This window comes from Hyperolius riggenbachi, chromosome 11 (genome assembly GCF_040937935.1).
Source record: "Hyperolius riggenbachi isolate aHypRig1 chromosome 11, aHypRig1.pri, whole genome shotgun sequence".
In the NCBI taxonomy this organism is placed as follows: Eukaryota; Metazoa; Chordata; class Amphibia; order Anura; family Hyperoliidae; genus Hyperolius; species Hyperolius riggenbachi.
Window position 1 is genome coordinate 77162266 of NC_090656.1, and position 252751 is coordinate 77415016.

The 252751-nt window shown below is 45.2% G+C and overlaps 1 protein-coding gene across 2 annotated transcripts; it reads left to right on the forward strand.

Annotated features, from left to right (window-relative positions):
• The first annotated feature begins 53613 nt into the window (after positions 1–53613).
• HIPK3 (homeodomain interacting protein kinase 3) lies at positions 53614–239126 on the forward strand. 2 transcript variants are annotated; one of them, XM_068260243.1, is made up of 16 exons: positions 53614–53984; positions 95530–96628; positions 167534–167657; positions 179472–179591; positions 188018–188104; positions 200339–200523; positions 207534–207693; positions 209466–209589; positions 210000–210121; positions 210204–210331; positions 214884–215057; positions 215148–215441; positions 217006–217146; positions 218073–218308; positions 220968–221098; positions 227328–239126. In XM_068260243.1, exons 1-16 carry the CDS (start codon positions 53909–53911, stop codon positions 227778–227780), a joined length of 3654 nt encoding a protein of 1217 aa, XP_068116344.1. In that variant the 5' UTR covers positions 53614–53908; the 3' UTR covers positions 227781–239126. The 2 variants fall into 2 exon arrangements, with proteins under 2 accessions (XP_068116344.1, XP_068116345.1); XM_068260244.1 differs by having other exon boundaries at positions 214884–215045.
• The last annotated feature ends 13625 nt before the right edge of the window (positions 239127–252751 follow it).

The window sequence follows — 252751 nt, forward strand, 5'->3', positions numbered from 1 at the left end:
ATCGTAATTAGTTAGTTGTACTTACTGTTACTACTTACTCTTACTGTAATAGGAGTCTAGGACACTCAGTCACTGTGTTCATAGGCTACTAGCTCCTGCGTGCGTGCACTCACTGTCTGAGTGTACACACACCCACACTCCATTTCCTTCTGATCGCTGATTGATTATTGTAATTAGTTAGTTCTACTTACTGTTACTACTTACTCTTACTGTACTAGGAGTCTAGGACACTCAGTCACTGTGTTCATAGGCTACTAGCTCCTGCGTGCGTGCACTCACTGTCTGAGTGTACACACACCCACACTCCATTTCCTTCTGATCGCTGATTGATTATTGTAATTAGTTAGTTCTACTTACTGTTACTACTTACTCTTACTGTACTAGGAGTCTAGGACACTCAGTCACTGTGTTCATAGGCTACTAGCTCCTGCGTGCGTGCACTCACTGTCTGAGTGTACACACACCCACACTCCATTTCCTTCTGATCGCTGATTGATTATTGTAATTAGTTAGTTCTACTTACTGTTACTACTTACTCTTACTGTACTAGGAGTCTAGGACACTCAGTCACTGTGTTCATAGGCTACTAGCTCCTGCGTGCGTGCACTCACTGTCTGAGTGTACACACACCCACACTCCATTTCCTTCTGATCGCTGATTGATTATCGTAATTAGTTAGTTGTACTTACTGTTACTACTTACTCTTACTGTACTAGGAGTCTAGGACACTCAGTCACTGTCCATAGGCTACTAGCTCCTGCGTGCGTGCACTCACTGTCTGAGTGTACACACACCAGCCACACTCTATTTCCTTCTGATCGCTGATTGATTATTGTAATTAGTTAGTTCTACTTACTGTTACTACTTACTCTTACTGTACTAGGAGTCTAGGACACTCAGTCACTGTGTTCATAGGCTACTAGCTCCTGCGTGCGTGCACTCACTGTCTGAGTGTACACACACCCACACTCCATTTCCTTCTGATCGCTGATTGATTATTGTAATTAGTTAGTTCTACTTACTGTTACTACTTACTCTTACTGTAATAGGAGTCTAGGACACTCAGTCACTGTGTTCATAGGCTACTAGCTCCTGCGTGCGTGCACTCACTGTCTGAGTGTACACACACCCACACTCCATTTCCTTCTGATCGCTGATTGATTATCGTAATTAGTTAGTTGTACTTACTGTTACTACTTACTCTTACTGTACTAGGAGTCTAGGACACTCAGTCACTGTCCATAGGCTACTAGCTCCTGCGTGCGTGCACTCACTGTCTGAGTGTACACACACCAGCCACACTCTATTTCCTTCTGATCGCTGATTGATTATTGTAATTAGTTAGTTCTACTTACTGTTACTACTTACTCTTACTGTACTAGGAGTCTAGGACACTCAGTCACTGTGTTCATAGGCTACTAGCTCCTGCGTGCGTGCACTCACTGTCTGAGTGTACACACACTAAATTTACTTGTGATTACTACTGATTATTGTAACTGCTAGTTGTACTTCCTGACTGTTACTACTTACTTACTGTACTAGGGGACACTCACTCAGTCACCTCACCAACCAACCCACTCCATTAAAGTACCCCACTTTTCACCCGCCCTTTTAAAAAACTTTTGTCTATATGCCCAAAACATTGAAGATGTCTGGAAGTGGCAGCCAGCGCGGTTTGGGCAAGGGCAAGGGCAGCAAGGGAATCAGGAGGAGAGGGAGCAGCATTGTGGCAAGCCGCGGCCGCGGGCGCGCCACCATGCACAGTTCTGCAGCAGCAGCAGCGTCAGTGGCTAACATTCCTCCCATAGCCACTGGCCGTGGACGCCTTGGGCGCCGCCCAGCAGGAGCATCTGCAACTCACGCTGCAGAGACACAGCAGCAGCAGCGTGTAGCACCTGCTCCCATTTTCCTCCAGCCGGGTCGGAAACGTCCCATTGAGGAAAAGGATGCAGACACTGTGGTGCAACTCATGACGGAGGATGAGCAGCCCGCCATCGGCTCTGCATCCGAGGCCTCCACCCTCACCACCACCACCACCACCACCACCACCCCTGTTCGCAGCAGCCGCCCAGCAGGGCCTGGGGAGGAGGCCAGTTCACCATCAGTCGCCGACCTGTCACTCAGCAGTCTTTTTACCCCAGGCACCATCAGGGTATTGTCTGCTGTTGTTGGCGATTTTGAGGAGGAGATGCTGATGGGCACTTTGGGGGATGAGGGATTGGACAGCAAGACTGTGGCGACAGTCAAGCAGCCCATCCATGCATCAGGAGAGGAGTTTGGGGGGTCCTCATCCCAGCAGGACATGTTTCAGGAGGGGGAGGATGATGATGACCCGGTGACAGACAGAGACTGGGTGCCACCACCTCCAGGGGATGTCGTCCTCAGCAGCTCTGAGGAGGAGGAGGAGGATGCTCTTGTGGGCCTTGCAAGGAGGCGCATCATTGCAAGCATTGGCAGCAGCAGTAGGCAGGTCCCACAGCCTGCTGGTGTCTCAGGCTCAGCAGCAGCAGCAGCAGCATCTGCCAGTACCACCACCAGCCGCACCCAAGCCCCCCAAGCCCCCCCCCCAACCACCACAGGGAGACAGGCAGCAGCGCTTCCATGCCGTAGGGGGATGTTTAAGTCACCAATCTGGCGATATTTCACCATGCCCACTGTGTACAGCAAGTACGCCACTTGAAACCACTGTCAGCGGAAGTTGAGCAGAGGTGCAGACCCCTTAAAGTTCTGCACCAGCTCGCTCATCAACCACCTTGCGGCTAAACATTTCCACCAGCATGAGGAGTTCCAGAGGCTGAAGGCATCTGGTGCTGGCAGTGGCACCACACCCATCACTGCACAGCCTTCAGCAGCAGCAGCAGCAACAGCAGCCACCCGCCCTCCTGCTCCTCCAGCAGCACCAGCAGGAGTGCGGAAACGCACTGCTCCTCCCCCCTCTGCAACTCCTGCCGCCGACACTGAGGCCTGTTCTGGCAGCCAGTCCTCAGTGGCCTCCTCCGCTGTGTCTGCTGATTCCCGTGCCAGCAAAAGGCCACGCCAGAGCCTTTTGAGCGAGTCCTTCCAGGGGGTGGTTAGGGCTCTGCCTCCCAGCAGCCGTCGCGTGCGGCAGCTGAACGGCTTGATGGCACGGGCCATGTGCTCCCAACTCCTGCCGTACACGCTCGTGCAGGAGGGGAGCGACATTCGTGCGCTGCTTGCTTGCGCAGCCCCAGACTGGCAGCTCCCCAGCAGACACTTCTTTGCCCGCAAGGCCATTCCTGCACTGCACCGCTTTGTGATGGCCAATGTGGAGCGAGGGCTGGAGCACGCGGTTGGTGAAAGGGTCCACGTCACCATGGACTCCTGGAGCAGCCGCTTCGGGACAGGCCGCTACCTGTCCTTCACTGTCCACTGGGTCAGCTTGGTGGAAGGGGGTGAGGATGGGAGAGCAGCAGCGGGCACAGCAGCAGCAGCAACACAGTGGGTGGTGCCACCCCGCAGGGTCAGGGGAACTGCAGCAGGTTCCTCCGATCCTCTGCCATCCTCCGGCACACCTGGCCAAACCCCCCGCCTCAGCAGCAGCGTGAAGGCCCGCCACTGCCAAGCACTGCTGCACTTGGTCAGCCTTGGGAAGACCAAGCTGACGGCAACCCATGTGTTGGCCAAACTCCAGGAGCAGGAGAGGATTTGGCTGACCCCCAGAGGCCTCAGAGTCGGAGAGGTGGTGGCCGACAATGGGGCCAATCTGGTTGCCGCAATAGACAGGGGAAACCTGACCCACATCCCCTGTCTTGCCCACGTGCTGAACCTGGTGGTGCAGAAGTTCCTGCGCACCTACCAGGGGATGGGCGAACTGCTGGAAACGGCAAGGAATGTTGTGCGTCACTTCCGGCGCTCGGCTGCAGCCTGTGCGAGCCTGGAAGACGTGCAAAAGGAGCTGGATCTGCCACGCCATCGGCTGATCCTTGACGTTCCGACTCGCTGGAACTCCACCCTGGCGATGTTGGAGCGTCTGGTTGAACAGAAGCGCGCTGTCAAACAGTACCTTGCCCTGGCCACTGTTTCCGCCGCTCAGAGAAGGGACAAGACCAGCAACATCCCGTCCATCGTCCCCGATGATGACTGGAGGCACATGCAGCAGGTGTGCTTTGTGCTGGCTCCCTTCCTGCAGGCCACAAACATGGTGAGCAGGGACCATGCTATGGTCTGCGAGTGGGTGCCCCTGGTTTCTCTGCTGAACAGGGCCCTCGATGCTTTGCTGGAACAGGGAGCGGCAGCCTTGGACCAGCAGGAGCGGCAACCAGCTGCGCAGTCCACCTCTGAGGGGGAGGAGGAGGAGGACTTGGTGGAGGTCCCTGACCTGGCTGCTGATGAGGGGGATCAGCACAGCGCAGCTGAGTTGGTGCGGGGGTGGAGAGAGGATGAGGCGGCAGAGGAGGAGGATGAGGACAGCACTGACGTCGATGTGCCAGCAGACGTGGCCCGCCTCTTCCCAATGGCAGCGCACATGCTTACGTGCCTGCGCAGGGACCCCAGGGTGATCCAGATGAAGCAGAGGGAGGACATCTGGATCAGCATGATGTTGGACCCACGCCTCAAGGGGAAGTTGAGCCAGTTCCTGCCGCCTGCAGGAGGAGACCCAGCGCAACAAATAAGGAGCTTGCAGCAGGCCCTTGTTGAGCGCTTGGAGGAAGCCTTCCCCCAACCTTCCACCCCCACTGTCCAGCAGCCAGCACAGAGGCAGCAGCAGGTGCCTGCATCCAGCAGCAGCAAGCGCCCCACAGACCTGCTGTCTCTCAGCCACGAGCTCTACAGGACTGTAGAGGCTCCGGCAGCAGTGACTAGAGAGGAGATGCATGCAGCAGCATCCTCCTCCGGTCACAGCCAGCGCCTGACCCGCATGGTGGCTGACTACATGGGGTCGTACAGCGGGCTTGACAGCGATGCCCCTGTTGATCCCATGGAGTATTGGGTCAAGCGCATGGAGATCTGGAGCGAGCTGGCGCAGTACGCCCTGGAAGTGCTGTCCTGCCCCCCTTCCAGCGTGCTGTCCGAGCGCTGCTTCAGTGCAGCTGGTGGCGTGGTCACCGAGAAACGCTCACGTCTGTCTCACAAGTCTGTGGACAGACTGACGTTTCTCAAGATGAACCAGGCGTGGGTGGAAGGCGAGTTCCTGGCCCCTGTTGTCGGCGAGAGGGGGACATGAACTGGCTGCCGGAACCATCGTTAATGTGCCTTACCACCCTTTACCACCTCCTGGCTCCTGCTCACTAAGCCAGCCTGGTTAACTTTGACTATTACGTCGCCTGCAGCCACACATTTTACACCTACAGTGGGCTGCTGTGTACTGCCCTTCTGCTGTCTGTCTGTGTTTCCCACTGCCAGGGTACACAGAATTACCTTCTTCTGCTGCCACTCTGCCACCAGCTATTACGTCAAACAATAGCTATATTGGTTGTAAAACCAAAAACCAAAAAACCATAAAAAAAAAAAAAGGTTTAATTTTTCTGAGGTGCCCGGGTTGAAAACTGTGTTGTCCCAGTTGTGTATTGGACACAATGTGGGCTGCACGACCGCTGTCTGGGACCTCCTGTTGTGTTTATTTACAGCCCTGGTATCACCGCTAGGTACCAGGGCTATTATGTCACGCTGCCTACCTGCTGCCACACTCACACTGCTCCTCCATACCTCCTCCTGCTGCTGCTGCTGCTGTCTGTCTGTGTTTCCCACTGCCAGGGTACACAGAATTACCTTCTTCTGCTGCCACTCTGCCACCAGCTATTACGACAAACAATAGCTATATTGGTTGCAAAACCAAAACCAAACAAACCATTAAAAAAAAAAAAAGGTTTAATTTTTCTGAGGTGCCCGGGTTGAAAACTGTGTTGTCCCAGTTGTGTATTGGACACAATGTGGGCTGCACGACCGCTGTCTGGGACCTCCTGTTGTGTTTATTTACAGCCCTGGTATCACCGCTAGGTACCAGGGCTATTATGTCACGCTGCCTACCTGCTGCCACACTCACACTGCTCCTCCATACCTCCTCCTGCTGCTGCTGCTGCTGCTGTCTGTCTGTGTTTCCCACTGCCAGGGTACACAGATGATTTACCTTCTGCTGCCACTCTGCCACCAGCTATTACGTCAAACAATAGCTGCTCGCCTACTCCTCCATTCCTCCTCCTGCTGCTGCTGTCTGTCTGTGTTTCCCACTGCCAGGGTACACAGAATTACCTTCTTCTGCTGCCACTCTGCCACCAGCTATTACGTCAAACAATAGCTATATTGGTTGCAAAACCAAAACCAAACAAACCATTAAAAAAAAAAAAAGGTTTAATTTTTCTGAGGTGCCCGGGTTGAAAACTGTGTTGTCCCAGTTGTGTATTGGACACAATGTGGGCTGCACGACCGCTGTCTGGGACCTCCTGTTGTGTTTATTTACAGCCCTGGTATCACCGCTAGGTACCAGGGCTATTATGTCACGCTGCCTACCTGCTGCCACACTCACACTACTCCTCCATACCTCCTCCTGCTGCTGCTGCTGCTGCTGTCTGTCTGTCTGTCTGTGTTTCCCACTGCCAGGGTACACTACACAGATGATTTACCTTCTGCTGCCACTCTGCCACCAGCTATTACGTCAAACAATAGCTGCTCACATTACTCCTCCATTCCTCCTGCTGCTGTTGCTGTCTGTCTGTGTTTCCCACTGCCAGGGTACACAGAATTACCTTCTGCTGCCACTCTGCCACCAGCTATTACGTCAAACAATAGCTATATTGGTTGCAAAACCAAAACCAAACAAACCATTAAAAAAAAAAAAAAGGTTTAATTTTTCTGAGGTGCCCGGGTTGAAAACTGTGTTGTCCCAGTTGTGTATTGGACACAATGTGGGCTGCACGACCGCTGTCTGGGACCTCCTGTTGTGTTTATTTACAGCCCTGGTATCACCGCTAGGTACCAGGGCTATTATGTCACGCCGAGCTGCCTGCCTCATTGACTGCCTGCTGCCACACACTCATCCTCCTCCTCCTGCTGCTGAATTTACCTCCTGCTGTCTTTGTGTTTCCACTGCCAGGGAGCACATACAATGGCGCTTCCAACATGCGTGCGCCCACCAGCTATTTGTTACGCTCAAAAATAGCTGCATTTCTTTAAAAAAAAAATTGAAAAGAGAAATACGTGAAGAAGAAGAAGACGATATTGAAAAAGAAGGAGAAGGAGAAGATGAAGATGAAGAAGAAGATGAAGAAGAAGATGAAGAAGATGATGAAGAAGAAGATGAAAAAGAAGAAGAAGATGAAGAAGATGAAGAAGATGAAGAAGAAGAAGATGAAGAAGAAGAAGATGAAGAAGAAGAAGAAGAAGATGAAGAAGATGATGAAGAAGATGAAGAAGAAGAAGAAGAAGATGAAGAAGAAGAAGAAGAAGATGAAGAAGAAGAAGAAGAAGATGAAGAAGAAGAAGAAGAAGATGAAGAAGAAGAAGAAGATGAAGAAGAAGAAGATGAAGAAGATGAAGATGAAGAAGAAGAAGAAGATGAAGAAGATGAAGATGAAGAAGAAGATGATGAAGAAGAAGAAGAAGATTATGAAGAAGAAGAAGAAGATGATGAAGAAGAAGAAGAAGAAGAAGATGATGAAGAAGAAGAAGAAGAAGAAGACAATATAGAAGAAGAAGAAGAAGATATAGAAGAAGAAGATCTAGAAGAAGAAGAAGAAAGATAAAGAAGAAGAAGAACAAGTATATACAGTAACACTACTGAACAAAATTAAGGACACAACTTCTCTTTCCACATTTTTTTTTAAAGGAACATCCCCACATAATCACTTGCTGTTGTTACTTGGAAAAAAAGATGTTTCTTGCATCATTCACCCTCAAAACAAGTGTTGGAAGCTATTTAAGGCCAATTCGAATAGTCAGCTCGAATAGTGAGCTCGAATACCGACTCGAATAGTGAGCTCGAAGTCCGAGGTCGAATCGAATAGTAAAAATTATTCGACTCGAATATTCGACTGACCTCGAATAATTTACTATTCGAATTCGACCTAACTCGAATTTTGAAAAGGGGTATTTGAGCATCACTAGTTAATATATGCAGCAGGATGAAGCAGCTGAATTTTGTCTGTGCCACCCCTGTCAGTTTACTGTCACCACTGCCATCACCCAGCCACATAACTCTGCCACATCCTCCAACCACACGTAGAAATAAAAAATAAGGACAAGTTATGCACCACCCAAAGTGCTGGCCTGGCTTAAGGCAAAGAACATTTAGGGCCTAATGCAGAACATTTTTATGTCCAGCTCCTTTTGTTTATAATTTTTTAACGATCTCCCCAGCTTCAGTTTACATAATTCACTAACAGTAAAAAGGCAAGTGCAAGGTTTCACTTTATTTTTTCATCTATATGAGCATAAAGGTATTCATATGTGAAATCTGTAAATAAATGAAATCAGAAGAGAAGGAAAGGATCCGCTTGACCAATCCATAAAAGTCCAACCTTTATTGAAAAACGTGCACAATGGACATAGCTCAAAGTTTAGCTCACGCATATCGGAGCTTCGCAATTGCTCCTTAGTCATAGCTAAATTAAATCAGTTCAAATGTGACCAGAGATTCGCTGTAAAACTGCTTTGTGTCTCACATGCAGGTCTGGATGGAAAGGCTACACAGGCCGGAGCCTACAGCAGCTGCAGCCGAAAAATCTAACTGAACATGGAAAAGATGTCGGTGCATATGGAAGAGTTGTCTGCTGTAGGAAACCCACGCATGGAAGAGAGAAGCTGTTTACCAAGGGAGCTGTACATCAAGGGAAAAAAAAGAAAAATTATTTATATAGATAGATAGATATATCTCAACGGTCAGCTTGCAATGATGGGGGGTACCTTAAGTGAAACTTATACTATCAGCTGATCAAACTAATCACATGCTTCTCTGCAAGTTCTCCTAGACATGGCCATTCCTATTTGTCAGTCTGTAAGTCTGTATTTGTAAAGTTCACTTGCTCATCCCTACGAGCCAGAATTGCCCTTAAAGTGTACCTGAGAGATGGGATATAAAAAATGTATACATACCTGGGGCTTCTTCCAGCCTGCTCCGTCCTGATCGCTCCCTCGCCGCTGTCCTCCGCTGCCTGCAGCCTTCGCAACTGGCCCCAGCAAGTCATCCAGTCAGGGCCAGTCACCGCAGGTGGTCTATGCGCGCTCCCCTGTCCCCTCCATGGCCAGGAGCGTTCTGCACCTGCGCAGCACTACTGCCAGCCATGGGAGCGACTGCGCCTGTGTAGTATGCACCGGACCAGAGGACTTTCGGGGGCAATTTGTGGAGGCTGCAGCAGTCCCGGATTTATATCACAGGAGCCTATTATTTATTATTATTATTGATTTATAAAGTGCCAACATATTCCGTGGCGCTGTACAAAGTAAGAAACAAACATGGGGTACATAATACAGACAATGGTGTACACTAATATACAAGATACATAATTAGTGACAAAATACAAAAAATGATACAGAATACAAAATACAGAATTGGTAATGACAGTGATAAAAGTAACATGATGAATAAAATGTATAATGATTTCCAAGACACAAAAGGGGGAGAGAGCCCTGCCCTTGCATGCTTACAATCTAAAGGGAAAGGGGGGAAACAAGAGGAGGGGTAGTATATAATAAAATATATAGAGGCAGTGTGTTGAAGGATACCTAGTAGGAGTGCAATTTGGTCTTAGGAAAAAGGGAAGTGGCTTAAGGTAGCGCATATGCTTGTCGGAACAAATGAGTTTTTAGAGAGCATTTAAAAGTAACAAAGGTTGGCGATGGCGAGTGACGGATGTGTTGTGGGAGGGCATTCCAGAGAAGGGGTGAAGCGCGTGCAAAATCTTGTAAGCGTGAATGTGAGGAGGTGATTCTAGAGGAGAACAGAAGATCGTGTGTAGATCTGAGATTGCGATTGGGTCTGTATCTGGAAATTAGTGAGGATATGTACCGGGGAGAGAGATTGTGGGGAGCTTTGTAGGTTAGGGTTAGGAGTTTGAACTGGATCCTCTGGTTAATTGGCAGCCAGTGAAGAGCTTGACAGCTTGACTTGCCTATAGGCACAGATGTCCTGGCACCCTAGACGTCACCCTCCATGAACCTACAAACCCCGCCGAACAGCACAGCAAGTGTGCTGGCTGGCCCAGCTGTCACTTCTGCCTTACTTCCCTTGCCTGATAAAGGTAGCTACAGGTGTCACTTAGTATTAGGTAGCCAGAGGTACCCTCAGAATAATAGCAAGTGGTGCCCTTGACTGAAGGGAGATTTCATCAGTGGAATGCTGAAAACTGGGTGTGTAACCTCTCGTTTACCCTCTGCCCAGAACTCCTGCATTGGGATGGAGGTAGGGAGGCACTATGGGAGAGGAGTGAACCGCCTTTTTATCATCAGGCGCCTGTAGGCGCGTGCCTACAGTGCCTTATGGTAAATCCAGCCCTGGGCTGCACGCAGCAGAGTATGGCCGGCAAGGGAGCCATCATGCTGGAGGAAGCCCCAGTTATGTATACATTTTTCATAACCCCCTGTCTCAGGTTTACTTTCAGCATTAGGTAGCCAGTGTCCCACCAGTAGAATTAGCCAGTCATTCCGCTAGTTTTTCTGCATTTAAAAAAACGTTATTAAAATCGATTTTTAAAAAACTACAAGGTCATTTTTTTTTTGCTATTAACCTCTAAAGTCAGCACAAAATTATGGAAAAATTACGCAAAATTACAAATGGATAACACAAAATCAGTTGACTGTCCAAATCGTAATAACGTATGGCCATAACTGCGAACATTTACGTGAAATTTCACGTAATCATAATTAGCTTATTACAATCATCACTACTATTTAGCGCTAAAGTCAGCACTAAATTACATGAAAATTATGCAAAATTGCAGAATTACAGTTCCTGATTACGTTTACAAACGAAATTAATTACATTTTTTACCTGAAATTACACATTACGATTTTGCATTGTAATTGCGAATGATGATGCAAAATTACGATTATACGAAATTTGTGCTCATCACTAATAAGAAGATGGCGTAGGCAGTTTGTGACAAACATGCCAAAGTCTCTGCCTTTTCTCTGCCACTCTAGACTGTCATCAGAATCCATGCACAAAATGGAGTCAGGACCAGCAGGTAGCTTATATAGATAATGTAAACTTGATCAATAGACTATCTATAAATGAATATCATAGTAAAATAAGTAACCAGTACTAAATATATGAGATCCTTATCCTGCTGTAATAAGCAGGGCTGGATTTCTGGAAAGGCCTCAAAGGCCCGGGCCTTAGGTGGCTGCTGCCCAACAGAGCGTCTGGACATGAAAGAGGGACCGCAACTAGCAACATATAAAGGAGGAGGCTAAAAATGGTGAGCAACACATGAAAAAGGGAAACTGATGGTCAAAGGAGCTGTTCATATAAGAAAGGGATGCTGTATATGGATGAAAGAGGGGCTGGACATGGAATGGGAGGGGTGTTGCTGCACAGAAAAGGGAAGCCACAACATACATGGCCTAGAGGCACAAAAAGTATAAACCCGACCTTGGCAATAAGTGGAGGAAAGCCATGGAAGGAAGTCTATGGTGAACCCTATTGTGGCTCTGGCTGCTTCCTCAGAGGCCACTGATGAAGATGAGGAGAGATCATAGCAAAGATCAGAGTAATTACGCATAAGTCAATGTAATTCATCTTGTTTAACCACTTTACCCCCGCCCGTACGGATTTCTCCGTCCCTTTTTCCATCCTTTAACCCCCAGGGACGGAGAAATCCGTACTTTCCGCGTTCCCGACGCTGTCCGCGCTCCTGCTCGTAAACACGCCACCCACCGCTAGTAAACACGCCGCCGCCCGCTCGCCCGGAAATCAATGAACGGGAAAATCCATTCCCGTTCGTTGATCTAAGCCCCACAATGATCCGCTGCTCTCCGATGGGCAGCGCGATCATTGTGAGAAAGAACAAACACTCACAGCCTCCTACTACTTCCTGCGTTACACAAAAAATTAACTCATTACCTCCCACACTCCCCTTTTTTTTTTGTAATTAAAAAAAAATTCAAAAATTTACAATTAAAAAAAATACATAAATAGTTACCTTAGGGACTGAACTTTTTAAATATTTATGTCAAGAGGGTATAACACTGTTACTTTATAAACTATGGGCTTGTAATTAGGGATAGACGCAAAACTAAAAAAAATGCACCTTTATTTCCAAATAAAATATTGGCGCCAAACATTGTGATAGGGACATAATTTAAATGGTTTTATAACCGGGACAAAAGGGCAAATAAATTTCATGGGTTTTAATTACAGTAGCATGCATTGTTTAAAAACTATAATGGCCGAAAACTGAAAATTAATTATTTTTTTCCCCACATTTGTCCTATTTTCCCAATAAAACACATTTACAATAAAATAATTCTTGGCATAATGTCCCACCTAAAGAAAGTCTAATTGGTGGCGGAAAAAACAAGATATAGTTCATTTCATTGCGATAAGTAATGATAAAGTTATAGACGAATGAATGGAAGGAGCACTGAAAGGTGAAAATTGCTCTGGTGCTCAGGGGGTAAAACCCCTCAGTGGTGAAGTGGTTAAAGAGGAACTGTCGGGAAAATCTTAAAATTTAAAACACATACAAATAAGAAGTACATTTCTCCCAGAGTAAAATGAGCCGTAAATCACTTTTCTCCTATGTTGCTGTCACTTTCAGTAGGTACCGGTAGTAGAAATCTGACATTACCGACAGGTTTTGGGCTAGTCCATCTCTTCATGGGGGATTCTCAGCATGGCCTTTATTCTTTATAAAGTCATTCCCTGAAAATGATTAATACAAAAATGCTAGCCAGCCTCCCTGCTCACTGCACACTATTTTGGCAGTTGGACTAACTGCTTTTAAAAATAGAAAAAACCCTGAGAACCCCCTATGAAAAGATGGGCTAGTCCAAAATCTGTCAGTAATGTCAGATTTCTACTACTTACTGTAGGTGACAGCAACGTAGGAGAAAAGTGATTTGCGACTCATTTTACTCTGGGAGAAAGGTACTTCTTGTTTGTATGTGTTTTAAATTTTAAGATTTTAGCGACAGTTCCTATTTAAATACTTAAAGGACCACTATCGTGAAAAAGTATGCAGTTAATATCTGGCAGAACCAACAGGTTTTGGGCCAGTCCATCTCCTCATTGGGGATTCTCAGGCTTTTCTTTGATTTCAACAGCACTTCCTAAACAGTAGTTTAATCGCCAAAATAGTACGATACCAGCCGGCCTCCCTACTCACTTGCACACTATTTTGTGAGTTAGACTTTGCAACTGCTGTTCTGGAAATGCTGTGGAAAACAAAGAAAACCCTTAGAATCCCCCATGAGGAGATGGACTGGCCCCAAACCTGTCTGTTCTGTCGGATTTCAACTGCCTAGTGCTACTTTTTTCGCATTAGTGGTGGCATAGGGATGATATATTAAGGATATTTTTTCTCTAAGGAAAATTGGAGGAACATTTTAAGTCTGTCTTCATATTTTACTATATTTCTGTTACCATATCGCCAGCAGTCTGACAGTCTTTATCCATGATCAGCACCTGCTCGTGACCCTCACTTGTGGACCCCCTGGGAAAGATGAACAGGCAGGATCACCCTCCAACAGTTAGGATTTATGGACTTCCATCATGCAGTCTGTTTTCTGAGATTAGCAAATCTGTAAATCAGTCATCTTGTCAATTCCTGAGCACTCTGCGTATCTGTTGACTGTGTTCTGCTGCCAACAGGCACTGTGCCTTGAACTCCGTAAACTATATTTAGAATATGTGCAGTGCTAGCCCAGGATTAGCAGACATTCTTCACATAGGAAGTATGCAAGCCTATATCTGAGTATATATCTTTACCTGCAGGATGAGCCAAGGCTGTAGAGATGCATAGAATGTGGCAGTGGATTGGGTGTGCCAGTGCCAACACATATATAAGTAGTTAAATAATTGCTCTACTTACATAACACATGTATTGTACTGTCCACATTTTGATTTTAGTGATTTTTCTACTGTAAAAAAAGAGAAAATCCTTCCTAGCATTTCCCATTTTAACTGTGGCCATTTTGAAGCCAATCCTGATGTCATTTCCCCCCTTACTCTACTCTGCCTGATTGTGTATGCATAGCCCCCTCCCCCTCCACTATACAGTGGGATGCGAAAGTTTGGGCAACCTTGTTAATCGTCATGATTTTCCTGTATAAATCGTTGGTTGTTACGATGGGGGTCAATTGTAAGTTTCCCTCCTCTTTTCATTTTCTCTGAAGAGTAGCAACATGGGGGTCTCAAAACAACTCTCAAATGTAAAATATGGGGGTGGTTCCATCATGCTGTGGGGCTGTGTGGCCAGTGCAGGGACTGGGAATCTTGTCAAGGGATGGGGATGCATGGATTCCACTCAGTATTAGCAGATTCTGGAGACCAATGTCCAGGAATCAGTGACAAAGCTGAAGCTGCGCCGGGGCTGGATCTTTTAACAAGACAACGACCCTAAACACTGCTCAAAATCCACTAAGGCATTCATGCAGAGGAACAAGTACAACGTCCTGGTAAGGCCATCTCAGTCCCCAGACCTGAATATAATTGAAAATCTGTGGTGTGAGTTAAAGAGAACTGTCCATGCTCATAAGCCATCAAACCTGAATGAACTAGAGATGTTTTGTAAAGAGGAATGGCCCAAAATACCTTCAACCAGAATCCAGACTCTCATTGGAACCTACAGGAAGCGTTTAGAGGCTGTAATTTCTGCAAAAGGAGGGCCTAGTAAATATTGATTTCATTTCTTTTTTGTGGTGCCCAAATGTATGCACCTGCCTAATTTTGTTTAAACAATCATTGCTCACTTTCTGTAAATCCGATAAACTTCATTTCACTTCTCAAATATTACTGTGTGTGTCTCCTATATGATATATTTAACTGACATTTTTATCGTAACAACCAACGATTAACGATTTATACAGGAAAATCATGACGATTAAGAAGGTTGCCCAAACTTTCGCATCCCACTGTAGAAAGTGCATTGTCTTAGCATGAGACATATTGGCCAATCAGGGAGGAACAGAGGTGTGGGAGGGGAAAACAGGAGGAAAACAGACTTCAGCCAATCACGCTGCATTAGTTAAGTCTGAGGGAAAGTAGAGAAGCAAAAAAGGACAACTCGGCATGCCCTGCAACTTCTTTTGCGTCAAAAAGTCAGGTAAAAAAGTAATAGTGATTTTAACTTTTGGATTGCCCGTTTAGAATACTTACTTGTTTACCAAATAAAAATAAAGAATTGATTTTTGATTTTATGCCCGACAGTTACACTTTAAAGCAGAATTCCAGTTAACCCTTCTGCATCATATGAACAGCCTACAGCGACATTAGGTAAACTGGCATTATCATCGTTATAAAGAATAAAGGGGTCGCTAGTATTTTGCTTGTAAAACTGCAGATCTTCCATGAGTCAGTTTTGCTGTTACAAGCATTGACAACAATGCGCACAGAATCGAAAGTGTCTACTGGTTTTCACCAGAGTGTCCTATAAGGGTCAATGGACTTAGTATTTAGTGGCCAGCAGGACTCTTAGGACTACCCCATTTCTAGAAAGGGCCAGTTGGAATTCTAAAACTACTGTACATATTTTGCTTATTAATTTTTAGTGGTATGCTCCAGGCGATTAGTGCTATTGGTCCTGGGAGGCGCCGCCGCCATGCTCCTGGATTAAGCCCCTGCCCCAAACATTGCCCTGCTCTGAACAGAGCCCTGTCCCCAAACTAAACCATGCCTCCCACAGGTGTTCGATTACCTGCTTCAGCTGTGTCTGTGCAGCAGCAGGAAGTTTGCTGTCCTGAAAAGCAACAGCCTCGCTGGTCCCTGGAGAGCAGACATCACAGGGTCTGAATAGTGTACAGGCTGAAGGCTGCCTCTAATTTGTCCCTATGTGCCACCCCTCCCCCTACTGTGCATCTTTCTGTTCACCTGTGCCTCCTATTCCCTTGTGCCTCCTTCTGTCCTCCTTTGTGCCTCCTTCTGTCCTACTTTGTGCCTCTATCTGTCTCCTTGTGCTCCTTCAGTCTCCCTATGCCACCTCTGTCCCCCATGCGTCCCTTTGTGCCTCCGTTTGTCTTCCTGTGCCTCCTTCTGCCCTCTTGTGCTACCTCTGCCCCACAGCACATCCCTCTGTCTCCCTGTGCCTCCTTCTGTCCCCCTTTGTTTCTCCTTCTGCTCCCTTTGTGTCTCCTTCTGTTCCTCTTTGTGCCCTTTCATCCTTTTGTCCCCCTGTTTCTCCTTGTGCCTTCTTCAGTCCCCCTGTGCCTCCTGTCCCCATTTGTGACTCTTTCGGGGCCTTTTGCTTTCTCGTCCCATTGTTCCTCCTTCTATCCCCTTGTGCTACTTCTTCCCTCCTGTGCATCTCTCTGTCACACTGTGCATCCTTCTGTCCCCCTTTGTGCCTTCTTCTGGTCCCTCTGTGCCTCCCTCTGTCCCCCTGTGCCTCCTTCTGTCCCCTTTTGCCGCTATCTGTGCCATTCCTCTCCTGTACTCCTCCAATTTAGTGTGTGAATACAGAGCATAGCGCAGCAGAAGCTGTGCTTTCACCTTCCCTGCTGGGAAGTGCTGTGCTTGTGCAACCATCCTGTCTGTCTCCAGCTCTGTCTGTCTCTAGAGCTGACGCCTCACTCTCCTCATGTAACGTGTAATCACGCTACATACATGTAGGAGATGCTGGGCACTATACTTCTGCTGCTGTAACAATGTGTGGTGTTTGGTGCACACTCAGAGTATTCAGATTGTTGGTGATCCGCAGTATCACCAATAATGCTGATATATCCGATTATGTGGCGATCTACTGAATCACCAATAATGCGGATATTTATTTGTAACTCTGGATACCGGGTATAACGACAGTGGAAAACCCACCACACTGATATCTTTAAGAGGACTGGCTACCTCTAAAAGAGAAATACAGTGTGAGCGATTCTGCGACTAGATGACGTAACGCTAGAATCGCGTTCCCCAGCAGCAATGATATACTGGGGAACCACTGAGACCTCCGCAAGGAGGGATTCAGCAGAATAAACCCTTAAGTGGGAGAACCACTAAAGGGGGCAAAGTCAGACGGAAACGGTTCGGTAACAAACTGGCTGCGAGGTACCGAATCGTGAAACAGAGAGCAGAGTCAGAAATCTAGCCAAGGTCAGTAACGGAAATCAGATAGGCGGAAGTACAAAGTCAGAAAGCCGAACTCGTAGTGAAATAGACAAGCAGAGGTTCGGCAACGGGAGATCAGAAAATGGCACAGATAACAATAGTGCTTGCGAATATATTGGCAAAACCAATATATGTCGCAGATCAGGAAAATAACAAATCTGACTGTTGTGGGCTAGTTACGGCAAACCGCACTTGGCCCACGATGGTACTGACTGTCAGATCACTATCTGGCTGACTATTAGATCAACTGACTGGCTGACTATAACAGAGATCAGGTTTCATACAAATATACAATAATCAGGAAAACAACAAAGACTGACTGATGAGAGACAGGAGCCTTGCTCCAGCTAGGACTGTCTCTCTCGGATCTAGCTAAGGTCTGAGGGCTATCACAAAGTAACGCTTACTGCAGACAACTTGCAACTGACAGAATGCCTGCTTTTATACTGTGCTGGGCTTAAACAGCCCGCCCAGCGAATCAGCCAATCACAACACAGCTCAAGGACCTTGCAGCACAGCTCAAGGACCTTACTGAGGTCAGCTGACCAGCTGGTCAGCTGACTCTCCTTCTAAGAGTATAAAAGGCTTTATTGCACACGCGCGCAGCTCCTACGGGGTCCAGACTGGATTGAGGATAGCGTTGGTGTGTGACAGGCCCTGAGGCCTGTGAGGGAAGAACCGGACCACAGCCTCGACGTAAAGTACGCCGAGAGGCCTGTGACCAAACGGTGGATCGCACCGCCGATGTGGACGTTTCTCCGCGTTCCGCATGCGACCATGTGGTGGATGGTGCCGCTGATGCGGACGCGGACAAACCTCCGCGTTCCGCTTGCTGAATGCGATCAGGCCGCCGTCTTATGACAGCTGCACTGCGGTGGCTGGATAGTGTAATAGTTAAGGGCTCTGCCTCTGACACAGGGGACCTGGGTTTGAATCTCGGCTCTGTCTGTTCAGTAAGCCAGCACCTATTCAGTAGGAGACCTTGGGCAAGTCTCCCTAACACTTCTACTGCCTATAGAGCGCGGCCTAGTGGCTGCAGCTTTGAGTCCGCCAGGAGAAAAGCGTGATATAAATGTTATTTGTTTGTTTGCACTACAGTATACTCTGCATTTACACACTAAACTGGGGTAGTGCAGGAAGGGGGTGTGCACCGAAATGCGACAGGATTGGAGGGATGTTTGTACCTCAAGGACTACCTGTGCCTCCTTATTTATATGGCACATGCTTTTTACTCTCGTGTGTGTGTGTGTGTGTGTGTGTGTGGTGTGCGTGCGGGGGTGGGGGAGAAATACAGTGAAAATCTCAAACTCACAAACCCATCAGAGATAATGTAGCTTATCACTAATCTACTCTACTTACCAATTCCAAGCAAAACTAAAGTTTGAGCTTTAAGAAGAAGGTAGGAATGCATAGGAAGAAATGTGTAGTGGAACCTATATGTATATTGCAGAAGCATTCCATATTTATAGGCGCTTCTACTACAAGTGAGTGGGAGTTTCCCTTAAAATATGTTCTTTGTAATATGTGCCTATGTCAAACAACGTGTTTACTTTCCCTCTATTCCTTGATGTCTATTGTTAGTGGTCTATATTTAGACTTCATATACTTATGCCATCACAACAGCAGTAAGAATAATGCAGGTAAGCAGTTACTATATGTAGAAACACTGAAGTGTGGAGTTGGCATGGGATGCAGAGAGTGTGGGTTGAATTTGTAACACACAACCATACATAGAAAGAAGAAAAACATTATGCCACTTCAGACCTATAGGGGTAACCATGACAACCAGGCAAGAACGTCCCGTGGAACAATGCAGCCTCCACCTGTCTTATTGCATGATATTTAACATGCCGACCTTTCATTCTAGATGTAATTCAGAGTTTGTCATTTAGCTTGCTCGCGGCCATTGTTGCTCTGTCATGGTAAGGTATACTGGCACACCTATTTGTATTTTAACAAATCATGCTAAGTTAAAGGGAGCAATAATATTATGATCACCGACTCAGTGTGACTGCTTTATAGGTCCATAGTACCATTCACACCTGTCCTTGTCTCCAAGTTAACTCACACTCTGACGTCCCATTCACACATACAAGGGGCAGTAAGGTCAGGTACCAATTATTAAAGCGTACCCAAACTAAACATGATCATGCCCTGCACAATAATCAAATAATCATTTAATTTTAATATAAAATCCTGAATTTTTTTAAGTATGAACATTCATTTAACTACTTCGAAGCTGAAGCTCCATACCAATCAGCTGAGCCTCTAGCAGGATTGTGTTGCATGCTGGGACAACTGTTACATGGGCTCACAGATGCACAAATGCAAAGAAGATACAAAAATTGCAAACATTAGCGTTTTGCATGAATTTGATGCAGTAGCCCACTTGTCAAAAATTGTCAACAGTGAGTGAGGTTTAGCTATAGTAGTGGCAGTAGTGACTTTAGTAGATGAATAATGTCAGGGCAGTTTCTAGCTACAATGGGGCCCCAGGGCAAAAGTAACTTAGAGGGCCCCCCTAGCAAGTTCCCCCTCCTCTTGCAGCCTTTGAGCTGACTCCCAGGACACATCCCACCACACTCCCAGCCACACAAAATCATTTGCAGTCCATGTGTCCCTAAAAGCATTGTTGGGGACCCCATTATTCCCCTCCTTCTATCCCTTACAAAATCTAGAATGTACACAGATTGGGGTCTTACCTAATCCAGGCAGGACACGGGAGGCAGCACCATGCTCTATGCTCTGGAGTTCTCCCAAACGGCACCTCTCTTCCTCATTCCCTGCAGGCATGTATGGGGTCACCAAAGCTGGAGGGGAGGGAACACACACGTTGGGGGCCTCTACAGGCTCTGGGGCAATTTCCCCCTTTCCCTCTATGGAAGTGCTGGCCCTGGATAGTGTTCTGGTTAAGGGCGCGGCCTCTGACATGGGGGACCTGGGTTTGAATCTCGGCTCTTCCTGTTCATTAAGCCAGCACCTATTCAGTGAGGAGAAGGCAAGAGTTTCTGACACTGCTATTGCCTGCTGAGTGCGCCCTAGTGGTTGCAGCTCTGGCGCTTTGAGTCCGCCAGAAGAAAAGCCCAATATATACTGTATATATATATATATATATATATATATATATATATATATATATATATATATATATATAATTGAATACTTACCCCAGAATCTGGATAGCCAAGAGGTTTCCCCCAATCCAGCGCTGGGACCCTTTGAATATATTCGACAAGAGCTGGTGGAGTATATTCTCCTGGCCACACAACCTGAAATAAATCCATGTACAAGTGTAGCCACACTGTGCTTTGTGTACAAGCGGCTCCATGTTCCTGCACATATAACCGGTGGCACCGGTTATACTTGCCCCTACGAAATGCGGCTACAACAGGCATGGGCAAACTTGGCCCTCCAGCTGTTAAGGAACTACAAGTCCCACAATGCATCACAGGAGTCTGACAGCCACAGTCAGGACTCATAAAGGCAAATGCATTGTGGGACTTGTAGTTCCTGAACAGCTGGAGGGCCAAGTTTGCCCATGCCTGGGCTACAATCATACACAGACTGGAGCAAATCTGCGAAGATGACTCCTTTAAGAGTTTGTGACCACAACCTGAGAAGAGGAGCAGCGCTAGCTCACCATCCTTTCTCATTATCAGAGGCGTCATTTCAAATCATTGGGCAAATTACTCTGGGCCTCAGGCTCTGGGCCCATTTGAATACTGATGCCTTCGCTCCTTCCTACAGTGTATCCTTCAAAATTAACTGGACAGAGTCATTCCCTCCCACCCATATATCATTTGTGTCACTAAACCTTTGTACAGGCATTGGACTTAGGTAATACATGTATAGCATGCAGCCAAATTTTGCTGTAGGGAGAAGGATGGATGACCAAAGGAACATTTGTTACTACTGCTGTAGCTTCATAGCGCTGACGTCTTCCGCAGCACTTTATTGTCATGTCACCAACTGATCTTCAGAGAAGTTCATAATCCATAACATGATCATAGTCTTATGCCCCTATTGTAGACTAAGGACAGTTTACTGGAGGAACCAATAGGTGTGAGTACATAGTTACATACTGTAGTTGCAACCTGCAAACTCTCCTGCACCCTCACATATCCCATTTGACCCAGGGGAAGGCAAAAAAAAAAAACTTACTGTGTTAAAATACTACACATTACTCTTACTGTAAAGAATCCCTCCCTAAATAGATGGCGAAACCTTTCTTCCTCCATACGCAGATCATGTAACCTTGTACTTTGTACAAGCCCAGGGGTAAAAAGCTCATCTGCCAAGCTTTTGTATTGCCATATAGTCTAGAGCAGCGTGGTAATTTGGGTGCAGGGAGCCAGGTAATCTCTGAGAATATAACAAACATATTCCCCTACTGATTACCTATATTGCCCTTGGCCGCATAATGCGGGGTCCGGCTACCAGCACCCGAATTATGGTGATTTTATGGTAGTTCTGCATGCGCCACTATAGCTGTATTTAACATTGCGGCCAATGGCAAAGCCCAAAATAGGTGCAGTGTGGCACTGAGCGGGTGCCAAAATGACCTGACTTGGTGAATTTATCTGCATGCTATTGGGATTTGGGAGGTAATCTACGCAAATAAAAGGAGGACATATAAACTCCTTGGAGACATCTGCCTGGATGTTTTCACACCATCTGTTGTTAAAACACTGATACACCGCTTCCCTCAGGCATCCTTTTATGTTTGAAGAAACCTGTTAGCCTTAACAGCTGTAATGTAAGTCTGTTTCTTCCATTATTTAAAATACTGTAAGTGAGCTGGCCAGCAGTCTGGAGTGAGTGTTTAAAGTCATTGGGAATTGTACCCCCCAAAAATAAAATAAATCAATAAACCAACTCTTGCAGGAATTTATAAATGTGATGTTTTTGTTGCTGTTATGTCCAAGAGTCAGTACCTAATACACAGGACTATATATTTTCAGGGCCAGATTTAGGCCTAGGCCATGGCCTAGGGCACCACAGAAGGAAGGGCACCAAAGCATTAGGCTAAGGGTACATCTGAAAATGGCGCAGGGAGAAAAATGGCGCACCGTTCTGCCGATAAATGTATCATAAAACGATATTTACCGTTTTAATGTAAATACAATAAAACGGTAAATTTCGTTTTATGCTACATTAATGATTGCAGAGCGGTGCGCCATGATAAACATGCGGGCTAGCATAGGCAGCGGGGGCTGGGGGAGAGAGGCAGCGGGAGACTAGAGGAGAGAGGCAGCGGGAGACTAGAGGGTATAGGCAGCAGATGTATGCAGAAGCATACGTTACCTTATCCTGGGCCAGCGATCGCTCCTTCCCTCTGCTCCTTCCATTCGTTTGCTGTAGTCCCGCAGCCGGCCAATCAGCATGCGGAGACTGAAGCCACATGGTGATTGGCCGGCTGCAGGACTACAGTAAACGAATGGAAGAAGTGAAGGAGCGGAGGGAAGGAGCGATCGGCGGCCCGGGACAAGGTAACGTATGCTTCTGCACACATCCTCCCCGCTGCCTATGCCCTCCAGTGTCCCGCTGACTCTCTCCTCCCCCGACCCCCGCTGCATTTTTGAACAATTATAACGCTATTTAGCGTTATAAGTGTAAGAAAAACTACCTGCGCCATTTTTTAACACTTATAACGCTAAATAGCGTTATATAATGTAAGTCTATGGGGCGCCCTTTGTATTCCCCTGGCGCTGTGCGCCATTATTAACTGTCACGTAGGCTAAACTGGTGCAGCATTTGCAAGCTTGCAAATGCTGCAATGCAGGGAGATCAGGCGAGCGCCTGACCTCAGTACTCTGCTGCTAGCTGATTGTGCATTAGCCCCCTTGCTCTCTGTGCACGTTTGCATTGTGGCCGGCAGCTATGGACTTGGGCAGCATTGGAGATGGAAAGGAAGAGGATGCTTCTGCACTGGAGACGAGCGGAGAAATGAGTGACACAGATGACTGCTGCGGTGTGAAGGCAAGCTGGTTACCTATACTGGAAGGGGGGGGGGGGGGGAGGGATTAAGGAAGTCATCTGTCTACCTATACTGGAGGGAAAGGGGGAGGAGTCACCAGGCTACAAATACTAGAGGGAAGGGGAGGGGTCAACTGGCTACCTATACTGGAGGGAAAAGGGGGAGGAGTCATCTGGCTACCTATACTAGAGGGAAGGGGAGGGGGTCATCTTGCTACATACTGAAGAGGGGTGGCTGGAGACAGTGGTCTAGGGCGGTAAAGAGTATAAATCCGGCCCTGTATATTTTTTGAAGTAGTAAGATTGGGCAAGAGGTGGGCGGGGGGGAGAAATTTGAGGGGAAAAATTGAATGGAATGACTAATATTGAACAATTTTTTGTCGAAGGCATAAGTAATTGATGTTTACATGACTACATCTGATGGCTTTGTTTAATAATTTGGATATTCAATTGTAGAGTTGTCTATGGATGTTATGCCTTTTTTTCGTTCTGAATAAAAATTTGTTTAAAATAAATAAATAAATAAAGCAGATACTTACCTAAGAAGAGGGAAGGCTCTTAGTCCTATAGAGCCTTTCCTCTCCTCTCCCGGTCCCCTCGTTGCTCCTTTGTTTGAATCCCCTTACCGCGAGGGACTTCGGAATTCTTTTGGGAGCCTAGTCCTCCCAAAGACAGGCGGCTCCATACTGTGCATGTGTGAGTGTGCGTGGGAGAGGGCATTCGTGCGTGTGCAGTATGGAGCCGTCTGTCTTTGGGAGCACCCAGGCTCTTGTAGATATCTGAAGCCTCCTTCGGTGGCAGAAAGAGGAATATTTGACTAAATTGGTTGAATGCTGCTAAGAGGGAGCCAGCGCTGGAACGGGGACTGAGAGAGGAGAGGGAAGGCTCATTAGGACCCAGAGCCTTCCCTCTCTTTAGGTAAGTATCTGACTTATTTTTTATATCGATTCCCATTCACTTTAAACCTTTGCAGCTTTTACAGGGCAAAACAGTTGTAAGAGGTTTGAATTGAATTACAAATGTTATTCTTTCCTATTCAATGCCTGATCCATTGTCAGTTGATGCAGTTTCCCATAATGAAAGCAATGACTTAACAATAGTCTGTCTAGCTAGAGTGCAGTGGCGTTTCTACCACAGGGCTCAGGGGGCGTGGCGCACCGGGTGCCAGACAGCCAGGGGGGTGTCGCCACGACCCCCCATAGATGCCGGACTCAGGAGGGGAAGAGCAGCGCTAGGAGGATGGGTGACAGCAGGGATAGCGGTGGGGAGGGGGGACATATCCCCCCCCCTTCCTCACCTGGGTCCCCTCCTTCTGCCTCTCTTCTCCCCCCTCAAAATGCGGGCAGCGGGCCGGGGGCAGTGGTCAGCGAGCAGGCGAGCACGGAGAATACTCACTTTACTTCCGCGTATCCGCCTGGAACGCTCCGGCGGATACGCCTCCAATCATTGGAAGCGCAGTAGAGGCACGTGACAGCGACGCATGTTCCAGGCTGATACGCGGAAGTAACGTGAGTATTCTCCGCGCCTGCCTGCTCGCCCTGTTTGCTGCCCGCTGCCCACATTTTGGGGGGGGGGGGGGGGGAAGAGGCAGAAGCAGAGGGAGGGGACCCAGGTGAGGGAGGGGGGAGATATGTCCCCCCCTCCCCACCGCTATCCCTGCTGTCACCCCTCCTTCTAGCTACACGGGGGGGGGGGGGGGGGTACTATACTACCTAAACTGGGGGCCACTATACTGGGGGCAGCTAAACTGGGGGCCACTATACTGGGGGCAGCTGAACTGGGGGCCACTATACTACCTAAACTGGGGGCAGCTAAACGGGGGGCCACTATACTACCTAAACTGGGGCCACTATACTGGGGGCAGCTAAACGGGGGGCCACTATACTAGCTACACTGGGCCTGGGGGTCACTATACTAGCTATACTAGGGGCCACTATACTGGGGGCAGCTAAACGGGGGGCCACTATACTAGCTACACTGGGCCTGGGGGTCACTATACTAGCTATACTAGGGGCCACTATATTACCTATACTGGGGGGGGGGCACCATACCAGCTACAATGGAGGCTACACTGGGGGCAACTATACTATCTAAACTGTGGGCCACTATACTACCTATACTGGAGGGCAGCTGTACGGGGGCCACTATACTAGCTACACTGGGGGCAGCAACACTACCTACATTGGGGGCAGCTACCTATACTGGGGGCAACTGCTAGCTACCTATACTGGGGGCAGTGGCGGCACCGGGGGGGGGGGGGGGGTGCTTTGGGTGCTGAAGCACCCCCTAAAATTCTCCAAGCACCCCCCAGCGTGAACTGACCTTCGGCATCTAATAGATGCCGTGTCAGTTCACCGCAGTGGCAGAGCAGGGCTATAGTAAAATGTCTGAAGCCCTGCTTTGGAGACTTTGGGAGTTTCAGTTGCTGGCTGCAGAGGATCGTGGGAGCTGCGCACCGGACAGAGGCCGGAACAGGAGCTCTGCTGCAGGTGAGTAAATGTGTTTTTTTTTTTTTTTAATTTATATTAGCAGCCAGGTGTAGCGTTTATGTTCTGGCCAGGTCTGCTACACGATTGAAGTGTTTTCTGGACTGGTCTGCCACACGTTTGCATGTATTTTCTGGTCAAATCTGCTACATGATTGCATGTATTTTCTGGTCAAATCTGCCGACATGATTGCATGTATTTTCTGGGCAAATCTGCCGACATAATTGCATGTATTTTCTGGGCAAATCTGCCGACATGATTCCATGTATTTTCTGGGCAAATCTGCTGACATGATTGCATGTATTTTCTAGGCAAATCTGCCGACATGATTGCATATATTTTCTGGGCAAATCTGCCGACATGATTCCATGTATTTTCTGGGCAAATCTGCCGACATGATTGAACTTATTCTCTGGGCAAATCTGCCGACATGATTGAACGTATTCTCTGGGCAAATCTGCACACATTACGTTTATTTTCTTGAGAAAACCTGCACAAGTATGTGAATTTTCTGGGGAAAGGGTCACCAAAACTTGGGCCCACTGTCTTTGCGTTGCACTTTTAAAGGGAACCCGAGGTGAGAATAATATTGAGGCTGCCATATTTATCTCCTTTTAAGCAATATCAGTTGCCTGGCTGCAGTGGCGTAGCTAAGGAGCTGTGGGCCCCGATGCGAGTTTTACAATGGGGCCCCCCAGGCACTCTATACATAACAATTGATACGGCGCACCAAAACCTGCCAATGGCAACTACAGTGTCAGAGGTGCAAGAAGGGGATGGGGAACAGCTTGTTAATGTTTACCACTACTCAATGTATATATAGAAGTGATTATTATGAGCACAGGACCAATAGAGAACTAATACTGTAGTTGAGGGAGGGCCCTTCGGGGCCCCTCTGGCCCAAGGGCCCCGATGCGGTCGCTACCGCTGCACCCCCTATTGCTACGCCCCTGCCTGGCTGCCGTGCTGGTCCTCTGCCTCTAATTCTTTCAACCATAGACCCTGAACAAGCATGCTTGTTTCTGGTGTGATTCAGTTCGCTACTGCAGCCAAATAGATCAGCAGGGCAACTAGTATTGTTTAAAAGGAAATAAATATGGCAGCCTCCATATCACTCTCACCCGGGTTCACGGTAAATTACAATTAGCTCCGCCCTCATCCGGTCATGGCCACGCCCATTTTTGCCTATAGCGCCACCCATTTTTTGCCCCTTTACTTTTTGGGGGTGGGGGTCGTATAATACCCAGCACCGGGTGTCAAATGCCCTAGGTACGCCACTGCTAGAGTGTATCCTGTAATGTCACATTCCTGTGACTAGAGTTATTGATAACTTTTTATAGCCACTGCTATAGTGTTGCTGACCACTTACAATACACTGTGGCTTCTCCTGCCCTTGATACACCAGGTCTCCAGTATTGCTTCCAATGGCAGCATCCAGTCCAGGAGAACAGTTTGCCATATGAAAGCTTTGTTCTATGTTTCCTGCTGCCAAGACCATGTGACACAAGGGAGGGCATGTCATGATTCTGTCCATAAAAAGAACACAGTGCACCCCAATGTTCCATAGTTATGCAGAGATGATGAGCTCTCTCTGCTCTGTGCCAAGGGCATGGATTCCCGACCTACTTCTTGCCATACTGTAGCTATGAATGAATAATGAATTGTTGTTTTTTATTCAAATGGCCTTTGCAATGCACAGCAAAGCCTGTTCCCATTGAATCAATTCATGTTTCCTTTACAGTCTGATCTGCTTGTGGATATTAGTTTAGAAAGCTGACTTGCTCAATAGTGGTCAAATCCAATCCGATTCCACTATATTGATGCCAGGCCTGTGAAAAATAAGTAAGTTTATTACATAAATTTGCTAACTCAACCCCAGCTTACCCCTAGTCAAAAATGCAAGTGATTGAGTTTGCAATTCTGAAGAGAACTGACGCCTTCTGCACATGCTATACTGCATCTGTTGGGTGCGCAGGTGTCCATCAAGTCTGCTTAGATCACTTAAAGGACAACTGAAAAGTGAAGAATATTTAGGCTGCCATATTTATTTCCTTTTAAACAATACCAGTTGCTTAGCAGCCTTGCTAATCTATTTGGCTGCAGCAGTGTCTGAATCACACCAGAAACAAGCATGCAGCTAATCTTGTCAGATCTGACAATTATGTCAGAAACACCTGATCTGCTGCATGCTTGTTCAGGGTCTATGGCTAAAAGTATTAGAGGCAGAGGATCAACAGGACTGCCAGGCAACTGGTAATATTTGAAAGGAAATAAATATGGCAGCCTCCATGTCCCTCTCGCTTCAGTTGTCCTTTAATAATCCATGCTGGATCTTTGAAGTAAACCTGAAGGGAAAAAAGTGCCCCTGGGGGGGTATTACCTCGGGAGGGGAAAGCCTCTGGACCCTAAAAAGGCTTCCCCCGTCCTTCTCAGCAGAAGCAAACAAGCGCTGGGACCCCAAAGTACCCTTGTCGCCACAGCACGCATGTGCACGCTTGTAAGTAGTATCCGCACTCTCCTACAGGTGACATCCAAATGATTTTATTGAGTGACGGCAAGTCAAAGTAAAAAGACTGCCATGTTTCGGATGGCATTGTCCTTACTCACAGCGCACGCATGTGCACTAGTGGCTTTCTGCTCAGGCTTCAGCAGAAACAGCCAAGCCTAATCGGGTCCGCTGTATTGCACAGGTGCGAACCATCTGTGCCTGCACAGCAGAGCGGACCCGATCAGGCTTGGGTTTTTCTGCTGCAGCCCAAGTCGCAAGCCACTAGTGTGGCATCATTAGGATCATGAGGCTTCCTCCTCCTGAGGTAAATATCAGGTTTTTTTAATTATAATATTACAGATTCTCTTTAAAGTGTACCACAGCTGAAATAAAAAAAGTATTTATACATTCCTGGGGCTTTCTCCAGCCCCGTCCGCTCTGATCGCTCCTACGCCGCTGTCCTCCGCTGTCTGCAGCTTTGGGAACCGGGTCCTGTCACTGCCGTCATTTGGCTCCAGTTTACGCACAAGAAGTGCGCTGTTTGCGTATCTCTCTAGCAGCCGCTGGAGACATAAGAAGAGGGTGCACTTCTCTGCGTACCCCCCCCCCCCCCCCCCCCCAGGTAGGTATAAATCTTTTTCTATATTTCAGCTCCGAGTCCGTTTAAGCAACAATGAATGGCCGAGTCCGTTGTTGCCCTTCTTACCTCTCCTTCCAGAAAAGCTGCTTTAACACCCCCCCCCCCCCCCGCAGTTTGTGCACAAAGCAACCTGCACCAAAAGCCCCTTGCCCCAGGACACCATGTACGCCCATAGGGGGCATAGTGTCCACCTGCACAGCAGTGATGGGAGTTAATTGGCACAGCCACAGATATGCACATAACGTTCCATGTCAGATTCTCTCATGTTATATGTATAGTATGGTATGGTATGGTATGGCACAGGTATGGTGAATGAGTATACAGTTCCACCAGATGGCATATATATAGCCTCACCACTTCTTCGCACTGTCTGTTTGTTCACTTGGTACCTACACAGTACAAGGATGTCAGCCTGTGTTTCAGCGCTTATTTGCAGTGTCTCACATCACCGCAGCGCCTACTGCACAGCACATACCAGTCCAAGTTTCCATGTCTCTCAGCACGCTATGCCTGCACACATTTAGGAAGCTTTGCAGCTTCCGCATTGAACATTGGCGGCTAATAGGCATCTCATGTGGCTCACAGGCTCCGCCCCCTAGGACTCTTTCCCTCTGCATGTGTTTTGCAATGTGATTGGGATGGGATCGCAAAATGCTAGGTACACTTTGTACGGGTGAATCTGCTTGGGGGTGTTTCAATTAGTATGCTGCATTTACGACGCAATTTTCCCTGGTGTAAAGTGTGAAGAATGATTGTAAAATATTGGTATTAAATACTGATATTTTACTATAGCTAAACCTAACCCTACTCTCACACAAAACCATTCCCCCTGACGCCTTACCCTAACCACCTTCCCCCCTCGCACAGACACCCTTTCTGATGCCTAACCCTAACCGCCCCCCCCCAACACTCTACTTGATGCCTAAACCTAACTTTCTCCTCTGTATCCCCTCTTTTCAAAAAATTAAAAAATGTAGGTCCGCTGTAGGAACTCATTGAAAAAGAGGCATTGAGAGGTAATTTGGGCGTCCATGGCACCCGATAAACATCGCAGTGAGTGCCCAAATTTCCCCTTAATAACGCTATTTCAATGGGTGCCCATGGTGGCGCCTAAACTTTCCCCAAGACCCCGTAAACCATGTGCAGCCCCTGCCTTCTTATGCCATGTGCAGCTGTCCCTTTGTCTGTGAGCAACATGAACACCAACGTCAGTCAGTCACCGAAGTAAATTCTCCTACTGGACCTGTAGTAATAGGAAGCATTCAGAGCAACTGCATGTTATAAGACCAAAAAGTAAAGTAAAAGTCATAAAAGTTATATAATGCATGTAACTTCTCTGATGTTTGCCTATAAGCTGCTTTGCTAATTATTGTTTACAGAATTTGTCCTTCATCTGGGTTGTTGGTATGACAGAAATAAAACACTGTCCACAATTTGTGTTTCGAGGAAAAGTCAGTAACTGCTGGATAATCAGTAGAGTCTAGTATGATATTAGAGTGATTATTTGGTTCAGTCTGCAGATCTTGCAGGTCAAAGCTTGCCAGTGATGTGTTTACATTGCACAAGAGGTCACAATTGCTACCTGATTCCTGCCCATATCCAGGACAATCCAGCCAAACCAGCCCACGTATCTGCCTGTCCTTGGACGATGTGACCTTTCAGCACTGAGACGTCACAACTTCTCATACACATTTCCTTATCTACACTGTTTGGTCACTTATATGCCTGATATTTACAAAATGGGTGGCTGAGTTAGATGAATCACCCTTTGGGACGGTGTGTTATTGGCAGTCATCTTCTGAAAATTGCTGTGGCTGGCAGAGTCTATTGAAGCAAGCTTGTGCTACACCTGAAGAATTGGTATCAGTGGATACCATTGCTGTATTCTGCACTGTCAACTGAACCATAGAGATAAAGTCGAAGCAGCTATTTTGCCACTTTCTGGGATCACTGCTGTATCAAAAGCATGACAGTCCCAATCAGTGGGACATTCTATCAGGGGCGATGCTTGCCCCAAAGATCAGTGGCACAGGCACACTATTCTGGGGTGCCCCAGATGCCCCCCAGGCAGAGTCAGAGCTGTGGAGCCTCTATGGGAGCATAATGGGAGCTGTGATGAATTAATGGGAGGTATGCTGGGTGCTGTGGTGCCTTTATGGGGGCATGCAGGGTGCTGTGATGCCTTTATGGGTGCATGCTGGGAGTTGTGGTGCCTTAGTGGGACGCTCGTGGTTGCATGGGAGGGGGTCTACTAGGTCAGGGAATGCTATGGGTGTGGGACGGGCAGTGGGCCAGCTCACCCAGCAGAAAGCCAGAGCAGCCGGCACAGAATCCAGGTACCTCTGTCTAGTTATGTTTAAGTGGCAATGCCTATTTATGTGATATGTTGCACTTATTTATTTTTAGTGGTAATGGAGAGGGGGCTTCATCCAACATTTTTCTGGGCAGGCCTACTTAGTGTGATGAATAGCGGAAAAGCCTCCGCATGTTATGACAGTAGGGCGGCTGATTCCGCGTCTGATGCGGCGGTTTGTCTGCGTCAGCATGCGTCTGGGTTGTCTGGAACTGGTGGTGCACATGGGAAGAAGGGCGTGGGGGCCGCTGCATGTTCTGACGGTAAGGCGGCGGATTCCGCGTCCAGTGCGGCGGTTTTCCCGCAGCAACATGCGTCTGGGTTGTCTGGACCTAGTAGTGTCCACACATGGAGAGTTACGCGCGCGCGCGTGCTGCAAGACAAGCCCTTTATACCAATAGGAAGAAGATCAGCTGATCAGGGCGGTCAGCTGATTCCTGCTCAGCCAGTGATTGGTTGATGGGAGCTGGGCGGCGCTGTGGGGCGCTTTACTATATATATCTCCTGCTGTTCAGTTGCTGGTTGTCTGGCGTTGCAAATGCCTATGTGTTAGCACTCAGACCTTAGTCAGATCTTTTAGTGTGGTGGAACCAGGAGGACCTGGGAATCCACACTTGGGGCTTGATTCACAAAGCGGTGCAAACACTTTGCACGCCTGTGAAAACCCCTTTATCACGCCTAAACTCAGTTTAGGCATGATAAGAAGAAACTCGCGCGAATTTTCCGTGCGCAAATTTGTGCGCGCAACCGCGCACGCGCGCGCGCAGCAGCCCCCGCTTCGCGCGAAGCTCCCATTAAGCTCTATGGGACTTTGCGCGCGCACGTACGCGCGTACGCGCGGAAACTTCGCGCGAGTTAGAGCACAAAGCGGTGATAACTTTGCTAGTGCAAAGGTTATCACGCCTAAAGTCTTTTAGGCGTGATAACTGAGTTATCACCGCTTTGTGAATTGAGCCCTTAGCCAGTTACTGTATATCATCTGTGTTATTCTCTAGTATAGTTCCAGGGTGTTGAGATCACGGCCCTCACACCCCAGACTAGGGATACTGTATATCATCTGTGTGTATCTCTAGCATAGCTCCAGGGTGTTGAGATCACGGACCTCACACCTCAGACTAGGCCTTGTTCTGATATCTGTTATGACCTGTAGCTTTCCTGACTATTCTTCTGATCTCTGATTTGGTACCTTGCATTTCTGATACACTGTTACCGACCCGGCCTGTCTGACCTTCTAGCTGTTACCCCCCCTCAGGGTGTCCAGCCTTCCCGCAGGGGTCCCCTGCTCTTCAGAGGGGACACTGCTCCTTATCAGTCAGGGACTCCTTCTCCAGATGTCCTTGACTGCAGTAGAGTCTTCTCTACTTATTGGACCACCTGCTACCCCGGTGGTCCAAAGATTACTGTTGCACCAAAACACTTACACGCTCAGGTGTCTAGAGGTTAGACATATTTGATTATTGGCGATTCTGCAGATCCTCAATAATCAGGTATATCTGTATTCTTGGGGATACTGCAGATCGCCAAGAATCAGATTCTCTCTCTGGTTGCTGACACCTATCGTTACAGAACGCCAGACCAAAACAATATGGACGCACTTAGCACTTGTCTGGACACACTCACCACCTCGGTGGAAAATCTCATCAGAGTGATGGACGGTCAGCAGGCCCAGATCTCTGCCTTATCTGGGTCACTACAAGTCCTACAGACGACTGTTAATTAAGTGCGATCCCCTCCAGTCACAGACTTGAGAATGTCTGTACCTGAAAAGTTTTCTGGCCATAGATCTGACTTTCAGAATTTTAAGAATCGTGTGATGTCATATTTTGAATTGAGGCCTAATCTGTCAGGGACAGAGGCACAGAGAATTACCTTTACCAAGACTTTACTCTCAGGGGATGCTCAAACCTGGGCGTATAATTTACCAACAGGGCATGAAGCACTTAGGTCAGTTGAAGAATTCTTCAAGTCCATGGCCATAATTTATGATGACCCAGACATTGCGTCTACCTCTGAGCGGAAGCTAAAAACCTTGCGTCAAGGCAAGGATCCTGTGGAGGTCTATGCGGCTGAGTTCAGAAAGTGGTCAGTGTCGGCTAGGTGGGGGGCTTTTGCACTACTAGATTGTTTTTTATCGGGGTTATCAGACGCAGTTTCTGGACTGATGTTGGGATACCCTGAACCTAAAACACTTGAGGAAGCAATCTCTCTGGCAGTACGTGTGGATCGTCGGTTACGATACCAAAAGCAAACCCGTGGTAAAGACAGGGTTAGATATGTCTCTTATGCCACTTCTCCACCTGCCTCACCGCCACCTGAGCCAATGCAAATTGGTCACTCCAAATTAACTCGTTCAGAGAGGAATCGTAGGAAAACTGAGCAGCTTTGTCTATACTGTGCAGAGGAGGTTCATATAGTGCGGAATTGTCCCAAGAGGTCTGGAAACGCTGCCGCCTAAGTGTAGTCAGAGGTAATACCCTGGGCGCGCGGTCTTTACCTCTACATAATGATCGTCTGTTACTCCCTTGTTCGGTCACATGGGAGGGTCAGACTGCTTCTACGGAAGCCTTTATTGATTCTGGTTCAGCAGCTAATTTTATCGATTACGAGTTTGCAAAGAGATTGGGTATACCCATGCTTCCCTTGAATCAACCAATCTTGGTCACTGCGGTAGATGACTCTCCTCTGCAGAGTAAACGCCCCTTGTCCCGGACTCTTAATGTGCATCTCAAGGTGGGGGTCTTACATGGGGAGAGTCTGCAATTTCTGGTCTTGCATATGGCAACCTCTACCGTCATTCTTGGCATGCCCTGGTGTCACGGACGGTTGCGGGGCCGCAGGCGCGTCCTGTAACCGCCCGTGAACAAAAAGCGATCGCACTCGATTCCCTGCATCGATTGCGCTTCAAATCGATACAATTTGGGTTGAGTGTGTAGTGGGAGCTGGAGTCCTTTTCTTAGCAGTGAGAGCACCATCCTAAAGGCTGGATGGCTCTTTTGATATGCTAATGAGCCTGGGCCCAGAGAGTCCCTGGCTTCAAGCTGTGCGGATGGCCCATCCATCAGGTATAAGGTGACACCTAGCTGATCTCATGTAGATGTTAATTAACCAAAGGATGCCTAGGTACAGCCAGGCAGGCTACGAATCCACGGGAGGTCTTGACACTTTGCTCCCTAGTAAAGATCAAAGGAAAGTCAGCTGTTAGCAGCTAGAACACACCCTGAATAAACCTGAAGTCTCATGGCATAATCCATAACTTCCCAGATCTGTAATATTTCTGGGGTTCCTGAGATGGCAGCTTCACCAAACGTGGGGGAAGTGTAGCATGAGCCCCGGTGCTGGTTCTGAGGAAGTTTCAGAACATTCTGAGGTAAGGACTGCCAGTTAGGCAGTTTGAAAATGCCCTGATGACACCACAGGGGTCCCACCCCTCATGTCTGGTATCAGGGCGCTGGGTAAATCGAGACAGACCTGAAAATGTTAATAAATCTGCCCTGACCTGTACGGTTCTGTGAGATAGAGCCCATATATGGGTAGATATGATTTCTAGCCCCCAGGATAAGGGGAGGGCTCATCTCATCTTCTAAGGGGGTGTATGGCTCCCCGCCCTCACTCCCTCCTACTGAAGCAGGGGCATAAGAATGGCTGAGGACCCAAACTCAGTGTCCTCCAGACTGAAACATCTTGCACTCATCAGATGCCAGCTTGAGGATATGCTGGCATCCACCTGGTCTGAACTCTGAACTCAAATTGAAACCCAGAACTCTGTTTTCCCACAAAAAGGACATCTTTCCAGGAACTAAGTATTTTTCTCCCTTCTTTTATTTTTTATACTGGCTATTACTGTCTTAATAATTGTGATTTTAATATTGTCTGTATATATTAATTATTTATATTGCGTGAATAAACGACTTTCTTCAAGTCATTCACTATCCGCTACCCTGCTTATCAGCACACGCAGAACTGATCCCGGGTCTCTGAAGATACGCTACTGTTTGTTTGTTGTTGGCTAGACAGAATACCGTGTGTTTAACCGTTTTATTCGCAGGACTAGTCAGTCAGTTAGTGGGCTCCACGGTCCCATGGTAACCGCGGTGGTGGCAGTTTACTCTGAACCAGTAGGTGACGTTGTAATTACCCGTGTCTCACAGGCTCCCTTCTGAGTTGTCTGCGGCTAATTCTTAACGGTTCCTGCGCATTGACTGCGACCAGAGTTCGCACGATCTGTGCGCTGGCACCGTTTAGAAGGCTAAGTGCGGTCAGCCACTAGGGCTCCTGTGACAGCGTCCTGTAACCGTCCGTGACACCTGGTTACAAATCCACTCACCTCAGATAGACTGGGTTACGGGTCAGCTAACGAGCTGGTCGTCCCACTGTGATCATCATTGTTTAGCGAAAGTAACCCTGGGTAATACCAACGTTCAGGTTGAAGGTGTACCAAGACAATACGCAGAATTTGCTGATGTCTTTTGCCCAAAGTCAGCAGACAAACTTCCCCCTCATCGTGCCTTTAATTGTCCTATCGATCTGAGATCTGGTTGTATGCCGCCCAGAGGTCATCTTTATAACCTATCTGGGCCGGAGAAACTAGCTATGCAGGAATACATCAGGGAAAACTTGGCGAAAGGGTTCATACGTCCCTCTCGGTCACCAGCAGGGGCAGGGGTTTTTTTTGTGAAGAAAAAAGACGGCGGTCTCCGCCCCTGTATTGATTACAGAGGACTGAATAAGATCACTGTGAAAAATCGCTACCCTTTACCATTGATTGACGATTTATTCACACAGGTGACCAACACCAAGATTTTTTCTAAGCTAGATCTCAGGGGTGCATACAATCTGGTTCGCATCAGAGATGGTGACGAATGGAAGACGGCCTTTAACACACCCGATGGGCATTACGAATACCTGGTGATGCCCTTCGGGTTGTGCAATGCGCCAGCCGTCTTCCAGGAGTTAATTAATGAGGTGTTCAGGGAAGTGTTGGTGAAGTTTGTTTTGGTTTACTTGGACGATATACTAATCTTTTCGTCCAACCTCTCTGAACATCGCAAGCATGTCAGATGGGTATTAGAGAGGTTACGACAGAATCAGCTGTATGCCAAACTAGAGAAATGCCTCTTCGAGGTAGAGTCGGTAGCCTTTCTAGGTTACATCATCTCCACTTCTGGTCTCTCGATGGACCCAGGGAAGGTTTCTGCTGTCCTGGACTGGCCTCAGCCCGTGGGGCTGAAGGCACTCCAGAGGTTCCTGGGGTTTGCCAATTACTACAGAAGATTTATTAAGGGGTACTCTACCATCATCTCTCCCCTCACCAGTCTCACCAAGAAAGGGGCTGATACTCATCATTGGTCACCTGAGGCTCATACGGCCTTCTCGACTTTAAAGAAGCTGTTCTGTTCTGCCCCAATACTGAGACATGTTGACGTCGCCTTTCCCTTCATTGTGGAGGTTGATGCCTCAGAGGTGGGGGTAGGAGCGGTATTGTCACAGAGGTCAGGATTCCAGGGCAAGCTGCATCCATGCGCTTACTTTTCTCGCAGATTTTCACCTGCCGAGAAAAATTATGACATCGGCAACCGGGAGCTCCTAGCCATCAAATTAGCTTTTGAGGAATGGCGACACTGGCTGGAGGGTGCAGAACATGTTATCACGGTTTACACAGACCACAAGAATTTGGAGTATATCGAGGGGGCTAAGAGACTTAGCCCTTGCCAGGCCCGGTGGTCGCTGTTTTTTGCTAGATTTAGATTTATAATCACGTATACTCCCGGAAGTAAGAATATCAAGGCCGATGCGCTCTCTAGGTGTTTTGAGCCCGAGTCAGTGCAGCCTGCTGCTCCTGATACTATCCTGCCTCCAAAGGTAGTCCTGGCAGCCACCGAGACTTGGAGAGATTGGTCAACCACTTTGAGTCCCTATCAACAGGATGTTCCAGAGGGGAAGCCAGAGGGGGTCTTGTTTGTGCCACTGCCCTTTCAGTTACAAATTCTGCAGTTTTTTCACTCTCACAAGAATGCCGGTCATCCTGGAGCCACCAGAACTCAGGATCTACTGGCTAGATGTGCCTGGTGGCCTAGTTTAGCGTCTGATTGTAAGGAATTTGTAAGGGAGTGCACGATCTGTGCGAGGAGTAAGCCCTCTCGTCAGGCCTTCTGCAGATCCTCAATAATCAGGTATATCTGTATTCTTGGGGATACTGCAGATCGCCAAGAATCAGATTCTCTCTCTGGTTGCTGACACCTATCGTTACACCTAGACCGCTGTTAAGTTCATTTAAATTTAGCATCACTCATGACCACACCCACATTCTGGTGCATGGCCACACCCATTTTTTGTCTGAAGTGCCAAAAAGTGCCCCGGATCTTTTAGGATCCTAGCAACACCCCTGCTTTCTATTCCAAAAGACATGTATCACTAGTATTGGGGTCAATAAGGTCAGAGATGGTTATGGTGATCTACTGAAGCCTGAAAGTCCACACGATAAACAATTTATTTCAGGCAGTTTAAAGGACCACTCCAGCGAAAAAAGTAAGCAGTTAAAATCTGGCAGAACTGACAGGTTTTGAACTAGTCCATCTCTTCATGGGGTATTATCAGGATTTTCAATGTTTTCAAAGGCATATCCTGAATGGCAATTTAACTGCCAAAATAGTAAAATACCAGCAAGCTTCCCTTGTCACTTGATAAGTATATGCCTTGGCGTTTGAACCGTGTACACTCTCCTCTGTAGAGCATGCAGTTACCCAGTGCTCACAAAGCAGAGTGATGAGGTCACCACCAAAGCATAAAGACCACAATCAGGCTCTTTCTTCATTGCACAGGGAGGTACACTTTAATAAAACACATAACACAAATTAAAACAACTCACATTGAGGGTCCATACACAATGGACCCTGTTTGCATGCAGTTGCATGTATGGTATTGCACTAGCCTCGGGGTAAAGTGCACGTTAAATTCACTGCCACTACTGGCGTTACAGGAAGAAATGCCCGTTCTCTTCCGACCAAGGTATCGGCCTTCCGCCGTCATCAGGGAATGATGATGGCGGAAGGCCAAAACCTTAGTCGGAAGAGGAGAAGAGGAAGAGAAGAACAGAAGAAAGGAAGAAAAGGGTCAAATGCAGTGACCCTCTGATAGGCTGGAACCCCCCTCCCCCGTGTATGTGGCTCTTGCCCTCATTGGGAGTACTGGTAGATCATAACTACTTTTCTTCACTCCTGCTCTGGTATAATGACAAGTTGTGCTGCCTTACAACATCGAGTGCCAGCTTTTTGACAGGTAAAATTAACATCTTTTTTACTCGTATCTAATACTAATAATTAACATATTTTCACCCCTGTCTAAAGGTGCCCATTAAAGGTAAAATTTTTCACCAAGGGCCTGATTCACAAAGCGGTGCAAAGACTTTGCACGCCTGTGAAAAGCCCTTTATCACGCCTAAACTTAGTTTAGGCGTGATCTGAAGGAATTTGCGCAAACTCCCGCGCGCAAAGTTTTGCGCGCGCAGCGCACCGTGCTTCGTGCGAAGTGCCCATTAAACCCTATGGGACTTTGCGCGCGCAAAACTTTGCGCGCGGGAGCTTCGCGCGAATTATAGCACAAAGCAGTGATAACTTCGCTAGTGCAAAGGTTATCACGCCTAAAGTCTTTTAGGCGTGATAACTGAGTTATCACCGCTTTGTGAATCAGGCCCCAAATGTGAACTTTCGATACGATTTTTAAGATTGAATTGTATAGAAAATTTGCCGAGAACTTGGAGCTCTAGTGGTGAGTATGAACCTGGCAGGGAGACGAGTGGGCCAGAGCAGGAGCGAGGACAGGTAGCTATGATCTGATGTATGCTACTACCTCGCTGTGGATGATGGGCCCACTAATATTGGCGACCCCCAGGGCCGGGCCGAGGCATAGGCTGGAGAGGCTCCAGCCTCAGGGCGCAGTGTAGGAGGGGGAGCACAATTCATTCAGCTGTCATTCCTAAATGTGTTTGAAACAGAAAGAAATAAGAAAAGGGGATACATAGCAGTGACTGCAAGCCAGATAACTAGAGATTAAGGTGTTGGGGAGGTTGGGGGCCCTGGGGGACCTATTAGTCTAATAGCAATCAGTGTGTGACGGCTGGGGTGGCAGGGATGGAGGGGCGCACTTTGGTGTCTCAGCCTTGGGTGCTGGAGGACCTTGTCCCGCCTCTGGCGACCCCCCATCCAGAGCAAGCACCCCCCCCCCCCACCAGAAACACACACTTTTAAATAGAATAAAACAAAAAACAAAGTATTTACATTGGTAGAGGAAACCTTCTGGTTCAGAGGCTTCCCTGATCCTCCTGGACCCCTCCGCTGCCGGCCTGGATCCTCTCCTTCTTTGAGGCCGTGCTCCCCTACATGCACGGGGGCAGCCGTACTGCACAGAAGCTTATAGGGTTCACACCTGCTTAGGAGCAAGATACCGCTCATGCACAGAGGAAAAAACGCATAGCCGCGCTTCTACATGTAGGGGAGCATGACTGCAAGCACCATGTTAAACAATATTGTTTAATATCTTCAGAAGGTCACAGCATAAGCATACCTCCCAACTTTTTGAGATGAGAAGGAGGGACACTTAAGCCATGCCCCTGTCACACCCCTAATCACACCACCACCACACCCCTAGCCACGCGTACTGTAAAGATTTCATAAGAAAAATATGTTGTTTTATCATTCAGACCACACTGGTCCTTTCTATCCTGGTTCATTTCCTTCATATTAACATTTGAAAATAAGAAATATATCAATTTATAGGATGGGAATAAAGTTAAACACATTTTTCAGTGGAAAAATACATATATTTACATAGATCTGTACCTCAGTCCAGAAAGAGGGTCAAATGAGGAAGAAAGAGGAACAGCATTGCCAAAGAGGGACTGTCCCTCCAAAAGAGGGACAGTTGGGAGCTATGCATAGGAATGGAGGGGTGTAAGATCAGGGAAGTCTCTCCTATCCAGAGGCTTCAGTTACTGATGTAAGTATCTAGGGTTTAGTTCAGCTATGCTTTAAGCCTCTGCCTCTGCCAGTCCTGGTCCCCATATTTAAGCCTATGTCAGTCCTGGCCCCCATACAGTTTTGGCTGTGTGAGGTAGGTTTGGGCACTGATGCTTGACTACAACACAGTCAATGTCAGGCACAGTGTATTTGAACTGTGGAGAGTTGGCTGTGAAAATGACATTTCCTAGTGTGAAGATGATGGGAAGTTATGCATTCATCCAGGAAATTCAGTGTTAGGGAGTAAGGTAGGGGGAGGTTAATTTTAGTTGTTAGGGCTAGATTTGGATTAGGTACAGGGGCGTAACAATAGACCCTGCAAGGGATGCCTCTGCAGGGAGGCCCAGAAGCCACAGGGGGCCCGCGGGGGGAAAAGTTTGAGAGACTGACAGCTAAGGGCATGGAGCGAAAAAACGTATTCTGCTCTCGCACCATTGTTATATTGACTGCATGTGTCCACAATACAGATAAGGACTCACACACACACTTTGGAATTTGTACACTGTCCCTGCTCCCTAGGGTTCGTAAAAAACATCTGTCTCTCACTGCTGCAAACTTCTGATGACTTCATGTACAACTTTACTAAGGAGTCACATTTTGAAAAAAAAGTTGTAGACTTTCCCTTTTCAGTAAAGGATTCCTAGATTCTTATCACACACACAGGCTAATGACCTTATGGCCAGTGGCGGACATACGGCCGTGCAGGCCGTGCCGCCGCACGAGGGCCCCTGAAGTTCAGTTTTCTTCAGGGGCCCATTAAGTATTTTTTTTTTATATTTTTTTTTTTATTATTTTATTCCCCGGGGGGGCCCCCCGACTCCTATCATCCCTCCCTCCCTCACCTCGGGGGGCCCCCCTCTCCAGTTGGAGACATATTGGAGACTAGCGGCTGGGCCTCTAGCGGATGCCTGGAGAGCCCTGAAGACTTCCTGCATTTGCCGCTCGCTCTCCCGCCGCGCATATCGGGAGGGGGCCCCCCGAGGTGAGGAAGGGAGTGAGTGAGGGAGGATAGGAGTCAGGCCCCCCACCCGGATAGCTACCCACCCGGCTACCTAACCACCTACCCACCCGGCTACCTACCTACCCACCCACCAGGCTTCCTACCTACCCACCCGACTACCTAACCACCCACCAGGCTTCCTACCTACCTACCCACCCGGCTACCTACCCACCCACCAGGCTTCCTACCTAACCACCCACCCAACTACCTAACCACCCACCCGGCTACCTACCCACCCGGCTACCTACCCACCCACCAGGCTTCCTACCTAACCACCCACCCAACTACCTAACCACCCACCCGGCTACCTACCCACCTACCCACCCGGCTACCTACCCACCCGGCTACCTACCTACCTACCCACCCGGCTACCTACCTAACCACCCACCCGGCTACCTACCTAGCCACCCACCCGGCTACCTACCGGGCTAGTTACCAACCCACCCACCAGGCTACCTACCCACCCACCCGGCTACCCACCCACCCACCAGGCTACCTACCTACCTACCCACCCGGCTACCTACCTAACCACCCACCCGGCTACCTACCTAACCACCCACCCGGCTACCTACCTAACCACCCACCCGGCTACCTACCGGGCTAGTTACCAACCCACCCACCAGGCTACCTACCCACCCACTAGGCTACCTACCTACCCACCCACCAGGCTACCTACCTACCCACCAGGCTTCCTACCTACCCACCAGGCTTCCTACCTACCCACCCGGCTACCTACCCACCCACCAGGCTTCCTACCTACCCACCCGGCTACCTACCTACCCACCCACCCGGCTACCCACCCACCAGGCTTCCTACCTACCTACCCACCCGGCTACCTACCTAACCACCCACCCGGCTACCTACCTAACCACCCACCCGGCTACCTACCGGGCTAGTTACCAACCCACCCACCAGGCTACCTACCCACCCACCCGGCTACCCACGCACCCACCAGGCTACCTACCTACCTACCCACCCGGCTACCTACCTAACCACCCACCCGGCTACCTACCTAACCACCCACCCGGCTACCTACCGGGCTAGTTACCTACCCACCCACCAGGCTACCTACCTACCCACCCACCAGGCTACCTACCTACCCACCCACCGGGCTACCTACCTACCTACTGGGCTAGTTGCCCACCCACCCACCAGGCTACCTACCCACCCACCCGGCTACCTACCCACCAGGCTACCTACCCACCCACCCACCAGGCTACCAACCCACTCACCCACCAGGCTACCTACCCACCAGGCTACCTACCCACCCACCCACCAGGCTACCAACCCACTCACCCACCCACCAGGCTACCTATCCACCCAACCACCCATGGGAGCTGCGCGCCGGATGGAGGCTGGGACAGGAGGTCTGCTGCTGCAGGTGAGTAAATGTTTTTGTTTTATTTATATTAGCAGGTGTATGTTCTGGGCAGGTCTGCCACATGATTGCATGTATTTTCTTCGCAAATCTGCCGACATGATTGCATGTATTTTCTGGGCATATCTGCCGACATGATTGCACGTATTTTCTGGGCATATCTGCCAACTTGTTTGCACGTATTTTCTGGGCATATCTGCCGACTTGATTGCATGTATTTTCTGGGCATATCTGCCGACTTGTTTGCACGTATTTTCTGGGCATATCTGCCGACTTGATTGCACGTATTTTCTGGGCATATCTGCCGACTTGATTGCACGTATTTTCTGGGCATATCTGCCGACATGATTGCACGTATTTTCTGCGCATATCTGCCGACATGATTGCACGTATTTTCTGGGCATATATGTGTATTTTCTTGAGAAAACCTGCACAATTATGTGAATTTTCTGGGGAAAGGGTCACCAAAACTTGGGCCCACTGTATTTGCGTTGCACTTTTCAAGGGAACCTGAGGTGAGAATAATATTGAGGCTGCCATATTTCTCTCCTTTTAAGCAATACCAGTTGCCTGGCTGCCGTGCTGGTCCTCTGCCTCTTATTCTTTCAACCATAGACCCTGAACAAGCATGCAGCAGGTCAGGGGTTTCTGACAATATTGTCAGAACTGAGAAGATTAGCTGCATGCTTGTTGCTGGTGTAATTCAGTTTATTACTACAGCCAAATAGATCAGCAGGGCCGCCAGGCAACTAGTATTGTTTAAAAGGAAATAAACCCTCACCCCGGGTTCGCTTTAAGTTACAGTTAGCTCCGCCCTCATCCGGTCATTGCCACGCCCATTTTTTTTGCCGCGGCTCTATCCCTACGCGCGCCGCAGGTCATAGGGGGCCCACAATTACAATTTTGCACAGGGGCCCACTGCTGGCTGTGTCCGCCACTGCTTATGGCGTCTGGTTACTTTTAAAACACAGTGGAGTGGAGATTGATGTTTGACTGTTGCTGCCTCATTAAGAGCTTGTGTCTCACATGGAGTCTAAGATCCTGTAATAACAGTATCAATCAGTGACATTCTGAATGTTTTGCCAAAGTTACAGTGAATACTATATCTTATGTTCAGCATGTCATTGTTGTTCCTCCATATAACATGTGCTCTCATGTAGTAAAATAATACTGCTGTGTGTGTATGTATGTACTGGGAGCAGAGCTGCAACGAGGGACTTGTCAGCTGCAAGGGGCTGGAGGAAGCCCGGGTAAGTAGATCTGGGGGTAGCATAGATTGCGTGACGTTTCCTTTAAGCCTAGGGCCCGTTTCCACTTGTGCGAATCTGCATGCGTTTTCTGCATACAGATTTGCATAACCAATACAAGTGAATGGGCCTGTTTCCACTTGTCAGAAATCCTGTGTGGTTTTGTGTGCAGAAAAAATCTGCACGGCAGAGCCATCAGAATTTGATTCGATTAGGAAATTCGCATGTGTTTTCGTATGCGAATTTTACCGCAAATTCGCAGGCATTGGGACATAGTTAAATTCGCATACTTACTAACATATGCGAAAACACCCGCGAATTTGCGGTAAAATTCGCATCCGCGTGCAAATTCGTTTTGCGTTTTCCGTGACTAATTCCTACCGCACAAGTGGAAAGGGGCCCTAAGTGTTTTTATCTGCATGGGGAAAACACATTGCTCCTCAATTTTCCTGTGCAGAATGCAAGTGGGGTGAGGGGACACCATCCAAAGTTTTGCAGGGGGGCCCAGCGATGTCTAGTTATGCCCCTGATTAGGTATCAGACTGGGGTTAATATTTGGGGGAGGTTAGGTTTAGATATCAGGAAGGGGTTAACATTAGGGGTTCAGGTTAGTGAAAAGCATCAGGAAGGGGTTAATATTGGCAGGGAAGTTGGGAACAAGCATCAGCAATGGTTTAACATCAGGGAGGGGAAAGATCGGTTCTTCCCTGAGGCAGCCTTTTGGGTCCACCTCTACCAAGAGCCTAGTGATTGTAGGCCCCAGAACCTTTTAGACATACCTCCAATCGGTCAGAGTACCTCCTCTGTAGAATCTATACAGAACTCTGCCCCAAACCATTGCCTGAGGTATGTAACTACGCAATCTCTGCGGGCGACTGAAATTGTGTGTGTGTGTGTGTGTGTACGCAGGGCAGTTTCTAGGCTAAATTGCACACAGGATGAGGGTGTAAATTTGTGCAATTTGTGCGATTGAGCACCTTTCCCCTCCCACCCCCGTAGACTTGCGAACCCTTGCTCTTTAGGGACAGTCACACAGCCACAGGTCACAAGTAGATCTTCCTACTTACTAGTGACCAGCCGCTCATCCAGGAGGAAGCAGGGACCAGGAAAACACACAGGCGAAGTGAGCCCGGAAAGCCCACTCCTCCATGGGCGCCGCACACTGACTGCCTGCATTACCGCTACAGGACATCAGGTGTCATCATGCGGTGGTGACGTGATGATGACTTGACATCTGGCGCAGGCAGCCCAGGAGACGTCAAGATAGGTGATCGCGCTGGTAATTTTCTTCTTCCATTTGGCTGCACTGTGCGTCACCAGCTTCCTAGCGGTTATGTCCTTCTGCCTGCGCCCCTCTTCTTCTACTTGCCGGTTTGCACTCGGTTTGCGGTCGCCCTGCCCAAGAAACGGCCCTGTGTGTACGCAGCTTGACTGTTGGTAAATCCAGTCCTAGCCAACCCTACCTTCACATAAACCCTCACAAATGCAACCTAAAAGCTCTTTAAAAATAACATACTCACCTATGCTTTGGGTTGCCCAGAGATTAAACTGGTGTCTAATTCTCCGCAGTTCACACTGCTCGAATGTGGAATGTAATCACAACACTGATCATATTGCTGGAGGGCAGAGCAGGCACATCTCAGTGTGGGGAAATGTCGGCACAGAGACACAGCTGCTCCAGGGACCCTTGTGGAAGTCTGCAGGCTCAGGTTGTGCTCAGAGATGTTACAGGACTGAAGGACCAGTTCATCCACATGGCTGCACTGTCAGTTTGGCCACTTACACAAATGTGGACTGCCCTGTTTGATATGCCAGGACTGGCACTGCTAGCAAGTTCTCTGTATGTAATGTTTTCTAGTATGTTATGATAAAATGTATGATGTCATTTATAACACTATAAATGTCAGTCTTTGACTTCTAGGCCATCTATTGTGACATTTATTAAGATGTATATCTCTATGAGACAATTCAGTCAGAATGTCAGATATGAGGTATATGACTTGAGTACAGAAGAGGGATTGAATTCTCATACTGCACACCAAGCGATCAAGCTTATTTAAAGAGAACCAGTCAGAAATGTTTATTTGTCATAGCTGAATCTCTTCTCTGATTTCAGAGAAGTCTATTTCTCTGATTTCTGAGTCTATTTCAGTGACTGACTTTACTGAAAGCCCATAGTCGTACTTTAATTTTAAAGGGTAAAAAAATGTAATTTAGAGACCAGGGCCCTCATGCACTATATGCCAGTAAAGTTGCAGTGCGCAGGCAGCGCAAGGCAATTTTACCCATACTAACGCAGCGAGAACTCTGCCTGTTTGTACCATGCGTGTTGCCAATAGAAACGCCAATGCGAACATTAACCTAGTAACAGGATTGCCTCTAATGGGTTAATGGGGTATGCCCTCACTGCATAATATTGATAAAATTGCATTGCATTGATAAAATTGCCTCCAACTCTTCCAGGATAGCATATCAATATGTACCATTGTGAGGTTTGCTGTATCTCCCAACACAGTCTCTATGGTGGCCATACATGGTACAATTTTTTCATCCAATCTTACCATTTCTATGTAATATAAGGGAAGTGCCTAAATTATCCTTTCAGTATATTCACTTAATTTACCCTTATACTACATAGAAATGGTAAGATTGGATGAAAAAATTGTACCATGTATGGCCACCATTAGGCATGGAACAGATTCCAGGAGACAGGAAATTACTCTAGAAGAGCTGGACAGGGCCGTAGAAGGTCTGTAAAGGATATCCGAGGTGACATGTGACATAATGAGATAGACATGTGTATGTACAGTGCCAAGCACACAAATAAATAGGCTGTGTTCCTTTTCTTCTTTCTCTGCCTGAAAGAGTTAAATATCAGGTATGTAAGTGGCTGACTTAGTCCTGACTCAGACAGGAAGTGACTACAGTGTGACCCTCACTGATAAGAAATTCCAACTATAAAACGCTTTCCTAGCAGAAAATGGCTTCTGAGAGCAGGAAAGAGATAAAAAGGATCAATAGTTCATAGATTTTTTTTAGCTCTGTCATACTTCAATGAATGTGTCATTGAGCGAGAACAAAACAGTTAAAGCTTAAAAAGTAGATTTAAATATAAAACTGGAATATCTTAATAAGTCATTTTTAGGAGAAGGAAGATGAATACAATTGTTTATTTCATTAGTTTATTTTCACCTCGGGTGTCCTTTAACCCATCATCATGACTGGTATCTGCTCCTTTGGGTAAGAAGGAACAGGATAGTAGATATTGGGATGAAATACTTGGACCTACTGTCAGACCCTACACAGGTGCAGTGGGTCCTGGCTTCCTCCAGGTGCATGACAATACCTGGCCTCATGTGTTAAAGAGTTTACAGGTAGAGATGGCCCGAACCTCCGATTTTAGGTTCGCGAACCGGGTTCATGAACCTCTGCAAACGTTTGCCGCAATAGACTTCAATGGGAAGGCGAACTTTGAAGATTAGAAACATTTATGCTGGCCACAAAAGTGATGGAAAAGATGTTTCAAGGGGTGTAAAATCTGAGTTTTTGCATGGATGAGTGGGATAGATGCCAAAAGTCATGGGGAAAAATCTGAATTTGACACAAAGCAGCGTTTTAACCATTTAAGGACCAGGGTATTTTTGGCTGATCTGTGCTGCGTGGGCTCTCTAGCCCGCAGCAAAGATCAGGTTGTAGGCAGGGCGATCAGACTTCCCCCCTTTTTTCCCCACTAGGGGGATGTCCTGCTGGGGGGGTCTGATCGCCGCCGCTCCGTGTGGCCGAGCAGGGGGGCTCCTCAAAGCCCCCCTCCGCAGCGCTATTCCTCCCTCCTTCTCCTTTCCTCCCTCCCCTTCGCTCCATGGGCGGCACAGGACGGCGATCCGTCCTGTACCGCCTCTTATAGGCTTCAGCCTATCAGACAGCAGCGATCCCCAGCCAATCAGAGGCCGGGGATCGCCGATCTCCTTTACGGCGCTGCCGCGATAGCAGCACCGTAGGATGTAAACACGGGATTTCTTCCCCGCATGTTTATATTTCGCCTGCGAGCCGCGATTGGAGGCTCGCCGGCTGTTCACGCAGACACCCTCCGCGAACTGACATGGAACACGAGCGGCCATTTCCATGGAAACACCACTGTGACCTGCCGCCGCCTGTCGGCGTTAGGCGGTCGTTAAGTGGTTAAGGGCAGGCCTAAAGTGCTTTAAAACATCATGCATGTGTATACATCAAGCAGGGAGAGTAATTAGTGTACTGCTTCACACTGACAGACCAATCTCACTGTGTAACGCACCGCAAAAAGCTGTTTGTGTAGTGACGGCCGTGCTGGACTGGTGATAGCGGTTTTCAAGCCCATATGGTTGCCAGGCTGAGGTAGCTCAATGACAGAACAACACTGATTGTCCAGCTGATCAAATTGGTCTGTCCACAATGAAGCAACGACCTTATTATCTTTGGTGTGCCACCCCCCAAGACACTTATATAGCCGGCGGTCATTGCTTCATTGTGATGCGCAACCCCCTTTACCGCGGCAAGGTAACGATAACGAAGGGGAATTGACACATGTACATGCCCTTTGTTTTGTTGTTGCAGCCGCAGTGCAGGCAGAAAAATTAGGCAGGCATGTACACAAACCAGACAAATTATTATAGCAGCCGCTGCTAGCAGTGGCCGCTGAGCTGTGGCCTTAAAAATTCAGGAATCAGCCTGGAGTCCTGGTGGACCCTGTTGGTGGTAGCGAAGAAGGCAGTCAAGCAGCCTGCAGGCAGAGATGCTGTGTGGGGACCGACTTAGTCTTGGGGCAGGCAGTCACATGGCGTGCAGGCAGAGATGCTGTGTGTGGGGACTGACTTAGTCTTCAGGCAGGCCTGAACGTGCTTTTCAGACCAGGCATCCGTGGTCAGATGGACCCTTGACCCAACGCTGTGTGCCAGAGATGTCACCACTTGCCTTTCAACATCACGGTACAGTTTGGGTATCGCGGTGTGTGGCTTTGCTTTTGTGTGCTGCTTTTCCTCAGGTGGTCATCCCATTGCAGTTTGTGCTTTGTAATCATGTGCCTTCGTAAGGTAGTTGTCCCTATGCGGGTCTTGGCTTTCCACAGCTCAATTTTCAGTGGCAGAGAGTGCAGATGGCATTGCTCTGATCTGAGGCAGACACACAAAAAAAATTCCACACCGCTGAGCCCTGGGGTTATGGCACTTTGGTGGTGGCGGCCAACTGAGTGTTAAGTGGGGTGCCAGAATCAGAGCAGGAGGAGGAAGATATGTCACGCTTCCGTGCGGAAGCTGAGAAAGATGAGGTGTTCTGTGTTAAATAGTCAACTACGTCCTGACAATATTGGGGGTTGATGGCACGTGCCTTCTTCTGAACACTGTACTTTGGTCGAGGGCCGCACGAAATCACAACAGAGCGACCTCGAACAGACCTGCCAGGTGGCCTGCCTCTGGCTCTGCCTTTTGTTTTGCCCATATTGGGGGGCATGAAGTGAAAGGTATGTACTGACTTGACTAATACAATGTACGGTTACACAGGTGCAGTGAACAGGTATGCAGTGACTGCTGGTACAACAATGCGTGGTTACACAGGTGCAGTGAACAGGTTGCAGTGACTGGTATTACAAATGTGCAGCTGCCTGTCACACACACACACACACACACACAGGTACCCTGAACAGGTGCAATGAATGGTGGTATTAACAATGCGTGCACTCACGTAGGTATAGGTAGGTAGGTGCACTGAACAGTGAACAGGTGCAGTGATTGGGATTACAAATGTGCAGCTGCCTGTCACACACACACACGGACTGCAATGACAGGTGCAATGACTGGTGGTATTAACAATGCATGCGCTCACGTAGGTATAGGTAGGTAGGTGCACTGAACGGTGAACAGGTGCAGTGATTGGGATTACAAATGTGCAGCTGCCTTTCACACACACAGGTAGTCACTGAATGTGCTGGGCCTGGCAGTGGCACGGGTACGCGCAGAGATGTGGAAGAGGCAATCTGGCGGCTAATCGAGCCGCCGGATCGCCTCGTGTAGACGAGGCTTACTACTTTGAGCCATGGATCCTGAACAAGCATGCGGCAGATCAGGTGTTTCTGACATTATTGTCAGATCTGACAAGATTAGCTGCATGCTTGTTTCTGGTGTGACTCATACATGATTGCAGCCAAACAGATCAGCAGGACAGCCAGGCAACTGGTATTGTTTAAAGGTAATAAATATGGCAGCCTCCATATACGTCTCACTTCAGTTGTCCTTTAAAAACTGCATGCTTACCTCAGAAGTGGAAAGCCTCTGGATGGTCCAGAGGTTTCCTAGGTCCTCTTCTTCATTGCTGCCCAGGAGGACCCACATTTCCGTACTGGCCATGTGTGAGTAAGGCCTGTGCATACCCAGGACCATGAAATGTTTGTGTATGTGGGCTGTAAAAGGATCGGGAAAGTCTCAGGACAATCCAGAGGCTTCCACTACTGAGGTATCCATTTTTAAGCCAATGTTTGCTTCAGGTACATACCTCCTAATCTTCCCGATTTCTCTCTGAGGAGGCAAGCGGATGATTGTGAAACAGCTGTCAGGCCTTTGCTTATGTGTTTGTACCTGTCTGCTATGGGGATGAAATGAAGCAGTGGAAGTTTTTGCAACTCATCTGGTGCCCGGATCTCCTTCTCTACCTTTTTACATGCTTGATTGCAATCCGCAGGCACAGTGAGCAGTTCACTAACCCCCAAGGGGTCTGCCGGTGAAGCATCTAGTGCCGAACACCCCTTTTTATATTTGCCATCCCAATTTTCCCAGGACTGTCCAGGGTTGAAAGATATGGTCCTGTGCCCCCCCTTTTGTCCCGACGTATGCCCCCTGTCCTGTGCTTCCCCAGCCCAGTATATGCAGCAAAATATAGGCACAGCAGTAGCAGTGCTTCTTTCACCTCCTCCAGGCTCCAACGATGTGTGTCCTCCTCTCACCACTCACTCTATTGCCTGGCATCTCATGCTATGTCACACAACATGAGGAGATTGAGATGCTGGGCAATAGAGTCAGAGGTGAATAGTGAGAGGAGGATGCACATAGTTAGGGGAGCGAAGCACTGCTACAGCTACGAATATACTAGCACTACGAGCACTAAACACCCCCTATGTTGGGTAGGGAGGGGGGGGGGGCACTAAATACAACCAGGGAAGCTTTATGGGAGGATAGGGGAAGGGGGGTGGGTTAGGAGTCCACTAAAGAGTACCAGGAAAGCTATATTGGGGGGGGGGGGGCACTAAACACCACCAGGAAAGCTATATTGGAGAGGGAGGGGGGCCACTAAACACAAGTGAAACTACATCGGGGAGAGAGGGGGCCACTAAACAGCACTAGGTAGGCTATACTGGAGAGGGAGGGGAGAATAGTAGACACCAAGGAACTGCATAGGGGCGGAGGGCAGTAGACACCAGGGGACAGTACAGGGGTGAGGGGTGAACTAGACACACCAGGTAACTTTTCAAGAAATTGGCAAGCACACAGATCTGGCATCAGGCAATCTCCATCTGTGTCGGATACTTGGGATCTCACTGTACACAGGTATTACAGGATCTTCTCAAAAAATTAGCATATTGTGATAAAGTTCATTATTTTCTGTAATGTACTGATAAACATTAGACTTTCATATATTTTAGATTCAAATACACACAACTGAAGTAGTTCAAGCCTTTTATTGTTTTAATATTGATGATTTTGGCATACAGCTCATGAAAACCCAAATTTCCTATCTCAAAAAATTAGCATATTTCATTCGACCAATAAAAGAAAAGTGTTTTTAAAACAAAAAAAGTCAACCTTCAAATAATTATGTTCAGTTATGCATTCAATACTTGGTCGGGAATCCTTTTGCAGAAATGACTGCTTCAATGCGACATGGCATGGAGGCAATCAGCCTGTGGCACTGCTCAGGTGTTATGGAGGCCCAGGATGCTTCGATAGTGGCCTTTAGCTCATCCAGAGTGTTGGGTCTTGTGTCTCTCAACTTTCTCTTCACAATATCCCACAGATTCTCTATGGGGTTCAGGTCAGGAGAGTTGGCAGGCCAATTGAGCACAGCAATACCATGGTCAGTAAACCATTTACCAGTGGTTTTGGCACTGTGAGCAGGTGCCAGGTCATGCTGAAAAATGAAATCTTCATCTCCATAAAGCTTTTCAGCAGATGGAAGCATGAAGTGCTCCAAAATCTCCTGATAGCCAGCTGCATTGACCCTGCCCTTGATAAAACACAGTGGACCAACACCAGCAGCTGACATGGCACCCCAGACCATCACTGACTGTGGGTACTTGACACTGGACTTCAGGCATTTTGGCATTTCCCTCTCCCCAGTCTTCCTCCAGACTCTGGCACCTTGATTTCCGAATGACATGTAAAAGTTGCTTTCATCCGAAAAAAGTACTTTGGACCACTGAGCAACAGTCCAGTGCTGCTTCTCTGTAGCCCAGGTCAGGCGCTTCTGCTGCTGTTTCTGGTTCAAAAGTGGGTTCATGCTTCCATCTGCTGAAAAGCTTTATGGAGATGAAGATATTATTTTTCAGCACGACCTGGCACCTGCTCACAGTGCCAAAACCACTGGTAAATGGTTTACTGACCATGGTTTTACTGTGCTTAATTGGCCTGCCAACTCTCCTGACCTGAACCCCATAGAGAATTCCACTTGCTCCAGAATAGGAATTCCACTTGCTGGCCATGCAGCAGTAATCAGGTGTTGCTGCTCACAGTAAAGACTTGCTAAAGGCTTCTATTGGGAGCGATAACACATGGTTTCTGCTGCTTGGTCAACAGGTGGGTTTCCTCAGCTTTTCCTCCCCCCAGTCTGACACTGGAGTCAGCTATACAACTGACATAATATTCTGTTGCAATGTGGGCGGAGGCACAGCGCAGACGGGTCTAGCGGTAGTGGCTCAAAAGGTATCAGCCATCGCTCGCCAAAGTTAATCTGCTGGCGGACAGGGATGGGCTCACAACTAATCACGAGTCTGTAAGGACTCAAATTTGTAATTAAAAGGAGCCTTAATTGCTGCAGCTGTATGGTATAGGGTTATTTACCCACAATTCCGCTGTCCTGACTGCACTCCAAATAGCTTACACGCATCCTATTGGCCGCGTTGCAAACCTCACTACACGCACTTCCTCCCCTTCAAGCCGGAAGGAGGAAGTGCGCCATGGTGAGGTTTGCAACATGTCCAATAGGACGCGTGCAAGCTATTTGGAGAGCAGTCAGGCTTGCGGCATTATTTGTAAATAACCCCTTAAATAACCCCTTATCATCCAGCAGCACAGCTGTGGTAATTAAATTAAGGCTCATTTTAATTACAAATTTGAGTCCTTACGGACTTGTGATTAGTCGTGAGCCCATCCCTGCTGGTGGATCACTTTCAGGTCAGCGGTTGGGAGGGACCTACATATTACACACATATTATTGGCTGAGGCAGTTGTTATTGGAGAATTTGTGTGTGTGTGTGTATATATGTATATATATATATATATATATATATATATATATATATATATATATATATATATATATATATATATATATATATTTATTTTACATACATTAATGTACCTGAAGGGAAATAAAGAAGAAAAGTGCATTCACATTGCGGAGCATCCACCCTCCCCAGCCGGTGGCTCACGTATCTCCCAGACAACGCATCTGTTTTGCCCTGTGCGCAATTGTAACACAGCACCGCGGTCCTCCAGGCAGAGGGTTAACGCCAATGACGTCACCGATGTAAACAAGCGCTCATGGGTTGCCAGGGTAACGTTTCTTGCTGCGGACGCCAGGTGGCGTCGCTTGGCAGGACGTGCTCTGGGATCGGCTGGCGCTGCCTGGTTTCCCTCAGGCTGCCCGAGCGACATGTTAGGAGGAGGAGAGGAGCGGGCGGCGGCGGTGTGTGCACGGCGGGACCGAGCAAGCCGAGGAGCCCGCGCTGAGAGGACGAGCATGGCTCACCCTGCGTCGTACTAAGAAGCCAGAAGCTGCAGGACAGGCCCCCGAGCCGCCCGGGGCGCACAGAGGAGGCGGGAGGACAGCACGGAGCTCAGGGCCGGGACAAGATGGCAGCGGCCGGCGCGAGCTGAGCATGCAGAGGGGCCCCGCGCGCTGCCTGACATGTCCGGCACAGCCCTGCACGCTGCACCTCCTGCTGCTCTATGAAGGTGAGCCGCCCACCACACGGGAGACCGGGGGCTGCTTACAGCGGAGATATATATAGAGAGGGGAGCGCAGACTCCTATGCCTGATACACACCATGCAATTTACGTCAGGTCGAATTGATCAGGTCCCATAAGGTTTCTGATAGATTTTCTGATTTATTTTGATATCCAGAGGGAATACAGAGAGGAGATCGGATCTGCTACTGGCTGGACAGTGAGAGGGTACAGAGAGGAGATCAGATCTGCTACTGGCTGGACAGTGAGGGAATACAGAGAGGAGATCAGATCTGCTACTGGCTGGACAGAGAGGGAATACAGAGAGGAGATCAGATCTGCTACTGGCTGGACAGAGAGGGAATACAGAGAGGAGATCAGGATCTGCTCTGGGCCAGAGAGGGGTATAAAGACAGTAGATAGGAGGTTGCTACAAGCTGGAGATAGAGGGACACATATATTAGGGATCGGAGGTTGCTGTTGGATAGACATCACTATACAGAGATCTAATCTGGTCTGCCTCTGTCTGGATAGGGGTAACACAGAGAGAGGAGTTATAAAGTACTACAGTAAAGAAACTATGGTTGACTGGACAGGTAATACAGAAAAGAGATTGTGGGTTGACACTATACGGGATTACAGAGAGGAGATCAAGTACTGCTACTGTCTGGCTAGGGGGAATACAGCGAAGATATCAGGGGCTACGGTACTGCCTGGATAGGCGTGATACAGAGAGATCATGGGCCACGGTACTGTCTGGCTAGTAGGAATACAGAGAGGAAATTGGGGGCTTTGGCACTGTCTGGATAGGAGATATACAGAGAGGAGATATGGAGCTGTGGTACTGTCTGGATAAGGAGGTATACAGAGAGGAGATATGGGGCTGTGGTACTGTCTGGATAAGGAGATATACAGAGAGGAGATATGGGGCTTTGGTACTGTCTGAATAAGGAGGTATACAGAGAGGAAATATGGGGCTGTGGTACTGTCTGGATAGGAGGTATACAGAGAGGAGATATGGGGCTTTGGTACTGTCTGGATAGGAGGTATACAGAGAGGAGATATGGGGCTTTGGTACTGTCTGGATAGGAGGTATACAGAGAGGAGATATGGGGCTGTGGTACTGTCTGCATAAGGAGGTATACAGAGAGGAGATATGGGGCTTTGGTAAAGTCTGGATAGGAGGAATACAGAGAGGAAATTGGGGGCTTTGGCACTGTCTGGATAGGAGATATACAGAGAGGAGATATGGAGCTGTGGTACTGTCTGGATAAGGAGGTATACAGAGAGGAGATATGGGGCTGTGGTACTGTCTGGATAAGGAGATATACAGAGAGGAGATATGGGGCTTTGGTACTGTCTGAATAAGGAGGTATACAGAGAGGAAATATGGGGCTGTGGTACTGTCTGGATAGGAGGTATACAGAGAGGAGATATGGGGCTTTGGTACTGTCTGGATAGGAGGTATACAGAGAGGAGATATGGGGCTGTGGTACTGTCTGCAGAAGGAGGTATACAGAGAGGAGATATGGGGCTTTGGTAAAGTCTGGATAGGAGGTATACAGAGAGGAGATATGGGGCTGTGGTACTGTCTGGATAAGGAGGTATACAGAGAGGAGATATCGGGCTGTGGTACTGTCTGGATAAGGAGGTATACAGAGAGGAGATATGGGGCTTTGGTACTGTCTGGATAGGGGGTATACAGAGATGAGATATGGGGCTTTGGTACTGTCTGGATAGCAGGTATACAGAGAGGAGATATGGGGCTGTGGTACTGTCTGGATAAGGAGGTATACAGAGAGGAGATATGGGGTTGTGGTACTGTTTGGATAAGGAGGTATACAGAGAGGAGATATGGGGCTTTGGTACTGCCTGGATTGGGAGATACAGAGAGGAGATTAGGGGCCATGGTACTGTCTGGATAGGGGGAATATAGAGAGGAGATCGGGATCAGTTTTACTGTATGGACGGGGGAATACAGAGAGATCTGGGTCCATGGCACGGTTTAGATAGGAAAAATACAGAGAGGAGATAAAGGGCCTTGGTACTGTCTGGCTAGGGGGAATACAGAGAGGAGATCATGGACCATGGTTCTGTTTGGATAGGGGGGAATACAGAGAGCAGATCGTGGTCCGTTGTACTGTATAGACGGGAATACAGAGAGGAGATCGGGGGCCTTGGTACTGTTTGGATCAGGGGCCTTGGAACTGTCTGGTAGGGAGAATACAGAAAAGAGATCATGGATGTGGTACTGTCTGGAGGGGATAGAACAGAGAGAGAAGACAGGTTATTACAGGTAATACAAAGAGATCAAGGACAATTACTGACTAGACGGGCAAAGCAGAGAGACAATTCGAGGCTGCTACAGGCTGGACAGTGAGAATACAAAAAGGAAGGGGGCTGGTATGGGGTGGACAAGGACAATACAGAGACATCAAGGGGTTGCTACTTGCTGGACAATAGATTTACAGAGAGGGGAACAAGGGTTGTAGAGAGGATTAGGGCTCTTATGGCTGGAAAAGGGGGATTGCAGAGAATACATTGGGGGCTGCTACTGGCTGGACAGGGGTAAATACAGAGAGTCTGCAACATAAGCTGTACATGGTGATTACAGAAAGAAGATTGGGGTGCTCCTACTTGCTAGAGAGTCAGAATACAAAGAGTAGTTTGGGGGCTGCAGAGAGGGAATACAGAGATTTAATAGTTGCCAGGGACTGGAGAGGGTAAATATGGAGGAAATTATAGGCTGCTACTGAAGAGAGAAGATACAAAAAGTTGATAGGGGGTTTGCCACAGACTGGTTAAAGAGATTAAATACAGATAGAAGCTGATGGTGGCTGGACATGGAAAATACAGAGAAGAGTGTGGGGATGGTACTGACTGGACAGGGGAAATACACAGAGGAGGTCAGGCCTGCAACTGACTGGATAGGGGAAATACACAGAGGTGGTCTGGCCTGCAACTGACTGGATAGGGGAAATACACAGAGGTGGTCTGGCCTGCAACTGACTGGACAGACGGAATACACAGAGGAGATCAAGTTTGGATTTATGGTCAATAGATTCATTTATTTTGAATCAATTCTAAGAATTGATAGGTCAGTTGATCTTTCTATAATCAACCAGTGTATGGCTATCATTACAGACACAAAATCGTGGCTTCTATGCGTTTTATCTTGGGCAGGAGAAATACTGAGATATTGAGGGCTTGTGAATGCTGGCTTGGGGAACCACAGATTGGAATGCCAGGGTGCCTCCACATACTGGATATAGCATAGAGTGAGACTGGTGACTGCTACTGGTTTTACTAGGGATATATAGACAGGAGGTCAAGGGTTTGTACAGTGATTGTAGAGGGAAGACTGGGGCCTTTACGTTTATTTACAGACAGGGAATTTCAGAGCTCTACATGGTTGGTAGTAGTAGTCTGAGAGGAGACCATGGGCTTCCATAGGCCAGACCGGATGCATGCAGAAGGATATTGGAAGCTTGAATGAGCAACGGCAGTATAAATAGGAGATCTGGGCTCTATTTCCCAGGGGAAAGGAAGCACAGATTGAAAGATCTGGAATGCATTCTGCACTGAGAGAATTCATTGAAGAGATTGGGGTGTGTAGCCTGAACGTAAAGAAATCACATGATGTGGGTGGTGACAGGAGTTCTGGGAAGTCTTATGTAAGGTAGGACGTTGGAGAAAATGCTAGTAGTTAATGTAGAAGTGGAATGTGTTGGAGAACATAAGAGAGGTGGATAATAGCCCTGGAACCAATGTGAGTTGACATGAGGTAAAAGTGGTTGCAGTTACCTGAGATTGCAGAAATGAAGTGTGTTTACCTGAGACACAACCACTTTTTCTATAGGGGAGGGTTTAAGGAAAACGGGGCCGTTTGGAAGTTTGAAACTAATAGGGAAGTGCTTAAACGTAAGAAAGGTGACATGGGAGAGATACGACTTGTGTTCGGATGATGTAGCAGAACTTCATGGTGTAGGTTCACATAAGAGGTAGGCAACATGAGATGGGGAACAAAAACAGATCTGCATAGGCAGGGTCCAGGTGACATGAGATAGGGAACAAAAACATACCTGCATAGGAAGGGTCCATCATCCTATTGTTGGTATGTGGCTGCTAAATATTCCTTGTACATTTTTATAGAATTTTGTTTTCTCATTTTATGCCAGACTAATGATAAGCAAGGTAGCTGCAGTGATTTTGGATTCCCAGAAACAAGGTAGATCTGTCCTAAGAAATTAGTTACAGGTATGCTATGCATCACTAGCTGTCGGACACACCAAAAGCTAATCTCAATAAATTCTCTGGATTTGTGGGTTGGTAAAGTAACAGCTTTGTTGTGGAGATGCAGAGACATTGGCCTACTTTAACAATAAATGTGGAGTAAAGTTTTTTTTACGAAAAATTACTGACAGAGGTAGTTACTGTCCCGTCCCCCCCCCCCCCCCCAATTTTTTTCCCAAGTGCAAACAAAGGTCGGTAACAAAGCAGTAATAGCTTAAAAAGTTGTTAAACAGTAGTTAGGGCCCATTTCCACTTGTGTGGTATCGCCGCTGATTCCCCGCTGACAAAATTGCATGCGGGTGCGATTCCGCATGCGCATTTTACCGCGATTTCGCATAGGTTAGTATTGATGCGATTTTAACCATGTCACTGCCTGTGTGATTTAACATTACTTTCTATGCGAAATCGCTGTAAAATACGCATGCCAAATTCGCATAGCGGTGTGCAGTATGCGAATTCTGCAGGGTCTACCATGCAGACCCCGCATGGGGAAACAGGCCCATCCACTTGTGTTGTCTATGCGTTTCCTGCATGCAGATTCGGAAACGGGCCCTAAGTAGTGCGGAAAATATTTTTTTCAGTGGAAAACTTCTAAAGCAGACACAGCTCAAAAGGCTTTAGACTACATGTAATGGGATGTGAAGTGAAAAATACTAGCACCAGATACTTACAGGGGGATACAAAATTGGTAATAAAGGATGAAACCATACCCTTTTTTTTTAATTTTTTTTGACATGGTCATACTTCAGTCGTAATTTTCTGGCACTTTGTTACAACATGTGGTAACTCATTGTGAATAGAGACCATTGTGATGCAGAGTTGGGCCTCTGAATTTTTCCGGGGTTTTCCTGCTCTTCCAGGCTCACGGGGGGCAAACGTTATAACCTGCCTGAACATTGGGTGTGCAGAAGTGCTTTGCAGCTATGGACAAGCTTGCAGAACTTCCTCTTTGAAATAGTAGTTCCTTTATAATCCTGCAACTTATTTTAGTTTAAGTGTCATCAACAACCTCATTGTTGTATATGGCACAAGGTTTTGCAGAGAGTTTGACATCATTTTTAGTACTTTTTCATGTGTTTGCCATGTGCTGAATATAGCACTGGTGAGAAAAGCTTACGGTTTTAGGGCCTCTAAATGGAGATCTTCTATGTGATGATGCTGTTTAGAATTGGTTGTCCATAGATTTGTGTTTTATGTTTGATCCAGGGCTGACAGACCTAATTAATGTATCACTACCCTACATCTAGTTATTGGTGGGAATGGATTAATTCATCAGAGGTTTTCTTGAAATCTGACTCTCCACTGTTGTTGAAAAGAAAAACAAATTCTTCATTTCATCAGTAGGGGTGGCCCTGCCCAGGAGAACTCATGAAGAAAAGCATGTGATCAGTTTGATCAGCTGATAGATTTGTAAGGTCCTGATTTGCTGTGATGACTTCCTGGTTTAACACATGATCATGACCAGCAAATCAGTCTAATGCCAGGAATACACAATGCGTTTTTGCCGTCGTTTTCGCTTTCGATAGATTCTACTCTCGATTTACTGCTCGATTCCCCTCTCGATTCCTTATCTTTTATTATCAATTACATTCACTTGAATGAGGAGAATCGAAACGAAAGTAGAATCGACCAGATCCGACAGGTTGGAATTTATCTATCGAACCCATCTATCTAAAGTAAAAACTTAACGTGTATTCCCAGCATTAGGCCCCGTTCACACTTGCGTTTTGGCAAATAAACGGACCGGATCTTGATCGGATCCTGACCTGATCCTGATCAAAACCGTACGGTTCCGATCTGGATCCGGTCCGTTTGTATCAGGCATGCATCAGGCTGCCATCCGGATCCGTGGGCAAAAATAGCGAAATTTAAAAAAAAAAATGTTGGGGTCAGCAGAAGGTGCACCTGGTGCACGTGTAGAATCAGGTTCCTCCGCTGTAGGCCTCACCTCCACCTCCGACATTCTGCCAAACTGCTCCAGCACGTCTGTCACTGCTGCTCCACTCCAGACATGCTTGGCCCATGTGTCCCCATCCGAAATGGCCGCTTGCATACGCATAGGAAGTGGGGTAGAACGTCAGGTTTTTGTAGGCAGTGTGTTCTGTGCCTTCTGTTCCCCATTGGTTTCTGTGTTCCTGATGGTGCTGTCAGGCTCAGGTCCGGGTGCGTGGGCCGGAGATCCGGACCCAAAAAATAGCACATGTTGGAAAAGAGTCCGGAGTCCGGATCCGATCCGGCTCCGTACTGTACGGAACGGACACGTGTGAACGTCCGCATAGACTTTACATTGCTATGCGGAACGTACGTTCCGTTTGTACAGTATGCGGTCCGGATCAGATCCGGAAAATCCGGATAGCGAACGCTAATGTGAACCGGGCCTTACAAATCTATCAGCTGACTAAACTGATCACATGCTTCTCTGCAAAGGCTCATACAGATCTGCAACTATTCTGCCCAACTATTGTCCCAACTTGGTTTGTTGGGGCGGATGTATGCGTGGCAAACGACTAGACAAGTGACTGATAACAGGCGATTTGCATGATTCAACTCACGCGACTGTTGGGCTGATATTGAGTAGTTGGCCATGTGTGTACAAGTCATTTGAGCGACTTGTACTTATTTTTAACGCGCACATATCATGCAATCTGTCGCTCTGCTTGTGTGTGTGCTGTATGTAAATAAGTTGGTCGTTTTTAGTTTTGGCCGTGTTTGAAAGACAGGTTGTGTCAATGGGTTGTCATGTGTTTGGACATGTCCTCGGGTTGGTCTTGCACTTTGTTGGACATGCGTACGAGCCTTAAAGGGAAGGTCCGGAATCATTAAAAATAAAAAATCTGCTTACCTGGGGCTTCCTCCAGTCCCTGGCAGCCGTCCTTTACCCTCGCCGCAACTCAGTACTGCTGCCAGGGGCTGGAGGAAGCCCAAGGTAAGTAGGTTTTTGTTTTTTAAACACCTCGGACATTCCCTTTAAGCATTGCCATGTATAAAAAGAACCTGACCTGAATGAAATATGGAAGGAGTCTTGACCTGCTTTTGGCTTTGCGGTTTGTGTTAATTAGCCACCTTTAATACTTTTTAAATGACTAACCCAGAATGAATATGTAGATTAGGTGTTGTTATTGGCTTTATACTTGTTACCAAAGCTAAATGATCATCATTACATCATCATCATTACAACTAGGCAGTTGGCATTTTATTTAAATGAATTTAAAGCTAGCAGCTGCCCAATGCGCCTCACCCTAGACATGCATGCTTGCCTTGTTTTATGCACAGCCATCCCACTGGGTTCCCTACAGATAGTGCTAGATCCAGTCGGTATGTCATAGCTGCGTGCCACTCATTGGATCAGACCAGATGAATGGTGAGTAGCAAGTTCTTCTGTTCTGTACAACTAAATTACCCATTCTGAAAAATGGGAAGTTGTAGGCACTTTGCACTCTAAACAGAATGCTGTTGCCTTGGTTGAGAAATTATGCCGTTTTTTTTTTTCTTTTAGTCAGTTTTGAGCTGTAACAGTTAACTATTTCTTTACAACTTAATAAAAAAAAAATATCAACTGTCAATTTGCCTTTTTAACACAAAAAAATTGCCAGCCGTAGTATTTATAGAGATGCGTTGGCCACAGTGTAGCTTTACCTCTGAATAGCTCCACTGCCACCTTTTATGTGGTGTTCGCTCTGCAAATCACCCAGGCCTGCTGTGCCCACAGAAGACTTTCCACTCATTCCTCACAGTCAGTCCTGGCATTTGAATGGAAGTGGGATTTTTTTTTCCTGCATTTACATTGGCCAACTTCTTAATGACAAAAAGCCCAATCCAGCTGCAGACTATGTTTACAGCTTTTGAAAACTCTTTGTGCATGTTTTTGTGTATGTTTTTATTTTCCCTGAAAGTTTGTTTGCCGCTTTTTGTGATGTTTTATCTATCCGGTTGATTGTATGGGAGACTCTGTGTCTGTGCGCGACCAATAAAAGCATGGTAGGTGTGTAGCTTGTTTTGTGATGATGGAGCTTTTTTTTGTGTGTTCATCAGAGCAGTTGTGTCAACATGTTGTGGCCTGGTGCATTCACAGAGGGTGGAGGCAGGGAAGGCGTGAATTAGGTGTCAGCACAGGACTGCTGAGCCCAACACATTCCACAAACTTCCAGAGGCTCTGATCGGCTGCACTCTGTACAGAGCCAGCGAGAGAGGAAAGCACGTTACCAGTCTGCTCCTATAGACCTATACTCATCAGTTTCACCAATCCAGCTGCCCTCCCCCCATCACATCCCATTTCTCTTCATATGTGAGATCCCCATTGTCAGTCCTCCCTCTTCCCCTTATAACTAAACAACAACAAGCAAAAAAAACAAAAAAACATCGAGCACCTTTAATGTTTTTGGCCCATGCTCCGTAAATCTGTGGAATACTTCACATGTAGCCGTTTTGCACGCACAGGCTGGCGTTTGGCTTTGTGTATCATGCTTCACAGGATCTGAAGAGTGGATCTAACAGACGTCAAAGGTTTTTGAGCTTGTGCGTTGTTTTTTTTTGTTCTCTATTTGTTTTTCAGGCTTAGGAGGTTATGGGAAAGTTAACATGGTAGTGGTAAATTATAAGAAGTCTCTTGTCTTCTCTGTTCCCTTTTATAGTGCTGCAGGGGTCTGTCTCCAGCTGGCTATTTTACTTGTTATTTCGGGACTTGTACAAACTGGATTTGCCAGGCTGCAGCATGAAGTGCTCAGGAAAGCCTATAGATTCAAAAGTGTGGTTGTTAGTGGCAACACCATTCAGTGCTTCAACTGTTTTTATTCCCTGTAATGCATTGGTTACCTTTTGGAGTTTATTCCACATAATGTTGTTGCCAGAGGCTGGTTACAGTTTTGATTAGTCACAGATGAGGAGGAAGTAGACCGGCTAAACTCTCTAAATACACACAGGGAGCACTCCTCTCTGTTTTCTGTCCTGTGCAAGAGTTCAGGTCCACTTTAATCAATAAGCAAAGTGTGTTAGTTGCTTGAATGCTCGTTCCATGTCTGTCTGTAGGTAGTAATCTAGAATGCATTAAAATGATTTTCCAAACTATATCTGTAAGTTATTTAGTTTAAAACGCTTGTAATCCACTTTGAAAGATAAACGAGAACAGCCTTTTCTGCCCCTGCAAAGTCTCTGTGATCATAGCCTGAATTTAAAGTCTGTGTTTAGTTGCAGAAAAGATCCCACATAACTGGCTTATAATGAAATGTAATGTGATTTGAATGAGATCCTGCAATTATTCTGTGTTGCTGTGCATCAGTTCTGTGCTGCGGTGTCTGACCCTAACTACCCATAATATAGTCGGCTTTTTATCCTCCCCTAATCCACCTAGCAATGGCTAGACAGGCGGGCTGACACAGCAGGTTTGGGAGCACCTTATATCACACAGTAGGAGATGAGGGGGTATCCTGCAGTCTGCTAGACACTTCTGTTGTAGTTGTGTACATCAGTGTAGAAATTCCAGCCTCAAGTAACAGGTCTAGATTATGGGGTAAAAGATATTGTTGACCTTGCCAAATAGAATAATATGCACTCTTTGCCATATAGGGGATGGGGGTGGAAGAGACATAAGAGTAGGGGGAGGCAGTTCTGCAGATAATCTTGGATGCTATACACTTTAAGGCATTTTTGACAGCTCCTGCTGTTTACCAAAGATGAAGAAGTTCATCCGTACAGAATCCAGCCAATCTTTTGTTCCCTAATATTACCTTATTCATTTGAAATCTGTTAATCAAGCAATCCGTTCCTTTAGTTACCTCTTTAAATAAAGGCCTCGTAGACACATACAGCACAGAATACCTGATAAATCTTCCAGCAGTGGCTGAATAGTGGCTCTGCCTCTGACACAGGAGACCAGGGTTCCAATCTCTGCTCTTCTTGTTTATTAAGCCAGCGCCTATTCAGTAAGGAGACCTTGGACACGACTCCCTAACACTGCCACTGCCTGCTGAGCGCACCCTAGTGGCTGTAGCTCTAGCACTTTGAGTCTGCTTGGAGAAAAGCACAATATAAATGTTCTGTGTCTTTATGCTACATAATAGCCGGACCTTTGGCGCCCCATCACTTACCCCCACCAACATCCAGAGCTTGAGCTCTCCCAATATCAGGGGTTTGGCTATTTGATAGTCAAATCCCTGGTCCCACTAAAACACTTTCACAGCTATGTGGAGTTTGGCTCCCATGTAGCGGAACTCCGTGCACCACCACCACCACCACCATCTGGCGTTCAGCTGCATAATACCAGAAATCCATGCGCCGCTGGCTCATTCGTTCCTTATTATACTTATGTTATTGCCACCTTGCCGCATGAGTATTTGGTTCCACAGGACACGAGCCTTTTACTCCATTTTAACACCTGGCCTTATCCATTGAGTGTCGGCAAACTTTCACATTCCTACCTATCTGTGTTTTATATGCACATAAAAATAAAGTAGTCAAGCTGAAGTAATGTTTGCCATTAATATTTGCAATATGTGGCACCGAACTGGATGTATTCAGTTTCTTTCTTTTTTAAACAAAAGTGGAATTTCCCCTTACAGGAAGGCCTGTGCAACGCATTTGGCTCCTGACCCAGACGCTCTTTAGAACATATGTTCCGTTTCCAGTGTCAGGAAGAGACAATCCATCCGGGCAGCCGCTTCAGAGAATGAGGCTCCATTTGTATCTGGTGACAGGTGATGGGTTGAAGGCTGTAATTCCAGCCCAGCCTTGCATAGTCTCAACAGCCTCCCTGGAATGTGAAGCTAACAAAAGACACTATGGTGAAAGAAGGATGGGAGTGGTTTAAGCTTTGCGTTATTGGCTTAATTGCGGTTACAATGTGCATTGTTTGGATTGGTGTCAGATGGAGTACATGCACGGACAAAGCGGGAATGCCGTGCTTAGGTCACAGAGTTTGTTGAAAATCTTGAAGGAAGACGCTCTTTTCTTGTTGCCAAAAGCAGATAAGAAACTTCAAATGACTCGGCAATATTATGACACAGTTTTCTGGGTGTGAGCTTTTGGTGTTATTCACAACACTTGTGAGGTATAGTGTATCGTGTAGTGCAATTTACATTTTCTTTCTCGTGTTTTATTCCCTTTAAAGAGAACCTGAGGTGGGTTTGTCAAATGATATTAGGACACAGAGGCATGTTCTGTATACAATGACCTGCCTCTGTGTCCTTCCAGTGTGCCTCCAGCCTTGTCCAGGGCTGTGGAGTCGGTACAAAAATCATCCAACTCCCGACTCCTCAGTTTATGAAAGCTCCAACTCCAGGTAACCAAAATTACTCCGACTCCTTGACTCTGACTCCTCAGTCTAATACTTACCAGGGCTGTGGATTTGGTACAAAAATTGCTCCGACTCCCACTCCGACTCCACAGCCCTGCTTTTGTCACTATAATCTGCCATTTTGAACTCCAGATTAGTGTTGGGCGAACAGTGTTCGCCACTGTTCGGGTTCTGCAGAACATCACCCTGTTCGGGTGATGTTCGAGTTCGGCCGAACACCTGACGGTGCTCGGCCAAACCGTTCGGCCATATGGCCGAACTAAGAGCGCATGGCCGAACGTTCCCCGAACGTTCGGCTAGCGCTGTGATTGGCCGAACGGGTCACGTGGTTCGGACCCGAACGCGCTCTGATTGGCCGAACTGTCACGTGGTTCGGGTAAATAAATACCCGAACCACGTCATATCTCCGCCATTTGTCTGTGGGTTTAGCTTTGGGTAGGCAGGCAGGGTAGTTCGCGCTCCAGCCACGCTAGCCAGGGTCCCCCCTGTCATTGTGTAACTGCTGGGAACAGTAGTACACCGCTTGCTCAGCCACACTATATAGCATTCTGTTTACTGCCACTCTGTGTACCTCGCTCAGCCACACTATATAGCATTCTGTTTACTGCCACTCTGTGTCTGCTGGGAATAGTAGTACACCGCTTGCTCAGCCACACTATATAGCATTCTGTTTACTGCCACTCTGTGTACCTCGCTCAGCCACACTATATAGCATTCTGTTTACTGCCACTCTGTGTCTGCTGGGAATAGTGGTACACCGCTCGCTCAGCCACACTATATAGCATTCTGTTCACTGTTCTGTGTCTGCTTGGAATAGTGGTACACCGCTCGCTCAGCCACACTATATAGCATTCTGTTTACTGTTCTGTGTCTGCTGGGAATAGTGGTACACCGCTCGCTCAGCCACACTATATAGCATTCTGTTTACTGTTCTGTGTCTGCTGGGAATAGTGGTACACCGCTCGCTCAGCCACACTATATAGCATTCTGTTCACTGTTCTGTGTCTGCTGGGAATAGTGGTACACCGCTCGCTCAGCCACACTATATAGCATTCTGTTCACTGTTCTGTGTCTGCTGGGAATAGTGGTACACCGCTCGCTCATCCACACTATATAGCATTCTGTTCACTGTTCTGTGTCTGCTGGGAATAGTGGTACACCGCTCGCTCAGCCACACTATATAGCATTCTGTTCACTGTTCTGTGTCTGCTGGGAATAGTGGTACACCGCTCGCTCAGCCACACTATATAGCATTCTGTTCACTGTTCTGTGTCTGCTGGGAATAGTGGTACACCGCTCGCTCAGCCACACTATATAGCATTCTGTTTACTGTTCTGTGTCTGCTGGGAATAGTGGTACACCGCTCGCTCAGCCACACTATATAGCATTCTGTTTACTGTTCTGTGTCTGCTGGGAATAGTGGTACACCGCTCGCTCAGCCACACTATATAGCATTCTGTTTACTGTTCTGTGTCTGCTGGGAACAGTAGTACACCGCTCGCTCAGCCAGAGTATATAGCATTGTGTTTACTGCCACTCTGTGTACACCGCTCAGCCAGACTATATACCATTGTTTACTGACACTCTGTGTACACCGCTCAGCCAGACTATATACCATTGTTTACTGACACTCTGTGTACACCGCTCAGCCAGACTATATACCATTGTTTACTGCCACTCTGATTCTGCTGGGAACAGTAGTACACCGCTCGCTCAGCCAGACTATATACCATTGTTTACTGACACTATATAGCAGACTATATAGCATTGTGTGTACACCGCTCAGCCAGACTATATACCATTGTTTACTGACACTCTGTGTACACCGCTCAGCCAGACTATATACCATTGTTTACTGCCACTCTGATTCTGCTGGGAACAGTAGTACACCGCTCGCTCAGCCAGACTATATACCATTGTTTACTGACACTCTGTGTACACCGCTCAGCCAGACTATATACCATTGTTTACTGCCACTCTGATTCTGCTGGGAACAGTAGTACACCGCTCGCTCAGCCAGACTATATAGCATTGTGTTTACTGCCACTCTGTGTACACCGCTCAGCCACACTATATAGCATTGCGTACTCTGCCAGTCAGTGTGTATATTGCTGGGATCAGTAATACTCCACTCACCGTCAACCACTATATGAGCTCAACATGAGTTCCCCAGAGACCTCCGCTGTGAGCAGCACTCCCAACAACAGCAACAGCCAACGCCCCACGCAAGCTATAACATCCACCCCAGCAGCCAGTGGTCAGCAGCAGCCCTCCCCGGAGGAGAACGTTGTGTCCATCAGTCCGTCGCCAGAGCGATTAATGAGGGCTGCCATTGAGGAGATGATGGGGCCTGATGTGGAGGAGGAGGTCTGGCTCAGGCCAGCATCCCAAGTTAATGTTGAGGACGATGAGGGGTCTGTGTCTGGGGATGTTGGGGTGGCAGAGGTGGTGGGTGGGTCAGACTCAGGAGAAGAGTTGTATGATGAGGATGATGATCGGGACCATCTGTATGTGCCTCAGAGTCCGACCCCGGAAAACATGTTGTATCGTGTGTTTAGGTACTAAAATCTGCGTTCCCTCCCAGTAGTGTTGGGCGAACAGTGTTTGCCACTGTTCGGGTTCTGCAGAACATCACCCTGTTCGGGGTGACTATATAGCAGACTATATAGCATTGTGTTTAATGCCACTCTGTGTACACGGCTCAGCCACACTATATAGCATTGTGTTTACTTCCACTCTGTGTCTGCTGGGAACAGTAGTACACCGCTCACCCGCCACTGTATAGCATTGTGCTCTGTGTCACTGCTGACAATAGTGGTACACCGCTCACCCACCACTGTATAGCATTTCTGTACTGCCACTGTACTGCTGCCAGTCAGCGTGTACTTTAAGGATAAGTGAAATGAGGAAGAAATCCGGTGAAAGAGGGAGGGGCAAGGGAAGAGGTGTTTCCCCTGACGGTTCACGTACAGGCCACAGGGGAGCACCCAAGAAAACCCACTCAATACTGCCCATGTTGTCCAGGACAACAACCCTCACAGATCCAAAAGAACAGGACCAGATAATTACTTGGATGACCTCTCAAGCGTCCAGCAGTGGGTTAAGCAGCACCAGCACATCACGCACGAGGTCCGAGTCCTCAGCCAGTTAAAGTCTGGGCTTTCTTTGAAGACTGCACTGAGGATGTTACCATGGCGATTTGCAAGGTGTGCAAGACCCGCCTGAGCAGGGGGAAAAGTATTAAAAACCTCTCCACCACCAGCATGAGCCGCCACATTCTATCCAAACATCCCACTCTGTGGGCAAACGCGGCAGGACAGGGTACCACCAGCAACACTGCCTCCCTTGGGTTCACCAGACTCACCACCAGACCCGCCTCAGCAGCAGCAGTAGCCCAGCCATTGCGTGGTTCACAACATTCACAAACATCAGACGATGCTGACACTGTCACTTTCCGGACTAGTGCTCTTGAGGTCTCCCAGTGTTCATCAAACACAACAACCAACAGCCCTTCGGTGTGCAGCGCTACGGTTGAGTTGTCTGTCTCTGAGATGTTTGAGCACAAGAGGAAATTGCCAGCAAATGACCCCCGGGCCGTGGCAGTAACAGCCAGCCAGCATAGCCAAGCTTCTGGCCTGCGAAATGCTGCCATATCGAGTGGTGGAGACAAACAGCTTCAAGGGCATGATGTCAGTGGCCATCCCACGTTACGTGGTTCCCAGCCGCTACCACTTTGCGCGCTCTGCAGTGCCTGAGTTGCATGAGCACGTGGTCAGCTAAATAACCCGAAGCTTGAAGAATGCCGTTGCCTGCAAGGTTCACCTCACCACTGACACCTGGACGAGTGCGTTCGGCCAGGGTCGATACATCTCCCTTACCGCGCACTGGGTGAACCTTGTGGAGCCTGGCAGCGATTCCTCACCTGCTACGGCGCGGGTGTTGCCCACGCCGCAAACAGCTGGATAACAACAGCAGCACCTACCTCTCTGACTCCTTCTCCTCCAACGCATCTCAAAGCTGTACCTCATCCGGAAATGCTAACCCAGCACCAGCAGCAGTAGGATCGTGGAAGCAGTGCAGCACAGCTGTTGGCATGCGTCAGCAAGCGTTGCTGAAGCTGATCTGCCTTGGGGATAAGCAGCACACAGGGGAGGAAATTTGGAGGGGAATAAAGGAACAGACGGATTTGTGGCTGGCACCGCTGGACCTGAAACCGGGCATGAAGCTAGACACCTGGCACGAACTGGCAATGTACGCAATAGAGGTGCTGGCTTGCCCGGCAGCCAGCGTTATGTCGGAACGCTGTTTCAGTGCTGCCGGAGGCATCATCACAGATCGGCGTATCCGCCTCTCCACAGAAAATGCAGACCGTCTGACTCAAATTAAAATGAATCAATCCTGGATTGGAAACGACTACGCAACACTCCTGGACCCCAACCAAGTAACATGACCGATGAACATCTGGGATGGTTTAGCGTTTCCGGTCCCTGTTTATTGAACCTCTCATCTGTATTACATTTATGACTGCATGGCGGCAAAAAGCATTGCTGCTATATCCGCACGCTTTTTGTCCTCATGCAAGGCCTGGGTTGTTGTGTCTCACAAAGCGTGGCCTTCTCCTCCTGCGCCTCCTCCTGTTCCATCACGTGTGCTGCTGCTGGGTTAGCGTTGCCGCGTGGTCCCTGTTTATTGAACCACTTATCTTTATTACATTTATGACTGCATGGTGGTACAAAGCATGCTATCCGCACGCTTCTTGTCCTCATGCAAGGCCTGGGTTGTTGTGTCTCAAAGCGTGGCCTTCTCCTCCTGCGCCACCCTCCTCCTGTTCCATCACGTGTGCTGCTGCTGGGTTAGCATTACCGGTCCCTTTTCCTGGAACCTCTTATATGTATTACATTTATGACTGCATGCCGACAAAAAGCATGTTACCTGTGCAAAGAAAACAGACATTTCCCGCATTTAAAAGACAGTTTTCCCTTTGAAACTTTAAAATCGATTTTCTCAAAAACTATAAGCTCTTTTTGCTAATTTTTTTTTTCCTCTTGTACCCACTCCCAAGGTGCACATACCCTGTACATTTGGGGTATGTAGCATGTAAGGAGGCTTTACAAACCACAAAAGTTCGGGTCCCCATTGACTTCCATTATGTTCGGAGTTCGGGTCGAACACCCGAACATCGCGGCCATGTTCGGCCTGTTCGGCCCGAACCCGAACATCTAGATGTTCGCCCAACACTACTCCAGATTTGCTACTTGAGTGTCCTGTGTGACCCACATTCTCCTTTCTCTAACCTGTTTTTGGAGTAAAGGCCCGTACACACGGTAGTTTAATGTCTGCTGAGGTGGTCGATAACGACCACCTATGCTGATAATCCAGCATGTGGACAGCAGCCCTCAACTAGCAGCCGGCCAGCGATCCGTCAGGCGTATCAATTTGGCCAATCGGTGGCTGATAGCTTTGGTCTTGATGTTTACCCCACCCACAACATGACATCACATGCATCTGCAAATTCCATCAGCCCTCCGCCTCCCTGCATAGCAAGAGAATGCATTGTCAGCCTGTAGGCTTACTATGTGTCTGTACAGCCTTGGCCCAGCGATGCCGTCCAAGGGATCAGGTCCTGATCCCTGTCGGACGACATCAAGCATGTGTATGGGGCCATAAGTTATCAATACACGATTTTTAGTGGGCTGATATAGCAAGTGACGGATCATTCCTCGATAGGAAATCAATCGGGTGGTATTGGTATCTTCTCCATATTTCAGCAATAGTGCCGCTGGGAGAGGGGCAATATGAAAGTAGGAAAATTGTCTGTGCGACAGGTCCGATCTGATTTCCGATCAATTTTCTGATCGATTTTCCAAACACTTCTATACAAAAATCAATCAGAAAAATGATCGAAAATTCAATCAGACCTGTCGAAAATAATCGAGTTGACCGGTCTATCTGATGGAATATTGCATGGTTTGTACCAGGCATTATGCTAGGTACACACGTTAGGTTTTTCTGTTCGATAGATGTGGTCGATTGATAAATTCCGTCATGTCCGATATTTCTCGCGATCATTTTACCGCTCGATTTCTCATAGAAGTGAATGGAAAAGATAAGAAAAACAAGCGGAAGATAAGAGAATAGAGTGGAGAATTGAGCGGAAAAAAACGATAGAGCGGAGAATCGATCAGCATAAAACCTTTTTGCTTGCTTTCTTCGGATAATTGCTTTATGTTTGGTTAATGGCCTCATTTGATTTTATCAGGCTTTAGGGTAGCCAGCCTAGCAGATGACATAGTAAATATCTGCTGAAGTGGAGGTGGAAGGTTAAATGTATACATTTGCATGGAGGGAAACAATTACCAAGGCCCTTCCTTTTATGGTATTATGCCAGAAACAAGATTGTTTTGAAAACTGAAAGATAGCAGTGTGCAAGCACAGGCTGCAGGCTGTTTCAAGCTTTGCCTTTACTGATTGGATCTAAAATATTTAGGTTTCTGTGTTCATTTAGTGGGCAGGGTGCATTTGTAAAAGTAAACTAGTTTGAGCTGACTTTACAAGAGATGACTCTGTTTATCCATTAATCAAAGTGGTTTGCTTGTGCAGCTTTAAAATTTAGCAAATGGAAAGGAATGTAGAGTGCCACCTGAAGTGAGAGGGATATGGAGTTGTATATTTTATTTTTAAAGCAGACCTGAACTCAGAACTTCCTCTCTGCTCTAAAAGATACACAGCAAATAACTTCTAAAGAAAAAACATTTCTTTGTTACAGCTGATACAAATCATGCAATAAATCTACAATGAGACTACTTCCTGTGTTCATTGAAGCAGACATAGGGCTTGATTCACAAAGCGGTGCTAGCTGTTGTGAAAAGCCCCTTATCATGCCTAAACAAAGCTTGCACACGCTAATTAGAGCTCGCATGCAAAGTATCACGCGCAGTTGCGCGCGCAAAGCCTGGTGCACGCGAAAGAAAGCGGCGCACCCGATGCGCCTATAAGGTCGCATTCGATGCGCCCTAAACGTCACATGGGTGCGGCGTTTAGGGCGCATCCAATGCGACCATATAGGCGCATCGGGTGCGCTGTTTTCGTCGCACCAGGTGCAACATTTTGCGTGCAATCTGATTTTACTTGGTGCGTGCTAACTACTTATCTCCCTAGTTAGCACGCCCAAAGCCTTTAGGCGTGCTAACTAGGTTAGCACCAGTTAGTGAATCAGGCCCATAGGGTTAACATCCTGTGTTTACAATATAAGGGCTAGTTCACACTGGGCAATTTGTCAGCGATTTGCTGATCACTGGCGATCAACAAAATGCTGCTGCTAATGCAAGTTAATGGTAGGGTTCACACTGTAGCAATCGCCAATGATTAGAGATTTGCTGATGGTTCATGCAGCTTTTTTGGAGCGATTGCATTTCAGTGTTATAGAATCACAAAATGCAATCATTCCTAAATCGCTTTCCTGTACAGTGAAAAATCAGCTTTTTGCTGATCGCCGGCGATCAGCAAAACGCTACCAAAGCGCCCAGTGTGAACTGGCCCTAAGCTGCTTTGCCATGGCAAGGGAGATTCCTGAGTTGACACAGCTGAGATCAAATGACAGTTGTGATTAGTCACAGATGAGGGGGAACACCTGTATTGTACTGTCTACGTTATGATTCCTGTGAATTTTATAAAGGTAAAGTAGAGAATCCTATTCTAGACAGTTTCCATATTTACTGTGGCTATTTTGAAGCCAGTCGTGATTTAATATCTGCCCTTAGTCTCCTCTGCCTGATTGGCCCGCCCTTCACTATAGAAAGTGCATTGTTTCTGCCTGAGAAATTTTGGCCAATCAGAGAGGAACAGAGGAGTGGCGGGGAAAACAGGAGGGAAAGAGGCTTCAGCCAATCAGGCTGCATTAGTTAAGTCTTAGGGGAAGTAGAGCAGCAAAAAAGACAACCCAGCATGCCCTGCAACTTCTCTTTTGTGTACCAAATTTTCTGTGTACCAAATAAGTCATGTAAACCGGGGAATGATAATTTATCAACAAGAAAAGTAATAGTGATTTTAACTTTTGGATTGCCTGATTAGCATCCTTATTACTTGTTTACCAGATAAAAATAAACAATAGATTTTTGATTTTATGCCCGACAGTTACTCTTTAAGGAGAATCCCATTGTGTCATTAGAATATAATGTATGGTTTATAGCTATTGGTAGAATATTGCCCTTTTTTCGTAATTGGCTGGGAATTCGCCTGAGGGCTAGAAGCAGACTGTTATGCTGGGCATACACGGCTCGTTTCTTCTTATCAATCGAGCCGCTGATGGCTCGATTGATAATTTCCGACAGGTCCGATTGCCCACCGGATCGATTCCGCACTCGATACAGGCGGGCAGAACAATAGAAAAAACGAAGCGCTGATTAGAAAGCGCCCGCGGGGACGAGCGGGAATCAATCCGTGCGGACGAGCGGTGAGGCGCCGGCATCAAGCCGCTGGCTCGATACCGGCGCACTATCTAGCCGTGTATGCCCAGCATTAGACTGACAGATGGTGCATATACGCACAATTATGGCCACTCACAGGGATTGAGACTCTATCCCTTGAGTGTCATTCAATGCTGTATAGACCCATCACTAGCCCATAGGCTAGTGATACATTCTGTTACTATGGTGGGTTGAGGAGGGACAACAGTGCGGCACAAGAGGGAGGAGTAACAAGAAAAACAATGCTGTTGGCCTGCATTCGTCTGAGGCAGTCCAGACTTTTGATCTGTTTTTCCTTCTTATCTTCACGCTTCAAGCTTATCACTGCCATTGTTTACATTAGAAAACAAGATGAGCCATTTGTTAAGTTGGGAAAGCAGATCACTGACATATTTGTTCAGTGATTTAATCAGATGTGGAAGTTGATGCGGGTATGTACTAGGCCTGAACGATAAATCAAAGTTAAACCAAAATCGCGATCACCAAGATCACGATTTCGGAATCGCCTGTGTCAATTTCCGCAATGACATCATTTCCACATGGCGAAAGTTTGAAGAAGCAGCTTCAAACTTCCCTTAAAGAGACTCTGAAGCGAGAATAAATCTCGCTTCAGAGCTCATAGTTAGCAGGGGCATGTGTGCCCCTGCTAAACGCCGCTATCGTGCCGCTAAACGGGGGTCCCTTCACCCCCAAACCCCCCACTGCAACACTTGGTCGCAGACTTGGTCGCTCCTGGAGGCAGGGCTAACGGCTGCAGCCCTGCCTCCAGTCGCGTCTATTAGCGGCGCATCTCCGCCTCTCTCCCGCCCCTCTCAGTGAAGGAAGACTGAGAGGGGCGGGGGAGAGGCGGAGATACGCGCTGACAGACGCGCGTGGGGCAGGGCTGCGGCGGTTAGCCCTGCCCCAACCAGGAAGCGCTCCCCGGCTGTTCGGAGGAGATTTGGGGAATCAGGGACCCCCGTTAAGCCGCGGGATAGCGGCGTTTTAGCAGGGGCACACATGCCCCTGCTATCTATGAGGTCTGAAGCGAGATTTATTCTCGCTTCAGACTCTCTAAGTCCCAGCCTGTGCGGCCCGCAGCATCAGCCGCGTAGGACATACCTTCCGCATCAGTCCTTCACTGTCTGCCCTCTCTCGCCGTCTGCCAGCTCTTCTGCACGGCATACTTCCTGATTTCTGTATGTCACATGACATGCACAAAGTATGCCGTGCATTAGAGCCTGCAGGAGGTGAAGTGGATAGATGGGCATCCCTGGACTCATGCTGGAAGGTATGTCCAGCACTGCTGCAGCTTGGGGGACAGGGGTGCACAGAGAGAGGCCGGGAGGGGGGCACAGACAGAGGCCGAGAGGGGGGCAGAGGCCGAGAGGGGGGCAGAGACTGAGAGGGGGGCAGAGACTGAGAGGGAGCACAAAGAGAGACACAGAGGGCGCACAGAGAGAGACAGGGGGACAGAGAGGCACAGAGGGGGAACAAAGCTTGATTTGAAGGAGATTGTGAATCGAATCAAAATCACGATTTCGGACAGAAATTGCTCAATCCAATTTTTTCTAAAATCTGTCGGTTGGACAGTGGATATGTGGGGTTACTGGATATATGGGGTTGCTGGATATATGGGGTTGCTGGACGTATGTCTTTTTTCAATCCAAATAACTGTACTGTAACTATGTTGCAGCATGTCCTGTGCTGGTAGGGTGTTGTGCCTTGTCTGAAAGCTGTGGAGGCAGAGGGGAGGAAGTGATGGAGTGATAACATCGTTGTTGTGATTAGGCTGTGGATAAGGTATTTTCAGGTCTTAAGCAGGCCATACACTGGCCCGATTTGCGCCCGTTTCGACAGCAGATTCGATCACTGGGATCGAATCTGCTGCCAATCGTTCACGCTACACGCCGAATTTCGATCCATTTCGTCCGATCCCGTCGATCGTGCCGTGCGGAAAATAACCGTCGATCGCCCGCGGGTAAAGAGCGCATCGCTAGCGGCGTTCGAGTGCCCGACGACCGACGCAATAGAGCCCGCATACATTACCTGCTCCGCCGGCGCGACTGCAGTCTCCCGGTCACCGCTGCTCCGTCTGCGCTCTGGTCTCCAGGTCCGGCATGCCTCACTTCTTCTAGCCCGGCAGGAAGTTTAAACAGTAGAGCGCCCTCTACTGTTTAAACTTCCTGCCGGGCTAGAAGAAGTGAGGCATGCCGGACCTGGAGACCAGAGCGCAGACGGAGCAGCGGTGACCGGGAGACTGCAGTCGCGCCGGCGGAGCAGGTAATGTATGCGGGCTGGGCGGGGGCAGCAGCAGCACCACCACCACAACAGATTGTGAACGGTTTCAGGCTGAAATCGGTTCACAATCTGTTTGCTGTAAAGGTAGCCATACGATCCCTCTCTGATCAGATTCGATCAGAGAGGGATCTATCTGTTGGTCGAATCTGATGGCAAATCGACCAGTGTATGGCCACCTTTATTTTTAGAAGTGACTTTGCTGTGTGTCAGCACTGAGGTGAGCCTTGCTTCCATCTCTCTGGCTTGGAGGCAGCCTGTACTGCTTGCAATGTATAGGAATTACTTCCATAAAAATCTCTGATAAAACCGACTTGTTCTCCTGGAAAGCAGCAGCCGGAAGTGCAGAGGCAGAGCTAACCTCTGTATTATTAGAAGTACAGGGCTCCTGATGGCCTTGTGGAGGTAAGTGTATATTACAGCATTATGCATTTACCCTGGCCGACAGGCTATGCTCCCTGGGGTTGCCTTTTAAGGCATACGAATGCGCTCATACCCAGCAATCAATCCTTGTATGTTTTAGAATCAGGTTTGTGGCAACCATAGCAACCTCTGTGAAACTGAGACTTTCAGTTAAATGGAGTGCTACCCCCCCCCCTTCCCCAGAGGGTGTTGCTAGCTCATGTGACTGACAGAACCCCTATTCATGAATAGAGCTTCCTGTCTTCCTGTCCCTTGTAAGGCTACTACCCTGTATGGACATGCATAGCTGCTGGCTGGCGGTGATCTGTCCAGGATTACCGGACACCTTGATCTGGCAAACAAAAAGCTACCTTGCCTGCTTGCCGATAGTAGTATGCTGGGGAGCGGCCCTAATGTTTAATCAGCTCTGTGTTCTGATTTTATATTGAAAATGGCTTGGGTTGTTTGGCAACTGCGTAGAAAAGGCAGCTTGATGCCTTGGTAAAAAAGTAAAAAAAAAAAAATCAGGCTAATTAAAAACAGGATAATGTTTTACAGCAAGGAGTTGATTAAATTACTAATTACAGCCAATTAGAATATTTCTACCTCTACCTGGGTGCGTTATTTCAACCCGCTAGGCATACAGAGCCTATGGTCCCAAAAGAGAGATTTTTAATGTGCTTGTTTTTCCTTTTAAAGTCTTAATGCTGGGAATACACCATGACATTTTTTTTGTCAGATAGATGGTTCGATAGATAATTTCTGACAGGTCCGATCAGATTTTCGGTCGTTTTTCTGATCAATTTCTCATAGAAGTGAATGGAAATCGATCAGAAAATGAACGGACAGTAAATTTACTGAAAAAATCTCATTGTGTATTCCCAGTATAATGCTGGGGATACACGGGTTGATTTTGCCGCTCGATCATTTTACTGCTCGATTACGCAGTCAAATTCCCTTATCTTCCGCTCGTTTTTCTTATCTTTTTCCATTCACTTCAATCCAGAATCGAGTGGCGAAACAATCGGGCGGGAGATCGGACATGTTGGAAATTATCTATCGAGCCATCTTAATGGCTCAGAATCGAGCCGTGTATTCCCAGCATAAAGGTCCGTACACACGCCGGACTGCAGGCAACGACGGGTCTGTCGTCACCTGCCGCTGGGCGGGTTTTTAGCAGACAGTCCGGCGTGTGTACAGTCTGTCGGCGGACTGATATGGCTGTATCTGAGCGATCCGCCGGGCGGATCGCTCAGAAACAGCCGTATCAGTCTGCAGACAGACTGTACACACGCCGGACTGTCGCTGGAACACCCACCCAGCGGGAGGTGACGACGGACCCGTCGTTGCCTGCAGTCCGGCGTGTGTACACGGACCTTAAGGCTCATACACTCGTACCAACTATTTTCCAAACTTGTCTGTTGGAAGATAAGTTGGGCATGTGTACAGCTGACAAACAACCAGATGACCAACTTATAACCGGTTGTTTGCCAGATCCATCCGGTGGATCAATCTGACCAACTATCATGCAAGTTGGAATGTGTGAACAACTTTATTGTTTTTGAATGCGGACGTGTTGTGCAGTTTGTCATTTAGCTTGCATGCGTAGTATTTAAGTGAGTTGGTTGTTTAGTTGGTTGGCGTTATGTACGTACATGTCAGGTAAACACCTTGTGTGGTCGGTCATGTTGTGCGGTTGGTTGTGCATAAAGTTGGACGAGTGTATGAGCCTTTGGGCAGAATTTAGAGAAATAGAAGTTTTTATGAACTTGAAGGGAAAAATTCTCTCATCTAGAATCTGTGAGCTACTCTGGTTTACAGTAAAAAGGGAAGTCTCATAGTTCGGGTCATAAACCGCAATAATTTCGGTACAAGAGTGTTCGTTTAACATAGTTCCCACCCACCACCAGGTTTTTTTTTTTTTTTTTAAATATATTTATATAATTACCTATTTGATCCGGCAGTGCCTTCCTACGGAAGGTGCCGAGCAGAAGGAACTTCTCCGCTGATTATACTCCTCCCCACTTCCTACCTGGTAGTGACATGTTGCTGTGTCACATGGAAAAGGACCTGACGTACTCAGCTGCCACTGGCCTTGACATGCTGACGTCAGTGACTGACCACATGTTTGGGCCAGTGGTAGCCATGCAGTTTTTGAAGTCCAGCATCATCCTCCTTTAAGAGCAAAGAATGGTGGGGCTTAGCGGGCATCGACAGAGCTTATACTGTGGAGCGCAGCTGCAAGAGGGATGGATCCCTCATCGCTGTGCATCTACCTCTCTGCTGATGGTAAGTATTTTTACTAGCCGGAGTTGTGAACTGATCAGTGGGCAGAAGTGTCATGGGGAGGTGGCATGTGGGAAGCCTAACAGGGGAGTGTAAGTGTTATTGAGGGAACGACAGAGGCTTATGGGGCAGTTTGCAAGGGGATGGAAAGGCAGACACTCAGGAGGCACTATTGGGGGTTGAGACAAAGGTGTAAGCGGAATAGATTTAATAATGGTTTAGGAGAAGCAGATGCACGGGAGGACTTTAAAGGGGTTGGCTGATAACACAGAATCATAGGGTGTAGAGTTTTAAAGGTGAAAAAGAGGTAGGCACACAGGAGGGGACCTAAGGGGAGAGGGATAACAAAAGTTTCTATAGGGGGCAACCAAAGTTTCTAAGGTGGGAGGGCTCTGTGTCACCCTGGCCATACTGATAGAGCCTCATTTCTATAAATATACTTTACTATTCCATACTCTATTCAATCAAAAGGGGGAGGGGGGGGGGGTGGTATTTGGCTTGAGCTCCACTAAAAATCTCCTGTCTTTATACATTGCATTCAGAGGCTCGGGAACTCCATAATTAAGTATATCTGAATATTTCAGTTTTTTGTACAGCCGTATTAGTATCATGTTTGCCTGTTTATAGATCTTTGCAACATTTGGTGAAGTTAATTTAACAGTCTTAAAATAGGCTTCCTGCATTCTGAAGCAACGGCTTGTAAACAACTCTTGATATCCTGCAGTTATTTTGCATGTTAAATAATCCATCAAAAATCTAATCCACCAGGGATTTCATTAATTTGCAAGGTAGAATTTATAATGCATTCTTTTTCCTCCTCGGCCAGTCTGTCACATGAGCAAAGAATGCATGCTGTGTAAATTCCTAGCTACTTCTGCAAGTGTTCATGTGAGTTCTGCTAGGCAAGAGAATGATTAGGCCCGTGGTTCTCAAACTTTTTTTTGTGTGAGCGCCCTTCTTGGCTTTGACATTTTTTCAAGGCTTTCCCGGCAAAAACTACCAAAATAACGTTGTGACCCTTAATAGGCAGCATTCCCTCCAAATAAGCTAGTGATGCTTATTAGTCAGCATCCCTGCTCCAAGTACTCCATGACTGACTACCCCTGGCAGCAAACCCCCCCCCCCCCAATAGTCAGGAACCCCCATGTTGGGCAGCATTGCCCCCACCAAAATAGTCACTGCGAGCTCCGAGCGGTTTCTGGCTTCCTCAGTGCATTGAAGCCAGAGTGTCCGCTGACTCGCATCGGGTCATGTGACACTCCAGCTTCCGTACACAGATGCTGGAAGCCACTAGGAGCCTGCGAGGTGGTTCATGGAGACTGCCAGAAATCGCTGGAAGCTCGGTAAATATTTGAAAGCCTGCCAGCACCCTCAGAAAGCCCCCCAAAAGAGGTCCCCGTTATCCCTCAGGCATGCCGGTTAGTTGAAACTTCCAGTTGCCTGAATTCCAGATAACAGGGACTCTGCTGTATAAGTATAGTAAAGGTTCTGAAGAGTTAGTGTGGCTGCAACCATGCGCAGATATTAAAAGTGAGAATCCTTATCCAGAGATCCATAGACTTGGCATGCTTGTAAGGTTGGGAACTGTGTCACTACCAACGATTATAGAATTAGATTTTCTAGAATGAATCGCTGCCTGGAATATGCAGAGTGCTCATACGGAGAATGCCAGAAAGGAATTGGTGTAGCTACATCTACTTGCTCCAGCCGGTGAGTCATATCTGTTCAGACTGAGTGACCTCCACCACTCACCTGCCCCCCACTTGCTGATGGTGTAATGGTTAAGGGCTCTGCCTCTGACACAGGAGACCAGGGTTCGAATCTCGGCTCTGCCTGTTCAGTAAGCCAGCACTAATTCAGTAGGAGACCTTTGGCAAGTCTCCCTTACACTGCTACTGCCAATAGAGCGCGCCCTAGTGGCTGCTGCTCTGCTCTGGCGCTTTGAGTCCGCAAGGAGAAAAGCGCAATATAAATGTTATTTGTCTTGTCTTGTCTTGTGTCACTGCTTTCATTACTCAGCCTTATTCCAAGCCTTGCCATTAACTATTTTTTAACTATTAATTATCAGACATTACTGATGATCCTGCATAAGGGACAAAGCTAAGCTTTACACTAGTGTGATCAAGTCCAGGCAAGGGATGTATTAATGTATCCTGATGGGCTGCCAATCTCTTCCAACTAATTTTAGTTGCAGTAAAAGACCTGAAAAGTTCCCTCCTCGTCAGGTGATGCCCACTAGGAAGAGAGCCAAAGACAAACTCCAACCTGCTCCAACAAAACTAGAGCAAAGGGTGGGGCATTCTGTAGAGTTACCCTTGCAGAATCCTGCCCCCCCCCTTTTTTTAAAGGAATAGGTGGTTTTATGTATAGTCAACAGACAGCGCCTGCATCTTTTCAGGCTGGGAATGAAATGAGCTTTTCAGGCTGCTGCATGATGTCATTTATTACACTCCCAAGTGTAGTTGCTGAGCTTTTGGCTTTTCAGATACTGAATTTCCTATCATGCTTTGCAAGCTTGACACCGTTGTAGAGCATCCAGCATTTGTGAATTACTGGTATCATTAGTATGAAGCTTGGTACACACCTTCAGTTTTGATTGGCCACTTTTAACACCTCTAAGTAGTATGAGAGTTTACCTACGCAGTCTGTTCATAGTCTTCAAAATCTGTTGGCCATTATACTACGTAGAGGTGGTAAAAGTGACCATTCAAAGTTGAAGGTGTGTTCCAGGCTTAAGGGTTGGAGTCAGGTAAGATTTGAGAAATTGGGAAACCTTTTATAAATCATTATTTAGGACCTTATAAGGCAAACAAAGACTCTTACCGTAATGTTGACAATGGGTGTACATTTTTATATTTCACATTGTGCATCTGTCTAGACTTAGTTTAGTATTGTAGAGTTGGGCCCACAGGGTACTTGTAAGAAATGTAGTGTAAATGTAGTGTTCCATAATTGTCATTAAAGCTCAAAATCAGGTACAGTTTTTAATGTGTTTCGTAGAACAATTAAAAAAAATGAATTTGAATAAAAAAGTTTGAAGTCAGGCAGAAGGGAGAGGCGTGGCTTTACTCGACACTCTCTTCCCAGCATTCCCATGTGCCTAAGGGCTATTGTTTCACATTGACTGTCAATAAGCAGGCAGGTGCGGGTCGCTAAGGTTATGTGAATTGGTTACTTCCCTTACTAAGGAGTAAAATCTGCAGCTTTTTTTGCCACAGAACTTTTTATTGTGTTTTCTTAAAGAACCTCTGTCGTGAAAATCTTAAAATTTAAAATGTATGTAAACATATACAATTCAGAAGTCCGGTTCTTCCAAAGTAAAATGAGCCATAAATTACTTTTCTCCTATATTGCTGTCACTTACAGTAGGTAGTAGAAGTCTGACAGAACCAACAGGTTTTGGACTAGCCCATCTCATCATGGGGGGGTTCACAGGGATTTCTTTATTTTCAAAATGCGCTTAGTGAATGGCAGTTGCTCCGTCCAACTGCCAAGAAAGTGTACGGTAAGCAGGGAGGCTGGGTAGCATCTTTGTATAAATCTTTTTCAGTGAGTGTCTTTATAAAGAATAAAGACCATGCTGAGAATCTCCTATGGAGAGATGGACTAGCCCAAAACCTGTTGGTAATGTTATATTTCTACTACCTACTGTAAATGCCAGCAACATAGGAGAGAGAGGTAATTTATGGCTCATTTTACTCAGGAAGTAACATACTTCTTATTTTTTATGTGTTTTTAAATTTTAAGATTTTCACTACAGTTCCTCTTTAAGTACATATATCAGACTGGCTGAACATGAGCTGATAGAGACGGGAAAATGAAGTGCGGAAACGATGTTTCCCCTCTCAGAAGTGCTACAAGACTTTCCTTTTTGTTATGATAACATAATAGCTTCCCCCTGCTGGGAAATGCATTGTGGTGTTATTACTATGTGTTCCTGTACATTTCACAGCCTTTTCTTTACCATTGTCCTCCTGTTGGCTCCCACAACGTTACCTGCCCAAGAAGCCTATTTAATTACCAAGATCTGGAAGCATGTTCCTAGCATAGAGAAGATGAGCATTTTCGACATATTTTACATGCTAGTCATCTACTTTGGCAGCATTAGTTGGCATTTTATCCCCTTTAATTAGACCTCTGCCTTCATACGTGTGACCTCTCAGTGTCTGAGGACTTAAAGTGAACCCGAGGTGAGAGGTATATGGAGTCTGCCATATTTATTTCCTTTTAAACAATATCGGTTACCTGACAGCCCTGCTGGTCTATTTGGCTGCAGTAGTGTTTGAATCACACCAGAAACAAGCACGCAGCTAATCTTGTGGGTGGATCTTTAAGATCCTAGATGACTCACGCTCAAAGATCCGCCATTGTTTGAACTCTTGTTTGCACCCGTTGTGAGTCGTCGCGTGTAACCACCAGCAGGATGATGGATCGGAGAACGCTCGTAGTCGGGGGATGTCACTGTGATCCATCTTCCTGTATCTCCCACCAGCTGCATCTTCGGGTCTCCTCGGAAGTACCCGGGTTTTAGTACTTCTGAAGACTAGCGGCTCCGTACTGCGCATGCATGACTCAGCCCTTGCTCGTGTGCCGTGTGGAGCCATTTACCTTGAGAAGTACTCGTAGACATGAGTACTTCTTCGATGGAACAAGGGGACGCAAAGAGGAACAGGAAGGCTCTAAAGGATCCAAAGCCTTCCCTGCTCTTAGGCGGGTATCTAACTTTTTTTTGTTTTTTGACGTTACAGTTGTCCTTTAAACCCTGAAACTTGGCACTCTGAGCATTTAGAACATTTCCTGTGCATTCTTTATCCCTCAGTGATTAAGTTCACGTTAAACCATTCTGAAAATGAAGCTGGAGTTGTTCTGAATATCCTAATAACATCATCCTTTTAGCGCCACTGCATTGTCCTGGTCGGGCTAGTAAGAGGGGTTGTTTTTGTATCCTGCACCAAATTGCAACTGGACACAGGACTACATCTCCCATGATCTCTAGCAGTTGCGGTTTACACTTTGCTGGTAATTCTGAATGAACCCCAGTGACCATTTTGCATGAGCTTGAAAGGTCTCACTGTTTGAACTGGAAAATCAGATTGAGTTTGATTTAGCAAACTTCCTGCAAGAATGCAAGACCATGTCATGTGGTTTTGTCTTGTAGAACCCTTACTTGCCCTTGAGCATATTCACATGCGCCAGCAGAAACTGTATCCCTGTGTTTAAGCAAGGCATTCTCCTGCCCCTAGGCAAGGCTACCTAATTCCAGTCAAAGAAAAAGGGTTCTCGCATATTACTCTGCAGTGAGGCCAAACTCAAATATCCTGTTACTAAATGTATTCAGTAGATCATGCAGTTATTCTGTGAAAACCCCCATGCACAGGTTATTTATTGCCCAATACAGCATCAGAAACCGATTGAGTAGTAGTAGTTGCTCCACTTCATTTCCACCTAATTGATCAAATTAATAGATTGTGGGATCATTAGATTATTCTTAGATTCCATCAAACTGCTAATATATGCTGGTGATTTTGACCCACCTATACCTGTTCTAGTCTTTACGTCTCCTTCTATAGCTTCTGAATGAACACACCATCTGAATGTATTATAGCCTTATCCTTCCTGATTATGAAGAAAGATGAGTCACCTTCTTTGAATGGTAACTAAAGGGAAAAAAGAGAGAAAATTGAATACTTACCTCTGAGAAGCCTCTGAATAGTCCAGACTTCCTCCATCCTTCTCGACCCCGCCGATACAGCTGTGGGACCCTCTGAACATATGCAACAAGGGCTTGTCAAAAATGTTCTCATGCCTATGCCCCTGTCCGTGTACGACCATGGCGGCATTGTGCGGGTGCAATTACATTTCCAGCTTGTGCAGTAACATGCAGGGCTGTGGAGTCGGTACAAAAATCTTCCGACTCCGACTCCTCAGTTTATGAAACCATGACTCCGGGTTCCCAAAATGGCTCCGACTCCTCAACTCCGACTCCTTAGTCTAATACTTAACAGGGCTGTGGATTTTGTACAAAAATCATCCGACTCCGACTCCTCAGTTTATGAAATCAACGATTCCAACTCCGGGTTCCCAGAATTGCCCCAACTTCTCTACCCCAACTACAACTCCACAGCCCTGGTAACATGGAGTCGTTTGGAGTCGTTTTTGCATGACTTTTTCCTTTGTGCACAAATGGCTCTGTGCTACTGCACAGCCCGTACTTGCGCCTGTGCAGTGCGGCTGCACTCACACACTGACAGGAGCCTGTGACCGCGCAAAAAAGGTCCCAGTGAGCAGGGGTGGGGAAGGAGGATTGGAGAAGCCTTTGTTTCATCTGTAAGCTTCACTCTGCTCGGGTAAGTATTTAACTAATGTTTTCATTGTCTGTCTACCGCAGTTACTCAAAATAGGTAATCTGCAGCTCAATTCAGTTGAACAGAGTAGTGGGTTGTGAGGAGCAACAATTACTCCTTTGCTAGACATAGCAGTTTCGAACATGACCCCTTGACTTTTGCGTACTGCTACTTAAAGAAAACCTGAACTGAAAATTTAAAAGTCAAAATAAGCATACACAAGTCATAGTTACCTTCCATGTAGTCTACTCCTCAGTGTCTTTCTCCTGTCCCGCGTCCTGTTTGTCCACTGTGATCAAGGGAATTTTCCATCCTCCATTTTGAAAATAGCCATTACTCATAACAGCTTTCTGGTCAGCACACAGTTAAACTGTAACATCGCCCACTTGAGCCATAGGGAAACATGGACATTACCTGGTACATCAGTTTTCCTCTCAGCTATAACTGACAGCTACTGATAGTTTGCTGTCAGCAACTGATATATTTCAGATCTGACAAAATATTGTCAGAACTGGAAGGGATTCTTGTTAGAAGAAAATAGTGAGCTTCTGAGAGGAACTGATGGCAAGGTAACCATGTAATGTTCATTTGAAGTTACCTCATGTGTTTATTTTAAATATTTTTACTCAGTACATGTTCTCTTTAAGTGGTGATTTTCTAACATAGTCAACAGAGTGTCTAGAAAAAATACCTTGTACTTCCATCTGCTTTATTGAAACCAGTAGCATTCTCAAATTTTAAAATGCTGATCACTATTATGGTTTGAAATAAATCGTGATTCTCAGTGTCATTTCCAATTTACTGTTAATATTTTCATGTCAGAAGTTCAGTTTCTCATCCAGATTCCCTGTTCAGAGATCATTTTCCTCCCTCCAGGTATGCATTGCCTTAGTTGTGGCTGTTGAGAAGAACATTCTCATGTGATGCCTTCTTTACAAAGAGCCTCTGTTTTATTGTCCATGTTTAAAACTGTGCAGTATCAGAGTCTACAGCCCTATGCTGGGATTACACGTTACGTTTTTTTGCAAAGAATCATTCCGATAGATGCCTTCGATGATAAAATTCCGACATGTCCGATGTTCCGCTCCATTCTTTTCCGCTTGATTTCTCATAGAAGTGAATGAAAAAAAGATAAGAAAAACGAGTGGAAGATAGAATCGAGCAGAAAATCGAATGGCTAATAGATCGCGCGCAGAATCGAACGCGAAAAACGTAATGTGTAATCCCACCATTAGGAGCTTGTTAACTGTTTTGTACTGGTTTTATTTGAAAGCTAATGTATATATTGGCCATGGCTACTCTGTGGCTTTAAGTTCTTTTGGTGTTCCTGTGTAGCTGGGAATGCCATCAGTCAAGTGAATGCAGGACCATAGAGTACAAATTTGTGTGAAGACCTCAATTCATTTAAATGTTCTTTTCTTAAGCCCTCCTCTAAAGGCATGAACCAGGGTGCTCAACCGGTTCAAGCGTACAAGTTGATTTAGAAGTGAGAATTTAGGTGTTTGCATGAAGGCTGATTATCCAGCAACAACTTGATATATCTAGGTAGCATTAAAGTGAACCTGAGGTGAGATGAATATGAAGGATGATACTCCTTTTTTTTTTTTTTTTTTTTTTTAAATACACGTTGCCTCGCTGATCTTGGAGCCAAAGAGATAGCAGGACTTCCAGGCAACTGGTATTGCTTAAAAGAAATTACATTTACCAGTCACCATAGCCCTCTCACCTTGGGTTCCCTTTGAGGTATGCTGAGACGATGACATTTTTCGTCCTCTACTCTAGCTTAATGTGAGTGACAAGCCGTTTTCCAGGCTGGATATATACATCTGATGGCTTCGTTCCCAGGATCTCCTTCCTCTCTTCTCCTCCCCTTTCCATAGCACAGTGATTACAGCTTGAACGAGCTGTACATGCATGAACTTTCCCTGTCACTGGCTGACTGGACTGCTGGCCAGATTGACAACAGAAAGTCTCTTCAGCTGATATGTACATGCATGGGTCACCGAGCATAGGGCATCATTAGCAGTTATGTAAGCTGTAGTAGTGGTGCCTGCTTTATGTTGCACACTTATGTGAATATATACCAGTACAGTATACTGTATGAACGCCTGTGGAATCTACTGAAGGACCAATTAGCAGAAAGCTTCACTTAAATTTGGAAATGCCCATTGTTTCCCTCCTCCCTCAACTACAGCCATTGGCTAGCTGCTGTGGCCTGATAGTTCACACCTAATCCTTCTCTGCGCTGTCTACAGGGAATGATTTACCTATGCTGTTGCCACATCCATTACAAGCATGCACACATGATAGGAGAGGACATAATTTTCACTATAGACTTGTACTTTCTGCAGTCCAGCTGCTAGACTTCACAGATGTTTATTTTTCAGTATTGCCTTAATTTTGCAGTCCCACCATGTGAGTGTGGTGCTTTCCAATTCTTCTATGAACTCCTTGCCTTGCAGTGTACATACATACCTTTTATCAGGCTATCTTTGAGTTTTGACTAACATTTGAGGTGAGGTAGCTATCTCTTGTATGCACCTAGCTGCAAATTATAAGTAGAATTGATATGTTCTTTTTCTGAATGTATCACCACAGAGATCAGCAGCAGCAAAATGTTTCACAGCACTTCATTTTTTTTCTTTTCTTGCTTTGAAAGCATAAAGGCCCATACACACGTCGTACTTTTGCGAACGACGGGTCGTTTAAACGTCCCGTCGTTCAGTCGTCCGCACACCAAATCAGGCGTGTGTACAGACTGTCGTTCGGGTGATAAGACTGCTTTTGAGCAAAAGCAGTCTTATCACCCGAACGACAGTCTGTACACACGCCCGATTTGGCATGCGGACAACTGAACGACGGGACGTTCAAACGACCCGTCCGCAAAAGTACGACGTGTGTATGGGCCTTAAGAGTCATGTTATATAAAGGGTTGATGCTGTTGCATGCATGTTTTATTAACAGTTGGAGTTACATGGCAGATTTTGAACTGGTATAAAGAGCATTCGGTTTTTTCAGGTCATGCCGAAGTTACTATGAAGGGCAGTTATTACTATGTAGGTCAAAATAAGAGGACATTTTATAGACCTAGTTTGGTACAAAGCACACTGGTACTTGATGATCTTGTATTATGTAATGCTGACTAATCATGGCCTGACATGTTCCTTTAGTTGGACAAGATTTTTGTTAATGCAAACCTGAACTAAGTGTTGTCCTATTTAAGACCATCTCTGCCATGCTGTATGTCTAGGTAACATCATTTTGCTAGTCCACAGTGTCCTGTCATCTGGCTGGGCAGAGCTGCAGGATCAGCTGGTTTTTGATCAAATCGGATATATTGGCAATTATCAAATCCACAATATTTATAATGCCCACATTTAAGATGTGTACACACACACAATTACTGTTTCTCGCAGGTTTGGGGTGGCTGACAGCTCAGGGCCGAGTGCTGTACAGATGGGACATATATGATTAAAGGGATCAGATCTACCTAACAAAATCATCCCATTTATGACCCTGTTAACATGTACTGTATCTAGGATCTGCATGTTTGTGGATCAGAAGACCGACCAGTCTTCAAGCTTCTTTGTCCTTGTCTCATCTTTTTATGATTATAAGGAATTCAGTAAAAACCATTCGGTATATAGTATGTGGAATCCTGTAGTCAGGAGGAATTTTTTTAGGGACCAGCTACTTTGATATCAATTAGAGGAAAACTCCAAAGTTGAATGCCATTTGCACCTTTTTTGGAACCTTGGCCATCTGGCTGCCAGGAGTTGGCAAGCCCTGTTGTAGGTTTTTGCAGCATTTAGGAAAGGGCTCTGAGGGCAGAATTGGCATGAAGGTGTCGAAGATATTGAGTTCTGTAATTGAACTGTATTAGTTAGGCAGCACGGTGGTGAAGTGAAAAGCACTCTCACCTTGCAGCGCTAAGATCCCCGGTTCAAATCTGGACCAGAACAGTATCTGCAAGGAGTTTGTATGTTATCCCTGTGATTTCTCCAGGCACCCATGTTTACTACCACATCCCAAAAACATAACAAGTGGGATCACAAACATAGCATTACATTAGCAAGAGGTTTTTAAATCACAAAGCGCTTACAAAAGGCCCGCTAGTGGGTTCCAGGCCTTAGACTGCAATAGGAACAGAACACAATGACTGACTGTTAAAGGATACCCGAAGTGACATGTGACATGATGAGATAGACCTGGGTATGTACAGTGCCTAGCACACAAATAACTATGCTGTGTTCCTCTTTTTCTTTCTCTGCCTGAAAGAGTTAAATATCAGGTATGTAAGTGGCTGACTCAGTCCTGACTCAGACAGGAAGTGACTACAGTGTGACCCTCACTGATAAGAAATTCCCCATTTTATCTCTTTCTTGCTCTCAGAAGCCATTTTCTGCTAGGAAAGTGTTTTATAGTTGGAATTTCTTATCAGTGAGGGTCACACCGTAGTCACTTCCTGTCTGAGTCAGGACTGAGTCAGCCACTTACATACCTGATATTTACGGTAAATACCTGATATTTACGGCAGAGACGAGCTACAAAATTGATACGTTGGATGGAAGGTCTCGCTTACCAAGAAAGGTTAGATAAACTGGGTTTATTTAGTCTAGAGAAAAGACGCCTTAGAGGAGATCTAATTAACATGTATAAATACATTAGAGGGCAATATAATAGCTTGGCGGATGAGCTTTTTGTCCCTAGGCCTTCTCAAAGGACTAGAGGACATGAGCTGCGCATGGAGGAAAAACGTTTTAGCCATTTATTTAGGAAAGGGTTCTTTACAGTAAGAGTGGTTAAGATGTGGAATGCATTGCCACAGGAAGTCGTTATGGCAAACTCTATACCTGCATTTAAAGGGGGCTTAGATGCTTTCCTTGCGTTGAAAGACATCCATGGCTACAATTACTAGGTTATGCCTAATGATGTTGATCCAGGAAATTTTATCTGATTGCCATCTGGAGTCAGGAAGGAATTTTTCCCATTTGGGGCTAATTGGACCATGCCTGGTGGTTTTTTTTTCGCCTTCCTCTGGATCAACAGGGGTATGTGGGGGACGGGCTGGAGTTGTACTTTGTACTGGTTGAACTCGATGGACGTATGTCTTTTTTCAGCCAAAATAACTATGTAACTATGTAACTCTTTCAGGCAGTGAAAGGAAAAAAAAGAACACAGCATAGTTATGTGTGGTAGGCACTGTACATACCCATATCTATCTCATCATGTCACGTCACTTCGGGTATCCTTTAAGGATTTCTGAGAAACCTCCTCTATGTAAAACGCTTCGGAAGATGGTGCTCTATAAATACACAATAATATTTATTTTTATTTTAAAACTCATTTGTGTTGAATGTACATTATAGATATCACGTGATTTTGACACTTTATGTAAAGTTCACTTTGAAAGCTCCACTTAAGTAACATGAAGACAGCATGGCTGGTACAGTCACCTTCTACTCTCTCCCTCTCAGGCAAATGGAGGGAATGTGGGCCTTGATGTCCACACAGCTAAGACCTATAGTAGTGTGCTCTACAGTCAGAGGGAGTGAATGGACCCTCGAAATTGAGGACTTCTGGGAAATGTGTGCACAGCTTGCTGTTGGGAGCATAGAAAAAACATTCCCATTATGCTGGGAATACACAGTACATTTTTGCAGCTCGGTTTGCGCCAGATCATTCCCCGCGCTCGATTATGCGGGCGATTTTCTGATCTTCCATTCGTTTTTCTTATCTTTTCCCATTGTTCCCTATGCATTATCCAGCACGAAATCAATGGGGCAGGAGATCGGACATGTAGGAAATTATCAATCGGGCCATCTAAATGGCTCAAAAACGTACCGTGTATTCCCAGCATTAGTCTGTACATCTGATTTTACCTAGGAAATCGTGTCTGGGCTACCCACTGGTTAACATGAATCCTATTAGCATCATAAATGGTATTACATTATTTAGCTGGGTCCTTTGTCAACAGTTTATTTACAGTGGTAGATCTATCGCCTTATTAGCACCTGCTATATTATTGAGCCCTCTACATAAAGCTATATTTAGCAGTCATATGTAAGTGCCCTGTCTTCCATGCTGCAAGAGCTATTCTTATCCAGCAAGCTCACATGGCCATACTGATTAGGTGTATCGCTAGCACTGACTTTCAAATTTTGAATGCAGACTTTTCTGTTTTGTTTGTGTGACATTGATATTGATAGAGGCTGGTGTCAGAATTTGATTACCCTTGTAAATAGCTATTAGATAAGTAACCGTATTTGGACTGCATTGGATTAGATATTACTGTGTTTCCCCGAAAATAAAACATTCTTATATTAATTTTTGCACCAAAAGATGTGCTAGGTCTTATTTTCAGGGGATGCCTTATGTTTCTATGAACACACAAGTTCCTGTGCCGTGTGTCCGCCTGCCTTCCCCACTGTACCGCCTCTTCCTCTGCTAAGTCCACCTCTTGGGTCCCCCTTGTACCTTTATTGTCCTCCTGATGTACCCCTTTGTACCCGTGTCCCCCTATGTCCTCTGTGTCCTCTGCTGTGTCTTCTGCTGTCCCTTATGTCCTGGTATCCCCCTGCATCCTCTTCTTTCCCCCAGCTCCATGCCGATGTGTCCTCGAGCTTCAGCCTATGGGTAAGAAGTACAACAACTTGTGTTCCTACTGGAGCCAATGGTCTCGCAGGCGGGACCATGGTTCCATTATTGGGCAAATCACTGCACTTGCTGATGAGCAGTGAGTGCAGTGATTGGCCCAATGCCGGAGCCATGGTCCCACCCGCAAGACCATGGGCTCCAGCAATAACACAAGTTGCCATACTTTTTTCCCCTTACTGCTGCTAGGGCTTAATTTCGGGGTAGGGATTATATTTCGAGCATGTTCAAAATTCCTGCTAGGGCTTACTTTCAGGGGGATGCCGTAATTTCAGGTAAATAGGGTAGATGGCTTTTTAAGGTTAAAATGGCCAGGTTTAATTACCGAATCTGCTTCAGATTGTCCTAGAGCAATACTACAGGCATTATAGATTTCTTCTTTGCCCACCCTGAAAGATATGATGCCCCCATCTGTCAGATGTGTATAGCTTTCCTCCTGCACTATTGTACCAGTTTATGGTGTGTACGCTTCCTTGTGTATCTCCTTCCAGTCCCTTCTTTGCTGCCCAATGCTAGATAACATCCTTGTGCTGGATACACACGGTGCGTTCGCGCACTCGATTTTCCCGTCGATTCCCGTCAATTCGTTTATTTCCAACATGTCCGATTTGGATTTCGATGGATCGTTAGGTCGATTCGCATGCAAAGTATGCCGAATCGACCTAACGATCCATCGAAATCCAAATCGGACATGTTGGAAATAAACAAATCGACGGGAATCGACGGGAAAATCGAGTGCGCGAACGCACCGTGTGTATCCAGCATTGGGGCTAGTGCTAGGTACTCTCTAGAAATGTTGGGGACACTTCAAGACTACTTCCTTTTGGCATCACATGTACCTGTTCCCAATGACCAAACATGGGCGGTGATTGGATGCAGGCGGCAGCAGAACTTCAGTGCAAATGCCTTTCAGTGTTTGTGAATGAGCCCTTACTTAAACATCTGTGGTATGTAAATAAGGCCTAATTTTTCCTCTCTCTCTGTCCCTCCCGGGGAGGGACACATTTCCTGGTTAGGTCTGGAGCAGTAATGGATATGCAGAAAGGTAAGATCACACCGTCTCTAGTGATGACAGGTATGCTAGTAAAGCTGTTACATAAGGATAGGTAGCAGTGGTTGGGGGAAGGGTACATCTAGAGACTGTTCAGTGTCCTTTACTGACTGACATATTAAAAGTTTTAAGTAATGAAAAGTGGAGGAGTTTATATGAGCAAAAAGATACCATCTGTCCTTTTTCTTTTTTTATTTCAAGCATATTGCTTTTACTTTAGTGGACTTTGAGGTGCGTAAGTATCATTTTTGTGAAGGCTACATGATCTCCATCTGTACTCGCGTGGTGATTGCCGCCTCTTCCAGGAAACTTGCAGTTACATTTTCTCCACATCAGTTCTGTGAAGTGTGGTGGAAAATGTTCTGCGAGTTAGAGGAAACCGTTGGCCCTGCTCTGGTTACAGTGTAACTTTTAGTGTACTTACGTTGTACTGGCTTGCCCAGATATTGGACTCAACATGAAAGGAACCTTTTACTCCGATGCAATAACGGTGATATTCTATGTTGATAAGGCTTTGCTACTGGTAGCCTGTTGTAATCGTTTCAGTTGTAACTCTATCACTGCCGCTTTCTAATCTTATTGCACTGCTGGACGTATTATATGCAATGTTGAGGAAAAGTTATATATTTGTTTTACACCATTGCTCTACAAGATTATTTGTGTAAAGTGCAGGGCATATGGGGAGGGGAGGGGGGGGGGGGGCAATTGTATACTTTTATAAAGTAAATTCTGCAGTATTACAGTACTTTAAGGCAATACTGTGTAGTAGGAACTAAACAAGTAAGTTATGTTATCAAAGTTTACCATCATCAAAGAAAACTGTGTGCTGGTCTGATCAGTAGATGCTGAAATATAAGCTCCTAAAACTACATACAGACTGCACCTTTTTCCTTTTAAAGGACACCTGAAATGAGATGGATGTGGAGGCTGCCATATGTATTTCCTTTTACTCAATAACGGTTGCCTGGCAGTCCTGCTGATCTCTTTGGCTGCAGTAGTGCCTGAATCACACAGGTGGAACTAGCATGCGGCTAATCCAGTCAGACTTCAGTCAGAAACATCTGATTTTCATGCTTGTTCAGGATCTGTGGCTAAAAGTATTAGAGGCGGATGATCAGCAGGACAGGCAGGCAATCTGTAGGCAAATAGGAAATAATATGTCAGCCTCTATATATCCCTCTCACTTCAGGTGAACCACTTTGGCTAGGTCCATCCAACTACCAAGCTGATCTGTTGGCCTGCTTGATGGGATGGGTGGTCTTATTGATCAACATGGAAACAGAGGATCTCAACTCAATTCTTTTCATTTCTGCTGCCTGATTTATTACATTGATGTGTAGTTTTCTGTGTGTTCGGTTCTCAGTTGCATTGATCACCATCAAACCCCAGATCTCCACTGTGTTGAGGGGTTATGACTCATTCCTCACCGTAGATTTCAGGAAGATCCTTTGTTGAATGCATAAAGTTTGGACGGTAATCTAAGCTAAGCTTCTCACTTGTGTCATGTATGGTCTGAATCACTCTATCCTTTGCCAGCACAGAGTTTGGGGACAGTGGACGGAATAAAGTCCAGCAGATAGTACAGTTCATTTTTATGGCTGTTGGGCTGTACAGTTGTAGCTCAGGTACATTTTTATAATTGGAGGAGGAGGAGACACCCATACTGGAGTACAACTCTTAAAACAATAAAAAGAAAACAGGCTTGCTTCAAGGTGGTACTAAAAATTATATTAAATATACAATCACCTGTTGTTCTTGTTCTTTATGGGTTTGAGGGCTGTATTGAGTTAGAGGTGCCTTTGTTGAGACTGATCTCCGTAATTGAGGTGTGTGTGTGTATGTCGGGGGTGTTGAAGGTTTTTTTTTTTTTTTTTGTAAAAGGTTAGGTGGGGTTAAAAATTTCCTGGAATTGACCTTTAACTTTTGCAAGCAAGACTAGTTTAATACAAACAAGCCAGGTTTGCTGAATCAATTCAGTATTACCTTTCTCCACTGTTCTCTGACTCAGGAGAATCTGATTAAATCAGGCCCATAGTTTTGGTGACCAAGAAACATGTTTGTAAAGGAATATGCAAACGCAGACAATGTGTACGCAGTGTAGCTGTTTGGTTAATGAAGTTTATATGTCTCCATCTCAGATTTTTTTCCCCCTTATTACCGTGTTATACTGCAATGTAATTGAGTAAGGCCAGTAGTGGTTTGGTCATTCTATATAGATTGCCCCCTCAGAGGTTTCCATTGGAGCTATTCCAGGCATGTACGGCTGGCATGTGGCCTCAGGGCAGGACCACAACACAATGGAGGGCTTGTATCTCCCAGTTGACCTGGGAATGCTTTAGATTCGCAGAGAAGAGCCTGAGTCCCTTGGCCGAGTGAAGGAAAGCCTTGGTTGAACTGCTGTGCCTATTTCTGCTTTTACTGTTTGTAAAATGAGGGTTAATTTGCAGGTTGACAATCGGCTTTACTAATTTATTTTTCTTTGTTTTCTTTTTAGGTATGGCCTCACAAGTTTTGGTGTACCCACCATATGTTTATCAAACCCAGTCAAGTGCCTTTTGTAGTGTAAAGAAACTGAAAGTTGAACCAAGCAGTTGTGTGTACAGCAAGAGGAACTATCTGCGCACCGACCTGAATGCTAAAAACCTTGGATTTGCACATCCAAACAAGAGTAGGGCTCCTTTACAGACAAAGAATCCAATCGACAAACCTCGCCAGCAGACTGCTGAATCCCAGACCAGCACAGTCGCATTAAAAACCAACACAGGTGCTCCAGGGGAAACAGCAGCGCGGGCGCAGCCAGATCCGAAAGAGTCACCCACCGTTGGAACACCGGATTGTGCATCAGATTTGTTAGAGTCCTATCAGCGATGTGGATTGAAGCGTAAGAGCGAAGATTTGGAGAATCAAGGTGGCACCATGCAGATTGTGGATGAGCTGTCCGTGCTGCCGGCTATGCTGCCAGGCAATGCAGCAAACCCAGTAACTGTTGTGGCAACCACAGGCGCATCAAAACAGAATGGGGCTAACGGGGATGGAGACTATCAGTTGGTACAGCATGAGGTTTTGTGCTCGGTTAAAAATACTTATGAAGTACTTGATTTTTTGGGTCGGGGAACCTTTGGACAGGTGGTCAAGTGCTGGAAAAGAGGGACAAATGAAGTGGTGGCGGTGAAAATTTTGAAAAACCATCCCTCTTACGCTCGTCAAGGGCAGATCGAGGTGGGCATCCTCGCCAAGCTGAGCAACGAGAATGCGGATGAATTTAACTTTGTGCGTGCGTACGAGTGCTTCCAGCATCGGAACCACACCTGCTTGGTTTTTGAGATGTTGGAACAGAACTTATATGACTTCTTAAAGCAAAACAAATTTAGCCCTCTGCCCCTGAAAGTTATTCGAGCCATCTTGCAGCAGGTGGCTACTGCACTGAAAAAGCTGAAAAGTCTTGGTTTAATTCACGCTGACCTCAAACCCGAGAACATCATGCTGGTGGATCCCGGAAGACAGCCGTACAGAGTGAAAGTAATAGACTTTGGCTCTGCTAGCCATATATCAAAGACTGTTTGCTCAACGTATCTGCAGTCTCGATATTACAGGTAATTCTTCTTGTTCTTCGATTTATGGTGTGCTTATTTAAAATTCCACAGCCGTCTGAAGAGTTGGCCTTTGCATGTGTTTTTTTTCCTTTGAGTGCTTCAGAATTGTATATTTTTTATCTATAAATGTGAAATTGACAGTTGGTTGTTACAGGCTGTGGATGTTAGGGTGTTGTAAGTCAGCATGTTTGACATTTAAAAGCCATGTTTTACCAGAGCGCTTGCCTCAAAGTCAGTAGGGTGTTTTTAATTTGTACATTGATTACTGTACAGATTGTTCTGTGTTGTCTAACAGGAGGATATTCATAGCAAGATGTTATTTTGTTATGGTGTTATCGAGAACGTCTTTGTGTGATTGAAGGCCAATACCACATCCAATTATTATTCAACTTGGGGTCAAGAGGTTGCATAGGAGACTGAATAAAGGGCATAGTTATCAGTGTATACGTCCAGTTGTTTACCACCAATGCAAGCCATACACTGTTAAATTGCATAAAAACGTGTACAAGAACGGTCGGGGCTTGAACCCTATGGCTACGGTTACAAGCACTAATGTTATACAGACACGTCCTTCGGCTTAAAGCAGCATACTAGTTTGTTTATAGTAGTGCATTCATCTTAGAACATTTCAAATTAAGTTTCTGATTTTTATGATAATTCTGGTCTTGATCTTTTTCACACAGTTTGTTTCTGGTATTTTTCTTTTTTATTGCATGTTTTTGTTTTCTTTAATTTGCTGTAAACTGTCCATGTATAGGGTTCATTCTCTGTCAGATTTGATCACACTGATTGAATCTTTTAGTGACCATTAACTCCCAAATGGCTGATCAATGAATTTTTTATTGATTTTGGCCAATTTATTGATCAGAAGATGGTGGTTGGGCCTATAGTAGAGCACAGAGGGAGGGAGAATTAGTGGATGATTGTAGTGCATCTCTCAGTACAATGCTAGCAGGGGAGTGGCTTGATTACAGATGGTCAATGGGATGCTAATAATTCAGATTTACATTCATATATAATTCAGATTGTATGCAGATTGAAAATGGTCCAATCAGACTAATTGTTTTTGACTGACCTAACTATGTGGTATCTGTCTGCATTATCTGCATGCAAACCAGGGTAATAAGCATCTAGGCTTGATCCTTTTTCATTCAGAAGCAGGTACATTGATGGTCACTCCGTGATCAGTGTTTGGTTGACAATGGATTGATTGCTTGCTGAATTAGACCTTTCTCAATCTGTGTAGCTTTGCAGTGTGGTGTACAATGTTTTTGTTGGAGTAATGTATGGATCTAATGGGCCTGAGACCATTAACGCAGTTGTGTCCGCTTCTCTCCGCTTTATAGCATCTTTTACATTGATGTGTAACTGAAAAGCGGACACATTGAACTGCGTCAGTGGGCTCAGGCCCTTAAGCCCCATCTACACCATGCCATATTGCAGCGATCCGGCGGCTCGATTAGCCGCCGGATCGCCTCATCCACGTGCCCGCCGCGTCCCCGCTCGCCGCGCGTGCGCTGCATTCGATTCCCCGCTCGTGCCCGCCGGCGCTGCTTATCTCCCGCACGATTCTCTGCCATTGTCCCCTTGCGGGGAGCGAGCAGGGAATCGGCGGTGCGGAGATCCGTCCTGTCGGATCTTATCAATCGAGCCGCATTAGCGGCTCGATTGATAAGGAGCATCGCGGCCGCATCTACTCGTGTAGATGCGGCTATAGTGTTATAACAGGATTCAGTCTGACCACACTGAAAGCTGCATAAAGGGGAGGCCCAAATAGTCCCAGAGGCTTTGCTCTTATTAGGTAGGCTGTGGAGGCCCAACCAGTTGTGAAGTTATCTGGAATGAGTTATACAGTAGGTTATCCACACCCCCTCCTGTCCATGCCACACTTTACCCTGCCTCTATCATACCTCTCCTGTGCTGGTCACACTCCTGTCAGCACCCTGGTGATAGTTTCCTGGCCTTTGCAGCAGTTTTGAGTTTAGGCAGCCATAAAGAGAGAAGGTACTAAGTTACAGAGTTTAGAACTGGATTTTTATCCGTCTATAGGGAGCCACAGAGGCTCAGTTGAGCTCAATTTCTTAAGGAATTAAGGCCACAGAGTGCGCACCCTTACTACCAGTTAAGCTTGCATTGGTCTGCTATAGCCTCACTGTAAAACATGTAGGTAGTGTCTGCATGTTCATTCATGTTCTTTACTGTTCTCCCATATTCTCCAGCCCCATGAGACATTGTTCCACAGCTAAGCCCACTGCTCAGTTTAGTTCATTCGGCCCATGCTCACTGCACATCTGGTAAATCAGGGCTGTGGAGTCGGTCCAAAAATCCTCCGACTCCGACTCCTCAGTTTAGGATTCCACCGACTCCGACTCCACGACTCCGACTCCTCTAATTTGCATATTACAATTTTGTTGATTAAAAGTATGTAACATGAAATTCGTCTCTTAACTGCCAACACTTACTAATTTTACAAGACAACTGAAGTGAGAAGGATATGTAGACTACTATATTTATTCCCTTTAGACTAAAACTAGTCCTTGGTAAGAGTACTTGTAAAAGGTACAACGAACATCTATCAAGTGTGGGTGCATGTAAGAATGATGTGCAGGTACTCTGCAGGGGAATGAGGAGATTGTAAACAGACAACACCTCTGTGTTCAATGTGCACAGCATTCTCAGTGGATTCCCTGCAGCTCTGTGGGGAGTGCATATGTAGAGTATAGTACTACTGTGTAACAAAGTAAACCCGAGACAGATGAAATTAAAGTTTTATACATACCTGGGGCTTCCTCCAGTCGCCTTCAGGATAATCAGTCCCTCGTTGTCCTCCTCCACCACCTGGATCTTCTGCTATGAGTCCAGGTACTTGAGTCAGTCAAGCGTAGTGCGCATGCACACACTCCGCCGCCAGGAGCATACTACACCTGTGCAGCACTATTGCGCAGGTGCAGAATGTTCCTGGCTGTGGGAGCGGCATGCGGCCGGACAGCACTGTCTGGCTGAATTACCAGGACTCATAGCAGAAGATCCGGGTGGTGGAGGACAGTGAGGGACTGATTAGCCTGAAGGGGGCTGGAGGAAGCCCCAGGTATGTATAAAACTTTACTTTTCATCCGTCTCAGTTACCCTTTAATTTGTAGTCACCAAACCAAATTTTAATAACATATCAAATTATTTTATTTCATCAGCAAAGGGAGTGCATACATTTGCATAAATCAGCATCAATGCAGAATTATTTCCATCTCGTTGACCATCTCTATTAGTGACATAGCTACACATCAGGCTTTATTCTTACAGCATAGATGTTATTTAGTATATATAAGAGATTCCTGTGTACACATCATATATACAGTCACAATCAGATATGTATATCTGACCTTAAAAATACGGGAACTGCTTTATTGAAGCAGCACAAGTAACTAATTTTGATTGGTTTCTTTCATCTTTGTGGACTAAGCACAGCTATTACTGTATATATACTGTATATATACATTATTTTTAATGACTATTATCTGAGAAATAGAACATTTTATCATATTTTCTATTTTAATTACAGTTACAAATTCATTAGGAGTCGGAGTCGGTGCATTTTTTCCCGACTCCGACTCCAGGCACCCAAAATTGCCCGACTCCACGACTCCGACTCCACGACTCCGACTCCGACTCCACAGCCCTGTGGTAAATAGGGGGTAATCTGGCCTGTGAGATACTAGGCCTTGTCAATAGACACAGCTGCTTGTTTTCGTGTCACATTAGTTACCAAGCAGGTTGTGTTCTCTTGACAGGTATCCATTATGCAGAGCTAGCACTGACCTAGGAAGGAATTTATCCTGGATTCCCAGCATGTCACAAGACTGTGGGGTTATATAAGAGTGATGTGGTTGTCCTGATTTATCAGCATTGCACAGATACAAAGCTGTATTAATAACCCTTCCTTGAAGCCAAGTATTTCGATAGGTTGACTTTTTTTGTTTTTGTCCTCAAATACCTCCATTAGTTTGACACAGATATTTTTTTCAGAATCTTCTTCAGCCGTATGGTTTGTACATCTTTACTGCTCTCATAAAAGGCAAATACGCCTAGATCACCATCCCTGGGCGTAACCACTTTTGAATTTAAAGACTGCAGAATTGTATTTTGAGACTTAATAGAAGCATATCAAACACAGTGGGAGTGTAGCATTAAAATGTGCTGAAGTGTGCAGTTCAGGACTTTTCACACTTAAAGGACAACTGTAACGAGAGGGAAATGGAGGCTGCCATATGTATTTTCTTTTAAGCAATACTAGTTGCCTGGCCATCCTGCTGACCCTCTGCCTCTAATACTTTTAGCCGTAGACCCTGAACAAGCATGCAGCAGATCAGGTGTTTCTGACATTGTCAGATCTGACAAGATTAGCTGCATGCATGTCTCTGGTGTTATTCAGACACTACAGCAGCCACATAAATCAGCAGGGCTGCCAGGCAACTGGTATTGTTTAAAATGAAATAAATATGGCAGCCTCCATATTCTTCTCACTACAGTTGTCCTTTAATGAGGATTTTTTGGTACACCAGGCTCATCTTCAGAGCTGTATAAATGAATGGTTCCTTGAAGCTCACACTGGTTAAAACCTATACAGTGGTAGTACTGTGTAGCCTTGTCAGTTAGCAGTAATGGTTGCTGCGTCTAACAAGGCTCTGCTGAGTCCTGGCTCAACTGCTTTGTTTGGAAGACCAGCAAATAAATTTGCCATGCCACACTTCCGCCTGCCCTATCATACCTTTATGTATTTGGCACACCCACTTCTGTCCCCCAGGCGAGCTGATTGCCTGGCCTCTGCTGTAACAATGAGGCCAGGCAGCTCTAACATGAGGAAGAAGTAAGGAGTCGATAGTCCTGTCCATAACTGGGCTCTTTCCCGACAATGGGGATCAGCCAGAGCCCAGTAGGGCAATAGTTCCTGTATTGTGTGCAGCACATCCACCATATAGGTACACATTGACCTACTTCATGGGCACTTAAAAGTGTACTGATGGTTTCCCACCATACGGCAGATTACCCAGAGAGCTCACGATGACCCAGGGCCGATGAGCTATATGGGTATTATGTAGTATTGCTCCAAGCTGTATGCCATACAATCCTATCAATCCCTGCCATGCACTGAGGAGGACCAGAAAGTCTGAAACGGGCTGTATGCATGTTGGGCTGATGTAGATCTGTAAAATGTCTTAGTTATACGCCAGCGGTATTGGATGTGAGCCTGGCTTCAAGGGCATAAAGAAATCATTTGCACAATTGGGAGTGATGCATCATGGGAAATCACAGCTAAGTTATCACAAATATTTTTTTTTAAGAAGATACATTATACACACAATAAGGCAAACACTTCTCAGATCCCTCATCTCCTTCACTTTATTGTTCTCTGCTATGACAGGGATGGCTCAGGTTCTTGGCATTCATTTGCGCTTTATAGCTCTGTCAGGTTGCAAGTACATTGAAAATGCCATTGTTCTCAGTAAGGCCAATTCCCACCACAAGCCTGGCGCTGGCTGCTTTAAATGTTAATTCTACCTCAGGCATTTTGGTGGTGCTGGCTAGTCCCTTGGCCTCCACAGGGCAAATGTGACCAGTCAATTCATTTTTTTTCTGTGATTCCAGGTAAAATATGGCATAAAGGCAAGATTGTAAATGAGCTCACAGCGTATAACACACAAAGAAGTAGATCTATAGGCTCCATTTAGAGACCCTACACGCTATAACTGTCGGCAGGCAGCATAGGACTGTGTATGGAGGTGGGTAGAGTAGTTTGTGAGCTAGTATTGTAGAATAATGCTAATAGACCATTGGAGTTTTGTACTCTAGCATGTGTACACATATATGTATATAGGGCATATACATGCAATATTTGCATTGTCTGTCAGGAAGGCCATAACAATGTGTACTTTTGCAATGGGGAGAGGATGCTTTGTTGCAGGTGACTTTTTGTGAAGATATTCTGGCCGATATCAGAACTGTTGGATTTTATTGGCTCTCTGAATAACCTGACATTGCAAATACCCTTATTTCTTATCTCTCTTCTACTTGGGCAGCGTGGACACTTGTGTGGAAAGATCTTCCCATTAGATCACGCCTGCGCTTGTATGAAGGTGTGTTTTTAATTGTAAGCCTCATCCTTAATACTTTTGTTGTTCACACGAGAAATTGTTACATAAATGTGCTAAAGTTACTCATTACGCTGTTAGCTTAAAAACAGTTAATTTGCTGAAGCCAAGTGTATCACCAATATAAACGGCTGAGAACCGAGCAACAGATTCCCACAAATAGCCGATTCTGTAATCCATAGCTGAAAATAACAAGTATGACCTCCCTACGTGGTGTCCTGCACTTCCTATCCAAGGCTTAGTCACAGAATTCAGCTTGTGAGTAATATGCTGCTGGGACCAAACAGCTTCATTATTATACTATATATGTATAGCGCCTCAGAAGAGAACAGGCACATTATGATAAGGAAGTCTTAAGCCCAATCTACACGATACGATTCTTTATACGATCCGATTACGATTCTATTTACGATCAGATTATATCCGACATGTCCGATCGGGATTCGATTCAATTCGATTTGCCATTGCAAAACAATGGCAAATCGAATTGAGTTGAATCGAATCCCGATCGGACATGTCGGATTTAATTGGATCGTAAATAGAATCGTAATCGAATCATATAAAGAATCGTATCGTGTAGATTGGGCTTAAAGTCTTCTGGTAAACAGATAGTTCACTTGTCATGAGATAAATACAGAAGCTGCTATTGCTGACTACCTCTTTTAAGTCTCAGTCAGGCAAAGAAGTTTTTTTTTTTTTTTTTTTTTTTTTTTTTTTCTATAAAGAGCTTTATTGTACAATAAGGCAAATACAACAACAAGCTAGAGATAGCAGAACAAATACAAAAAAAAAAAAGAATAATATCAAACATGGATACACATCCTACGCATATAGCAAAGAAGTTTTTATGCATTTAATAAAGTATTGTTTTGAACAAATTATGCATAAAGTTTTTTGGGGGAAAAAAGGATGTTTTTACTGGTTAAAAAAACAAAACGCCATAATAGATCTTCAGCAACTGTGATAGCTGCCTTTTTTCACTTCAGACTTGCTGCCTCTGCTTCTGACAAAGGACACCAGGGTTCGAATCTCTGCTCTTCCTATTCAGAATGCCAGCACCTATTCAGTAAGGAGGCCTTGGGAAAGACTCCCTAACTCTGCATGGTGGCCCAGTGAGCATGCCCTTAGTGGCTATAGCTCTCAAGCGACAGGAGAAAAGCACAATTCAAAAAGTATAGGATTACAATAAACTCGCTTTTCAGTCACAGTACTAAGCAATTTTGCTGTATTTTACTACCCAAAACCACTTGCTGCACCCATAAAGTCTTGCACTAATTGAAATTGCAAATCGCTAGCTGTGAATTCAAAATCGCCAGAAATAACTGTGGTAAACCAGGGCTGCGGAGTTGGGGGTCGAGAAGTCGGACATATTTGGGTACCTGCAGTCGGAGGTTTCATAAACTGAGGAGTTGTATGATTTTTGTACCACCACCACAGCCCTGTGGAAAACACTGCGAAAATCGATACAAGAGGGCTTTAGCAATTTTGATTGCGATTCCTAGTAGGCCCCAGCCATTAGTCATAGTAGGCCTTCTATTATTACAGCCATAGACTGCCACTGTTCTGTTTCCCGACATCTACTTTAAAAGAGATGACATCCTTATTGTTTACCCAGCATGGATGGGAGGGGATCAAAGACCAGTGTAGCTGGATCTTTATATCCAAGCATCCCAGGAGTCCAGTTTAGCTTTTCGGTAGCCTCTTTTTAGTGCAGATAGGTAACTGTATTTAGGTACAAAAGTGCAGTAATGCTTTGAGGGATAATCGGTTTTCTGAAAGTCTGTTTTTACTACAAGGATCCTACATGAGGATGCAAATTCTAATATGTTCTGTGGAATATTATGTTACACCTAAAATTATTTCTGCAAATCTAGAATTTGTCTCTAGGGGGTGGGTTTGGGCTACAGGGAATGTGTAATTTTTGGTGTTTTCCATTGTTACAATTCAATCTTTGGAATTCAAAACATGCACTTTACACTCCTGACTGCACAGAATATTGTGTAACATTGCCATCATCACCGTTTTTTCTGCAGAAAAGACAGTACGGTAAATGTTTGGAATTCCTTTTAGCGTTTACTGAGAATAATTCTTGAAAGACAAAATGACCTTCTCATAATTACTTGGGCAATGCATGTTTTTGACATGTGAAGCACAGAACTCCTAACCCTATGGCCTCATCCCCACTATACATGTTGCTGTGGGCATTTCATCAATGCCTATAGTCTGAAGGCCCCACTTTTGGGTTGAGCAGCAGTGCATTCTCCTAATGTACTGCACCTTTTTGTCTGCAAGGCTGTCCCATTGAATATGTAATTGAGTGGGATCAGCGCTGTAACAGAGAGGCACACAGGTGCTGTGCATTGCTGTATAATGCCCACCTGTGCTACAGGTAGGGAACAAGGCCTAAGGAATGTGCATTCTAGTCTTATAGCCTTGACGTTCATGAGTGTTCATTTTGTTTGAGAATAGACTGAATAGTAATAGTGTGTTTATATTTCCTGCCTTTAGCAGTTGGCTTGATATGCTGTGTTGTCTCTCATGTCATCCAGTGTTTGTGTGTAAAGGGCATTTGCAGTCGTCCTTGGAACATAAAGTTCAGCACTGTATACTTTGCACTGGGATTAAAGGCTGAGGGCACTCGTAAACCGCGGTGTCCTTTTTTCACAATATCCACATTGTCTTGCTACACAGTGAATTGCAATTTTCACTCCCATTGTTTGAAGTGGGGCTGCTCAGGTATAAATGCTGCTCTGCAGAAATATTGCTTCAGGAATGCGGTATGCATCTTGTCCGTTACAGAGCACTGCCCCATTCAGTGTATGTATATGGGGGGTTGTCAGGATTGCATCACAGGTAGCTGTGCATTGGAGTACAAAACACCTACCTGCCTTGTTTAATATTAATGGAGCCTTGTTGATGGCAAGCCCAGAGTGCTGCAGCAATGAATAGAGCTGCCTGCTTAGGGTGCTTCAGTCCTTAGAAATTCAGGTTGAGGCCTGTCATTATTCCCAGCCTCCCTTCAATAATAAACACAGATCATGGGTGCTGTATCCTCATCTCATAACCTTTTGGCTGCAGTCTCCACCTCTGCCAAAGAACATCTTTATAGGGAGATTTGTTGCCCCCAATGATCATCCTGGATTGTTTCAGGGGAAACTCTAGTTCGAGAACAGGTGTTGCTAAGCAGTAGCAGCCTCCCCAGTGATCCCACCAAATGCATCCTGTTTGCCATCTTTTCCTCTCCATAATACAGAATGGCTTTAGTACAGTTGGATCCAGGCAATTTTGGCCAATAACTTATTTGAGGGAAAAAAAACAAAGAAAGACATTTAAAATTAACTCTTAATTCTTAATTTAACAGTTTCAGGTGACAGTTCAGGGCAGAGTGCTATACAGGCACGTCATTAGCCTATAAGCTAGCATCACGTTTTGTTGCTATGGAGTAGGGAGGAGGGAGGATGGTGAAACCATGACAGAGTGGCTTTGAGTAGGATGAGTACAAAGAACAATGCACTCGGTTAAGACTATCTGGAACTCCAGATATCACAGTGACACACTGGGACGGCCATACATATTCAGCAGAGATGGTTCCACCCAGCTGCCTCTAGCATGTGTGTGAGGCTCTAAGGTCAGATGTTTGGGTAGGGGCAAGGCTTTTACAGAGCTGGTCTGTATGGTCATGTGGGTAGAGTGAAGCATGTCTACGGGTGCTTCTGCGGTCCAAACTGTTTCTGACTGCAAAGGGACTTCTACAGCTCCATGTAGTGCTTGTTTTTATCAAACTCTAAAGGGAGAATGCTAAGGTCTCCCCAGAAATTTCTTCCAGCCGAGTGGCATAAAAATGTAGCCGGGTGGGGCGAGATGAGAGAATGCAGGGCTGGTGCTTTTGTGCGCAATCCTGCTTACAGCATAGGAGGAGGTGAGCTGATAACAGCCGGGTGCTCACCAAAACTAGCCGGGTGGTGCACTTGGCTAAAAGAGCCTGGGGAGAACACTGCAGTGCATTGTGAAAAAGATTCCAGTTAAAATGCGTATAGTGGAAACTGTGCTATAGAAAAACATGGGAATTACTTTGAAAATCCATTTTCTTTCCGTTATAACTGAGAGCAACTAATTAGGTGTAAAAGGGACCTCAGGCTTAATGCACTACAGCCTTAGGGCTGAGGCACATGGCCAGCATTTTGCACAGTGTTTGCGTTTTGAAAAATGCTTTCTCATTCTGAATCACTTGAAGAAGAATCATAGCCCAATTGCGGCAAAATCTATTCCCATTCAAGTGAATGAGAAAGCGTTTTTCAAAATACAAATGCTGTGCAAAATGCTGGCCGGTGTGCCTCAGCCCTTAATTGTAGTGACCGCTGTATTCAGTCTCATATAGGGGTCACTTAAAGTCACTTAAAGGCATTATGCAGCCTTGCCATTTCCATCACTTTCTGCTGTGAGCCCCCCAAATTAGATGAATATCAAAACTACATACCAGACTCTCCCAACTCCACCCCTGCCAATGTCACAATGGTAACTGCCAGATGAGGCAAGTTCATGTTGGTGACTGCTTAGCTCAGTCTTTCCAGGAAGTGGACCACTAATGAAGAAACCCATTCATCTCTATGGGGAGTTCCCCTGTACAGCTCAACACTGCTCAGATGAGCCCAGGCGCTGGAAATCTAGAGCTCTGTAGTAAGTATAATTAGCACTTTGGGTGAAGGTGAAGCTTAGGTTGTTGGAGGTTCTTTTCTCTGAGGTTGAGATATGTAGTTTTCTGTAAATCAGCTTATGACACCATATAGGAAAACTTAGTTGCTTCAATTAAAAGTAAAACTTTTATTGTGTCTGCTCAGTGTAAGAAGGTTTGCTCCAGCCTTGCACGGACAAATGTTATTCTATCACTTTGAACCACACATCACTGTAATGTAGCAGCTCTGCTTAAAATAGGCCTCTGAGCCTGGCCAAGACCTGTTGACTACTATAGATGGAGAGGCTGCCTGGCTGTAGAGTTGAAAAAAGACAGAAGTACGTTGCTAAGTGGGTTCATTTGCTTCAAGGTCAGCAGGATCTAAAGTGAGCTGTTCTAATACTTGGGGGCCTGCTTTGGCATCCTGAGGGAGCCAGTATATGTTGTGAAGATTAAGCATAAGATAAATGGGTTGCATGGGGTATAGTGGCAGAAGTGGGAAAGCATCGGTTTCTGACATGTATGAGTAGGATCTAAGCATTTTCACAGCTTCCATGCAATGGGGACCGCCTCCTCCATAGTGATTCTTTTCAGTACGTTGCATTGTGTTCGTGGTTTTTCCAGTGCTGTGGATTTTGTACAAAAATCATCTGACTCCGACTCCCGACTCCGACTCCTCAGTTTATGAAACCACGACTCCAACTCCGACTCCGGGTGCCCAAAATTGCACCGACTCCCACTCCACAGCCCTGTTTTTTTCAGCCTGAACTATATCCATCCATGTAAAACCGTTACACAGTCTGCACCCCAGATTAAAAATGAATAGCGTAACAGTCATCTGAAGGACTCGCCTCTCTTGGAATTGTAGTGCCGTTACAGTGGTGATCATATGACCAAAAGCCAGCAGGTAGTCGTGTGACCGCCACTGAAGTGTTACAGGATGACAAATAAAGGTAATTATTACCACCTGCCACATTCTCTTCTCCATATTATGATTTTGTAGGCTATAAATCTTAAGTTTAAAGCTAATTTGCGCTCAACTTTCCTCCACGGCACAGTTACCACTGCATCTGCTACTTTCCTGCCAGAAGATTGTTTACAATATAGGAGTATAGCTAACCAGAACTCTAGCACAGCACACCATGAAAAATCTTTATTCCACGTATAGTTGCTAAAGGAATTCACTGCTTTGTGGTTCGTGCTTTTTTTTTTTTTAGCCAGATCAAAGTGTCTAATTAGATCTTAGCAGCAGCTGTGAATAGACTGCAGGAGCTCTTCCTAGGCCGCTCTCCCCATACAGTAAGCACTGAGTAACCTTTTCAGTGCGTCCTGCAAAGTGAAATCAAGTTAAATCTATGGTTGGGGGGAATTTCCATAAACTGTAGTAAAGAAATGTTTTTTTTCATAAAGGTTGTCATGCTGTGGCTAACCTTTTAGAACAGAGAGTAAGTTTTGAGTTCAGTACCACCACCACCACAGTATAGTAACATCATGTGTTGTTTTTTTACCGATGGACACTGCATCTTCCTTTACAGGCCTTAAAGAGAACCTGTATTGAGTAAAAATATTTAAAATAAACACATGAGGTAACTTCAAATGAACATCACATAGTTACCTTGCCATCAGTTCCTCTCAGAAGCTCACCATTTTCTTCTGACAATAATCCCTTCCAGTTCTGACAATATTTTGTCAGATCTGAAATATATCAGTTGCTGTCAGTAAAATATCAGTTGCTGTCAGTTATAGCTGAGCAGAAAACTGAAGTACCAGGTAATGTTCATGTTTCCCTATGGCTCAAGTGGGCGATGTTACAGTTTAACTGTGTGCTGAGCAGAAAGCTGTTATGGGTAATGGCCATTTTCAAAATGGAGGACGGAAAATTCCCTTGATCACAGTGAACAAACAGGAGAAAGACACTGAGGAGTAGACTACATGGAAGGTAAGTATGACTTGTGTATGCTTATTTTGACTTTTAATTTAAAGTTCAGGTTTTCTTTAAGCTATGTACACATGATAGATGACAATCAGCCAAGGAGACCATTCAGGACCACCTCGACTGAGAATCAGTCACATGTACAAGTGTCCCCCCACCCTTGAGATTCAACATGAAAACCTTGTTACCCTCCTCACCCCCACCCACTGAAAGCTACTCTATTATCTGCCTTTCTGGCAGCCCTCCTCCCGCCCTCAATACCAACAGACTGTGTTGCCAGATTGTAGGCTAGCAACACATCTGTACATCACTCTGCCCTTAACTGTCATCTAAGGGATTAAGTCCCAATCCCGCCGGGCAACCGTTATTGTGTGTCAGTAGTGGATATTGTATTTTGCTTATGGTAAGGTTTAGATTGTGAGCTCCTCTGACGAACAGTTGGTGACATGACTATTTACTCTGTAAAGTGCTGTCAGTGGTGTATAAATACACAATAATAGTACTTCAACCAACAATAGCAATAAATAGTTCACCCAGTAGGCTTTCCTTGCCCACAATGATTGTGATCTTTATGAGTGACTGTCAGCTGTGTGTACAGGTGTCCCCCAACATTTTTGTTATTGTCCAACCATCTTCTGAATTAAATATCCTCAGCAGAATCCTTTTGTGGTTCCCACAGAAGCTGCCTGTCATACCCATGTTTGTCGTCCCCTCTCCCTACAGGGAACATGCTGCTGTGTATGGAGGGAGCTGTGCGGCATGCACATACAGCGGTTATTCCTGAATTGTCAGCTCACGCAATCACGTTTTCTTTTGGATGTTATGAGCTGAACCCGGAGCTCTTCCATACCATTTTGTTTGCAGCAGTTCTTCCCGAGCTCCAATCCACTGTAAGTGTGCATTCGAATTTCCATTTTTCATTGGCACAGTCACAGCCTGCAAATACATAACTGCCAGATGTTCGTCTCAACTGTTTTTCATTTGGCAAAATATCAGAGCATGGCAGTTAAAAAATAGACCATTGCCTAATGTATCCTGCAATCTGAGCCGCTTCTGTTGTAATAGATGAACTTGAAGCATTTCTTTGTATTAGTGGTGTCTGGAGGAATGTTCGGAATTTGTTGTGCCTCTAAATGGTTTGTACCTTGGAGTCTTACAGCAGCCAGCGAAGCTGCTAATTAACCTCTGAGCTACTGGACTGCCTCTCCCTGACTCCCGCATCCTCCAAGCATGTTCTCATCCTGCAGTCTCGTTAAGGTTTCCGTAGTGATGTACTGTGTATGCCTTTGCTGCGTATCCCTTCATTTATTTCCTCTAGGAATGTTTACAACAGATCTTCCACGGTTAATGTGGAAAATACACTTTGGAGCGCTGTGAAATCTGCAGTAATCTCAAGGAAGTCTGTGGGAGTTATTATTTTTTTCCCATCTGATCTGCTTGATCTTGACGTCAGTACAGTGCCGCCAAAACACCAGCGCCAAAATTCTAAAAGGGCAGCGGAGCCCAGCCCTGTACTGTTCCGGTACTGTAATAACTGACAGAGTTTTCTCGGGGCCAGATGGCATTATTATTTTGGGTTTATTTTTAAAATCCAGGAAAAATAATAATTGATCTGTCGCTTGGAATGCAGAGGCGTTAATTTAGTTTTCTTACATCACTCATGCTAAAGTTTTCTGCTTTATTTATTACAGCCCATGCAGAAACAAAACTGACATTAGAAAGCCTTTTTTCTGTTGTCAGCCTTGAATCCCCTCTATACAGATTTTTTTTTTAGAATGCTGAGGCCTTCGTTCCCCTCTTACTAGTCATGCAAATTAAGTTTAAAATATAATAATAGATAGTTAAAGCGGATCTGAGATGAAAAACTAACTATAACAAGTAACTTGTCTATATATCTTAAGTTTAGATAGTTCGCACAGCATATGTAGCTGCAAACAGCTTCAACAGTTTTATTATTTATCCCTGTGATACAATGAGAGCGGCCATGTTCTGTTTGTCAGAACAAGCTGCTCTGCATCTCCAGCCCTAAGCCTGTGAAAACTTCACTCCCCTCTCCTCCTCCCTCCTCCCCTCTGCCTCTGAAATCTCTGGCTAGTAACCTCCTCCTGCCCGGACTGAGCTCCCATAAGCACTTGCTACATCTGTCTGAAAGTGCCAAGGCACTCTGGAGAAGCTGTGGGAGAGGCTTGTTTAGTTTATAGGGAATTAGAGTATTAAAACAAAACAAAAAAAGGATTTAGCTTGAGGAATTCCCTATAAACTATATGAAAGGAATACAAGTAAAAGTTTATCTCAGATCCACTTAAACCATTTATAATCCTTTTTGTCCCCACGCTTTGAAGCCTAGTTTTTAAGGAAAGGATTCGCGGCTGATCTGTTGCGCAAATCAGGTTGCAGGGGGGAGGGGGTTGTGGCTGCTTATCTAACTAATAAAGTCAGTGGAGGGGTGTGGTTCATTAGGAGTGGTTTGGATAGAAAGCTTCTTGGAGTCTGTCAGTTCATTGTGCACTACAAGTGAATGCCACTGTTTACAAAGTTATGCTGTTTAAGGGGCTTCATTTATATCTTATGCTGGGTACACACGATGCGTCAATTTTCCGTCTGAACGATTTCCAATTCGATTGTCCGATCAATATTCGATTCGATTGTCCGATCAATATTCGATTTGATTGTCCGATCAATATTCGATTCTGTTATCTTTTCTTATCTTTTTCCATTCACTACTATGAAAAATCGATCAGAAAAACGATTGAAAATAAGATCTGACATGAACCATCTATCTAACACAAAATTGTATGGTGTGTACCTAGCATAAGACTTATCTTACATGGCTGGGGGGGAGGGGAGCCAACAATGTAATTATGTAGTCCACGCCTCAAGAATTCTGACACCAGGTGTTGAAATAGTGGTGACATAGTTGCTTTGGGTGCATCACAAAGCGTGATGGAAACTGTGAATATTGAGAGCAGTGGGTGGTGCTCTATGAGCCAGAGCTCAGGTACACCACCTTTAGACCAATGGATGTGGCTAATGGTACTCTGCAGCCAAAATGTCCCGCCCTCAAACCAAATAGTGCCAGCCTTCTAGGTGGCATCAAGTGAAAAGCGGAACTGTAATCATAGGACTATATCAAGGAACCTATATTTGGTTGCTTATTTGAAATGAAATATATTGCAATAAATAAGACCTGTCATGTCATGGTTTTCTTTTTTTTTTTGCCTGGAATTAGACCATAAAGCCAAATTCCACTACCTCGGTTTAGACCTATATATTTCAAGAACTTTAACAAAAAAAGTTCTTTTTGACATAACAGCCTTACTTGATCATATAGTAACTGGTAGGTGTGGGGTTTACTCTGCAGTTGCAATGGTTCCTGCTCTGTGCATCCAAATACACAGAAATCTGGGCGTTACTGGGCCGCTCATACTTCAGAACTCTTTTTCATGGCTGGTAAAATAGCTGCTGTTTGAGCTTACAGGGACTTAAAGACAAGCAAAGCAGTCTACAAGTTGAAATTTAAAGATCATTTTGTACACCAATAAAGTACAAATGGATTTGTGTAGGTCCGATATATCTTAGCAGTTTAACTAATGGTGGAATGCTTTTTGTAAGTGCCCCCATTTGTTTGATGGTGCCTGGGGCTTTGTAACTTTACACCTAGTACCCATAAGCAGGTATTACTTGCTACTGAGGCTCCTGTCATTAATTACAGCCCACAATGAATCATCTGTTCCCATAGGTCTCAGGACCGCCCACACCTGAGTGGATACTGGCGGTCCCTACCAGGCTGATGTACATCATTCTACTCTGTGCACTCAGCCTAATAATTGGGATTGGGAGTTTAGCATTGCACAACTAGCGAGCTATGGGCAGCCTTGATCTCCAAGGGAACATACACTGTATTGATGAGGAAGATTCATAGAGGGCTTTAATTAATAACATGACTCTCAGTTGCAGATAATATTGATTGAGGGCCCGTTTCCACTTGTGCGTTGGGAATCGCCACGGTAAAAATTTGCATGCGGATGCGAATTTCGCATGCGGTTATATGCGAATTTTCATGCGAATTCGCATACGATTTCGCATGGATGGCGATGTATGTGAATTTAACCATGGCAGTGCCTGTGTGCTTTTTCCATTGATTCCATGCAAAATCGTATGCAAATACGCATGTAAATTCGCATACCAATACCGCATGCGAATTCCCTAATAAATACATTGTATGTGATTCGCATAGCGGTATGTGGCATGCGAATTCTGATGGCTCTGCCGTGCAGATTTTTTTTCTGCACACAAAAACGCAAAGGAATCCTGACAAGTGGAAACAGTCCCATCCACTTGTATTGGCTATGCGAATTTGCTTGCGGCAAACGTATGCGAATTTGCGATAGTGGAAACGGGCCCTGAATCAGTGCTATGTGAAATGTTTCGAGGCCATAGCAGTCTCTAATTGTTAAATGGGGTTTTAGAAAGTTTTTAGTGTTACCTAGACTGTCTAGGCAGCTCTCCAACCATGACTATTTGAAGCTAAGCCTAACCCCAGGCACAAATGTTTTCCTAGGCCTGTGAAGGAACTCAGTGGCAGAGCTTTTTATCCATATATAAGCGCCATGATTAGTTGATGTCAAATAAACCCCTTTAAAAGTTCCAGCATATGAACATTCTCTCTCTCCAGCTGTTTCCTGTAGCACACAGGGCCATGCTGTAAGTGGGTGCCAGTACATGGCAATACAAAACTTTTTGTACCTGTCCTAAATATGCAAGTGAATTCCTGACAGCGACAATAACTAGTTGTTATGGGTGAGTCTCTGCAGTGCCTGAGGAGGAGGTGGGTGCAGAGTTATGTAAACGTCTGTGTTCCCAGCATCACAGTGACAAAGGTCTGCTTATATCCCTGCTATGTGGAGATCAGGATCTGTTTCTAACTCCTGTTCTTGGCCTCCAGTCAGTGTAGGTTCACTTTAAGTAGAACATATTAAACACCCTCTTGGTATAAGGTTTAATTTCAGAAATTTGCTTTCATTTTATTCAGAAAATTGTAACGCACGAGGGTCAGCCATAATATCCCAGGGAAAAAAACACATATATAAATACTTGTTCTACTTGCATAATATATTTACTGTCCACATTTTGATTTCAGGGAATTTTATATAGTAAATAAAGAGAAAACTGTTCCAGGTATTTTCTATCTTTACTGCCTCTGACTGAAGCCAATTCTAATGTCATTTCCTCCCTTACTTTTCTCCCCTCTCCTCTGCCTGAAATGGCGTATGCATAACCGCACTGTCATATCTAACTTGCGTTGTAAACACATGTGAGCACAACATAGATCGGATTTCAGCAGCTTCTGCAGAGCGGTGAGGTGATTTAGCTTCTGTTTGCCTTCTCAGCCTCCTGTCGCACTGAATTGCCCTCAGCCAATCAGCAAGGAGCAGGAAGGGGGAAGAAGAAAAGATAACAAGCTTCCCTCTCCATGGCAATGTAGGAAAAAAGTGCTGGTGGGGACTGCGATAAGATTCATTACAGCAGACACATTTATGGTTAGATGGAAATGCTTGCAATGCAGGGTCAAGATGTAGACTACATAATAAACACAGAGCAGTGGGTAATAGGAATTTAATTTTATGGCTGTTAATCCCTCTTAAAGCACATAATGGTTGCTGTACTTGAACTGGGATACAGGTTCACCACCTTCACAAACTATGAACACTTAGTGTAGCTCATTTGCGGTGTTTCACATACAGCAGAATCGCAATTGGGCTCCAGTGCAAAAGATAGGAGTGCTGCAAAATTGCTTGTCAAGTCATTTTGCAGCAACTTTTGTAGGCAATTTAGTGTGCTAAAAATAAAGTTTTAAGCACCTGTCAGGTCGCCCAATAGCGGTTTTCAGCGCTTAGTCCCACCCCTTGGTCCACGGCGCTCCTTTATTTGGAGATAGAGAAGTACCTATGACCAAATTAATAACGAAACCCTGCTAATTAGAATTGCTGTAAAATGGTCGGCTGAAGCAATCCTGCAGGCTTGGTTGCATACACATTATAATGACCCTGTACTAAGTGGGCTATGGCGGCAGCTATATTTATTTCCTTTTAAACAACGCCAGTGCTTGGCTCTCCTGCTAATCCTGTGCCTATAATACTTCAAGCCCCTCACCCAGAACAAGTAATCAGATCATGTGCTCTGACTAAAGTTTGACCACACTAATCACATGCTTGTGTCGTATGTGATGCAGACTCGGCTGAAGCAGGAAAGATAAGGTGAACAGCCAGGAAATTGGCATTGTTTACAAGGAAATAAATATGGCAGCCTTAACCTCCCTGGCGGTAAGCCCGAGCTGAGCTCGGGCTATGCCGCGCAGGGGGAGATCTCAGCCCCTGGTGGGGCGATTTTTGTGCTGTAAAGTGCTGTGCGCGCAGCCAGCACTTTGCTAGCTGCGCGCACAGCTTGATCGCCGCCGCTCTGCGGCGATCGGCCGCACGCAGCAGCGAAAGAGGGCCCCCCCCCCCCGCCAGAGGCCTGCGCTGCCCGGACCAATACGTTCCGGGCAGCGCTATGGGCTGGATCGGGTGTGCCTGACGTCCATGACGTCATCCCGATCGTCGCCATGGCGACAGGAGAAGCCAAACAGGGGAACGCGTTATATACGCTTTCCCCTGTTTGCTATAGATGCCGGCGACGATCGCACTAGAGGGACACATGCGCCCTCTAGTGGTGTTTCATGTAGCTACCACTCTGGTAGCTTTACATGAAACAAAAAAAAATTTTTTTTTTAAAAAGGATTTTTGCCATTTTGGCAAAAAAAAATTAACCGCCAGGGAGGTTAATAGCCCTCTCACTACATTGTCACTTTATATACCATGATTGATAGATTGTAATCTGTCATATCCCCCTATCCACGTCTTGAACACAGTTCGCCAGCACACCAGTGATGATTTTAAATACTCCGCACTTTTATTGTGCAATTATTTCACAGTTGGTTCTGACCATTGTTTCGGGGGCTTCGCAGGGTCCCCCTATCTCAAGGCATGTGGTCCCTATCCACTTCTGTAATAGATGTTGGGCTCACTGCTTCATCCGGTAGACCCTTCTTCTCACAGTGTCGCCTCCCCACTACCCTCTAGACCAGTGGTTCCCAACATTATTATAGCATTTTACCTTGTTAGGATTGGTCCACACTTGTCAGGTTGCAGATTGGAATCTGTTTTAAACGGATCAGTTTTTCTAAAAACTGATCTGTTTTTCATAATGATGTGCTTTTGCAGCATATGTTTCCAGTCCGTTTAAACATACCGTGTTTACTCTCATATAAGCCGGCCCGTGTATAAGCTGAGTTACCCACTTTTCCCTCAGAAACCAGGAAAAAGTGATTGACTCGCATATAAGCCCCCTCCACAGTAGCCAGATGTGCCCCCAGTACAAGTCAGCCTCCCTCCCCATAGCCAGAAGTGCCCCAAGGATGATACAGCTGTGTCTCAAGATCCCACTAGATGGTGTCATACATATGAGGCACAGCGATTGCAACACAAGGAGAATCCCTGTGTTGCACCGCTGACACATTGCTGGGATGCTCCGTTCCACAAGCCAGGGGACACAGGTAGTCCTGAGCAGCGCACTCTGCACACTATGTTGCAGGGGATGGGGGGCACGGACACAGGGAGCCACTAACAAAACATGCAAGAAGCAAAAACTGCTCCACCATCCATTCTGCTCCACTGACTCGCATATAAGCCGAGGGGGTAACTTTTCAGCACATTGTTTGTGCAGAAAAATTAGGCTTATACGGGAGTATATACAGTATGTCAAAAACGTGTCGTCCTTTCCTGTGTTTCTATTGAATAAAGAGGTCCGCAAAGATGATGCTGAGGGGAGGAGCAGGCAGTAGGCAATCTGCTTTGGCATCCGTTTTGTGTGCAAAAGCTCTCTGTGTGGAGTGAGATCCGTTTTTGTGTTGCCTTTTTATTGCCTCCGTAGGGTTTCCTGGCTCCGTGAAAATCTGCAAAATCCAGACTCTACGTTTAGTTTTCAAAAACTGAGCCTACGGATCTGTTTTTTGAAGTGTGTGAAGACGGCCACTATGAGTAATTGATTCTTTTAGTGAACTATCATTTTTTTATATCCTATAGCAGTGTTCTCCCCAGAATTTTTTTCCAGCCGGGTGGCATGAAAAAGTAGCCGGGGGGTCGAGATGAAAATGCAGGGCAACTCTGCTTACATCATAGGAGGAGGTGAGGCGGTGAGCTGATGACAGCCGGGTGGTCACCAAATCTAGCCGGGTGGAGCACCCGGCTAAAAGAGCCTGGGGAGAACACTGTATAGCATTTTTGCATCTCGGTACAATGATATATTGGCTATGACAAGTTTCGGTACCCTCTGGTCTGGGGTTTGTGTACCATGTGTTGAGAACCCGGGACCTATGGAAGATTGTACACTTGCAAGGACAGGTGTTTCCTCCTAGTTCTCTTGTTACTGCTGTACTTAATCCTTCAAATGAACCTCTATCGAGCAAGAACTGTGTATGTACAGTCTTTTGTATTTGTGTGGCTCGATGTTCTGTTTGTATTTTGCATGAACTATTTATGTATCTAGGGTTTCATTGTTCTCTGTTTTGTACTCTGTACGAAGGTATTACAGCAAAGTCCCTGTTATCTGAAACCCAGGCAACCGGAAGTCTCAAGTAACCAGCATGCCTAAGGGGATAATGAGGACTGTTTTGGGGGTTTTCTTAGGCCATAAAATACTCACTGAGTGTCCAGTGCCATCTACTAACCTGTGTGCCACTCCTAGCGGCTTTCTGGTGTTCGGGCATAGCTCCCGGCGTGTCACGTAACCCGAAGCGGAAAGCCGCTAGCAGCGACCGGAAGGTTGGAAGACGGCACTCGACACTGGATGAGTATTATAAGCTGCACAGGGGAGGAGGTTTGTGCTTTTTCGTGCTGTTGCTCAAGCAATCGGCAAGCACATGTATCCGGCACCAGGCGATCCCTGCCGATGCCGGATATCAGGGACTTTGCTCTATGGCCCAGCCTGAGTGGTCACTCTGTGCTACTTTTCGGGCACGAGTCTTCCACGCTCCTGTTTGTACGGGAGCGTGGCTGTAAGGTTTGCGGGCCCTGGAACGGCGAGAGGAACCAGAAGCTTCCTTCTACCGAGGAAAGTATCTGTTTGTTTTTATCTTCACAGGTTTTCTATAATAATAATAATAACAATAATAAACATATCTTTAGTACTGGTGCCCCCACCTTGTGCAGCTGGCTTGTACTGAATTGCCTTTGATGGTGTTTGAGTGTGAGCACACGCGCACCTCTTCTTTTGTTCCCTTCTTTGTTGAGCCCTGTTTGTGTGTGCATGTATTTGCCTGGAGTTTTCTCGGATTACGCAGAGGAGGATTAAACCAATGTGAACTTTTTATTCTTAACGTGTCCTCACTTCTCTGTCCCAGTGGTAATTGTCACTCTCCTGTGAGCTTACCTGGTTGCAGAGCCTCAACAGCATATTATCTGTAAGAGGACTGTAAAGAAAAGATCCTGGGTGTTCAGCTTACTATGGCAGGAAAGAATTATAGACTGGCATGGTGTTTATATCTTCCTAGCTCTATCTAGATCTAAAAAAAAAAAAAAAAAAAAAAAAGTTTGTCTAGAGTTCCACTTAATGAAGGTTGAATAACATGAGCCGCTTAGTTTGTTGTGTGCACGGGAGTTTTGGGGGCACCTGGGTCCCAACAGCAGAGCTTCTCTTAGCAATCCTCAGCTCTGTGGCGTTCTATTAGGCCTTTGCTGCAATACAGATCTGCCAAGCACTTTACTGGGGTAACTATAAGAGCAGCTTCAAAGTCTGAAGTAATATCAGTAGCTCCTCAGTGAGGAAAGCAGAAGCCAGACACACCTAACCGTCAAAACAGGGAGAAGACAGGTTTGATTGGTTTATTATATTGCTGTTAAAGCAGTGTAAGTAGGCCAGAGTTGTGCCTTTCCCTGTGACCGACGTGCAGCGTTCATCCCTGTTAATGAAGGATATTGTGATCCACACGGCATAGATTAAAAATGCATGATTCAGATGCGACGCATCCCTTGTGCTTTCCTCCATGTCGAAATGACAGGCAGCCCTCCTGTGAGACAAAGCCGCTTGTTTTGATGTGTAGCCCAGCCACAATCCAGCTTGATTCCTCTAGAAAGGGTCTGCGTAACTCAATGTACCGTACCATCTAGCATTTTACTGAGCAGATTAAATGCTTTTGCAACAGGGATTGCCTCAAGTTCATGCCCTTTTCCAGACCAGTGAGGCTGGCCATATTATTCCCTGCGCTTCAGCATTTTCATTTAGATATTGGCACCAGTTCTGACTCCCATGATTCCATTAGCTGAACGAGTCTTTCAGGCATGCATGGCCAGCTGCCAAGGCATTGGTCAGTAAATAATTCAAATGGCAGCTGGGGTGTCTAGCTTACATTACAGGGGCTGGGACAGATAACATGTATTATTTGGACAAGGCTTTCGCAGGAGCCCTGTAGCTTGGAGAATCTGGATTATATTTGACAGAACAGTACGTTTACTAGACCTGTGCCAGTAATCCTTAAAGACAAATCTCCAGTCAAAAATGAATAATTCTTAGGCAGAGAAGCGTGTTCACAGATATGTCTTGATATCAAGCAGGGTTGTCTGAATTAACAGCGCATGAAATCACAAACACTGGTTTGCACGACAGCCGGGGGCCCCGGGGGGCCCCCACACCACCATGCGATACCCAGAGGAAAGTGCAGGCGAGCCCTGGACCTCTCACCACCAGGGAATTCATCTCCTCTGCCTCTGAACTGAATGCTAACTGCAACACACACAATTGCTCACTCCCAGCTAAAGCAATTTCCTACCTTTAGTTGGTCAGCAGGCGCTGGTCAGCCAATCAGGTGTACTGTTATACATCCTTTGCCGTACCAAATCTAGCAGGAATTGCATAAATGTGGTAGCATTCAGGTGGGAGGCTTCGGTTGGACGTAATCGTAGATTACATCACTGGCAGGGACGCCCCGTGTAGGCACATCTTCCACATGGTCCCCTCCCTAACCACTCACCTGTCAACCGCATCCTGGAAGCTGCAAAAAAATCAGTCGAATGCATCAATCGGATGTGCTAGAAAATCTTGGTCTGAAGTGGTTGATTTGGTGCACGACGGTAATGGTGTGTGGACCCCCATCCGCTGTGCTCCCAAGTGTAACATGCTCTCCACCTTATGCCCATGTTCAATGTACATTTCCACCTTTCCCTCTAGCGTGACTTCTGGCCTCCTCCGCCATCACCCCAATGTGGTACCAGGTGCGTGATGTGATACACGGTCCACGTACCACACTCTTGTGCGCTCGGTTATGGCTGCCATGGAGATGAGCCCGGGAGCACATCAGAGGGACAGGTAAGAATTTACACTGCATGGGGGCTGCCAGGCAGGAAGTGGTGCATTCTGCTCCTCTTCCTTCACCTCTCCTAGAACAGCAATTGCCTCAGGAAGCTGCCTCCTGCACCTCTACCCTACCCTCTCCTAGAACAGAGCAAGTAAATAGCCGAGCAGCATTTCTACAACAATGATCCCTTAAGGACCCTTTTCCACTAGCGAGCGCGATCGCAAGAGGAAATCGCCTGCGCTTGCGATTACGCAGGCTCCTTTTTCCACTGTCTGTGTTCTGCTGTACCGCCGTAGAGAGTGTAACGCGATTGCGCACAGGACGGCGATCACGTTTCGGCAAAAAACAAATCGCGATTGAAGCGCCGTAGTGGAAAAAGAGCAACGTGATTTACAGGTTATCGCGGTGCTCTAGCGATTAGAAAAACAGCTGCAATGCGCTTTTTAAATCGGATCGCAGCCAGTGGAAAAGGGCCCTAACTGTAACTGAAACCGGTAACCATAACCGTTTGTATGTAGCTTGAGACATTTGTTACTTGAAATGATCAGTACTTATTTTTTGTTGTAACTTGTTTTGGATATTTTAATTAATCTGCAACAGAAATAAAATGTTTTTTTTTTTGCCATTTGCCTGGAATGTAACTCTGCGGGAGTGCATTGCACACGATGGTTGTTACGCCTCCATAGCTAAGATAAAAGGCACTATTTTTGGGAACAGGGCCTAAATATATGTATGGGCTTATTTTTCCTTGGCACAATAAATAATTTAGCGTTAACCTTCAGTGTATTTTGTTTATGCGAGCCTTTGATGTTTGCTAACAGTAGTCATAAATCATAATTCTGTTTTTATACATGTCCTCATAGTGATCTTCTTCTTTATGGTACTCAGGAGGCGGGAGTAAACTTCATACGTCTTTTCAGATATGGCCATCCTACTGTGGCTTTAGCCATCTAGCCCATGGGAGTCAGAGATGTATTTTACCGCATGCTACTCTGTAATGCAAAGCACATTTAAAGAAAAACTGCATGACATTAAATGTGAGCCTTTTTATAGCTTTTATCCCATTACATGAAATCTGCTTTTAAAAAACAACCATTTCTCCTTTGTTTGATTCTCTGTTCCTTGTACTTTACTCCAGAAATAAAGTTCTTGAGTTAACTAAGATTGGATACACAGTCCAAGGCCTGTGTGTAAGTGAATAGCTAATTAGTTTATATGGCCACTTCCTGTAAAAGCACAAACAGGATAATAAAATGAAGTAAAATCTATAAAATAAGTTTTGAGGTGGCTTACCTCAAATTCATATATCCTACATAATAATTCCCCTGTGTCTCTGCGTCCTTGTGTGTGTGTGTGTGTGTCCGTGCTTTGCGCTACTGCGCATATGCGCACGGACAGCCTTGACACAAGGAGCAGGGCGGGCCAGGGGAGGGAGGGAGGAGAGGGCCTCCTTCCGACACAGACCTAGAGCCCGTTTTTAAAAGGGCTTAGGTCTACTAGTAAATGAATAATCTTTAATAGCACTGGCAACGCGTTTCGTGGGTCTCCACCCACTTCCTCAGGCCAAATCAAGTACCATGCTATGTTCAGAGCCAGAAATAGAGCACCTTTGAATAAAGCACCTTTTTTTTTTTTTTTTTTTTAACTACATTCTGTAAAAATAAAAGTGAGTAGAAACTTGCCTTTGGCTGCTGTTTCAGATAATGGCTTCTGCCACTGCAAACGTCACTATGCTGAGCATTGGTTAGTAAGGATGTGCAGATCAGTAAAACAGCGGATTTACCATCTCAAAACGCAACCATGGTGAAGGGGCCTGGATTGTGTCCATTGCCGTGGACTCTGCAGTAAACCTGTTTTATTGCTTTCCCTCTCTTTTTACGCACATGTGTTTGAGTGTCCCCACTCCCATTGCCCCATGCCACCTTGTGATGTCATCACCTGGCTTCTGCGGCAGTACCAACAGACAGGCAGCTGTGTGGTGGGTTTTAGTAGTAAAGATCATATCCTGATTCTTATGCGAATGTAGGGACCCACTGATTCCCAATACCAGCACCCAGCTCTAGTGATGTAGTGATGCTGCCTACTGTGCAGCCTTGCTATGCGGTGACCAATTCAGTATCTGTTTTAAGATTTAGACAATGTCGCATATATTTGAAGTGTGAAATAACTATGATGAGCTGTATTCTTGCAGACAGGACTTCCCAACTACATTGCCCCCCCCCCCCCTACTTCCAGTCCGAGAGCGGACAGACACACAACTGACTTTTGAAGGATAAATGTATTGCATGGCCAGTTCAGTCCCATGAACATACAGTATTTGTTTGCTATAAAAGTTCCATGCCATATTTTGGGTATTGTTGTAAGCTAAACTACACATCTTTTTTCACCGACTCTTTTTTCCATCCATAGTAAAACCAGTGAAATATACAACTCAGAGAACAGCATGAGAAAATACCTCAGAAAACCTGAACTGTGACTGGAATGCTACTCAAGATAACTCTTGCATGGACCTGCCCTTACTTCTGAGAATTTACGTTTCAGCTGCAACTCTGCCTTAGAACAAAAAAAAAAAACCAAAAAAAAAAATCTTTATCCTCGAACTTGATCCCTGTGACAAATCATGTACGTTATGCACTTATTGGCCAGCAAAATAGAGACCTGCAGTAGCAGCAGACCTGCCCTTTCATCTGCATATGTGGCGACAGCAAGCTCGGATCTACTACACATTCACTTTGCATGTGAACCGATTGCATATAATGGTCTTAAAGTAACCCTGAAGTAATCCCAGGTAAAATAGTGTATGGTGAAGTGCTACAGAGGAAACTCAGAGTGAAGGAGCCATATTAAAGCAAAGAGCTGAGCTGCCGAGTATTCCTATTGGGCAGTGAAGCCGTCTGTCACATTTCAAAGCCAGTAGGGAAGCTTTAAAGGTCAAAGATTTGCCACACCCCTCTGTGATACGCTTAGCACTAAGTGCTAAGTTGTCCATTATTTCTATAGCCTATCTCTGCAAGTAAGTCGGCCACTACCTGTGTTCTGGCACACATTTGAAAACCGCTTTTAAAACAAAGATTATGTTACCTCTCTGTTCTTGTTTTGCTGTGTCCTTGGCAGAGAGATCTATTGCATTTCCTGTAAAGACAGGATGTGAGACAACTTCCCATCTGTGAACACCACTATACAAATGTGAATGTTTCTAACCCTTTGGCTGCAGTTGGGCATTTTACAATACAACACATTAAAATTAAAAAAGTGAGATGTTGGGGATGGGGGAGTGTGTGTACTGCAGCTCTGATGCATTGGTGATAGCTCTGAATAGCGGGATTATCTCATCTGAGCGCAGGCTGGAGCTATTGTTTTCCTCCTTACCCAGCCATCTCTGTGCTGTGCATTGCCTCGCTCCATAGTGTCACTAGCTAGTAGACTATTAACGTGTCTGTACAGCACTCGAGCCCAAATTGCCATCCGAGGCAATTATTTCCAGTCCCTCTGGGTAACGGCAATTGTGCATGTGTGCGCACCCAAAAATTAAACTTTTTGATCAAAGAGGAATCCAACAACTGTTGAGCTTTATGTGGATAGCTATTAAATGCCCTAGCCAGCAAACCTTTAGTAAGTTCTCTCTTCATTTTTAAAGGAGAACTGAAGTCAGAAGAATATGGGGGCTGCCATTTTTATTTCATTTTAAACAATACTAGTTGCCTGGCAGTCCTGCTGATCTGTTTGGCAGCAGTAGGGTCTGTATAATACCTGAAACAAGCATGCAGCTAATTTTGTCATATCTGACAAAAATGCCAGAATCCTCAGATCTGCATGCTTGTTCAGGGTGTATGACTAAAAGCATTAGAGGCAGAGGATCAGCAGGGCAGCCTCGCAACTAGTGTTACTTAAAAGTACTAGTAAAGGTTCCTAGTTGTGGAGTAATAAAACATTATCTAGTATGATATTTTTAGGCCTTTGAGCCCATAGATTCAGAATAACATAGAACAGCATCATATGAGCGTCACGTAGACTCTATATATGTCGGTTTAGGTAGAATCCTGTATGTTTTTGACTATATGTGAGCACAAGAAACCCACATGAAAGCAGTCCAATTATAAATAGCATTTTGGTAAGTACTATTGAGAAGCAGCAATTCTAAGCAATGAATTACGTAATGCACGAAGCCTATTTATAGTATACTCAGAAATATATTTATTTCCTTTGTCTTGAGAGAATGGTAAAAAGCTTTTCTGTAGAAACCAACTTCCTCCTCAAGCGGTGTGTGATTGTTGTGGTGCATCAAACTTTCCAATAAGATGATAAAAAATTATAAATAATTGCTAGTGAACATGATCAGGTCAAGCTTTGTGATGCTGGTTTTCCACAGTGATACAGCTTTATTCATAAAGCTCCCTTCTCAAGGTGAAAAAGATTCAAACCTGGTGCTGACCATTTCTCACAGATGCAGCAGATGCATGCTGCCACTCGCCTTCCCTGTAGCTGGGTGTGTAATGGTGACTGCCACTCACCTTCCCTCCTGCTGCTCTCTGGGGAGAGGACTGTGGCAGCCACTCTTCCTCCATCACTTAGTGTATCCTGGTGTGTGGCAGGCTTTAGGCTAGCACTACGCTCTTGCTGTGGAGAGGGCAGAGGGACGATGGCACAGCGAATGATGGAGCAGGAGGTATAAGGAGAACAATGCTCTCAATTTAGATAATCTCTCATCGACACATCGGGGCTGCCGCGCACACACATAATGACTATAAACTATCTTTGGTTGCAAAAATGGGACAGATGATATTACTTTTTACCTGGCCAGTCCTATAAGAGGGACACAAGCGTGACAGCTGGCAAGCCTATATAGGGTTCACAAACACTGGTCCACATGACAGCCCAGGGGCCCCAGGTCTCTCTCACTCACTGGGGCCCCCAAACCACCATGCGACACCTAGAGGGAAGTGCGGGCAAGCCCTGGACCTCTCACCTCCAGGGAACTCGCCTCACCACCTCTAAACTGAATGCCAACTGCAACAAACACAATTGCTAACTTCCAGTCAGAGCAATATCCTGCCTCTATCTGGCCAGCAGACGCTAGTCAGCCAATCAGGTGCACTGTCATACACCCTTTGCCTGCTGTACCATACCTAGCAGGAATTACATAGATTAGCATAGAGGCTATATAGGGTTCGCTAGCCTCGACAACCAGGTGAGACCTTTCCGATAAGGCCTAGAGCACTCACCTACTAGTATCACAGTGTTAGCTTTTGCTCCTTTCTGTCTCCATTTCCCATTTTCTGGCTGTTTGCCTAATGTGGTGTGACAGAGGGAATTGGAGGTAGAAAAAATGGGAAACACTGCATGTACTTCTTTCCACTGGGAGCAGCGTCTGTTTCTGATTCGGCCATGGCTCCTGTTCTGCTGCAAGTCGCAGCCCAAATCGCTGAGCAATGGCATGCACGGTTATAGGGATTTTGCTGCATGCTGCAAAAATCTGCAGCATGCCACCTAAGTGAGCACCGAAGTGCTGCCACTATAAAGATAGGCATTATTTCCCCAGTGCAGCTCACATGCGGGGAAACACTGCAGATTCGGGCTCTGTGGAAATTGGCTGTTTGATACAAAAGTAGCAGCATGATTCCTGCTAGGTAATTCCCAGCCTTTATCTTGATAAATCTCCCCTATTGTTTGTAGATGAAGGATGCTGCAGGCAGCTGGATTATGGGTATTTTACAACAATCAGGCCATGTGTGGAAGTGCTTCCTCTTGCATAATGTTGGAAAAGCCCCATACTTTCCCTTTTGATACAGTGAAGTACATAGCAATAAATGGAGTTGGTGTACGCACACGCTCTCACGCACACACTCTCACGCACACACACACACACCGCTACATAGTTGAGGATTGCATTGCACAGTACAGATGTACAAGGGCAGATGTGTTCAGTCTGTTCTCGGTCTGATTTCAGGTGAATTGATCACTAGCTAACCAAAGCTATTAACAACCTCCTTTGCCAAGTTTAAAGGACATCCGAGGTGTAAAAAAAAAAAAAAAAAAAAAAAAAAAAAAAAGGGAATAAACAATTGTATCTATCCTCCTTCTCCTAAAAATGACTTTTTAAAAGTTATTCCACAGTTTTATATTGAAATCTAATCTTTAAGTTTTTACTGTTTCATCGCCTTATCTCAATGACACAATCATTGAAGTATGCCGGAGCTAAAATCTATGAACTTTTGACCCTTTTTATCTCTTTTCTGCTCTCAGAAGCAATTTTCTGCCAGGAAAATGTTTTATTGCTGTAATTCCATAACAGTGAGGGTTATGTTTTAGTCCGACCTGGACGGAAACTGTCATTTGCGTACCTGAGTTTTAACTCTTTCAGGCAGAAAAAGTAAAAAAGGAACATAGCCTAGTTATTTATGTGCATGGCACTGTACATACACATGTTTATCTTACCATGTCAACTCGGGTGTCCTTTATTCTAGTTTGTGTCCACGGCTTTAAAGTGGTTCATCTCTATTTTCTGACTGTAGCACATTAGGAACAGTTAGCAGCTGATGTGGAAAGGAATGCAAATCTACACTCTATAGATATCTTGTATTTGTATTGTATTTTATGACTTTAGTTGTCTTTGCTGTGTTTTACTGTACAAATGTTTCTGGTTCCATTTGAATGCCTCATATAGCCATGTTGTCCTGTTTATTATGTTGTATCTTCAGCTACAGAAATAGCACAATGATTTTTTCTGTGTGGTCAGGCTGAACCCTAGTAGCTGATGACTGCTCAGAATTGTTTTTGTATGTCACTGTATAGCTATATTTACCCCTCTGTAATTGACTTGTTGACCACAGGCGTGGATGGTGAGGTTGTCCAGTATTACTTTATGTACCTGTCATCATGTTTGCACTGATACTTTTGCTTTGATTAGTGTCCTCACACTGCACCTGCACTGTAGACTCTTTAGTTCACTGCGTAAAAAAAAAAAAAAAAAGCTGCGGCCTTTCCCTGCTGTCCACATGCGGTTGGTGCAATCAGATCACTACATGTAGCGTTTCATGTAACCAGGGCTGTGGAGTCGGAGTTGGAGTGTGAGTCGAGGAGTCGGAGTCGGGGCAATTTTGGGCGTTCGGAGTTGGACTCGGAGTCGTTGATTTCATAAACTTCGGAGTCGGATGATTTTTGTACAAAATCCACAGCCCTGTTAAGTATTAGACTAAGGAGTCGGAGTCGAGGAGTCTGAGTCTGAGCCATTTTGGGTACCCGGAGTCGGAGTTGGAGTCATGGTTTCAGAAACTGAAGAGTGGGAGTCGAAGTTGGAGTCGGAAGATTTTTGTACCGACTCCACAGCCCTGCATGTAACTGTGCTCAGCGTTACAGCCACTGAACCGTGTCCAAAGGTTGATGGGCCGGCAGTTTTAGGGGGCAGGAAAATGCTGCAGTTTTAGCCCTAAGGCTATTTTCACACTGGATCAGTTGCGGTGCGCATCTGCAGCAATAGGATCGCATCACAACTGTGATGAAAAGGCTCATGGCACTATTTCAGCACGATGCAACATGTACAGTGCAGCACATAGTCCATAGACTTGTGCTTGCACTGCACCCCGAGCTGTGTGCGACGCCTGGTGATGCACTGCAGGAAATGTGTGGCTGCGCCAGGACTCGTTGCACCGCAAAACTAGCAGTGTGAAAGGTCCCAATGAAATAAAATGACTGTATTTTTTGTACTATAAGGGCCCCTTTCCACTAGCAATCACAAATCACAAACGCCAGTGATTGCGATTTGTTACTCATTTTGTTATGCGATTGTGATTTTTCATTTGCATTGCATTAGTACTCTTAAAATCGCTCCAGAAAGCGATTGCGATTTGCGAATCGAATCACTGTAGTGGAAAATACTTCTCATGATTTCTATGAAGAAGTAGCAACTCGATTTAAAAATCACTAGCGATTTTGCTGTTAAGCTGTGCAGTGGAAAAGGGCCCTAAAGGTGGCCATACACTTATAGATTTGCAGTCATGTACGGGTTGTCTTGGGCTCGGTCATGTCGTGGGATTGGTCGTGCACTTTGTTGGATGTGTGTTCGAGCCTTCAAACTCATATTTAAATGAGGCCTTTAGCTGGCCATAGAAGGATTGATTATGGGCTGATATGCTAGGCAATCAATCCCTATCTGATTGTATTTCAATTAGATATTGATCGATTTTTTTACCCTACATGGACAACCTACTTTCGATAGATTTCAGCAGAAATCCGTAAAGCATTGATTGAACTGCAAGCATTGCTCCATGAAGTGAATGACACGTGGCCATTAATCTCCCACCACTTCTATCTTGTCACCCTTGTGAGGAAGGTTTTCTAACGCAATCAGACTTTAATAGATAAACTACCAAAACACGAGTAAAAGTGAGTGGATTGGATATGTTGGAGCAATAGATTCCTGGCAGATTTGGACAAAGTGAGAATTTGTATGGCCAGCATTACAGTCTATTTCCCTTTTGCCGAGGAGGAGGAATGGGGAGCCCCTCCCTTTTCTATGGCATCATTTGTACTGGGTGGAAGGCTAAAGGCTGCCTAGATGAGCACTGCCAACTTCATATAAAGCCACTTATGCCTGTTCTTGTTGTGCCTGCACAGCTTAGGGACTTGATGCTCAGAGTCCTCCCCTTGTCAGAGGATTCACAGAGAGCACAAGTTTCTGACATAGTTTCCGCTTAGTAAAGAATGCGGCCTGAACTGTTTTAACCCCCCATTTGTTTTTGTCAGTTTCCTATCGCTTGTGCTCAGACTGCTCGCTACTGCCGGGAAAGCTTCCTGATTGCAATGCTAAGGAATTTTCCATGACATAAATTTGATGTATTTTATGCGAAACGGCCACACGGTTCACGCAGCTCTAGAACGTAGACCTCGCCAAGCCTTGTTAACTTCAGACTTTTGAGTTTAACATTACTTCACAGGATGAGTCTTCTTGTAAATCTATGAAATCATTCCCGGATTGCTCCCTGATCAATAATGTAATTAGAAGGCATTACTGATTTAGCTCTGCTGAATAGATAGGACCCCCTGGCTGCATGCTACTTGCAATGCTTCTTCCCAGTTCTTGTATTGTGTACAGTAAACAGACCGGACAGCAGCTCTGATATCTGTCAGCTTTCCATCACCTCCCCCTTCAAACCTTCCTACCATCTCTGTGTGAAATATCTGTGATCTGTAGTAAGGTCTGATCTATGCTCTTTGTATAGCCTTTCCTTTTCCTGTCTGTGCCTAGGAAGCAGAAGCCTAGACACTCTCCTAGATCTCTTCCCAGGTGCAACGTTAGTAATGCATTTACATTTCATTATTATTGTATTATTGCTACAGTTATCCTTCATAAATAAATCCAGAAATAAAATTGTATTATGGTATATGTTTGAACCAGTAAACCCCCGTTTCTCAAAAAAATTCATAAAGCCCTGAAGCCCCCTTGTGCATCCATGCTGTTAACTCCAGATTATTAATAGTCGCAAGTGTTTAACCTCTCGCTGTGCCAATTGTGTCCGTGCTGTAAACCACTGATTCTTAAAAGAATTGCGCTTGCAAGTGCATAAACCCCATGCATCCTTGTAGCCTTACAGTTGGCCAGCCATTTAGTGTGGGTGGTCCAGACTTTGGGTTCATGGTGATGTTTGCGTTGCAGTGTTCTCCCCAGACTATTTAGCTGGGTGCTCCACCCGGCTAATTTTGGTGAGTACCCGATTGTCTTTGGCTTGCCTCCTCATCCTCCTGTACTGAAAGCAGAGTTGCACCATCCCTGCATTCCCCCCGCGCACCCCACCCGGCTTCTCTTTCATGCCACCTGGCTGGAAAAACATTATTGGGAGAACACTGGTGTTGTGAGCAGCATATTGGTATAGGTGGTGCATTTGTGGGCAGTGACTTAGTGTGGGCAGTGGTTGTGGTGTGTGCGTACACAGTAGGGCGTGTCCATGCTTATTTACAGGCGTTTAGTATGTAAGTTCAGTAAAGGGTTCAATTCTACGCAGGGTTTTTATTGCTCCCTAGTTTCCGGATTTCCTGTCTTGGCAGCTGCTGGGTAATCCTCTCCAAAGCGCAAAATCTTTTTAATGTATCTATTTTTGTGATGTGAGGACCATATGTGGCCACTGTCGATGTTTTTTTTTCCTTTCTACTTTTTTGTGTTTGGGACCTGTAGGGTTCACATCCTGGAAATGCCAGAGGCAAGAAGTGACAGCACATCTGACCAGCTGGAGTACAAATGGCAGAAAAATCCTATTTCTGGGAACACACGATGCAACTTCCGGTCCGATTGACTGGAATCGGAGTATTATTTTTTACCTCTCTCCCCGTGAGATCTACATGAGGAAAAGTCCAATACTTACCTTGGTAGAGGGAAGACTCTGTCCTCCAGAACTTCCCATGTCTTCTGAAGACCTCCAATCCAGCGCTGTGTCCTCTAGAAGTTTGCGGCCACACTCCTGTCCATGAAGGGGCGTGGCCGCAGCTGTGTAGAGTGGCTCCATGCTACTGTGCAGGTGTGAAGCATACTTCCCAGTGCGGCCACACTTCTTCACAGACGAGAGTGGCCATGCATTCTGCTCGTCAAAGCCCTTTTTTACGAGGTTCCATGGTGCACCTTGCCAGCCCTAAATATGTCGCCATCTCTAAATCAGTGTGAAGAAAGATTTTACAATGAGCAAACACTAATTTATTAATTCCTTTACATTTAGTAAATTTCTTGTATGTGTGGCTTTACAGGCTCTATAATAATTAGAATTAAAAAGACCACTATGCTCCACAGCAGCTCCCATACATAGTAAACCCGGTGTAGCACATATAGGCAATGACTTCTCTCAGAGAGTGCATCAGATCCTTATTGCAACATATGACACATCCAGTACATCTTTTACTTTCAACCAGAGCCTTATTTAGTGGGTTTTATGAGCAGCCTGTGGTCATCTATAGATGATTTGTTCTGGATGGTTGGATTATGATCTCAGCACATGAGACACACACACACCGTGTGTTCCTGGATTTCTTACCATATTTGAGAGTTGTGCTGAATGTGTGGATGGCATATTTATATCTGCACTCATGCATTAAATATGCTTCCTCTGTAGTGCCCAGGCCATGTGGTGTCTTCAGCATTGTCATGTGGTTGCCTTATCTGTGAGGGGTGCCTGTTTTCTGTCACTCCTCTCCCTTCTCAGGATAACAGATAGATGGAGAAGCAGCCGAGTTCCAGGGGATGATATTATATTGGTCCTCATTTCGGCTACCTTTCCTTTCTGTGAAAAGGCAGTCATACACTGTTTGACAAAGCCGGTTCATTTTTAGTAGAATCAGATGTTTTTTCTAAGTTCTTTCACAGCAATCCATAAGTGACCAAAAAAATAAGTTTTAGATACAAACCTCACCTAATTAGTGGGAAGTTTCTGGATAGAGTCTTTCTGGATCAGCCCAGAGCCCACCAATCCAGCACTGTTTCCCTGGTTATCTTCTGGACAGGTGTGAGACCATGAACAAGCACATCCACACTGTATGTGTGAGGAGAGTCCGCTTTTCTTTCATGTTGAGCGTTTCGTTCTACTGGGCATGCATGAGTCTTTCTCGCTCTTGACCAGTGTGGATGTGCTCATTGAAAACCTATTAAACAAGCTTTTGTGGAATGTGTTCAGAGGGTCTCCTGCTGGAAGGGTGGCCATCAGGAGGATCCAGGAAGCCTCTGGACTGTCCAGAAGCCAGAAGTTTCCATCTACTGAGGTAAGTATCTAACTTCTTTCACATCAGGTTCTCTTTAACACAATACTGAAGCCCCCCCTTCCCCCCCCCCCCCCCCCCAAAAAATAAATAAAAATAAAATAGATACTCGCCTTTGGAGAGAGGAAGGCTCTGGCTCTCCTGGACCTCTCTCTGTGCCCTTGGTCCACGGCTGTGCACATTTGAAATTTCATACCTTCGGGACACAAGCACTTGTGCTTCCGAGAGTGGGTAGCTCTGAACTGCGCATTCGGGGGAAGGCACTTGTGCGTACATACAGAGCTGCCTGTTTTTAGAAGCACCTGATGACACCGAAGCCTTCCAAAGACTCCTGAAATCGTTTTCAATTTCAAGGATTTAGGACCATAGTTTAGGACCAAGGGTATGGAGAGAGGATCAGGATTATCTCCTTTAGGTACTTCTGTATTAGTTCATTCTCCTTTATTCAAATGACCGTGATTAGTCTTTGCAGTGGCTTCTATGCGGCTGGGACGGTCACGTCCTCGCCCCCCCCTTGTTCTAGTCCCCAAGGCATTGCATTCACTGGCTGTCCTGCTACCGCCCATTTGTTGTTTTGCTTTACTTCTGAAGGATTTCCTGCATTTTTCCCCTACACAGAAGAATCCTAGATAACACTTTGTGGCGTGTATGGAGGAAGACAGACAGCTCTGTCAGGTCAGCATACGGGTTGTGTAGGTAGATGTAGCTTGAGCATCTCTGCTGGATAGAACATTCCCCCTCCTCCTCTGCGGCATCAATAACTAAGAGAAGCACGTACTTCTCTGGCAGAGCCACATCTACAGATCTAATCCCAGAGGAATCATTCTTCCTTTATAATGAACACGAATAATTTTATGAATTAAAAACAGGACATCTCCCTTCATTCCTTTCGCTGATAAAAATAACTTCCTCTTCCCAGAACAGGCCATTTTTCTTTTCTAACACGAAATGCTGTATCTGGACAGGTCCTAAAACTTGCTTCTAGTGCCACAATAGCAGGAGGGATTGTACAGCATAGTGAATGTTTCAGTTTTGTTTGCGGATTTAGTAAATGGTTTTTAAGCTAAAAAACAAAAACTAAAAAAAAAGCATGCTCAGTAGGAACGCAAAAATAATGCCCCTGAAATATCTCCGCTTCCACTCGTCCTACACTCCCCAAATTTTCAGGGTAGAGAGAGGATCTCCTGAACTACTTCTGTGTCAAATTGCAACCCCCGAAGCCCGCTGGCTTACAAGATCGATTACGTAAAGCTATCTCGGGAACCAGCGGGAATTGGGTGCTGCCAATGGTGAGAGCTCAATTTAGGGGAAAAAAAAATGATTTGTCCAACGGCAATAGCCGGTGTGAATTACGTGTCCCCCCCTGAGGGGGAATAATATTGAGTGCAGGCAGAAGTTTGGCTGCAGCAGGGTGAGCAATCTCAGCTTCACGCTGTGCCCAAATTTGCCCATGCCATTTTTAAATGTACGCGTCTGTAAAGCAATGGAGCATCCAAAGGGGCTTCCCATTATTCTCCTCACAGGTTTGCTGTAAGTTACATGGACTCGCGCGATTGCTGTGAGAATTTGCCTTGTTCAGGTGTGGGCTTTGGAAGGAAATGTGTGATGACACATGCAGCATCAACATTCTTCTGTAAAAAGCCGGATAATGACTGGGCCGGGCCTCTAGTCTGTCTACACTGCATTTGTATAAATAATCCACGCCACACAAATAGACAGCATGTGCCCCTTGTATTTAAGTCCTGGCAGTCTGAAAGCGTTATTTACGTTCCTTTTTTCTTTCCTGTTGTCTCCTTCGCCGCCAAAAATAACCAGAGCTGCGGAAATACGGCACCGGAGAAAATATTTTGTGAGCGCCAGCGGGGGCCACTGCGCTTTTATTTTTTGTCCTGCTAAGGCGGAACGGTGGAAGATAACCCAAATATACGTTCAGCTGTAAACATCATGCAAAGATTTATTCCACCCGGCAGCATCACTCACATTCCTCTTATATTATTAGTCGTCTCTGAATTCCACAGATGCTTGAAAAGCAGTTTATAGTGTGAACTATTTAAGTGTGGTGTATGTTGAGATCAGCTCACGTTACAGAGATTAAGAAAAGAACAACTATTGGTTCGTGGGATTTAGTCAAGACATGTATTTTGGTCTAGAGTCACAGTGGCGTGATGTGAGATCTGCGCTCAGGAGCATGGGTCTTGTTTGTAGCGGAGAATGACCTGTATGTTAAATTATACTTGATGCAAATATGTGTGTACACCACTATCCACATTCCATTTGTATGTGGAACAGAGGCGCCAGCAGGATAAAAATTGATAACATTTTTACAAATTGCTTGGCGGAAGTGGTGGGCTTGCCTCCCAAAAGCAGACACGAGATCTTGTCTTCATATAAATCAATACATTTATTATACAATACTCCAAAACAGTGCAACGCGTTTTGCAGGTCAAACCCGCTTCATCAGGCAAACAAAATGGGGACAACAGGATTTCAGCAGTATAAGGTTTAGCGCCTAACTGAGGCGCTAAACCCTATACTGCCGAAATCCTGTTGTCCCCATTTTGTTTGTCTGATGAAGCGGGTTTGACCTGCAAAACGCGTTGTACTGTTTTGGGGTACCGTACAATAAATGTATTGATTTATATGAAGACAGGAACTCGTGTCTGCTTTTGGGAGGCAAGCCCACCACTTCCTCCAAGCAATTTTTAAAAATGTTATCAATTTTTATCCTGCTGGCACCTCTGTTCCACATACAAATACACAGTGTCCACACCTGGTGGAGACGTGACCAACCCCCTTTCTTGTTTCCTTACTACAGAGAGCGACTTCTTAGCCCTGAGTGAGGACAGGTCTAATCTCCTCACCTGCCTATATAGTGGTTGCCTGAATGGTAACCCATGTTTGTGAGTATAAATTTTCACACTAAACTACTTACCAATTATCTTTAACATACTACACCATATTGGGCTCTCGGTTCTCTTCCTCTACTATCCACATTCCCAACACTTTGCCATAGAAGTCAACAGTGAAAAGTTTTGTCATCTTCTTAAAGCAGCTTGACAAATGCAAACTAAAGCGATGTGTGACGCCGTCTATGTGAGAAGTAGGTTCAGGACCAATTTAAAATAGTTATAAGGCTGCCTTGCATCTCTGACCTATCTGCGTTGTTTTCAAGGCTGGCCTGAATTCCTGGTGGAGGTCCAGTCCTTCCTCCATTCTTAGGGCAGTCTGGATTTGGTGATGCAGGTGGATAACAGGCTGTAAATTGTAATGGTAAATGAGACGCATATCGTTCGAAGTTCATATAGGATTATGCAAATTTCTGCAGTTTGAAGGTCAATCGAATGCTACTTTGCTTAAATGCCTTTTTTGAGCTGCATATATTTCCATTCACAATTTGCATAATCCTGCATGAACGCTGAACCATTTGCAGGTTATTGACCATTCCTAGTTGTAAGGCTACATCCAATGCAGCCTTAGCTGCACTCCAGGCAGTCTAATGGACTCTCGGGGATAATTCACAGTGCTCAGTTGCCTTGTAGAATGATTCTGCATGTCGGCTTACTGCCCATACAATTCCATAGTTCACAGTAATGCGCTGTAACAGATCGCATTATTCTAACTCGCTGCATGCAGGCTTTGTATTAAAGTCTCTGTTCAGTTTCCATTGCATTTCTTACACATTATTACGCGTGCTTTCTGCTATGCACCACTGTGAATCCAGCCAGCGTGATAATGCGAGTTATATATTATATTTAATTTTCAGTGCAAGACAGTGGCCTGGTTTTACCCAACAAACGCGTGTGATAAATTAGCTTTTGCAATTCTTTTTTTTCCCTTTTTTCTTTATACAACAAGCATGGTTGTGATTAAATAAAAAAAAAAATCAGCTCCTTGTAAGTTATCTGATTACTGCTTGGGAACTGTTTTGCTTTGTCGTGCTCCCATGAAAGCTCAGCAGTTGATGTTAGTCCAAGACCTTCAGGTTCAGGACGCGAAAGAACTCACATTTTCTCCTTCAGACACCACAGCTCAGTGTAATCTCTGAAGAATGGGATTTGGTTTGCTGACAAACTCTGCTTCAATTAAGACATGAATAGATGTGTCCTTCCTTTTCCTTCTTAAAGTGTGTCTCCAGTCCCAGAACTAAGGATTTGCTCAGCCCTGTTTTATATCCTCTGCAAATACTGGATGCCAAACTTCCAACGTTCCAACTTACAGACTCTAAAAAATCGGGTTCAAATTAAAGTGCAAGTAAACTGACTTGGCTAGTATGCCCACACATCACACCCACCAAACCAAGAGGAAGACTTTGGAAGTGGTGGGGCCAAGGTTTTGCAAAAAAAAAATTAATTAAAAATTGTCAGTTCCTTCTGCTGCCATTATAGTTGGAACTACTGCCTGCCGTTTGCCATTTTTATCCTATTCTTTGCCTTTTGGCCCCTGTTTGTCTCCAGTGTTCTTTATGTGGGGATTCAGATAATTTGTTTGTATTTATATTTCTGTGTATCTACAGTTTGACTGCTTTGGAATGGACAATGCACCCAACAGCAGGGTGCTCTTGCAGCATGAACAGGCCCTACGGAGTGTCGCTCTCTGCATTCGAAGAATCACCTCTCATCACTAGATATATTTTCCGAGTAGTCTGTGCTGCTGTGATCCGCCGTCCTCTTCTCTTCCTCACAAAGCTTTGAGTGTAATTGCAATCTAGGGCAGCTTGCAGCTTCCCCAGACAGCAAGCCTGATGGGCAGCCTGGAGCTAAATCCCAGGATTATGCCGGATTCACAAGAAAAGATCATTTGCAGTCCTTAAAGAAGCTGAAATTGAATTGTTTATTTGATGTAATGTAGTCAATTTTGCGCTTGGAATGACATTGGAGCATCTGGTATTTTTGTATTCCAGACTTGCAGTCAAACTTTTTGGCTTTGTTTTGTAGTTCTTACATTCTGGAAATCGTGTTCAGGTCCACAATGCAAACTTCTTTTTAACCTGTTTTTTGGGAATGCAATGAATTTAGATACGGGACAACTTTTATAACGTAATTGATCCTCTCTGACATCAAGGCGCTGTATCTGAATATCTTCAAACAATCTGTACCTATAAAAACATCAAACTGTCGTTTGAAATGATCACAAATAATGTTCAGACAGTTTGCAGAAGTCTGTTTGCAGGCTGTAGATTCAGATACATTTTTTTGTAAAATGGAAGCCTCAAAATAGACTAGATTAAGTCTTTATTTGACTAAATTTGTTTATTGATTGACTGGTAATAGCTTAGACCCACCCACTCTGACAGTCCCTGTTAGGATCATTGTGGTGTGTCTAGGGTTGATGTGTTCATAATATTCGAATTTGGAACCTCGTCCTGAATTCTTCCCATCAGAAACTGAATCCCTACACATGTGTACCGTTGCAGGTGGTGCTAACTCACCCTTGTCGCCACCTCTGTGTGCTGCCTTACATGTGTAAGGATTTAGGTTCTGATTGGAAGAATTTGGGATCGGACATGTTGGAAATATTCGATCTGGCAGTAAATCTGCCAGAAAATCTCATCGCGTGTACCAGGCTTAAGACCATTTTATCTAGGGGGAACCAATTAACAGATCTGTGTTTTTGGATGTGGAGTTGCATGAAGGAAATCGTACCAATACGGGAGGAACATACAAACTTGCTGCTTCTTGACAAATAAGAGTTTCACTTGAAAAGCTCTGCAAAAGGTCAGTCTCTGCCGAGCAGCTCAGCACGCAGTTAGGCAGAACTGCACTTATCATGGAGGTAGCTCCTTGTTACTTTGCAGATGATAGCCACGTTGGAAAAGTAAATAGTAGTCTTTCCTTTGACTTCTCTATAATCACAGTTGCCATTTACAGAGAGATGTCAGCAATTTCCCAATTTTTGTTAGCAGCTTAAGTAAATCATACGGACTATATATAATTTGCCTGTTTTTCTACCCTTCACAAGCTAAACACAGGCAGTGCTGTGCCAGGCGGGCACAAATTTGCTAGTTCCTTTATGGAAGGCCCATATCTTTAGGGCACAGACTTATTTGGACCATTTAACTAATTAGGAACTTCTTAACGACTTCTTAATCCTGAGTGGGGACAGGTCAATCTCCTCACCTGCTTATACAGTGGTTGCCTTGGAGGTAACCCTGGTTTGTGAGTATATATTATTGTACTCTTTTACATCATCCATTTACCGGTACATACTACACTATATTGGGCTCTCGGTGTCACTTCTTTTATGGTGGTGGGCACAGACTGAACTCTCTGAGATTGCGTCCTATAGCAGTGATGGCTAACCTTGGCACCCAGCTGTTGTGGAACTACAAGCCCCATGAGGCATTGCAATACTCTGACAGCTCTAAGCTTAATTCGGGGAGGCAGAGGCATGATGGGATTTGTAGTTTTGTCACAGCTGGAGTGCCAAGGTTAGCCATCACTGTCCTATAGCATTGAAAGTCTATATTGTAGGAAGCTGCCTATAACTGATTGACTGGAGTACTTACCAAAGCAATGAATTTAAGATCATATTATTCACTGAATCTTTTTTTTTTTTTTTAGCAGATTAAAACGAGCACTGCCACTTGTGCAGAGTGTGCATAGGACCAGGAAAGGATTTGTGCCTGGAGTGGGCATAGTGAGGAATCTCCCTATTATAAGGGCTGCATTCATAGATAACTTTACCTCGTTCATTATTCTGTAGAAGCAGGGTACAGAAGTTACGCTAGTCGTTTTTACATTGTCTATACATGCTTTCCAATCTTGAAAACATGGTTGTACGTTTCCATAGTCTTTATTTTTAAAGTTTATCTTTTCTCTTGTAATGTTCCAGAAGAGTTGGCAGAGACTTGTGATCTGCAGCCACATGGTTTGGTCAGGGAGTATTACACAGTGTCCCAGAATACAAACCACACAGGCCTGCCCAGCATGTTCCTAGTCTAAGGCTATTTATAATAATGCTGGACTGTAAACTTTCTACATTATTAGCACTTCTGGGATGGACTAAAAATTCCATTTCTTTTTCTCCTACTTGCATATACCCAAGAAAGAGACCTCCAATTTGGAACCCTGGTAGGCAAATAAAAGGTTTGGGTACAGCAGTAGATTAGTTAAGGGGGTGGGAGGGATAAGAAAAAAAAATCATACAAAGAATCATGGAATAGGGATCGCAACAGATCGACCTACCGATCCGTAAAACTGACAAAAAGTGTCAATTTTTCAGCACTATTGAGAACTGAAGTAATGTAATTTTAATTTCTCCACGTCACTTCATTTGAAGTGAAGTTACAAAACATCTGAAACACAAAATTAGGTATTTGCCTCACAAATCGGTAATTATAGTTTTACATGTGGCAATAGCCCTGAATTGACATTTTACAAAATGTTCGGTAAATTCGGTTTTCTACTTTACCGCATACGGTAAAGCTTAGTAAATTAAAGCCATAGTATCCAGCTTAAAGTGAGTACTTATTACAGTGTTATTGTAATATATACCTCCCCTGCAAAACCGTATTGCCTGTGAGAAATACAGACCTGTCTAGTGCATTTGCCCAGCAAGAGTTAAAGAATGTAAGGTCCTCCTCTGAACAGGTTCTGAGGAGCTTTCAAAATCAGATTAGAGCCAGACTGAACAGCTGTGAAATGGCCTCTACCTGATGCACAGTGTGCTGTAATATGACTAGAGCAATACTGCAGGGTGGCAGATCCAAGCACATTTCTGGAACAGGCACTCTGTTTGGTCAGGGAGGTCCACATTTATACACCACTATTTTACATGAGGTGTTAATTTAAGCGAACCTGAACTTAGAAATTCCTCTTTGTTTTAAAGTGCAAAGAGCAAACAGCATAATAACCTTTAAAGAAAAACATTCCTTTATGTCTGATACAAAGCCTACAATATAAATCTGCAGCATGCAGGGTGGGCGCTGGGCACTGGCCCTGCCAGACAGCCAATTCACTCCAATAAGCGCTTCTTCCAATGATTGTGACAAAGTGATCATTCCAGAGGATGAAAAGGAGTAACAAAGCTTCTTGCTCTGTGCAGCTAATTATTTATGGAACAGGAAGTTGACACGGGGTCACGTTGTGTTCCTTGATAACGATATGAATTGTGCAGCAGCGGAGAGTCCCGGGCAGCAATGTTGAGGGTGAATATAAGAAGCCTCTGGAGTATCCACAGACCTTCTCATACTTGGGTATCTGTTTTTGTTTTTGTTTTGTTTTTTTACTTTTTTTTGTCCCAGGTTTGCTTTAATTACTGTGGTTTTTTTGGCAGTAATAAGCGGACAGATCATCAAATCTATGTTAACACTGCGTTGTCATTAAAGCCCATTTCCAAAATAATGTTTTTATCTTTTGTAGTTTTGGGTTCGTTTGGTAGGGTCTAGTATTTCTTTTGGGATTTTTATGGTGATCTTGTGTATCTATCTGTGAGACTTTCTATCACTTCTTTTCCAGACAGGAAGTACTGGGATCTCTGAAAGCTGGCAGAGACGACAACAAACGAAAAGATTTTTTTCAGAAGGCAGAAGAGTAAAATGCTATATACCCATGCTAGGCGTTATCACAAGACTCACAAGACGAAAACTGGATGTTAGTAGTACAAGTGTCCCATCTCACTGCCCACCATTTTGAGGCTATTGTTTACCCAGCAGCAGTGGCAAGTCCGCATGTTCTCCTCTACCCCCATAGAACAGAACAAGCTGCTCAGAGATGATTCTTTAAAGTAAACCTGAGCTGAGGAAGTGATCAAACATGTTGGATACATACCTATGGAGGGGGAAGACTCTGGAACCCATAGAGCCTTCACAGGCCTTGCTCCGTTCTTCTTGCCTCCTCCCCCATTAAAGTTATTTGACCTGCTGGGTTGAATACCTCAGAAAAAATGGTATTGGGATGTGCAAGGGCACTGTAAATTTCAGTAAACCCCAAAGAACAACACTTTGGGGAAGCTACCACATATCACTAGAAACACTGAACCAAAAAACTTGCAAGGGGTGTCTTCAAACAGGTATCAACATTTTATTAAATAAACATCATTGGCAACCACATAGAAACCCCCCTATCTGGGGGGATAAGGGGGTTTCTATGTGGTTGCCAATGATGTTTATTTAATAAAATGTTGATACCTGTTTGAAGACACCCCTTGCAAGTTTTTTGGTTCAGGGTTGAATACCTCTTCAGGTCTCCTTGGGAAGCCTTCGTAAATAGTTGAGTCCCCAAGTACTTCTGAAGATGAGCAGATCTTTGCTGAGCATGTGCGAGTCTGGGCTAACACGTGCAGTATGGATGCGCCAGTCTATGGAAGCACTCGGGGGCATGAGTACTTCCGAAGGATGCCCATGGAGTAGGGAAGACACAGCTGGTCATAGAACGTCAACAAGGAGGTGCGCTGGAATATTGGGATGGAGCGAGGAAGGAGAAGGCTCTATGGTATTCAAAGCCTTCCTTCTCCATAGTTCTGTATCTAACCTGAAACATGTTTCCTCACTTCAGGTTTTCTTTAAGCTGTCACCCAAATTGAACATTAATATTTGGTTTAGGTGAATCTGTACAGGCTTTATCGCCTCCAAGTTCATTGCTGTCCTTCTTTTCTTGTCCTCAGGACTACTATTTTTATATTAAAGCCACAAAGCTCCAGGCTAGTCCCAGGAACACAAAGTGAGAAAAACCTCTACAACAACCAAAATGAAAACCCCCAAATGTTGCAAACCACTTCCACACTATCAAATACTAAAGCACAAAGTTCTTTTAAAAGTGAGCTTGAAAATCGTATTGTGATGGGAGATAGAATGTCATGGTACCTAAAACAGTCCCATGCACAGAGAGGAAAAAAAAATACTCAAGTCCTCGCATCCTGCCTGTCCTGAGAGCGCACAGCTTTACCACTGAAAGGTTTAAACACTCTGTCATGCCTTTTCTGTATACTATGTGTTTATAGATGAGCGGAACTTGTGGTCTGACTGTGAATGAGTTAACTGGCTCACAGTTGTTATTGCACTGGTGTTCTGGCTGCAAGTGGAAAAATAACACTCCCCTGTTTATACAGCACAGAGGCCTTGACATGCTATGAAAACATATTGACATCATCAGGTACTTATCAGTAACATTTGGCCTTCTTGCGTGGCTTAGAGCAGCTCGCACCACCAAGAGTTAATACTGCCTTGACCCTCCGTTTCAGCTTAAGCTTCTTTACATTCTGTCCTAAATCCTCTCTGCATAACTGCGCTACTTCATAATTGTGTTTGCTTTTTCTAGGTAGAGCCCTAAATGGTGTTCGAGCCAAACCTCCAAGGACTGTTTTCCCAGTGTGTTATTTCATGAACAGTGCCCCCTATAGTCCCTGTAAGGCAATAATTTAGACTTCTGGATCCCAGCCGTAAGCACTAGCAGGCTTGTTGCTGGTCTGTGTGTCTTCTTGTAAACCTGACACACAACAAACATTCTACACATAATATATAATTCAAATCTTCTGCTGTAAGGTGTGGTGCGCACGAATGGTTCCTGTGCTTGTGCTGAGTTCAGAGAAGGTATTGTAAGGCTGAGAAATAAGTGTTTACCTTTCCCTGGCCTGTTCCCAAGACTTGGGCGCTTAATGTACCTTGAAATTACAGGTGGCTCCTACTGTTTGAATTATAATTTTTGATTGTTTTCAATGGGACAGGCTTATATCTATATTTATATTACAAAGAAAATAGTCTCCTGGATACGGCGTACAACATGTGGTAAAGCAGTAAAAAGAACAACTTCCCTGCTGATATCATGTACCTGGTCTATTACCTTGCACCAGTGGATACTAAACAGCTCTCTGCAATTTTGACTGAATGGTCTTATAAAATGAGTGGGAGTTAGTCTGGTTGAGGGACCCAGTGGGAAGCTGCATATGGGCCGCTCCTACTTGCCGTCGTGACCACCAGTTAGAGAGGGGATCCGGCAGGAGACACAAACTCTCAAATTGCACACCACTGGGCAACTTTACTAAACCTATTCCAGTGGTGGTGTGGATAGTGTTTCCCACTGGGTACCCTATTTCTTACAAATCAGAGGTCACAACCAAAATTGCAGGAAACAGCCACTGGTCTATATAAGGTTTCCTGCTGTTTCACCTCACCTAGACTGGCTCCAATTAATGCACACCTGAGGTGAAAATTACATTTCTAAATATGCAGTGGAGAGCTTATATAAGACTCTCCTAAACTACCTTATGTTCATCCAGGAATGGCCAGGAGCCCACCATGAAACAAACCTCACACCTGAGTTCCAGTAGGAAGTTAGGATGTGCCCTACAAGCTGATTGCTGCTCCTCCCATCCCAATGTATGTGGTTCCACGGCTTTCCACCCGCTTTCCCATTCTCTCCCAGTGCAGGCCAGCATTCAGGAAGTGGACAGGCATGGCTCCCAGCAATCATGAGGTGAGGTGGAAGCTATGGAGGACTGTGCTGCATGATGGACAGCAGAATCTAGTGTGTGTGTATGGTAGAGCTTCAACATCACCTGGCATGCTGGATTTATAGCGATGCAAAGCTAGCCCCAAGTGCATTGTTTTACCATTCTCTTCACCTGCCAGAAGCCACTCCATCAAGTGGTATGCATCGTCCCTCCTCCCCCCTTCATAGTACCAGGCACTTCGCTAGCCTCTAGGCCAGTGAGGCATTCGTATAGAACTGGACCACAAACTGTCGCCCAAGGGATGAAGTCCCAATCCCTGCCGGGTGACTTCTTCGTACGTGTGAATGAGGTTTTACTCTTGGGCCTAATAGTAATCCAGAAACAGGCAATATTTTGCCCGTTTTACTTTCTCAGCATGGATAGGCTTCAGTGACTGTTCCCATGAGCTCTGTGAGTCTCGGTTATACTAAGCTGACTTTTACTGGTAGGGTTTTAATTAATAGAAGATGATAACAGACAGGGCTGGCTCAAACCAGGACAGGCTGGCTCAGAGCATGCCACTGTGTATCCGCACAGCTGACTCAAATTACCCCCTGCACATTTGTCTAGCAAGCAAATGACATAGTTACATAGTTTGGTTGAAAAAAATACATCCGTCCATCAAGTTCAACAAGAAGAGAAAAAAATAAACAATCGCAATACGACTGGTGTTTTATTCACTGTGCTTTTTTTCTTTCCATCTTCACTCCATTCACTTTAAGTTAGCCCCTTCTAAATAAAACTAGTACAGTAGAAACTCTTTGTAGTATACCTTTGGCTATAGTAAACTCAGTCCCCAGAGTCCCGACCATGCAGCTGTATGAATATGCGATATATGAACAATTCTATTACAGTTACCTTGGCCAGGTCCCTTGAAGTCTACTTTAAAAGGATTTTACTGTACATAAAGCCACAATTTTACATTACAGCAGTAAATAGTAGGCTGCAAAACGCAATCACTGACAAATCGCAGAAAACTGCAATGCAAAATCGCGATCCAAATTGCTAGACGATTGCTATTGTGTTTTGTGTTGCCGAGTGTGAGCGAGGCCTTAAGGCGGCCACACACTATACCATTTTTTTTAAATGTCTTTTTAATTCAATAATTGCAATCAATGTTTCTGACTGACTGCAACATTTCAAAAATCTGACTAATATATCCCACACACGTGTTCCTTGTTTCCCCATTCATGAATAAAATGTTTGAGAACTCAGAAAAAGTTGATTGTCGGTTACTTGATGTACAAATCCAATCTACACCATTCAATTTTCATTAAAAATTGATCAGAGAAATCCATCACCCCCAACCTTTTATTGAATGAAAATGGGAAGATTTTGATTTTTCGGGACAACCGATCGTATTTATCGAATTGGTGTAAAATTGGATCTTTTAATTGTACGTTGTGTGACCACCTTTAGTCTAAACATTGTCCTCTTGCTGACAGTTGGCTGCTCTTCTAAGGTGGCAGTGCTGCATGTCATGTGGAGGATCACTACAACAGCAGAAGTTTGTGTCTGTTTTATTTGTGAAGTTTTGTTCTGCTTAAAACTCTATCCTGATTTACAGAGAGTTTTTCCTGACTCACGTTTCTGGCTGTTCTCTCACAGGTAGTCTGATTGTCTGATTGCTTTAACTGTCCCCTCCTAGAAATGTCAGAGTTTCCCCTCATGTAGCCAGTGCAGGATACAGAGTTCCATATGAGCCATTGTTGGCTCCCAGTTTAGACAGTCGGATTGAAGTCTGTGTCGATAAGCGATTTGATTATTCACCATTCCGCCTGCTGGGCTGGCACGGCTGTGTTTCCCCATCTCTATACATGCTAGATTAGCCCAGTCAATGACCACTAAATTCCATTAACGCCAGCTATTGTTTATCTCGGAATTTCTAGAACACGCTTACAAAGGCACTTCTCTGCACAGTGTGTGCGCGTCTGGTACAGAGAGATCACCGCTAGTTTGTTCCAAATACTACATTAGTGGCCCTTTCACTGCTGATGCCATGACAGTAATGATAACTGTTTCAGCATGCCCGGTGACACCAAACATCTCGGCGCTTAGCTCAGCGGGACAGCATGTTAGTGCATCAGGTGCTCCGATTCAGGTTTACAGAGGCAGCAGCAGATATGGCTTCTTAAAAGCATCTTGAAAGATCACTGATCTTCCAGGAGAAACTGCCAGTGTGCCACGAGCAGACCATGTGCCGCCAGGCTGTAACTGTATGTTTTATAACAGTTTGTGATATGGATTGTGGGGCCCAGAATATAATCTTCTGCTATTTGGAGCTCTGCATGTCCCTAGAGGGTGTATAGCAGGAGGGTGTTATGTTTTATAGGTGTACATTCTAGGATTCTAACAAGATCAGATATGAGGCAGACCCACCTCACTCCGCGTGAGGTGGACTCTAAAAAAAAAAAAAAAAAAAAAAAAAGTAGACTACCTGATCTGTGGGGGCGAGAGTATCAGGTGGCCGCAAAAAAGCCGCTCCTGTGGGCCGCACTGGCCCACTTTCACTTTCATGACCACTGGGTCATGATGCTGAAATGAGATTCATTCTCTCATCCAGCGTGCAGGGATGCAGGGGATCGGCAGGGGGCACAGCTCTGGAAACCCTGCAGGAACGCCCCTGTCTGTCCAGTCTGCTTCCGATCGAGAAAGGGATCAATTTTGCAAAGTTGTCATCAGAAAATAGATTCCTTTATCAATCAGGAGCCATTTGGACATGTACACAAGGTACAACTTCCTTTCCCATCACCCATCCAATCGGGCAGGAAATTGCATCGTGCGTTCCCAGCGTCAGAGTTGTTAGCATCTCATTGATCATGTCTTGTATTTAGGACAGAATGGCCCACTTCCTTTCAGGACAGGAAATGAGGGGAGTTCTCCCAGACACATGGTAACAAACTCAAAATGGGTTCTGATTCACCCAACAGCGATATCTAAAACCCAATAATCCGTTTTGCCTGGGCTGTAAACAAAGCTGTTTGGATCTTCCAGGCCTGAAACCTAATATTCACTGGAGAGATAGGCTTGTGGTTTATTTGAATGAGTCGGGGAGATTGTCTTTTTTTATGGTTCTTACAACTAAATACTTTTTTTTTTTTTTTTTTAATTGACGATCCGCTGTGTTAAATTAACAGCAGCTTTTAATGTAAGTTTATCTAGATGAGGCCGGTGTTTACGCAGCAGGGTTCAAGGTGCAGCAAGGTGTGTGTTCAGTAAAGATGGGCCGAACGGTTCGCCGGCGAACGGTTCCCGGCGAACTTTGGTGGTTCGCGTTCGCCTCCCGCAGGCGAACGTTTCCGGAAGTTCGGTTCGCCCCACAATGCACTATGAGGGTCAACTTTGACCCTCTACATCACAGTCAGCAGGCCCAGTGTAGCCAATTAGGCTACACTAGCCCCTGGAGCCCCACCCCCCTTATATAAGGCAGGCAGCGGCGGCCATTACGGCCACTCGTGTGCCTGCATTAGAGAGAGTAGGGCGAGCTGCTGTCTGTCTCTCATAGGGAAAGATTAGTTAGGCTTAGCTTTTCCTGGCTGCATACCTGTTCAGTGATCCTGCCACTGCATACCTGTTCTGTGAACCCACCCACCACTGCATACCTGTTCAGTGATCCTGCCACTGCATTCCTGTTCTGTGAACCCACCCACCACTGCATACCTGTTCAGTGATCCTGCCACTGCATACCTGTTCTGTGAACCCACCACTGCATACCTGTTCTGTGATCCTGCCACTGCATACCTGTTCTGTGAACCCACCCACCACTGCATACCTGTTCAGTGATCCTGCCACTGCATACCTGTTCTGTGAACCCACCACTGCATACCTGTTCTGTGAACCCACCCACCACTGCATACCTGTTCAGTGATCCTGCCACTGCATACCTGTTCTGTGAACCCACCACTGCATACCTGTTCTGTGAACCTACCACTGCATACCTGTTCTGTGAACCCACCCACCACTGCATACCTGTTTAGTGATCCTGCCACTGCATACCTGTTCTGTGAACCCACCACTGCATACCTGTTCTGTGAACCCGCCACTGCATACCTGTTCTGTTCAGTGGACCCGCCACTGCATACCTGTTCTGTTCAGTGGACCCGCCACTGTATACCTGTTTAGTGAACCCGCCACTGCATACCTGTTCTGTTCAGTGAACAGTTTGGTGTGTCAGTGTGAAGCAGTACCTTAATTACACTACCTGATTGATGTATACACATGCAAGATGTTTTAAAGCACTTTAGGCCTGTCATTTAGCATTCAATGTGATTTCTGCCCTTAAAACGCTGCTTTGCGTCAAATCCAGATTTTTCCCCGGGACTTTTGGCGTATATCCCACTCCGCCATGCCCCCCTCCAGGTGTTAGACCCCTTGAAACATCTTTTCCATCACTTTTGTGGCCAGCATAATTATTTTTTTTTTCAAAGTTCGCATCCCCATTGAAGTCTATTGCGGTTCGCGAACTTTAATGCGAACCGAACCTTCCGCGGAAGTTCGCGAACCCGGTTCGCGAACCTAAAATCGGAGGTTCGGCCCAACTCTAGTGTTCAGCTGCTTCCTCTTCACAGCTCCAAATAGGTAACAAATGCTAGAAAGAGAGAGAAGCCATTATCACCAATCCATCTGCTATAACACTTTTTTCACATGTCCAGGCTGGTGACCTTGCTGCCATGACAAGGACTTTTCCTGTGTTGTTCCAGCCTTTCAGGGACTGACCACAGCGAAGAGTCACTTTAACCCTTTGCTGCAATGCCTTCACACCCTTATTTTTAGTAGACAAAGATCCTCATCTCAACTCATCTGACCCACTTTGCAAGTCAAACGTGTAAACAGTCTAAAATGGAAGCATAATCTCCCTGTGAGGAACACGGCCGGCCGCGTGCTTGGTAAACAGTAATCACTTTGTGTGAGGAGAGATGGCTGCTGATCAGCAGGGATCCACCTTTGCCATGTGCTTTGCTGCACGTAAACAGCAGCGGCTGGGATTCCTGGGGATTAGTTTAACCATTTGTGTTACACTGCTCTGCTGTGGAATTATTGCTTATGCGCATCCTCACCCTTTTGTCTTTTGTTTCATGTCCTTTTAATCTTCTGTTCACATATGCTGTGTAATGCCTGGTACACACCACGCAATTTCCAGTCAGATAGACGGTCGAATAGATAATTTCCGACACTTCCAAACTGATCTATGATTGTATTTCTGATCGATTTTCCGATCAGTTCTACACAAATCCGTCAGAAAACCGATCGAAAATCATATCGGACCTGTTGGAAATCATCTATTCATCCATCTGTCTTAAGGTGCCCATACATTAGAACAAATATGGGCAGAGTCGACCAAGAGACAAATTTATCTCTAATCAAATCTGATTACAGATAAATTTGTCCCTAATCGAATCTGCCCATACACTACAGGCCGATTCCCGTCCAATTTCAGCATGAAATCATCAGGGAATCAGCTGAGCTGCCGCGTTCGCCCCGCCGCTACCCCCAGAATGTATAAATGTATGTTGTGTAGTGCATTTATACATTACCTGTCCTGTAGCAGCTTCCGCACGGTGTCCGTCCATCTCGCGGGTAACAGCCACATACACGCTAGCGGTGCATAGCGTCTAACGTCAACCGATATTCTCCTTCGTGACGTCAGAGCGCCGCCGCTGTGTATGCGGAACCCGGAGATGGATGGAAACCGCGTGGAGCCTGTCACCAGACAGGTAATGTATAAATGCACTACACACTGCATACATTTATACATTGTGTCGGGGGTTTCGTCGTCTCGTTGCTCGTTCGCAAATCGGCCGCCGTACTGCCGTGTACCCGACCAACCAACCTCGGCACGAAATTTTCCAACATGCGCGATCGACTATGCGGCCAATTTCTGTCCTGAAATTTGTTGCTTTGTCTGTCGGGCATGCACTTGGCAGCATCAATTTTCATCCTATTCGATTATAACAATCGAATTGGATGGTCGATTGGTTGGTTGGTCGCCTAGTGTATGGCCCCCTTTACGGGAAATTGCATGGTATGTACCAGACATTAGGTTAGCTTGGAAATCTTACATATGTGTATTTCATACACCACTTGTACATGATCAGCCTTGATATTTGTGTTTCACTACAAAGTGCAGACTGATTCACAAATATTGATGGACAAGTCTGAGAACTCATGAGGGAAGCATGTGGTTTGTTTGATCAGCTGATAGATTTGCAAAGATCTGATTTGCGGTGATCACATCCTGCTTTAGCACATGATCGTGGCTAGCAAATCAGAGACCGGCATATCTATCACTTGACCAAATTCATCAGATGGCCCTTCCCGGTTAAAAAAATACCCCATATGCCTTATTTTGCTTCTAGCTGAGCATATGGCGGACTGTTATCCCCAGCCTGCGCGTCTGTGGCAATCAAATGTGTTCGCTAGGGCAACAGTTCAGGGGCCATAGAGCTGTGCAGATGCATCACTAGGAAACGGCAGAGCCGTTACATCTGTAGAGCATTGGGGCCCGAAACGTTCACCCTAGCGATTGAATCCGATCGCTACAGGCGGCAGTCATTAAACGTTTATAAACAGGTATAGGTATTTCAGGGGTTAAAAATAATGGGTTAATAGGCTAGGCTGGGGTTAAAAATTGAGGATTTTTTTTTTATCTTATTGGGACCATGTCACTTTCAATTTTCCTACCTACTTTTCCAACTTTTTTCCCCAAATTAATTGAATGATTGTTGCTTTTAGCTAGCAACAGTCATTCACAAGATTGTGTGCACGAGTGCACACGATCAACTGCACGCACGGGAGCATGCATGTGCACACGTGGCAGCAGGTGGCTGCCGTCACGAAAGAAGATGACCGAAAACAAAAAAAAGAAAATGGGCGCTAGACTGCTCTGGTCCATTTGACATAGTCATTCAGTATCTTGAGCAAGCTATACATGGGTTTATTTCTGTTCACCCTCTACTTGTTTGATTGATGTGCTTCCAATCCGTTTTAGACATTTTATCCAAAGCTTGGTTGAGAACCGTAGCAGTGAATTGCCTGCAGTTGGGAAGCAGTGCATATAGAACAGTAGTAGTATAGCCAAGCAATCGCTATTTGATCAGTTCTCTGCTTATATATGTCTGAGATTGAATAGTGCAATGTGGTACAGCTATGGCTGTTCCCTGATTGATTTTTGATTGCGGAGAAAGCATGTCTGTCAGTTGGGCTGGTGTTAACCTGTGTATGATTGCTTTTAGTGAATTTGGTCCATTCGGTTTGCTTTGCTGTAAGATTTATAAAAACTTCTTTTAAAACATTAAGACGACCACATCATACATTCTCAAGCTTTTACAAGTATGGAGGCTCTGATGTAAACATTGCAGTAGGATAATGGACAGTGACCTCAATAGCAACATGAGTGGTAATTGCTTGCTTTAGCTACAAGAAGGCAGTGCTATATTGGTACCCATATAAATGTCTTAGCTTTATTTTCTGTGCTTACCACAGTGATGATCTCATCCACGTGCTGCTGCTTTTCTAAATCTACTCTTATGGTGCCCATACACGATACAATAAAAACGTTTTATTTTCCCGTTTATTCGATCTAAATGATCAAATCGAATGAAAGTCGAATAAATATATTTATTTCAACAAAGAAATTCCAACGATTATTCAGTTTTTTTTGAGAAAAATCTGATCGGACATGCTGGAAAAATCTTTATATTTGATCCAACGGAATAATCAAACTAAATTATCTAATTGAAAAAAAAATGAAAAATTGCACCATGTATGGGCACCTTTAGGATATGCATCACCAGTCTGTTATGAATATTTTGGAAGGAGGTAAAATGAAACTGTTAGCACGTGGATAACAGGACTGGCTGTGTACAGCTGAAAATCTATGAAGAAGGGAAGCCTTTAAAGGGCATCTGAAGTGAGAAGGAGATGGTGGCTGCTATATTTATTTCTTCTTTTTACAATGCAAATTGCCTGGCTATCCTGCTCTAATACTGTAATCCATAAACCCTGAACAAGTATGCAGATCAGACAGAAAAACTCTGTCACAGGACAGAAGAAAAGCATAGAGAGATGCACCCTGTATGTATTAAAGAGACACTGAAGCGAAAAAAAATTATGATATTATGATTTGTATGTGTAGCACAGCTAAGAAATAAAACATTAAGATCAGATACATCAGTGTAATGGTTTCCAGTACAGGAAGAGTTAAGAAACTCCAGTTGTTATCTCTATGCAAAAAAGCCATTAATCTCTACGACTTTCAAAGTCGTGGAGAGGGCTGTTATCTGACTTTTATTATCTCAACTGTAAGTGAACAGTTTTCTTTTTCTCTGCCAGAGGAGAGGTCATTAGTTCACAGACTGCTCTGAAAGAATAATTTTGAATGCTGAGTGTTGTGTAATCTGCACATATTAGAGAATGATGCAATGTTAGAAAACACACTATATACCTGAAAATAAAAATATGAGAATATTTTCTTTGCTGCTTATCTTCTAGTAATTATTCATAGTACACAACCAATTCATTATATCATATATATTTTTTTTCGCTTCAGTGTCTCTTTAAGAGAGTTTAGCCTGTCTAATTCCCCCTCATCTGTGACAAATCACAACAGCAATTTGATCTCTCAGCTTTGTCAGCTGGCTGCCTCAGCAGACCAGCTACCGTAATTTGTAAAACACAAGATGTTAACCCTATGTCTGCTTCCATGAAAGCAGGAAGTAGATGCACTACAGATTTATTGCAGGACTTGTATCAACTGTAATTAAAAAAAGGTTTTCCTTTTAAAGGTTATTATGCTGTTGCTTATCTTTTAGAGCAGAGAGGAAGTTCTGAGTTCAGGTCTGCTTTAAAAGGAAATAAATGTGGCAGCCTCCATGTCTCTCTCACTTCAGATTCCCTTTAAGCTATGATTTTAGCGGTCTTCTGTTAACGGGCCTGTAAGTTGTTGCTGTCTATATTAATATTGTTCCTCTGTTTTATGTATACTGTCTCAGTTAGAGAGTGATGAGGCACACAGTGGAAAACCCCCTTAAGTTAAAGTACACTTCACTATGAAAGTCAAGTGACATTAATCAACATGTACTTTGTGTGTTGTGGTTTTGACTTGTGTTTCTGAAAAAGGAGAACTAATGTCAGCCCTCTGTGGAATTTGCATGTCATATAGTAAAACACTCCCTACATAGATCTCCATTTTACATGTATTGCAGAAGTGTGTGTGCTGATAAAAATCCGCTTAAATTAAAAATCCCGGAAGTGCTGGACCCTGTGTGCCTGGGAATTATATATGAAAACTGAATTGCATAAAAAACACAAAAGATCCCCCCCCATGCTTTCCCATGAATAGTAGCGCTGTTGTGAACAATGGTAAAACCCCCTTTTGTCACAAGTGTCCACACATTGCTGCTTCTCTTCTGCTACTTTATTGCCATTGCTGGAAAATCTCTTCAAACTTCCTTGTCTTCTCAAAAATAAACGTGTTTGGTACTTGCGTTTTATACCGTCTACTGAAGTTCACTGGCCCCTGTTTAAAAGATATTTACTCCCCTTTGGAAACCTACATATGGTTGGAAAGTCGAGAATCTTGGCTGACTTTTACAGTATGCCCTGCATCGGTGCACTTGGCTGCCAGCAGCACTAACCTGGCAACCTGAGTTTCCAGCCCGAAGCTGAGGGTCCTGGGCCCATATGCATTCCACTTTTTCTCCTAAGTCCTTGGTGATCATTTTTCATCTTTTCTTTAAAATAACTTTTCAATATTTCACAATTAAAAAAAAATAAAAAAATAGTAGAAATCTTATTCTCAAAATATTTTTTTTGTATTTTCTTGCTCATTTTGGGTTTAAAGGGCATTTTATTTGACAAGGTGTTAACATAGCAACTTGGGGAAAACTTGAGAGGAAAAGTGTATGGGCCCTGGGGTGAAATGTCCACCAATAAAGTGGACATGTGTTAGAACAACAAGCTCAATTAAGTAAATGATGCAAGTGTATTGCATTATTATTTTATTGATCCCAGCTTCATTTTAAAGTGGACCCAAACTCAGATCTTCCTCTCTGCTCTGAAAGATAAGCAACAGCATAATGACCTTTACAGAAAAACATTTGTTACAGCTGATACAAATCCTGCAATAAATCTGCAGTTTGTCTACTTCCTGCTTTCTTGGAAGCAGACATATTGTTAACATCCTGTGTTTACCAGTTAACTCTCTGTCGTGGAAGTCGTCAGCTGACAGAGCTAAGGGCTAGAATAACAGTTTGTGCTTAGTCATATATACAGGTATACAGGTTGCATTTCTCTGTTTTCCTTCTGTCCTATGCAAGAGTTCAGGTCCACTTTATTAAAGCGGACCTGAGATGAAAAAACAAACTATAACAAGTAACTTGTCTATATATCTTATCTAAAGTTTAGATAGTTTACACAGCAAATCTAGCTGAAAACAGCTTCAACAGTTTATGATTACTTATTCCTGTGACACATTGAGAGCGGCCATGTTCTGTCTGTCACATTACACACAGGCAAGCTGATCTGTATCTCCAGCCCTCAGCCTGTGAAACTTTCACTCCCTTCTCCTCCTCCCTCCTCCCCTCTGCCTCTGAAATCTCTGGCTAGTAACCTCCCCCTCCTCCTGCCCAGACTAAGCTCCCATAAGCCCTTGCTACTAAGGCTCAAAGTGCCAAGGCACTCTGGAGAAGCTGTGGGCGAGGCTTGTTTAGTTTATAGGGAATTCGAGTATTAAAAAAAAAAAAAAAAGTATTTGGCTTGAGGAATGCCCTATAAACTATATGAAAAGAACACAATTATGCAATGAGTAAACGTTTATCTCGGATCCACTTTTAGGTACTATTACGTTTAAGTAAGCGAATACTTTGCTTTGTGAGATTCTTAGAATACAGCATAAAATGAGAACGCTCTGTCTTTGCCAGCTATTGACCTGCACCTCTCTAGCCTCATACTGTCCTGCCTGAAATCTTGTTCCTACTGTCGTCCTCTGTTTCTACATCCCTCTCCCCCGGCCAAACCGAGAGAGCTCACATTCTTTCTTTAAATGGCTTTTCTTCTTTTTATGTGATTCCATGTTTTTGCTTTATTTGATCAGCCAGTCCTTGGTTTCTTCTTGTGGAACATCTGACTGCATGTTTCCATATTTTGGCAGTTTTACCCTGAGCGTTCTGCGTTTTATATCCGTACATCTATGCATCTGGCGGTGACTATTGCTTTGTGTTGCCGCCTCTGACTCATATTGAGTCTAACCACTGAAATATGCTGCTCATTCTTTCCAGAGATTCATAGAGAGCTTAGAAAAGATCATCCTAAGCAGAAGAGATGGCTTTGCTGGGTAGCGTCTGTAGGTGTCAGAGGGCGCAGGATGCCAGGCAGTGTATTAGTAGCCTGCTACTGATCTGATGCTGTCAGCATCATTCGCTTCCCTGCACAATAAGCACATCACTGTGTACTGTCGCTGGGACTGGCGTATTTAGTCATTTAGTTTTCATATTACTGCGGTCTTCTTTTTCTGAAAATGAAATATCCTTGGTTTCTTGGTGAAAAGATTTTGTGAAAGGCTAGAAGTGATTGTTCCACTCAGATAATCTACACAAAATCATTTTCCTAGTAGGTTTAAAGGGTTAGTGCTCTTGTAATGAAAGCCCTCCCCCTTTCCCCCGTGGAGGTGGAGCAGTCCTAAGCCTGTCAGATGTTTACTTCTTACGTGAAGTTATAGTAACATAGGGAAAAATAGATTGTGCATTTTACTCTGAGGCAAACATACATTAAATAATTGATAATTGAGCTATTTGGCAACTAGCAGAAGTTAGCAATTGTGGTTTCCCATGGTGCATCACTCCTGAATATGCAAATCATCTCTTTATGCTCCTAAAAGCCTGGCACAAATATGTATATATTATATGTATGTATTTTAAGTATTACAATTTTGAATGATAGCAGCCCTTTAAAGCTGATAGAAGCTGCCATTTTCTACACACTCGTTTCGGGTCAGGCACCTCATTTACAGCAATATTGAATGGCCATGTTCTTTTCCCTGCACTTGGTGACATAATCCTTTTAACTCCTGTGTGGCCCCTCCCCTTGTACATATCGTGCAGAGATATCCTGAACATGAAAAATAACACTCAGCTGTGATGCAATGGAACTTCCCCTATCGCAGTGCATGTAAGCCATACTGCCAGCACGCAAACGAGAAGGGGATCACAGATGCAACATATTTCTAGCTGACACGTCCGTGCCTATGGACTCCTCTCCCACTGCAAGGAAGGGTGCTGGCAGCAATCTCTAATTTCAGCTCCTCGTGTTACAATAATATCCACCTGAGGCCCTGAAGTGTCAGTCTCTTCAACCTGTTTTTGTTCAGTCCAGAATATCGTATCTGAAGGTGGCCATATAATACGTCATGGTGACCAAATCATTATTCCTTGCTTGGAAACCGATAGAGGTGTAGCAGTCATGTAAACAGGGATGTAATTGTATGCAGCTCGGAAATGGACCAATCAAATACCTGTATTTAAAGAGACACTGAAGCGAAAAAAAAATATTATGATTTGTATGTGTAGTACAGCTAAGAAAAAAAACATTAAGATCAGATACATCAGTCTAATTGTTTCCAGTACAGGAAGAGTTGAGAAACTCCAGTTGTTATCTCTATGCAAAAAAGCTATTAAGCTCTCCGACTAACTTAAGGGGCCCATACACTCAGCCGATTTTCTGGCCGATCGATCGATCGATTGATCGTTTGCAAATCGGTTGGCCAATCGACCGATCGATGGCCGATTTCGATTGATTTCCATCGACCAGGCAGGATGGAAAATTTAGGTCGATCTGATGAGATTGCTTATCAGTTTGCATTGGCCTTAATGGAAATCTGATGGCAAAAAAATGCCATCAGATCGAATTTCAATAGATTTCAAACTGAAATCTATTGGAATTCTTTCCTGGTAAAAAATGTTCTAAAAACGCATCAGATAGATCATCAGATGCATTTCTTATCTATCTGCTGCCAATTTGACGAGTGTATGGGCACCTTTAGTCGTGGAGAGGGCTGTTATCTGACTTTTATTATCTCAACTGTAATTGAACTGTTTACTGTTCCTCTGCCAGAGGAGAGGTCATTAGTTCACAGACTGCTCTGAAAGACTCATTTTGAATGCTGAGTGTTGTGTAATCTGCACATATTATAGAGTGATGCAATGTTAGAAAAAAACACTATATACCTGAAAATAAAAATATGAGAATATTTTCTTTGCTGCTAATCTTCTAGTAATTATTCATAGTACACAACCAATTCATTATATCATATATTTTTTTTCGCTTCAGTGTCTCTTTAAGTGGGTGCATTTTCAATCTGCCAATATTTGCATACAATTTCCATAATATTTGCCTTGACTTGCCTCTTGTTGAACATCCCTAGATGTTATCACCACTGAAAATTAATGGAATTACCACTAGGGATGGTCAATGAGATGCAAATCACTGTGTTTAGGATTATGCAAATTTAGTAAGGAAATTTATGCTGCCCGAATATGAAGCAATCGAGTTCCACTTTGGTATGACTCGATTGGTTTGTTTTTAAGCTGCGAAAGTTTGTGTATGAAATTTGCATAATCCAGCATCAACTCGAAACAGTTTGAATTTCATCGAGAAACTCTTATCACCACTAGCTTGCATGCCGCACCACAAGCGGGAGGGGGGGGCAGGCAATCTGGGCCTACACCGGTAGTCTGGATGAAATGGCAAAGCAGGCCAGGTACGGCCCGCGGCCCGTAGGTTGCCCACCCCAGACATATCATTAGAGACTCTCACCTGGCCCAAGTTTTTCCCTTTCCTGTTCCCCTCTTACACCTCCCACATCAGGTATGTATAGTTCCACGTTACAGTACTCGATGGGGGCTCCCTCTTTCTTGCAGTATTCTGGTAGTAGGCGGGTTTGAAGTGTATGGGTGTCATACACAGGTTGAGGGGAGAGGCATTCCCAGAAAAAGTATGCAGGTCAGGTGGTATAATTCCTCTGGCTCCCTTGTAAGTGTGGCACCCAAACACAACTTTAGTCAATAGATCAGCATGACCATCTTCCAAAAAGTTGTAAACCAATCCTAGCTGCGCCCTCAGCTTTCCCTGATACTTTATAGAGAGTGGGCAGTGGGAGATGAATGACTGACATGTAGGCCAGCTGCCTTGTACTGGAGGCTGCAGACAGTGATTGGGAAACAGCTAACATACAAGCCGTTTTGCTGTTTCTCAACTCCAGTTGTCTGTTCTGTGCAGTTTGTTTGCTGTGTAAACTACACAAGAGGCCAGTAACGGACTACTGAACCGCACCTTCTTTCAGTAACCAGACTTATGCTTTGTACATACACTAGATATTCATCACTCAAGGTGATCATTCGTGGTCATCTTTGGTGATAATGTAACTCGAGTACAGGTGTCTCCCTGTGATGTACCTCACTCACTCTGCTGACATTTTTTCTTCTGTGGCTGTACCCACAACAGAGAACCTCCCGTAGTCCCCTCTTCATAGAACAGGACAGGCTGCTTGGCAGAGGACTGACAGCTGAAATATTGGCTTGCCAAAGCTGGCCATATCCTTTGCAGCATTTCCACTCTTCAGGTGAATGATTGGGGATGATCAGTAGTATTACCGCCTTTCATCATTCATTATTGATTATGTAGCAGTAATAAACTGAAAATTGATCATAACGTTGCCGCTCCTAGATTTTTGCTGCGCGAAACACTTACCACACCCAACTCATAAAATAAGCAGTGTTACTGATTAGTGTTTGATTTTATCTATCAAAATCTATTGAGAGTGCTCTAGTTTTTAATAGATTTTCTTATACAAAGGCCTCGATCTAATTCAAATTTTCTCCTAAGTTTTCTCTAAGGTGAACTTTGAACATCTTATCAATAAAATACCATTTAAAGAGAAACTCCAGTGAACATTTTACTGTTGGCAGGTGATGTAGCTGCTGCATGGGTTTTTGGCAGTTGGAAACAGCTGTAAACAGCTATTTCCCACAATGCAGCAAGGTTCACAGACAGGAAACTGCCAAGAGTGCGTACTCAGTGTTTCTTGTGGGAGGGGTTTCACCACAATATCAGTCATACAGCGCCCCCTGATGGTCTGTTTGTGAAAAGGCATAGATTTCTAATGTAAAAGGGGGTATCAGCTACTGATTGGGATAAAGTTCAATTTTTGGTCAGAGTTTCTCTTTAAGCCACCAACAGTCAGAAAAATACTCAGAATAATGTTGACAGTACTTTTTACCTTTTTCAGTTGCAAAGTGCTGAAAAGTTATTTTAAACGGAAGATGAAAAATGATCTCCTAGGAGAAGACTTAGGAGAAAAGTGCATTTGATCAGGCCCAATGTATTTTATTGAAGAATAAGTCTAAAGTAATAGAAACACATAACTGCAGTGGTTGTTTGTAATTTTTGTAAGTATTTATACTGTAGACAGGTCCAGAGGCCTGTCATTCCCTCACTGTTGTCCTGTAAAATTTCCTGACTGAGTTTGGTTTTCACTTGCTTCCATTATTTCATTATTTCATTATTGCCACTTCAGAGTTCAGTGATTGCCCTGCAGTAGAAATTTTGCAGGTTGTTTTTCTTTTTCTCTCTACGCACAAGGTGAGGGACATTCGTGTCATATATGAAAGCTTACATGTACTTTGAAAGCTCCCAGATGAACTGTGCAGCATTTGATTAGCCTGGCCTGCCTTGGGAAATTCTGGACTTTGCGCTGCCAGGATGACACATCCCGTTCTAACATGCTTGTAGGAAAACAGCTGGGTTACACTTTGATATATGATTACAACTGAAGCACATAAACCCAGGCAGGTCATAGTGTAATTACACTTTTAGTTAAATTGCTGTAAACACCTATGATTGTTGCATAAGTCATTTTATAGTTTTAAGTGTCTTTCCATTTTAGTTTATAACTACCAGTAGCTGTAAATTTCTAAAATTACCAGGAAGTGAGATTTGAACTTTGTTGCACCCATGACAACAGTACAATACATTGTAATCTTTGGTGTAAGACCAATACCATCTTTCTGCTTGAACAACTGGCTGCTATCGTGAAGCCCTGTTATTCTTGCGCAAATGGAATTATCACGTGTTTGTGGGTGGCTTATGGTGGGTAGACACCATGCAATTATCACTTTATTGATCCGATTTGCGCAGATCGAAATTCAGATCTGAAATTGATCGGTTATAGAAGACATCTAGCATACACACATGCAGTGCTTTCAAATTCCGTTCATTCTTATTGATCAATAATGAATTGAAAGGACATGCACATGAACGATAGTTGGCATTTCGATAGAAATTTTTCAGCCTGACCAATCTGCTTCCGATTGAGAAAGATATCTCTTTTGATCTTGGCATCAGTCATTGGCAGTCAGTAGGGTGTTTTGTTTTTTTACCGCTCGAATCACTTTCTCGATCATAAATAAGATCTAAAGTGAAAATTGCATGGTGTGTGCCCAGCTTAACATTCCTATTTAGTCTCTTCTGTTACAAATGGCTATGAATTGCTATGTAGTGGCTGGATAGTGTAATGGTTAACGGCTCTTCCTCTGACACAGGAGACCTGGGTTCGAAACTCGTCTCTGCCTTTTCAGTAAGCCAGCACCTATTCAGTAGGAGACCTTGGGCAAGTCTCCCTAACACTACTACCGCCTATAGAGCGCGTCCTAGTGGCTGCAGCTCTGGCACTTTGAGTCCGCCAGGAGAAAAGCGCTATATAAATGTTCTGTTTGTGTTTGAATGGATGTTTCTTAATGTACATGAAGGCTGCTATTGCTTTCTGTTAAAATGCAGACTGCTAGCTTATATTATTTACCCCCTGGAGTATACTATGCACCCCCTGGAGTATACCCAGTATTAGTCTGTACCTGCTTGCTTGTATTACTTCCCCTCTGTCTATAGTATTTTGCATCACTCTCCCTGGTGATGCAAGTATGCTGATGAAGAAAGTCAGATCATAAATACCTTCACCAGAGACCATGTGATAATTGCTTCAACTCAAGAATGGTATGCTTTTACAAAGCCTTTGTCAGATTTTTTTCCCAAGATTCCCTGCTACCCCTCATCTAACAGGAAGTACATTGGAGGGGGTAGGTAAGCTTTTACAGCCACTAACTTACCCTCTTGTTGTATGTATGGAGTAAGAGTGGTTATAGCACCATGACTGGTTGCTGGGATGCTTCCCAGGTGGTTTTGAGAGGGGAAGGACCAGCCTACCTCTCATCCTCAATCTTTTTGTCCCTAAAAGCGTTAAATGTGGTCTGAGGGATGAGATTGGCGAGAGCTAGAGCTACTATAGAAGGTGCTGTGTTCTAGCCTCAAAGATGAGAATCCCTGGAGGAAACTATGAGGGGATTAACGGTTTCCTGCATGGTGCACAGTCACTCGCCTCCTCTTGCTGGATTGGAAGAGGGGGCGGGAGTATAATTTATTGCTGTGTCCCTCCAAAAATTGGGAATAGATTGCAAACATGAGACGAACAGAGAAACATGAAACTTGCTATCCCTCATCAGACTTAAAATGCAAGAGATGCAGCAGTGACCAGGGCAGTCTGTGTGATCGGCATGAATGATTTGGCAGGTCAGTGGTTGTCTTCTGGAATACACAGACAGGTTTGCAAAGACAGTTTGGGACCAAGTGCTGTGTAGCCTCATTTCTAACCTGAAGGCTACTGACGCACACTTTTGCACATTGGAGCGGTAAGGGCAAGGAGGAGAACCATGTCCTCCGCTGAGATGATCTTTCACTCTGTGCATCTCTGCGACGCTTTGGGGAGGGTCGAGGTCTGTCATACATGCTAGATTCTTGTCAACTGCTACCCCAACTGAGGACCATCTGGCATTTGTACAAGCCTTTACTCCATCTGTCTGAAAATGGTAGTATCGAGCAACTGTAATCTCATGTCTGTGGGTACTTTCAGAATTTCAACTGTGTTTGGGTTTATTAGGAAGGCCATATGTTTTTTTGAGTTCCTATCTTATCAGAGACAGAGCAGAGCGTTATCAGAATAAACCACATCTCTAGTCTGTTTTTGATCAGCCTTCACGTGTTGTAAACAACATTTTTATCAGCTACCACCTTGTGCCAGTTGCCAGGCTTCGCATGTCTAGCATGCTGTCTAGGATTGTTCACAGGCTTCTCCTACTGTGTTATTTTTTCATAGTCTGGGCTGGGCGTTCATATTGTGTCAGTTGTTCTCACAGTTGGTGCCTGGGCGTGTCTGCGCACTGCAGGCTCTTGTTGTATGGGTGACACCCCCCACCGCTATCACCATTTCATCAGGTGGTGAGGCTATTTCTTCACTCACAACTGTCACGTACAGCTGTCTGCAGCCAATCACCTGTGCAGCTGCTCAGCTGTTTCATCGCTCTAATGTGCGCTCTGCTCCCCCAGGGAACAGGCCATTAGCTAGCTTCACTTATCAGGGATTTGTCTGGGGGTCACAAGTGCAGTTTTTGTAACAGTTTTGCATCGCTTTATGTGAATAATGGACAAAAAGAATGGGCCCTTAGATCTGTGTCTAAAAGGAGAGCTGAAACCTGTTTAGCTATCTGGTAGTGCTTTTCTCACTTTATGAAAGAGATCATTCACCCTTTCTGGACGGAGTAATCCAGTTAATGGGCTGGCTCTTATTTAAAGGGACTTTGTACCCCAAATTACTACTAATGCCAGATTTTGCTCAGGGCATTATAGAAGCTTTATAGAAGCAATTTTAATCAATATTATACCAGTGGAATATCAATCATGTACAGTTTTTAAAACTGACAGCTCTCTTTCATTAATCAATATCCCTGAACTGCATTGTTGCTTTTCAGACGCATTAGAACAATGGAAAGACATTAAAGCTAGATTAAGATGTGTGCAGGATTGGTCGCCCGGAAACAACTGTTCATGATTGTTTTGAGCGACAGTGTCCCAATGGTTCCTATACCCAGAAGCTACGACTACTTTCTAGCAGGGCTGTGGAGTCGGTACTAAAATCAGCCAACTCCAACTCTTGAGTCCTCAGTTTATGAAACCTCCTCTAGGCTCTGACTCCTTGCTTTGACTCCACAGCACTTGCAGGGCTATGGAGTGTATATAAAAATCATCAGACTCCTCAGTTTATGAAACCTCTGACTCCAGGTACCCAAAAATTGCTTTGACTCAGACTCCTCAACACAGACTCTGCAGCCCTGCGTTTAAGGGCTTCAGAGGGAGCGCTGTAAAAACAGCATCGGAGAAAGACCGTAATAGGCATTACGGCTATAGCGGCTCTCAGTGAGTAATTTGGGCAGAGCACAATTTACTATAAAAACATTGTAATTCGGGTGCCAGCAATAGCTAGAAGCCGAATTACATCTTTCCCCCACTATCCACGGCGTCATGGTGGGGGAATAGTGAGTAATTAGCACCGCCGGGACTTTAGCAGGAGCAGGGCGAGACGGTTTTCGGCTTTACCCTGCGCCCAAATCTCCTGGTGGCTTAATCAGATGTATGCCTTCAGGGGCAGTATTAATGTACCATATTTAAATATTGATCGGACAGGATGGAAAATCTAGTTGGTGTGGGATCGGAAGTAGATCGATGGCCCTTAGCGGTTTACTGCATCCATCGGTACAACACTGTAGTCGTTCAGTTTCCAGCAGATTCCTCACTGGAAGCTACAAACTATGTACTGTGTGTGGTCAAAATCCATTCCTTTCATCCCTTCGGGCCCAGACTTGTCTTTATCTCTATAGCAAAGGGGGGGCCCTCTCCCTTATAGATCTCACGTTGGTACGTTGTTTTTGACCCTGATAGCCACACTGGCTGGTGGCTTTTCAATAAATGCTATTTAATGTGTATTGGAGGTACCTTTATACGTTCCACTATATCTGACAGTTATCCTCTTGTGTCTTTTTCATTTTTGTTTCAAGCTAAGAAGGACGTTCTCTATATGTTATACTGTTAATATGTGTTAACGTTCTCATTGTATGTACATTGTTCATATTTTCTATTTTTCTGAAAAACAAAATAAAAGAATCTTTAAAAAAAAAAATCCATTCCTTTCTAAAAGGAATCAATCATTTTGGATTATTAGGTGGGAAAAAATATATCGATCTCCAGCTTAACTCTGCTACAAAACTTATTTGTGGTATTTGTTCTACAGACTCTCTGTACGGAAGATTGAATACTGCAGTAGTAGTTGGAGTTGTATTGTTGCGTCATATGTATGTCTAAAAAAAGCATAAAAAAATGATTCAGCTTTTACCCAGCGACCTTATTATATATCAGCTGAACAAGAGCGCTTTAGTGTTCGGATCACCTCTATGGCCCCAGCAAGTAAGCCGATAGCCGGAACAGGTGACTTTAACGTTACCTTGTTGGGAATCTTGATGGAGGAAGAAACATGCCTTTGTTTTATTAATGATATAGTTACATTACACAAACAACGCTGCTTGCTATGGTTACAGGATTAGTCTGTACACACCTTGGTGCACTTGGACAGAATGGGTTGGCTTCGTAGACAGGTTCCTGCCTTTAGATTTCTTCCTGAACATCTCACCGTGTCTCTGCTTGTGAGCTGCGCCCTGATTGGCTGGCCTGGAATTCCTGCCACTCAGGTTCTCCGTGAAGCAACGTCCCAGAACTCCTATTGTGTAGACTGTAAATGACTTGTGGATTTTTGCATTGTGTGCTAGCGTGCCTGTTTCCACGCAAGGCGTAGCTTGTAAAGAAGTGGAAGTTGGCTCTTGAGTGTTTTCATACTTTAAAGACTTGTTGCTGGAAAATCCACACTGAAGGCTTGTTTCAGCAGTGCTTTCATTCTTGTTGTATCTTGTCTGTTCAGAATTGTTATTGTGCAATTGTGTGAACTATTGTTTGCTTATAAAGCCAGGCACAGATATTAGATAATCGTTGGTTATGCAAGGCAGAATCCGACAATTATCTAATACCTGCCCGGTGATGCCTTTACATACTTGCTGGCTGGCTTGGCTGAGTAACATAGTTCTTATTATGAAGTGAGGAAGGGCAAGAGGAGCAGTAGACCGCCCTCTGCTGGGGAATACAGCAGCAGTCAGCTAGACCATTACAGGGTTTAATGTAGCACTCTTCATAACTCCCAGGAGTTGCATCCGTTTGTCAGAGTGGGCAGAGCTGAGCACAGATATATGTGTGGTACATCACATGGCTGTCATGTGGCCATCACTGGATTAATTGGCTTGAAGACAGTTACACATGTACTCCTCTAACTTTCAGCTTGCACCTCCCAATTTTTTTCACTTACTGACTTATTGACACCTTTACTTGATGGACCAAGTGGATAGAAATGAACGTAAAATGTATGTTCTATTTGTCAGTGCTTTCTGCTTCAGACACTAATATTTAGGTGCTGGCGTATTGGGTAAATACCTATGGAGACAACAGTAAACAGAAAGCTACTGCAATGAGTCCTGTAACAGGTCCTGAGAGTGCCCCTTTATTATTCTCCCCCCCTATCTTCAAAATGGCCCGTTGGCGGCCTCAAAACATCACCGTGCACACACCGCTCTCCCCTGCCTGCTGGGAAGGACTTGCCTCTGGTGATGTCTCTTTTATAAAAAACAGGCTTAAAGCTGTGGTTCACTCTTCAGGATTTTTCTACCCTGCGCCTCAACCACCTCCTCCAAGTCTCACCCGAACCCTCCATCTGCCCTGCGCCTCACCCATCCCATCCATCCATCTTCCCCAACCATACCCACCCTTTCCATCTGCCCCAAGTCTCACCCACTCCATCCATCTGCCCCGAGCCTCACCAACCCCATCCATCTGCCCCGAGCCTCACCAACCCAATCCATCTGCCCCGAGCCTCACCAACCCAATCCATCTGCCCCGAGCCTCACCAACCCAATCCATCTGCCCTGAGACTTACCCACCCCCTCAACCTGACTCAAGCCTCATCATCCCATCCATCTTACCTGACCCTATCCATCTGCCCCCAGTCTCACCCACCCTATCTATCTGCTCTGAGCCTCACCCACCTCCTCCATCTTCCTCACACCTCACCCACCTCCTCCATCTGCCTCACACCTCACCCACCCCATCCATCTGCCCCGAGCCTCGATCACTCTCCCACCCAATCCATCTGCCCCGATCCTCGATCACACTCTCACCCAATCCATCTGCCCCGAGCATCACCCACCCTCCCACCCGATCCATCTGCCCCGAGCCTCACCCACCCTCCCACCCGATCCATCTGCCCCGAGCCTTACCCACCCTCCCACCCAGTCCATCTGCCCCGAGCCTTACCCACCCTCCCACCCAGTCCATCTGCCCCGAGCCTTACCCACCCTCCCACCCAGTCCATCTGCCCCGAGCCTTACCCACCCTCCCACCCAGTCCATCTGCCCCAAGACTTAGCCACCATCCCACCCAATCAATCTGCCCCAAGTCTCACCCACCCTCCCACCCAAGCCATCTGCCCCGAGCCTCATCCACCCTCCCTCCAAATCCATCTACCCCGAGCCTCATCCACCCTCCCTCCAAATCCATCTACCCCGAGCCTCATCCACCCTCCCTCCCAATCCATCTACCCTGAACCTCGCCAAACTCCTCTATCTGCCCCCTCATGTGGAGCAAAGGGAGATGGAGGGGAGGGTCAGCTCTGTTTTCTCAATGAAAGACTGACTAATGCTCCTCCAAGCTCCTCCTTGATCACCTCACATGGGTGATAATAGGTTGGGGGAGGAATTTGGACAAAGCACAGACTGCTGTTCAGTTCAGCCATTTAGTATCTGCATAGGAAAGTCAGTATTGCATACCCAGTCAGCCAGGTAATAAAAAGTTATTCAAAAAAAGGTTTATCTGCAATAACTTTGTACTTTACAAATAGATATATTCCTTATAATACGCATAAAAAGACTAACCTGAACTAGACCTTTAAACTATTTGTTGAACTGTAGCTGGAAAAGAACAGAAATGAAACCAAGAGCCCAATATGGTTCAGAATGTTGAACAATAGGGAATAGGTTATACATAAACTAAATGTACTCACAAATATGGGTTACAACAAAGGTAACCACTGAACAGGCAGGTGGGGAGGATTATGACCTGACCCCACTCGGGTATTAAAAAGTCGCTCTCTGTAGAAAGAAGAAGAATGAGGATACACCCTTCCACCCAGGGTGGACTAGATCTGCGGTAAAACCGGAGTAACAGAGGTGCCAACAAGGATAAAATAATTAAAATCCGCTTAAAAGGAGGGGAGGTAGGTGGACTCGCCTCCCTCAGGTACAAAATGACCGGACAGTAAGCCGTTAAAAGTAACATTTATTGGGAAATCTCCAGGTAGGCAACGTGTTTCACGGGCCAATACCTCGCTTCATCAGGCATTCAATTTGGAGAAACACAGCAATGGTCACTCAATGAGTCAAGCGCCTCTGTACTGTAGTTCAGATACTCTGCTTGTTTTTAATGCCCGTTTTCAAATACAGTTTAAATATGGATGTCGGAAATAATCATTGAATGTGTATACTGGGTGTCTCCTCGTTTACCTATTATAAAATAATGATAATAATAATACAAGCCTTGTTTTATGAGCTGTAACTAACTAAGCGTGTGTTTTGCTTTGCAGAGCTCCAGAGATCATTTTGGGGTTGCCGTTTTGTGAAGCCATAGACATGTGGTCGCTGGGCTGTGTGATTGCTGAGCTGTTCCTAGGATGGCCTCTCTACCCAGGAGCACTGGAGTATGACCAGGTATGCCAGCTCTGTGTATTCACTGATGGTCATGTCCTCTGAATCACTGCAGAGTGTGCCTGAAGGTTATCACCAGAGCCAATGGAAGCAAACAGCCCTCCATAACAGCCTTACCTTTCTAAAAGCTATAAAAACCTAAAGAAGTTAATCTCTAATCACCATTTCCAGTAGCGTGGGTTTGTTATAGTGTACAAACCGTGCCACAGGCTCTTCTGCCTCTGCGCTGTGCGTGTATGTACGGTATGTGAGCTAGCAGTCAATAAAGGGGCACTATGCCGAAAAATTTTAAAATTTTAAATATGAGCAAATATAGACAAATAAGAAGTACGTTTTTTTCCAGAGTAAAATGAGCCATACATTACTTTTCTCCTATGTTGCTGTCACAGTAGGTAGTAGAAATCTGACAGAAGTGACAGTGTTTGGACTAGTCCATCTCTTCATAGGGGATTCCCTGGGATTTATTTATTTTCAAAAGCACTTAGTGAATGGCAGTTGCTCTGTCCAACTTCCAAAATAGTGTGCAGCGAGCAGGGAGGCTGGCCAGCATCATTGTATAAATCTTTTTCAGGGAATGTCTATATAAAGAATAAGGGCCATGCTGAGAATCCCCTATGGAGAGATGGACTAGCCCACAACCTGTCGGTAATGTCAGATTTCTACTACCTACTGTAAGTGACAGCAACATAGGAGAAAAGTAACGTATTGCTCATTTTACTCTGGAAAAAACGTACTTCTTATTTGTATATATTTTCACAACTGAAGTGAGAGGGATATGGTGGCTGCCATATTTATTTCCTGCTGATCTTTTATGCACTAGTAGCGTCTGAATTGCACATCTGAAACTTGAGTCGGAGTTGCAGAGCAATTTTTGGGTACCTGGAATCGGTGGTTTCGTAAACAGGAGTCTGAGTTGAATAATTTTTGTACTCGCTCCATAACCCTTCCAAGGCTGTGGAGTGGGAGACTGGGAGCGGAGGCTTCTGGGTAGCTGGAGTCAGTGGTTTCATAAACTGAGGAGTCTGAGTTGGAGTCGGCTGATTTTTCTACCAACTCCACAGCCCTGCCTGAAACAAGCATGTGGCAAACACAGTCAAACTTGGGTCAAATATCTGACCTGCATGCTTGTTCAAGGTCTATGGCTAAAAGTATCAGTATAAAAGGCAGAGACTCAGTTGGACAGCCAGGCACTTGTCCTTCAAAGGCTATCACTGGCAAACATGTAAAGCAGGCCATACACATCTCATTTGCCCTGCAGAATTGATCACTCTGATCAAATCTGCCTGGAAATCTTTTTAACAAACATGCCAAATTGTATTTTTTATTGATTTATGGCTAAAATTGATGGAAATGGAGCCAAAGAGATCAGCAGGATAGCCAGGTAACTGAAATCATTTAGAATGAAATAAATATGGCAGCCTCCATATCCCTCTGTTCAGGTGAACTGCAAGCTTGTTATGAAGAAGCCCATGTAGCTCTAGGAATGTAGAAATGCAATCAGCACTTGTTGTAGCAGATCAGTCACTGATGTTCCAGCAAATCCCTTTTCTTGTCTTTCTATTGAAACACTTTCATTACTTTTCCTGTAAAAGCCCTGAGCTGCTGTGTGTCTCTGGTGAAGCCCATCTCGCTGCTGCTCATTCATTAATCTCGGTGTAATTATGCAGAGTGTATTACTTGTGCACCAGGTCCAAGGCCCCAGCACTGCTGTTTGTGAACTGCTTTGCATGACGCTGTCATAAACAACCTGTAAATAGGATCAGCAGGGGAGGACGTGTCTCCTCCAGAGAGCTGGCAATCTTTATGTGCTAAATAAAGCAGCAGGCGGATGGTTATTTGTGTATGGATAATATAATATAATAAGCAAAGAGGGACTGTGATGGGAATAGATAAGCGTACTAGAAAGAGAAAAGGGCTGTATGACAGACATAGAGGGGGATCGTGCTCTGTAGTTAAAGTGGTATTGTAGTCTGCTATGCAGAGGTACTTTAACTCAAATGTATTATTTGATTGGAATTATTCTTTAATTTTGTGTCAGATATCTTCTTCTTTTTTTTCCTTAGAGGGTTATTGAAGCCCGAAGTACAAAAACAGTTTAACTCAACTGGGGCTTCTTGCAGCCCCCCGGAGTCATCCTGTGCCTGCGCCGTCCTTCCGAATGCCTCCAGCGAGCAGCTGCAACCCCCACAAATCTGGCCAATCGCGGCTAGTCGGAGGCTACTGCGCATGCAGGCCTCCGAGCCGCACGCACCCTGATCATGCTCCCATTACTGGAAGCGCTCTGCACATGTGCTGTTCCTATACTGCGCATGCATAGAATGTTGCCGGCAGCTGGAGCTTGATCATGGTGCGCGTAACCAGCCAGCATTGCGGGGGTTGATGCTGCTTGCTGGAGGGATGCCAAAAGACAGTGAAGGCACAGGATGACCCCGGGGATGCAAGAAGCCCTGGTTAAGTTAACCTGTTTTGTTTTTTTTTAACGTAAGATTTCATTTAAAGGAAACCTAAACCAAAGTAAAAAAAAAGTGTTTCATTTACCTGGGGCTTCTAGCAGCCACCCTGTGCCCACCCCGTCCTGGAACGATTCTCCGTTCCCCGCAGCGGCTAACTTTTGTATTCTCCCAACTGGCCAGTCGATGACCACTGTGCCTGCACAGCCCTGGCTACGCACGTTCTTGTTCACACTTCCATCGCCAGGAGCGTCCTGCACATGCGCAAATATCGTACTGCACATGTGCAGGATGCTCCCGGCTGCGGTAGAGTGAATGAGAACGCATGTGGCCAGGGCCGCAGAGGCACAGTGGCCATTGACTGGCCAGCGGCCATTGACTGGCCAGCCGGTGGAAAACGAAACTTCGGAGGATCGGTGAATGACGGCGCGGGCACAGAGTTGCTGCAAGGTGCTGGTAGAAGCCCCAAGTTTTTTGTTTTGTTTTTTTTTTCCTTTGGTTTAGGTTCACTTTACACCTGGTACACTCCTTCAATTTTGATTGGCCAATTTTACCACCTCCATGTAGTATGAGGGCCAACAGGTTTGAATGCTATCAGCAGATTGTTTAGGTAAACTCTCATACCACATGGAGGTGGTAAAATTGGTCAGTGATTAGCCAATGAAAATTGAGTGTGTATAGTAGGCTTTAAAGCGGACCTAAACTTCCTTCCTCCTTCCTCTCTGCTCTAAAATATAAGCAACAACATTGTAACCTTTAACCTCTTGCCGACCGAGTCACGCCAATGGGCGTGGCCACGGCGGCAGCCCCAGGACCGCCTAACTCCAATTCGCGTAAAGTCCTGGGGCTCTGTTTTGCAGGAGATCGCGCGCAGGCTGCGCGCGCATCTTCTGCTTGGGAGGCGGAGCTCCGCCCTGCCTTCAGTCTCCGAGCGGCTATTGCCGCTCGGGAGACTGTTAGACGGCGTGATCGCCGTCTATTTAGCCTGTGCAGCGCTGCGATCGGCAGCAGCACTGCACTGGGGACAGCCGTGTGGCACGGCTGTCCCCCTGGGGGACAAGAGAGCGATCGGCTCTCATAGGGTGAAGCCTATGAGAGCTGATCGCCATGATTGGCTGGGGGGAGGGAAGGAAGGGGTTTAAAGGAACAGCGTTTTAGAAAAAAACCCACAAACATAAATATTGATAAAAAATAAACATGGGGGAGAGATCAGACCCCACCAACAGAGAGCTCTGTTGGTGGGGAGAAAAGGGGGGGGGGGGATCACTTGTGTGCTATGTTGTGCGGCCCTGCAGCTTGGCCTTAAAGCTTCAGTGGCCTTTTTGACTAAAAATGGCCTGGTCACTAGGGGGGTTTAGCCCTGCAGTCCTCAAGAGGTTAAAGGAAAACATTTCTTTGTTACAGCTGATACAAATCTTGCAATAAATCTGCAGCGTGTCTACTTCCTGCTTTCATGGAAGCAGACATAGGGTTAACATCCTGTGTTTACAAATTAGCTGCTCTGCTGAGGCAGCCAACTGACACAGCTGAGAGATCAAATTACAGTTGTGATTAGTCACAGATGAGGGGGGATTAGACAGGCTAAACTCTCTAAATACATACAGGGTGCATTTCTTTGTTTTCCTCCTGTCCTGTACAAGAGTTCAGGTTCGCTCGTCTTTTTCAGGCCTCCTTAGGATGATGCCTAGAATGAGCTGTGCAGTGCTGTAGCTAGTCATTTGTCATGATGCTTTTTGAGGTTTCTATGGCCTTCCGCTGGAGAGCAATCATGGAAGTGCAGCTGCAGGCATGTGCGCAGCTTTGAGCAAAGAAATCCCACAAGTGGATGGCATCTCAATATAAAAAGCAGAATAAGAGGATGCTGGCATTGGAAGAGTGCCTTGAGTAGAGAGCTACTAATGCAAAATATGTACTGGCCATAAACTGCGCAATGTTCACCTGATCCAGCTGGTGATCTACTTATCCCTGATCAGAAGTGTGTTAGGAAGTACTGTATCATTTATTTACCTCTTTGCACCACTCAGATTTCAGCACAAGTCTGTTTATAATTGATTGAAAGGCCTCCAGTGCTATCTTTGTGCCAACTGGTGCGGTGGAAAGCTTTGCAGCCATTGATTTCTTGGTGTTCCCACTTATAACTTAAAAGGAACCCAAGGTGTGAGACCTATGGAAGCTGCAGTACTTATTTCCTTTTAAACAATACCAGTTGCCTGGCATTGCTGCCGATCTTTCTGGTCAGTGGGGTCTAAATCACACATCTGAAACAAGAATGCAGCTAATCTTGTCAGATGTGTCATAGACATTTGATCTGCATGCTTGTTCAGGGTTTTTAGTAAAATAAAAAAAAATAAAAAAACACACTTATGCTGGACATACACGGTGAGTTTTTCCTTATCAGTCGAGCCGCTGATTTCCGACGTGTCCAATCACCGCGGCGGATCGATTCCGCGCTTGATCACCGCAGGCGGACAATGCAAAAAAACCGAACAGCTGATAAGAAGTGCTCGCGGGGACGAGCGGGAATCGATCCGGGGGGACGCGCCGGCATCGAGCCGCTGGCTCTATTCCGGCGCATTATCTTACCATGTATTCCTAACATTAGGCCTTGTTCACATGGCGTTCCGTTTGTTTCTGTTTTTTGAGGCGTTCATTTTTGTGCTTATCGGTTTTTTAAGCGTTTGCAGAGCGGTTTTGTAATTCACTCCCTGACGCAAGTCAGTGAAGTGAACTCTTTGACCCAGAAAAGAATAAATACAATGAATTTATTTTTAAAAACGCGAAACGCAATCGCTACACATAACGATTTTGTGAGCGTTTTGCATTTCTCCTATACTTTCCATTGAGGCGGAATCGCCTCAAAAATGGTACACACACCGCTTTGCTACCTGCACAGCGCACGACCCACGCTGATATGAACCTTCTCATAGACATTCATTGTCCACGCGGTTGGGGGCGTTTTTAAAAAACGCTCGCTGGCGAAAAAAAAGCAAAAAACGCCTGCAGTGTGAGCAAGCCCTTACCTGGGGTTTCTATAGGCCCCCTGTAGCTGTCAAAAGTCAGGGGTCGTCTTATACGCCGGGTGTCATTGATGCCGGGTGATACGCCCTCGCCTGTTATCGACTCTCAGATCTCGCTGCTGGGGACTGTAGTGAAGTGGCGAAGGCGCACATGTGCGAGATCTGAGAGACAGAGAAGGAGGTAAATAGGATACATGGGCGGGCCAGAAGGGTGAAAGAGGCATGTTTTATGGGCATAGCGCGATCTATTCTACCATACTGCTCTGATAAACAGGTAGACAAGGAGAGTTGACCAATCCAACCAGTCAGTCGCCTATATACTGGGTACCACATACAGTACAGCACCTGTATCTGTTCATACATAGCACCAGTATATGATTTATTTATTTTTTTAGAATTTTTTATTTGGTGTGCTTTGGAAGAGATGTAGTCTTATACGGTAGTCTTAAACTCTATATTTTAACTAGAAAAGTTTGGGGGTCGTCTTATACGCCCAGTCATCTTATACGCCGGAATTTACGGTTTTCCTCTAACAAGATGAATAGTGTGCACTCCTGCTCGCGTCTCCGTGAGCCTACTGCGCAGGAGCAGTACGAGGTTTTCTCGTACTTCGCCTGCGCAGTAAGCTCCCGGAGACGCGAGCACATGCACGGCCGAGCAGCCGTAGTCTTGCAAAGGAAGATCGTAGTAGGACGGCACAGGACAGCTTCAAGGGGCCGATAGAAGCCCCAGGTAAGTGTTGGATTTTGTTTCTTTTTACTATCCACAGAATCCCTTTAAAGAGAGCACGTGGGGATATAAAAAAAAAAAAACTAGGCTACTTGATCCGTGGAGCTGTGCGAATCAGTCGCCATCCCCGCCACTCTCTTGGCCAGATATTCTTTATTTTCGCTTTTGTAACCTTTGGTGTCACGACTCTAGAAAGAGAGAGAGAGATTCTCTCTCCGCTTGCAGGGAGGCGGGGGAGCGGCAGGGGGCATGGCCAGGGAGAGACAGCTGCCCAATGGCAGCTGTGGAAAGCCTGCAGGAACGCCCCTTGTGGGCATTTTGAGCAGGGAATCCCTCTCCTCCCATTACCCCCTGGGATAGCAAAAAACGCTATATAAATGTCAGCATTAATGTAGCACATGGATTGCTTCTCCATAATGGAATGTTTTATCCGGGCGCCATAGACACATGTACTTTAAAAAGCTACCCCAGTGGGACATGTCCTGTTCTGTATCCCTTTCAGTGCCCGTCTGACTGCTGAATGCAAAGTGAATGTACAGAGGCAGCTTTAGATACGCTGTCTTTAGCTTGAATCCATAAGCCCTGTGTAGAAGCCGTGTCTGCGCTATCAGGCCGTGACTCTGAATGTAGGCTAACAGATGGTGCCTCCTAATGTTACACAGGAAGGTATTATTAGCAGGACTCAAAGGCAAGGTTAAGGTTTGGGTGAATTATTTACTAGGATAAATACTTCAATCTGCTTAGTTAATTTCTATAAAATAAGCAGAAGGCAGATGTCTGCTCCAAATGTACAAGGCCCCATCATGTATATTTATATCTGTAGAACACAGAGAGAGATGTGAGGTGCATGAAAGGACTCTGGTGTAAAGGAAAAGCAGGTTATTGCTGTAAGCCGTGTTGTAATATAAATACAACTAATTAACACATCAGCTTTTTATCTTTGCTTACAGTAAATGAGTAATTAATTTTCACTGGAGAGTATGACAGTCTGAGAAATGATCTGGATCATGTGTGAGCTTCCCTGTGGGCAGAAGTGCTGCAGTTCATGAACTTTCTCTGAGGGTATAAATTGCCCATGTAGCATTTAGCACTAGCCATGACAGCAAGGAGAAGGAACCTGCATTTATAGGTGAGGCTGGTGTTATCTCTACATAGCCTTGTGCTAAATCATGCAGAATGCCAGCAAGGCTTAAAGAGAAACTCCAACCTAGAATTGAACTTTATCCCAATCAGTAGCTGATACCCACTTTTACATGAGAAATATAATGATTTTCACAAACAGACCATCAGGGGGCGCTGTATGACTGATTTTGTGCTGAAACCCCTCCCACAAGAAGCTCTGAGTACCGCGGTACTCAGGGCAAACTGCCACAATGTAACAATGTCCACAGACAGGAAATGGCTGTTTACAGCTGTCTCTAACAGCCAAAACAGCTAGGAGCAGCTACATAACCTGCCCACAGTAAAAATGTCACCATGTAATAAATGTCAGAATGTAAATCGGAGAGAGGAAAGATTTTACAATGAGCAAACACTGACTAAATCTTTTATACATAATTATGGTAAAAAATGAAGCACTTTTTTTACTACATCATTTTCACTGGAGTTCCTCTTTAAACTGTAACATCGCTTTTTCTTAAAAAGAATCTGTACTCTTAAGATTCTTACAATAAAAAGCATACCATTCTATTCATTATGTTCTCCTGGACGCCTCTGCGCTGTTTCTGCCACTCCCTGCTGCAATCCTGGCTTGTAATTGCCAGTTTTAGGCAGTGTTTACAAACAAAAGACATGGCTGCTAACCAGCATGTGATAGGCTGAGAGAAGCTTAGTCTGTGACTCCTACAGAGCCTGGAGGTGGTGTGGAGAGGGTGTGTATAACTTCCCCCTATCACAGTAGAGCAGCATATTCCTGCCTGAGCCGACAAAGCTGACAATGGAAAGAAGATTAGATTATATAACAGAGATAATACAGCCACTGTGCAACTAGGAAAGGCTGCAGTAAGAGAGACCACATAAGAACAGTTATAGGTACTTATAGGATAGAAGAAATGAGGCTGAACATTTTGTTACAGAGTCTCTTACTTAGATCATATTTATACATTGCAGGATATTGCATTATAGTACAGACTCGCCAGTGACAGCCCTGGCTGTGCACAGAATATATTGAAAGGAGAAACTGAAGAATACACCTTTACTAATTTCCCTTGTAAGCCCTCAGACAAAATGGCTTGTGCAGTGACAATGCTGGCCCTTCAAAGGGAACCCGAGGTGTGAGACCTATGAAAGCTGCTATATTGATTTAATTTTAAACAATACCAGTTGCCTGAAAGTGCTGCTGATCTTTTGGGTCAGTAGGGTCTAAATCACTCGCCTGAAACAAGCACAAAGGTCTATGGCTTTCCAAAAGCAATTTGATAGGTTGTACCCAGATTACCAGTAGACTGTAGGAGGGACATTTACTAGTGAGCTTTATTTAGAGACTTTGACGACATGAATTGTGCAATGTACTCTGTCAGCAAATACGTCAGTGTCCTATAAAAACATAATAATAAAGTTTGCTTCACCTTCATTGATATTGCTGGCAGCTTTGCCATCACTCGCTCCCAATTTTGGTCGCAGTATGCATGGAGTTTTTTTTGGGACTGAGGCACTATAAATTAGATGGGTGCCTAGGCCTAATGAGCTTGTGCATTGGTACAACTGGGGCCACACTGGCTGGCTGAATAACACATTAAAACAGCCACCACCTCAGTGTTTGACTGTAGAACTCTAGGTGACGGGTAGTTCCAATAATCTGGTTGCCAAGGAGTGTGCAACATGTAGTGCGGAACTGAGTGTTGTGTGTTCTGTAATTTCCTTTTTAAAGTCTGAACTTCCTCCTGCCAAGTGACTAGCTAAGAACTGTTGAAATTCAGAACTGGCTGGCAGCCTCAGAGCTTGCACATTTGTAAAGATATTTTTCCAGGGTAGGTGTCATCCATTTTATGTATTGCAAGACTTATGTTTTTGTCCTTTGTCCTCCTTTTATCCCAAACTCCATTAAAAGTAATTTAGAGATAATTTTCCAATATTAGCAAAGCACTAGTGGACAGGAATGTTTCTAGCATTGAGGGAAACCTGCTGTTCCCATAGCATTGTGGTGAGATCACTGCTGTAATACAGTCACCACAGCCCAAATGTCACATAGCCTAGAATAATTACAAGCATTCCACCTTGTGTAAAAAGCAGAAGTCACAAAGTACATTTCCTCATCATGATGAACTGTATATGGTGGCTTAACTCTCACTTCCTGTATCATGAAAATACAGTTTTGTGGCTTAAAGGGGAACGCCTGAATTTGCTTAGCTGCATTACCCCCTGGCTATATCTCTCATCAAGGATGTTCCTGACCTTTTGGTGCTCAATGCTAAGCACTAGGGATGGTCAATGAGATGCAAATAATTTTACCTCAGCAGAATTTGATTGGTTTATTTTCAAGCTGCATACATTTGAATACAAAATTTGCATAATGCTACATCAACTCAAAATTATTTGCATCTCATTAACCATCCCTACTAAGCACATTGTAGAGGGAGTCAAGTGGCCTCTGATGTGGAATGCTTCATGTTTCTTGCCATTTATTAAAAGATTACAGTATCATAGGTACAATTTAAGAAAACTGATCGATATTGTTGGTGTTAAATAAAGTGAAGGGTTAATTAACCATAAGCAATTAGTGTTACGTTTTTCCAGTGATTTTTTTTTTTTTTACAGTCAAAATCAGTTATAAACTATTCATTTGATTTTTCTTCCAATTGATCCAAGCTTATTTACTGTTGATTTTCTTTTTCAATTGGTCTAAGTTTGCCACTGCAACCGATCCTTTCATGATTGGTCTGTTCCCCACATAACAATCAAATTATCAGTTCACAAGTGATTTGTTTAACATCCTTTATTGATTACTAGTTGAACTAAGCCCGTTTAAAAACGGGCTCTAGGTCTCTTCACGCGGCCCATCCGACCGGCCGGCCCATCCAGCGTCCTGTCCCAACGGCTGTCAGTGCTTGACATGCGCAGTAGCGCAAAGCACTGACATAAGGACACTTGCTTTTTATTGGATAGGATTAGTGGTAAAGCGAACAACGCCCTCGGGCAGCACTCAACTGAGCTAACCCACTGTGTTGAATAGGGGCCGCTGTACACACACTAGGTGATCAGGAGTGGCAGCCGTTATCAGCCTCGTCTGGCTTTCATCTAGTGTGTGTACACGTCAGCCCTGCCAAGGGATTAGAGGCAACTGGGTGTGTATGTTTGCTGATTACTGCAGGCTATTACTCTTCCCGAGCTGTCATGGTTCCTGATCTAGGCAGCATTACTACGCATGCAGAAAGAGGGAGGTTAGTGGGGTCATTTCGAGGTGGGGTGTACTTTCACTGATTTAATTCTGGAGGGGAAAAATGCAGTTTAAAGTGGACCTGAACTTGAACCTCCTCTCTGCCCTAAAAGATACACAACAGCATAATAACCTTTAAACAAAAACATCTTTGTTACAGCTGATATAAATCCTAAAATAAATTTGCACTGTTTCTACTTCCTGATCCATGGAAGCAGACGTATTGTTTACAGCCTGTACTTCAAATGGGCTTATCTGCCATAGGCAGTCATGTGTAAAACACTGGGGAGATCAAATTACAACTAGTGATTAGACACAAATGAGGGAGAATTACACAGGCTAAACTCTTTAAATACATACAGGGTGCATTTCTGATGTTTTCCTTGTGTCAGGTCCACTTTAAGTTTATAGACAGTCTATGCATTCAAAACTGGCTACAAAAAACTCAAATGGAATGCTCATTTTAATATCATTACATTGAAAAATTAGTTGTTTAGCACTAAGACTCGGTTCACACTATGAGTCAAAACAGTTGGTTTTTCGCAACACAATACAATTGATCACATCAACGTTAACTATAGGATCCGTTAATACATGTACGTCTTGTCCATTGTGAACAGTGCATGACCTTTTCGGGCAAAAGTTGGACATTTTATAACAGCAGTGCTGTGTTGACATGTCTGATGCAAAGGAAATGTGTGAACATATTTTTACTTCCCATGGAGAATGACAACATATGCACTGTGACTGTCCACAGCACTGAATTGTATAGTGTGGCCCTGTCTTATGGAAAGAGAAGGGATTGGCAGAAGGATCCTCTGAATGCTTGGGAAGGTTTGGCTGGAGCAGACCTCAAACAATTTGTCAAAAGTTTACTTTCTCCAGGTACCTTAAAGGCTCTTTTGCAGAGCCTACCTACACAATCAACCAGCAGTGTATCTGCCATAGAGCTCCATTAGCTGGACTGCTTGAGGTCACATGATCCGTTTTCAAAATCCTTATTTTACTTTCAGAAGCTTTTTTTTTCATACAAAATGTTACATAAGGGCCCTCTGCTTCGCCAACTATGAGACGGTTTGTGTAGATCTGATCCTGGAGATGGAATCAGTACATACTGCTGGGAGTATTTACATTGGGATGACCTTGTTGTAATGTATAGGTTAGTACAGTTATGTATAGTGTACATATAAAAACATAAAAAATGAAGATTGCATTCAATTAAACTTTTTCTTTTCCTTTTGTGCAGATCCGATACATTTCCCAAACGCAAGGGGTACCGGGAGAGCACCTGTTAAACGTGGGAACAAAAACATCCAGATTTTTCTGCCGCGACCCAGATGCTCAGTATCACGGCTGGAGGATAAAAGTAAGTGGAATTCACATAGCACTTATGCCTGCAGTAAGAAATCAGCCAGCGCCGGTCCGTTTTCTACAGGCTGCTGAAAGCTGCATTTAGAGTGCTGTTATATATTGCACACTATCGCTCTTCACACAGTTTTATTAAATCATGTCGGGAGAAACTTGTCTAACGGTGCTGTAACCCCGTTGTCATTTCCCAGCAGGCATGGAGTTTGTTTGCACTGTGTTTATCTGAGTTCCCTGTAGTTCACTTACACGACCTTACAGCCTACCTGTTACTACATTAAAGGACAACTGTAGTGCGAAGAATATGGAGGCTGGCATATTTATTTCCTTTTAAACAATACCAGTTGCCTGGCAGCCCTGCTGATCTACAGGTATTTGGCTGCAGTAATCTTACTAGATCTGACAATAATGTCAGAAACATTTCATCTTCTGTATGCTTGTTCAGGGTCTATGGCTAAAAGAATTAGAAGCAAAGGATCAGTAGGATAGCCAGATAACTGGTATTGCTTAAAGGAAATAAATATACCCCCCAATAAAGTTGTCCTTTAAAGAGAACCCAAAGTGGGTTTGAAGAATATTATCTGCATACAGAGGCTGGATCTGCCTATACAGCCCAGCCCCTGTTGCTATCCCAAACCCCCCTAAGGTCCCCCTGCACTCTGCAATCCCTCATAAATCATAGCCACGCTGCTGACAAACAGCTTGTCAGAGTTGGCTGTGTTTATCTCTATAGTGTCAGTCTGCTGCTCTCCCCGCCTACTGCAGAACTCCAGTCCCCGCCTGCATCCCTTCCCTCCCTGCTGATTGGAGGGAAGGGACAGGGGCAGGGACCGGAGCTATGCAGGAGGCGGGGGAGCAGCTGAGACTGACACTACAGATGTAAACACAGCCTCACAGCACGGCTGTGATTTATGAGGGATTGCAGAGTGCAGGGGGACCTTAGTGGGGTTTGGGATAGCAACAGAGGCTGGGCTGTATAGACAGATCCAGCCTCTGTACGCAGAGAACATTCTTTAAACACACCTCGAGTTCTCTTTAAGGAGTGTGTAGTGTTTTTAGCATGTTTGTTTTAGTTATTTATTGTGATTGGAGTCATTTTTTATTTTAAATAATAAACGTGAAATATTACAAATACATGTTTTTTTGTGGCAGTCCACCTGCACCTCTCGCTGTAAACAAATCTCTAATATTACAAGAGCAAAGTCCCTAGACCTTGTGTCTCATAACTGAGTTCTGCTGCCACCTTTGGAATAATTTTGTAATTGCTGTACTGCAGTAAAGCATAACCCTTCTCTGCTTAGAAAAAAAGTCCCTGCTTAGAAAGCTAACAAATAAACCTGTCAGTGGATTGCTAAAGAAATGTCACTTTTTTGTAGCTGTCCTTTGTAATATTTCGTATTTTCCTGATCAGTGTTCATTCTATTGAAGGGACTTTTTTGTTGGCCAGAATGGGATTCCCCAATGTCTCAGATGTTATCTGGTCTGAAACTCCAGATTTCCAGATTTTTCTCTGTGGTTTCACATTTACTAATGATGTGAAGCACGGTGAGAGCTGAGTGTCTAGGGAGCATTGGGTGGTTCCTAATGACCCAGAACTCTGCAAATCTATTTAGAGACCAGGACAGCATGCATTAGCTGATCAACCATCTACTGGTCAGTTGTAAAGTCTGAATAGGGTGGCTGAGACTGCACTTCAAAGGCAAGCCTGCCCATTTATAATATTGGCACTGATGATGGGGACAAGTGGAAAGTCACTCTCTGCCTTCCTGTAACACTCCCATAAAAGGGTTGGAGGGTTAACACACTAAACTCCGCAGTCCCTGGTTTCTAGCAGTATGGTCTGTTGTTCATTGCTCATGTCAGCAGTGGCTGTATGAGTCTCAGGTGTCTGTCTAACAGTGTGGATTCTCACATGGCTGCAAGTGCAGTGTGGCTTTGTATCTTCTGGCATCTCAGGTGAGTTTGCCGAAATGAACGTTTAAAGTTTACCTGAGGCGACATGTGACCTGGTGAGATAAACAGGAGTCTGTACAGTGCAAAACAGATGAATAACTGGGCTGTTTTTCTTTTGCTGCCTGAAAAAGTTAATTTTCAGGCATGCAAGTGACAGCTTCTGTCTTGTCGATACCTTGTCGGTTGTATAGTAAATATCACTGATAAGCAAATTACAGCCATAAAGGTAAAACGGCCGTATTTTTCGCTGTTTAAGACGCTCCGGAAAATAAGACGCATCTACAGGGGTTGGACAAAATAATGGAAACCCCTAACATTTTGGCATCATAATCTTTGAACATGTTTTAAGCAATCAAAACTTGACATGTTAATTTTTGTTTTGTTTATTATTTCTGTTGTTTGATAAGTTTAATTAAAGTACCGTAATTGTTTTTTACAGATATATAAACCAAAGTTGGTTATAATTTATAATAAAGCCCGTGTCCCTGCGTCACGCTGTCCCTGTGTAGCTTGGCCCGCGCTTTTTGTTATTGCGCATGTGTGCAGCAGGGACCCAGCCCCACAGAGACAGGAGGACGGGGCCAGGGAGCCGGGCGGGTGCACACGCAGTAGCGGGCGGTGGCGAGAAACAGTCCCTAGAGCCCGTTTTTTTAAACAGGCTTGGGTCTACTAGTAATTTATAAAAATGGCAGTTCTCTCAGACTTTCAAAGAGGCCAAATTGTTGGTGCTCGTATGGCAGGTGTTACTGTAACAGAAACTGCCCGAATGCTTGGGATTTCAAGGTAGTGTCTCAAAAGTAATGACTGCCTTTGAAAGAGAAGGAAAAACGTCCTCGGCAAAGCACAGTTGTGACCGAAAGTCGAAGTTGTCTGAGAGAGACCATCGGACTATAAATCGAATTGTTAGAAAAGCTTACAAGATGAAAATGTGATTTTCTCTGATGAATCATTGTTTACCTTATTTCCGGCCGAGTGTACGTTTGGAGACAGCCAAAAAAAGCATTTCATCCAGACTGCCTTTTCCCAACTGTAAAACATGGCGGGGGTTTTCCCTTCATGGATGAATTAACAGCCAAGACTATTTAGGAATTTTGGGCGACCAAGTTTAATCCTCTGGTTCAAGAACTGTTTCCGGAGGGGGATGCCATCTTTCAAGATGATAATGCCCCAATCCATACAGCTAGAATTGGTAAAGAATGGCACGAGGGACATTCTAATGAAGTTGTGCATCTCATCTGGCCACCATAATCCCCAGACCTCAACATTATTGAGCATTTATGGCCGTTATTAGAGATTCAAGTAAGAAGTGGATTTCTGCCACCATCGTCTCTAAAATAACTGGAGGGTGTTTTAACTGAAGAATCGGCTAAAATTCCTTTGGATAAAATTCACAATTTGTATGAATCAATACCTCGGAGAATTGAGGCTGTAATTGCCGCAAAAGGTGGACCTACACCATATTAAAATATATTTTGTTGATTTTCAAGGTTTCCATTATTTTGTCCAACCCCTGTAGGATTAGAGGGCAAAAACCACAAATGAAAAAAAAACTAAACCTGCGGACATGTGCCTCTGCCCTCTCCCCATAGCTGCTGTAAGTGTCCTATGCCTGTCCACTGCTAGTGTATAAGATGCGTGATCCCGCTGTGTGCCATATCTTCCTCCTCTTTGTGATTGCTTAACCCCCCCCCCCCCCCTTCGGGTTTTAATCTGTAGCGGGTTTACTTCTCCGCCTTGCCCGTTAGGATTGGAGACCTGCTTCACAACCGCAGATTTTGCTCTAGTGATCGGCATGTGATGATGACGCAACCATCACATGCTGATCACTAGGGGGAGCCGCGTGGCTGTGAAGCAGGTCTCCAATCCTAACAGGCATGGCGGAGAAGTAAGCCCGCTACAGATTAACACCGGGGGGGGCAGCAACCGCAAGCGGGAGGAAGATAAGGCACACGGCGGGATCGTGCATCTTATGCGCTAGCGGGAGACAGGCGTAGGACACTTAGAGCAGCTATGGGGAGAAGGCAGAGGCACATGTCAGCAGGCACAGTATACACAGTATACTGTACACAGTATACAGGCAGGGAATTTCCGACGTGCTGGCGGGTCACGGTTTGTATCGGCGGGTGTTCGTAAGTCGCGGATTCCCTGCCTTTGCCGTATTAGATGTAGAGACTTTTTCTCCCCAGAGAAAGTGTGCGTCTTATGCAGTGAAAAATACAGTATGTTTTGTACTGTACATACACGTTTATCTCATTATGTCACATGTCCGCTTTGGTACACTTTAACTCTGGGGCTATAAAATAAAACTATATCTAAAAAGAGGTCATTGTTAGGGGTAGGAGGATAAATACAATTGTTTATCTTATTGGTTTATTTTCACCTTGGGTCCACTTGAAGCACACAGAGAGCTTCCTCTTCTTGACTGCCCACTTTTGGTATTCTAATAATCACTAATCACATTACCATAGCAGCCCACTCCATCTTAGGATAGAAAGTCTGAGTCTGGAATCCTGTAACCATAGCAGGACACACTATTGCAGGATGGGGGGGGGGGGGCTCTGAGTCTGGAATCGAGTAACCTTGGAAGCTCAATCCATTGCAGGTTAAGGAATATGAGTCTGGAATCGTTTAGCTATAGCAGCCCACTCCATTGCAGGGCAGGGAGTCTGGAATCACATAACAATGGCAGCCCACTCCATTGCAGGGCAGGGAGTCTGGAATCACATAACAATGGCAGCCCACTCCATTGCAGGGTAGGGAGTCTGGAATCACATAACAATGGCAGCCCACTCCATTGCAGGGCAGGGAGTCTGGAATCACATAACAATGGCAGCCCACTCCATTGCAGGGCAGGGAGTCTGGAATCACATAACAATAGCAGCCCACTCCATTGCAGGGTAGGGAGTCTGGAATCACATAACAATGGCAGCCCACTCCATTGCAGGGCAGGGAGTCTGGAATCACATAACAATGGCAGCCCACTCCATTGCAGGGCAGGGAGTCTGGAATCACATAACAATGGCAGCCCACTCCATTGCAGGGTAGGGAGTCTGGAATCACTTAACAATGGCATCCCACATCATTGCAGGGTAGGGAGTCTGGAATCACATAACAATGGCAGCCCACTCCATTGCAGGGCAGGGAGTCTGGAATCACATAACAATGGCAGCCCACTCCATTGCAGGGCAGGGAGTCTGGAATCACATAACAATGGCAGCCCACTCCATTGCAGGGCAGGGAGTCTGGAATCACATAACAATGGCAGCCCACTCCATTGCAGGGTAGGGAGTCTGGAATCACATAACAATGGCAGCCCACTCCATTGCAGGGCAGGGAGTCTGGAATCACATAACAATGGCAGCCCACTCCATTGCAGGGCAGGGAGTCTGGAATCACATAACAATGGCAGCCCACTCCATTGCAGGACAGGGAGTCTGGAATCACATAACAATGGCAGCCCACTCCATTGCAGGGCAGGGAGTCTGGAATCACATAACAATGGCAGCCCACTCCATTGCAGGGTAGGGAGTCTGGAATCACATAACAATGGCAGCCCACTCCATTGCAGGGTAGGGAGTCTGGAATCACATAACAATGGCAGCCCACTCCATTGCAGGGTAGGGAGTCTGGAATCACATAACAATGGCAGCCCACTCCATTGCAGGGCAGGGAGTCTGGAATCACATAACAATGGCAGCCCACTCCATTGCAGGGTAGGGAGTCTGGAATCACTTAACAATGGCAGCCCACTCCATTGCAGGGCAGGGAGTCTGGAATCACATAACAATGGCAGCCCACTCCATTGCAGGGTAGGGAGTCTGGAATCACATAACAATGGCAGCCCACTCCATTGCAGGGTAGGGAGTCTGGAATCACATAACAATGGCAGCCCACTCCATTGCAGGGCCGGGAGTCTGGAATCACATAACAATGGCAGCCCACTCCATTGCAAGGTAGGGAGTCTGGAATCACTTAACAATGGCAGCCCACTCCATTGCAGGGCAGGGAGTCTGGAATCACATAACAATGGCAGCCCACTCCATTGCAGGGCAGGGAGTCTGGAATCACATAACAATGGCAGCCCACTCCATTGCAGGGTAGGGAGTCTGGAATCACATAACAATGGCAGCCCACTCCATTGCAGGGCAGGGAGTCTGGAATCACATAACAATGGCAGCCCACTCCATTGCAGGGTAGGGAGTCTGGAATCACTTAACAATGGCATCCCACATCATTGCAGGGTAGGGAGTCTGGAATCACATAACAATGGCAGCCCACTCCATTGCAGGGTAGGGAGTCTGGAATCACATAACAATGGCAGCCCACTCCATTGCAGGGTAGGGAGTCTGGAATCACATAACAATGGCAGCCCACTCCATTGCAGGGTAGGGAGTCTGGAATCACATAACAATGGCAGCCCACTCCATTGCAGGGCAGGGAGTCTGGAATCACATAACAATGGCAGCCCACTCCATTGCAGGGCAGGGAGTCTGGAATCACATAACAATGGCAGCCCACTCCATTGCAGGGCAGGGAGTCTGGAATCACATTAACAATGGCAGCCCACTCCATTGCAGTGCAGGGAGTCTGGAATCACATAACAATGGCAGCCCACTCCATTGCAGGGCAGGGAGTCTGGAATCACATAACAATGGCAGCCCACTCCATTGCAGGGCAGGGAATCTGGAATCACATTAACAATGGCAGCCCACTCCATTGCAGGGCAGGGAGTCTGGAATCACATAACAATGGCTGCCCACTCCATTGCAGGGTAGGGAGTCTGGAATCACATAACAATGGCAGCCCACTCCATTGCAGGGCAGGGAGTCTGGAATCACATAACAATGGCAGCCCACTCCATTGCAGGGCAGGGAATCTGGAATCACATTAACAATGGCAGCCCACTCCATTGCAGGGCAGGGAGTCTGGAATCACATAACAATGGCAGCCCACTCCATTGCAGGGTAGGGAGTCTGGAATCACATAACAATGGCAGCCCACTCCATTGCAGGGCAGGGAGTCTGGAATCCCATAACAACGGCAGCCCACTCCATTCCAGGGCAGGGAGTCTGGAATCACATTAACAATGGCAGCCCACTCCATTGCAGGACAGGGAGTCTGGAATCACATAACAATGGCAGCCCACTCCATTGCAGGGCAGGGAGTCTGGAATCACATAACAATGGCAGCCCACTCCATTGCAGGGTAGGGAGTCTGGAATCCCATAACAATGGCAGCCCAATGGATGGGGGGGGGGGGGGGGGAATAAATTCAGAAGAAGTAATTAAAGACTCAAGAAGAGAACACAAATGTGGGCAAGTTGTTTGTCTTATTGATAGGAAGGACAATTTGGTTTAAATGGGTTATTTGCTGCCTAACCTTCCCAGGCAGATTTCCCTACATAAATCTATTACACATTGGTGGTAAACCGAGTAGGCCCTATAGTAAAAAGTGCTTGGATTAGAGCTTTCCAGAAAGCCCCAATCACTTAGCCACACTATTAGAGGGACTCTGTTATTAAGCCAAGTATTTGTGTGGCGGAAGCTCTATTGACTGACTCACAAGCTACGTCCTATTTCCTGAACGATGACACAAGTGAACTAGCTTGCCACTCGTTGGGCAGCCTGCATCAGACACTGTTTTCTCCTGACATTTGCTTCTGCGTCAGGCTTGTGGTTTTACCTAAAGTTGACACTTACTCAAAACTTTTATTTTAGTTTTTTGATGGAGTGAGGAAGTGTTGAAAGAAATCAGCAGTGAGAGGATGGCTGTGGAGATCCCCTGCATTTCCTGACTCATAAAAAAAATTGTCACAGAGTACAGGAAGTGAGTGACTCTCTCCAATAGCAACATACAGCTGATGTTTGTAAAGGTTAAAGCATTTCCTGTGTTTCTTAAACAGTTATTACTGTCTGTATTGCCAGTTGGAGTACTTCCTGTTGTGTTGCTGGCTACGGGAAGTAAATGGGATCTCGCTGCTGTCACTCTCATCTGTCAGCAGGGCTCCTGTCAGGGACCGAGGTCCCCCTCTTCACTTGGGCTCTCCCACTTGACATCATTTCTAAGTGCTGTAGCTCACTGATCGACAGCTGTGTGTAGAGAAATTATGGATTTTAGTTTTCTCTTGTGGAAGAGACCAACTGAACAGGGGGTGCCCAGTCTCTGTAGCAGTCCTGCTACCAGGCGAGTTTCTGTCAGATAAAGGAAAATGAGCACTTGTCGCTTACTGACTACTCTGCACCATTTGTGTTATGTGAATGACTATTGGGAGTGGCAGAATGTCAGAATTCTTGTTAGTGGTGCAGCAGTACTGGCTGATCATTGTGTGTTGTACGCCTGTTGGGTATATTGCTGGTTTCCTGTAAATCTCAGTGCCAGCTGGCATCGTGCCTTTCCATGTCTGTATCGGCACAGCTCGTAGAATGTTAGAGAAGGTCTTGTTCAAAGCCCTCACTTTATTTCTCTCATCCACAGACTTTGGAAGAACATGAAACTGAAACAGGAATGAAGTCTAAAGAAGCCAGAAAGTATATTTTCAACAGTTTGGATGATATAGTGCATGTAAGTAACGCAGGGTGGCTGAGGATCTCATTGCTCTGGTACTATTTTATGGGAAATTCCACTTACGCTGAGGAAAATGTACTGCACTCAGTGCAGCCATAGATAGTTCGAGGAATAACAGCAAACCCTACTTCGGCTTACTTTTTTTCTTGTGCAGATATAACCTAGCCATTCCACAGTGTTCTGAAACTGGAACATGTGAGCTTTGGTGATTGCTGTCAGTCCGTGGATAGGTACATATTGATATTAACTCTTTGTACATGGATTGTCAGACCCATAACACAGGAGTGTTAAACTCAAATGCACAGTGAGCTGACATTGAAAACCAAACCATGAGCCCACCTCGATGTCTAGTGTCCACCTCCCTCCCTTATACAGTTTCCTGGTATCTAATGGACCCCTCCCTCCCTTTACGGTTCCCTGGTGTCTAGTGGCCCTCCTCCCTCCCCTATACAGTTCCCTGGTGTCTAATGCTCCCCTCCGTCCCCTGTATAGTTCCCTGGTGTCTAGTGGCCCCCTCCCTCCCCCATACAGTTCCCTGGTGTCTAGTGTCCCCTCTCCCATTACCATGTGGCCTAATAGTTTCAGCGCTTAGCCACAAAGGCTTAATGCTGAGGTACTCGTGAGCCAAATATAATGCAAAGTGGGAAAGCCACTTTCAGGCCAGTGTTTGACATGTATTCAGGGAATCATCTAAAAAAGGAAGGAGCGCTCTAAGTGCGTTAACCAGGTAGGACTTTTATTGCGCATAAAAAGTAGATACTCACAAGAAGAAGAATTCAAAAGCGCTTGTGTCTGCGGTTAAGCCACCCGCTGTACCCCTCTGCGGCAAAGCTGCACGCGCTGTGGCCAGCAGCGGCGTGTCCGATGTCTCCGGGAGGCTCGTCTTGCGAGGCGGTAGGCGGGGCCTATGGTCGTGGTGCGTGTGACGTCATGACGCGTTTCGGCGCTCTGCGCCTTCATCAGATGACGTCATGCGCACAGGGAAGCGTACTTATATACGCTTAGATGCCGTAGTTATGGCAACTGTAAAAAAAAGGGTTTGAACAAACTTTATTGTACATCATGACAAATGTGCATGCGTATCAGCCAGATCTGGCATACTCAGAATCAGAATCAGAATCAGAATCAGTTTTATTTCGCCAAATACAGCAGAGCTGTAGTCGGAATTATTTGTGGTACACATGGCATAGGTGACGTAGGCAGACATACAACACATACAGTTATAAAAATGCAGTAGACAGTTATAAAAATGCAGTAGACAGATAAAATAAAATAAAATAAAATGCTGTTTAAGGGCCCCGAGTTCATATTCAGATAGGAACAAGGCAGGCAGCGTCCGGGGCCGGCTAACCCGGCAGTTAGAACAGCAGGCCGGGCCGGGGGAGGTTGGAGTTCAGTGACCGTACAGCTTGGGGGAAGAAGGTATTCTTCCGCCTGGTGGTTTTGGATGGAATAGTCCTATAGCGACGTCCCAGTGGGAGGAGCTTGAAGTAGTGGCTGCCAGGGTGGGAGGGGTCACGGGAGATCATGGAGGCCCTCTTCCTCAACCTAGCGAAGTGGAGGAGATCAAGAGGCGGAAGCGGAAACCCGATGATTCTCTCTGCATCAGTTATGACTCTCTGCAGTTTCTGTTTGTCGCTGGCCGTTGCGCCCCCGTACCAGACAATAACTGAGGAGCAGAGGATGGATTCTATAGTGGCAGTATAGAAGCTGGTCAGCAGTTCCTTGGGCATGCCGAATCTCTTCAGTTGGCGCAGGAAGAACATCCTCTGCTGGGATTTCTTCTGAATTTTGGTGGTGTTGTGCTCCCATTTCAGGTTGTTAGTGAGAGTCGTGCCCAGGAACCGGACCGATGACACAGTAGAGACTTCCGTTCCTCCAATGATGACCGGACGGAGGGGGGGGGGATTCCTCCTGAAATCTACCACCAGTTCAACAGTCTTTGCCGTGTTGAGAACTAGGTTGTTGTCTCTACACCAGTTGTCTATTCTCTCGACCTCGCTACGATATTCCTGCTCCCCGTTGCTTCCTATTAGGCCAATGATAGTGGTGTCGTCTGCGAATTTTATGACCTTCACAGAGTCAGCGTATGAGATGCAGTTGTTGGTGTACAGGGAGAACAGTAGAGGTGACAGAACACAGCCTTGTGGAGCCCCGGTGTTGGTGGTACGTACGCTGGAGTAGTAGTTGCCAAGCTTCACCTGTTGCGTTCTATTTGTCAGGAAGTCCTTGATCCATGCTCGGAGAGTAGGATCAACTCCAAGTTGCATCAGGTTGGTGATCAGGATGTCTGGGCATATCGTATTGAACGCCGAGCTGAAGTCTAGGAACAGGATCCTGGCGTAGGAGGCCGGGCTGTCCAGGTGCTCAGTGATGTATGCCATGCTGACATTGATGGCATCCTCCACGGATCTGTTTGCCCTATATGCAAATTGGAGCGGGTCTAGAAGGGCGTCCGTGGACCCCTTCAGGTGGGCAAGGACCAACCGCTCGAGGAGCTTCATGATGTTAGAGGTTAGGGCCACTGGTCGGAAGTTATTGTGCTCAGTACTGCCTGTTTTTTTGGAACTGGTACAATTATAGACCTCTTTAGGCAGGAGGGGACTGTACCGTCAGATAGTGACTGCCTGAACAGGGAGGTGAGCACAGGGGCTAGCTGATCAGCGCAGGTTCGCAGGCAAGTAGACGACACACCGTCCGGGCCGGAAGATTTCCTGGGGTTCAGCTTCCGGAGGTGCCGGAGTACAACCGATTCCAGAACAACGCTAGGAGCCAGGGCGCCGAGTTCGCCAGAGGGAGGGGTCGATGCTGGATGACCCGCGGGCTGGTTGTGGTGTTGCTCAAACCTACAGTAGAACTCATTGAGCTCCTCCGCCAGTCGTTGGCTAGGGGTCGCCGATTGGGATGCTGGTTTGAAATTCGTGGCTGCTCTCAGGCCTTTCCATACCTCCCGTGTGTTGGTAGACTGGAGGCAGAGCCCCAGCTTCTCGGCATAGGCCCTCTTTGCCGCTCGCAATCCTTTTTTCAGAGTGAGCCTAGCTTCTCTGAATTCCTCTGGGGAGCCAGACCTGTGCGCTTCCTCTTTGCGTTTCCGAAGTCGGCGAAGCTTGTCGTTGAACCACGGCTTGTTGTTGGGGTAGACTCTGAAGGACTTGGATGGAATACATGCATCTTCACAGAAGCTAATGTAGGAGGTGATATTCTCAGCCCATTCATCAAGGGTTGGTGCCTCCAGAGTTCCCCAGTCGGTGGTTTCAAAGCAAGCTTGGAGCTCCAGTTTGGCATCTGCTGTCCACTTTTTAATAGTTTTGGTGACGGGCTTTGATCTCTCCAGGAGCCTCCTGTAGGTGGGGATCAGGTGTATTGTGTTGTGGTCAGAGTTCCCCAGGGGGGCTCCTTGGATGGCCTTATAAGCGTTCTTGTGGACCGTGTAACAGTGGTCCAGGGTGTTACAGTTCCTGGTAGGGCAGGTGATGTGCTGCTTGTAGAGGGGCCTCACGTACCGAAGGTTTGCCTTATTGAAGTCGCCCAAGATGATGAAAAGGGCCTCAGGGAGGGCTGTTTCCCACCGCGAGATACAGTCGTTGAGTACTTGCAGGGCAGTCTTTGTGCATGCGTCAGGGGGAATGTAGACCCCAACGAGGACAAGGGAGGAGAACTCCCTCGGGGAGTACCGAGGCCTGCATTTTATGGCAAGGAGCTCAACATCTGGGGTGCAGGCCTTGTGGAGAGTGGTGGTGTTGGAGCACCAGGAGGTGTTTATGTAAAAGCAGATACCTCCGCCTCTCGTTTTCCCTGAGAGGGCTGCATCACGGTCTGCTCTTTGGAGGTCGTAGCCAGGTACCTGTAGGGAGTTGTCAGGGATGCTGTCGCACAACCAGGTCTCGGTAAAACAGAGAACAGGGGTGTTCTTGTTGATCTGGGGTTTGCTGCCGAGTAGCAGGAGCAGCTCATCCAGTTTGTTGGGGAGTGAGCAGACGTTAGCTAGTAGGATGGCAGGGACAGGGGAGCTAAGGCCTTTCCTTTTGAGTCGGACCTGGGCCCCCGCCCTCCTTCCTCTGTGGCGGCGTTTGCTAGGTGCACACTTGGCGGAGAGATCTTTGATGTGTGCGGTGACGGCATTCCACAGGGAAGAGCCTGATGGGGGGTACTGGTTGGCCGGGGGTTCCCATTTAAGAAGGGTTTCTCTGGAAAGGATGGTAGTCCGTACTGCACCCATGGCATACTTTCCCCAGTACATAGCACAGTGTGCGGGCCGGTAGGTGGGATGAAACAGGCAGCACAGTATATGAAGCAGCCAGTAAATGTGATGCGAGGCAGGCGGTGGTATGGTGCAGCGGCACGGCCCAGACTATAGCACAGATAGATGGTATGGAGCAAGCAGAACGGCACAGTGGTGCGAGGCAGGCGGTGGTATGGTGCAGCGGCACGGCCCAGACTATAGCACAGATATGGGTAGCACAGGTAGATGGTATGGGAGAATAGCAAACAGAGCGGCACAGTCAGTGGCACAGGTACATGGGAGGGAGCGGGCAGTACAGCACGTGCTAAGGCACACAAGATGGTATGGAGCAGGCACAAGGTGGTGTGTGGCAGGCACAGATGGCATGGAGCAGGCACAGATGACATGGAGCAGGCACAGATGACATGGAGCAGGCACAACACAGCACAGTTTATTACAGTCAGAGGATGGGGGGACGAGCGTCAGAAGCTCACCCAGGGCAGAACTCACCAAGGAGAGGCTTGTGGCATGGAGTCCTCCAGGCGGGCGATGTGCTGTCCCGGAGGCCAGGTTGATGGTGTGCAGGCCGGTGGAGCGGAGCCCTTCCTTCCCCTCTAGGCGGGATGCAGCTCCAGAGTTGCTGGTGTGCAGGTCGGCCCACGTGGTTGCTGGTGTGCAGGCCGGCCCGCGTGGATGCAGGCCAGGCCACGTGGGTGCGGTAGGGGGGGGAAACGCTCCCACAGATGGATGGGGAGCAGGCCAAGGAGGTGCTTGTTTGTCCGGGAGGCAGCCGAGGGCGGCGAGCAGGATGCTGGGGCCGCAGAGCAGTGTCGGGATCTAGAAGCTGGGAGTGCTGCGACAGTCCGGGAGCCAGAATGAGCTGGGGATGCGGCCTTTGGGAGCGCAGCAGGTTTCCGGTGCAGCGGCAGGCTATGTGGGCGGACACCGAGGAGCAGCGGGCACGTTGCAGGAGGCTGGGGATGCCGACAGCCAGGATCCGGAGAGTAGCAGCCGGGAGATCCACTGGGTGCAGCGACGGGCTGTGTCCAGGGGCCGCCGGGAGTCAGGAAGGAGCCCCCGAGTGTCGAGAGCAGGAGCGCAGGAGGTACCCGGTGCAGTGGGAGGCTATGTGGGCAGCCAGAGGAGCAGCGGACAGGTAACCGGAGGCTGGGGGTGCCAACATCCAGGATCCGGGGAGTTGCGGCCGGGAGACACTGGGTGCAGACCGAGAGCCGCCGTGTGCCCGGAGGCGGGAGCAGAAGCGGCAACAGGTACCAGGAGAGCCTGTGGCTAAAAACTGCTAACTAAAACTAAAACTAGACTAAAAAGTATCTAAAAGTATCAAAAAACATCTAAAAACATCTAACATTGTCGGAGCCATGTGACCGAGGCGACCTGCGTGGGCGCCATCTTGGTCTAAACGCAAGGAAGTTTCAGCCAATCAGGACCAGAGATAATGGGAAATTCCAAATACCAGCCTTATTGAAACGATTACTATAAAAATAAGAGCTAAAGCCTACAGCCTACTGCTCACATCAAGCCAGAATCTCTTCAGAAAGATATCGACCCTGCTACAAGCCTGAAGCGCTACCTTCCCACACTGCGGTTCCACTGACAGAGAAGGGGTAATGTGTTTAATGTTCTAGTGACTGTCTGTATTCATATTTCAGAATTAAAGGCACCGTGAAGTGAAAAAAAGTCCCCCGGCGGGTGGTTGGGGGTACTTTTCTCAGGAGGGGGAAGCATCTGGATTCCAAAGAGTCTTCCCTCGTCCTCCTCAGTAGATGAGATCCACCCCTGGAAAGTCTGCTTGTCCCCGCTGCTGACAGGCACACTGGCGGCTTTCCACTTGGGCTCCAGCGGAAATTGCCATACCCAATCGGTTTTGCACTACTGCACAGGTGCAAGCTGTGTGTGCCTGTGCAATAGAGTGCACCTGATCAGGCTCGGCTGTTTCTGTCCCGGGGGCCCGTGCAGAAAGACCCTAGTGCACCTGCACAGGCACACACCGTTATTATTTTGGATTTTGTTTTGGGCGCCATTACAGCATCGTGCTGGCTGAAGAGGACGGGGGGAGCCTCAATTGGATTCAGTGGCTTCCCCCTCCCGAGGTAAATGTCGGTTTTTTGTTAAGTTGTTAGCAAGAAGTTCTGTTATAAATAACTTTTGACTTTGAGACAGCTACCAATACAGTTGAGACTATTTTTGACCTTATGCTACATAATACAACTGTTAAAATTATTTTTTTTAATTAACCGAGAAGATTCATGTTTGCTTGGCTATAAAGGCCTGATCTAATGGCATATTGTTAGGTGGAAACACTACTTGCAACTGTTCATATTGCTGTATATATGCTGTATGATAAGCAAATACATTTTTTCATATAAAAATCAAATACCGAGTGCTGCGGTATACAGTCAATCATTAATCACTGTTATAGAAGGTTCAGATCCCACTATGCCCGATTTATGATAGCAGTACTTTTAAGGCTGGTTCCTTTACTGCAGGGCTCTCAAACTCGCGGCCCTCGATACAATATTTTGTGGCCCTCGCTGGCAAAAGCTTCCTTATAGTTCGCTTCAGTGCTCCAAAGTAATCCGCCACATCCCCGCCGTTAAACGCTCCCAATCACCCGGGGGGCAATCCGCAGGTATTTCCTGGAAGGGGCAGAGCTTTCAGTTTCAGCTCTGCCCCTCCTGACGTCAATCGCTGCACGGAACGCCGCCTCTCTCTGTGAAGGAAGAGTGAGAGGGGCGCGCAGAGGCGGCGATGTGCCGCGATTGTGAAATTCCTTATGCGGCCCAGCCTCATCCTGACTTTGCCTCCTGCGGCCCCCAGGTAAATTGAGTTTGAGACCCCTGCTTTACTGAGTTAGTGATGATGCAAGAAGGCAAGAACAGCAAAGGTTTTTGACACCATTAGTTGGCAACACCTTTCTGATAACACTGAAGAGTCGCGTCCATTTGCAGTACTGCTGGCCATCATGTGACAATAGGAGTGAAAGTGCAGCATCTAATAATCATCCCCGTCCCAAAATAGAAAGTGTGGCTATATTGACTTTTTAATGACACTGTTGCAGAACTAACAGATTAACAAAAGTCCTGTGTTCCCTTCATTTAAAGCAGCTCTGAAGTGATGGAGAGAGAAGGCTCTGGATTACATAGAACCTTCCTGGTACTCGCTCTGAAGCTTGTTTACTTCGTTGTTCCCCCGTTAAAGTTATTTGACCACCAGGTGGATTATAACGTTGGCCCTCTTCGTGCAGCATTCTGAAGGCTCATCTTCCCCAGTACTTCTGAAGACGTATGGATCCGTACTGTGCACACACGTTGGGGCTTGCACATACGCAGTACAGATGTGCTTGCCTTTGGAAGCACTTGGGGACACTAGTGCTTCAGAGGACTTCCAATGGTGCCAAATTTGAGCGGGGGAGCGAGGACACGGATAGAAGACTAGGGAGACTCTGTGGGATCCAATGCCTCCCCTCTTAATAGGGGAGTATCTGACTATTCTTTTCTTAGCTCACTTCTCTTGAAGTGAACTCTTGAACAGGACAGATGGGAAATGTAGAGAAATGCACCCCGTATGTATTTAGAGAGTTTAGCCTGTTTAATTCCCCCTCATTTGTGTCTAATCACAAGTTGTAATTTGATCTCTCCCGTGTCAAATGACTGCCTATGGCAGAGATGGCTGATAAGCTCATTTGAAAGCACAGGCCGTTAACAATATGTCTGCTTCAATGAATCAGGAAGTAGAAACAGTGCAGATTTATTTTAGAAGTTGTATCGGGTGTAGCAAAGAAGTGTTTTTGTTTAATGGTTATTATGCTGTTGTGAACCTTTGGAGCAGAGAGGAAGTTCTGAGTTTAGGTCCACTTTAAACTTTATGCTCGGTTCAGTCAAAATGGTCCTTTTCATGGGTGGACCAAAATGGATGTCTGACATATGCATATTCAGGCGTGTCGCAAGATAATTATGGACGCTTGGCAGGAGTCAGTCATTACACAATAGCAATACTATTATAACATGTCCAATGTAATGGATATAGCTGGACAGGTGTTCAGTTCTATGGACAGTGATGCGTTCTGTAGTGTAATCCAGGCTTACCATATATGGTTAAAACTTTTTTTTTCTATTTATGTTTTGCTTGGAGTTACTTTTTAAAGCATGAGCGAATGAAAGCTGATCCTCCTGCTAGAAAGTTAGTGGAAAGAAGGATGGCATGTGCCACCCATAGTCTTGCCACCCAGGTGCCTGATGGGAAACGTGGCCCTGCACACTAGGCAGCTGCACTGCTCCCGGCTATCTGACAATATCAGCCTGCAGCAGGAGATGAGAGCCTGGAGTGTTCCAGGAAACAGATAGCTAGCTGACAGGTTCCTATTAACATTCCACAAGAATGCCTGACCTGAGCCCTGTTACAGTAAGTGCTTATGAATGTGTATCAGTATGGAGCATTTATTAGCCCATAGGCTTTTTCTGTGGTATGACCTACATCTGCATGTGACGTTACAGGATACATCATCTATTATGCAAAATGTTATCAAGCTGGCTTGCTAAAAACCTTGGCTCTGGTAATTAGCTTTATAGGTTAATAGTAGGCCTGCACTGAAACTAGAAAATGATCATTATTCCCTAACCGGTCAGGATTGGGTGAAAAATTGGGGCAAAATGTGTTCCCACGCTCCTAATTACGTTTATGTGATTTAGTGCAAAGAACTTGGGTAGATGTGTATATACTGTATATATCAGGTTTATGTGCGCTTTTGTCTCTACAACTGTGTTGTTGGCTTTGAATTTTGCTCCCATCATTCATCTGAACCAGTAGTGCCCAACCTTTTTATGCCCAAGGGCCACACTTCATATTAAGATAAATTTTGCGGGCTGGAACACATACATACAAAATTTAAATATAACTCTTTAACACTTTTCTAGTAACAGTTAACACGGTGTTTGAAAAGGAAAGAAAACGGCAAACCAAGAATTGTTGTACTCACCATCTGATGCCCATTTCCTGGGTTAAAGGGGTGAGTGTGCAGAGGCTTTCTGGGTGATCCCCCCCCCCCCTCTGCCCAGCACAAATGCTGTGTGAGTTGAGGGTAGTTGAGGCCTACTATTCAGCAGAATCGGGGGAGTCTGTTAGTTGCCGCGACCTAGCCGCGGGTGAAGGTCAGTGTCAGGCAAAGTTTTTTCAGCTTGACAGGCTGGTAGGGTGTGATGTCACACTGTCCCCTGAGATGAGAGGCCGGAGCAGTGGCAAATCATCTTGGAAAGGAGAGCCGGAGCACATGAGGAGAGCCAAAGCAAGAATTCGTGCTGATCAGGGATTGTGTCATAGGTTTCTCGCCTTCTTTGCAGTACCGCTGTGATAGAGACTCTTGCCCATTGGTTGCTGCAGGAACCTCCCTCCAATAAGAATAAGGCTGATTTCTATTGCAGGGTGGTTTCTGCAGCAACCAATGGATGAGGGTCTCTAACTATCACAGCGCTACTGCGGAGAACACGAATATGCTGTGTAAACCTAAAACATAGTATGACACAATCCACAATCCTCCTCCTCAGGATACTTCCGCGGGCCACAAAAGTCGGCTTCGCGGGCCGCAAATGGCCCACGGGCCTTAGGTTGGGCACAGCTGATCTAAACCAAACCTTTCCCTTGAAGTGCAGCTCTACCCAACACTGAAATTTTTATAGCAGTGTGAGTGAGTATAATACCTCGTACAGAAGGGCGAGGAACTGAGACTTTATCCGTCAGGTCACAGTGTGAATCAGAGGCTGTACAAAGGCATCACCAGCCTCCAGTCTAGCAATGTGCACCAACCGGGATGGGGGGGAGGGAGGGGCGCAGTACACATGCTAGAAAAGGCAGTAGTTATTGGCCATCTCGGAGGAGGTTAATTTAGCATGTATACCAGGCTTAAGATTACTTTGCAACTGCGGTGGTCTATGCATTAGTGCACATTTGTAGGATTTGGAAACCCATACATTGCAAAATGGAGCGTGGAGTATGAGGGAGTGGCACCAAATGGCATTCACAATATGGCAGCCATTACCATATTGCCACTCAGAGTTAAAAAAAAATCGACCCCACCCCCTTTTCGTTTTGGCAATTAGCTACAAATCTAATCATAACCTCTATCACCTTAAAAAGCACTGAGCACCATCATTTGTTTTTTCAATGAAACTCAGTTCATGATGAAGTGTGCCATTGGGTGTCGTGGCAGAAGTTGGGGTGAGTCTCACTACATTCCCACATGCTGCTGCTCCTCTGATCTCAGGCCTGTATGTGATGCGCCATCTTCTCCTTGGTCGGACTGCACTGACACATTTTGTAGTTCCCGGCAGTGTCTCTCTCAGGCACACCGCAGAGCATGCTGGGAGATCTAGTCTATGGATGGGAGTACGCAGATGTTCTCGCATCCATAAACTACATTTCCCAGCATGTATTGCGGCATGTGCGCGAGAGACGCTCCGGGGAACTACAAAATGTGGCACATGCTGTCTGTCCAAGAAAAAGTTGGTGCATTCCGTACAAGAGACGGAACCATTCCAGAGACCACAGGAGCAGCACCTTGTAGGTAAGTAGTGAGAGGCACACTTCATTACAAACCTCCCTCCATTGTGTAAAAAAAAATGGTACTCTGTGCTCTTTAACAGCCACCCCTTTCTTGACACCTGGCTTGAACCCCTCCACAACATCTCCTGATGTCTTACCATGGCCTTATAGCAATAGCCCAAAAATGATTTTCTGATCACCTGCTTCAGTTCTTTATAAATTTTTTTCTGTGGTAAAGCTGCCTTTTAATATCTTCTAAATGAATGGCGGCCAGAGATTTGAAGTTATCCTTTTAGCATAAAGTAAATGTATCACTAGGCCAGCAGAAGGAGTTCACAGATGTCCAGCTTACCCTTTTCTATAACCCCATGCAGAAATGGCTAGATGGAGAATCAGCTGCTTCCTGTTTACAGTAATTGTTGTTGTCCTCTCTCCTATTATAACTGTGTGCCCCAGACTCCTGCCAAACTGAAAAACAAATCCCAGAGGAGATTACATACAAATGCTCACTCAGGAGCTGTGAATGAATATGAAAGAACCTCTCTGTCACTAAAGCCCTAGACACAAAGCTTTAGTGTGCAGTTGGTTGGTCAACTAGCGCCTATGGCAAGCCAATCATCTGTCGGCAGGCATCAATTTTACAGAGCAGCGTCTGCAGAAATAGCACTTACTGGCTCTGGTAAAGTGTCCATTATCAGCCCAATTTTTAATGAATGATTGTAGTTTCAAAATTATTCAGATCGTATTGTGTGGAAATAGAGAAGCTGGTGCACCCATTTGTTCCTGAATGATCGCTTCATCTATTTTTCCTTGTGTACTTCAAAAAACAAGCAAATATGTACAGCACAAGCACACATCCGCGTGTTCGCAGTACACATCCACTCGTCTTTGGAAATACTTGGGCATGCGAGAACTTCCAAAGCTGTCCAAGCAGTCCCAAAGGCTTTCGCCAGAACCCATCAGAAAGCCGCTATTTCGCCTATGCAGGAGCACGGTAGGTAAATATTGCAGCCACTAGTGCATCACAACTAACAAGGTTGTCAGCTGATTGTTTGGGGGCTGCCAGCGCTGGATCCCGGAGGGTGATGTGGACGGGGACGCCTTATTAGGGTCCAGAGGCTTCCCCCTCCCGAGGTAAGTACCCCACAGTTATAGTTTGTTACATTTTCTCTTTAAAGTAGATCCTTATTATCCAAGATGTCCGCGCTATATCAATTCAAAATAATGACAATGAAAGCAGGATAGTATAGGTTTCTCTGGGACAGGAGGCTATAGTTCTGCCTAAAGTTACATGCAGGCATGAATTGGCATTTTACAAGTAAACACGTATGCAGGGTGAAGACATGCTACTGAGTTTGTAAGGTTTTCCAACAATGAGTTCTGCTTTACTACTTTATTCTTGTAAGTGGGCAGAAGTGGACATATTCTGATGAACCCTTTCTCCTTCTTCATAGGTGAACATGGTGATGGATCTGGACGGGAGCGACTTGGTGGCTGAGAAAGCAGATAGGAGAGAGTTTGTGGGCCTGTTGAAGAAAATGTTGATGATTGATGCAGAGACGAGGATCAGCCCAGCGGACACCCTGAACCACTCCTTTGTTACCATGAAGCACCTCCTAGATTTCCCCCACAGCAACCAGTAAGTCTCTTGTTGCTCCAGTAAGTCTTCTTGTTTAAGCAATAAGGGCCGGTTTCCACTCGGAGCCACAGCTATTTCTGATTCAGCCGCAGCTCCCATTCTGCTGTGCAGCCGCTAAGCAGTGCTAAGCACAGCTATAGGGATTCAGCTGTGGGCTGCAGAAATCTACAGCATGCAGTCCAGGTTTGCACCTCAGTGCTATCTGGACAGCAAGCACATGTTAGCGATAGGCAGTGTTTCCCCGCCCCTCTTGTCAGTGGGGAAGCGCTACAAATTCCTGCTAAATTCGGCACTTGTGGAAATAGGCCCTGAGCCTTTGTCCCAGGCGGCCGCCTAAATCCAGAATAGGCTTGCAGCTCTGTTTTCTACTTGCATGGTCGTGTGTAACAATCCTGTTACTGCAATAAAAGGCCCTGAAATGCCACAGCTGGCCAGCAACGCGCCCTGTGTAATGCTAATGACATTCCTCTATAAATGGCTAATCTTCTGTCTCATAGAATTCAGAATAGACCTCTCACAGCCTCTTTTACCACAAGGATTTGTCCTGCGATTGTTAGAGAAAGTGAGCAATTTAAGGGACAGCTGGGTCACATGTTCAGACACTTGTCTGGTGCTTGGCTTGTCCGATTCTTAGCAGGAGCGTGCCGTCCAATCATCAGTGCAATTTCCCCCGCCATTTATCCGCTGCATAATGTGCATCTTCATTTATTCTACAAGTGCTTCCATCGTGGAATATTAAAGAGCTATTTAAGATCTGTCTGTGTTAGTATGATGAAGGTTAACTCCACTAAGCTCAAGAAGTTTCGGTAATCCTACTTGAAGAATAATTGAGTGTTTTTAAAAGTAATTCCTGGTTAATAATCTACGAATATTGTATTTATTTTGCTCCTATGAGAACAGCTACAGACATGCCTCAATTAGCGGCCACATGACCTGCTTACAAATTACAAGGTTTTAAGGGCCGGTTCAGTCGGACTGTTGCCGGCATCCATCCTCATAGTTTAATGCCGGTGTCCACTGAACCCTGCATTGAGATGAATGGCAGTGAGTTTATCATCCAATGCACAAATGTTGTGATTAATTGAATTTTCTGAGACTGTGCATATTACATTACGTCCAGTGTCGTTTGCGTTTCTGGTTCCGTTTCCCCCTAGGGCAGTGCTGAGCAAACGTTGTGCGGCCCGGGGTGCATGCTGGGGACTGCGGGCTGCATTCCTTAAATGCTTCCCCCCCCCCCCCTCCTTGCTCCCTCCCTTCCTCCCTGCAGAGTCACGAGTGGGCAGAAAAAAGGGAAACTAAAAACTCAGCTGATCGCTAAATCCAGCATCGCATCTCCACGACAACAGGGCATCACCATGACACGACTTTGGGACATGCCAGCGTATTATACGCTGGCACGTCCTGATGTCATGTGACGCCGTGTTGCCACGGAGACGTGGCGCTGTATTCGGCGACCAGGTGAGTTTAAAGTTCCCCTCTTTCCGCCCGCTTGCGACTCTGCAGGGAGGGAGGATAGAAATGTAGCCCGCTGACACTCGGGCCGTAGTTTGCCCTGCACTGCCCTAGGGGCTCAAAACATGATGGAGTGACAAAGACTGATGCCAAACTTTTTTCTGTGCGGGCAGCTGAATGAGACGCCGGCTGCCGCCCCTTCTGAACCAGCCCTAAGTGTAACGTTACACAAAGATCAGCTTTAACCATGCTTCGAAGGGAATACAAGGAAGAGGATGAGCGCTTCAATAGTGAAATACAGTAAAACCCCAGTTATCCAGGACTCGGGCATATGGAAGTCTCAACTAACTGGCATGCCTGAGGGGGAGAACAGGGCCAGTACTTTTGCAGTTGTGCATAGTCTTCTGCTGCAGAAGCAGCTTACCAATCCTCCGGGTGCCGTCTTCTATACTTCCTGCATCTCCAGGGCTTTCTGGCGTCCATGTACGGGTCCCGGCGTGTCATGTGACCCGCACCCGAGCTTGTCTGATCTGATACTATTTTCCTGATTCACAAACCTCGATACACTCTACACCCGAAGTCTGTTTTTCATACATTTTGTTGTAGTCTGAAATCTAGTAAAGCTTGTTTAAATGTTGACTTTTCCAGATGTGATCTGCATGTAATACAGTAAATGTATGGTATGGTCTGTCTACACGTGTTACTCCAAACAGCCCAATTTACAAGCTGGGGAACGGTCCACTGAACAGGCTGAATATGAGATGAATGGTGATGGCGAACATGCTGAATATATTTGGAGGCGGACATGCCCGAGCCACACGTGCAGCAACGCTGCTACTTTTATTATTTAAAAGTATCTGATAAATTCCACAGTAGTCTGCAGAGTAGATTGAGCCAGTTACATCAGTCACCAGTGCAGCTGACAGTCTCAGTGACCTGGCCACGGTTATATACAGTCAGATACAGATAGAGCAGAACAGCACTATCTATATGACAGTCTGGGGGCCACACCTCTCCCCGCTTTTATCTTCCTGAGCACACTATCACGTTGCTCTGCAACTCAGGTGGCTTTGCCTTTTACAGTAAACCACAGCACTTGCATTGCATCGCTGACCCCATTAATTTACATTGAGTGGAACAGTACAGGGTTGCACACAGTAACGCTGGGATGTCGAACTCAAGGGTCGAGGTCATCGCACACTTTTGGCTCAACTGGGACTGAATCGGGAAAGTTGTGGTTCCTCAAGTAGAACACATTTCTCTGTCGGTCCTAAACACTGGCATGGATATAACCCTCAAGGATTGGAGTTCCACACCTGTGCAGTAACGCATGCAGCAGTGCGTTGTCAGATTCTTTTGGGCTGTGTCCAGTACTCATCATCATGTAATTGTGGTACGTTTCCCAACACTTGCTCATTGGCAAGCTGGTCAGCTAAAACAAATCCTCTTGTCAGTGTGTCAGTAGGTATTGTTTTGCACTATCTATGGGATGGTTTGTAGATGATTATCTGGCTGTAAGTGCTTGGGTGCTCATACAGCTCTTGATTCTGCTAGCCAATTTACATTTCATTATGATAATTTTATTGATCGATGAATTGGCCTCACAACATTGCCACCCGTTCGATCCTTCTATTGATTGGCAATGCTGGAAAATATCAGTCACAAAGGTTTTGATTCGGTGCGCGTCAGTAACTGCATTCGATATCACGACAACTGATGGACCCCCGGCCGATGTTCCCCCATGTCTACATGTGTTGTCCTGTCCAACATGGACTGATGTATGGCCCCTTTACTGGTCTGCAATCTTCAGACTAGAGTGTCATGCAAGTCATCTCTTATTTGATAGCAGCCTAATTGGCTACACAAAATCCAAGTGAACTTCTACAATCTTAGTACCAACAGATGCCACAAGGCTAAGTGGCTGCCCATTCCTTGATGCTGTCCCTCCCGTATGTGATAAAAAGGACTACCTCTCCCAAATAGCTTTCAATAGACCAGACTCATAATTGTGAATCGGTTTTTATTTGATTCAGACTTCTTATTGATTTAGACATCTAGTTGATTTCAAATCATTTGCCTAGTGCCTGTTGACTTTCATGCCTATGGCAGCTGAAGGGGCCCCCGGAGGTCGAAAATGAACCATATTACTGCTAAACGGTACATTTATTTTTAGAAGGACAGTTGTGGAAAGCTAGATGGAGGTATTTGAGTCCCAAGGAGGGGCATCGAAGACCTGGAGGGTATATATATATATATATATATATATATATATATATATATATATATATATATATATATATATATATATATATATAGTATGTGAGCAGCGGTTGATAAGTTCTCCAGCCACAGTCATGCTGCTGCCAGAATGCGTTCCTTTACTTCGTCAAAGCCCGTTCTGCTGTCTGCTCTGGATTCCTTGCCTCATTTTCACATTGCTGAAAAGAAAGCCTGTATTTACATAACATGCCAACTGGAACACGTACAGCGGACTGAACACGGAAAATATGACTGCAGTGAAGTATTTGCGAAAGTACTGAAGCACGGTAGCATTCTTAAATAGGTCAAAGCCGCAATATAGATTATTCAGGCAAGACAGATGGCATCACTGAGGTTTATCCCTTTTGCTGCTGTTTAGGACAGGGAAGGACTGGGTGATGGAGCTGGATGGCTTAATGCAGGAATTGTGTAATATTACTACATACCCCTATCATAGCAGCCAGAGCAGAGAGTCAGCAGAGTCACAGCTATCAGGTTTGCTGTAGCTGGACACGCTAGCAGGGCTGGGGCTGAATTACAAAACTGGAGAAATTAGCTTCTGGGAAGACCCGGCAAGAGACCAGAGCTTATCCAGTGCAGTGTCTACGCTACTGGCTGTAACATTTTTTTTAATCATATTAGTCTTGTTGACAACCTTCCTTTGAAAGTTATTATGAACCCAATGCACGATATACACAAAAAAAAATAATGCATTTTCTACTGGACACATTTTTGTGTTCTAGAAAGTCTCAGTAAGATGATAAAAACAAAACTATTGTATGTTAATGATGCATCATGTTGAGTTCCAATAAACAGCAGAGCAGAACAGGCTAAGGAGCAGGAGAACATCTGAAACCACAGAATAGCATCGTGATCCATTTACATAGCTGGAGTAACGGTGAAACTCAGATATCCATCCCTGTTTTCTTCTAACTTAGCAACATACTGAGGCAGAAACTAATATATCCTGAGGATCCAACACCTGAATATAGTGCAGCTTGGTATATGCAGTTCTCCCACGTTTTATGACTTCAGCTCCAGTCACTCCCCAGACTCGCATGACTTCAGGTCCAGCCACTAACCCTGAGTCTCGTGTGCAAATTCAGCCACTCCCTCAAGTCTCATGCGTGCAGATCCAGCTACTCCCCCAAGTCTTATGTGTGCAGATCCAGCCACTCCTCCAAGTCTCATGTGTGCAGATCCAGCCACTCCCCCTAGTCTTATGCGTGCAGATCCAGCCACTCCTCCAAGTCTCATGTGTGCAGATCCAGTCACTCCCTCAAGTCTCATGCGTGCAGATCCAGCTACTCCCCCAAGTCTCATGTGTGCAGATCCAGCCACTCCTCCAAGTCTCGTGTGTGCAGATCCAGCCACTCCTCCAAGTCTCATGTGTGCAGATCCAGCCACTCCTCCAAGTCTCATGTGTGCAGATCCAGTCATTCCCTCAAGTCTCATGTGTGCAGATCCAGTCACTCCCTCAAGTCTCATGTGTGCAGATCCAGTCACTCCCTCAAGTCTCATGTGTGCAGATCCAGTCACTCCCTCAAGTCTCATGTGTGCTGATCCAGTCACTCCCTCAAGTCTCATGTGTGCAGATCCAGTCACTCCCTCAAGTCTCATGTGTGCAGATCCAGTCACTCCCTCAAGTCTCATGTGTGCAGATCCAGTCACTCCCTCAAGTCTCATGTGTGCAGATCCAGTCACTCCCTCAAGTCTCATGTGTGCTGATCCAGTCACTCCCTCAAGTCTCATTTGTGCAGATCCAGCTACTCCCCCCTAGTCTCATGCGTGCAGATCCAGCTACTCCCTCAAGTCTAATGCATGCAGATCCAGCCACTCCCCTAAATCTCATGCATGCACATCCAGACACTTCTTTTAGTCTCATGGCTGCCGCTCCAGCCACTCCCCCAAGTCTCGTGGCTGCAGCTCCAAGCTCCAGCCACTCCCCCAAGTCTCTTGGCTGCAGCTCCAGCCACTCCCCCCAGGTCTCAGACTGCACCACATATAGTTTCCCTGGTGCCTAATGCTTTCCATCTTCCTCCCAAATATAGCTTTTCTGGTGCCTAGTGCTTTCCCCCTCCCTACCCCATATAGCTTGCTTCCCTGGTGGTGTTAAGTGGCCCATGTCCTGTGCTCTCCCAGCTCAGTCTATGCAGATTCAGGCTCCAGCACTGTATGTCCACACTTTCGCTCTACTGCCTGGCATCTCCTCACATGCGAGAGGTGAGAGGATGGGCGCACATCGGTAGCAGTACTTCTCTCACCACCAGGCTCCAACAATGTGTCCATCCTCTTACCTCTCACTCTATTGTCCGGCATCTCATTATGTGTAATCACGTGATGCTGGAGGGGAAGCAGGCACTAGAGCGAGAGGTGAGAGGATGGATGCACATTGGTAGCTGTGCTTCTCTCGCCACCAGGCTCCAGCAATGTGCGTCCATCCTCTTACCTCTCACTCTACAGTCCGGCATCTTGATCTCCTGTAATTACATGCAATTACGCCACACAGGACAAAATGCCGGGCACTAGAGTGAGAGGTTAGCCGTAAAAGGACAATGCACATCCTTGAAGCATGGAGGAAAGTGATAGAAACGATGTTGCTGCGCATATACCCTGCTGCATATAGTGGGCTGGGGGAGCACAGGACAGGGGAGCGCACAATGGGACACAGAGTGGGTTGCTATGGGACAAATCGGAGCAGTTGGGAAGTATGATAAAGAACTGGTACATAAAGGGACACTTAAGTAAAAAAAAAAAAGTTTTACTCACCTGGGGCTTCCAATAGCCCGCTGCAGCTGTCCGGTGCCCTCGCTGTCTCCCTCCGATCCACCTGGCCCCGCCGGCAGCCATTTCCTGTTTCGGTGACGGGAGCTGACAGGCTGGAGACGCGAGTGATTCTTCGTGTTCCTGGCCACAATAGCGCCATCTATGCTGCTATAGCATATATCATATACCATATTGCTGAGGGTGCTAATGTGTCTGGGAATGCAAAGAATCACTCGCGTCCCCAGCCTGTCAGCTCCTGTCATTGAAACAGGAAGTGGCTGGAGGAGGGATCGGAGGGAGACAGCGAGGGCACCGGACAGCTGCAGGGGGCTATTGGAAGCCCTAGGTGAGTAAAACTCATTTTTTTTGTTTGACTTAAGTGTCCCTTTAACGTGACTAGAGATGTTAGTTTAATACAGCAGTTGGGATTTTCAGGTGTATGGAAAGGGCTGTGAGATTGTTAGCTCTGTTCACTACGTAAAGGTTTATTTTTAATGTGAATAATAACTGATTTTGTCTTTTGCTTTCCACAGTGTGAAATCTTGTTTCCATATCATGGATGTCTGCAAGTCACGTCCCGGCTTGGGTGACACAGGCAACCACAATAAAACATCAGTCATGAGACCGGTGGCCTCAGCCAACGCAGCTAACATTTCAGCCGGCTTCTCCAAGATTGGCAGCGTCAGGGGTCAGGTGAGCATTCCTGATCCTCCACCGCGGCTGCTTTACTGACATCTGGCCTCATTTATCAAACTGTCTTTCATAAGAGCTCTCTATATTGCATCTCCAGACAGCAGACAGCAATAGGAAAATATCAATTGAAAGTACTATGAGCCTGCTGTATGGAAAGTGTGGCACCCTGTGCTCAGGTGTGAAAGTGACAGGGGAATTCTGATTGGTTACTGTGGGCAGTAAGAGAACTGTCCTCGGCACATTTTTAGGCCACACTGTTCATATTTGTTCCCACACAAATCCAAATCTGTCATACTTGAGGATACTGAAAATCATTTGGAGAATACAAGTGTGTTTTTTCCAAAGCTATGCTGTATTTATTGTATGCTATTTGGTGATAGTTTGCTGTCTTTTCCTGGGTCATATCAAATTATAGCAAGAGCTGCTGAGCCATTTTTTAAGTGAAAAAGTGCAGCATTATTTTGAGTACTGTATTTTCTTTCTTGCTGGTGGCTTAAAAAGGATTTTACAGACAAGTTTGAAAATATCACCTAGGAGAAAATTCAGGAGAAAAAGTGAATTGCATATGGCCCCAGGTGGACTTGCACTGCATCTGGGGGAGGGAAATGGGCCACACAATGTTCAAAAGTAGAGGAGAGGTCATCCTGCTAGGTGTCGCTTTGCATCTAATTTACATCTCTTTATAAAAGCTGGCCACTAGAGATGGTCAGAGTGAAGCTTATAATTCTGGCTTGCATTTAACATTATGTAAATTGTATGCAGCTTACGGTTGGGGAAATCAAAATGCACTTCCTGTTGTCTTTGGTTGGTACAGCAAGCTGCATAGAGTTTGCATGATATTTTTCATGCAAGCCACAATTATTTGCATCTCATTGACCATCTCTAGAGACCATGTGACAAATTATTTTTTTTCTTTTTAAAAACCATTTAACGACCAGCTAACGCCGATAGGCGTCGGCAGGTTGAAGTGGTTTTTCCATGGAAATGGCCGCTTGTTCGAGCGGCCGTTCCATATCAGTTCACGGAGGGTGTCTCTGTGAACAGCCTGCGAGCCTCCGATCGCGGCTCGCTGGCTAATTGCAAATACGCGGGGAAGAACTCCCCTGCGTTTACATCACACGGCGCTGCTGTCGTAGCAGCACCGTAAAGGAGATCGGCGATCCCCCGCCTATCAGAGGCAGTACAGGACGGATCGAGAGGGAGGAAGAGAGGAAAATCACTTCGGAGGGGGGCTTTGAGGAGGCCGGCGGCGATCAGACCCTCCCAGCAGGACATCCCCCTAGTGGGGAAAAAAGGGGGGGGGAAGTCTGATTGCCCTGCCCTTGGTTGAATCCAAAAAAGGGGGGAAAAAAGATATTTTGACCTTTATCAAAGGTAAATTTGATGCATGTATTTGTTTGTGGCAGTGCTGTTAAAAAGGGGTGTTAGTAAATCAGTTGACTTCTTGCAGCATTTTACCATTTTGTGTGCATGTTTATATAGTTACTTATAGGCACCTGGCAGATGTCCCACCTCTGCTACATTTCAATACTCTCACAGAGTCTGCCCATATTTGAGTTGCTTTTGATACGGTCCTTATTGCAAGACGTTTTTATGTGGTCCATGAGCCCTCTTGTGGACACACATCAAACTGCGTCTTGCAGCCAGCCATGGATACATAAAAATGGCTGTTATGTTGTAGTATTACTCTCATATATTTTTTTTTCAGTAATTCAGATAGACAATGCTCTCATAGCACTTTTCATTTAATTTATAATGATTTTGTTTTACAGGCTTTAACCACCACAGGCCATACAGTTATACACCATGGGATCCCCATGCAGGCAGGAACTGCTCCATTTGGTTGTAACGACGCATTTCAGCAAACGCTGATCCTTTGCCCCCCAACCCTACAAGGTATTTTGGCTAATAAATAGTCTTCTACTTTTCTAGCAAAAGTCACCTCAAATACTGGTATAAAACAAATTCCCAGCACCTCCTGTATTTTAAAATTATTTCACATTCCAAAGGTAATCCTTTTTTTTCCATTTACCCTGGATGAGGGTCACATGATTGTGCCTACAGGAAGCTTGTCCACTCAGCCAGGAATAAGCTTCTCCATCTATTAATTCTGAATTTCTCTTTGTTTTATTGTTTGTATTATGTATTTATTATTTGACTGTACTTAGTACCATGCTTATGATATAAATATACCGTTAAATACCTTCCCTTCCCTGAATTCTGGCATGTTCCTTCTTCCTTGTTGCTTAGTTTGTTTTCTGCACGACTATACATGGCTAAATGGGATGCTCCTTTTTATCCTGCAGGAATGCCACCAAACCATGGCAAACCCACCAGTTACTCTGTAAGAGTAGACAACACTGTGCCCCTGGTCACACAGGCCCCCGCCATCCAACCCCTACAGATCAGACCTGGTGTTCTGTCGCAGGTGAGCTTTAATAAGATTACTTTTAAACATATTACATTATATTTGTTATTACCAAGCATGCTTAGATCATTATACCTTTTAGCAAACGTGGTCGAATGGATCACAGCCGATACTGGTTCCTGCTTGGCAACAGGTAACAACTGTGGCGCCAACGACGACAACACTCGCCTCCGATAGCATGGCTGGACCACAAAGACTCGGCGACTGGGGGTAAGTCCTGCAGCAGAGTTACTCATCCTGAGATTATCTCTTAGGGTTGGGAACCAGGGTTTGAGCTGTTTAGGCCACTGGTAAAATTGAATGATTATCTCCTGGCTCATTTAACAATAATTCCAGGCTGCCCTCATTCCCTGTCCACCATTTACTAATAGTTTTGTTAAAAATATATAATTAAAAACACGCATTTCAGTTTGAACAACAGTGATACTAAAGGCACCCAAAAATGCATAAAATATTTAAAAATGTTCAAAAAAAGTGTCTGTTGTACCTTGTAGAAAACTTTCAATTGATATAAGCACAAAAATACAGACAATGCGTTTTGTGGTACCAGACCGCTTCTTCAGGTCAATAGAGACATCTCAAGCTCACTCCAACCTGAATTATCGCAAATTCTTTTTGTTTTAAGAAAGCAAACTTTTTTCCTTAGCATTTTAGCAAGGGGGCTTTTAGGACCATTGTAGCCCCTCACACACTCCAATGAGTTCTGGTTCACCATGAGCTTGCTGGTTAGTCTGTACCTCAATAGAATGTGCCTCACAGGTGAGCAGTATACTACTTGAGCTGGGTTTTATTGTCCAGTTTATTTCAGTTTGGAACTTCTTCCACAGCAGCAGCTGGTGTAGGCAAGACCCCATTCCCTCTGCCAGCTGTGCTGCAGTAATTGTGGTTCTATATTAGACACTGCCACCGTTGCCCCTCTCGTAGAGCCAAGAGGATATGAGAAAATGAAACTCTTTCAAGAGTCTCACAAACTATTGTCATCCTGCAGTAGAAACTGCTAAACAGAACCCTGCTCTGTGACACTACTTCAGAGTTTTCTGTTCTGCAGAGAGGTGTATAAACTTCACATAGTACTTTCATTCTCTGGTGTCCTTACTGGATACCCGTACTGTACAGTTTACATTAGGATTATCAGAGATTTAAGTGATCCCAGTAGCCATTTGTGTGGCCAGCATGCATGCTTTAATCAGCTAATGGATAGCATAATTAACGTATAAAATCCCTTAGACAGTCAGGTATTTTTTAAAAAATATAGCTCGCCTGTGCTAGCTATTTTAATTCAAAAGATGTGTCCGCTACTCCCGCATATACCTCCAGTGTGCTAGGGTCTGAGAAAAATATATACAATTAGAGAAAATAGACCCTTGTTTAACAGACATTCATCTGCATATCTGACAATCATCTGAAGATCCATCCTGGTGGATCTGATCTGCAGATTAATGTCTGCTAAACAAGGTGTGTATGAGATCTGCAGATATCATAGACTATGAATGCATTTTGCAGGAACAGATCTTTTGCAGATACTGATTTTTCGAATGTGTACAGCATCTGTGTGGGCAGCATCTTGCAAAGATTTTTATCTGATGGGGAGTTCAGCTCCATAGAATAGACTGTGTAGAAGAGGCTCTCCTACTACATGGAAGGGGGTAAAATTGGTCTAAGATCTTTCATTAGTTTTTCAAGTATGTACACACCATTAGGGTGAATAGCTGCAGATTTATTGATCATCAGTTCTTGATGCGGATTATCACCTGCTTTTTTTTCAGATTTGCTAGATCTGCAATTTGCATACAGTTTTCTTCTTGACCATTGATGAAGTTTTACCACATGCTCAGCTGTAGTGAGAATGTAGTTTAGTAACTTCGCTCCACGTGAACTGACAGGTTGTTCTGTACATAAGTCTGCAGGTTTGGGAATATCTTATCAGTATTTTGTAAGAGCTCCATAATATAGAGAATTATCCAATAATAGTTGTGGTAGGTTAGGTTCTGTAACTTTGTTTCCAGTAGGTAGATGGGATCAGTTGATTAAGGTGGGGCTGTCATGGAAGATTGCCAGAAAAGGACTTGCCTGTAGGATTTCAGATTGGGAAAGATCCTTGTGAGCTGAATCGTGCATCGGTTTATAATGTATATATACAGTGGAGGAAATAATTATTTGACCCCTCACTGATTTTGTAAGTTTGTCCAATGACAAAGAAATGAAAAGTCTCAGAACAGTATCATTTCAATGGTAGGTTTATTTTAACAGTGGCAGATAGCACATCAAAAGGAAAATCGAAAAAATAACCTTAAATAAAAGATAGCAACTGATTTGCATTTCATTGAGTGAAATAAGTTTTTGAACCCCTACCAACCATTAAGAGTTCTGGCTCCCACAGAGTGGTTAGACACTTCTACTCAATTAGTCACCCTCATTAAGAACACCTGTCTTAGGGCTGGTTCACACAGGCGTCTGCTGAGCTTTTGCTTGGCATTGCGTTCAAACGCCAGCGTTTAAACGCCAGCGTTTAAAAGCTAGCTTTTGAAAGCTTTTGAAAAGCGTTCAAGGCTAGCAGTTCTGGTCTCTGCTATTGTTTCCTCGCGTTTACTGCCTCTGAAAGCAGCATGTTGCTTTTGAGACTAGACGCAACACTGGGATCTACTGCCAGGCTTTCATGAAAGCCTGCAAAAGCCAGCTTTAAACGCTCCCATTCACTTGCATGGGATGGCAGTAGATCCCAGAAAACGCTGCGTCTGAAACGCTGCTTTAAACGCCACAAAAACGCCCGTCTGAACCAGCCCTTAACTAGTCACCTGTATAAAAGACACCTGTCCACAGAATCAATCAATCAAGTAGACTCCAAACTCTCCAACATGGGAAAGACCAAAGGGCTGTCCAAGGATGTCAGAGACAAAATTGTAGACCTGCACAAGGCTGGAATGGGCTACAAAACCATTAGCAAGAAGCTGGGAGAGAAGGTGACAACTGTTGGTGCGATTGTTCGAAAATGGAAGGAGCACAAAATGACCATCAATCGACCTCGCTCTGGGGCTCCATGCAAGATCTCACCTCGTGGGGTGTCAATGGTTCTGAGAAAGGTGAAAAAGCATCCTAGAACTACACGGGAGGAGTTAGTGAATGACCTCAAATTAGCAGGGACCACAGTCACCAAGAAAACCAATCCTGCAAGGCTCGCAAGGTCCCCCTGCTCAAGAAGGCACATGTGCAGGCCCGTCTGAAGTTTGCCAATTATTATTATTATTATTATTATTTAGTATTTATATTGCGCCAATATACTACACCGCGCTTTACAGTGTATATATATATATATATATATATATATATATATATATATATATATATATATATATATATATATATCTTGTCACTAACTGTCCCTCAAAGGAGCTCACAATCTAATCCCTACCATTGCCACATGTCTATATTATGTAGTGTAAGTACTGTTGTCTAGGGCCAATTTTAGGGGGAGCCAATTAACTTATCCGTATGTTTTTGGGATGTGGGAGGAAACCGGAGTGCCCGGAGAAAACCCACGCAGACACGGAGAGAACATACAAACTCTTTGCAGATAGTGCCCTGGCTGGGATTCGAACCAGGGACCCAGCGCTGCAAGGCGAGAGAGCTAACCACTACACCACCGTGCTGCCCAATGAACACCTGAATGATTCTGTGAGTGACTGGGAGAAGGTGCTGTGGTCTGATGAGACCAAAATAGAGCTCTTTGGCATTAACTCAACTCGCTGTGTTTGGAGGAAGAAAAATGCTGCCTATGACCCCCAAAACACCGTCCCCACCGTCAAGCATGGGGGTGGAAACATTTTGCTTTGGGGGTGTTTTTCTGCTAAGGGCACAGGACAACTTAATCGCATTAACGGGAAAATGGACGGAGCCATGTATCGTGAAATCCTGAACGACAACCTCCTTCCCTCTGCCAGTAAACTGAAAATGGGTCGTGGATGGGTGTTCCAGCACGACAATAACCCAAAACATACAGCAAAGGCAACAAAGGAGTGGCTCAAGAAGAAGCACATTAAGGTCATGGAGTGGCCTAGTCAGTCTCCGGACCTTTATCCAATAGAAAACCTATGGAGGGAGCTCAAGCTCAGAGTTGCACAGAGACAGCCTCGAAACCTCAGGGATTTAGAGATGATCTGCAAAGAGGAGTGGACCAACATTCCTCCTAAAATGTGTGCAAACTTGGTCATCAATTACAAGAAACGTTTGACCTCTGTGCTTGCAAACAAGGGTTTTTCCACTAAGTTTTAAGTCTTTTATTGTTAGAGGGTTCAAAAACTTATTTCACTCAATGAAATGCAAATCAGTTGCTATCTTTTATTTAAGGTTATTTTTTCGATTTTCCTTTTGATGTGCTATCTGCCACTGTTAAAATAAACCTACCATTGAAATGATACTGTTCTGAGACTTCATTTCTTTGTCATTGGACAAACTTACAAAATCAGTGAGGGGTCAAATAATTATTTCCTCCACTGTATGTGAAGATTCAGAGGCTGTGTTAGACTTCCTAACAGTTTATATGTATTCAGGAAGGGTCCTTCCTAACGGCCATTACTAGAGGCTTAGGTTTATCTGGATTCTTTTTTTATTTTATGGAGAGGCCAAGCAGCTAGATTAGTAATTGCCCCATTTTGGCTATGTAGTTCCTGTTGATTGTACAGATCTTGAAATGTAATGTATGCCCATTTTCCCTGAGTTTTTTTTTTTTTTTTTTATAATTTTTGTTTGTATCTATTTTGTGCAGGAAGGTAATTCAGCATGGAAACCATTATAGCTCGATGATCCTGCAGCCTCTGTTAACCAACCAAATGACACTGTCAGCACCTCAGCCCATCAGTTTAGGCATCGCCCACGTGGTGTGGCCCCAGCCTGCTGCTAGCAAACGGAATAAGCTTTGTCAGAACAGGTACGGAAACAGGTCCGCAGCAATCGTTCCTTTTGGAGTTTATAGTAAAGCTGCGACGGTTACTTGATGTCTCTGCTGATCACCTGATCTTTTATCCTGCAGGACTAACACAATACAGGACCCTGTTGTCCACAATAAAGCACTTACCTCTCCAAAGATCACAAACAGCGCAAAGACCACAGAACCTGCAAGTTGTGCATTACCAGCGGACAATCAGAGCTCGGAGGAGCAGGAGGTTGTATTGTGCAAGGCATCGGAGGAGCCAGTCCTGGATATATCCAATCAGCAAAGGCAAGCAATTGTCATAGCCGATTCGCCCAGCCCGACAGTGAGCGTCATCACGATCAGCAGCGACACAGATGAGGAGGATTCCAACCAGACACACTCCCTGAGAGAGTAAGTTCTGCTGCCGTGGATGCCAGCTTCCTCTGGGATTGTTTATGCCATACATACAGATAAAGGTGCATACACACATCCAGATTTAATTGGCCAATCACTAACCAATTTTACCACCTTCATGTAGTACGAGGGCAATCAAACTTTGAATACTATGAGCAGTGTGTAGGTAAGCTCTCTTTCTACATGGAAGTGGTAAAATTGGTCAATCAAAATTGGTTGTGTGTACCAGGCTTAACTGTGGTTACTTTACATAAGGACAGATATCAATTTGCCACCCAAAGGGCAAGAGAAGATTAAACTGGTCCCCATACCTTAGATGTCCTGATACAGAGAAGTGGCCATTGTGGCCTTGTGCAACACCCACCAACTCCATATTATTGTAAGCAATAGTGATGTCATCTCCCATCTTACTAAAGAGGCTAGTAAGTAAACGGGGCAGAGCTTTTACCAATCAGTGTGGGGCTTTCATCCTCAGGCATAGACTGTTTCTGACCCACCCCTGACTAAAAGAATCCAAACCTCTTGTCCATCTCCCCGTTTGCAAACCTCACAGGTTTGCTTTAAAGAAGAAGCTTGAACCAATCATTGAGCTTCATCCCAATCAGTGGCCAATACCCCCTTTCCCATGAGAAATGTTTGCCTTTTCTCAAATAGATAATCAGGAACATCTGTATGGTTGATATTGTCAAACCCCTCCCATAGTATGATGTCAGAGCCATGTCCCTGACAGTTTGCGGTCTGTGAACCTCGTTGCATTGTGGGAAATAACGGCTGTTTCCTGTCAAGCAAGCAATATCTCCCTCTGTGCATAGGACTTTCAGTAAATGAACATTCCACAGAGATGAGGTGTTTTTTTTTAACTACAGTTCCTCTTTATGCTGCCTCTCTTGCTCGGTTACCTTTTATCAGCAGCGCTGTGAGCGGTGCCCCTTATTCTGTTGCAGAAAATGACATTTAGAAGTGTGAAGAGTAAACAGTCTGATAGTGGGGGGCACACTTAGCTACCCTCCTCTAAAGTAACACTTATTTAACCTTTAATAGACGTTGCATTACAAATGAAAGTGCAACACAGCTACTTTCAAAATAAGCAGCGATATTGATCGTTTCCACGGTTTTTACAAGTGGCAGATGTGGCAACTCCTCCCTAACTGATCACATGACCCCACAGTTCTATCGCTCTTCTGGCCCAGCCCCTCCCATTGCCCTGGTAACATCCGGATGGAGTATATCTGACACCCCTGCAATCCCACAATGTAAAAAGCTACTTGTTGCATACAGAAAGTTCTGGTAATCTGTGATCAAAGAAAAAAATGAAAACTGTAACGACACATTGCTCCTGTAATAATATCTTGACACTGCTGATATTGTGTAGTAGATATACATTGTGCATTATAGATGCAAGATCCTATTAATCTTGAGTTGATGCAACTTTGTTTTTAGTATTCATTCACCTTGCAATTGGGTCGATTAAAATCTTATACCATGTGTACTACAATTTAAAAAGTGAAGATGTGGTTCTTCATTAGTGGTAAGTGATTGATTACTTTTGGTTCCTCCTCAGATGTAAAGGCAGCCTGGACTGTGAGGCCTGTCAGAGCACTCTAAACATCGATCGGGTGTGTTCCCTGAGCAGTCCCGACAGCACCTTGAGCACCAGCTCCTCTGGTCAGTCCAGCCCATCCCCCTGCAAAAGACCCAACAGGTAATTTACTGCACCTAGACATGCAGTGTTCTATGCATAGACAGTCCATCTATTTAGTTGACATGTTCTTGAAAGGACAATGTCCAGTTTATATTTCCATTTCATATGATGCAGTCTCTGTTTCAGTAGTTGTGTCTTTTATAACTGGAGGCAGTACTTATAGCAATGGGCATGCACAGGTTGTAACTGCATTAGGGCCCATGGACCTGAGAGACCTACATGGGGCTGTTGCTGCATCAGGTCTTGATAGCTTTTTATCAGTACTGTGGTGAGAATCACCTCTTTATGTGCACAGAATAGTGATTATCTTGAACTATCCATTCTTTCTCCTCTGCCTACACCTCTCTCACACAATGCCTGTCATTGGAAAAAAATGTTTGTGGTCTCTGTCATATGCTTATTATACATTTAATTCTACATGGAAAGATGTAACCCAGTGTAAAAGTTGTACTGGGATCCATGGCTATGTAGCTACACTGCTGAAAGAGGTCTTTTCATAGCAGACTTTATTTACATAGATGTTTGGGTTGAAAAAAGACATACGTCCAGCGAGTTCAACCAGAAAACAAAGTACAACCCCAGTCTGCACCCTCACATATCCCTGTTGATCCAGAGAAAGGCGAAAAATCCTTACAAGGCATGGTCCAATTAGCCCCAAAAGGGGAAAAAAATATATTTTCCGACTCCAGATGGCAATCGGATAATATCCCTGGATCAACACCACCAGGAATTACCTAGTAATTATAGCCATGGATGTTTTTCAACGCAAGGAAAGCATCTAAACCCCCTTTAAAAGCAGATATAGAATTTGCCGTAACTACTTCCTGTGGCAATGCACTCCACATTTGAATCACTCTAACTAAAAAAGAGAGAATTAGAGAATTTATTTTCAGCATGGTGGATAATCCTGGTTTCCTTTGCTTTAGTATGTCCGATGATGAACCTGAAAGTGGCTGTGACACTGTGGACGGATCACCGAGCTCGGATTCCTCTGGTCACGACAGTCCCTTCGTGAAGAGCAGCTTTGTCACAGACACCAATAAGAACTCAGACAGCCAGACATCAGAGAAAGTGGAGAGCAAACCTGCAGTGTGTACGTTAGTGGTCCCACCTATCAGAATTGAGAACCGCAGGGTCAATTCACACAGGGCCACAAACAAAGGTGGGTAACTTATTATTTACTGTCTATAGAGGTCGCTTTCCAGCTGTCCCTCTATCTTATGCCTAAGCTATCATGTTTGTCTCTTTCATTGCCTCTGCCTTTCATCTGCTCCCTCTCTTCTTTCTCTCTCTCTTTAGCCTCCCCAAATACGCATGTTGTGTATTTGTTTCTCATTCAAAGATTTTATAAGAAGTTAACCTAGAGAACAAACATTAAAGAGAATCTGTAAGAAAAAAAGTGCTCCTAAGGGGTACGGTAGTGGGAAAGCCTTTGGATCCTAATGCAGCTTCCCCCCTCCGCCATCCCTCTGTTCCAGCACTGTTCGTGATGGGCTCCAGGATCATAACAATCCTGTGTGAGCCTTGTGCAGGCCCAGTAGTGGGTTCGGGCAGAAATAGCTGAGCCCTATCAGATCTGCTCTACTGTGCAGGCATAGACCTTGCGTGCCTGCATTGTAGAGCAGCTCTGATTGAGCTCGACTATTTCCGCCAGAGCCCGAAGGAGAACCGCTACTGGGCCTTGCCAAGGCTCACACATGATTATTATGCTCCTGGAGTCCGGCACTGCCGACCATTTTCGTCAACTGACAGCACTGGGACAGAGGAGGACGGGGGAAGCCTCATTAGGATCCAGAGGTTTCCCCCTCCCAAGGTAAGTACACCATAGCGGCATATTTTTCTTACAGATTCTCTTTAAGCACATTAATATGTTCATGCTAAACTTGACATAACAGACTGGTCAATGTTTAATGAAGTTGGTTACCTAGAAGCTGTCTCAGACTGTCTAGCCACCATAAAGGAGAAGACTGGTTGTACACAATGGGCTTTATTCATAAAACATTTGCAGTGAAAAAAATCTTGGAGGGAAAATACCGCATCTGTATTTTAGACTTTTGTGTGCTAATTCATAAAAAAAGTTTACACTTGCGATGTAAGGACGGGGAATTCCTGCACTAAACTTGTGGTGCTGCTGAGTTGTTACATTTGCTGGCTGAGTTGATACATTTCTCTGTGCAGAGACAGAGTTAGTATAAAGGAGGCAGCCCCAGCATCCCTTTACATGTGCATTCTTTTTAAAACTGCCTCTCCTTGCCCTGAATCTTTTCTGAATCTGTATATTAGTCTTTCTAAACAATCTATTTAATTGCTGAAGCTTAGAAGAACTTCAAGAAATGTTACACATGCAGGCTTTCTGATCTGAAATATATCTGAAAACAGGTACCCAAGTGGTTAAAAAACACAGCCTTGGTATTCCAGGATGCATTTTTTTGTTCTGTTTTCCCTGCAGCTGCCTGGGAGGTCTGTCTCTCCATTAGCTTTTCTGTTATCCGCTGGCTTATCGCAATATCTAAACAGCTGGGTTTCTCCGCTCACATTCCGCCTGCTCTAATCTTTATGAATTAACCTTAAGTGACCTGTGTTGTGATAATCTCCGCACAAGGCGGTAATTTCCTGCATTGCTCAGGAATTGTAGTTTTTCATGCGGAAACAGCTTTTATGAATGCACACTTTGCTAAATGGTCGGGAAAGTCAGCTGTTTTGAGCTTTACCGCATGCGGGAATGCTTTATGAATAGAGGCCAATGTCCTCTGCACCTTTGTTGGCTTTTCTCAGTCACTGCTATTGTATTCCCCTACGTTATTTTTCACCAAGAGGCTATCCGTTCCCTCTCCTCTCTCCATTGGACAGCACATAGTACTCAGCAGAGAGCCAGTTGTGTGTGTACATTGCATTGTACATTATTCTCTCTACTGGCTGAATATAAGTTGGATCCTACTTTATTAGTTTTATCTGAAATCTGCATGCAGACTTAATGGACACCTGAAGTGAAAGGAATATGGAGGCTGACATATTTATTTCTGTTTAAACAATGCATGTTGCCTGGCTGTCCTGCTGAGCCACATACCCTGAACAAGCATACACATCAGGTGCTCTCACCGAAGTCTGACTGGATTAGCTGCCTGCTTGTTTCAGATGTGTGATTCAGACACTACTGCAACCTAAAATATGAGTAGGTACGCCAGACAACTGATATTGTTTATCCCTCTCACATCAGGTGTAATTTAAACTGGCCATACACTTATATAGATTGCCTCCCCATGTGGCAAAATGTTTGATTCCTCTCTGAACAGAATTATTCAGAAAATAACTGATCCCAACCAAACACTGCACATTTATTTTAATACATTCCAGCACTTCTATTCAAAATTCAACAAACTACAGCGTTGAGCTAATTGATGCAGTGCAACACTATGGGCCTTCAATTGACTATTGCTCATGCCCTGCCCCCGATCAGCCTAGATTTCTCATCCTGCCCAATCAAATTTTGGTTGAATCGATCCCTACTAAATTTGATCAGAGTGATTGAATGGGAAAATCGATGGGTGTATGGGAACCGTTTTATTGTATGTATGTATGTATTTGTATCTCAACATTTACCGTATGAATGTCAGGCCCAGTTTGCTACCTGCAGACTTGTCCTATACATCCAGAGAGGTCATAACAGAATGACACTATATGACAGTGCTATGGGTAGTGCATGGAGTCTGCAATTAAACCCAATTCAGGCTTTTACATGAGTCACAAGAGTGTTGCAGTAAAACAGTTATGTTTTCAATATGTCGGGGTAAATACAATTTTCTTTTGGTTATGTTTTGCAGATGCAGCTTGCCATCCCCTTATAAAAGGCAGGTCTGGCCCTGGGAGGAAGAACCACCCGACAGCCATTGGCAGCCGGCAACAGAAACTCGCATCAGCATTCCAGCAGCAGCAGCCTCTGAGTTTTAGTCAGGTAGGCCTGAGTCTTTGTTCCACAAAGGCGGATCCTTGTAGCCACTCCATTATCAGTAGAGATGGGCACGGAGTCACTTTTTGCAATTTTCTAAGGCAAAGTGGACACAGCCTGCAATTGGACCAATCAAATGTATTTCCCATTTATGTAAGTTTGCCCAGTTCCAAGTTGCTTACAGGTTGCAGGCAAGTCAGAAAAATTAGCATCTCAGCGGGCATCTGTAAAGGGAACCTGTGAGAGGAATATGGAGGGTGCTATATTCATCCTCTCATAAAGGCAGTTGCCTGACTATTGTGCTGATGCTCTGCCTCTATACTATAGAGCCCAGAATGAGCATGCAGATCAGATGTAGAAAAGAGAGAAATCGAGAGCCCAATATGGTGTAGTATGTCAGAGATACAAAGGGAAATGAATAAGTGAGATGGTTATACTCACAAACATGGGTTACCGCTCAGGCAACCACTGTATAGGCAGGTGAGGAGATTAGACCTGTCCTCACTCGGGATTAAGAAGTCGCTCTCTGTAGATCAGAAAAAATGGGGTAGGATCACCCCTCCACCTGGGGTGGACTCAAGTATACTGGTAGGTGATCAGAGGCGCCAGCAGAATAAAATTGATATAAAATTGTTAAAAATTGCCGAGAGGGAAATTGGTGGACTTCCCCTCAATAATTAGATACCAAGGTCTGTCATCAAATCAAATGAATACATTTATTCAATAGTACCCCAAAATCTGCAACGCGTTTCGTGGGAACAGACCCACTTCTTTGTTTGTGTTTGTTGTCCCCGTTTTTTTGCCTGAAGAAGTGGGTCTGTTCCCACGAAACGCGTTGCAGATTTTGGGGTACTATTGAATAAATGTATTCGTTTGATTTGATGACAGACCTTGGTATCTAATTATTGAGGGGAAGTCCACCAATTTCCCTCTCGGCAATTTTTAACAATTTTATATCAATTTTATTCTGCTGGCGCCTCTGATCCCCTACCAGTATGCAGATCAGATGCTTTGACTCTTGTCTGACTCCATTGGCTGCATGCTTGTTGCAGGTGTGTGACTCAAAAACAGCTACAGCCTAAAGCCTTATACACATGGTGGGGAAGGGCCCGATCCCTCAGGTAACATACAGGGCTATGGGGGTGTGGGCTGACGGAGTGGCGTGGGTGTGATGTCATGTGGGAGGCGGGTAAGTGTAGAGAATGAAGTGCTCGACCGAAGCTATCCACCAAGCTAATAGCTGGCTGAAGGGAATCTGGTCGAAAGACGAAAGTATATCTGCACCAGGAAAACTGACCTCATCTGGACACTCACAAAGCCGGGTCAAAACACCAAGATGAAGCACCAACACTGGGCTGCATGGATGCAGGTTGCCAGGATGAGGTGGCCAACTCATCATGCGGCCCTTTGTTGGGGCTTCATCCTTGTGGTTTGACCTGGCTTTGTGAGTGTCCAGATGTGGTCAGTTTTCTAGTTTTCCTTGTGCAGATATCCATTGTGTGTTTAAAGGCCTGAGGAAGGGTCTTTTGGCCCGACACAAATCAATGTTGTCGCTTAGTCCATTTTAATACTGTTTATATCACACTATATTTGATTATTCTTGCCTGTGGATCAATCTACAGATTGAAGATTTTATGTACCGTATTTTTCGCCGTATAAGACACACTTTTTCTCCCCCAAAAATGGGGAGAAAAAGTCCCTGCGTCTTATACGGCAAAGGCAGGGAATCACCAACTTCCGAACGCCTGCCGATACGAACCGCCGCCATGTTGGGGATTCCCTGCCTTTTTGTCCGCTTCCCCCTTGCATCTCCTGGTCCCCCGTGCTGCAGTGCATAGCCACAGCTTTCCTAATCAATGCTCCCGCGGCGATGTCATCAGTACAAGCCGGACACAATAGCGAGAAGTAGCGTGGAGACGGATGTCTGCATTTATCACGGGCGCTTGGAAGGTAAGCTGCCGCTGTACATTACAGCACAGGGGGGGCCAGGAAAGACAAGGGGAGGGAGAGGAGGCTAATGGGGGGTAGCGCGGAGGTCTGACATCGCCGCGGGAGCATTGATTAGGTAAGTTGCGGCTATGCACTGCAGCACGGGGAACCAGGAGACGCAAGGGGTTGGGAGAGAAGACATGCTGGGGAGAAGAGGAAGGACAGAAGGAGACACGAAGTAGAAAAGGGGATGTATGGGTGACAGATGGACAAATGGGGAGACCCACTGGACACATGGGGGGCATATTGGACAGGGAGGGGGCATATTGGACTCACTGGACACATGGGGCAGACATGTCAGACACATGGGGCAGACATGCCGGACACATGGGGCAGACATTGTGAGCATCCTTCATGTTTGTGATTTTGTTTTTCCCCTCATAATAGGTAAATTCTCTTTTTCATTGTGGAGCCATGTTATTTGACAGTGCAGTACATGTGGCACTAGCATGAAGATGGGGTCTCTGACATCCCACCACTGGATTGTCTGAAATGTAAAAGAAAACACAACACTGTTAGTCTTAAAGAAAACCAACTAAAAAAGTTTCACTGGGGTGGAGGGGGGGGTGGCACTCACCTCGGGTGAGGGAAGCCTCCAGATCCTATCCAGGCTTCCCCCGTCCTCCTGTGTCCCACGGCGGTCTCACTATGCCCCTCTGAATAGTAGTGATATAAATATATACCATCTCAGCTTCAGCGCAGGCGCAGCATCGGCTCTCCCCTCGGAGATGGGTGGAAATAGCCGATCGCTGTTGGTCCGCTCTACTGCACAGGCGCCAGTCTCCTACACCTGCGTAGTAGAGCGGACCCGACAGAGATCAGCTATTTCCGCCTATCTCCGTGCTGAGAGCTGCAACAGCGCCACCCGCTGGAGCCAGGGAAGGTAAATATTTCAAGCCTTGTCAGGCTTGTCGAGCCAGGATTGTGGGGTGCTTTGGGGGAGCCAGCGCTGGATTGCCTGCAGCTACAAGGATGGGGAAGCCTCATTGGGACCCTGAGGCTTCCCTCTCCCAAGGTGAATACCCCCCCAGGGGACCTTTTTTTTTTCTTATAGAGTCTCTAAGTGGTGGAATAGTCCATCACTTTGGAGTACTACAGGGAGTGCAGAATTATTAGGCAAGTTGTATTTTTGAGGAATAATTTTATTATTGAACAACAACGATGTTCTCAATGAACCCAAAAAACTCATTAATATCAAAGCTGAATATTTTTGAAAGTAGTTTTTAGTTTGATTTTAGTTTTAGCTATTTTAGGGGGATATCTGTGTGTGCAGGTGACTATTACTGTGCATAATTATTTGGCAACTTAATAAAAAACATATATATACCCATTTCAATTATTTATTTTTACCAGTGAAACCAATATAACATCTCAACATTCACAAATATACATTTCTGACATTCAGAAACAAAACAAAAACAAATCAGTGACCAATATAGCCACCTTTCTTTGCAAGGACACTCAAAAGCCTGCCATCCATGGATTCTGTCAGTGTTTTGATCTGTTCACCATCAACATTGCGTGCAGCAGCAACCACAGCCTCCCAGACACTGTTCAGAGAGGTGTACTGTTTTCCCTCCTTGTAAATCTCACATTTTATGATGGACCACAGGTTCTCAATGGGGTTCAGATCAGGTGAACAAGGAGGCCATGTCATTAGTTTTTCTTCTTTTATACCCTTTCTTGCCAGCCACGCTGTGGAGTACTTGGATGCGTGTGATGGAGCATTGTCCTGCATGAAAATCATGTTTTTCTTGAAGGATGCAGACTTCTTCCTGTACCACTGCTTGAAGAAGGTGTCTTCCAGAAACTGGCAGTAGGACTGGGAGTTGAGCTTGACTCCATCCTCAACCCGAAAAGGCCCCACAAGCTCATCTTTGCCCAAACCAGTACTCCACCTCCACCTTGCTGGCGTCTGATTCGGACTGGAGCTCTCTGCCCTTTACCAATCCAGCCACGGGCCCATCCATCTGGCCCATCAAGATTTACTCTCATTTCATCAGTCCATAAAACCTTAGAAAAATCTTCTTGAGATATTTCTTGGCCCAGTCTTGACGTTTCAGCTTGTGTGTCTTGTTCAGTGGTGGTCGTCTTTCAGCCTTTCTTACCTTGGCCATGTCTCTGAGTATTGCACACCTTGTGCTTTTGGGCACTCCAGTGATGTTGCAGCTCTGAAATATGGCCAAACTGGTGGGAAGTGGCATCTTGGCAGCTGCACGCTTGAGTTTTCTCAGTTCATGGGCAGTTATTTTGCGCCTTGTTTTTTCCACACACTTCTTGCGACCCTGTTGACTATTTTGAATGAAACGCTTGATTGTTCGATGATCACGCTTCAGAAGCTTTGCAATTTTAAGAGTGCTGCATCCCTCTGCAAGATATCTCACTATTTTTGACTTTTCTGAGCCTGTCAAGTCCTTCTTTTGACCCATTTTGCCAAAGGAAAGGAAGTTGCCTAATAATTATGCACACCTCATATAGGGTGTTAATGTCATTAGACCACACCCCTTTCTTATTACAGAGATGCACATAACCTAATATGCTTAATTGGTAGTAGGCTTTCGAGCCTATACAGCTTGGAGTAAGACAACATGCATAAAGAGGATGATGTGGTCAAAATACTAATTTGCCTAATAATTCTGCACTCCCTGTATTTTATAATAAAATAGTACATTTCCAGCACCCAAGGCCTTCCACCAGCCTTCTTGATTGGAGTCTCACCTCTCCCTCCACTAGAGATCACATTTGTAAGACAGACTAGGCTTGATTTACTAAGGCAGCTTCAGAAAGAGCATCATATCTGATCCACTGGAGTTTTAAAATCTGTCTGATTAGTTGGTCATTGCAGTCCTTGCTTGGGCCAATTTTACTTTTTTTATTTTTTATATTTAACTCAATGCTGCATGCAACTTGTACAACCTCTACTCGTAAGACCTCAGCAAGGCTCTCAATAAACTGATATGACACTGGTGTGAGTGAAAATTCTAACCCCTTAACCCTTTCCAATCCACTGTTGGACTTAGTCAGACAATGGATGGTTGTCCCCAGCTCTAAAGCCTCGTACACACGCTTGACTGCAGGCAACGACGGGTCCGTCGGCACCTCCCGCTGGGTGGGTTTTCCGCAGACAGTCCAGCGTGTGTACAGTCAGTCTGCAGACTGATAAGGCTGTTTCTGAACGATCCGCCCGGCGCTGGAACGTCCGCCCAGCGGGAGAGTCTGACGGACCCGTTGTTCCTAATAATCCAGTGTGTGTACGAGCCTTAAGTCCAACACTTAGATCACTGCTGACCCCACACTGCGCCGCAAAATATAAATATTACATGGGAGTATTTTGAGATGCCTGGTTGCTGCCAGATCTAGTCCAGCTCCACATTTTCATAATGTTATCATAAATATTTGCATTACCTCAGAATTATTTGCAGGAGTAGCATTTCAGACACACAGGGAGTGAGTAATGCAGATTTAGATAGCTGAGAAACAATGAGTAGCTATACATTTAACCCTCCTGGCGGTTAATTTTTTTTGCCAAAATGGCAAAAATCCTTTTTTTTTAAATTTTTTTTTTTGTGTTTCATGTAAAGCTACCAGAGTGGTAGCTACATGAAACACCACTAGAGGGCGCATGTGTCCCTCTAGTGCGATCGTCGCCGGCATCAATAGCAAACAGGGGAACGCGTATATAACGCGCTCCCCTGTTTGGCTTCTCCTGTCGCCATGGCGACGATCGGAATGACGTCATGGACGTCAGCCGACGTCCTGACGTCAGACACCTCCGATCCAGCCCATAGCGCTGCCCGGAACTCATTGGTCCGGGCAGCGCAGGGCTCTGGCGGGGGGGGGGGGGAGCCCTCTTGCGCCGCTGCGTACGGGCGATCGCCGCAGAGCGGCGGCGATCAAGCTGTACGCGCGGCTAGCAAAGTGCTAGCTGCGCGTACAGCATTTTAAATGGAGCAAATCGCTCCACCAGGGGCTGAGATATCTTCCTGCGCGGCATAGCCCGAGCTCAGCTCGGGCTTACCGCCAGGATGGTTAACAGGTATTTTTATATCATTATTATTCTGCAAAAGACGGGGTTTTTTTCTTTCCAATGATCCATGTGAAAGATCAATGTGAAAGAGTGTTCTATTAAATGAATACATAAAAAAAAATCTGTGCATGAACGGAGTTGGTCTGTCTTTACTCCTGGATATGTGAGACCTGTGCAGCCCTTCTTATTCATAATCTATATACTTTTGTTTTCTAACAGGTACACCATTTTGGGTCTGGACATCAAGAATGGAATGGCAATTACGGGCACAGGAGACAGCAGGCGTTCATCACACCCACAGTCACCAGTCACCCTTTCACTCTACCACACGGAAGCCCAAATCACAGTGCAGTGCACCTGGGTGGCCAGCATGCTATTCTGTCCTATCCACCATCAGCTCCGCTGAGCACAGCTGCACCTGTGGCCCACCTTCTGGCCTCCCCGTGTACCTCAAGACCAATTTTACAACACCCGGCCTACAGCTTCTCTCACCCCAGTGGCATCATCCACCAGGTCGCTGTGGGCATCAACCCTCGCCTTTTGCCTTCCCCTACCATCCACCAGACTCAGTACAAACCTATTTTCCCATCCCACTCGTTCATCGCAGCCTCCCCTGCCTACACAGGATTTCCCATGAGCCCCACCAAACTCAGCCAGTATCCGTACATGTGAGAACTTGGCCACCTTATGCGGTAGAGGAGAAGCTCAAAGATTCAAACCTTTCGTTTGAAGCAAAATACAAGAACATGGCTTTTAATAATTTTTTCTGCCATGGCACAAGAAGAAAAAAAAATATTTTTTGAATCATGTAGACTTGGGTGCAATTTAAAAAAAAAAAAAAAAAAACAATCTTGAGCTTTAAAAAAAATTAGAAAAAAAAATCACTTTTGATGTGTTTTGCACATTTGGTATAAATTGTCTCTAGTCCTGTTCTCTTCTATTGTAACTTTAGACAGGTGACTTACAGGAGATGGAAGTTCACTTGCTCTCCTGCTATTTTTTATACAATTGCCTTCTAACTAGTGCAAGACACGTCTCTATGGGAAGCCATTCAACGTACAGGTTTAGCGCAACAAATGCACATATCGTCAGCAGTACGGTGTACTCGTGTCAATTGTCTGTTCTGTATGTCTTGGTGTTTCAGTGTTGGGTCACTTGGCTACTGAGTTGATGTTCACATTGCATGTGTCTTTTGCATGGGCAGAAGAAAAGTTTTTAAAAAAACAAAACAAAACAAAAAGTTGCCTAGACCGTGCTCTTCAATGTTGTCGTCCTAATAATCAGCTGCATTGTATACTGTTCCCACACATAGTGCCTTAAATATTTGAGGTTGTTAATGTTATTACTTAATATATTAATGTCAAGTTCAGCACTTAATCTTCGAATCTGCTGATTATATGAATATCTATTTTTTTTGTTTTGTTTTTTGTTTTTCTGAATAACATTTGAGTATCAGCTCAGTTAGGGGTTTGTTCCTTCGTTTTGTTTTTGGTTGTGTGGTATGATCTTAAGATGTAGGTGTTTTCATTACCTACAGAACAGCATGTATATTTTCTTTTCTTTTTCTTTTTTTTTCTTTGTTAATTTTGCATAGAAGAGTTTTAGTATTTGTTTTTATGTTTTGTTTTGAATGACACAGTTATCTAGCGTTCTAGCGTCACATAGCCTGAAAACGCTTTTGAGACTTTTTTTTTTGTTTCAAATTTAGGATTAATGCTAGCTGCACGTTTTGTTGATAATCACTTAATCACAGTTGACAGGAACTGCAATATTGTCTATGTGGATCGTTCATTATCTATTTTGGTGTCACGGCATTTGTCCAGTTGGTTGGATTTTTTTTTTTAAATCGTATCTTACCGCTGTAGATGGCGTGATTTTGGCTAGATTTTGATAGTCTGTGTGCTGATCTCTTTCGGTCTTGGCAGAAGCTGCACAATCTTGCTGTGCAATATTTTGCAACCCTGTCCTACACTGAAAAAAGGTTGTAGCCGTGACACGTGACCACAGTTGGGCAACCCTCGCAGTATTCATTGTACGTATCAAGGACTATTTACTATAGAAGTTTGATAAGATGTGAGGTTTTTACTTGGTGTGCAATTTTTGGCTTCATTTTATGCATGTGTCAGTTATTAAAGCCTCCTTTACACCATATTTTATTATTTTTCTTCTTTTGAGTGGTGACTGTGTATTTAATACATTCCGTCAGGGACATGAAATAGTGCGCATATTTCAAGACATTTTGTTTCTTCTTTCCAAAAACGTTTTTGTTTTTGCATTGTCCATATTAAGTTAATTTATCAGCACCAAAGACTTTTAAATCATCCATTTCTTTTAATGAAATTAAAAAAAAAATCTATATAAAGAAAAGGTATCTACATTTTTGTTCTTTTTTTTTTGCATAGACCTGAATTATACTGTAGTTTTATGGTGGGCTTTAAGAAAAGGTATTAAGACTAATGTTTTTAGCTTTGGGCAAATAATAAATCTTATCATTTATCTTGAATGTATAATAGATAAGCTGCTATATGTAACAGACGCCACTTTTTTGATAGCTGTGAACTCTAGCTTCATAATCCCGTTAATACTTAGCCGCCTTACTCCTGTTTTAAGTCTAATGATATATAAAGAGTAGTGGGATTTTTTTTTTTGGTTATTTTTTTAAATTTAATTTGCATTTAATGTTTTGGTGTGTCCTTTGTAACTACTGTATTGTAAATTATGGATCCTAATTGCATATGTTATTTTTTTGGGGGTGTGTGTATTACATCAGTATTCTATATATCTTCATAAATTTGGAGCTCATTACTGCATATAAGTGGGTGTATTAATGTAAGTTATTTTTTAATGTTTTCATATTGCTGTTGTGTATACCTTTAAGAGATAAAAATAATGTATCAGGCTTGATTTTATAATCATTTTCTTTGAATCTGATGATACAAAAGATTAGCCAGTGACTGGAATAATGAAAATGTTATAGACTGAAGATAAACGGGGGGGACTTTTAGCCCTTAATTTTTCTATCTTATTTTCTTGCAAATAACACCACTAAACACCGCATTTGCCCACCTGTTCATATGCTACGGTGACTCTTAACTCCGTTATTTTTTGGAGGAGGGGGTTGTAGTTCCCCTTTTCTAGCACTGGGTGGTGTTATCACAAGCAGTGTTTTATTTAATGAATGTTAAAAAGAAAAAAAAATGTGCCTAAATCATGAACTTAAAAGAATATAGAAGAAAAATAAATTTTACAGTGTTAACATGAAAATTTTACAGCACGGGAGCGAATTGCTTTCCCTCCCTGCCACAAAATTAACTGCTTATTATCTCTATGCATTATATACATTGATGTAAGAATCTGTTATTATTATTGTTGGTACAGCTTTGTCTACATGAGCTTACCAGTCATATGACCTTTTAGCTGTTGTGAAACGTCAAGGCCCAGCATGCTCTGCAAACCAGACTATGTATGCCTGAATGTCAAACAATAACGGGGCATGCTAACTTTGCGTTTCCACTCGTCAGAGGGCTGCAAGTTAATTAAGGTCCACCTGCAGGGTAGCCGAACTGGTGTGTCTGCTGATGTTGCAAATATGGTGCTTTAAAGCTTCTTTTCATAGCAGTGCTTGATGTGTGACGAAGTACGTGCACATTGTTGCTTGTGAAGGGTGTGGTCATGGTTCTACAGTTGCATCCCTAGCACAAGAAAGTCGAAGCAGGTCATATCGGTGCGCACTCTTCCCGTGCTGCGCCTGACCTGGGCACAGCCACAGACATAATGTTATGTAAGTGGCCACGTTGCAATGCCATTCAGGTGCTGACGATCACCAGACCTTTATTTCTCCTTCCGAGTTGCTACGACTCGAAGGGGAAATAGTAATTAACGCCACCCGAAATTTGAGCGGCAGCAGGGTGAGCCACTATTCGGCTCACCCTGCGCCAAAATGTCGGGACGGCGAGTATCCGCGTACGCCAAGAAAGTAGTATGTTGCTGCAGACAAGCTTATGCCACACCAGTATCTTTGTGGGAACAATGCTGTATTCATGTTTCTCTCCCTCCAACTGAACTAATTTTACATCTTGCCCAGTCTTTTTATTTATTTTTTATCTTTGCTGCCTTTTTCCAGCAATATCATAGGTTATGATCTTTTTGCCATTTTCAAATCAATGCAGTAGGCATAACTAAAGTATTATATTTAGAGCCCACATCTATTCTAATTGAATTCTAGAGATTATACTAACTTATTTTTTACAAAAATGTTTCATTTTGTCAACCACTTCTGGCAAATTTATGGTCAATTATTTTTACTCTCAACTCCTTATTGACTGTGCAGTTATCCTATCTGCCTTGGACCCAAAAGTAATGTCATCTGGATTGCATTCATCTAGTATGGATGCTGCAATCTTACATAAGACTTCATCTTGCATAATATCCAGTTCTATCTTCAAATGCCACGCTATTTTTTTATACTGTGGTTTTCTCTCTTTGTAGTTTTGGGCAGAGAATATCTCTGAATTTCTTAAGCCCTGTACACACACTAGAGGAAATTTGAACGAGTGCATTCTTTACCGTCTTTTGTTTCTGTGCTGCAGGACACCGCTCACTTGTACACCAGCCGTTATCCTTCCTCCCCCTTCCGTTAAACTGTACACCTTGCCCAGCTATAGCCAAGCAGCAGGTCTGTACAGCACTTACGTGTCACCCTAATGATGTCACCCTAATGAGGGCTAGTTCACAGTGCTTAGTTGCATTACAGAATAATTCTGGATGTCAACTCGCTGCCCATACAAGTCTATGGGGCTTGTCACAGTACTGCGTTGCAACGGACCATCCCACACCCCACAGGGATATATAGCATTTACAATTTGACAGGTTTTAACCTTTTCTCCTTTATTTCCAAAGTTAAAAATTCGGGACTTTTAGATAACTTCGAGCTTAAAGTAACATCTGTCACACACAGCCCAGTACTTCAGTTGGGGGACATTAGCACTGTGTTGTACCAGGCTGCTTTTGTACAATATTTGCAACATCTGTATCTTTGTAGATATCATAGCAGACCACACAAACTGGTTGTCATGTGGAAAGTTCCTGGAAACGATCCCATTAGATCATACGTGTCTACTATAATAAAGGTGATCCAACTCATTGCCATGGTGGGAGAGTTAAGATCTGTAAGGTTGGTGTCCATCTACGTGGCTAGTTACTGGGTCAGTGGTGCCAGGTTTAGGTTAAAGTCAGCTCACTATGATAAACTTGAGAGTTGTAATGTAGGTTTCACTGAGGGCCCCTGGAGGGTCTTCTGATGCTTGAATGCCTTAATTGCTTGTTGATTGAGGACATATAGATCATGAGAGAACAAAACCACGTTTATACCATGTGTGAACAAGCTTTTGGTACATGGCTTTCATGGTGCTGTGTTCTGTCTTTACAGGGTGGAACATTACTATAAACCTCACTGGTTTCTGTTGTGACTGCAGATATATCTGGCATGCCTGCAGTAATCTTTAATGAACACATCTTGTTTAAAATGAATGTGATCTTCTTAGATTTTGCAGAAAAACCTATTCAGCACACTGCAGCCACCTCAGAACTCAATGATTTTTATAATGGTAACTGCTTGCCATTCACTGACTACATACTGAAGGATTGTGGCACAGGGAAACCACATTTTGAATGGCCAGTTTGTATGTAGGCTAAGAAAGCCATCTCTGTTTTGAGACAGCTAGGCATCGTGGCCAGCTTTTTGAGTAAGTATTGGGAGCTGTAAGAGGTAGTAATTGTTACTGTCTTGCTTGTAGAGTGTTTAGAGGTTGTGTGTCGCCAGGAATGAGCGATTGTACACCGTGACATCAGGTTCCACTTTTTTAGAAGGTACAGATGGACAGTTAACCAAGACATTCTGAGTTTCATCCATACCTTTGTGATAGGCACAGTGTCATTACATGCTGACACTACCTTCACCACCAGAGCATGTATTCTAGTATAGATCAATCAGGCCTGCACCAGGTTGTAAGGTTAGTCAAGTCTTTAGAGAAGAGTACCTAAAGGTCCTAAATAAAGCCACTCCCTACCTTTCAGAGACATTATGATCATGTTAGTCCTTAAGTTCCTAACTCCTAAATTAGACTGACCATCTCATGAATTCTGCGTTACTTTGTCTGCCCCGGTCATTTTTTCTTCACACAGTTACTAAGGAAGACACACAGTCTTGGAGAACAAAGCAATAAAGCCTATATAGTTACCCCTTGATTGTAGCCATGTGCTGTACTCAGCACGGCTGTATTCTTGTGCTTTGTAAAGACTCGTCCTAAACTCGGTTTGAGGTCTTAGGCATGTAAACTGTATATATGTACTATCTGTGTAATTTGTATAGCTGAACAATATATTGAGCACTTAAGATTTGCAATTAAAACAAATAATACTCAAAAATTGTTGTTGAAAGGGCAGTTCTTGTTAAAACTGAGCCAAGATGCAGCACAAAATAAACGGGAAAAGGCTCTGTTCTCCTTGATTGTCTTTTTTGGAAGACCTGTCTCTTTTTGAGGCTCTGTTTTCTTGATTGTCTGACCTGAGTATTAAATAACCCGAGTATTAAAGTTTTTGACTTTAATTCTTTAATCTGCTCTTACTCTACATGCAGAATCCGGTGGTTTTATAACAAAATGACTTTCAGTGCATTGTGTGAATTCTGTGAAGGAAGGGCATTTGCCCTGTGTGAGGGTCTGAAGCCTGAAATCATTGTTGAAAGCAGACCTGGACCTGAAACCCCATGAGACGGGTAGCCAATGCGCCTTAAATATTACAACTGGCGCCTAACTTTTGAGGTTTTTTGTGTGTGTGGGGTCAATGGAATTGCCTCCTACAAAATTTCTATTGGCTCTTGGATTAGACAGGTTGGCATCAGAACTCCATATTTATCTGTCCACCCCTGATTTGAAAGTTCTTTGTTGTGCTCTATGCAGCTGGTTGTCATTCCTGTGTCCTCTTCAAGGGGTTTAATGTCATTGTTGAATGTAAATGTTCTACTCAAGCTTTCTGTTGCTGTGGTCCAAATACATGTAGTATCAGAGAACCTTCCTGTCATTGAGCCCTATGATAACATGGTGTCTGCTGAAGCTATGTCATTGGGTTTTACAATTTTTTTCTGTAAGAGCAGTAATAATGGATCGGTGTACCTAGAGTCTAACTTGTTTTGATGGAAATGGGTTATACTTTAACTCCAGTTTCAATTGTTCATTGATTTATAGCAACCTGCACAGGAATCTGTAGTGGGCAGCCACACAAGCTATGGAGAGATGGACAATCAAGGAAAGCCCAGCACAGATACTTGTAGAGCTCTGTGAATATATTTGATGCCAGAACCCTCTAGTACATCTTAGTGTAGTTGTCCAGAACATATTTACTGCTCTCAGTTGAAGATCAGGAGTCAGACTTTCACTGCACTGAAATGTCCCACCACACTGCAGTTAGTACAAAAAAATGTCTTTTGTTAGAGAATCTCTTTAAAGGTAGGCATACACCAAAAGACCAAAAATCTGATCATAGGTATGGTCGTAATATTGATAAGACCATTAGTGCCAGCAGAAGTGATATTTATACGATCAAGGTTCCCACAGCTTTGTACTACTTCAAACTAAGGATTGCTGCCGTGTGACTGATATTGGACAACATTTCAGCTGAAGTCTTGGATATTTACTAGACTAGATTAATGAAATCGGGAAGATGCTGATCTTGGAGTCCATCTACTTCAAATTGTGAAGTGTGTACCTAACTTAAAATTTGAATTTGGCTTCAGTAGATATCCACTTATTGAAATGCCTCCATGCAACAATGTAGAGGGCTTGCCCCCCTCTAGAGTCCTCCTGCAAGCAGCAGCAGCATATTGATCCCTTCTTTACATAATTTTGTAGGTAGAAGATTTATTAATTTCACTCATGTAAGAGAAATTTACAGTGTTGCGTTTATATTGAAATGAATGAGGCTCAATAGCACATATTACCTACGAGAAGAAGCCTCTGGAAGGGATTTTTCCAAAGTTCTCCCACAGATGGTCGTCTTTTAAGGGTTTAATGACTTTGAAAAACAACTTTTGTTGATTGTTCTCGGGTTGTTAGGAATTAAGAAGTTCCCGTTCATATCAAATTACTTATTTTACTTCCCTAAGTTGGTAGACAATGGTAGTTCCATTACTTGGTTACTCTTCATACATATCAAAGGTTTTGGGGAACTTTTAACACGTGGGTACTTATTCCAACACTATCTGCACTATTTTCTTAATTTGTACCTTGCGTCTAACACCTTATATTAATATAAACTGTCAGAACGATCCCCTATATAAAGTACGAGGAGCTTACTAAGATTGCTTAGGGTAGAGCACCTTGCAATATTATCAAGAGCTGTGTACTATTAGAGTTGTGGCTATGGTATAGTACATTCATTAGCGTGCAAGTGCGGCACACCTAAGGTGCAGCAGGCGGTTTCTACGATCAGTTCTATTTATTTGACTTGTAATTTGTGGCATTGCTGTGATAAGAGGCACCTAGCTAACAGAATGGCTGCTTTATACTTATGCGTGGAAAATAACAGCCCAGAGGATGCTTCGGCAGTTCCATGCATAACATGGATGTTATATCTCACACATTGGGCTTACATCACACGTATTCTCTGATATACATGGACTACTGTGGTAATATTAGATCTGAACACCAGACAACAAACCGCATGTGTTAAGGGACCGCTATTGTGAAAAAATTATTTTACGCTAAATACCTGAATTTTTTGTAAACCGTACCAGAATTGGAAATGGCCCTTTATTTAGTAATGATGCTTAAGGGACCCATACACTTAACGATTTACCCGCCGATATACAGCAGATTCGATCACTGTGATCGAATCTGCTGTGAAATCGTTGTGCAAACGCTGACCAAACGATCGATTTCCATCCAAAATCAATTGTTCCCGTCGATCCGTCCGTGCGGAAGATTTCACTCGATCGCCGGCGGGTTGGGAGTGCGTCGATAGCAGCGTTTGAATGTCCGACGACCGACACTAGCGGCAATACATTACCTGATCCGCCAGGGCGAGTCCCCTGGTCTCCGCTGTCCCTTCTCCGTGCTGGGCTCCGGCTGGCTTCACTTACTTCCTGTCCCGACAGGAAGTTTAAACAGTAGAGCACCCTCTACTGTTTAAATTTCCCCCGGCAGGAAGTAAAGTGAAGCTGTAGCCCTGGAGCCCAGAGCAGAGAAGAAGACGGAGACCAGGGGACTCGCGCCGGCTGGATCAGGTAATGTATGCGGGGGGAGGGAGGGCGGCGGCAGCTCCACAGAGTGTAAATCGGTTTCATAGTGAAATCAATTCACAATCTGTTTGCAGTAAAGGCAGCCATACGATCCCTCTCTGATCAGATTCGATCAAAGAGGGATCTATATGTTGGTCGATCTGATGGCAAATCGACCAGTGTATGGCCACCTTTAGTATTTAGTACTAACTTTAAGCCAGCAAACATTGTTGCTAATGGTTTTGTGGTAGTACATGCTGCTAACTGCATTGATAATATTGACAGTTGCACACATCACAATGTAGGAGAAATTCCTCTATTGGGAGAGTGCCGAGAAACTATGGAAGCTTCAATGTTGGCGGCGGAGAATGGGCAGATATGCGGAGACTCCCCTGCAGTGAATGGTTTATTCTGTCAAACATGTTCACTGCTTTGCACTGAAGTGCAAAGATGGAGTAGATTTTGGACACCAAGTAAGCTTTGTTACTAAATAATGGGCTTTCTGTAACAGTGATAATGGGGTATTGATCCATTCTTGGCAAAAGTGGTCCTTTAAACACTTAATCTTGTTTGTTTTTTGTTTTGTTTTTTGTTAAATGGAATGTACAGTATTTTCTTTTTTTTTTATTTTCTAATCAGCTGTAAAATAAATGAAACCTATAAATGGGGAATACCTGAAATATTATCTGTGAATATTTCATCATTGGTTTGAGCTCTGACTGCTAATGCCACTGGCAAAGGCTGCAGTTAGAATAGATTCTTGCCTTATTGCTGCAGTGAAGGTCCGATAGTGCCATGTCGAGTGGTAGAACCGTAAGTCGGATTCCAGATCAAACTTTTTAATTTTTTTTTAATAGAGTGGGAAAAGTTGAGCTTGTTTTTATTGCTGTTGTTTCCCTTTTGGGGGATTTCTCCAAACCCCCTGTATCTGTGACAAGGTTGTCTCCAACAGTAAATCAGGTGACAACTCTAAATTAGGGTTCAGATGGGATAAACAATTGTTTTTATGCAAAGAGGCTATCTACAAGCTTTTAATTATCATCTTTGTCCTTGTTGAGAATATTTCCCTCCCTGACCCGGCAACCTGGTTACAGAGAACTGGAAGTGAGGAGACTTCTCCCAAACCGGAACACAGACAGTAAAAACCTGAAAAAGATTTCCTACTTTTGCAGATTACAATAAAAAATGGCTGTAGTTACACTTTAACTATCACTCTGCCCTCTGTATTATCAAAGTTAGAGTCGAGCCAAGGCTTGTTAACTGCCGTTTTATAGAGAGCGTTTGTTGGGCTTTTTCACTCATGAGCTCCACCTACTGGCTCAAAAAGGTATATGAAAAATGTTCATGTTTATTATTTCTCACTTTCCTGATTTTACAAAAAAAAATTGTAATGGATACAATTATTTTACTGTATATTCCCTTTAAAAAAATATTTTGAAATATATTTGATTGCTAGAGGTCTAGCTACCTGAAGCGGTCTTCATATTAGCTTACAACAATCCCCTGAAAAGCAGGACTGGGGGAGTTTTGTGGAGTGCTGTGATCCAGTCAGATGCTGCTGTATTACACAGAGTTGTTACTGAAAAGCTTGGAACCTGATAGCAGAGTGCTGAGGGGCATGACCTTGCGTCTGTGTGGTAATGCTCTTTTATGCGTTCTTTCAGGTTTGCGTGGATCACAAGACTGCACTAAATGTTTGGCAGGTAACACAGTTTGCATATACTGTATGCATTACAGCTGTGGGTTTCACTCTTTATTTTGAGTTCAGCTTTATCATCAGTCTGTGTAATAAAGGCAAAGTACTGAAATTGGCAGACTAATTAGATCCACCGGATTCTCTTTGGTGCTGTCATTCATAGATCTGTAATCCTGCCTTGTCTCTGTATATCTGCTCCTCATTTCGCACTGAAGAAACTGGTTTCTAACAAGCATAAGGGGTTGGTACAGCCATTTATTCAGACATTTAGAACAGTCACATTTTGATTGGCTGCTGCTGTGGAACAACCACCAATCACAGGGCTACTTCACCCAAGAAGGAGGAACTTTTAAATCTGAATATTCTATGGAATGAATCTTCCTATCCCTCTTTTTAAATAAAACACTGCGTACCGCAGAGGTGCTTTTACACAAACAATTTCCTATTTATTTTTTACAGATTTCATTGTATTTAGATATTAACTCATTCAGGGTGTTATTAAGTATGCTACTGTACTAACTGCTTTTGGTTTGGGTTTTTAGTTAACTCCATATTTAACTCTATCCTTGTGATTTTTTTTTCTCTTGGCTTGCGTCGAGATAACTCAATACTGCAAGTGGTAGGACTGTTTGTTTAGAAATCCGGCTTTATATTTCATTTGATTTTACAAAAGTTTGAATTGTTACTGTTTTAACAAAAATGTAGTTTTGTGGCTTTAATTTTTTTTTTTTTTTTATCATTTATTTGTTTTCATTTTCTTTTTTTGGGCTTATTTTGATTTCTATGCTACACTAGTTTGCCATGTAGCAATTGCACTGTGCAATATATAATATGAGGACTGGGAAACATTTTTATGGATGTATGTCTTGTTACAGTTTGCGATAGTATTCCTCTCTAGTTCTCAGTGACTTTCAATGTGACCAAGGCTTATGTACTTCGTCACAAAAAGCGGGTTTTCCAGGTTACTATTTTGGTGAGTGTCAAAATATGAATTTATGGTGTATTATTGTCTAAATTCACTTTGAATTAAAATATATATTGCAGCAAATCCATTGGCTTCTGTGTGTTTCTTCTTCTATAAACTGATGCAATAAATAATTATCAGGGCTGTGGAGTCGGTACAAAAATCATCTGACTCCAACTCCCCGGTTTATGTAACCTCCAACTCCAGGTACCCAAAATGGCTTAGACTCCGACTCCTTAGTCTGATACTTACCAGGGCTGTGGATTTGGTACAAAAATCATCCAACTCTGACTCCTCAGTTTATGAAACCTCCAACTCCAGGTGCCCAAAAATTGCTTCAACTCTGACTCCACAGCCCTGATAATTAGATCTATAGTCCTCATCCTAGATAGGATTTCCTATAATTCTCCAGTTTTGATTTGGTGTACAATGTTAATAGTTGCAAAAAAAGTTTCTGTACCGTGTTAGCCAAACAAATTATATAGGTAGAAAAAAAACAACGTTTTGTAAAAAATAATACCTTTTAATGGCTAACTAATAGAGTTAAAGAGGAACTCCAGTGAAAATAATTTAATATAAAAAGGTGCTTAATTTTTACAATAATTATGTATACATGATTTAGTCAGAGTTTGCTCATTGTAAAATCTTTCCTCTCCCAGATTCACATTCTGACATGTATTACATGGTGACATTGTTACTGTGGGCAGATTATGTAGCTGTTCTGGCTTTAACAGACAGCTATAAACAGCCATTTCCTGTGTGTGTCATTGTTACATTGTGGCAGTTTGCCCAGAGTACCGTACGGTACCAGAGCCTCTTGTGGGAGGGGTTTCAGCACAAAATCAGTCATACAGCGCCCCCTGATGGTCTGTTTGTGAAAATCATTATATTTTTCATGTAAAAGTGGGTATCAGCTACTGATTGGGATAAAGTTCAATTCTTGGTCGGTGTTTCTCTTTAAATGATGCAAGCTTTCTGGGATCTAGATCCCAGAAAGCTTGCATCATTTAACTCTGTTAGCCATTAAAAGGTATTATTTTTTACAAAAGTTTTTTTTCTATGTGTACAATGTTAAAAATTCAAGATGAAAGTGTTGACTTCATTGGGTACATGATAATGTTTATACTGCTCCCATATAGCTGAATTGGACTTTTCTTCCCTGCTCTCATAATTGTTTTTTCTCAGCCACACAGATGCTTTATGACCTGTAATTATTTACAGGCAGTGAGACCTAATGATTGCAGTCCCACTACAGAAAAACTATCCTTTAGACCTGAGTCACACTGCAGAGCACTTTTTAATCCATTAGTGCTATTTGAGTTTAAAAAAAATTTCTTCCATTGACTTGCATAAAAATTGTGGAAAAATCATTGCTATCCTCTATGCAAGGCAATGGGAAAATTTTTGTAAGCACAAACTCAGCGCTGATGAAAAAGCTCTCTGCAATGTGTCTCAGACCATAGAGACCTAGATCCTTAACCCTTATAGTGGAAAATACAGAAAAGGAACACATGCCTTTGCCCCTCTGTGCCTCCTTTGTGTCTCCCTGTGCATTACTGATAATAAGTTGGGGACTCCCTGTTCATCAATTTTGTGTCTAACATTGAATTGATATCTACCAGTTATGAGTGGGGATGGTCATTGAAATTCTAAGAATTCTGGCTTGCATGCAGCTTGGAACTGGGCCAATCAAAATTGTCAGGAGTGTATTTGATTGGCTCAATACCAAGCTGCATGCAAATCATAATTCATTATCAGAATCTCATTGACTATGTCAATCAAGTAAAGAACTTAAAATATGGGTAAACAGAAAAATTCCTGTCCACAAATACTGTAATTGTCAAGATCTGAGCAGAAACTTTGCAGGAGCTGATCGGATACAGGAATCGATGTCTCTCCAAAGTTCCAGTTCAGGCCCACAAATTCCATTTTTTTTGTAGAAGTAAAATTTGCCGTCTACTCAAATTATATTATCAGCTGTTGTAAATTGCAAGATAAACATTCATTATACAATCAATAACCTTTACACACTTTTTGAATATATATATATATATATATATATATATATATATATATATATATATGTATATGTATTTTTTTTTCCATTTCCCAAAAAAATATTCAAATGATATACACTGTTGAAGAAAATTTAACCTCCCTGGCGGTATGATGATTTCCGGATTTTAGGGACTTTTCTGAGCGTTTCAGACCAGGAAACAATCATGCTGCCAGAAAGCCAGCAGCAACCCCAGCACTTACCCAGCACTTACCCCAGGGGTGCTGTGGGCGATCTGGGGCAGGGGGGGGGAGAAATCAGTGTGCTTGGGTGCAGACTAGGGTGGCTGCAGCCTGCCCTGGTGGTCCCTCGGACACTGGGACCACCAGGGCAGGAGGCAGCCTGTATAATACACTTTGTAAACATTACAAAGTGTATTATACACTTTGTATGCGGCGATCGCGGGGTTAACATCCCGCCGGCGCTTCCGTATAGCCGGCGGGATGTTGCGGCGGGCGAGCGGTGACAGGCGCCAGCAGAGGATCGCGTCACGGATGACGCGATCGCTCCGCCCATGCCCCTACAAGGACCGCCGCCATTTGTCTATACGGCGGTCCTTGCGGGGTGCACTTCCCGGCCGCCTCTGTGCGTTAGGCGGTCGGGAAGTGGTTAATGTGCCTAAAGCTCCTGTAATTACATTAATGTACTACGTCTCCCAGTGTGCATTGCAGTGGCCAGGGGGACGGGACACTTCCACTAGATGTAGTGTAGATGGGGAGCAGCCTACAGCATACAGGGACAGAAATGAGGATGCTCTGCTCAGCTATTTGTTGTTTGAGCAGGACTGTTACTGTGCACCTTAGAAGAAAATGGAAAAAGCGTCTCGGGTAGCGGGTCTGCGGGTGCGGGCATCAAATTCACCTGAAAGCGGGTTGAGGGTCGGGTGCGGGTATGAAAAATTGGACCCACACAGGCCTCTTACACAGAGTACAGATTTCAGACTAAAGAATAATGCAACTTTAGCCTGGTACAAGCATCCAATTCTGATTGGCCAATAATTGCCCAATTTTACCACCTCTTTATAGTATGAGGGCCAGCAGATTTCAAACACTATGAGCAGACTGTGTAGGTGAGTTCTTATACTTAAACATAAACAGAATGCTCTTAAACATCCCAAAAAAATTGGATGTTTGGCCAATAATTGGTCAATTTTACGACCTCGATGTAATATGAGGGTTAACAGATTTTGAATACTATGAGCAGATTGTGCTGGTAAAGTTTCATACTACATTGAGGTGATAAAATTGGTCAGTGATTGGCCAATCAAAGTGAAAGGTCTGTACCAGACTTTAGTCTTTTTGTCAGCTTTGGAAATTTGTTGCTGGTTGCTAACAAAACCAAAAACCTATTTCTTTGTCAAGATACACTGGTGTGTTTGGACGCAGGACATGCTTTCTTAGCCTAGTAGAAGTGATGCACGCCTGAGCGATTAACCAGTCAACTGCAGCATGTTTTTAGGTATGCGCAACCTTCCCCCCCCCCCCCCCCCCTTTATATTTGCCTGAGCAGCCTTGTCTTGCAAAGCTGTCCTGAAGACCCCACATCACTCGACTTCCCGCGCCTGGCCCCGCCTCCCCTCTCCAAGCTATTCACTGCTACTAAGCTAAAGAAGTAATTTCTCATTAGATGATTTATCATTTTTCAGTTAATATGGAGTTTCATCCCATTTTAATGTCCCAGACTGTGTAGTAGCAGGAAACTACCCATATTGCTCTGACATAATTGTCAGCTGCTATGAAATGACAGCGCGTTGTAATGGTATCCAGCTGGACCAAGTTTGCAAGAGCTTGCCCATGGGTTTTTATGTTCATAAATAAGCCTTCAATATGGGAACTGTTGATTCACTGCCCTGATCCAATCTGTACTTCTTGGGCATATTCCTTGCCATGTGGATAGTCTCTAGTAGGAATAATTTAGAATATCTGCAAATGTCAGTACCTATTCAGTAAGGAGTTCAAGGCAAGACTCCCTAACACTGCAGGGTGGCCTCTTGAGCATACCCTTAGTGGCTGCAGCTCTTGAGCGCTTTGAGTCCAACAGGAGAAAAGCGCTATACAAATGTTCAGATCAGATCAAATCTTACAAGAATAATGCTTAGAAGGCAGAGCCAGGAATCCCTCCAAATGCAACAGAGCTGAGATGCCAAATAGTATTGATCACAATTCGGCAGCGAAAGACCACCTATATCCTTAATGTGTACCAGAGACAGCGGCTATCAAAGATTTTTTTACTTACCTTGGGCTTCCTCCAGACCCATAAGCATGTGAGAGTCCCTCGCCAACCTTCCACGCTCCTCTGTTTAGCAGCAATCAGCCATGGTAACTGGTTCAACCGTGCCAGTTGGGCTCTTCTGCGCATGCACAGGAGGTCTGTACATGCGCAGAAGACCCCGACTGGCGCAACTAAACCAGTTACAGGGGCTGATTGCCGCTAAACGGAGGACCGCGGAAGGACAGCGAGGGACTCTCACATGCTTATGGGGCTGGAAGAAGACCCGGGTAAGTAAACAATCTTTGATAGCCGCTGTCTCTGGTTTCCAACTGAATATTGGAGTTTGGAAAGTTACTTATCACTTTCTTTTGAGGGGACAATGCAGAGTGCCTGAGTGATGAACCCAGGCGGAGAGCACATACAAACTCCCTAGATTAGGCACTTGATACTCACTGTCTTGTATAAGGCCTCGTTCACATCAGGGCTGTTTCTGTGCGTTTTCACAGCGCACTGCCCTGTGCGTTCAGCAAGGTATTGATTTTCCCATGTAAATAAATGTAGCTGGTTCACATCTATGCGCTGCGCTGAGCAGCATTACAAAAACGTAGGGTTGCATGCATTTCTGTGCATTGAGCTGTAAAGCGCACATCAATGCAAGTGAATGGGTGCGCTTTTTAAGCGCATAGAAGCGCGTACAAGTGCATACCCCTATTTGGAGAAAAAATACATTGTAATAGAAAAAACAAAGCTTTATTGACTACTGCTACATTAAACAAAATGTGCCTTAAAGAAGCGCAGTGCAACGCACAGAAACCAACACTAAAGCGCGCACAAGAGCATGCGTCTTTTACCACGCGTTTTCTCACGTTTCTCAGCGCAGCAGTTGTGAACGAGACCTGACTGTGTCATACCTGACGGGAATAAAGGTTTTTTTTAAGGAGCAGTGCTTTGCTTACACCTCTTTCTCTCTGCTCCCCAGATTTGAGCCAGGGACCCTAGCACCACAAGGCAAGGGTGCTTATCCACTATGCCCAAAGAGTTTAACATGCTGTAATATGTACGAACAGAGGCGCCAAGCAGAGTAAAACAATGTTCTAAAAATGATAAAAAGAGGGAAGTCGAGGTGGACTTACCTCCCTCTGGTAGTGGACATATACCGTATATACTCGCATATAAGCCGACCCGCATATAAGCCGACCCCCCAACTTTTACCTCAGAAATCAGGAATAAAGCATTGACTCGCATATAAGCCTACTCCCCAGTATAGCCCCCTCCCCAGTATAGGGTAAATAGTCAAGGGGCACAGCATAAATAGCCAGATGATGTAAATAGCAGGGGAACAGATGCCATAAGGCAAAGTTATGATGCAGGCTCAGGTAGTAAAGATCCTCCTGATACATAGAGAGGGCAGCAGCTTTTAATCAGTCATTGCCTGTTTGGGGAAGTATTTATTTTGAACTCCTAGCTAATCTTTCTGCAGCTCTTCACCTTAATTAATCAGGGCAGTGTAAATAGCGAGAGAAGCATGCCTTGCAGCACTGGTACCCCCGCTGTGTTCTGTGTCAGTGTCTATGCTAGGCAGCTCCCCTTCCCCCTTGCAACATGGTGTGAGGCGTGGAGCGCGTCAGACAACTGACCTGTGTCCCGTGTGGCTACAGTGGAGCAGAGTGGGGAGAGAAGCATGCCATGCGGTGCTGTGGATCCCGTGCCCTGTGTCTGCCCTTGCAACATGATGTGTGGCATGTGACAATAGGATAACTCACCCGTGTCCCCCTTGTGACAGAAGCAGAGATAAAAGCATACCGTGTGTACTGGGGATCCCCACTGTGTTCGGTGTGTGGGGCAATAGGATGACTGACCTGTGTGCCCGTTGTGATGGTTGCGGTATAGAGAGCAATGGAGTGCCGAGAATCCCTCTTTACTTTCTCCGTGCATCTCTGTTATTGTGCCTCAAGACGCCACTAGATGGCGTCATAGATATGAGACACGGCCAGCCCATCAGAGAGGTACGGGGATCCCTAGCGAAACACGTGATGCTGTTGCTCTCCGCTCCTGCGACAATGGGGGGACACTGGTCAGCCGTCCTATTGCTTCATGCTCCACATCATATCACAAGGGGGCGAGCACAGACACCCAACAAAGCGGGGTTCCGTAGTGCGCACGGTTTGCTTCAATCCCTGCTCCTGCCAACGGGGACACAGGTCAGTTATCTCATTGCCGCAATCGGGCACAGATACAGGGCACAGGGTTCCGTAGTGCGTGCGGTATGCTTCAATCCCTGCTCCTGCCGCAACGGGGACACAGGTCAGTTATCCTATAGCTGCACACTCAACACCATGTTGCAAGGGGGGGCAGGCACAGACACAGGGCACAGCAGGGGATCCCCAGTGCGCACAACATGCTTCTCTCTCCACTCCGCTCTAGTGTAGCAACAGCATGCCCGCGGGACAGTTATTATTACCGCAGACACCATCTGCGGGCACGGAAACAGCTGGGACGTGTGGACCAAGTACTCGCATATAAGCCGAAGGAGGGACTTTTGAGCACATTTTTTGGGGTCAAAAATTCGGCTTATATGCGAGTATATACGGTACTCAAATGCAGAGTAAAAAATATACAATTTATTCACAGCTCCATAAAATCGCTATGCGTTTCGCGGTCAACAGTCCCGCTTCATCAGGCAGTACAGGAGTATATAAAACTGGTTCAGGTCCATAAAGCATGTGAGCGCCTCCACGCTCTATGGACCTGAACCAGTTTTATATGCTCCTGTACTGCCTGATGAAGCGGGACTGTTGACCGCGAAAATAATAAATTGTATATTTTTTACTCTGCGTTTAAGTATATGTCCACTACCAGAGGGAGGTAAGTCCACCTCGACTTCCCTCTTTTTATCATTTTTAGAACATTGTTTTACTCTGCTAGGCGCCTCTGTTTGTACATATTACAGCACGATTAAGTCCACCCCTGGTGGAGGGGTTCTTTCCCCATTTTCCTATCTACAGAGAGCGACTTTTATACCCGAGTGGGGTGAAATACATGCCTTAATCATCTCCCGCCTAGACTACTGCAACACCCTGCTCTGTGGGCTACCACAAAAAAGGCTAGCACCTCTCCAATCCCTTCTAAATTCAGCGGCCCGCCTCATTCACCTCTCCACACGCTCTTCCGATGCAGCCCCACTGTGCCGTTCTCTCCACTGGTTACCTCTTACCCAGAGGATCCAGTTCAAACTCCTGACTCTAACATACAAAGCCCTCCATGAGTTGTGCCCTCCATACATCTCATCACTAATCTCAAGATATTGTCCCTCCCGCAACCTCCGCTCCTCCCCTCCCAAGAAATTCTCCTGGCCTCTAAGCTGATCACCTCCTCTCATGCTCTCATCCAAGACTTTGCACGAGGATCATCTCTTATCTGGAACTCTCTTCCACAGCCTGTACGTCATGCTCCAAACCTGGACATCGTCAAACGCACTCTTAAAACACACCTTTTCAGACAAGCTTATAACATTCTATAGCCCTTATTTACTTATTTGACACAATGTAATCAGAGGCAAAGGGTCACTGCCTCATCCATCCTCCACCCCCTTACCTAATGTGTCCCCCACTACCCACTAGATTGTAAGCTCGCAAGGGCAGGGTCATCCTATTGTTTACTGTTTTTGTCACAATATTTGTGCTGCTTGGAACTCTGTTTTACAATTTGCTAGTATATCTATGTTCCCCTTGTCGTCTTATTGTGCTTTGTAAAGCGCTGCGGAATATGTTGACGCTATATAAATAAAAAAAAATAATAATAATAATAATAATAATACTCCCCACCTGAATGTCAAGTGGTTGCCTGATGGTAACCCACCGTTGTGAGTATAAGAACCTTTGACATTACATTATATATTGAGCTTACCAGACAATATTGCATTATTGGGCTCTTGGTGTCCTCTGTTTTGTTTTTACAAAAGAGTTTAACATGCATTACCCTTTTCTACAGCAAGTCCTCCAAATGTGTACCAATTACAAACTGCTAAACATTACCCTTATCTACAGCAAGTCCTCCGAATGTGCACCAACTTCAAACTGCTTAACTACTTTTAAGTACATTAGGCCTAGTTTCCATCTGTCTGCTTCTGTCCGCTTTCAATCTGTAAGGCCTCGTTCACATCTGAGGAGCGCAGATGGCTATGCGATCCGAACGCAGCGCATCTGATCGCACACCATCTGTCCCGCTGCGCTGCTGATCCCATCCATTGACAGAGCTGGTATCAGCTCTGCGTTTCCGGGCAAAATGCAGGCAGCAGTACGCAAGCGCTTCCCAGCACATCATACTGCTACGCAGCGCAGTAGAAGTGACCGGTAGAAGGGTAGTCTATGCCCCTCTGTCGGTTCTGCGTTTCAGCACATCATACACGCTTCCATATCCGCAAGGAAGCGCATACGCTGCATGATAGGTACGATGGTGTCACGTCATTTTAGATATGTCTTGCCTCAAAGCGGAGAGTCGCACTGGACCAGCTCTCCTGGCCGCTCTTAACAAAGAGGTGGAGCAATGGCTGACCCCGTACCAGCTGGAGATCGGCAACGTGGTGTGTGACAACGGCAGCAATCTCCTTTCCGCTTTGAATTTGGAAAGCTGACACATGTACCCTGCATGGCACATGTGCTGAATCTGGTCGTTCAAAGATTTGTGTCAAAGTACCCAGGCTTAGAGGACGTCCTGAAGCAGGCCAGGAAGTTGTGTGGGCATTTCAGGCGGTCTTACACGGCCATGGCACGCTTTGCGGACATTCAGCGGAGAAACAACTTGCCGGTGAGACGCTTGATATGCGATAGCCCGACTCGCTGGAATTCGACCCTGCACATGTTCTCTCGCCTGCTAGAAGAGGAGAAAGCCGTCACCCAGTACCTATACAATTACAGTAGAAGGACACAATCTGGGAAGATGGGGATGTTGTGGCCCAACAACTGGACACTGATGCGAAATGCATGCAGGATCATGCGGCCATTTGAGGAGGTGACCATGCTGATGAGTCGCGCTGAAGGCACCATCAGCGACTTGATCCCCTACGCTTGCTTCCTGGAGCGTGCCCTGCGTAGAGTGGTGGATAAAGCTGTGGAGGAGTGTGAAGAACAGTTACGGCAGGAGGAGTCGTGGCAGCAATTTTCATCCGAGCACAGAGGGGGGAGGAGGAGGAAGAGGAGGAGTCAGACTCGGATGATGAGGAAGGTGTTTCTGTGGAGGAGGAAGAGGCGGCAGCAGAAGAACAACCGCAGCAGCCGTCACAGGGGGCTTGTGCTGCTCCACGTTCCCGTGGTATTGTTCGTGGCTGGGGGGAGGAAGAGGACTTACGTGACGTCACTCAGGAAGAGCAAGAGGAGATGGATAGTACGTCTGGATCCGACTTTGTGCAGATGGCCTCTTTCATGTTGTCCAGCCTGTTGAGGGACCCCCGTATAAAAAAACTTAAGGGGAATGACCTGTACTGGGTGGCCACGCTACTAGACCCTTGGTACAGGCACAAAGTGGCGGACCTGTTACCAACTCAACAGAAGGCGGAAAGGATGCAGCACTTGCAGAACAAGCTGACAATGATGCTTTACAATGCGTTTAAGGGTGATGTGACAGCACAACGCAATAAAGGTACCACTGCCAGTAATCCTCCTCCTCCTCCCATGTCCACGCAGGCAAGGACAGGACGCTCCAGCGATCTCCTGATGTTGGACATGCGGACATTCTTTAGTCCAATGCCTCGCCGTAGCCCTTCCGGATCCACCCTCCACCAACGCCTGGACCGGCAGGTAGCCGACTACCTGGCCTTGAGTGTGGATGTAGACACTGGGAGCAGCGACGATTAACCCTTGGACTACTGGGTGCGCAGGCTTGACCTGTGGCCAGAGCTGTCCCAATTTGCCATCCAACTTCTATCTTGTCCTGCCGCAAGCGTCCTGTCAGAAAGGACCTTCAGTGCAGCTGGAGGCATTGTCACTGAGAAGAGAAGTCGCCTAAGTCACAAAAGTGTTCAGTACCTCACCTTTCTCAAAATGAATGAGGCATGGATTCCGGATGGCTACTGCCTGGCTGCCCCAAGATTAAGTCAGTCCCCACACACAGCATCTCTGCCTGCAGGCCACTTGCCTTCTCCGCCACCACCAACAGGGTCCAGGACTCCAGGCGGATTCCTGAATTCCTACTAATTTTTCTGATGCGTGTACATGCCTGCCTAATTTTTCTGGCTGCACTGCGGGCGGCTGCAACAACAAAACAAAAGGCATGTACATGTGCCCATTCCCCTTTGTGATCATTACCTTGCCGCGGTGAAGGGGCTTGCGTATCACAATGAAGCAATGACCGCTGGCGATATTAGTGTCTCGGGTCGGGGTGGCACACCAAAAATAATAAGGTCGTTGCTTCATTGTGGTCAGACCAAATTTGATCAGCTGGATAGTCACTGTTGTTCTATCATTGAGCTACCACAGCCCGGCGACCATATGGGCTGGAAAACCGCCACGGCCTGCACTCTGGCCAGGTTGCGCACCAGTCCAGCACGGCCGTCACTACGCAAACAGCTGTTTGCGGTGCGTTACACAGTGAGTTTGGTGTGTCAGTGTGAAGCAGTACTCTAATTCCCTGATTGATGTATACACATGCAAGATGTTTGAAAGCACTTTAGGCCTGCAGTTTAGCATTCAATGTGATTTCTGCCCTTAAAACGCTGCTTTGCGTCAAATCCAGATTTTTCCTCGGGACTTTTGGCATGTATCCCACTCCGCCATGCCCCCCGCCAGGTGTTAGACCCCTTGAAACATGTTTTCCATCACTTTTCTGGCCAGCATGAGTGTTTCCAGTTTTCAAAGTTCGCCTCCCCATTGAAGTCTATTGCGGTTCGCGAAAGTTCGCGCGAACCGAACCTTCCGCAAAAGTTCGCGAATTGGGTTTCCTGTACCTGAAATCAATATTAAGCCAATTGTTTTGATTGTGCTATATATCAAGTCAGACCATGCCACTTCTGGTTTCATGAAAGCTTCTTTTTAATATTTTTGTATTGTGCCAAAGAAGTTTTCAATTACGATTTTGTACTGCAAAGATTGTGTTCAAGTATTTTTTCCTTAAAGGATAACCGTTCTCTTTATCTGAATAAGCCTCTGAAGTATCGCCCCCTTGATGGGAAGGCTTCTTCTGCGTGTGAGAGTGTTCGCACTCGCACATGTGCAAAAGACGCTGTCCCTTTGGGGGTCAGCGAGCCTTCAGAGGCTGCCAACAGCACCTGGGAGAAGACCAGAGCTGCAGCTAAGGACACACGTGACCTCTAGTGTCTGGAAGAAGCCCCAGGTAAGTAAAGCTGCATTTTATTCATCACTTCCGATATCCTTTAAGACGCTCAATACTGATGTCAGCAATGTGGGATCCATTAAGGAAATTTTAAATCTCATTTTATTTCATAATCCTCTTATATTCAAGGTAGAAAATGTGATTTCTGAAGTGCTTATTCCAGTTTATACCTTTACCAGAGGGCTTTGCTTAGTGGCACGTAGCACCATCTAGTGGACTAAACAGAAAGTGCAGTGTGATAGTCAAGTAGAATAACGAATAGATCTTTTGATAACACCTGCCTACCTTTTTTGCCTTCGTAAATGTGCGGGAGCATAACCTCTATACCATGACTAATGCAAGAATTGCAGTGATGCTTGTTAGAGAATAAAGGGGACAGAGCAGAGAATCAGCAGTGTTCCCCTATATCCTAGCAACTGCTAGGATTCTATTACGATCTATCTGCAATGGGCTTGCTTTATTTAGGTGACTCACTGTTACTGTTGTATTAAAGCAACTATACCAGCCTGGCATTCTCCATTCATCAGGAAAAAGTGATTAATCACACACTATGCACTCAGATGTCACCAGCATTTTCATCCTAGTATGTGGTGGGAGTGTGACGGGTGAGAAGAGAAATGTGTGTGGGGAGGGGACTATCAATGAAAATCATCTATCCAGATATGTTCAATTACAGCTGTACATTCCACCTGTGTACCTTATGTGAGCAATGCATCCAGTCATTGCATACACTCTGCGGTCATCCAGTGAAAGAAAACATGTATACAATACATTGGCCTCAATTCACTAAAGACAGTTGGGTAAAATAATTTAGGCTGGTAAAATACCGCATTCAGTATTTTACACTTTTTTTCCCATATTCACTAAGATTTCCCCCATGCGGCAGACGTTCGGTAATATACCGGAAAAAGCATGCTTCAATTCACAAGCCCTGCTCGGTAAGTCTCACCAGCTGTGGAGCAGGTCAAGCAGGAAGCTGTGAGTCTTCTCACAAGTTGTTTTGAGGTTTTTTTTTTCTGTCCAATGCATCCCCAGCATCCCTTTAGATGCACTGCAGCCACTAGAGGGCGCTCTTCTGTATACCAGTATATAGATATGCAAATCTAAAGGGATACAGAAAAGCCTTTTTAGTTGTCTCCTCCTGCTCTGCCATTCTGAAGTCCCGATCTCAATAGTATCGGATCAAATGGGATGAGAAGCAAGGCTGTGTGCCTTTTTCTTTTGGCTGTCTGGCTCTCCCTATTGGCTGTCTGGCTCTCCCTATTGGCTGTCTGCTAAATGTGTCAAATCTGTCAGTGCTGGAGATAAATACTGAACACTTTTACTTGATTTACTGAAAGTTTTAGGGCTTGTTCACACTACAAGAGCTTTTCTAAGCGTTTGTGATTTTAAAAGCTCTAGCTAATGTTATCTTATGAGTGTGTTCCCACTGGAGCAATGTGATTTTGTAAAAATCCCCCATAGCATGGCATTAGCAAGAGCTTTTCAAAATCACAAGCACTTAAAAAGCTCTTGTAGTATGAATCAGCTTGTTATTTTTGCGAATTGCAATTCCTTGAGGCGTTTACCCCACAAGTCGGTAATTTACCTCACTAGTCAGTAATTTTACTTTTCAGTGCGGTAATGGGTTTAGTAAATTGGCATTTGTCAAGACGCTGCATTACCCAATGTGGTAATGCTTAGTGAATTGAGGCCATTGTAGAAGAGGATAGGTGAGTGTGTACAAGCATTAGCAAACATTGAAGAGAATTTTGGGAAGGCAGGAGTCAGATGAGTAGAGGAAGAGGTGGCTAGATATACTGTAATGAAGGAGAAAGAAGGGGCATGGCTGATTCTAGACTTTTTGCAGCCTGAGGCAAACTTGTGAAGATGCCGCCCCACCAATAGGTAGTATAATTGTCCCAGTATAGGTAGCCTGGAGGGGGTAGCAGGCAGGAAGGGGGGCAGCGGGCGCAGCAGGGTGGGAGGGGGGGTCGGACACCCCCCCCCCACCTGGGTCCCCCCGGTTTGTGCTCCCCCTCCAGCTATTAGCGGTGTACAATCATCAGGCAGCGGGAGGGGAAGCAATGACTCATCTCCTTGACGTTCCAGCGCTGCGTTCCACCACTCGTCACTT

Bases quoted from the DNA above. Each gene is read 5' to 3' on its own strand.
- HIPK3 (XM_068260243.1), top strand. From the start codon at position 53,909: ATGCAGAGGGGCCCCGCGCGCTGCCTGACATGTCCGGCACAGCCCTGC. The intron at 200,524-207,533 runs GTAAGTCTCTTG...TGCTTTCCACAG, and splicing joins GATTTCCCCCACAGCAACCA to TGTGAAATCTTGTTTCCATA. The intron at 215,442-217,005 runs GTAAGTTCTGCT...GTTCCTCCTCAG, and splicing joins CAGACACACTCCCTGAGAGA to ATGTAAAGGCAGCCTGGACT.